The sequence below is a fragment of the Labrus bergylta genome, chromosome 6 (genome assembly GCF_963930695.1).
Source record: "Labrus bergylta chromosome 6, fLabBer1.1, whole genome shotgun sequence".
NCBI lineage: Eukaryota > Metazoa > Chordata > Actinopteri > Labriformes > Labridae > Labrus > Labrus bergylta.
The window spans coordinates 19,108,798-19,395,378 of record NC_089200.1 but is presented as its reverse complement, the minus strand read 5'-3'; the positions used below and the strand labels follow the sequence as shown (position 1 = coordinate 19,395,378).

The window sequence follows — 286,581 nt, the reverse complement described above, 5'->3', positions numbered from 1 at the left end:
GGAGATGATGGTCGTTTAGAAAAAGATCAGTGTGATTTTTTTTGTGCAAAAATAAACACTCCATGCTGCACTGGAAATGTACGTCTGTGTTTTTGTTCATAGCTCTCAGGTTTTTTCTGTATGTCTCTCTTGTCCTCATTAAGAAATGGGTCCCTGAACCTTGTGAACCTATTTTGAATATCTCATCGGTTTAAATGAAGATTAAATATTCATGCCTCTTTGCGTCTTCATATCAGTCATTAACCCATAATACTCCTCTCTCTCTCTCTCTCTCTCTCTCTCTCGCTCTCTCTCTCGCTCTCTCTCTCTCTCTCTTTCAGTCGTAGCTAGAGCCGACTCTTCGTTTCAGCCGCTTAACATAAATCAGATCATCAGTTGATCAAACCAATCCTCCTGAAGTGGAGATCAGTAGAACTGACGGATGAGAGTGAACTGCTCCATGTAGCTGTTTGTCTTTAATTGATTTACTTTCTCATTTCTGTTTTTTTTTTTTTTTTTTAAGTGCTCCTTTGGTCTTTTCCTTTGAAAGCTTTCATGTGAGTTTGGTTGCTCGTTTGATTCCTGGAGGAGAACAGGAATGAAACAAAAGATTCAAAGCTGGGATCGAAACCTTACAGACATGTCATTCATCAGGGGATCTTTTCTATTTCAACATGTTGGAGAAATTAGATCATTCTTAATCTGCAAGACAGTTAGATAAGATCAAAGTCCCCTATGTTTGTGTGATTATAAGAAGGCTGTGTGATTAATCACAAGTCGCAAAAATCTGAATTTATTGCAATAAAACTTTGTATGTCAACAAGTAATACTTTCTCACTCAGCATGCGTACATGTTATGTAAGGAGGTCTGTGTATAATGGTTACAGTTTTACATAATTTAATGCAGCTGACTGCATTAAAGTTTAAGTTAGGGGCCAGCTAACTTCAGATTAATTGGTGCCATTTCAGTGGTGGAAAGAAAAACACTTTTTGGATTGGATCTGGATTCAGGAGGGAAATGTTGCAAACACAGGTCATGTGTAAAACATGTACAACAGCAGATAAACATGAACACTGTGACATATAGCAAATACACATTCTTTAACTGATTGCAACATTAAACAATGTTTAATAATAAGATGTTTCATATTACAACAGACTTTTCTTCTTCACCAGTCAACTCTCAATTCTCTGAGTCATTAGGTGACAGGCTGCAATACATCTTCCTCACTGGTTGACTGCTGCAAGGCGCTGAAGAGATAATCTGTATCATCATTAAAGATTTTCATCACCAGAGGGATTCGATTGCTTGGGTCCTTACTTATGTCGCAATAATTGGAGTTCACTCTGAGGTCAGAAATGTCTTGTTGTACTTCCTGTGTTCATTAGTGTTTTAGAGCTTGTAGCTGGAAGGTGTTACGACCATCTGCCTGCTGACAAGAAAGGTAACACATTACTTCGTTATTGAGCTGTTAATTGGTGCTGTGCAGCTATCTCCAGGTGACCTTTTAGTTTGATGTGAAACAGAGGTTTTTGACTCCGGATATTTGTTTTGCATATTTATATGCAGCATTTGATTTCAGGACTTTTTTCAGGGTTTTGCGTGTGCATGTACCATAAGATGTGAAATAGTCTTTTCATGCAGCCTCACAGAGAGGGGGGCTGACATATTTCAACGGCAAATACATTTTTGCGGATTGTTTTTTGAAAAAAATAAGTCACAGCCTGAAAGGAAAAATCTCTCCCCCTGCTTTGTTTCTGCATCATTTGAACTAATAAATCTGCAGCTGTATGTGTTCATGCGTAACTTTGACAGATGGGCGTGATGAGATTGTGCTTAACAGACTGTGGATCCTCTTCCTCTATAGCTTTCTTCCTCTTCCTCACTCTCTCTCTCTCTCTCTCTCTCTCTCTCTTTGGGAACGTAAGGATTCCGCCTGCCTGCCTGATCAGAAGTTGTCAGCTGAGACTCTCTGCTTCGAACTGACTCACTGCTGTGGCGAGTTTCTCTTCTTTTGTTTGGGGCATCACACAGACTGTAACGCCTGTGAAAGAGTTGAACACCGTGTACTCGTTCTGTTTTCATGATCTATAATCTGTCACTCATGAGAATGTGTGCATGCTGCTGTGAACACAAACACGTCCGCGTCAATGGAATAAAAGATGTGCTTTCTGATCACAGACCATTTATAAGAAGTTGACGTAGCAAGACGTAGTCCAGCAATGAAGCCATCTCTGGAAAATATCCACAAAATACTGGAAGGCATATTTAATTTGAAAGTTCCCTTTGACTCTTGCATTCACATCCTGATTTCTGCTCATAACAAACTATTACGAGACACTGGCTGAATCCCGACTCTGCCACTTGAGAGGGGTGGGTTGAGTGGATACAGTTAATTAATGAATTATGGGGAAAAAAATCTCCTTCTCACTTTGTCTACAAATTGAGGATTTTATTCATTTTGGATCAAGATGAATTTGTGGACTTTTGCTAGACAGGTAACATCTAGTCAATAAGAAGAAGCCCCAAACATACCTTGCTTAATTTTCCACTTAAGCAATTTTCCACTAAAAAAAATGGGACCATCATTTACAAACTTAAAATCATGCCTTATAAAGACAGACTTGAGAGTACTGACTGATAGCATAAAATCGCTAGAATAATGTTTACTGAGGTGGTAAATCAAGCGAGATCTAGTATATTATTCTAGGGCTGTCAGTGTTAACGCATTAATCGTGATGCCAAATTCATTTTCATAGACCATTGGAGTGTCTGTTTGCGCTTCTGCATTGACCTAATATTTCAGCCCCAGAGGGCTACATCATCCTTTTTATTTACACAGCCCATGTTCCTGATCTGTGATGATGCCACACTCTGGGGTGAAGAGGACAACCTGCTTCTGGACATCAGGGGGACGTCATGAATTTATCAAAGGTGCCAGCAGCGGTGCAGTGAGAGAGGGTTGCATGGGTCTGACACTCTGCTCGTCTTCACAGGCCTGTCATTGGTTCTAAATGAATTATTCATCATTTGATATTTTCATGAAAAAACATTGATCACAGAATCAGAGATCAGTGTGCTTTCACGACAGCCTGTCAGAACCACCTCATCTCTTTCTAAGGCGGCATCTTTGCATGCTCTCCCTTCACTCTCATATAGTGAACACCCATAGCTGTTTTACAGAGGATTTTCTTCTTACCGTCCCACTGCCTCTTGCTTTTGTCTCATCAGAACCACTTTCATGCATCTATCCTCTGCCTCGATGTGGGGAAGGCGGCAAGTAAACAGTTTCCAGAGAGCCTGTGAATAATTTCTATGTCAGGATGTAGCTGCGGTTGTTTCTGTTTGCAAGCACAACTATTTTCTTGGTGTGGTGCAGACAGCGTGTTTCTAACTCCATCTAGTATTCTGTTTTATCCCAGTACACCCAGTGCTGAGTTCCTGTGTGATGTCAGGTCGGATCTATGTTTAATGTGCAGGGAGAGCCCAATTACTCTGTGCCTGTAGCGGTACCTATAGACGCTCGAGACCCCCTCGCATTCCAGATAACAAGCCGTGAAGTCATGGCCCTCAGACATGGTTGGTGAGATGGCATGGCACAATGATCCTCTTTAAGGACACCGATTTTTCATCCTCGCTCTGGAATCTGTTGTTATTTTCAGAGTAAATTTCGCCTGAAGAGTTATCTAAGGCTTCGGCCTTTTATTTCTGAGTGAAATTTTAAAGTTGTCTCCTTGAAGAGCAGAGGGAGCATGATGCCAATTCATCCCTCTCTTTCTTTTCTTTCTCCTGAAGGCCTTCAGGGAGAGCAGCTGAGTCACCATTTCCTCCTTCTCTTCATCCTCAATGTGCTCTTCCTCCTCATTCCTTCTGTTTCCCCTCCCTAAGCCTTTGTCACAGGAGCTGACAACCTGGTGTCACCTGCCAAGGTTCACTTTTAAGTCCCTGCAGAGCCTCGCCTGACAGTGCATATGTGGATTTTTAGCTGAATTTATCAGTGCATACTTGTGATTTTTGCTGTCAGCGTGCATGCCGTCCTATTAGTCAGAGGTGTAGTATTGGACAGCAGCAGCGGAGTCGTTGATGGAATCTCTCTTGAGTTGCGATTTATGCCAGAAAGATAAGAGAGTGCGGCTGTCAAACAGCCATCTAAGGACACACACACACACACACACACACACACACACACACACACACACACACACACACACACACACACACACTCACTCACAGTCTGTGTTCCTCTGAAGTGTTTCACTTTTATCAAAAACATTTCCAAAGCTCTCTCTCTTCCGTGGCTCTGTCAAAACGCATAATCCCTCATCACCTTGCCTAAGCCAGCTCACATCTCTGCTTTCTGTTTTCATCTGTCACCTTGTGAAAAAAAATTCTCGTCGTCTATCATGTCTTCAATTTCTAATTTCATTTTTGCATGATCACCTTTTTTTTTTTAGCTTTTCAAAGAGCTCTGAAGGCATTTCCCTTATTTTTCTCATTTATGTTTTTTTTTTCTTACATGCTCAGCAGCTTCATTTTTTGCTTCTCTATTTTGCATCAATTATTTTTCTCTCTTCTTCAAACGCTTGACTTCTTGCTTCCGTTAAAGAAGAAGCTCATTGTTACATTAGCTAATTTCTCAGGCGACACGGCATAGATACAGGATCTACTATTCTTCTTCATCAGCTCGTAGATATAAAAAAAACATTTACAAACATTAACCAGAAGAAAAATAGGAGAAGGAGAAAGGATTAAATTTTGGTTTACCAAAAGAATAATTATCTCTGTAGGTCTGTGCGGTCATTACTGGGTATCCAAAACTCTGAATGTGATATTGATGTTTGCAGATAAATCGGCAATTAACAGGCATGATGTGCTGTGAGAAACTTTCTGTGTCTCCGTGTCGTGAGAGCAGTGCCAGTGTTGTAGCTTGAGATCTTATAATTGCCTCAGATTTCTTCCTGTAATTAACACTCTTGGATAATTATGCCAGAATCCCAGACCTTGCTATTCTCACATTATTAGGCCAGGGGCGGCAGTAAGGAGAACTTGCACACACACAAGTACAGTCTGAGCACACATTGAAAAATTAGATGGATGTGAATTTCTCCTCTGTATTTCCGCTTGCTTCCTGCTTTTTCTTTCATATGGGGGTCACATTTTAGCCAAGGCAATTTTTTCCCCGACAGTCCATCATCCCAAAACCAGAGTCTTGACCACTGCGAGATTAAGGCTGAACGGGGGAGAGACAGGAAGTAGACAGGCCACAGGATTATAGGGACGTGAAGTAGGCCATACAAACAGGCTGAGCTGAATCATGGACAGTAGACCATAACATAGACAGATATGGAAGGCCCAGTACATTTCATCAGCATGTCATTACACTTTAATCCCAGGCCAGCCAGCTGCATTTGTGTCAGACAGGGACAGTTTTTGGTCAGGATATTACTGTTTCACCTTGATGCTGTATTGAAAGACTTTGACTCAGACATACCCTATTGTTTTGTAGATTTTGTTTTGTACTTTGGGGCAGGTGTGTGTTGTGTAATATTTGGGTTTCCATGATAAAGACTCCAATTGAATCCTATACTTTCTATTTTGGATAGCCAAGACTGAGGAATAGTCTGTGAGGTTTCTAGAAATATTCTTCCTTTTTATAAACCACATTGCCACTGTAAAGAATATATTCATTTATTCAAATAGGACAGTGGATAGAGTCGGGGAGAGAGAGAGAGAGAGTGAGTGGGGAATGACGTGAGAAAAGAGCCACATGTTAGTTGAACCAGGTCTGTCCGCTTCAAGGAGAACAGCCTCTATACCAGGGACACTGAGCTAACCACTACGCTAAGTGGTGCCCCTCTCATTGGGCAATTACCCATAGCAATGGTCTGCTATCTGTCAATAGCACATCATTGTTCTGAAGAGCAAACTGTAAAAAGCAGGCGGTTGCTAGAGATGCGTCTCTCATCACAAACCCTATACTGACTTAAGAAGAAGAAGATTAAGAAGATTTACTTTATTAATCCCCGCAAGGGGAAATTTCAGTTTTTACACTCTAGTCATGAACACACACATAGGCTGAAGTATATATATACAGACATGCACACAAACAGGATCCTATGAACATGCACTAAGGGAGAGATGTCAGAGTGACGGAGCGGCCCACAGCGGGTGCTCCTGAGCTGATGGTGGGGAGGGGGTTCGGTGTCTTGCTCAAGGGCACCTCGGCAGTGCTCAGGAGGTGATCTGGCACCTCTCCAGCTACCAGACCAACTTCCGTGCTTGATGTTTGTGGTCATTGCAGAAATTATAGACACCAGAGAGACCAAATTATTTCAGTGTGCATGGATTTAGATTGATGCTTTGTTGCTGTAGGTGATAATTCTGGAATTCTGGAGTTTATATTTGGAGGAGAAACAACATTATAGGATGAGATAGGATAATACTTTATTGATCCCCAGAGGGGAAATTCAAGCGTTGCAGCAGCACAGACAAGTAGAAGAAGGTGAAACAAAATACAAATTTAAACAGAATAGATAAGATAAATATGAATAAAAATAGGGGGTATATACAAGTACAATATGAATGGTGAAGTTAACTATGCAGGGAATTGAGACATTATGTGCAGTGAATGGCAAGATGAAGTGATAAGTGATTATAACTAAACGGCTGAAAATCTGAAAAGTAAAAGGTTTAAAAAATTACTCCTTAATTGCTCCTGCTTTGAACTTTTTACAGAACACAAAGTAGAAATAGGATGTCCATGAGGTTCTTAGTCATCCTGATCCTGTTTTTTTTTCTTAGATCAATCTAAAAGGAAACTGGATGGTTGAAATATACTCATTTGACAGCAGATGTTCATTTTGAGCGGCTGAGCAACGGATGGTGACGACCCTTTCTGGCCTTCTCAGACGGAAGAATTTTAATAAGACTAACTACATGAAAGACATGTTTGGGGAAAATCAAACCAGCACAAGTATGCTTTACGTTTCAGTAAAAAAAATGATCAGCCGTGCAATCCACAGTGAGCAAGGACGGGTGAAAATGAGAGGGGGTCTGAGGAGAGGTCAGACATGCCAGCAGGCATCTTGTTACAGAAGAGAAGCATAGAAAAGTGGGATTCAAATTTCAAAAGTATCCTCAATACTGGTTTTAATGCAATATTTTACACTCGGCTTCATGAGAGGCACAAAATTAGATCATCCATACGTTTTTGTTGTCTGAAAAGAAAGTGTCCACCCCTAGCAATACAGAATAGTTGGACACTACAGACAATTGTGCATAAAGTTGAATGAGAATATGGATACTATGTTAATGTTTAAAAAAAAAAAGAAAAAAGAAAATGTAAAGTTAGGGATCCATTTCTTGTTAAAGCAAAATACTACTTTAGTTAATGGTAAGAAGATTTTGTTTCTTTCAGATGAAGCCAGACTAACCATTTGTTTCCAGTATTTTTGCAAAGAGAAACTAACAGGCTGATGACTTTAGCTTGTCTCCTTGACTAGAATAAGTCAAAGGAAAAAGGCGAATAAGCATATTCAACACAAAAAAGCCAAACTTTTCCTTTAATCATTCACCCCTGCTGGAATTTATGCTGATACACTCCATCTAGGCTTGTGTCACCTTCCTTTTGTCCTGTCTTTATAACATTCTCTGCCTTCACTTGCCACACTTTCACAGTTTCCTCCTCACCTTCAGGTGATGCTGGTGACATAACTATGGGAGGCCAATATGTTTCAGGACAAGCCAACAGCCCAAACAACCAAAGTCACCTCCACAGTGTACAGTATGTGTTGTCACTGGATATAAGCTGTGTGTGTTCCTGCATGGACATTTTTAGTACATTTTTATCTGACATCAAACTCCCTTAAATGTCTCAGTGAAGTATGTGACGTTCTTCATTTGAGAATTTTTAGATATCATGAGTTACTTTTCATAATGTCAGTTTTTGTTCAGATTGAGCTTAGTGAGTGTTGTCAGTAAGATGTCTGTCCATAATAAGGTCTGTTATCATCAGTCATATTGAATGACAGTGGCGGTTTTCCAAAACTGTCAGTATCCTCTTTCAAAAGGACTTTTGAATCCTGTGTCACGAGTGAGGCATCGTTTCTGCTTCAGTTACATAAATGCTTTAAATCTGATTATTCAGTTTACTTATGAATTCCTGGTACGTTTACAAGCATACGTGATACAGAGCCATCAGTGATATATCTTATAATAACTCAACATAAAATGACAAATACAAAGGGCTCACACACAAAGACAACACATCTGCATGGAAGTGCATCTCTGCTCTTAGACGTCGTCTCCCAACACATGAACTGTTATCGCTTTTAAGGATGCTAGTCAGACAATAAAAAATGGCAACACATGGATAAGGAAATGTGCCAGAAGTCCTTTATCCAACTGATAGTTACACCAGAAGCTCCAATAAAGTGGCCTTGCCCCAAGAGTCTATAACGTAATTCCAAGACTGATTACCCCCCATTATTTGGTTATCAATCTCTACTATTTCTCACATTTAGTTCCCTGTCATGAACCCTGCAGCAAATTGAAAAGTTAGCAACTTGCTGGCAATATAGTTAAGCATTAAGCAGCTAAATAGTAAGTGACTGACATTTTCTTTGGAGTTGGTAGTGACCAAAAACAGAGCTAAAAGAGTAAGAATTACAAATAACATTCAACTGGTTACAACAAACATAACTCAGACAACTAATGTTACCAATGTCTGCTGGTTGGGGGCTGAAAAGACAACTGTTTGCTGACAAGTTGATAATAATTTATGATACGTTTGTGTCCATGGCTCGTTTCTACTGCCCCGACCGAAGAGGCCAATTAATTGAAGGTTCAAGCTTCACTGGTTAACCATGTGTCTTCTGTCTTTACGGTGTATAAACTCAACAGTGGATCTGGGCAGATGGACTCCCTTCTGGTCTTTCGCCTAAATGCTTAAAAGGATCAAATTAGAGGAAAACCTCCTCTGTCTGTCATGAAAGTCTTTGGTATAGAAATGCTTGGACGCTGCTTAATTTGACTTCTGACAGTTCAAAGTAGCCTGACAGTGACTCAGTCAGCTATTCTCCGCTTGAACATCATGAATGGACAGCTGTAGGAGCTAATATGATGTGAAAAACGCAGACTGCCAGCTATCGTCTCCATCTGTCTCTACTTATAACAAGTACCGTTCTCACCGGGGACCTTCAGCAGCACAGAGGCTTATCTGCCTTATTCTTCCCGCACCTTTCAAAGACATCTCTTCCTGGTTTATTACTCGGACAGAACTTTCTCCACCTCACTGCCGTCGAGTGATGAATTATGAATAGATGTGGTTCCAGCAGCCTCGTCGGCCAGGCCTGAGGATTACTTTCAATTTGCACACCCCTTCCCTTGCTCTCTCACTGGCTCACACTGCTAGTCAGACTTCTTTCTCCAGGGACTTCGAGGGCAGTATTAGATTGCTGCCTGAAACTCTAACCTCTGCCAATCATGTAAAAAAGTTTGAGGAATGAATCTCTATGGATGCCCAGTGCATGCACTGTATACAGTTACACAATGAGTGCTCGAGTTTCTGCCCCTCTCTTTGACTCCTACATTAGTGGCATTGCCTCTTACTGGCCGTAGATAACATTTCTCACTTTCCTTAGGCGAAGACGAAGGGCATGTGTGACTCTAGATAACTGGTTGTAATTGGCCTTGTAGATGAGCAAGCAGCAGGCAGTGTAAGGGAAGTAGAAAGGACAGGGATCCATTTAATAAAGCCAATGAGAAGGACATGGAGAGCCCAAAGGCTTCAGGAAGGATTAGAGCAGGCTCTGGCAGATTTAGGCTTATGATGCTACCACGAGTCTATCAACCTTGAGGGGCAGAAAAAGGACAAGAAAAGCATTGGGGTCAGAATGTAGAACAAGGGTTTACATCTTTTACACCATACAAGATATCGCAGCCCTCTATTCTGCCTTGATCCTAAGCTGCTTCCCATCCAGAGATGTCTGTAAACAGAAAGATTTCAAAAGGTCAAGTCCCCAAGACACCAACCTTTTATTATACAACTCACTCTCATTGCTCTGCAGGCTGACGATGGTGTTTGCAGTGTCTTTGTGTGTGGTAATTGCATGCTGCCTGCCTGTCTGCTTGTGTATATCAGTGCAATCATGTGTTTTCATGTGTAAATTAGGACACCTAAATCTGTGTTTGTGCGCGTGTATGTCTGTGTGTGTGTGTGTGTGTGTGTGTGTGTATGTATGATGATGTGAAGCGTGCTATGTGTGATGTCATCCTAATATGTCTCGTCTCTGCCTCTCTGGTTATGGCAGGGAGTGTGAGAGCGACGGAGAGGCGAGCCAATTGGCATGGAATGACTCTGAATTGAAGTGATGGCCAGTGACACAGCAGACAGGCGGGCCAGGCAGGAAAGAGATGCTGGCAGAGACTCTGATCACACTCACCTCCACCTCTTGATGACTTTTCTTTCTGACCCTTGCCTCTTCAAAGCTCTATTTAATACCGATAAACAGCTGTGATTGTGCATTTTCCTGAGAAAGTAAAGGTCACAGTCGTATTCAGGACCCTTCAGTGCTAACACAGTAGTCATATAAGCTTTGAAAATGACTCTTATTAACCTTTTTCCTAAGGTTGAATTTGTGCTTTAACGGATATTCACTCTCCAAGAGGTATTTTTATGCACAGCTTTTGAAATAGCTGTGGCTAAATTCCTCTGCATTCGTCTATTTTAGCATAATGGCTGAATCCTGATGATGGATTGTTATTATTTGTACAAATTTACAACCATCTGGGTATACCGTTTTTGATCCATTGCATTTGGAATTTGAGAAAATAACTGAAGTCATCAGCATCGAATTGCTCCCCGTTCTCTATTTCATCAGCATAAAATAAATGAAAGAAATGTGTTATACTGTAGGCTGAACAGGTTCCATGCATACTAAAGTTAATCATGGTAGAGGAGCTGACAACAAGCAGTTTATGATGATAGTCATAAAGTAATGGATGTTTCTGAGTCATCACGTATTTGATCAGGGAGCTTTCGAGGACAAAAATCTTTTGTTTTATTTTCTCATCTTATCAAAAGTGCCAGACATAATCAGGGCAGCGGCTTTATAATAAATTCTATTTTATTTCCCGTCTTTTTAAAAAGAGCCCCTAAAGATTTGGACAAGGACAAACAAAGATCTGTTCACTGAGAACAAAAAATCCCTCTGTTGTACCAGCTCCCCCAATTATGTCTCCTCAATCCTGTTGGTCTATGACTTTTCATCCCTGCTGAGGTGGTGTTAGTAGCCTGAGAGGCTGCCTGGGGAGGGGGCTGCTGGTTGACTGACACACTCAGATCACTGCAGCTTAAAGAGAGGATGGCCATTTAACAGGCTAGCTGCCAGTGGCAGCCTGTCCACATGGGTAGCTGGCTGAAGAGACAGACGGGTGTCTGACCGCTGTTGTCCTTCCAGTGTGACACCCACATCGTCGTTCTCATAGACAAAGTGATCCAAAAATCTCCATACGGCTGTTAATTATTCGTTTTTTTGCCAAAATGACATGGCTGTCATTTAAAAGGATTCCATGGACACTTGTTTAAAATGCTTATCCTGTAAATTATATTATTTAATTAACAAAATTGTTGTTTTGAAAAACAAGCATCATGTATGCTCACTAATTCAGTAATATGAGTTACATTAGATTGAGTGCAGTATCTTACAATCCTAAATGTTTCCAACCATGCCTTTCAATACAATCATACCCCTAACCACACCCAGAGGTGACACATCACAGAGGCATCATTAAACCAAATTAACCTGTAAGATTAGTGGGACATGAAGAGGGGAAAGAGATAAAAAAAACAAGTCTGATTTGGGACAAACAACTGTAAAGATGGTTGCTACTAGCTAGCCAAGCATCCTTTTTTTCTTATCTATTTATATTAAATATACTGTATGTCAGTGGATTTTGGTACCCAAAGGTCATTGTTTTTACAAACAACAACTTCCATGATCCTTTGCTACTTTAAGGGGTCCAAGCTTTAATTTTCGCTTCTGAGTAAGAGACCCTTATTTTCAGATATAACATACCGTGCGTGTAAACTATGTATCTTTTGTTTTTTAATCCCTTTAAAAACTCAAGTTAAAAAAAACCCAGAAATTGTTGGATGACCTCTTTAGCTTTATTAAGACTGAAAAGTAATTTGCTCAGACTTGATTGTCAGACTGTTTGGACGTCAGCTGTAAGCTAGTTAGCCATTGTCTTAAGGCCCTGACACACTAAGGAGATCGTAGGCGCCCTAGTTTTTGTGTCCAGCTCCGTCGCTACCCGTCGGCCCCCGTTAGCCTCTGTTGCCGTTGGCATTTTTTTGGCAGATTCAACATGTTGAATCTGCGTCAGCGGTTGGTGTGAAGAATCTCTATGATTGGCTGTTCAGAGGTTTCATTTATCTCCAGCTCTCGACACAGGTTCGGGTAAGCCCCTTGAGCATGCCCCTGAAGTATCCATGCTTTCACACATTCATTACGGTTTCTCCTTATTTGTCGCCTCCGCCTCTCCTTTTCCAAGGACTGACAACACCAGTGGCATTTTTTATTTTCTCTCCTATTAAAAAGGGAGGATTGTTGGCTTCATGGAAAGTATTCATGGCTTAATGATCAAATGTTTGAGGTGAACCATTAATAAGTGTAATAGGATTTTTTCAAATTATCATCAGACTATTCGCTGTGCGCTCTCAGGTCTCCTGAGGCCTTGAAATAAATAAGCATGGAATAAATAAGTCAGCCATCCGTGTAATAGGCCTACATTGATGGAGCACATTAATGAACTACTGTTGCATAATGTTGCAAATAAAAATGTGTTCGCTTGTATGTTGATTAGACGGCACTGCTCAGGGTGCTACAAGCGTTGACCAGTTGAGTGTATATGTGACCAGAGGAAGACATGTCCTCCTGCATTACAGTCACAGCCTGCCTCATAGACGGGCATCAAATGTAATGTTCTTTTGAGCCAAAGATCCGTTTGTGTTTACTCAAACTGAATGTGCCTGGATTGCTTCTGATTATGTGGGAGTATTTGTTTAAGACCCCAAATATTTGCTTTAACCTTCAGCTGTGAACACGCCTAAGAAAAAGTAGATAAAAAACACACAGGTCAGAACCCAGTCGTGAGAGTTAGAACAGCATTACAGACCAACAAGTTCTCTTGGATTTGAGGTGGATGATTTACATAAAGAAACCTAAATATTAACAGAGAAACAATGTTATCTATAGCAGGGGTCTCCAACCTTTTATTTATCTATATATACTGTATATATATAAAATGGGAATAGAATTCTGCTCTATCAATACTGTCACTTAAGAAGTCTTGCTTCCTTTTTCCTGTTCCTTACTGGATTGTGGATTTAACCTGTACGATTGTTTCAAGGGAACCAAAACTTAAAATATGTTGTTGCAATTTGATGAGAGATCCTAATAAAGTGGGGTGTTTGAACTGATGTCCTGCAAGTGGAATGGGTATCAAAGAGCAAAATTTGATTAACTCTGGGGTGCTTAAAACCCAAAACAATTTTCTCGAGTTATTAACCTTCCCCCAGAACCAGCCTCTCTTATAATACTTGAAGTTTTATATGAATAAAGAACACAGGAAATACAACCCAAAATCTTCTTGTATTTACCTTTTAAATCGATTGTGAACACAATTGAAAAACAACAACTCATCCACAGGTTCCCCAGAGATGATCTGATCAGACCTGCAAGCACTTTGTTGCATAAAACATTATGTTAAAATATGATCAATTCAAGTGGACATTGTCCTTGTTATAAACAGTCACCACAGTTAGTATTCAATAATGACCTCATTTTGGATGTTATTTTCAGAATACCTTGTGAAACATTTGCAGGCTCAGGAACCTTTTTCATAGCACTTTTTCTCCTTATTAAATATTTTTAAGAAGAACATAGAGCTGACAGCAGTCTGAGTACTCACTTTAATAAATGGACTGAGGGTGAAAGGCTTTTATCCACTTTGTGTAACGTGAAAATGTATTTCTCAGGCCTTGTTGAAACTTAAATGTTGCACAAAAAACAACAACTTACCAACTTAATAGCCTAATGGCAGATCAAGTTGAAAAGGAGCCATCAGTAATGTTTGTCTTTGTTGTTTGCCAGTGCCATTTTCTGTGGTATAAGTATCATATGTTAGCTCTTCTATGTCTTTGAATATGAGGTCATTCAGCTGCTGCTAAGGTCAAAGTCTCTATGTCAGTGGGACATGACCATGCAGTATAACCTCGTCAATTATTTAGCTCCTGTTCATTGAATCCTTTATGTTCATAAGCCATGTAACAGTTCTCGCTTATTAAAGATTCATGGCACATAGCAAGACACATTCTTAATCACTCCTTTGTGTCCTTTGGTTTCATTGCTTATGCTTTGCATAGGACACAAGTGCAACTTGGGAGTCTCTGTCACTGTAATCCATTATTATAATTAAAATCCCATTTGGCACCCTTTGACTAGGATTTCATATCAATCTGCAGGCAGGGTGTAATGGATATTTTCTTCATATCTGATGAGCCCACTGCGTCAGTTTTTATTATACAGGGCCCGAGGACAGAACCGCATTAAAAAGGTGGACTGTTTGCACACGGTGCCCCTAATCTATCTTCCTCTGACTTCTGCTGTCTCCTCAGTGCCATCAGCTACTGTGTGGCCGAATACTTACACGTACATGCTCATGAAAATGCCCACCAAACCAACTACTGCAGAAACTCAGATCTGCTCAGAAACTCAGGTGTTTATGCTCACATTTTTCTATTCTTCGCCCGACGACTTGGTGTCCTTGCCTGTGGGTGCCACGGCCCCGCCTGTACTAACGATCCATCACCAGACTGCAGAGTGAAAGTCTCTCTCTCTCTCTCTATCTCTCTCTCTCTCAGGTTAGTTGGTGTGTGTGTGTGTGTGTGTTTGTATAATGGCCTGTGTGACTGTGTGTGTTTCCTGCACTATTCACAGCCGGGGGCCTCTGGGTCTCCCCACACGGACATGATGGACACTGACGATGGCTTCCCTAGGCAGAGAGGGGATGAGTAATGTATTTTCTCTTGAGGACACACATACAAACACACACACACACACACACACACACACACACACACACGCACACAGACAAACACACACACAGGCACACAGACACACACACACATACAGACACACACACACACACAGTATGTGCTTATGTAAAACGCAGTGAGTGGGCATGGTAGGAATGAGCGTAGCCATTTGAGGAGCTTTTTGTGGATGTTATGCCTCGGCCTGTGTGCCTTTCTGGTAAGCGCTTGGCTACACCTACACACTCTTGAACACTCTTCTTGTTCATTTGTCAGCTGTATCCTACACCTGCAGAATTATTATGGGTCTTGCAGTCTCTATTCTGCTGTTTTATGGCTTTTTCTTGCTAGATATGGAACATATTATTTTCTTACATATGTGCTGCCATAGGCTCTTATGAGTAGCACATGGATTGCAGTGCATGAGAACAATACTTTGCCCCATAGGGAAGTTTTAGAGAATGCTTCTGTCTGTAATGTTAAAGCAAGGTTCTAGTGATGTTTGATATGTTTTCTTTTATTGTCAGTTAACCCCATGGAAACCCAAACACCAATGTATGGTGTATCTGCAGCCTGATTGAGCTCATTCCTTTTTTTTTCGGTGCATTCCCAACAAACTTTCCATCTCCAACCAAAGCACAGAATGTTCCGTGTGTTCTGTGTTTGAACCCCCCCACCCCACCCCCCCCCCCCCCCCCTTTCTACATCTTGGCAGGAACAAATTGGCCTACCAGAGAAATCTCTTAATGCATGGATGGGATTTTTCTAAAATAACATTATAAAACATCACCGACCTTTAACATCTCACATCTCACCAAATGTGATCTTAGGCACACGGGCACAGCTCTGCATTTGCATACACATTCCCAGTCTGCTAGCCGTCGGGTTGCATTTAAATCTCTATTCTCCCCACTCATATACACACACATTTCTGCTTGTTAGAGAATGAATATATTAATGGGGTATGAGCGTGTTTTTTTGTTTAAGTTTGAGCTGAACATCAGTAGTGCCCTCTGTCTGATCCCATCCTAATGTGCTTATGCTGAAACATGTCGGGGCCTGGCTATCTATTATTTCAAAAAGCTGAGAAGGACAACGTTTGCATTAGGGCCATTAGTGTAATTGAGTGTCTTTCAAGCCCTAATAGCGTCTGTTTCTACAAAAAGAGGTTGAAGAGGTTGAAGAGGATGGATTAAAGGTGGTCCCAAAAATAAATGTTTTAGCAGGAAGAGATGTCGAGAGGTGGCAGAACATCATACCGAGCCCCCTTGCCCCTGCAGCTCAGCAGCCCACTCTTCAGTCTAAATCAGGCTCTGCTGCTATCTAACCAGCACTTGGCTTTTTTTCTGCTTAAAAGTCACACTTCTCTCGCGACCTCTCCTACTCACACGGTTTCTTCAGCGCTTCGATGGTAATTGGGCCAAAGTCAGAGAGCAAATGAATTCCGGGTCACCTACTTTGCCATTTGCATTTTACAGACTCTAAACTTGGAGGACCCTCGCTGTCTGAAGCTGCATAGACTTTACACCGCTCCTCACTCTGAGCAGGAGGATGAAGGATGACTGTTTATGTTTTCAGCTAAAAGTAACATAATCATCTTTCATTTTGATCGGAAAAGATCAGGAATCCACGAAAAAACTCATAGCAATGAATGCAAGTTATGTAAAGAACAAGTGTAGTGTTCACATTAAGTTACACTAAAGACTGACTAAATCACAATGAATGGAAAAAAAAAAAGTAATGTACCTTTAATGTTAGCAGCGTGCAGACTTTCTACCTGTCAGATTGAATCCTGGATACACAGACCATGCACAGCTCTTGACCTATCACTTGATGCCTCAGTTAACTAAAAAACAAAAAGACACACACTTTAGCATTTATTTTATTTTAATATCACACATCATATCTTCATTGCAATATACAGAGTTACTGTACATTGCAGATTCTTCTTATCATGCAGGCTAAGTCTGCAGCCATTCTCCTGAAAAGACAGGGTATTCAGAGACAAGATCAGTTCAGTATGTAGAAATAATGAAGATAATGTAACTAACAACCCATCTACATCTCTGTTTTGTTCAACAGCCTGTATGAACTGTACGACCCCATCATGAAAGAAAAGGCATCAACAACAGCTCCTCTTCAGAAGTCTTTATAATGAAAATGTAATAGCATCTTATTTCCCATTGTTCTGTCAGCTCCTGAAGAAAGGCTGTTGATAACATGGCAATCACTGCAGTGAATACTGTATTCTTATGTTTTGTGAGGCTGTAGCTGATTGATGAACACAAACGTGATGTAAAAAATAAAAAGGTTTAGAAGCCGTGATTTGTTCAAAATAATTTACCTTCCATGTTCCTTCAGTTTCCTCTGTGTTACTTGGAAATCACAGCTGCCTTTTCAAAATTTGAGAGACTCTTTACCTGAAGCCTCAGGAATCTGTGCTTGTTTTTTTTTGATATGCCATAAAACCAACCCCTTTTTGGCTTTTAAGTGCTTCAGGCAACATGAGTGTATTTCTTGTTGCAAATGTGTCTGGTTTGTGTCACAATGGGAGTGTCAGCTCCAGTTTTAAGCATCACAGGAGCATCCAACAGCGGCATGAAGCCATCGTCTTTGATTTGTGCTCGCAGTCTGTCTTTCACTGTCATGGCAGCACAGTTTGAGACTCTTTCTGTAGTCGTGTGGAGTAGTAGAGTGGAGGACTTTGGATGGATTTAAGCTCCACAGGGATAAAGAAAACACATAATGTGTTTGTAATATTGGGCCATGTGTTGTGCTTTGCACAAGCAAGCTGTTTATTTAATTACGGCAGAGTTGTTTTTTGGCACTAATATTCCATGTCATTTTCTGTGTCTCACAACTATCATATCAAAGTTACACATGCACAAGAAGGTGTCGATATAAAAGAAATGTCTTTGCAAAAAGACCCTTCAGTAACATTTTAGTGAAAATATTAGGGAAAAGCTTGCGTGTAAATGAACACTTTTATAACCACTGCTTTCCAATGTGCTGCTTCTGCTTCAGGGTCAAGTCAAAATGTCTGCCATTAAAACCTGACCCTGTGCTTTAAAGTAAAAATATCTTTTTCATGCACTTGAAAGCCACCGTTAACTTGCTGATGATGGTGTCTCTTTAAGCCCTTTGACCACACTAAGTCTATACGTAAAGAGTTTTACAGTCTGTTGACAGATCAGGAGCCCAAATATATAAATCTGCTGCGTTCAATAGCTAAAACACTCTTCAGCGAAACTACAAAATAGATAGTTTAACCCAACAACACTGGTATTTGTGTAAAATATCGCCACTGCTTACAAAAAAAGCAATTACAAGGAAAGGGTATAAACCTGATCCCCCCCAACCTCAGTGGATGGATGGAAATTGTTAAAGACAAACCTTGAAATGGGAAAGATGACTTTCTGTAAGGCTTTGAGGAGCAACCTTTGTTAAGAAGTGGGACACATGGACCGACTTTGTTGAAGAGGAAGAGGACATAGCTTTGGACAATAATAATCATTTGTCTGGTTTTATTTCAAGCTAATTTTCCCTCAAAACATTTTTGTACTACTTTATTTGAGTTGTTTGTGCCGAAATGTACAGCACAACATATTGCTTGATCTTTTAATTATATTCCTGTTGCTAATATTTGATTGTATATAACTATATTTCTACTGCTATATTGTGTTTTAATGCAACTTTATCGACCGAATTTCCCTCCGGGATTAATAAAGTATTTCTGATTCTGATTCTGATTCTGATATAATTGTGAAAATTGACTCAATATAATTTTTTTTAAAGAGTACAAGTTCAGCAAGTCAGAAAGGCAATAACAAGGCCACAAATACTACAGCAACAAACACATTTACTGTGAGTAAAAATACATGAAAATACAGGCAAACTATTCTATGAAATTTACTGAGTGTAGCGCAGAAGTAGATGAGTCCATCTAATGGACAGGTTTGTTTTTGCTTATTTCAGGAAAAGGAGACTTAAAGCGGGGTTGGGTAGTGGGCTTTTCAAACATCTCCATGACAACATCAGACATTTTCCTTTCGAAGCTGACCTGAGCATTGCAGTTTATATTTGAGCTATGTATTGATTCTGCCTCGGAGCCATACTGTAGTTTGTGTACTTCAGTCTACCCAACATCCTCTGGCTTCAACTTTTACATAACTGAACTTAACTGAACATTTCTCTGCGAGCAAACCTTTGTCTGTTCAATGAACCAGACACTGTTTCCATACTTGTGATGTATAAAATGCACTCTTGTTACTTTAATACTTTTGCTGTAATTATTTTTACAGTGCTTCTGTTTCTAATGTATTCTAATTTAGTAGAACGTTATCTCTTTTGTTGAATTATCTTCACTCCTTGTACAAAAACAGTCCAGTTGTTTTTAATTCAGGAATGTATCCTTTTTAAAAGAAGAGCCAATGAAATAAGAAGTGTGCCTTGTGTCAGGACAAACGGCTCCTTTACGTCAGCGGAGCCTCTCCTCTTGTCTTCTGTCACCTGCAGCAGCTGAAGGTCAGCAGGGAAGAGCTCTGTTATACTTCTGCTGTGTAATCAAAAGATACGTTGGTTATTTTAGACTGCAGCTCACTAGCAGGTAACAGAAGCCTCTCAGGCAGCAGCTCTGTGTGCAGCTGGGCCCCACAGGGAGGGATCATGCTGTATACAGTAGAGTGCACAACGTTCCATCCACCTGCTGTTGACCTGTGCTGCATTAGCTGTCCCGGGCCCCTTGGCTTACTGCAGAAAGACTGCTACCAGATATGGCTTTGGACGACAGCTCATTTGACTGACATTTTGAAATGTGGGGTGGGGGTGGGAGGGGGATGTTTGTGGTTTTCTGTTTCAGTCTCTGCTCACCAGCTGTTTATGGAGGAAGGGAAATTTTAAAATTCTGCAGAAGCAGGCTTCATTCTTTTCAGCAGCAGTTTTCTAAGGAAGACTGAGACGTGCTGGTGTTTCTATGTACCTATAGAAACACAACAGTCTGTTTACATTATCAGCAGATTCTATTGTTTCCTCCTAGTAAGCCGTAAGAGAAAAATACAGTACATTGTCTCTGTGAGACAAAATCATAACCCATTGGGTGGAATCTGGTCCACTCAATAGAGAACAGAGGTTTTAATTATGACATCAGTGAGCTTGTGCTGTATTTAAAGTGAACTTTCTCCAACCAAAGTAAAGATAATTCAGATACTGTAATGTCTTTCCAAAGGTTGATTGAGATAGGCTATTTCAAGAGAGCCATAAACTAATCACAACCAGTTGACAGGATACTGCGTTGGTGTAAATGATTGTAAAGCTTTTTGTAATCCCAGAGGGAGCTATAAGAAGGATGAGAAATTACGGCAAGAGATGTCACAAGTTGAACATTTCTAAAAGGCTGGGTTCTGGAGTTACAGAAAAGAAAGGTCACAAGAAACCTGTACCCCTCTCCCCATATGTGTAAGGCTCGCATTTCAGTTACCAGCCAAGCGACTCAAACCATAGTTCTATTGTGGGAAATGCTGGAGCTGCCAGGATTAAGCAAGGAAGGAGAATGCAGGAGTGAAAAAGACAAAATCCTTGGTTCTACATCGATTTTAATATATGATCAAAAATGTCTAAGAAATCCAAAAAAGTAAGTCTGTTATTATTTATCTGCCTCAGGTGCAGGACGGGCTCTTGATTTTTCTATTGACCTTGTTAGACCACTAACTTGTTGTTTGTAGAGGTTGTTGGTGGGCACGCTGTCAACATCTCCTCGTTCATACTACTGATGGGTTTTTCAAAAGTCTGACATTTTTATTTTTTCTGCCCTAATTGAATTTGTATCAATGTTCTGCTCTCTCTAAGCCTGTCTGCCAGCGGCCGGTCCTGCTCAGACATTCAGACAGTTCATTTAACTCTGTGGCAGGTTGGCAAATGGAAGTATTTGTCTCTGAGCCAGGGCGAATTGTAAATTAGAACAATTGAAGAGGTGAGGGACATTATAGGAGTTATTAAATCATCTGTAGGCAGCAGATGGAGGGGATTAAGACCCCTTCAATAAAGTTAATTCTCTTTCAAATGGCGATCACTTCCTGTCTTCTACGATCTATTGATTTGGGGGATTTGGTGAATGGATTAGTGCAGGTCTTCATTTTACCTTGCTTAACATTATAATACTTCTCTGTTTTACTAGTTTTATCTATGGATGTGTATAAATGATGGGTTGTAGCTACAGATACGTTTTCATGTTATGTGTGCTATATGACCAAATGAGATCGTTATATTTTATTTTGGGAGCGCATTTTTCCAAGTTATTCTAGTGATATCACCAGCACATGTTTGGGTTGGGGACCCCTTAAACCTGTGGCTGTAATCCAGCTTCCAAAACAGCCCTTCAGAAACCAATGGGTGACGTCACTTTGACTTCCTCCATGTTTTTATGCAGTCTATGGTTTTAACACACTGTCAACCTCTCTCACAACTCAATTATCAGACTCTTATGGAATATGTTTTCTGGAGTTATTTTCCATCCCACTGGCTGGTATATCCCAATGTGTTCATAAACAGATTACCACTCTGCTGCCAGCAACACCCACCAGCCGTCAAAAGGGTAGAGAAATAGAGATGACTAGCATATGTGTGTATATCTGTGTGTGTGTGTGTGTGTGTGTGTGTGTGTGTGTGTGTGTGCCATATGAAATCCATAGGCCCGATCAGGCTAGACTAGCGCCTCCCATGATAAGCCTCATGCCTTTCAGACTTACACAGATGATGTGACGGACTCAAAGACATTAGTTGCTGAATTTACTGAGCCTGCTTATATGTTTTTATTTTCTCCTCCGGTGCTTCCATTTAATTTGGTAGTTTTGTGCTTCCTCAGAAGCATTAGTGGCCTGTTTGAGTGTATTTTGCAGGGCAATTTTCTGTTTAAGGCTTTTGAGAGGCTGCGATTGTTTTCCTTTTTCATGCATTTCAAGATGTCTCACATGAGGTCTCATGAATAGAAGAGATTTTCAATTTTCATTTAAAATGCATGAAATAGCTTGAGAGCAAAACAGCCACCAGATATAAAATGGACTCATAGCAATAAAGGGAATTTATATGTGTGTGCAGGCATGCGATTTTAAAACCTTACTGCTTACAAGTCACAGTTGACTATTGTTAAATCGACCAGTTTCAGCTGAATGCAGGCCCATTAACTTGGATCCCATAGCTTTAATTTCACTGCTGTGCCAGGTCAATTAGACTTAGTAATTGTAATTTCACTAATTTAGAGTGTTTAATCACTGCTGTAGAAGGGGAATTTAGTTTAATTAATTTGTCTTACTGTCTTTCTCTTTTTCTCTCCCTCTCAATCCTCCCTTTTTTATTTTTATCTTCCCATCTTTTTCTTCCTTCTCTTTCTCTCTCTCTCTCTCTCTCTCTCTCTCCTCAGGTGTCTGGCCCAGTGATTCATTCCCAGACAGGAGAGCAGAAGAAAGGACCATGGGGATATGCCGGGGCAGGGACGTAGGCTGGTTCCTTCCACACCTGTTCTGGCTGCTGATGATTGCAGTGTCACCTACTCATAGTCAAGGATGTCCTCAGCGATGTGAGTGCATCACAAAACTCAAAACAGTGTCCTGTTATGGTAAACGCCTGTCAGCAATGCCAGACAGCATCCCGCTGGACACCAAGATCCTGGACCTGAGTGGGAACAAACTCCGCTGGGTGGAGCATGGTGACCTGCTTCCATATCAACGTCTGGAGAAGCTGGACCTAAGTGAGAACACGATCAGTGTACTGGAGCCAAATGCTTTTTCTAGTCTACAGAACTTGCAGACACTTTCACTGAGGGGTAACCAGTTGAAACTGGTCCCTATGGCGGCTTTCTCTCGACTCTCCAATCTAACTTCCTTGGACCTGAGTGGAAATAAAATTGTGATTCTCTTGGATTTTACTTTCCAAGACCTGCGAAATCTAAAAAACCTGGAAGTTGGAGACAATGATTTGGTTTATATTTCTAACAAGGCCTTTCTGGGTCTGGTGGGGCTGAGGGAGCTGACAATTGAGAGGTGCAACCTGACTTCTGTGTCAAGTCAGTCTCTGTCCTACCTGCATAACCTGGTGACTTTGCGACTCCGCTATCTCAGCATCTCCACCTTAGAGGACCAGAACTTCCGCAAGCTCGGAAACCTGAGAGGCCTGGAGATCGATCACTGGCCCTTATTGGAGTACATTTCTCCTCACAGCCTGCAGGGTCTTAACTTATCCTGGCTGTCTATCACGCACACCAACATCACCTCTGTGCCCACATCCGCCCTTCGCAGCCTGGCTCACCTCACCAGCCTCAACCTCTCCTACAACCCCATCTCTATGCTGGAGTCCTGGGCTCTGCGGGACCTTGTTAGGCTGAAGGAGCTGCATCTTGTCAACACTAACCTGGCGGTGGTGCAGCCATACGCGCTGGGCGGTCTACGTCAAATCCGCCTTCTTAACTTCTCCACTAACAGCTTGGTGACCCTGGAGGATGGAGCCTTCCAGTCTGTGAACACTCTGGAGACACTGCGTTTGGATGCCAACCCTCTGGCCTGTGACTGCCGCCTGCTGTGGATTCTTCAACGCAGGAAGACCCTGAATTTCGACGGCGCCGCCCCTGTGTGTACAATGCCCGTAGAGGTGCAAGGGAGGGCACTTAACGCTTTCTCTGACTCTGCTCTGTTCGATCACTTTACTTGTCAGAAGCCGAAAATCCGCAACAGGAAGCTGCAGCAGATAACTGCCCGTGAGGGACAGGTGGTGTCATTTATATGTAAAGCAGAAGGTGAGCCAACACCCAATATATTCTGGATTTCTCCTCAACGCCGCCGCATCACCACAAAGAGCAGCGGTCGCCTGACTGTGTTACCAGATGGAACATTGGAAATACGGTACGCACAAGTGATGGATAGTGGAACTTACATCTGCATAGCCAGCAATGCAGGTGGAAACGACACCTATTTTGCCACTCTTACAGTGAGCGGGCTGCCACTAGACGCAGCCCTTATGGCCAACCGCACTTACTATGCTGGAGACCTTAATGACACAAATCTAAATGACACCAGAGTCTTCTTGAAGTTTACTCTGGACCTTAAAACCATCCTCATATCCACAGCTATGGGCTGTATCATGTTTCTGGGGGTGGTGCTCTTCTGTTTCATCCTGCTGTTTGTGTGGAGTCGAGGGAGGGGGCAGCACAAGAACAATTTCTCTGTGGAGTATTCCTTTAGAAAGGTGGATGGACCCGCTGCCAGTGGAGGACAGGGTGGGGCACGCAAGTTCAACATGAAAATGATTTGAATATGGGAATCTGTTTCTCTTTTTAGTAGTCTTTCCCTGATGCTTTTATAAGCAGGCTCTGTGAGGACAGAATGGGAAGGGGAAGTGAAATGAACCTTTGTGCTTGCAAACTACTAAATACGGTTATTTATAGGACATTTTATTGGAGACAATGTTTTGTTTTTGAAACTATTGTATTTAAGAGAAAAAGGAAATCTGTATGGATTTAATATATTTGTATAGCTTTGTTGTGTGTTCATATTGTTGTGCAGAGGAAAGCTGGATCAAAGTTAAAGATGTCTAAATGTTGTAAGACTGTTAAAGGACCAAGAAGCAAAAGCACTCCGAGTCCCATAAGTCTTTAACCTCGACAAAGCTCTTGCCAACTCAATCCTTCCTACCAACAAGGAACTCTGTCCCCTTCATGTTTAAAGGACTTCACCTCTGCTCCATCTGAGCCGATTCAAAGTCTCTGTTTCCAAACTCATGAATACATTATTATAGGTTGGTGCTCAGTGAATGCCAAGGACTTGCCAATAAGTATTTGAATAGTTCCAGCTACATACTGCGCATTAAGACTTATTTACAGTCAGGACTTTGGAGCACTCTTACGACATAAAAATGGAGGCTCTGCTTTTTTTGTGTGCTGAAACTAGATTTGTACAGAATACATTCGAGACTACTCTCTGCTACACTGCCAATTTGACCGTAAAGCACCATATAATCTCAATGCAATGCCATTCTCACCTGATATTACTTAAAATAGCTGAAATCTTTTTTTAAAATAAAAATGGGACTCGACATGATTTAAATTCCCAATACACATTGTGTGTGAGCAAAACAGTACACACAGAGTCACACTTGCAATACTTGGTTTTCCCTTGTTGTTAATATAAAATACACAAAAGTCGCCCATTTGTTCTTGAAAAAAGAGGTACATAAAAGATGAATGCATGTACAGTGTTGGCTCCTTACTTAGCTCAATGTGTATAATTTGTAAACTGAACATTTATTGGGGTGTTTTCATCTCAAAGTTGAAATTGATACTATTGTATAAAAAGCAATTTCCTGTATAAGATGTACTATATATTTTGTAAATATTGACATTGAAATCCTTGTGGTTGCTCATAATACAGTTCTACTGTCATTCTAATCTTAATTTATCTGAAATTCTCCCTTTTTAAAACAGTGAAATCCAGTCCAGAGCCTCACTCTTACCTTAAAAGGTCATCAGATAGATATTGCACAGAGACCTGCCTGCTCACTCTCTGAGCTCACACTGAATCATGAAGGGCGTTTACGTCACTTCCCTATTTTTTTGACTGTGAGTGACAGTGGGGAAACTCGGCTGACCAGCGGGGGAAGAAGTTAAATGGCTTCTGATCCGGACCTTGATGTGTTTGAGCCACGCAGGGAGAAAATGCTAATTTGATAAAGACCTTGCAGACTGGAACAAAGGTCATGATGAAACTGAGCCAGAAGGAGTAAGGAGCTGATGTATTGTAAGAGGAGATGACACTAAAAACATCTACACCCTATAAGATAGCTGGTTCAAATTTTGTGAAGGTTGAAGTTGATTGAGTAATTTTGCTGTTTTCATTTGGATAAACGGATTATTCATGAAATGAATGAATCTGAGATGAAAATAAGCTTTTCAGCATTTTAGAGTAAGCTGGAGATGTTTCTGTACTCTATTATACGAAAAGCAAACCCATGTTTTCATTTATAGATGAAAAGAGAGTATGTTTTGCAATTTCTTTCTTCTGAATATATGAATATGAAGTGGCAGTGGCAGCACATAAAAACAACACAAGCAAATGTGCCAATTATAGGCCTTGAGCAGCATCTGTTCTAGTTAAACAAGAAGCTTGGGGTAATAATTTTGGTTTCTCTTATAACTTAGGACAACATTTGGAGTTAGATTAAGAAACGTTTAACTCCTTGTACATTTCTTACCTTACAGAGTGTCTCTTGATTGGAACATTTAAGCTTTGGAAACATATAACACCAGCTCAGAAAACCATCTCTTTCTGTCCCTCTTCATCAACAGCAATTTTAACAATGTTATACTGCTGCCCCCTGTAGGCTACAGATGGTACTGAACTCTACATTTGACAGGGGATTTGACCCCTCCAAAACCATTTTTTTTCATAGTAAGCCATTTATTCAATTTCCAACTTAGCAAATGTGTAGATATAGATGCACAAAAAGTGTATGAGTTCATTAAAAATTGTGATTGCTTATAATAAACTGCAAAGATGATACCTAACTGATCTTACATCAGTGAATCTCTATTTTAGACATGTAAACAAACAATTGATGATATTTTTTTTCATTGAACTGAACTGAATCCATCCTGTAGATATGAAAGCCATTGTGTCTGAAAATTGTACTTTTTTTTATTGTATTGTTTTATAAAAATGAAGCACACTGTTTATAGAGCATGCTGTATTATCTTCTATGATGATGTCTTTGTCTCCTGTCCCATTTTTTATAGCAGTTATCTGGTCACTTGACCTTTATGGTGGCAGTCTGAGACGATGATTGAGAGTCAACAATAAACCTGTGACCCCGTCACTGTGAAATTTTGTGTTGAAATTTTCTTTTGATGTGTTTGCCCATGTTTGTACTTTTTCATGTAATTGCTTAGAACTAAAACACAGTATAAGTTATAAAATTAAAAAGTTATAAAAATTACATTTTATGAACAGAAAAAAACTTTTTTTGGATGCATTTTTCTATCATAGTTTTTTTTAACCCTGACTTTAAAATAATGTCGCCGTAAAAGCATTATTTATGATTTTCAGATCACAGAGAGTAACAGAAGCTGTTTCCTTCAATTGATTAAAATCTCTTTTCATTTCATAATCTCTCATCTAACCTTCACCCAAACCTGTTTATTTTTTTGCTTGCTTTTACCTCACATACCGTAAGTTAAGAAAATGATGGATAGATGGACTTTGATGCTAGTTTTCAAATCTCTTTGTTGGAGTGGGAAAGTTTCTCTTTGCTATTCTGAAGTCTGACTTTTAAAAATGTAAACACAACCTTGATAATGCACACAATAAACTGGCCAAACATGTAAATTTGAAGTGTTAAGTAGAGACATCAGCAAGATTAAATTAAGCAGTTATTTATTCACAATCTGGATTTAACAATATGGACAAAATATATTAACATTTTGATTTAGGAATAAAGTTATTAAACTAGGTGGAAATTATTTTTCCAAGAAAATTATTTATATTGGTTTTTAACACAGTTAGAGGACATCCTTAAATATTGTCTCACATATATTAAAAGTGAATGGAGTTTGACATAGGTTCTGGATGTACTTAAGTCTTCATGTTTTTTTCAGTCACATAGACTTCCAAACAGCTTCAACGACAGTCGCAGAAATCAGGAGCTCTTCTTGAGGAATGGACATCGTTCTTAAAAAATATAATCCATCATTTTGGGAAGAAATTCTGTTTATGAAGGGTCAAACATTGTCTACTTATGTCAGACCTCTCCCACCTGTACAGGAATGCTTCATGAAATGATTAGATTGATTACTCAGAGTAAGTTAGTACTTTTGTTTTTTGCAGATACTCTTTCCTCTGTGGAGACAAGTGATCAAGCCAGAATATGTCAACACAGAGCATCACAAGGCCCACGCACTGCGGGGGTCAAGCAGTCACACCAGAACCAGTCAGTCTTTAACCCCCACCCACATGTCAACCATATGGTTAATGACTCATCAAACCCTCACACCTTTGTCACACCTACGTGTCTACAAACTTTGGCACATCTAATCTGTCAGATTTGCATTAGCAATGAGTCTCTCTGCTTTTAGGTATTGAAAACTTGATTAAAATATCAAGTATTGCTCAGCATTTTCATGTCAGAGAAGATTTTTGTTGCTTGACTAAGACATGCACTACACCTGTAATGAAGGTGTAGTGCATGCACCTACATTTACATTCTTTATCAGCCCCAGCATCACTCATCTTTCTCCTTCAACTTTCTATCCCTCTTTTAGCAAAAGCTTACAGCTCCTCCCTTTCATAAATCATATCAGAAATATTTTAAAAATATTTTTCAATAGGGACAAGTAAAACATTTTTAATGATATTCTTGTTGTTAATTATGTTTTTATATGAATACTTTCCTTAAAGCTCGCTTAAAGCTGATGCACTAATCTGCTCTGCTTTGCTTTACGCCTGTCGTGACTCCCTTTGATTGATCATTTTCGACTGTACTGAATAAGGGGGGGGTTGCTGTTTTCCTTATGAATTAAAGAAAACAAAAGATGCAAAATAATTTAAATGTTCAGACGGTTTCAAATAAAGTTTATAAATGTACATCTAATTAGATTGCAAAATCATTACATGTGTAAAATATAAATGTGTCTGTGTGATTTATTTTCTTCATATACAGAGTAAAATGTGAAGCTACCTTCTGCTTTGTTACCAGTTGATCTCAGCAGAGGTGGTGTGATCTGGTGGTCTGAAGTGGAATGAACATGTGTCACCACTGAAGATGTATCATCAGCCGAGTAACAGACACCTACATCAGCCTGTGAATTTACAGCTTTTAGATGGTTCTGCCCTGCGTTTACTTATTTCTTTTCATCACTTTTCATCACTTATTTCTTTTCATCACTGGCAAGTGTAGTGCCACTTTATAGGCACTACACAGCGCCTATAAAGTGCATAGCACTCTAAAGCCCTCCTCTCTATGTCTTTCATTGGCTGAGGATAGGAAATTATGTGATGTCAGAGTAACACAAAGACAATACATACTTCTGCTTTACCAAAGTTATTTCCAGCTGTACTATGAGAACAAAGATGGTGTTTGAGTGATGTAACACCTTGCATGTCTCACATTCATGTATGTGTTAAAGGTGTGTGTGTGGGTAGTAACATTAATGAAACATGGTGGTCTAAATGAAATTGTAGTGGTTAACACTTTATGAACAATCCACCTACCAGCAGAGAGAACGTGTGCACCTCTCTTCAATAGTGCATGGTCTTCATGCAGATCAGCTCATACACTGCAAACAGCCTCTGCTTCTTTGTCTGTTTTTTTAAGGTAAAAATATATATCATACAAGTTTTTGTTCTGTTTCTTATCTTCTTTTGATTACACTTATTAATACATCAAAAGCTTCAATTCAGATTAGTAATTTTTATTCTAAAGAATAATGTTACGTCAACTGAAACTTGATGACAGTGGGAGCCTCACGTGTCCCTAACTCTCAAAATGACTTGAATGTTGTGTTATGCATCACACTATTTTGTGAAATTACTTAACTTCTGAGTAATTAGTTTCAGCCCAGATGGTTTAGTTGTGAAAGGCTGTGCTTTAGTTTGCTTGTTGTCTATGGGGAGCTTGTCAACAAGTTAAAGAGGTGTAATGCCAGGAATTTTTGGACCTTTTATTAGACATAATCCTATAAAATTTAAGACGTCTACCGGCAATTACAGATAGAAGTCATATTATAGATCTGCAAAAAAATATATTGTTGTTTTCATTCCAAATAGAAAAAAGGGGGTCGAGAATTCTGCATTTTTTGGTTTACAATAGGCTATCACAATGTGTTGCAGCTTTTAAAACATAACATCACTTGAAATCAAGGATGAGCCAGCTGTAAAAATGCACATGCAAAAAGCCTACATCCAAGGTTAATCTTGCCTATGAAGATGGTAGTTGCTATTCTTAAACCATGAATGCACCTTGAGACACAAGTTTAAAGCCAGAGCCCAGAAAAAAAAGAGTTGAACAACAACTAGTATACAAGATGTTGAATCAACACTGAAATGTCAATCTTTATTGTAGTTCCCATACAAATACAGAAAACAACACCAACAGTTCAAGCAGATATATTTCTAAGTTGACAAGATAGGCTATTTATATTCAGCAGAGTATAGGATTATAAAATGACAGCAAACAAGTTGGTCTTCCATTAGCCTATTCACAGTTGTACAAATCAAAGAATCCTGGTTTCTATTTGCATATATTGTCTACTTGCTTCTTAGCAGTTCTGATTATGTGTGCAACAGTAACGCGGAACTAGACGGAACACAAAATAATCAAATGTTAATCTTCCAATCTGCGGTCATCGATAAGAAAGGACTGCATAAATAGCTCAACCGGTATCTGCATACAAGTATATCAAACAACGCGCTTTTAGACTCCGTCTCTTATCTTCAGCTCGACCCGTAGGCTATGTTGCTAGTCGGACTGTAAACACTGAAGAACCCAGGTAGGCTATATAAATTGAAGTCGCCCGCTTTTTCTTGCTGCTACCCGCTGGCCACACCTGGAGCCTGGAGAGGATTATTTACGGTCACTCACAAAGGTGTCACAATCATAGAAAGTCATGTGACAAAACTGCAGTTGGTGGTAATCATAAACTTTTACATCTTGGTGGTGATGAACAGATTTCTCTCTATATGCTCCCAACTAATAAACTATCCCGAAGGACTTTGCTGGTAAGTTAAACTAAAAGTTAGTTAATTTGAAAAAACAAAGCAGGAGAAAACATACAAATGGAGCTTAAGACAAACAAATAATTTGTCTCCTTCACATTTAACTTGCTAGTATTCCGCTTTGACATAATTATCCTAATGGTTAAACAATAGGGTAAAACACAAAAATAGACAACACCTTTGTTGTGATCTGGTTTGCCGCTTAACCTGCAAATCAATTAAACTAAATGTGAAAAAGTAAGTTTGAAAGTACAGAAAAACGACTTGTTTTAAAAAAAAAGCTGCTTGCCATTTGTAAACAATCAGGGTTGTTGCTATGGTTATCCGCCAAGACTTTAAAGTAAATCAAATTGCATCTTTTTAAAAGACGTAAGTTAATAGTTTGTGTCACAGTGTTGTATTTTAAAATAACTTATTTTTGTTATAGTCTACGCCTATTGGCTAAAATAACCTACTGTCAACTATCCTAGGCTATCTTGTAAAACCTTGTTTTTAAGTTCATCATATTATAGGCCTACCATAGAAAATCTCAGTTCAAGCCATATGTTTGTCTCAGCTTTAAACATTGGGTTCATATAAGTGTGTCAGCTTTGTTTTAATACTTAGCCTGGTTACTATAGTAACATATTTACTTACACGCCAAGTTATGTTCATCCATCAGCTAGGATACTTGACACACATCACACATCTTGGTCTCAGCTTGTGTTGTTGGGTTCTTGTGTTGCCTTGGTTCTTATAATGGTTCTTGTGATGGTCGGGTTATATATGTCTGGTTGTGTATCGTGCACTTTGGGTTCTTTTCTGTTGAATTGTATTTAATTATTCTTAGTATTTTGCATTTGTTATATTCTTACTGTTGTTAATGTTCTTCTGTGTTTGGTTTAGTTTGCTTTGTTCTTGCTGTTTGTCAAAGCACTTTGTAAACCTGTGTTTTTAAAAGGTGCTATATAAATAAAGTTATTATTATTATTATTATCTGGCTCTGTCAATGTTTTTGCTGGCTGATAGCTATCCTTAATTGAGTCGTGTTATCTTACACACTTGAACACAGTTGAACCTGTATTTGAACTTCGATGAAGAACACAGAGAAGAGCTGAAGTAGGCGATGAATTGGGCGTCATGTGAACTTGTTCATAAATTGATTTTATTTTGAGGCTTACAGAATAATGTTATTGGCGAGATATTCATCGAATCAAGCAAAAGTAACAGTGTAAGCAAGAGTATCTGGTATTACTTAAAGAGAAGTCACATTAATAAAGCATAATTATTTGACAGTCAGTCAGACATGTAATGTCTTGGGGAAGAGTAGTTTCTGTCTCCCCTCGATGAGGTCTTGCGAGGTGGAGCTGAGCTGTACAGGGACATCTTCTCATGGACCTGCTCCTCCTCCTCATCTGAGATACCTCTGGTAGGAACGGGCTTCAGTATGGGAGGTGCAGGATGGAATGAGTGGGTGGGCAGCAGATTGTGTGGGTGGACAAGGGGAGTGAGGAGGCCAGAGCCAACAGTACCAGATGTGTTCAAATATGGATAACTTCTCAGGGTTTGAAAGGCATACGCTGGGAAGAAAACAGGTTGGCGGCTGGGGATAACAGAGGAGTCTCTACCATCCCAGTAGTAATCCCTATGCAGGGAACGGTGGTGCATGTTAGTGGCAGTGATTGGCTGAGTGCTGCTGTGAACATTTGGATGAGGTGGGTTACTCGTGAGGCCAGTGTAGGCTGCAGGACGGACCAGACCAAAGTGAAGCTTGATAGCCAGTAATTCTGCACTAAGCCTGGTATTTTCTTCCTTCAGGGCTATGAGATGACTCTCCAGCACATAGTCATTCAACCTCCTCTTCTCTCTGGATCGTTTGGCTGCCTCGTTGTTCTTGCGGCGTTTCTCCCAGTAGAGGGCGTCCTTCCTCTCCTCAGGTATGAACTCGCGTTTGCGACGGTGTCCCTTTCGTAGCAGCTCATTTTCTGCTTCCAAGATATCTTTATCTTGGCCTTCATGCAAAGGTAACCCCAGGGACTTCATGGTTGGTTAAATAAGTAATAATCAATAGAGACCTGAAATAAAAAGGAATAGAGATATGTTTGTGTTTGAGCTTGAGTAATATAACAACCTCCTTCATAGATAATATTAACCTTGTCTGATTTGACTTAACGTAACATACTCTTAATTTAACCTGGTGGTATGATTAAAGTCTGTATAAGGGATATAAGAAAATATACCATAAATGCACTTAAGCATTGCAATACTATAGTTGATGACACTATATGGAAACAAAACAATAATATATAGATTTTTAGTTCATTGTTCACAAACAAATACCTATTTTTTTGCTCATTTTTGATTTTTTGATTGCATTGAAAAGTGAAACATAAAAGCTCTGGCAGTTTTACAAACAATTATTTTGTGTTTGAGGCCTCTCAGCCCTCAAACAACTCTTCCTGACCTCGTCTCACCTTTTACAAGTCTAGGTCACACGACAATATGATGGGAATCTTGAAACATGTTACGTGTTATCATTTTTTGTCTTTTTTTCACAGTATTAGTGAAAATATTAGTTTTTTACACAATATTTCACACAAAACCTTTAACATACATTTATCATAACACAATATGCAGAGACCACACTTTCACTGTTTTTATAAATCAATAATAGTTTGTGAAAATGGAAAAGCACGTCATGTATTGACATTGCAGATTGTATTTTGAACGAGGTTTTCTTTTCTGTGGCCAAGCGGAAAGTAGCTCTTCCAGCTTTTTGTTCAGGTGATAAATTGAGCTTTACTACCATGTTTTCAATTTTTCTCCATTACTCTTGTTCTGGTGGGAGTTTGTCTTATCTGTTGCGGAACATAAATGCAGGACTTTATAGAAGCAGACGGTGGCAGTTTTTCATACTGCCACCACAAGTCTTTTTCATTTGCGTGGGTTTGTGGGTGGTTTCATGGGAAGCTGTGCAAAAAGAACATTTGTGCTGAAACCACAGTCAGCCCCTTGTGCATACAAACATACACAGAAGCACACATTAAGCTAACACTAACACATTTTATCTCATTGATGCTTTCATCACACCTTATTCTTGCAAACAACACTCTAGTTCATGTGACATGTTACACGTGTGATGTGACACAAACCAGCTGTCACTCAGGATGTCATACAAGAGGAACTCTTTAAAGCACACGCCATAACTTCACTGTCTTTAACCTCAGAAGTGATAATGCAGTGTCCCGTTTAGTTGTTAGTTCTCGTTTTCATTTCTGTTATCCTCACCTAGTGCAACATCTCATATTCACATGGCTTTATTTTTGACGTGCCAGTCAGACTGACTCAGAAGCATCAAAAGAGAAGCTTTAAAGAGGCTGTGCACCCTAAATGGTGGTGAGAAAAACAAAAGGTTAAAAATATTCAAGCTGGTTGCCCAGTGAGTATGTAGACCCACACCCTGTTGGTGTGCGTGTGTTTGTGTGTCTAAACATGAACACCTGCATAGTTGTGTGTGTGTCTGTGTGTCTGTGTGAGACAGAAAGACGAGGCGTTTTATACTCTGAGCTGCAGCAAGCATAAAAAAAAAAAGAAGCAGCAGGAAGAAAGAAAACAATAATCACTGAGGGAGACAAAGAGCGAAAATAAAAAGAGAGGGTTCCTGAGTGAAATCTCTAGAGGCCTGCTCACTATACCATGCTGCACATTTGCACCTGTTTCTTATTGACTATTTATATCCAGGCTGCTTTTTAGTAAGGAACTCTCAAACGTCTTCTTTTTCTCTCTATCCGTTTTCTCATACTCTACCAACTGCTGTTGTTAAAATTACTATCCATTGGAAGAGGAGTTGGTCAGTCCTTGTTTTGTGGCTTTTCACCCCGTTGTACATTAGTAGTGTTTCCTGTTAACTGCCAATTTGGAAAAAAGAGTGGATAAATTCTGTGTTTGGGTTTTAAAGAACTCAGTTTTTTGTTTGAATTGTCCGTTAGCAAATGAATGCCTTGAATCGCACTATTGAGTGCTATTAGTATATATTTAAAATGTAACGCATCATAAAAAGACAACATTGTTTTTCCTGCCGTTTCTACATGGAACCCAATCTGCATCAGGGTTTTAAAGTTATAATAAAATGAAGATGACAATTTTCTCACAGTCTGCACAGAATGTAAAGCTATCAGTGATATCTTGATATGATGGATTTAAGGACAGTACCTTTTATTTAAGTCCTTCTCTGTCTTTATTTCACCATATAGGAAATATATAACAATGACACGTTGTCGTAAAAGTTTAATTATGTTCAGATTTTTGTTCTCTGTGTGGAACGGGATGCTGGATGTTCTGTCTTACATTTAACTAGTACAGCCGTACTAGTGCACTGCATTGACAGTTACATACATTAAATCACCTTCTTTATTCCTTCATATACCAAATGATCTGAAGGTGTCGACGGTAGTATCTGTCGATAGATAGTTCAGAGGCTACATGATATGCCTAATTTTTTTTGGTGATTTATATATTATGGGAAACTCTGGTCCAGAGAGGTCAACTAAAACACCTGCATGATGACTTAAAACATCTGCCCTCCAAAACCGACTTTTGATGCTATTTTTTTTTTTGTTGAGAATGAAAATTTTGCTTTATTGGCTCAACTTTATGGTCTCGTGATGGCCGTTAATATACCTAACTATTTATAAAAAAAATGTAGTAATATTTCTTTCCTCTCATTTAGAAGTGCAATCTAACAAGACTACAGGCTAAATCTACATGGAGTGGTGTGAACAACAACTCAACAGTTTTAGTTTGATTAAAGGATTTCATGAAGAATTTGATGGGCAGATTTTCATGAGACTTTGTGTAGGTCAATGAACTGATGACTTTTTGGAGAGGATTAGGATCCAGCGTACAAACAAGTGATATGAGCAAATCTAATTTAGGAGGAAGCAAGACTATTGTCTTAGTGAAAACCAGCGTTCTTTCAGGGCCATATGTAGGGTTCCAAGGACTAAGACAATCTGAGAACATTATATCACACTGTATGTAACACTTCTAATAGATTTCACAAACCTTTATCAACGTCTATGAACTGTCACTCCTCCCTCACCAGAAACAAAATAATAAGGATTGTTTTTTTTTGTTTTTTCAAAACTATTCATGCATCTTATACAAAAAGGGTGAACGATAAACTAATATTTGACACTATTCTGATTACTTAGATATTTAGTATTTTTAGTGAATTCCAGCTTTGGCTAAAACATCCACATTACTTAAACAAAAAAAATAGTGAAAAATAGAAACACACCCTTTATAAAATACCTCCAAAATGATCTTGGAGAGATTAACAAGGTAGCAACACTTCCTCTTCCTCAAACCAATCTTGAAAAATATGAGGGCAACATTTTCAAGTTCTGTATTCAGAGTAAATGATTTTATTTTGATAATATAAAAGAGTACATGAACAAATTAGAAATGTGAACCATTCCCCTGCTTGTTGGTAAGATATGACAGAGATAAAAATAAAAAAATACAACATTTTCTGATCTGTCTTCAGACTTTACAGTCAACATGGTGTTGGTGTCATGAGCAAAAAGTCACGGTTTGAAATGAGTTTTGTTTGTTACTCTCTCTCCTTTGGTAGCTATCATCGTTACATCCCCTGAATCCAGACATCATTACAAACATGTTCCAAACCTCTTTGAGTGAAAAATTATCTTGGGGCCTTACCTTCAAAAGCTGGGTGCAGAAAGTCCACTGCCTACGACCTTATTCGCAGAAAGCTCGCCCTCACACTGCACTAATGACCAACTTTGAGCCGCTGACTCTCCTCCGAGACTGCCTCATGAGATTGATACACACTTTAGCAGAGGGGGGCTGATAATGTCTTGTTGCTTTTTGTATCCTCTCACCTCCCTCCTACTTTAAGTGTGTTTGTCTGTCCACCTCTGCTGTCACATGAAACGTGCCTGCTGTTCAGAATTGTATGATATTTGTGGTTAACTGCTGTCATTTTCAAATTACCATATTTGTTGTTCCGTCAGATCAAATAGCAGGGGGATATGCATTTATGACAAGTATACAGTAATATTACATGATTGCGTTATTCTGGCACAGGCCATTTGGTTTCTGTTTGCGGTGTGTTGCTGATTGTTACCTGTTCTGTAGCTGCATTAAGTTGTCTTATGTGGTATTCAATTACATACTTCTGCACACAGGCAATGGTGTTAGAAGTACTAATGGTAGAAGTCGTCAGGCAAAAATAAAACACACCAAAAATATACTACATTATGTGTCTCTCACATATTCAAAGAAGACTGGACTGACTTGAAGTTCTCTATTTTAAGTGTTAAAAGATTTTTTGCACCACAGATTGACACTTAATCAGCTTGAAGGTGCAAGTTTTGACTCTGGGTCTGCACATGTAATGTCCTCTTACTGATCGGATTTCTGACAAACACTCTGTCAACTTTGAAACACACTTTTTGTGCAGTAACATCATCCTCATGTCATATTGCAAAGTTCCTGAGGTATAGCAAACAAACATTAAATTTATGTTTTTTTTGTCTGTAAATTTGTTCAAGGTATGATATGTACAAATAATGGGCACAATGTAACTTTTTTTTAAGCATTATTTTGAAAACTTCAGTACCATCCATGGTACTGTTGTTTCCTTTAGAAATGTTTAGAGTATATTTGTCGTATTAAAGAACCAAAATGTATTCCTTCCAACTTTCTGTTTTTGTTTCCATAACATTTAGTATTGTTTTGCATAAAGAGGAATTAGAATGTATCCAATGGTATTTTAATAGCTGATATGAAGGCATTACAAAGACATTATCGAGGCATAAAGTTGTGCAGCATTCTGACAGGGAAAACTGTAGCAGGGCCATGTTGTAGCTCCCTCTGCTGGTGGGCTCGAAACACCAGCTGGTAGACTGAGGGGCAAGTTGTCATAGAAAAGCCGTTTGAGCTGTTCAACGTTTGTCATATTTAAGCTTATTTGATGATGCAGGTGCAAGTGAAGAGACTTAAAAGATCTGAACTGCTGTCAAACTATCAAATGGGTTAGTTAAATGGACTGAGGATTATTTATTCGGGACCATCATTGCGAATTCCAAACACATCATATTGCAACACTGCTGCAGAGTTGATAGAGACAGCTGCAGTGCAAGTGTTGTCACAGAGCCGCAGGCCGACGAATCAACGTCTTTTCTTTTAATCAAAGTGTGCGAGGGGAACACCAACCCAACAAACAACCAGTTTCACAAACCTAGTAACTGATGTTGTTCCACCGCAAAAAAAATGTTGACGTTTCTTTCCCAGCAATCAATCTGAACTCCAATACAAACAAATCTTCTGATTCATTTATGTTTCATATATTGGTGAATTTATTTTTGCATTGAGATTTAAAATTCCGTTCAAATCAATTAAGCCTGGGAAATGGATGTATTATTATTCCCGTCAGTGTGTAAAATCACTCATCAAGTTTCAGCCGCTGTTTCATTCTGAATAACACTTCAAGAGAAATCTAACTCCTCAATATGAGCTGTATTCATTGTTCTCTGTTCTGCCAGTGTAAACTGTAGCAAATAGAGAGAGAGACGTTGTCAAATATAATGTCCTCATTTACTTCTTTTTTATTAAGGTCAGATAACAAATTAGAGGGCATATTGCATCCAGGCAAATTTTAAAACCTAGTTTGCTCACTTGTTACTTTTTACAACACAAAAAATGATTATTATTTTTCACTCTGCTTGGAAAAAACGCCGTGATAGTTGGAGTCCATTAGGATTGGGGTGCATCTCGAGCTGATTCCGACTTTTCTTCAGCTCTGCCAAACCCGCTCTTGAACCCCCTCCGAAGATCATCCTCCACACCGAGACCATGGCCTCGTCTCGCCTGTATGTAAAGAGGAGGTAGGCCTGGCAAGACAGCCGGTGGGGGCAGGTAGGAAGACGGCCAATGCAGCAGAACATTATTACGCAGTGCCGGGTGATTCACGCAGGGCACCAGCCAGGTTTGAGACGGGTTCGGCAGATTGGAAGCCAGAGGGAAGGAGCCAAGGGACGCTTGGATGGAGGACGCCTGATAGGTGGGTCTAGGGAAGTCATCGCTGGAGGACACCTGTCGCTGAGGGTCCGACTCTGTCTCCGCTGATCTCCCAACCTCCAAATGTGCTGTGGGAGAAGGGAAACACGGCCCGGAGAAGGGGGGGATGCCTTGCTGTGCGCCACAAGTTTGAAAAACCTGTGTATTGTAACTTAAACAGGGGATCTTGGCATCAAATGGATTCATCGCTGCTTCTTGTTGCCTTACACCCATCACAGAGACTTGGTTGCTCCTGCTATTGTCCCAGAGTCCTCTCTGGAGAAGGGCAGGGACAAAAGAAGGTTTGGGGTGTAAGGGCACTGTAGAATCTGATGTTGCCCTAGCAGCGTGGTGGTTACTTTCCTCCGCGTTCAGGCTGCTGTAATACTGCATGCTTAGCACCTCAGCGCGCAGCTGTGCGTTCTCGTCCTTCAGAGCCAGCAGCTGACCCTCCAGCACCAGGTCATTCAGCCGCTTCTTCTCCCTGGACCGCTTCGCTGCCTCGTTGTTCTTTTGACGCTTGTCCCAGTACGTGGTGTCTTTCTTGTCGGCGGGAATCATCTCTCTCTTGCGGCGCGTAACAGGGCTGCTGCAGACACCAAAGCGCAGGAGACGTCGGGTGAACGGGAAGAGGAGGTCAGGGTCCGGATCATGCTCTGTTAAACCGCTGCTGTCAACTGTTGAGGAGGGAAGGCACGGAGGACCATGCCCAGGACGGTCTGGGCTCCTCGAGGTGGACATCTGCACGGAGGACACAAAAGATTAATTCAGAAAATCGATTGACAAACAATTGATTAACCATAGGATACACATTTTAGTTTTGACTAGCACTTTAGCCATACCAAATATGACCAGCTTTTGCAATTAAAGGCATATCCTGTACAATTAACCTTCTAAATGCTACACATTTACACCCTGACCGTGCTTTGAATAAAAAGTTACATGTCAATTCATCATTCATAATAATTCACGAATAAAACTATACCCTATATATTAGACGTTCAAAATAAGTACTTTCAACACGAATGTATAGGTTTTGCACAATATTTAAAGTGCATGTTACTCAGGTTAAATGTTTTACTAAGTGACAACAATGGTCAAATGTAGCGCGGCGTTGTGCACCCTGACCTCAGGAATATGAATGATCAATAAAGAAGTCGACAATAAATGAAACGTAGAAAAGACGTGATTAAAATCAACACAAGAAAATGCGTACATTAAATCAAATTGATTTATGTTATTTTCTAAATCTAATGATAAGAACTTGTAACAGTTATACACTTTACGCACTGACCTGGATAAAAAAAAAAAAAAAGATGTCACCTTTGGGAGTATTTGGTAGACCAAATCAACTTTAGAAGAAGTTGATTTCATATGGCAACAGGCTCAATAGCATCGTCTTTTGACACTTAAATGGTTAATATTCATGAGATTGTTTATGTCAGGACCGCGCTTACCTGTCAACCAGTCTGCGGTGCTTAAGAGAGCATGAGCTGCGGGACGGCGCACAGAACCTCTTCATACTTTCAGCCAATCGCGTGGTGTCCTCGTGCTGTTATCACAAACAGGTGATACTGAAATGAGTCACATTTGATCTGCTGCTCTACTCATTGTTCATGATAGTCTGCTGCTTCTCGATTAATATGATCGTGGACATATTGCCTTCAGAGCAATGCACGGACAAGACGTGAATCATCATTTAATGGTAAAGATAAATTAAACAAGTAAATATAATTATTTTTAAAGATGGGATGAATCAGAGCAATTCATACATAAAATACATATACGTTTAATACATATTGCACTTTAATATGCATTCAAATGACTAAGGATGCTTCTTTTTTTATGTCCTTTAGCCTGTTAACTCCATAAATCATTCATGTTATCTACCAAATTTCTCGCAGTAATATGGGAGCCCTTGGTTTCACATCAAAATGAATGTCCATAGCATGTGAAAATTATTTTCATTGGATCTGCTGTGGTGCTGCTACTTGTATATTTTGCAGCTACCTCTTTTTTTTGGCACAGAATGATGTTTCATGAAGAATTCAAACTCTGATTTTATTAATCAGCCTTATCATGCAAATATTGTGTACATGATGCTAATTTTATTTGTTGTCAACTGTCATGCTCATTCATGCTTTTTTGTATCAACTATATCAGACAGACTCATTAGTGTGAATTGTTGGCTAAAAACAATGCAAAGTGTCTACAGATCAATGGACTTGGGTTTATGTCAACATTAACACTAATATGTTACTATCAGCCACACTTTGACATTAATGCTAACATGTTGTAGTAAATGTTAAGAGTTAAATATGCTTATTTTACTATGCTAACATGTGGTAAAGGTGAATGTTACCATGCATTTAGTCAGCATGATAACGTGGTAAACATGCATTCAAGGTGTAACATATTGCATCGTTTTGTCCTCTGGTTGAGAGAATTTCTATTTTTCAACTGTCCAACAAGTTAATCATGTTTTATGAAAATAAGATTAGATAAGTACTCCTGTTTAGATTTGACTGAAACTGTATCTATAAATAGTCATATATGCTGGCCCTTTAATTTCTGTCAGCTATTTCATCCAACCTTGGATGTCATATCAGCTTCTTGGATCATCATCTGAGTTTGATCTTTATCATATTTGTTAGATATTCTTGTAATATTTCAATGAAATAAAAGACTTTCATTGAAATGATTTCACTGAGTTTTGCAGTTAAGATCCCAGGATACCTCTTCCATTGTGGCTTCTTGTAACATCAAGCACGGTCGTTTTGAATTAAGACGGAGTACACACAACTGTTTGAAAAAAGCACAACAGCACTGAACAATGCTGCCAGAATGAGAAACCACATACATTGTATATCACTGTTCTGCAGATTTCATTGTGGTGTACTGCATTAGGGGGATGTCCAGATGAGGAGGGGGATGTCCTCTGAGCCATCAGGTCTGTTTCTAACTAACTCCCAACAGATTTCTCTTTCTGACTCACAGTAAACATAGAGCCCACAGTCAACCATGTCTTTGCAGAGAGTTTAGTCTTTCAGAACAAATACATAGTCACATTTTTAAATCCAAGCCGTAGTTAGGAATCACTTTGTAATTATTCCAGCAGCTTAATAAAATGGCTTTGTTGCGAGTTAAATACAATTATGGTCACATCAGCACACGCACATTCAGACAATACTGGATGAGCATGGACTTGGTACACAATGTAGCTGTAACATGAAGTATGTATTAATGAATGCTATGCCTCAAGCTTAATTGCCAAATGTCATAGATAATGGTTAATTAATGAAGTCTGGACATAAATATGGTCAAGTGTCAAGCCCTGATTGGTTATACTGAAAAGTCCCGCCTGAAGCTCTCTTTAAGGATGGCTCATATTTACTGTTCACATAAACAAGCTCAGAGAGCATTGTGGTAGGTCATGGTTGGCCTGCATAGTTGTTCCTTTTGCGCTCTCATTTTGTGTTACCTACCACATCCTGAGTATTGGGGAAAATTTCCCAATTATAAGAAGTACAAGTGTTGGTTTTGTAACTGTTATGAATTTGGTCAAAGTATTTTGCCTGTGAGGGAGTCTAACAGCTGCCTACAGTCTGACTAGTAACATTTATATTTCTCTGTGTTATCCAATCTACAGCTTGATGCTTGTAACTTACCATGCAGGGGATCTTTCTTATTCAAATCTAAACACGATTTGGACTACCTTAAATGTTGAGTTTTGTGGACTGGACAACATTCCTACTCCATAACACCTTTCTTAAACTCTTTACTAAACCTTCTAGTGATTTAGAACATACAATATATAGCCCAGAGATCAGAAACAGGTTGAAAAATACAGGAATTCATTTTTAAGGGATTAGTCTCATATCATCCCCTTATAGTCACTTTTACTCTGCATCCTCAAAGTGCTCTAGAGTAGGGAGAGGGATGGTGTATGTGGAGTCAACTCAACGATTCACTTAATTGCGGATCTTTGTTGCTATGAATGAACATCATTTATTTGATTCACATTGCTGGCATGAATGAAAAAGCTTTTGCATGCATTTAAAACAGTAGTTTATAGGGTGGTGATGGTATTAGTATTCATCCCGAACTGACATACATCAAACGTTACGGTTTGGTGCATGTTTCTGTAGCATGATGTTCTCCCTTTTGGAGCAACAAACCAACAGAAAGAAGCTGAAATCCCCCATTAAAATGCTGAGAGCAGTCATGAAAAATAGAGCTCGCCTTACGCTGCAGCTGTAAAGAATAAAGTTCTGACCGGATCTAAATATCTGCCGTCTATGAACATGTTGCAGCAGTATGCAGAGGAGTAAGAAGGACGATGTGGGAAAAATGATTTTGATGACGAAGAATGTGAATAAACTTGAAGCAACTTGTATACACTGCAAGGGGAAACACTTCACAGGTGCTGCACAGTGTCCAAAGAGAGGTTAAGTAAAATCAGTGCTGAGAAGGGTGTTCTGAAGCTGTGAAAAGAATGAAGGAAACTGAGGTAATGGTGATGGTGCAAAAGGAAGAGGAATAGGGGAAGAATAGGAATGATCAAAACATCTGTGTGTACAAAAAGTGTTTTCTGGCATTCATTGCCATGGTGATCAACTGTGCTGTGGACATAAAAGGGAAGTCAGAAGGAATTAAAATGGTTTTGGAGGTTTTTGAACGTTTGTCACATCACTGGAGAGGAATAGGAAACTACTTTTAGAGAAGGACATGCTCAGACAATCATGTCAGAGTAATAGAATGGACAATTTAATTGAGAGGGATGACTTCGGGTGGACCACCTACGTAAATATATGTCAGTGTAACTATTACAATTAATTGTAAAAAAGAAACCCTGTAGATTACATCAAGATGTATTTTTCAATACAGGTATCCGGTAAATATAGCAAGAATTGATATTGAAAGACACATCATGCAATGATCCCCCTGTGGTTGAGGTGAAAGTAGACTCAGTATTTGGGGTTAGTTTAACCAGTTTGTTCCAGTAAACTTTGATGTTGTGACTCCATGTGCCTCACTCACAAACACACACTCCCTCTACTTTCATAAAGCTGCAGCATATTCTAAATGTTCACTTAAATGGAAATGCTGCTGCTTTGCTTTAGCTTCATGTTAACCTATTTCCCATCTCTTTGTCATATCAAGTCCTCTTGTAACTTTTATAAAGAGGCCAATTGTGTTTTTAAGGGTGTCTGCTGGCCTGATTCCTCCTCTTTAACTAACCGCTCTTCACCACTTTATACAGGAAGTTGAGGTTCAGCAAGCATGGAGGTTGTTACCTCTTTATAGTTAGATGCAGTGTGACTTTTTTTTTATGCTGCCACATTAAAATCTTCAAAGTGGAATATGGGTCTCTGAGAAGCAAGAGCATTGAAAAGCTTCCCGCTGCTAAGGGCTTTCTCACACTCACTGCACTGAAGTTGATCTGGTCATAGCAGGTCTGGTCATAACAGGTCATCAATTGTGTTTTCTAATTAAAAGTGTAGGATTTATTGAAAATGATAATTGCCATGCAATTTGGAAATTCATGTCCTGAAAATGATATGTTGATGTACTCATTAATGCAGCTAGAGAATAATCACCAAATTCAGCCAAAGATTAATGCAGCCTGTTATTGCCCAATAACGGGCTGCATTGCATTTCTGACATACAGCTTTGTTCAAGTATCCATTTTTTCCATTGTGTTTAGTATGCAATAGATTTAGCTTGGTCCAATATACTGTATACTTATCCAAAATACCAGCTCTTCCTACAGAATCAGGTCTCATTTAACAATGTTTGAACCAGGTTTTTTTCTTTATTCTGATCAACCTTTTCCTGCACCACTACGTATGAGTCATATCCAATGAGCCGCACAAAGTGAGCATGAACTAATGTGTTGCTTACTGTAACCAATATACAGTATATATCAGCGTTCAAGGCTAATGTTATGAATAATGAGTATGTCACAATTTTATGCATTCTATAAAATGTTACTCAATTTTCATCAAAGGAATATTTTTTGTTACTTTACAAGAGCGTATTGTTTTTTTAAAACCATTTCAGGTTTAGTAGACTTTTCAGATTTTTCTTCTTTTTTTTTTTTATTAATTATTCAGCAGGAAGTTAATGTTATCATCTCATGCTCATGGGTTTCTCCTTTGCTACTAAATCTGTGTTATGAACACAAATGTCAACTAGATGTGGCCTGGACTTATTTGGAAAAGTCTTTGTCAATTGATACGATCTTAGAATTGAAACACTAATTCAATAACACATGTTTACAGCTGTTTGAAGTGGTTGGTTCCTGTAGGCAGCTGGCTTAAGAACTCAAAACCTTATCAGCCCTCCATGACCTGTGAAAGTTCGATTGACTCATATTCCAACCAAAACTAGTTATTGGCAGCAAACACTACATACATGGTAACAGGAGTTTATTATTTATATAAATATAAAACATATGTATATGCGATTTTTGTTCCTTTAAGCACACCGTTGAAAAGCCTCCCCGGGTCTCCATGTAGTCACAGTGATGTAAAAGAACTGCTTCAAAACCATCTTACATCTTATGACAAATCTTATGAAAAATTTTACTTTTTTACCGTTCCTATGAGCTTGTTTCATTGAGACCTTTTTGTGGTGATGTTGTAACTTTCAATCTACCAGGTCCTTATTTTATTTCAAAATAAAAGCAGGGTTGAATTCAAACAGCAAGTACAATCGTGATTAACTATTGAAATACAGCAATTAATTGCCATTCAAATCTTGAATCATTTGACAACCCTTATATACTGTATATACATATATATGTGTATATATATATATATATGTATGTTTATGTGGTTGATAAATGTGAACCTACACTCCTTATAATCACCTAGATTTATTATCATTTGCATTAAAATGAGCTTGTTACTCAAAGAGGTCATTGTTTCGTGTTTGTATGGCTGTGAGGTTTAGCAGCTGCAATTGGCAACGGTTAAACTGTGGTGGAAAAGCTTGGCCTATCGACTGTCATTGTTTGTGGAGGCCTAAAAGCACCAATGCCACACCGCTGACATCTAACACTAACCACTGTGCTGCACAGCCAAGCTGTAAAAATAGATAGGAAAGATTGCCCCAGATATGCACAAGCACTCACATACACACATGTAAGACTCAAAATACACTCACCTTCAGCTGTTGGTATGTGGCATTTGTGGGGGTAATCTCACTTACATAGGAAGGAGAAATGAGACAAAGAGATATGAAACCACAAATAGTACATTTAACTGACATTGAGTGAACATATATTCAGTGAGAAACTATTTAAGAGGTTCCTTTGTTGACAAATTCACCCTTGTTGAACCTTCATCTGATATTTACACTGCAGTGGGGGCTTACCTCCACCAGGTGGCATTAGATTCATGAGCCTTTACACAGGTAATGAACGGCTTGCCCCTTTTTAGAGGTGAAGGTTGAATTGAATCAGCCTTGTTTAAAATAATGACATAAATGATAAAGACAGGCCAATAATAATAAATAGACTTGTGTGGATAGCACCTTTCATACTCTTAGTGCTGCTCGAAAGGTTTAACAGTAAGGCATTCATTTACACAAAATAAATATAAATATGAACAAGGTGATTAAAACCATGCTGTATTGTTTTGTGTTCCTCATACAGATGAAGGGTTGGTCCTTTTTACTTTAAAAGGCCGTATTTCATGAACTGCCTTTTTATTTTGGTTCTTTTGTTTTTGACTCCTTGGAGTTCTTTACTGACTCAGTAGCTGTAATCTTCAGTCTCACACTTTGAAAACCAGGATTGCGAACTATTTGACCAGTGTATGCTGATATGTCTTCATGCTGAACTCTGCTCATTGCTGGACTGATTGATGTGATTTCTGATTGTTATAATGCGTTGTGTGTTCTCTATGTGAAACTTTATGCTGCTGTCTTGGACAGGACATAAAACATGCAGACTTGATTCAAAAAATAAACTCCAGTGAAAATTGATGTTAAAATAATTTACATACTGGCTCGAACGACTTAAAAAACATGTCATGCCTTTCATTAACAGGACTGCTGAGTCTACAGTCAGTGGTGTTATGTGCTGTGACCCGTCTTCCTCTCAGGTGCGCTCTGCACACTAACTTCGAGACCTGTCTCAACACTTGCAGAGGGCGACTATAAAAGTGTAATAAATGAAATGCAGTAAAAATTAACAAACAGTGCAAACAAAACTTAAATGCTGCTCCTACACAGAGAAAATAGATTTTTTCTATCTCAGGGGGAAAATGTGACTTTAAATCTGCCCTAAATAGGCCTTCAGCTGGTTTAACATGAGTATCAAAGTTTAAATCAGTGCAAAAAGTCAGGCTTTGACTTTTGGTTTGGTCTGATGAGTCATTAAAAACTGACTTTCTCTTTCAGTGCTAGAAGCAGCATCTGTTTTACAGCAAAAGCTTTAAACTGATTCAGTGTGTTATTGAGGCCAGAGAGGCAGGAATAAACATTAGACCCTTTTGTTTAATCAGGTTAAAAAAAAGCTACTGATACTATGAACGATTTTTGGAAGTCGAGTTGGAAATCAGGGAAAGAGGGTGGGGAATGACGTGCGGGAAAGGAGCCACAGGTTGGATTAGAACCTGGGCCGCCCGCTTGGAGGACTACAGCCTCCATACATGGGGGCGCGTTCACTTACCACTGCACCACCAGCGCCCCATACTATGAACGATTTTGACCTAAATGTTGATGATTTATTTACCGAGTTTGTTGTTCTTTACTGAGTGTCTGCTTACGGTCTTAACACCTTTCAATACAACTACTTAAAAAATCTGGTTCTATCTGAGAATAGATTTTTTCATTTTTATTCTGGTTCAATCATTTATTCTAATCTAGACGAAAATAACTGGTCCATTAAATATCAAAGGACGACTCAACCTTTATTCTATGAAGGGTTTGTTTTTAAACACCGTAGAAATGAAATTATGTATATGGACAAATATAAGACATATTTATTTTTTAATTTGCTTGTTTTGCCGCAGTTAAGGAAACATTAAAAAAAAAGACTGGAAACAATCCTTATTTAATTTGTCTTTAGTAAGTAAAAACTTATTTTATACATGTTTGATTTCTTATGAAACATGAAAACAATATCAGTAAAGTTTATACTCAGAAGGTGTTTACGAACACAAAAGGAGGAATGAGAAAAAGGAGAAGAGCATACAGAGAGGTTGTGTGAGAGGAAAAAACATAAAATGAGGACTGGAGTTTGGTGTCGGCCATTCATTCCCGCTCTGAATGCAAAGTTTTACTGCTTTCACATTCCTGTAATCAAATACTCCCGATGTTGCACGGCCTAAAAGCAACATTACCATACTGTTACAAAGCCTTTCTGTAACACTGACATTATAAAGGCTCACCTTCTGGAATATTGTAAAAGTGTTTAAGTTTTCACAGTTTAATAGCTACATAAAATGACATAAACAAAACAGTGATTTCATATACTCCACTGGCTTTGTTGCCCCTCCTTCTCTCCTCAGGGAAGCTCTATGGGAGCACAGTCTGCGATACCTGAGCCTTCACCTGTGAGGGTGATGGGCGGGCCGATTACAGGTCTCACCAGAATAAGCAAACAGGGCGAGGAGGGGGATGGATGACACAGGTGTTTTATGAAAAGCAGCTGAAGAATGGTTATGAAAACAGCCGAGTTAATCTACCTGTGCGGTCAGTAAGGCTTCGTGATTGATGGATCAGCTCCGTCACCTGGCTGCTAACGCTGCCTGACTACAGTACTCAGACACAATGCAGGCAAGTGCACGGCTATATGTTGATTATTTTTGTATGCTGCTTGTCATTACTTTCAACATTAAAGCTACTATTCACTCCCTCACAAACAAGATTCATTTAAAGCAAAGCTGACTCTTCTATGTTCTCTAGGTCTTTAATCTATGTTTAGGTATTGGCAAACCTGATATGCTACCAATTTACTAACATGCATGTAAAATATAGCATGAAATGTCATACGTTACATTTCAAAATGTTAACCTAGTTATCATTCCTTGTCAGTGTGATGCAGATGTTTGGATTTGAACAACCTCGGCTCTTTCTCATCAGGAGGGCTCATTCCAGCGGAGCTTCAGCCAGAAGAGTTGGTACATAACTCAGTGCTTCATCCTATAAAAACATGACTTTAGTTCACCTTAGTAACTGTTTCTTTATCTTGTGATGTGCTCAATAAACGATGGGTATATTGAGTATAGCTAAAACTAGCAGGGGGCTGTTTAAATCAGCAGCAGTGATTTATCGGCTTTTGTGTGTTATGCTATGGTGAAGGTGAGCATGGTGACGCAGTTTAATGAGTTACAAGATGAATAAATGAGTCTGAGAGGTTGACCGAAGTGGACCTCAGTTCACTCTGTTGTCTCTTTTTGTGCAGCATAACCAGAGTCATTTGACGTCAGAGTCCAATCAGCATCATGGCAAAGGAAAGTGTCGATTCTGGTATGTCGCTTTTTTTAATCTCCATTCCTCGTTTTTCTTTTTCTTCACATGCTGCTCGCTCGCTCTTTACCTCTCTGTGTTAATTGTGATGCCTTTAAAGGTGAGAGGGATTAAGCGTTTTGGTTTAAAATGAAACAAACTCTAACTTTAATATTTATTCACTTAAACTATCAGTGTCACGTTTACACGATGTGCTGGTGATTTTTTTTTTATATATGGATGAAAGTGTTCTTTAAAGTGTTGCATTTCTTTAGCTTTTTTGTCTTTAAGGCTCTGCTGCTCTGCTCTCTAAGAGAATCCCTTTCTGATGTGGTGTAATAGCAAGACACAACATACTGTATGCCTGCATTTCACACCAAGTGGTCTCTATTAAACATAATGTGTCTGGCAGGTCTCACATGGGAGGTGAGGGCGAACAGTCGACACTATCACAAACACAAACAGAAGAAATCCTTTCTGAGCATCCGGTGGGGACGCTACGCGGTGAGTCAGGCACAATGTGTACTTCCTTCCCTCCACATGGAAACCAAACACCTGTAGGCATGCTCATGGCAAAGAAAGCAGGAGAATGTGTTCACATGTTCTTCTCCCTGTTTTCTCTCTCTCTCTCTCTCTCTCTCTCTCTCTCTCTCTCTCTCTCTCTCTCTCTCTCTCTCTCTCTCTCTCTCTCCCTCTCTCTCTCCCTCCCTCCCTTCCTGTTACCAGGACAATGTGCTGCGCAGCTACAAGTACTCCCCCCTGACTTTCCTGCCGCTGACGCTGTTTGAACAGTTCCAGCGAGTTGCCAATCTCTACTTCCTCCTCATGGTGGTGTTGCAGGTCAGATAAAGGCTCAGATGGTCTCTCTAGCATTTTGACTCGAGAGCTTGGTTTACATTTTGTTAATGGGCTTGGCTTTCAACTAAATATCATGTTTATAAAAGGAAACACATATAAACATTAAGAAATAAACACTTTCTCACTCAGCATGTGTAATTAACAAATAGAGGTCTGTGTATAACGGTTATGATTTCACACCAGTTTGATGCAGTCCAATGAAGCTCAAGCTATCTATCTGTTATCCTCAGATTAATGTGTGACAATTTGCTTTTGGTGAAAAATCTGCTGTTTTGGATTTAGGAGGGACATGTTGCAAACACAGGTGTTTAGTGAATCTTGAAGAGGAGCAGATTGAAACTGAGTTATGCCTCATAAGCCCCCTTAATATTTTTGACTTTATTTATCCGTGGGGTAAATTTTGTACATTTCGCACTACATATCATTGTTGTAGCAATAAACAATGTCATTGTGCATTGCATATTTTTTTATAATACTGTGCAGGCCTTTTCACAAATGATCTGCTAAAAAGTATTTTGAGATAGCAAATATGGATATTCATTATTTTCTTTTCAAAGGAGGATAGCAAGAAAGGAAACAGTTCCCTTATAAAAGTTATTTTAACAATGTTGTTTAAAAGGAAATTTTGGCTATAATTCATCAGGAATTGCTTTTCTGGAGGATTCCATCTGTCCATTTGATAATCACATATGCCTTGTTTGACAAATTGCATCTCAAATCTTTGTCCTCTATTTTTAGAGCACTTTTAACTCTTTGTTTTTAAAGCATAGTTTTGAAGTGCTTTGTGTGTCCATACTGTTCAGGATGTGTTACTGTGTCTACTTGTCCTTGTTGTTTACAGTGTGTCCCTGCCATCTCATCCATCCCCTGGTACATTACCATCATCCCACTGCTCTCTGTGCTCTCTGTGAGAGGCCTGAAAGACCTTGCCAGCGACATGGTGAGACCACTGCTCCCTTCGTAGTCCACCCTCTTTTTTTCAGGGTGCTGTTATGTTCCCTCAGCGATGAATACACTGGCTCACACACAAATGCATGTGCTTCAACATGAATATACGACCAGCTCAGGATGCATTTATGCACCTGGTACTTAAGCATCTCTGCCCTCTTTCCTCTCCTTCATTGTCCTCATTGACTCCTTGTCCTCTCCTCACTGACAAAACCAGTCATCCCAGTAACATTAATTTCCCCTCCTATCATTAAAGCTTTTCCTTTTAAATGCAGGCGTGATGTTTTGCATGGCGAATTCTCTGGTTAAGTGCATCACTGAGTTACGGTCGTTAACAGCTCTGGGTGAAACGCTTGCTTGACCCCTCTCTATTGACTTATCATTTAGTGGAGGGCGTAAATCTTCCAGCTGGTGTCACTGTAGAGCCCAGTAATGGCGTTTCTCCTCTCTTCTTTCTCCCGTACAACCTTTCATGGCCACCCTCACTCCCTCTCACACAATGCTTGTCCATCACTCTTTTTTTTTTTTTTTTTCCCACATCCTTGTCCCACTTCTCCATCGGTCTCTCTGTCTTTTTGGTGTGTCTCTTTCTCTCCATTTCCGATTCAGGCAAGGAGACGCAGTGACTTAAAGATTAACTCCCGACCCTGCGACATACTCATCTCCCAGAGGTGAGGACAAAGACAGTGGGTTATTCTCTCAAGACTCGGCACAGTACCAGTTTGAAACAGCTCTCTAATGAAGCTCTAATGAAGTGTGAATGAGTGAATCCCTAGATGGTCCCTTTGTGCTTTAGAGCTTGGCAAAACACATACACACACACCACGTTTTCCACACTTATATGAAGACGACAATCACAGTCTCGACAATATTTTCTGAAGTCTGTTTCTTGTTAAGTACTTTAGTTTTGCATTCCGTGACTTACATTTCCTTTTTCATGTAGGCTATTGACAGTCTACATTAAAAAGAACAACTAAGAAATCAAAAACAGTTTTCTTAGAACTCAAATACAATTGGATTCAAGGGCTTTCCATACAGTTTTCAATGATACCCTGCAGTAGCTTTACATTATTAAGAGATTTTCAACCAGATTGTTAAAAAGTGTAGCTAGTGAAGGCGGTTGATTATTTTTCCTATATTGTCACTTCTCCTCAATCACCAGGTTCAGCACAGCCCAGTGGAAAGATCTGTGTGTGGGAGATGTACTGCAAATCTGTAAAGACCAAGTCATCCCTGTGAGTTTTTCAATTTACAAAAACACACGTTAACAGATTTATGAAAAACTACGTGTCTGTTTATTACCAGGAAGTATTTTCATGAATACTAACTAAAACTACAGTGTTGAATACTTGATAGAATACAATAGTATTCATTACTAATTTAGTATTTGCATGTTGCATTTTAATTCTTAAATAAGAAGCATATGAGCTCTCTGGTCCTGTTTGTATTTGTCACTTTCCACTCTGCCCTCTCTCTCTTTTTATTTTTCCATATTTTCTTTCTTGTTTTCCAGGCCGACCTTCTCCTTCTGAGTAGTTCAGAGCCTCACAGTCTGTGTTATGTGGAGACAGCAGATATTGATGGGTAAGGAACACCATCAGTCTCTTTTGTTTAATAACTCTCATATATTCATTACATGTCCAGAATTCAATCATCATAACTCTGTTTATATATATCATGTTTTGAAGGTTATACCAGTAGTAGTAGAATAGTTGTTGTTGTTGTTGTTGTTGTTGTCGTCGTTGTGGTAGCAGTGCTTTTTATTTACAGTATATTTGAAAACAAATAAAAATACAGTATAAGAACGTAGATCAAATGTTAAGATTAGGGCTGTCAATTTGTTTATTTTTGTTGCAATTAATCGCAACATTTCAATAGTTTATCGCCATTTGTCGCATGTTTGAAATTTCATTATTCCGCATTTGAAAATATAAAAAAATGTATAAGCTTTTCCTCTGAATTGTTTTACTGTCTTAAGCTGAGAGTACTCTACTTGCTGTTTGAATCAACTCTGCTTTTATTTTGAAATAAAGTAAGGACCTTCTTGTAGATCAAAGGTCATGACATTCACTTAACTAGAGAAAAAAGGAAGTCGTTACGGATCAAAAACAAAATGAAAACCGCTAGAAAGAAAGGTGAAAAAAGTCAAATGCTTGATGTCATAACTATTGGCTCATCAACTGAGCTGTCAGGAGTTATTTCTTAAAGAAAAATTAGACACTAAAAGATGCAGCGGTGTCGATCATTTCCATCACTGTGACTACAGGGAGACACTGAGAGGCTTATCCACGGTGCTCCTAAAGGGACAAAAAAGCATGCCATTAAAAAAAAAAGTAATGTATTTATTTCAGACTATAAGTAATCAGGGATGAACTACTTTATGCTGACAGCCCTTATTAAGATATATTACATTTAAACTCATTCCATGAACAATTTTTAAAATGTGATGTAGTGGCTATTTGTAAAAAAAAAAAAAAAAAAAATCTAAATAAACTTATATCAAACATCATTAAAAGTCCACTGATGCATCATGGGGATGTGGTGTACGCAGGCAAATGAACTCCATTGTCCATGCAAAAGATCTGCCTTTCTGATGATTTATTTGGTCAAAAGCAAGCAAGCAGACAAAAGAACAAAGAAAATCATGGCTCCTGCTGCCTCTCTTGCGCTGGTAAAAAACCATAGGCCCACCCAGTTGCATGCTGGTCCTCTCCCGGCCTCTTAACTATATCACCTCAGGTGCCCACAGTGTTACCCAAACACCGAACAAAAATACTCATGCAAAACTAAATGTACTAAATAAATATTTTTCAAAAATCTGTTCTAAATGAAGAAACGTGTAGAATAACTAAATAAACAACACCAAATAAATATTAGTAAACTAAATACCAAACTAAATTCTAACAACAAATAAATAGCTCCTACGTGTGATATTTAATTCATAGGCCCAATGTCTTTCTAAGACAAGTAATGAGGCATTGACTGCGAAACCTGGTCTCATTTAAAATAAGGGTCAAAATCCGATACAAACTCTGGGCCAATCAGAGGATCGGTCCTGCATATCTGAGGCTTTGGTGGCTCAGATATGTCAGTTAAAGTAAAGTTGTTCTTAGAAAGTGGTCTGCATGAGCTCAGAAGGAGTCTGTTTCAGTCAGGAAACAGAATTATTGAAAGAAGAGCCTCAGTCTGTGCAGTTTTTGGGATATGGGACGAGGGTTTATTTACCGACCTAATACTTGATGAATCTATATTTTATGAGTAAAACAAAAGTTCTCCAATGAAGAAATCCTCAGATTTTCTTCTTTTTCCATAACTTCATATATGCACACAAACCACATATAACCTATTCTTCTCAATTTTATTTTTGAATAAATGGATCAACTGTTCAGTGTTTATAAATCTGGTCTTTGCTTCATCCAGAGAAACTAACCTCAAGTACCGGCAGGCGCTCAGTGAAACACACAATGAGCTGACCTCTCACCCCTCAGAGGAGACACTGGCTGCCTTTGATGGTGAATAAATACTCTCTATGTAAATAGAAATGCAGATGTGATAAGATACTGATAAGATAAGATACTGAATGACACGCTTGTCCAGTGTAACAGAAAATATTGACCTTTCATTTTCTAGGTGTGGTGCTCTGTGAGGAGCCCAACAATCGCCTGTACACCTTCAGAGGTCAGCTGCTCTGGCGAGGACAGAGTTTTCTGCTGGACAAGGAGCACATCCTCCTGAGGGGAACAGTCCTACGCAATACAGAGTTTGCCTATGGCTTGACTATATACACTGGTACATGTAGAAGAATTTATTAAGTTTTGAAAAAAATATATATCAGTATGCATTTCTGTGGAATATAAGTGAGCAGGTCAGTTGTCAAAAATATGACACTACCATTAACTTAAATAAAGGCAATAACAGGGATAAAATAGTGATAGTGTATCTGGGCATCTTAGAACTTACTAATTTCACCGTCTTCTGTGGCCTCCAGTTATTTCAATGACAAATTTTATTATGTGGAATACATTATACTGCTAATTATGGTACTTAACTCTTGCAGTTGTGTGTCTGTTAATGTGTGACAGATTAAAGCCTCCTCCTGTCTTTAGTGTGATCATTGATCGGATATCACTGGACCAGATGTGTCATAGATTTCACTGCTATGACCCTTTCAGTTCTGGTAAAGCCAATCAATACATCAAATTAATTCATAGGTGACTTTTGTACCATTCATCAGAGACTGTCTGTTGATGTGTGACCCCTGTTTCCGCCTGATTACAACTGTTACCCTCCCTGACTCACACTCACCAAAGCCTACTTTGAATTATGCACGATCAAAGTTGACATATTGTTGCAGGAAGATTTAGTTTTTCTCTGTCCTTGAACAGTTGAAAGATAAAGGCCAATCCTCTGTATTTGTCATTTTTACACATGAAGCTATCAGCGGTCTAAAGTAAGATAGAGACGTCATCCTTAGAAAACATAATGTGATACTTTTATTGATTTCTGCTAGGAAAGTTCTCTCTTCCCTCTGACCTCTTGGCAGGGGGGGTCAGACACCCCAGAACTGGTTTGGGAGCCGGCTCCTAGCTCAAGGGCATGTCAGCAGATACTTACTAACACAAGGCCTTGAACTCTCATTGTATGACTTCACGTCAGTTTTACAACTGGCTGAGCCAGGCTGCCAGAGTGATGGCATCTAACTCTTAACTCTGTTTTGTAACAGGCACGGACACCAAGATCCTGAGGAACTGTGGGAAACTGAGAGTGAAGAAGACTCGAACTGAAAAAATTTTCAACAAAGTTGTCCTGGGGGTGAGTGGGTAAAGGGCAAGGGGGGGGGGCAAGAATGAGTCGACATGTGCAATTGATACAAACTTTTATGTGTCTTTGTTCTGGATCTCTAGATAGTCCTGTCTGTGATGCTGGCAGCTCTGCTCCTTGCTATCGGCAGCGGCGTGTTTTCAAGTCTGGTCATGAGCCGAACAGAAGTTCTGTCTTCTCTGGTGGTAAACGGAAATCCTGTCTACACAGGGTTCCTCGTCTTCTGGAGCTACATCATTCTGCTCAGCCCGGCCATGCCCATAGCTCTCTATATCACGTCAGTTCAGTTTACAACACTGTTAACAGGAAGGCTGTAATATACTTGTGTTTGTGTTTATACTGTCTAACTGTGTGTGTGTCCACAGATTTGAGGTGATTCACACTGTCCACAGTAAGTTCATTGGCTGGGATTTGGAGATGTTTTGGCAGCAGGCTGACCGACCAGCTCAGGCCAGGAATACCTCACTGAACGAAGAGCTCGGCCAAGTGGGATACCTGCTGAGTGACAAAACTGGGACACTAACGCAGAACTGTCTACTCTTTAGGCAATGCTGTGTAGCTGGGGAGATATATGGTAACAAAAACACTTTAAGCATGCTATAATTTTGTACCAGGGGAACTCATTTATTTTATTTCTAAACACCTGTGAGAGATTTAAATTGATTTTCTGAGAACAAAACAAAACACCCAGCGCCTCCAAATAAGCTTTGAATAACAAAGTTTAATTTTCTGACCTTCGGCTGCATGATAAGATAGAAATTAAAACCACTTGTGGAAATTTGGATCAGCCTCAACTTAAGCATAGTCCATCAAACATAATTGCTCTTTTTGCAAGTTTTGTATTTTACCCTAGTACTCACAGCTCCCTTTTCATAGCATGTACTGTAAACTAATTTAAGACTTCATCACACTGTACAGATGCTACTGTATAGGACATGTCTGAAAGTAGATATGCTCACTGTGTATTTGAGTACAAAGTTGAGATAAATTAGATATTTGTATCTCTTCCAACAGTATGGAAACTTAACATTAGAGTTTCCTTGCTAGCTTACAGTAATACCAAGATCCCCCTGGAGAAGTGTCCTCACATTAACCTTGGGTTTAAAACATGTTCCTCAAGAGATGTTCCTCAGACAACTGTCAACACTTAACTTAGACATATCCAACAGCCACAAATTTATCATCTAAATATTTAACCACATCTCTGCCTGCTGAAGGTGAACTGTAATTGAAACCCACATGTGTTTTCTCCATCTTCTTTTAACCATGTACCTTACCTACATTTAAGATGCTTTTTGCAAGTAATTTAAGAGATTGATCTCTCTACTTTCACAGGCGATGCATCTGTCAGGGCAGAGGACATGAAGGTATCATATAATTATTCTTAAATTTCTATCTTAAAGCTCTATTTTGCTTCTTTTTTTTCCTCTGCCATCAGGAAAACATTTTCTCGGGCCTGTTTTAAGTCATAATTTCAGCCTTCAAGTTGCCCCACTGTATTCTGTTAATACAGAGTAACATAATTCATTTGTACTTACTTTTTCCATGTACATGTGCAGCCAATGGATTTAAGCTGGAACTCGTTCTCCTGCGGTGGTCTGTACATGTCAGCCCCCGGCCTGGTGGAGAAGCTCAGAGGACAGCAGTGTGCGCTCAGCAGACAGTTTGTCACAGCGCTGTCTTTATGCCACACCGTCATGGCAGAGTGGAAGGAAGGTTGTGTCTTTGTCCTTGTTTGAAAATGTTATTGTGGCTCAAAGTCGATCTGTTCTCATCTGTGTGTAATTTATGTTTGAACAGTGTTTTTGAATGACACTGAACGACTTGTTTGGATGCTGAACTTGAAGGTCAAAAGACCTGTAGGTGTAATTTCAAACACAAGTTGTTTGACAAAACATGAATAGATTATGTGATATTAGGTATTATTTTTCCACCCCTAATTGAATCTTATACCACACCGAAAGTAACTGACTGCCAAAAAGGACATTCTAGGAAGACAACTTATTATTCTCATCTCTTGTGTTGACTGCATTCTTCCAGATGCTCCGGTATACCAGGCAGCGTCTCCAGACGAAGAGGCTCTTGTTGGGGCTGCCAGGGAGCTGGGCTGGGTATTTCTCTCCAGGACAAGAGACTTTATTGTTGTCTCGGAGCTGGGTGTCACTCGACAGTATCAGCTGCTGGCACTGCTGGACTTTACTAGCAAAAGAAGACGCATGTCTATACTGGGTTAGAGAGAAGGCCCAGGAATACACACAAGCAAAGAACCTTCAATATTTTTTAATCTGTTGAATGTGCCCTTTTGCCAAGTTCTCTCCTGTTAACTTCTCTTCTCAATAAGTTGTCCATAGTGGTTTTGTGCTTTCTTTCAGTGCGGGAGCCCGAGGGTGGGTTAAAGCTGTACTGTAAAGGGGCGGACATAGTGATCTTGGAGAGACTGCAGAAGGACTGTCCGTATCAGGAAAGAATTGAAAGATCTTTGGAGGTCAGCTTGGGTTTCTACTGAACAATCAATATGTTTTATTATTGAACCAACCTTTACTAGGTCTTATTAAATGTAGAAATCCAGTCTTGAAGATTTTAAATTCCCTAACATGCTCAAATTGACGATGCTAACACACTGATACAAAGACGGGGAAATCCCTACCTTGTTCTCAGTGCTAGTTTAGCGTGTTAGCATGCAAACGTATCGAAGTCTAATGGGTACTCAATCGTTGATGGATAAAGATGTCAGGCATTCAGAGTAATAAGCACTTACTTTATGGGACATTAAAGTGCCAAATTTCATCGCGATCCGTCAAGGCATTTCCCAACAAATACCAATGTCTTCATTGACCCTGGATTAAAAGTATCAGAATCAGAATCAGCTTTATTGGCCTTTATTGGTATGCTTACACACACAAGGAATTTAACTTCGGTGAACTGTATAAGTATAACATTAAATATCAACAATAAACACAATAAGCAAAGACTAATATGCTTAAGACTAAATAAGAAACAGTGCAGTTGTGAATAGTGCAAAAGATCCCTATGGTAAAATAGGATTTCTTTGTAGGGGACCATGGTAACGAGAGAAAATCAAACCACAATACTCCCATTATTGATGAGCTATTTCTGTTTAGACCAAACAACACACCACCATTACTACCCCTTAAACCATGATACATTATCACACAAAATCTGTATTGCTTTAACTGTTGTTTTATATTGATCATGAAAAACGTTTAATCCAGTTTCCAGAGTCGTATAGACCAGCAACAGAATCTTTATAAACAGTCAGTGGAGTTGACTCGATACCAGCTGAACCCGCCAACCTCCCGTCCGTTCAGGACTTAGACCTGACCCGTGTGAGGAAACATCCCTCTTAACCCATCGCAAGCCAAGATTCATGTTTCAAACTCTCTTCTCTGGTAGGCGCTAAAGAAAACTATGCCTCAACAACCAGACACAACAGTTTTTGTTTTTTTTTCCTGCAGGCCATCTTTCTGATGAACAGTTAACACCAGTCATCGTGTCAATAACCCTGTAACACCAAGACATCCACTTGTTTTCATTCTCGATTCTTTTTGTTTATGAAGTCTCTAAACAAAGAATCTTATGTGTACATATCATCCTTTACTGTCAACACGCAGCACCTCTCAGTGAAAAAAGAGGCTTAGGTGTTTATATTGTGTGTTCTTCCCTCACTTGATAACGTGCAACCTATCAAAAAATGAGTTCACTTGTCCTCTGTCAGTTGTTTGCCCAGGCCTGTCTGAGGACGTTGTGTGTTGCGGTTCGATCCGTTCCTGAGGCATCATGGGAGCAGTGGAGTAAAACCCTGGCCAAGTCTGCTGCCATGACAACCTGTGATTGTGACACAATGCTGGAAAGGCTATATGATGAGATGGAGAGAGAGCTGCAGGTAGACTCATACCGAATGTAGTGAAAACCTTTTTTCTGTGAATAGCTCAAAATTGATATAGCTCATAACTTTTACAGCATGGCCAATAATCTGAGGAGCAAATATATCTTGGTTCTGCATTGTCTCTGTGTGACACGTTGTAGTCATGTTACCATGTAATAGATTAAATATCAGAAAGGAACTCTTAAAACGAATGTGAACTTGTTTTGTAGCTCCTGGGGGTGACAGCCATAGAGGACAGACTTCAGGAGGGTGTTCCTGAAACTATAGATCTGCTTCAACAGGCTGGAATCAAAGTATGGGTGCTAACTGGAGACAAAAAAGGTATTCTGCTCTTTACACACTGTAGCAGATAGTCATCGTTTTGAATGCTGGGTTGTAGTTTCAAGTCTCACTTGGCTTTCTTTCTTCTTCACTCTTTCTCTTTCCACTCCCTCTGCCTTCGTCCTTGTAGAGACTGCAGTGAATATTGGATATTCTTGCAAACTCCTGGATCCTGATACGAGATTACTGGAATGGCAGGAGCTGAGGTAAGCAATGATAAAAATACACAAAGACACACATGCACCAGCAAAAACCTTTTCATTGATCTCTGTGTGTTTGCCCCTGCAGACAGATACTCCAGTCCCCAGACCCGGGGGTCAGTTTCTTCAAGGCCAGGCAGACAGACATGTGGGCTGAAGACAGGGGGACAACAGGATCAAAGACTGCTGTAATCCTCACTGGACCCGAGCTGGTAAAACGGACATAAAAGAAATGGGTCACACATATAGATTTAAAATTTCGGAACAGCTGGTGTCTTTCACTTTCTAATGGATCTGTATCATGATACACTGTTGTTGTAGCTGAGGGGAGGGACAGGTGGAATACAATGTTTGAGAACTGTTTGCATTGTGATTGGGTATTACAAAGCAACTTTTTAGTGAGACAGGAAATGTTGGGAGGAGAGAGAGGGCTGGATATGGTCCAGAGGCAAATGCATGTTGAAACTATTAAGGAAGCTGCGTCACAAATAGGCAGTCCATACAGCTCAAATCTATGTCATGAAAACAGTAACGGGAATAAACTCGGAACAACAACTCACATTTACTAGAGTGACCAGGTGAGAATGGCATAAATCCCAAATAACACAATTCAACAGGCCTCCACACATTCCAGCGAAACTGGACACCCATGTACGAAGACAATAGTTCAAATCCGGCACGTCATTCCCTACTTTCTCTCTCTTCTTAGAGCATAAAAAGCCCAAAGATGAAAAAAAGAAAAAAAAAAAAAAATGTTGGCGCTTCGTTTCCCTGCATAGCTGTTTCTGAAGCACCAATGCTTTTAAGTTTCCTGCCATGCTTTGGTGGCTTGACTCTGCCTTTGATAGGCACTCGGGTCTGCAAACCCAGCGTGATTACAAAAAACAACTCCATTGGTTGTGAATAAAGGGAATTCCCAGCAATACAATTTGCAACGCGACTCCCGCTCTGCTAGCCAAATGTACCTTTTGTAGTGGCTGGACTGAAAATGCTCCGAAAGTCCTTTCCCTCGCTGGTTCAGGGCTGTTGGGTTGGGGGATCCTTTTTCACGATGTCCACATTTTCTTGAAACATCCTTCTCGAAAAAGTCTTTGCCAGAAAATCCCCCGCCAAATCTGTTTCTTCTCCTCTTTCAGCCATTGTGTGTTTAAAAAAAAACAAAAAACAGAACCTAGTTTAAAAAAATCTGATTCCAATCAAAACACTCAAGCAATTGAGTTTTGTGGTCATGAAAAATGTAATCATGTAACTTGAACACTTAATGCTATGATGTGTCGTTATGTACTCTGCAGCTAGAAGGCCCAGGCATGTCAAAGAATTTAAACATCATGTCAAACTCAAAATCTGATCGGTCAAAGAAGATGACAATCAACAGTATCATCCTCAGTTACTTCAGCTGTGGAGAGATTCACTTGAATATCTGAAATCGTCAGGGCAAATTTTTTAACCTGGAGATAACACTGGGGCGAAATAGACAAGTTAAAAAGCTTGAATTTAAATGAGCTGCTCTATGATGCTGAGCACATGATGTATAGTGTGTTTTGCTTTTCTCATGAGACTGAACAAAGCTTTTCTTTTTAAAGGTGAACCAATATCAGAGTCTGCAGGCAAATGTTGTCTGGGTTTGTCGTCCAGTCATCCAATCCCATGAATTTATAATTTAGCTGCCCTTAAAGAAGAACTAAAATATGTTTTTCAAAGAGATGTCAAAGCTAAAATGGAGACTAGGGCCAGTTTGTGTAAATACAACCTGAGGTTTTCGGTGTCTTTCGTTAGGCAGAGTTTGACCAGAGACCAGAGTGGGGTGCCTCGTTCATGAGCCTGGCAGAACAGTGTCAGGCGGTGCTTTGCTGTCGTGTAACACCTGGACAGAAAGCTGACATCGTCACGTTGGTCAGGAAACACACCAAATCAGTCACCATGTCTATCGGGGACGGGGCCAATGATGTGAACATGATAAAGAGTAAGTTAAGTTTGATAAAAATATGACAATAAGAGAATGTTTTCAGCTCTAATTTTACAAACCTACTGTTAGCTGTTTTAAACTGTTTAGATTATTTTCTTACTGACAATTTTCCCTGAATCCAGCGGCTCATGTTGGTGTGGGAATCGCAGGAGTCGAGGGAGGACAGGCCGTGCTGAGCGCAGACTTTGCATTGTCCCAGTTCAGATTCCTGCAGAGACTGCTGCTGGTCCATGGCCGATGGTCCTACAGGCGCATTTCCCTCTTTTTGCGCTACTTCCTCTTTAAGACTTGTGGCTTTGCTCTAGTGCACATATGGTTTGGTTGCTTCAATGGCTTCAGTGCTCAGGTTAGAAAATAAGAATGGAAATCATAGAGTAAAATGTAAAGCTGAAGTTAAACATTGAGTATACATCCTGCTTTTACTCTTTTTTAAATTGTCTTGCAGTCTTTATATGAGACATGGTTCATCGCCTTCTACACTGTCTTCTACACCGCAGCCCCAATTATGTGTGTAGCCTTTTTTGAACAGGTGAGACAGTTCATGAGATTGATGTTTTTGTCAAAGCTGCTCTGAGAAACTTCCTTTTTTTGTTGACGTTGGTGATCCTTGATTACAAGGGGATATGTCTTATCTCTTCCCTGATTCCTTCCTGTGCCTTGTGGTGAGGAGTTTAGTCTGAGTCTGTCTCTCTCTGAGGAGCAGGCAGCATATTGGAGTTAGATCATCTTCAGCTGGCTTTTTGCGAGTTGTTTCTGCAACAGAAGAATTTATTATCTGAGCAGCATACGGCTCATGAACACGAGCAGAGTTCTAGATCCTAGCCGACTTCTTCCCTACTTTTATATTCATATCCAATTAGTAACACATGTCAAGCTTATCTTGATTATAAATGTTATCTCCATAATATAAATTCCAACCGAGAGATGTGAATTAGAAATATATAATTAATATAAAGAAAATATGAAATTGTTGATTATATGCTGAATATAGATTTAGCACTGAATGTGTCATTTGATAATACATAAAGCTTTTCTTTAATAACAGTCAAACAAATTACTCACTGCAAATATTTTCTTGGAAATTGTAAATTTGTTTTAGAAAGTGTTCTGTTAACCCCCTTGTCTGACACATTCCCAGTAGTTTGATGTGACAGGCATTAAAAATCACTTACTTTATAAAACAGTCTTTGTTCATATAGAGCTCATATAGAGTCACTAGTAATAATTTAAGTCTGGTTTGTGATCAGCTTAAACCTCCTCCCCAGAGCTTTAACTCAAGTGTTGATTTTTGCGTGTCAGTACTCAAGATAAATTACTACAGCTCTAAGAGCTTCTTCCTGCCTCGTCTCTTTACAGGACGTGAGTGCAGAGAGCAGCCTGATGTGGCCGAAGCTGTACAACGTCGGACAGAAACAGGAGCTCTCCAGCCCTCGCATGCTCTTCTTGTCGTTGCTGTATGCAGTCTACACTTCGCTTGTTCTCTTCTTCGTCCCGTTTGGAGTCTTCCACGACACGGCCTTTGACTTCCAGACCATGGCTGTCACTGTCGCCATGGCAGCCATGTTTACCGCCAACATAGAGGTCATGATGGCTCTTTTCAAACATGCAAGCATCTAAAAGAATCTTATAGCAAGTCAAAAAAAGTAACATGAAAATGTTAGGAAGATTAAGAATTGTTAAGCGTCCTCTATCAACAATAATAATGTTCTAATTAAATCAGATATTTTGACTTTGAATGAGGTACTCCTGATTACATCAAATGCCGAAAGACACAGTGATGTGGTGTAATTATGTACACCAAAATAATATTTACTGACAGCTGTAATTTTTTCACACTTTACGTAACACTTAATCTTATTCAGAAAAACAAAGCATTTAACGTGATCGTTTAGAAATGATCGATATTGAGGATGGTATATCCAAGAAGGTTTCTCGATTTTTTGCACTAAGAAGTTCTGAGCTGAAATAAAATAAAAAAACAAGATTGTTTAATGTTATCTTTTATAGTAAACTTAGTAAACATTTATAGTTTACCTTTAGTTCCAGATAAACCGTTCCCCTCTGATAACACTGTCTCTGTTTGTCTCCCAGATTGTGCTGCTGACCAGATTCTGGACAAAGTTCAACATAGCAGCTGTGTGTGTCTCTGTTGTGTTGTTCTTCATCTGTACCAGGATCACCCATAACAGCCGCTTGTTCGAGAGAGCACCCAGCGACTATTACTTTCTTGGTACACTTCTTCTCATGGGATCTTTTTTCATCTGTTTCCTGAGTGATGTTGATCCTGGCTCTGGCCTGTTTCTGTGACCATTACTGCAGAAACTGGTTGATGAGGATTTAGTGGAGACGAATAATATCAAACGTGGACAAAACATCGGACACAACAAGCACTGCGAAATGTCAATTTTAGAACTTTGTTTTTTTCTGTTTGTCATTGATCAACCCTGTGAACAGGTTTGATTGCTCTGTGTGCTTTTTCCTCAGGTGTGTCTGATAGAGCCTTCATTGATCCTGTTGTATGGCTCACAGCTCTGCTCACTGCCTGGACGGCTGTTCTACCCTCTATGACTGCACTAGCTCTCAATATTATCCTCAGTGTGCATGACAGTCACAAGGTGAGGTGTTCTTCAACAAAGACGGGGGAAAATGAGTGAAAGTAAAAATGTAAACATTTAAAATGAGTGTGAAAGTTAGTAAAAAGAATTGGAATAGATTGGACATCAAGGAAAACAGAAGCTTAGCTCCTTTTTATCAGTCCAAACCTTTTTTTTTTTTTTTTTAACAAATCTGGAAGATTTTACATTTTTCATTAGAAGTTTCTTAACGAGTGTTTTTGGGGAAAAGGCAACTTGTAACATAACATTTTAACTATTTTTCTAGTTACATGCATCAAACTGAAAACAGTTAATATTTGATGAACCAACTAAATTATAATATGACATATAGTTGTCAATGAGGTATTCCCATTTAAAATGTAAATAAGGTTTCATTTCACACAAAAAAAAAAAGCCAAACATGTACTCTCACCTGGCTGTGATGCAGGTCCATAGTGTACCCCATCAACCAGTGGAGCTGAGGTCAAAGTTGATAAGAGGAACGTCTCTACGCCGCTCCTCCTACGCCCTCTCTCAGGGAGCTGTGCCTGGACGTCTCATCACCTCAGGGACTTCCATCCGCAGCACTGTGCCAACGGTGGATGAGATTGTGACTGCAAGCAAAAACCCCACTGACTCCAATGGACAAATGATGGACAATAAGACCCCAAAATTACACTTTAAAACTGTCTGATGGTTCTACATGGAAAGATATCTAAACATATATTGTTACATATATATACACGTTGATTCAAGGAGTCACTATATGTTTCGTCTTTAAACATGTTCATTGTAGTGTGTGCACTCATCTTTTTTATAGTTTTAACAGTACATCATGCACTGCCTTCTTTATTTAGACAGTTAACCTCTACAGGCATCTCTGTGATCTTTGTTGTTTCAGACTGTTGTGGTAAAAAATCTAATTTCCTCTCCTGCAGTCACGGAGGATTTTCTTTGAAGATCAAACCAAACACAATAAACCAACAGCACCGCTTTGTTTTACAATTGTTTTATTTGTTAATTTATTTCAAAACACGCAATTTTACCCATATTATCCTTTTAAGTTTTTTTTTCTGTAACAGTTATTACTCAGATTTTTTTCCTTCTCAAAAGTCTCAACTAGAGTGAAACTAAAAGTCCTCCACAGGCTCTCCAGCTTCTGCAGTGGGAGGAGGGAAAAGAGGCTTTCTGACCAGACATTGTGATTAGGGTTAATTCCTCGTTTCTGTTTGAGTGAATGTTTGTGTGTGGGAGTTTTTCATCAGGGGTGTGTGCATGTATACGTGTGTGTTTAAGTGCAAGTGGTGGAATGTCCACATGGCCGGTAAATCACAGGACCCGTAGAGCAGCCCAGAGAGCTGAACATTGTCTTCTAGGTTTGGTAGCCAGATTGTCATACCTCTGATTTCATCTTTGGTTTCAGCAAACACTCTCAAAAGGCAGACTCACCCTTTCCAGCGTGTGCCTGTGTCTATTTCTGTGTCTGTCTGTCTGTCCTAGTGCAATATAAGCCACCATCTCCAGACGACTTTGTAAACTTAAGTTAGTACAATGTTGGTGTCTTTGCATTGATTGTGGCCCTTCCTTGGCGCTAGGGGACAAAGACATTCAAACATTGTAGAACAATGGAGCCATGAGTGGGGAGGAACGGCTTGCAAACATCAACATGGACTCCATTTTGATGTCAGTGGCAGTTTGGGGCATTCGTGTAAAGCTGTATGACATCAGTCTAGTGAAACATGGGGTGCTGTAGTGCTCTAATGTCCCTCAGCCACTCTCTACTGTACCCAGGGTGGCTGGGGGGGGGGGGGGGTGAGGGGGGGTGTCTCCGCCTGCTCGGGGCTCAAGGGATGGCAGGGAATGGGAGTAGGTCATGAAGGTCAAATTGTTTAGGGAAGGAAGAAGGGGGGGAGAAGGGGGGTTGAGGGTTGTACACACTGACCCAGCAGCAACGATTAAGATTGGGGGGTCAGGTGTTTGCATAGTTCTCTGTGCAAAAGCCACCAACCGGAGCCATTTTTTTATTCCTCGCGGTTGGTCACATCATCAGTAGATTAGCAGGGAATTGTGGTGGGCGATGGAAATTATGGTCTTTGCACCACAGGTTGCATTTCCTTCTCCTGCAGTGCACTTTATTGTGACGGTGGGAGAACAGGAGGGTGAGAGGGGGATGAGAAGGCAGGGAATTTGAAATGTCAAATGAGGTTTGTTGTAACCGAGTCACATAGTTTTAAGATTTGCCTGAAGATGAAGATGTAGGTTTCAGTCGTTTGGCGGTTGGGCACTACAGCTTGTCACTTTTCAGAGAGCCTCTTTTCCCTTGATTTTTGTTCCTCCAGAACTCCCCTTCCTCCTCCCCACTGGCCTGCCCTCTCTCTACCTTTTTTCTTGTTTTGAAACTGATTGTCTTCTACCATCACAAAGACACTTGGTTCTGATTGATTAACAGGTAACAGAAGAGGGAGAGCACAGTGTGACTGGGGCGGTCTACATCAGTCCCACCGGCATCCTTCGATCCCACGCTGAAATGTCACAAACGTATGCTGTTTGACAGTAAATGCTGACGACATTTCAGGTTGGATTTGTGGGTTGCCGAACGGTACTGCAGTTGGTTGGTCGGTCAGTCAGTAAGAAATGGTTTCAAAGTTTTGCATGACAAATATTGCAACCCATAATAAAGGAACATAAAAAATCACTTTGCCTTCCACATAGGTACAAATGAACACACATACATAGATTGAAGAAAAGCATGTAGACAGACATACAGGTGTATTCAAGGCCGCTCGCGCCTGTGTGTGTCCCTCTGATTAACTCCAAGTAAACAGCCCGTCTTTGGAAAAGCAAGACACACATTTCAGGACCCGAGTGAGGACCGCAAGCTGAGGAATGAAGATAGAATGCTATTGATTGGGAGGAGAGGAGTTTGACCTCCCCCAGCACACACTGCCCCCTACTGTCTGGATTTATATACATCAAAAAAACATGGGGAAAGGGGACGGGTTGCAACAACACATGCACACAACCAGTGAATCCAACAGTGACAGAAATTCTAAAAACAAGGACCCCTCCAACGCCTAAAACCCAAATCCTACCACCCTTGTTTTTTGTTTTGATAACCAAAATATCCCCCACCCCTTGTCCACCCACTCCCAAGTCTTTCCATCCTCCTCTCCCCACAAAATCACAGGTCATTCCTGTTGGTTTCTATACAGTTATACAATATCCATGCACAAAAAAAAAAAAAGCGCACCTTCTTTTCAATAGGAGGTGCTGGTCTTTAATATTCTAAGAACATCAGGAGCACTTGGACACACCCAGGAACCTTCAAAAGTAACTGTGAAATTGTTTGTTTTTTTTTCAGAGAAAAGACTACTTAAAGGCAGAAGAACGCTAACAATGAGTAAAAGGTTTTTTCCTCCTTTGGTATAACATCAGATTTTGGTTTAGAATTCAGCCTCAATCACATTTTTGTCATTTCTTTTTTGTCTGTTTTTTTTTTTTTCTTCTTTCATTTAAATGTACCCGCCTCGGAGAGCTTTGAACTAAACATCGGATGTGAGTAGCTCCTGCTCCTCTCTCTCTACTTTAGCCTTCTCTTCTGTCTCTTCTTTTCTCGTGTAACCCTCCACAGAAACATTCACAATGTCTTTTCCTTTATGAAAACAGTAATTACATGCCGTAGCAAAAACAAACAAGAAAACATACAAGAAAAATGAGCAAACAAATAAAAGGAATTTAACAGTATAAAGCTTCAAGTCACAAGTTCCAAAACTAACTATCATAGTATCATAGTTTCATAATCATTGTTATCATTAGCAGTATTATTTTCAGTCTAAATTACATAAAGTTTACATGAAAGGTTTTTGAGGTATTTCAGAATTAATTGTCAACACACGCCTACCGAGTCTTAGTACTAGCCAGGGGGAGAGGTTGACTGGACAGACGAGGTGGAGGGAGGAGAGAAATTGTGTCTATAAACCGTCAGTAAGTCTTCCACTCTTTTTCCAGTGCAGCCTCTGTGCTTGCACGCAGTGGAGATGAAAAAACAAAGAAGAAAGAGATATAAGTGTTAAAATTTTACATCTACAGCCCTCTAGGCGCTCAGAGCCTTAGCCCCTTTACCCCCCCTCTTTCTCTGTTTCACAAAAATATCTCTGATGAGAGAGAGCGAAAGTGGCTGAGAGTCTGAGCACACAAGGCGGAGGGGAAAAAAAAGAAGTAAAAAGCACAAAAAGCTGTGAGCTACCAGAAGATCAACAGAACGGTAACAAAGACTGACAGATTAAGGAGTAACATATAATTTTGTTTCAAATAAATAGTGTATAGAAAATGTTTTATAGACTTTCTACATGATAAAGTGCTTGTATTCTAGTGTATCAAGATGGAAAGTCAATATGGGAGAAAACGCTGACACACACCCCACTCTGTGTCCCTCTCTTTGGCCCCCCTTTCTGTCCATTCAATTATATGTGCATTGTCTGAATGTGAGTGCATGTTAGTAAAGGGGTGTGCAACTATATGCATGCACCCGCATTACTGTGTGTGTGTGTGTGTGTGTGTGTGTGTGTGTGTGTGTGTGTGTGTGTGTGTGTGTGTGTGTGTGTGTGTGTGTGTGTGTGTGTGTGTGTGTGTGTCCAGTGCAGTCCCACCCGTGGTTGAAGGGAAAAGGCACTCAACTCTGTCTGCAAGGTAGCCACCTCATCCTATGTGGCACAATGCAGTCTGACTGCGCTGCTTGTACAATGGTGTATATGTGTGTATGTAATGTGATCTGTGTGGATGTAACGGGTTTGGTCAAAGAGGGGGAGCTTTTTTTATTGTATTTTTTTTTCCATTTTTTTGGTTTGTGTTTCCCCCTTGGCAGTTTGGGACCGGTAGGCTGCAGTTTCTTTGGTATTAGTGGCGGTTTCACAAACCACTCAGCTTAGTGAGGTAGCCACATTGGTTCTCACTACAAACAAATGTCATTTTGTCAGCCTAACAGCTGAATCTAGCTATTTACCTATGCTCACTGAACTGTGTACCACAAATCCATGTTTAGCTCATTATCCTTTGACGACATTAACTCACTGCTTACAGCAATGTGAACTTAGTCAGTACCTCTCAGTCGACTCCTCTACAATGACCATCACTTATCTAATCTGCACCGCTAATCTGACTACATTGTTGGAAATGCTACAGTTGCATTTTTAAGACCATACAGAAAACTAGTGAGTCCAGAGCTTAACCCCCACCCACCCACTCTCCAATAGAACACATTGAATGAGCCAGGACATTTGGAGGTCATGTTTTGTGCCCCTCTGTTTTACCCCATATCTTGGGGCTCAGTTTAAAGGGGGGTGGGGGTGGGGGGGTGAGCGTACCACAGTTCTGACATGAGATGCCAAAAAGAGAGAGAGCGTCCATCATTTATTCTTCTCTTCAGCAGCTCCCTGTTTTTCACGTTTTCTCTCTTTCACATGGTAAATGTCTCATCCGAGTCTTTATTCACAGAATGCAAAAAAAAGAAAAAATACATCCTTCATTGGCCTCGTTCCTTGCATCCCTCTTTTTTTTTCCTTTTAAAAAGTCCTTCCTTTTTTGTTTTCGATTTATCAACAAGGTGCCTTACTTATGCACAACAGAGCACAATAGTAACAAGAAATAGAAACTTTGTGTCTATGGTACTAATTAAATACCCGCATCAATATAGAGAGGAAGGGGGGGGGGGGGCAATGGGGGTTAGGAAGGACAGAGGAGGTAGAGAACCAAAGATAGAATGAAAGATTTTTCTTCTGCTTTAAAATGTGTCCATTATGTGTTGGAGACATTTCCTATTTGTATTTGTGACACGTACTGTGTGTGTGTGTGTGTGTGTGTGTGTGTGGTATCTTTGTCATTTGAGGTTTGGTTATTGTATGCCTTAAAATCTGATTCTTTTTTCATTTTTTTTACTACAAAAGTATATTTTTAATTCAGTTAAAAGCTGATTGTTGGTTGCTATGGCACACACTGCCCGTCATCATCCAGGCACACTGTAGCTGTGTGTGAACCCTAGTACCATATTCTTTGATTCGCATTAAGGCAGTAAGCATTGGCACTAATTATTGTAGCATTTTGACAGCTGAGTGTGGTGGTTAGCTTTGGGATAGCTACTGATAACCCTTGTGTGGGAATAACCAGAGAATTTTGTTTGAGTAACATCTGTTGAGAACCCCTTTTTTCTTTTCAAACAGATGAGATGGAAGGATGAAAAAAAGACAAAATATGAAGCCTCGGAAAATAATGTAAATCAAACCTCCGCTGCATCTCAAATGTGACCATGTCAGCACTGGTTGTTGTACTTTTCTTTCCCCTCTCGTATATTTCCTGTACTTGAATTTTGTGGATTCGTTAACATTTGGATTGGCTTTATAAATCCCTGCCTTTGCTAAATCCCTGCGTGTTTCAGTGTTCACTTTAACCATCCCCCCTCCTCTGGCTTCACCAGTGCTGGTTGGATGAGGAACAACAATAGGATAATGGTTAGCTATTGATCTGCCTTCAAAGAGCTGCGAGGGCCTGACTGTGTTGTGCCATGACTTCTCCTCAGCATCTAGTGGCTCTTCCCTCCCTTTCCTTCTCTCCAAGCCCTGTGATGCTCAACTGGGTTCAGGTCTGCTGTCAACAGCAGGGGGCACTGTTGCTCTGCCAGCAAAGGCAGGGCCGGGGAGGGAGAGGTGTGCTGCTGCTGCTGCTGCTGCTGTTATGAGGCCTTTGTGTCCCCATCTCCAGTGGGTTTTGTGTGCTCCTCTTTCATTCTGCTTTTCATATGCAGCTGTAATGTAGTTGGCCCGATGCCCAATCGTGTTGTTGTCGCTTGGTTCTCAGTTATTGATCAGAGGAAGAGCTCCCTGCAGAACAAAGAGCATGTCCAGACATCTCGCCCGCCTCTCCTGTTGGTCAGAGAAACACAGACTCTAGGCTCGGGCTAAGAGAAATAATGACACGTCTCCCCACAGGCCTCCAACATCTGTGCAAAAAATATAGACCTGGGCCTGGAAGACCTGAGTATCTACTGCCGAGCGTCTTGAGTTTCACCTTCAGGAGGGGTCAAGGCCCCGCTCTCTCTGTCTGCATCGATTCATTTTTCAATTCATTAGTTTGCCGTATGATCAGGCTGAGCTGCTCTCTGAAATGGCTGGCCATCAGGGAATACCTTTGGCCGAGGAATGAAGGAGACTACAGGAGAGGGGGGAGGTAGAGGCGGAGAATAAGAAAGCCTTGTTGTTTATTTTTTCACAGGCTGCGTTTGTTTTCTTTATGATGGCCTTGTGTGTGCAGGACGGAGCTCGGATAATAAGGCTATGTGCTGTTCTGTTGTCAGATTTATTGCCGTTCTTTTCGCCCTTGTTGCTTCCGTGTGCCAGTGTAGAGGGAGGATGAGAGAGAGAGAGACGAAAGAGGCAGACACAAAGGAGGTGAGTGGGGAGAAGAAACAGAATCAGTGGAAACTGAGGTGGTGCATGAGGCCGGTGAAAATCTGGTAACGTCAAACAAAAACATCAAATCTTTGGTGTCTCTTTACTTTCTCAGATGCCATAAAAATGATTTTCTTTCACAAAAAGACAGAATCAATGATTGTCCTTGTGTTTGTAATGCAGAGTGAACCTGACTTCACCTTTCACCTTTTAGATTATGCTTGTTGCAGGTGAGCGCTTGAACTTCTGACTGACAAAAAAGATGATTGCATGGCACAAAGGATTTTTCAGGCAGAGGACTCATTCAGATGGTCCAGAACCAGGTAGGGTTGTTATAGGCAGGTTTCACAGCCAATTTCCCATGATGCCTGTTGTTCCCACCTGGTTCTCTGGCCCTCTGAACGTCCCCTCCTCCTCTCAGGCCTTGGAAAAGGTGGTGGCGGATGTGCCCGGCTGCCCTGGGCTGGCACCGTGGTCGTCATGCCAGCGGTCCACGCAGCGGCGACGTGCGTTCATGAAGAAGTTGCTGACGGTGCTGAGCTCCAGACCGAGCTGCTGGGAGATGGTGATCTGCATTTCCTTGGATGGGCGCTTGTTCTCCTTGAAGATGGCGATGAGTGTGCGGCGCTGCAGGTCAGTGAAGACCAGGCGTTGTTTCTTGGGCGCCGTGTTGCGGTCCTTGTGTTGCTCCTGTTCTTTGCGCTTGCAGGCTTGGTGTGGATGGCAGCGGTGGGAGGGATGGGGATGAGAGTGGGAGGCAGAGGGGAAAGAGAACACAAAGCAAGGTAAATATACAAAAGTGCTTATTTTCCTGATTAAAAAACAAAGACAGAAGGTGGAGGGAAGTAAAGTTACTAAGTGTATCATTAGCCAATACTTAAACACATAAAAACTGGTTTATACAGCAGCAGAGATTCTACAGCTCCATCTCTATCGCCATATTAAAGTTGATTTAAAGCTAATCCATGCCTCCTGCCCAGTGGGAATATTCCTTCCATCCTGCAGAGTGCAGACAGGGAGCCAGCCTGCGGTGAGAGAAAGATGGGGTGAGGTGGGGGGTGAGGCGGGGGGGGGACTGGCTGTTGCCTGCTAGCTGGAGACACTGCTGTTTGATTCAATATTAATGCAGTTTGAGTCGCAATGGGGGACTGAGTGACTGTTGCACAAAAGTAAGCATTTTGTGTGTGTGTGTGGAAATGAGAGATAGAGGAGGGGCCGACACAGGGTAAGAAAAGGTTGGAGAGAAAAGAAAAGAAAAGGTGGAGGAGTAAGACAAAGTGTGCATGTGTGTGTGTGTGTGTGTGTGTGTGTGTGTGTGTATGAGAGCGAAAGGGAAGGTTGAGAAGAAGAGGGAGGGGCGGCGAGTGAAGGAGAAAGAGATATTGACCGACTTTGCTGTAGGAATTGGGGGGTTCTCTATAGGGACTGAGGTCAGAATCCCCCCCCAGCAGGTCTACAGTCTGCTACTTCAAACAGAGCCCACTGGAGCCCACTCTATTGAGCTCTGAGAGGGTATTTATAACCCCCCCCCCCCCTCCCAAAACACTTGAGAGGTGCATGCACAGGCTGCTACGAGCCCCTTCCCATCATAGAGCAGTTTTCAAAAGAAACACACCGAGTGTAGTCTTTTAGGTTTGGGGGGGGGGGGGGGGGGTCCAGGGGGGTGCAGGGGTTGTAGGCAGCAAAACACAGAAATTAATAGTTAATTGACTGTTGTATTGTGGGTAAGCGTGTTGTAAGTCAAAGTATTTGTGGGAAGTGAGTGGAAAGCCGCAGACGGATTCAGTGTAAAAGACACAAACGGTGTCCAGAGATGATGTAGCAGGAGAAGTGTGTGTGTGTGTGTGTGTGTGTGTGTGTGTGTGTGTGTGTGTGTGTGTGTGTGTGTGTGTGTGTGTGTGTGTGTGTGTGTGTGTGTGTGTGTGTGTGTGTTGTGAGAAAGGTTAAGGCTCCACCTCTGCAGCCACACGTCCCCCTGCTGACTGAGGATCGAATCCTGCCAGAACAGACTGTGTGTCCCTCTCAGCCTCCCTACTGTCTACATAGAACGGTAGCAAATTGGAGAGAGAGTGAGAGAGAAAGATGCCATCCCTGTGGGGTCTACACCTGCTGCAGTTGGTATTGTCTGATACTTTCATACTCGCCTTCAATAATGTCTCACTCCCACGCTGTGTGTGTGTGTGTGTGTGTGTGTGTGTGTGTGTGTGTGTGTATGTGAATCTTGATACATTTAAGGACAGATTTTTTTTCTCTGGTGTTCTAGTGTGTGCGTGTGTATGAGTTTGTGAGTGTGTTTGGAGGGAAGGTTGTGATTATGCTGAAGTGGCTGGAGCCAAGCAGTGGCGCTGTGTGTCTAATTACAGTGGAACAGAGCCCATTGATCAGCCATTGCAGTCCAATCTGTTTACTACAGATGTCTAACCTGCACACAGGCCCATCCATCATTTTCATATTTCACATCAACACTGCAACTAGATATATATATATATCACACACACAAACACACATGCTAATATGGTACTTGCATTTACAGTGTGTATATCAGGATATACAATGCTTTGATTTATTGTAAGATTAAAGGTAGTCGTGATCATGAGCAGAGGGCCGAGGATGATGATGTACTTTCATAATTCAGATTTTAGTTTAAATTGACTGAGTCGGTCAGATGATACATCAGCGGGACAGACAATGAAAGCTAACGAAAGTAAATCTTAGACGTTGATAATGCATACATTTACTTAAATAATACCTTCATGTTGTTATTGTATTTTTCTCTTGCAAAGTTGCTCGTAATATAATAAAATAACAGCACCTTAAGTAATTCTGATTTACAGCCACATATCAAGGGGGCCGATTCAAACTAGGAATGGATTAAATATATTTCATTTGTCACTCATCTATATGGTGACATCTTTGACAAAAATGTGTCATCCTGGCATACATAAACCTTTTTTTTTTTTTTTTTTTAGATTAAAAAAAAAATACAACAGACTTTTTTTCCATGCGTCATTTGGTCATGAATGCTCCTTAGATAATTAGAATGCGTTTAACTATCAAACTACTTATGAACAAAACACTGGCTCAATTTTACATACATTTTCACAATTACACAGAAAATGTATTGTTATCTTTTATTATTTAGTGTTTCATGGTGTTCTCCAGCTAAGCCTGTCAGTATCAAGAAATTAAATTAAACCAGAAATTAGAATATCTTGAGGTCAATTTTGTGGTGAAATCATTACAAGTACAAAATACATTTTAATTGGACACTATTGGTTAGGTTTTCCAAAGCAAAGCTAACACATGCTGTCTTTTTTTTTTGGTTAACTGTAATAACAAACTTATAATTCAAGGTGAAATCATTTCAGAATCTTAAAAGTATCCACTTCCAAGAAACAAATGTGGGTGAAATGTGTAAATTACAAGGCACAGTTTTATTTATAGGCCTGAATGCTTGTTCCACATTTGGGACTTGTGCTGCATCAGCTTCCCATTGACCAACACGAAGCTACAACTACTCAGCAGCAATGCTCCAATCCCCTCCTGCTTTGACGTGTATGAAGAGGATTCGTTTCTCAGCAGGAGAAAGATCCTGAACATGCGGAGAAGCTCTAAACCAGGCCTGTGAAGCAAAAGGAGTCGCCACCAAAGGAAACATTGTAATATCTATTTCTATTGTCTATTGTCCAATGATACATTTATTAATACTACACATATATGTATAATACATACTGTATATATCATGTAAAATTTTACATGACTACATATGTCTTGTACAGGAACTGATGCAGCCACATTTACCAGTAGACCAAGCTGTTATAGTAACTTCATGTTTTCCTTTCTGGAACAATAAAATTAATGTTATTATCAATATAGATTTATTACTATCTCAATAATGAAGTCAGCTCTGAGTATCTATTTCTATATACAGCTTGCGGTTGACCTGAATACCACCTTTACTTCCCTCCTGTGCGTGACTGATTTTTGCTGTGATTTCTCAGGAAGTGTGACCTAGCACAGGTGAGGTTTAATCGCACACACACTCACGCAGACACACACACACACGCACACACACACGCACACACACACGCACACACACACACACACACACACACACACACACACACACACAGCGATATACCTCAAAATATAAAGTGTTGCATTTACAGACTTCATGTCTCTTGCAGTGGAAATGAATCATTTGAGCTCCAAAAAGAGTTACAAATAGTTTAGTTTTAAGTTTAGATTAGAGAACTGTTTACTATTCACATATGGCCTCTCTGTCACAATATGTGTATTTACAGAGTGAAAAAAAATGGTTTTATGGAGCCATAGAAAATACGATTTTTCTAAAATCTAAAGGGTTTGATGACAAATCTGTATGCTAAAAACTGGAGAAACTCAAGATTGTTTTATTGCAATTTGTGAACTCTTTAAATCCAGAAGATTTAAAGATCAAGAGACCTAATCAGATGAAAGTCCCCACAGTACGTTTTGTCAAGAAGCAGTTCAAATGGAGCCACAGTGTGTGCCTTCAGAACATCCTCCGACAGTCCTGGTTCCACTCTGCACCTCTGACCACCATAAAGTCACGTCCTGCAACCCCACCCCCCACCGCGTGCTTTGTGCCGTGCCGGTCGGCAGGTGTCGCTCTCGCCGTGGCCCCTGCTGCACGGGGCGCCAAAGTGCGCTGCATTTGCTACAGGCGCTGGATTTAGTAATCAATATCGATCGATCGGTGAGGAAGGGGGCCCTGATTACTGAACCAAGCTCAGCGTAGAAAAGAAAAAAATCGATCATTGCAGCTTTTAGAGCTACAGTAGGCACTGAGCAGAGAGACGGACAGAAACTCATGCACAAAGAGCCACCGGACAAGAGCAGAAATCCTGGTCAGGTGTTGAGTGTTTTCTGAGTTGTACACCCTGCTGATCGTACTGCACGTGCGGTATTCACAGAAATATGACTTCTACTCTCTATGTGGAGCTGACCTACTTTGAATGCATCCCTCAGGCTCCTCACATAGCCCAGAAACACTGATAAATAATTAGACTGGCTATATTTGAGTGCAGCTTTGTTTTACATTTTATTTTTGTAATATAATTTCCCGTAAGTTCAGTTAAAGTCAAACCAAGGGCCGTCGAGACGAGCAATCCTTTCTCTTAAACTTGTCTCCATGCTGCTCGTATAAAAGGTATAACTATCTATTTCTCTTCCGCTGATGACATTAATATTCTTTGCTTCACGACAAACCAAGCGAGGTTAAGAGAAAGGCCCTGGGTGTTCAATATCGATCGATAGATTCGTGAATAATTCGTGTGTGAAATTCAGTTCGTCCAATTAATTATGCCTCGGAGGAGGAGGGTGAGGAGGAAGGGTGAGTGGGGGGGTAGCAGTAGGCCTGGAGATTCATGAAGGGGTGGAGAGGAAGGAAGTGTGACGATCCGGATTTTCTTAGCGGACTAAAAAAAAAAATCAGAGACAGAAAATAAGCATATGATCATCACCTGTTCCTATAGGTGTGTTTAGCGCGCGCTCATGGCTGTCTCAGGCCTCCTCCTCTTGTCCCTGCAGATGTAAATCCACCTTGAGCATTAATCATTTATTGATCATCGCTGCCCTTCCTGCTCGTAATGAGAAAGTCAAACGGCCTAATATTGTGCCTGTAGTGTTTCATGAAACCATGATTACACATCTGCATCTGAAATCATCCCTCCGGCCTTTTTTCCACATTCGGTTTCCAAACTGTCTTCGTGCACACCCCGGCAGCCCTGTTTGTAAAGCAAGCAGGGTTATCGTCTGCTGATTTAATTAAATCACCAATAAACATGTTTACCGGTCACGCTTCGGCGCGTTAATACAAACACACACTGCAGTCCAGTTATTGTTGGAAAGCAATCCTTACTACTTATCTATGCAGTGTGCTTGTTGCACTCTTCTCTCGTAACATGATCGTGCAGTTTGATGTTCGAGTGTCAGTCTATTTATTAAGTAACGTCTTTGTTCACATGGACTGTTGCCCTAAAGATTAATAGCAGTGTGTGTGTATCCGCCTGTGTATACGGTGGCATTTATTTCTACTGGCTGCAGGGCAATGCCAATCTCTCTCCCTCCCTCTCTCTCGCACGAGGCCAAAACACTTCCAGCTCAATACTCCTTAATGTAATGAGTGAGAATTGGTGTTAATATACTGATAAAGCGACACAATTTGTTTGTTTGCCTTCTCCCGCGACTCGGCTGCGAGGCATTTCTTCTCTTGCACATTCAATAACACTCAACCTGAACTCAGTTACACCTTCGCCCACATCAAACCTCAGTCCTCTGCAGCTTGCCTGCCTGCAAACATTTCAATTCTACCTCTTACATTTGCTACATCATGCACCAGAATATCACAACTTGCTTTGATAAACACATCAGACCATTTCATCATATTTCTGTCACTTTAACATGCGCAATAATGCTTCTTAGTATATTTATATTAAGCAATTTGTTATCTGCAACCGAGTGCTAAACCAAAGAAACTGCAAAGTAAAAAAAAAAAAAAAAATCAATAATCAGTAAAAGCTGCAGCTTGTGATGATCACACCCTTATGAGGTTTTAGATAATTAAACGCACTGAGCCATCGAGAGGCGCGTATCGCCACATGACTGGATTTCAACCAGCATCATTTGGTGCCAGTTTAATCGCAGCCTTGGTCTACATGTGCCACTTATTTGTATGAGGCTCCATTGTTGGAGTGATACTCTCATCTGCGATTATCATTGATTTCATTCATAATTGCTTTGACCAGTTATGCGTGATAGCGGTAATGATCATGACGCTTTATGTTAAAAAGACAAGGGTGCCCCAAACAACAGGTGTGCACCATCACGGTGTTTTTGTTGTTGTTCTGTTTTACTTTTACGCATTTATTACATATGGCTATTCTCAAAAATGTAAAACTATGAAATACAATAATTATATAAGCAATAATAATAATAGTAATAATAAAAATGACTTTTTTTACTGTAATTACTTAACAAGTTGTGATTTCAAACACACAAAAATACTTTAAAATATAGTTAAAACATTTAGCTACTTTACAATTAAATTCCCCTCTTAAAGAGGGTTTACATGGAAACCAGGGTCAAAGTTAATTTGACAAAATGAGTGATAACACTTTTTCTAAAACTGCAAACATCTCCCTTGCGCTCATTTCTAGTAAAACATTAAGTAAGTAGAACTTGGAGAAGAAGTATTAAAAGAAAGAAAAACTTAAAAAGACCCAAATGATTACCACGTACAGATTCAGACCCCAGATATCAGAGGTCAATTAAGTCAAAGTTCTCCCTCTTCCTTTTTCCAAATAGCCTTCTTGAATATTCTTTAAATGTCAGCTGTCACTCCTCTGCTCATTTCGTTTTTTGTCGCAGTAGAATCATGAAAGCGATCTGCAGTCAGATGATTCCGTTTACCTTCCTCCATGGGGACAGCTTTTCAATATGCAGGAATTTTCCAGATTCAATTCAATACACTTCTCACTCAATCATATGAAGAGAGTCAACACATGTTTTTCCAAACCAACTCTTATTGTGCCGTATAATTGCGTTTATATGGGCCGTTTTCCCCAATGCTATCAAAGCATATGGCTATTATATTTCAAATAATAAACGTTTTATTATTCTCAAGCAGCTCAGTCTATTTTATTTACGAGTTTATTTTTTAATTAGGTTTTTGATGCATTATTATTTTAAATGTTGACATTCTAAAACCTTCATGTACCACTTTTCTTTCTATCAGATTGGTTATAAAGGTGTCTTAATTCTCTGTTGCTTTAGATATCTTTTATTTTAATTATTTATTTCAGGGCAGTCCAAAATATTCAGTTATCTATTAGGCTGCATGTGTATCCGTTCTGACCACAAATAAATAAATAAAAAGCTCTGGCATGAAATTAATTGTAATAAGAAAAATATAAATATGACGGTGTCAATATTAATTTTACCTGAAAGATCAAATCCACCAAAAAATAGATTGTTGTAAAATGCGTTATTAATTGGAACAAAAAGGCCTAAACACACACACACACACACACACACACACACACACACACACACACACACACACACACACACACACACACACAGAGAGACCTTGCAGTGCTTTTCCAGACATTTAGGAATCCTGATAACAATAGTCAGCGTTTTAGCAGCGGCTCAGTAAAGCATCAAATTAAATAAATTCATATATTTAAGTATATAAACTGCTGCCAGTTCGTTATATTTAATAACATGTTTAATACAGGCTGTATGCGCACTCATCGATTCATTCATCAATTGATTTCACAGCCGTTTTGTTCCTTTGTTGATTTTTGTGGGGTTGCCCAACCGGAGTTTCGGGTTGCATGTGTGTGTGTGTGTGTGTGTGTGTGTGTGTGTGTGTTATGTGTGCGTGCGTGTGTGTGTGTGTGTGTGTGTGTGTGTGTGTGTGTGTGTGTGTGTGTGTGTGTGTGTGTTTGTGGTTTTGTTGTGATCGACCCTGTACAAAGACTTACACAGGTTCTGTACAAACCATCTGTAGGATCTCATTTCAAAATGCCGGAGAGGTGGACACATGATTTGTTCCAACCTTTCTGTTTCTATTCTGCTTCATTTATTTCTGTATTTTTTTTAAATACATCATTATATCCAAAAAGAGACTAAACGACTTTGAGCCACGTATTCCGTTACGACAGTGTTGATGTTTAGACCATATCCAATAATGTATCGTCTCCTGAAATCAAAATGTTCCTTCAGTGAGTGGAACACATTTTCGAAGACCCTTTTCTTTCTTACACACTCTCTCCCTTAACCCCAAAATGATGACCTCTTGTTAAATCCAAATTTAAACTCAAGAATTCAGTGGAATAATCTGCGTCCACATTTCTCTGTATTTGTGATATTTAATAACTCCTAACATGCGATTAATAGACTAGATAGTGTTTAATCGTGCACGCGCCTTCCCTTCTGTTTAATTGTGCCGACATTGTACCTGCCTTGTGTTCTTCAGCTGCGCATTAAACAAGCCATTATCGGCCCTTTAATAAGCGATGGCCTGCCAGGGTGTCAGATAAGCAGCCAACGTGCAGAACACGTTAATAGGTCTTAAAAAAGTAATCCGTGAGTCTTTTTAAACCAATGTCTCAGATTTCTCACGTGGGGACTTCTGACATGTTAGTTAGTTTGCAAAAAAAAAAAGGGTGGGGTTAGTAAAGGTAAAGTGATAATGTGACCAACTCTTTTCTTTTTTTTTTTTGCTGTCAAAACTTACAACATTTTTTGTCGTTGCAGGGGACACAGTGTGGCATCCACGCAGCAGCACTGGATTTGGGGGTATCCCGGCGTTACATAACAGCTGTGCTGATGTGATGTGCTCAACATTTTAATTGCACAACCAGTCTGCTCTTTGGACATGTCTCCTGCTTCTGCTCTTGTGTAAACCTCTACAGATTGTGGCGGGTCAAAAGCCACTGTATGGTTTGTTTGTTCAACAAGCATCATCTTCACACGCAAACACACAGAAGTACACCGCAAATGTTACAGGGAAACCAATTCACCAAAGAGCGCGAAGACGTATAATGACATTTCATTATGATGACCTTAATATTTGGCGCTTTGTATTGCATTCAAAATTGAGACACACATGCAGCGCTGTTAACCCTTTGATGCTAGCCGCGTGCATTCAGTCGACTCTGCCAGCAATTTGATTTAAAGGTCATTCTCTCCTATCGATCCGGTTTGGCGAGGGGGCGACGGAGGAGCGTAGGAATTGATTATCTAAAAAAGAAGAGACGGTATTCGAGACTGTACAGAGTCCAGAGTTCTGCTGCATTTATAATTGCAAAGCGTGTGTGTGTGTGTGTGTGTGTGTGTGTGTGTGTGTGCGTGCGTGCGTGCGAGTGTGTGTGTGTGTGCGCGCGCCCGTGTGTGTTGCTAAAATGAGAAATGGGTGAAGACGTGGGAGACAGAACAGGCTCGTGCTTCTGTCGCTAATCTGCTTTCTATTAAAATTACATTATTTAGAATAATAAGGTCGGCTGGTCAGAGCAGTGTGGGTGGGATGTATAATGAGCAGAAAGAGGTTAACTGTCTGTGAACTGTAAGCCGTCTCGTGCTGCTAATCCTATACCACAGAAATGGAGATCAACCTCTTAAAATTTAAAAAGTCAGCATTTGACTGGGGAGCACGAGAGGAATGCAGTAGATCTGCGCGTGAGCATGCTAAGTTTATTAGTCATCGTGTTGTGCGTTTTGAAGGGTGAGCTGTTAATGGGAGAAATGGTGTTGCATGGTGGAGACGGAGGGGGTTGCATGGCTGCATGGCGCAGTTCCAGAGATGGAAAGCAGAGGCCGGGGAATGGAAATCGATTCAGATTCAGGGCTCGCCAGATCGGCCTTAACAATGTGGCGCAGACGCACTCTACATCCCGATCACATACACACAGGAGAGAAGAAACGGGGAGGCGACACATATGCAGGCTGTGATATGCTCCAGTTATGCAGTGGTGAACAAAAATCTCATAGGACGCGCTATATGCATCATAAAAAAGGTGCATGGGTTGGGGTGGTTTTCCTTAAACCCCCCTTCTTATGTAACTTGAATGTTGGCTTCAATAAAGAGTATTCAAATAAGTCTGCAACATGAACATTTTATGTAAATATAACGCTGAATTATTCAGCTTTACCCTCCAACATACAGCCAGCATCATATAGCCTGGTTGCAGATAATGATGCGAGGCGTGAGATGTCATTTCATCTGGTTTGAGCCGCACTGAACCCGGGATTAAAACCAAATAGCCTCGAGGTATAACCTCCAGAAAATGACTGTTGCTCTCCCACTAGAGGATTTCAAAGGCGATGCTTGTACATGCGTGTCTCACTACTTACAGCACACGATGCTGTGCTTAACGAAGACGAGGCTCTGAAACCGCAGCTGCACTGTTTACCCCCCATCTTCCCCTCACACATCAATTATTAAAGTCCCAATCGATCATTTCGCAGGCTAACATCAAGCCACGTCTTCATGAGAAAAAAAACTGTTTTAGATGAACCCGCATCAATCACATCTTAATGCCCCCTCCAATTAAACCCATTATCCCAGTTTAAATGACCCAGAAGAAGCATCACCACGGACGATTTTTGTGTCTTTGTTGCTGCAGGATATTTCTGTATGGCATCCCAAAATATAAAACGACCCACAGTTTGTGTTTTGCAGCGCCAAGAAGTAATGAGATGAGATTTAAATGGAAACCCCTGTTTGACTGAAAAGTATGGGTGCTGGATTATGTGATTGACGCGATTGTGGATTGTAATATTGATCGATGGGTGGGAGCTGTTGGATGAAATAATGGTGTTTAGGGCCTACAAGAATGCTATTAACTATGTATTGGTGAATCTCCAGTTCAGCACCTTGAACTGTCCTCCAAAAAGGAGAGAAGATGCTGCCGATGTGTGTGGATAGAGGTCCGTTTCAGCACTCTGGACAGCGCCTTGAAACGCTGTGCCTACAAGAAGGAAAAAAAAACAGCTTGTGCACTCTTGAGGTGGCATACTAAATTAGATTTGGTTTTGTTTTAATATAAATTGCAGAATATACAAAAATGTATACAAAAATTCAGAAATGTTAACGAGTTTATTGCAACCTGACGTGATATGATCCTAGTTGTGAAACCTTGTTTAAAACTAGAAGTATACCTCGTGAGATGAATGTAGGAATTGCAGTGGTGCACGTGCTGTGATGGTGGATGTCAGTGCATGGGGAGGAGGAGTTTTGCTCCCGTATTAGATCTGTGTAAACTTGGTGTAGCTCATTGAAACATGAATAGAGGCCTCTCACCCTCATTCTAAACTATGTTTTCTCTGCGTGTCCTGTGGGTCCTGACCTGCGCCCCCTGGCACGTGTTCTGGCCATTCAAATGATAATAAACCAACTGCGCTTTTCCACCCTGCCTTTCTTTGGTGAGGGATGCCATAGCACATCATCACTGTCATTGAGAAAGTATTGAGGCGTAACGGAACGTGTATTTGGGAGATGTTTCTTTCATTTTGATGCGAACCCGCTATTTGTAAGATACAGCCTATACCCAAAATTTGATGTGATAATTTTCTGTTGTCCAGAAAAAGAGGTGTCAAGCGTGAAGATTACGCTCGTACCTGTATAGCCTAAACCCTGCAGAACAAATGAGTGAAAGTGCAATACAGACGGCAAATAAAACGTGATTAAAGATCAGGAAAAATAGGTGTTGCAATAGCTTTTTTTTTTTTTTTGTACAACAGCTGTCCTATTTCCCCCCCTTTTCCGGCCCCCGCCTCCCCCCTCTTCTCCGGGGGAGAGACCAATGGGGGAGAGTGCTGAGGCGGGATAATTGATAGATGCACTGGCTATCCTTATCGATCAGGGCTGTATTGACCCGACCAAATACATTGAGATGGAGTGTGGAATTCAACACAGATGCAAAGACGAATTGTTTTCATCGTTAATGCGATCTTTAAACGCCTCGCAAACCTCACTTTGCGCGCGTCTTTCTCAGTCGAGCAGCTTTGCAATGTGGTGCCTTTTTACTTATACAAAAGTGGACTTATGCGTGTGCATTAAGATGCTCAGAGAGGCACCCAAAGGTTAAAGCTTTTAGCTGGACTTGGCTGATTGGCTCTGCTTATGAAGAGAACAATAGGTGGGGAAGCCTGTGGGTCTTTGCCCTCGTTGCATTGGGAGATGTTAAGCGTGAAGGACACACTCACACTTCCCCTCAAACGGGCCTATCTCTGCTCTGTTTTTCGTTTCAGGGCTGGATTGTCGTGTGTGTGTGTGTGTGTGTGTGTGTGCGCGTCTGTGTGTAGACACTGGCATTTTCACATTAGCTAAGCAGGGCAGCGGCATTGATTTGTGTGACTGTGATGAATTTGGAATAGTAATTTGAATTTATTGATTGATGTGGCCGAGCGAGTATGGCCCAGCCTCACTTTCAGCAACGCAACCCCCCAACTCCCACTACCAGCCCATGCGCACCAAGGATAATGGTGATTTTAAATGCAATAAGTAAAATGTTGCTCCGTGCATTTACATAAGAGTCATTTGTCATTTAAACCAACTTGATTTTTCTCTCAGACCTTTTGTAACTGCAGGTGAGTGCACTATACAAAAAAGCACTATATTTCTGCTGATTCCAGATAGAAAAATTAACATATTTAGTTGATTTGTATGTTAAAATGCATTTTAAAACAAAATAATCAATAACACCCATCGCCACTGGATCAAATAGAAGTAAGAGTGCAGCCGTAATTTCCATACTTAAACCAAATACGCACCCACATACACACATCTTACCGCCAGGACTGCCCTGGGCCTGATCGCTGTAGAATATGCAGGAGGTGTGCGCTACACAGGACTCTGCCACTCCAACTTGTCAATTGGGGGGGGGGGGGGGGGGGGGGGGGGGGGGGGGGGGGGGGGGGGCACTGCTGGGTTATCCTGGTGCCGAGTGTAGAAGATATAAAACCCCACAGCCCAATTAGCTTTAACAGCAGTGGCACTTAAAGAGACAATTGTGGAGTGTTTAAATCTTTATTTACCAGAACCCCTCTAAATGCGCAAAGGAACAATTTACATGCCATTAAGTGCTTTTCAATAGAGCATTGACTGGAACTAAAATATGCCACTATATCTGCTTAATTGAACTGTTCTCTGAAATACGACACAGCGGACCTGATTGACGTTTGGAAGAGCTGCACGTTTAAATGGGGCCTTTACACAAACATCGATGAGAGGGGACCTCTCACTCACACCTCTGTTTTAAGCCCTATGCGACGTCTCCCTTTTCCATTTGAGTCAGTAACTCTGATGTTGGAGGGTTTATGGGTCGGGAAGCTGGGTTCAAATCACAACGTTGAAGTGATTTGCGCAATACAAATCACAACGATGGCTTTCAGAAATCAACCATTCAGAGAGACAAAATGGAGAAACAGCGTCACATGTGACCACAAATAACACATTGCGCACAAAGATTGTCCATTCATTTCTATTGTCATGTTTCAATGATTCACGTACATTCTAACAAAACACAACAAAAATCTAATCCTTCAGAAAAGCTAAACAGGCCAAATTGTGGAGAGGGCAGAGGACACAACACAGACAGACCAGAGAAAGACGCATCTGTTTGTGTCTCTGTCTTTCAGATCCAAATCGATCATTTATCAGTGCGCAGCTCTGAAAGGGGACGCCTGGACCTGAAATATTGATCTATAGGAGGTCATGCTCCTCAGACTCTCTGGCCAGGCCTCAGACGATCCTTGTTTGCGCCTTATTTGACAAGGCGAGTATCACATCAAGTGCATTTGATACAAAAGAGTCCAAAGTAAAACTTGGTGTTTGCACTGATCTCAGAGTGTAGATTTGTTTTTACCTCTATTGTATTTGCATCGAGATGTAATCAATTTTGGTCACATTCTGCTTTGATTTCCTTTGTTTGGTCTCCTTCTGTGTATGTTTTTGTTTGTGTGTGTGTGTGTGTGTGTGTGTGTGTGTGTGTGTGTGTGTGTGTGTGTGTGTTTGTGTGTGTGAGTGAGGGAGAGTATGGATGGCAGAGAGAGAGAGAAAGAGGGAGAGGTGTGTGTTTGTCAGTTTCTGTCCGTACGTAAAAACAAACACATCTATGCAAACGTTTGCACTTTGGTTACTTTTAAAAGTCACTTCCTCTCGTTTGTTTTCTAACACCTACATTGTTGCACAGCGTATGTTTATACTCTCATGGATTGTAGCATCAATCAAAATATAGATTTCCCCAACATTTAACACCCCAACTGTCATGATGAAGTTTTACTCGATACAATCGACTAATAACTTCTAGTAATGTCTGTTTGAGCAGCTATTGACAGTCTCGCCACATTGACTTCTAATTGATCCCTCCACATCACTCAGGTTGTGAGCTGTCTCCTCACTCACCTGCAAGCCTGAGCGCCGACATCCGCTGGAACTCGGGCTCCTGGAGCCACTTCCACATCCTCCTGAACGTCTCCCGGCCTGACTTGAGTTTACTCCATGGTTTAGGATTCCGCAGCAGGTCGGACAGAGTTCCCTGGGACCGGCACAAGATCCTTTGAGCAAAGATGGCCTGCGGGATGCTGTAACGCTTGAGCTCTGCCGTTATTCGCTGTGCCACCTCCTTTGTGTTTATCTCCTCCACCTGCCCCGACCCACCGCCCTGTCCGCCTCCTACCACCGTCTGCCTGTCCCGCTCAGAAAGCATTGACCCGTTTGCCTGAGAGTGCGGATGGCTGTGATGGTGGATGCCATTCAATGAGGTCATGAGTCCGGGCCCGTGGCCCCCAAGACCCCGGGCCAGGTGCTCCTCGCCCCGGGACAGCATGGCCGCGTGGGACTCGAAGCCCCCCGAGGAGATCATCTTGTCATTGGAGAGGTGAGCACCGGGACCGTAGGCACTGAGAGTCTGCTGGGAACTGTGCAAAGAGCCCAGCCCGTTGGAGAGGGGGGACAGAGACTGCCCCATGCCGGACATGTCTTTGGGATAGTGACCATAGAGGTTACCCATGGAGGCGAGGCTGCGGTCGTCCCTCATCAGGGTGAAACTGCCGCTAACGTTCCCGGCTGAAAGTCGCTGATGCGCCGGATGATGGTGAGCATGTGGGTGCGGGTGGTGAAATTTCTCCGACACGGTGGATATGGGGGGCAGGTGCTGCAGAGGCGTCAGTGTGGTGTAGGTGCTGCTTAGGCTCATCCCGGAGTCACACGACATGGTCATGGCCGGATGCAGCGGCCCAGACAGTGCGTGGTCTGTACGGTAGTCCCCCGCTCCCTCCAGTATCGAGGCCATGCTGGACACCATGGCTGAGCGCCCGTGCGACACCAAGTTCCGATGCGACGCCGACGACTGGCGCGCGTGCGGGGAGTTCATTAAGTCGCTCGTTTGATGGGAGTGAGAAACACCGTGCAGATTTCCAATGTTTTCCATTGTAAGCTCCATCGTTGAAAGGATCTTTATTTCCACCCCTCTCGCCACTCTCTCGCTCTCTCCCTCGCTTCTCTCCCTCTCTCACTGTCGCTCTGTCTCACACTCCTTTCCAATAAATTTCCAACGATTTCAAAGCCAAGCCATTGATTGTAGTTGCCTCTCTGCAGTCAATCCAGCATGGTTTTAAAAGATCCCAGTCGCCGCAAACCTCTACTCAGCGTGTGTAGGTGCAGCAAGCCTGGATTTCTCTCGCTGTGGAGCACCTTCTACTATACCCAAAGTGCTGCTCTGCTCTCTGTGTGTATATTGACGCGCCCGCGCTCATGTTAAGATGAGACCGAGCCTGTGCGCATGTGCGCGCCCCCGTGGCCTATCCGCGCACTCGTGCACTCTGTCTGGAGCCATCCTGACGTCACTGGCCCCTATGTCATGGGTTGCTCATGTTGCAGAGTGAACCTTAAACTCATGGAAAAGATTGCATTAGAGTCTGAGATAACACACAGACCTGCAATCCTCTGCAGCGTGCGCAAAATTTGCACTCAGATGGATAAGATGGACTAGCTCCTTGTTTTTTTTTTTTTCAGATAAAAGCGTGTGACATGGCGCCAGAAACACATGTGATGCCTCTGCTCAAAGTTAAAGATTAATTGACTTGTGTCACATCAGGACACGATTGTAATTAGAAAACTCAACTTCTCCTAAGAGGACTTCATAGCCTCCATGCCTCTGCCTTTGTATTGCATACGTTTAAGGGGCCACTTGTGCACAATGAATAAATATATCAAATTATTAAAAGCTTAAATATTAGATTCCAACTTCAGACTGGGGATGGCCTCTTGCTCTTTAAATGTTAATCAGCCTCCAAATGAAATCACATTTGCGTCTCTCTTCCACAGTCTGAAAAGGAAACGGTCAATTGTTTAAGTCCAATCTCCTCTTTCAAACTTTCACTCATAAAACTTTTTTCTTACAAGTTTTTCCTCCAGCAAATGTTACTGAACGTCTGCGGAGTGTCATTTCATCATAGCCTCTGGGCTTTGACCCCTCTAGGATCTTTGCTCCTCGGATTGAGGCCACGAAACCCCAACTCCCTCCCACAACTCTCACATAATGTTCCTACAAACTTCTGTATGAAAGTTGCAGCTTGCTGACGTCAATCCAGGTCAGCAATCCATCAATGTCAAAGTATGTATGGATCAGGAGATGCATCAATAGGTTGGTGCCTATATATGTAGGGACCCGCAATATGGATGCTATATTGCACAGCACATTGAGGTGGGGGGATTGGAGGGTGGTAACTAAAGGGCCACGTGTTTTGGGTGAAAAACTGACAGCACTGAGCCCCCCAAAATATTGTCCAAAAGTTTCAGTCCGCTATAATTATGAAGTAAACATTGTTATGCTTCCTGTACCGGTTACATGCAATGTGGTACATGCAGAATCGTGCGCAACTGAGTCAATTCTTATCCAATTCCAATATTCCCGTATTAAACACTTATACATTTGCTAACTTGTGAAGGGGAATGTTTTTTTTTTTAATATTCTTTAAAATGTTGTAAAAAATGTGAGTGCTCCTTGTTATTTTCTTCCTTCGGGGCCTAAAAAAATACCAAAGATTCTTATCCAGACCGACCTGACGCATGCATAAACAAAATCTGGTCTTAATAAGTTCCATACATATAATACAATATAAACTATCCACTGCGTATGTATGTTACCATTACGGCTGCGCCCGGCCTATATATGTGCAGCTATAGGGTGTGATGTGCCGAGAGGAGTGACACATTATAGTGCTGGATATGTGTAAAAATCACTAAAACACCTCTCTGACATGTTACAAGGCACACGGGATTTGTCCGTGTCTGTATGTTTGTGTGTCCTCAGCAGGCCCCACTGCTCTGTAAACTATGTGAACACTGTTCAAAGTGAGAAGCTTGGCATATTCGCACCGACGTTATGTAAAATGAGGCCATTAGGATTTCGACCCGGACTTTGAAAAAAAAAAGTTCAACAATCCAGGAAGTGGCATCACTAATCATTTGCAAATTGCATAAAATAATCTCCCTGACCAGTGTTTACCAACAGTTAGGTCAGGGCCATCCATAACTGCTCTGATGAATAGTGATATCAGCGGCCTTGGCACACTGGTCCTCTCCCCCAAATAATGAGCGTAAAAAGTGTGTCTTTGCTGATTGCCAACAGGGGGATGGTGGCTTTTGGCTTGTGCCATCAGGAGAACAGCAGTGTCCGCTTGGGTTAATGTCCCTGTATTGATCCCAGCAACCACTGCTATCGAAAATGAATTACCGAAGCCCGCACAGCAGCGAATCCGTCATCTGTGCTCAGCCAGCCGGCCAGAGCAGCTTATTGGTCGCGGTGGTGATGGATGTTAACTTTCATTGCTGGCTCCTCGCTCCTAATTCACCAGGGTTTACAACCCAAAACAAACGCGCTGAAAAGTTTTACACTCTTACCAACAACTCTTAACTTCATTTTCCACAATATCTCTTACTTATTTCAATACTTTTAAAGAGCTGCACTCATCCGTGTTATCAGAGAAATACGCCAGGGTCAACACAGGACGTAAGGAACTGATCAACGCACTTTTTACCGAATTTCAATCAATTCTGTTTTCTTCTTTTATACGCACAAGTGAAATCTTCCTCTCAGCAAGACAAAACAGAATTTGATGCAAAGAAACCACCCAATCCCCCGCCCACAAAATAAAATAATAAAAACAATTCATGCATCCGCCTAGAGCTCAGTTAAATTTTGTATTTCCAAAGTACTGTTTTGGAATACTCAAATAAGCATATCCTATGGCAAACACACTATAAAATATTAACTGTGTCGATATCAGCGGTGTGACGGGGGCGACGCTGCAGAGAACTGCTCATTTATTTCATATTAATAAGAGCGCGAGGCGGTGGCCTCAGCACCACGTTGGCATCGACTTTACACACACAAACACACACACACACACACGTAATGTTTGTGTAGCTCTATTTTTATTTATTTATTTGTTACTTATTAAAAAACAACATCTCTAGAAAACTTTAAATTGGCCTATTATTTTATACCTTGTACACTGATTATGTGCAGTCAGTTTAAGGCTCACAATTCAAGTGTTTTATGAGGCCCACAGCAGTTTGTTTTTATCTTTAAGCACTGCTGTCGTTTGCTGATCAACTAATCAATGCTGAACCCCGAGCTCCGCTCGATGCATTTCTGAAGGATCAATAGTGCCAAAGATGCATTCTGCTAAAGTTGGGTCCATCCTGTTGTGTGTTTGACCTGTGTCAACAGGCCGTTTCATTACATGAAGAAAGCACACAGCACTCAGCTCAGAAAGTTTGAGCTCAGCTTTTCATTTGGCTGAGTGCTGCTGGGGAAAAACACATTTGTGTTGCTATTTCACTGTTAGAACTATTTCCTACATTCTTCATTTGTTGTATTTATATTATTTTATCATTTTAAATTATTTTTACATTTAAAAAGTAACAATCAGTTTAATTTTTAAGAAGCTGTATGTTTTATGCTACAGGTGCCAAAAATGTAAATTGTAGCCCTCTTAACGTTAATTTTATTTCACATAATTTATAGTCCAGTACACACAGTGTTTAAATGAAAGGTATTGTGGGCCAACTCTCCCGTAGTACGCTTGTCTTTTTTCCCAGGAATGACTCGATAGAGACAGACTAATCTTTTCATGACTTCTTGAATGACTCCACGGCTGATGCATCACACTTAATGTATTCTAAAGTATATTTACTTGAATCTGGCTATTGGCAAAAGTTAAGTAGCAGTGTTTAGTAATGTCGCATTGATCAGGCCTCTGAGCAAGTCAGCGGGACGAGGTGCTGCTTCTTCTTCTCTCCATCCACAGCACACACACACACACACACACACACACACACACACACACACACACACACACACACACTGAAATGGCCTTGTTGGGATCCTCTACATCTGCATTGTTTGCCAATGGCTCTGCTTTAAATAACCGTGTGTGTGTGTGTGTGTGTGTGTGTGTGTGTGTGTGTGTGTGTGTGTGTGTGTGTGTGTGTGTGTGTGTGTGTGTGTGTGTGTGTGTGTGTGTGTGAGAGAGAGAGAGAGAGAGATTTACATGACTATAGGCTATGTATGGCTAATGATTTAAATGTGTTTTGAACTCTTTAAACTACATGCAATTTAAACTTCTGTTGTTTGATATTTTTTAAGATGTCAAATGATCTATTTTTTTTCTGTTACTAGAATTTCTCTGAACTTGGTTTAAAAACATATTATATGTTTCAACAGGCCTCAGGCCAAATCAAAGTAATTCTGAATTTTTAAAGCTACCTGTTTGTCCTGTTAAATTTTTAAACAGTAGCCCACTGTTTGTTTCACACTCAGAGACCTTCGGCCAAATTTAAGAGGCCGACATGTGAACGAAAAATAATTAAATAAATAAGGAATCGCTCACGCATTGAATCTCCTTGTTTGCAAAGCGTTTGCCTGCAGTTTGTTAAAGAATTAGTGTGTTGCCAAAGATTATAATTTAGGTACATTTGCATTTGAAAGCGCACAGCAATAGAGGACTGTAGTGATCAATAGCCCTGGTGCCATATCGATCCATCCGCAGTCTGATCGATTGGCAGAAAGAATTGGGAGCACATCCCTTTCTCTGCTTTTGGTTTCACTACATATGAAAGTCAACTCGTTTAGCCTTTTTTTTTTTCTTTTTCATTTTTATTCGGAAGGCCTATAACAATGTGGGACAACAGGTGCCAAATAAAACTGGCATTCTTTACAGAACAGATAATCAACACGGTACATTTCTATCATAAATCATTTTTGTCGTCCAAAATTGTTTTTAATCTATTTGTTAATGAAAGTTTAAGAGTAAAAACATCCCAAAATATGTATCAGTTTACCACAAAAAAAAGCTGAAAAAGAAAACCTGAGGCTTTATTTTATTTTTTTATGTAAATTTATTTTCTTTAAGATCTGCATCATTCACGTTTGGCTGACAATTCTTTGGTCTGTGTCTTTAAGTAGGCCTAATGTGGGTCGAAAAGAAGCACACTGTGAAATTAAATATAATTTAAAACAAGTAAGAAAAATAAAGCCTACGTATTTGTTTGAATTTCTCATTGAAGACACGCAGATTTATTTAGATACTGACAAGCTGTTAGCGAAATAACCATCACTCAGGTGTGTTCACATGATGTCACTGCGATCAATACAGCTACTAATCACAAACACATTCAATAGAGCATCGATCCGATCGGGCTAGATTACTAAATGTTGGACGGATTTCCTAGCTTTCTTTCTTTCATGAGGACAACTTCAACTTTAGCCGCGAGGCCTCAAAGTGCTCACGAGACTTTGAGATGTTTGTTTTGACGAGAGCAAAACTTATAAACAAGATAACAGCAGGATAAGGCCTTTCAAAGAGGAAGTTTAGTGGTCTTCCTAAAGTAAATTGCCCAAATTAAAATAAGGTATCCCCTGGTTATTTGTGGTATGGAAGCTTTCGTGTTTTTGATTTAATTTAATTACGTAGACCTTGTAAAAAAATGTAAGCTTTCCAAAACAAATTTGTTTTAATAACAACCCTGTGACGTATGCCAAATTTAGTAAACTCTAAACAGAGAAAAAAAGTATTAAAGGACTTTGAATCATAACCATGATCATGTTTAAAATCCCAAATTTACAGTAAAGTAGGCTATATAATTACTTATTTGAAGGATGTGTGTACTGTGAGTTATTTTGTTGTTTGAGCTTTGACTTAAATACATTATAATGACACACACACTTGCACACACTCCATTGTCTTAAATACATTCCTGTATTGGTTACTGACATTTTACTGCGCAAACAGTGAGTAAATATCAAAATATTTAATAAGACAAGAGGAGTTTAAGTTCATACATACCTTATTTTCTCTGCGGCTGGTGTCAACTTCAGACCAATTAAAAGAGTCTATCTATCTATTGACAATTGTGAAACAACCATATATTTGAATCTTTACTTATATTTACAACACCTTAAAACAATAAATACAATTCTAAACTTTTGTTGACATTAGAAAACCTTCACATGACCGCACGCAGGCACGCACGCACGCACACACACACACACACACACACACACACACACACACACACACACACACACACACACACACACACACACACACACACACACACACACACACACACACACACACACACACATGATTCAAAGCCCCTCAATACTTTTTTCTCTGTTTAGAGTTAACTGAATTTCGCATACATCACAGGGTTGTTAATAAAACAAATTCATTTTGGAAAGCTAAAAAGTTTATAAATGGGTCTATGTAATAACACACACACACACACACACACACACACACACACACACACACACACACACACACACACACACACACTTTTATCTACTTATCGAGATGAAAGTGATCATGTATTGTAATGTGTATGTATATCATTCCAGCTTTAAGCTGAAGCCCCTCACATCCATGCATTTATTCTGCCACATAGATTGCAGATTAGAATGATTATAGATTTGCAATGTGTGTGTGTTATCGCAGAAGCTGGTTAAGAGCATTATTCATTGTTCTTCTCTCCCTGCCCTCCTGCATTTAAACCTCACAGCTTTTTCCCTTCTTAAGCACTGCTAACGCTGGATTTATTAGGCTTAAAGAATAGCCTACACATCTTCCTCAGAGGGGATCAGACATTAAGTGTAGATCAAAAGGATAAGGTCTTGAATAAAGAACAATGTGTCTTGCACAACGCTCAGGCTTATTCCCCTACGCTTGTTAATTTGAGGATTGTACGCAAATCACTTAAAACTGATTTTTTTTTTGAAAATGATATCCATGTTTTTATGCACTGCAGTTATTCTCTTTGCTACAGGTGTTAATTCAACCCCCCTTACATTTTATTAAATTCATTTTCAGCTAAATAAAGTACATGTTTTGATTTAGTGCAACCCAAAAAGTTTTTTTTTGTTCTATCTGTTCAAAGTTTTTGTAAATAACAGATGTGCAGAACACATAAAATGATACTGAGCAAAAATATCCCTGACATTTTTTTTTTTGTCTTTTCCAGGTTTTTCTCTATTTTTTGGAGACAGAGAAAAGGAGGCGTAGATATTTTTAAAGTGCAGGCTCACACCAGTGTGCTTTTGTATTTTCACAGAGACGGCTCACTGTATGAAACTGTGACACAGCTTCAGGGAGAGTGATGGACCGCTCACACTCAGACAAACCAAACAGAAACACTGACCTACTACTAGTCATCCTGGCGCCCATATCAAACCATTTTTTTGGTGTGCTACAACTGAAGCACATGTTTTTCTGGATCTGGAATTTTGAAAATCTCTCTGTCAGTATCATTTTGTTTTCCTGTATTTTTTTTCTTCATATTAGCAGCAGAGCAGTGAAGCTTCACACACAGAGAGCGCGAACGGGAAACATGTATCAGTCAGAATAAATGTGGAATCAACTACAATTGGCTTTTGCTTAACCCCCCCCAACACCACCCACACACCCATACATGGCCCCCTCCTCCCCTCATGTTCTCCCCCTTTTCCTCCCACCCACCTGCCCCTCCCCTAGTGAAACTCCCACCCTCCACACCCGATAGAGCGGCCGTTGCTAAGCGACAGAGGGAGAGATGGATTGAGAAGACATAGTCGATCAATTCTACAATGAGAGAGAGAGAGAGAGAGAGAGAGAGAGAGAGGAGGCAGGGGGGGGGAGAAAAGAAGGTAGAAAGAAGAGAGGAGAGGAGAGGAGGAGAGGAGACTGCAGAGTGATTGCAGTAGTATTGAGGCTCCAGTTGGGGCTGAAGAAGCTCTTTTGAAACATCTATCTTTGTTAACTGTATCGTGCCCCTGAAAATAAATCCATCTGTGCAGCTGTGCAGCTGTCCACCCTTCTATCTTTGTCCGAGCGCTTTACTTTAATACTTTTATCACTACAAATTACACTCCACACAAGCAGCCTGTGTTTAATATTCTCTCGCTCAAAAGAGACTTAATTGTATATTGTATGCACTCTTACTCTCCGGGCTCCCTCTCTTTCTCCATTAGTCACTGCTGAAAACACACACAAATACACACAAACATGCAGATGCCCGGCAATACCACATGCCCCTGTGTGTGCGTGTGTGTGTGTGTGTGTGTGTGTGTCTGTGTGTGTGTGTGTGTGTGTGTGTGTGCAGAGCTGGGTGTTGAGCGCATCGACTGAGTATTGATCCCACCACTCACCTCCCTGCAGTCAGCTCTTGTCCTACATAGCATGCCCTGTCTGATTTCTCCCTTAATGGCTTTTATCCAGCTCCAATCTTTATTTAAACTGAAAAGTAGGAATTAGCACCCACTTCTGTCCTAGTCTCTCTTACCTTTTCTTTTCACCGTCATCTCAGACTGAGTATCAGCAAGTATTGGTTCATTGACCCCTCTCTCTTCCTCCTCTAGCCATGATCGCTTTCCCACTCACAAATATGCAGTACAGTATGTTACTTGTATTCTCCCTGGTTTCACAGAGTTTGGTGTTATTTCTTAATGTGCACCATATACAATTGAGATGCTCCAGAGTTTAATTTTGTAGATTACAGACTACTTTTTTTTGTCTATTTATCAATACACTTGGGTCTCCAAAATATCAGTCAATATTTTAAAAAAAAGCCTATCAAAATTTTAAGCAGACATCCACTAATGTCTTTCTCCTGTCCAATCCATAGTTCATAGCGCAATGACAATTGTTTCACAATCGTGCTAGAGAAGGAAAATCAAGAAATGCTTCTTTTTAAGACTGAGCAGCTTTTTTTAACCAATAAATGACTCAGTTTTCAACTATGTTTTTCTTCAAATCACTTATTGGCAGAGGAAAGGTTCATTTTACTATCAAGTAAATGTTTAAACAATAAAAACAGGCCTAACACGAGTTACTGCTGAAAGAAATAGTGGGACAAAATGCTAATCACAAGGTTAATGTATACATCCCCAAAAGTTTTATTTTGTTGAATCTATAGCACTCTGATGATTGATTTACAGTTGTTTAGGAGAAAGAACAACAGGAAATGTTTAGTTTTAAGAGGATCGGTCGACCTAATTTTCAACTGTGTTAAAACAAATTAAAACATGCCCAACACCAGGGTAAGACAGCATCCTAAACATATTGTCTTATAAATATTTTTGAAACTAAGAATTTTATTTGTATTCTTAAAAAAACAGAGATTAGCAGATCATTTTCATTGGATGTGAGCAGCTATTTTTGTGAAAAATAACTGAATTGGTGCCTGATCATTTTCTGGCAATCACTAAATAACCGAAGAGCAGGTTCCCCTTTTTTCATGTTCATGTTAAAACAATAACCAAACATCGTTCCCTGGATGAAAAAAATACTTTTCCATTGTATAGTAATAATAATAATAGTTATTGGGACAAATACTGCACTTGTCTTATATGCAGAAAAGCAGCCTGAAGTTCAGCCAACGCTGATACAACACCTCTGCATATTTACTTTCACTATATGTCCGAGTAGTGTTGTTATAAGACACACTTGAACCTAATGTTGCCCATCCAGCTCATTGCACGTTGTATATCTGTGGTATTCTTATTAAAGGTCATTGATCATTTGTAAAATGAGAAAACTCAAGTTATTTAAAATGTTTATATTCTCACTGTGGATTGTCATGGCAACAGGGCAGACATCTCAGGCCCTGAAATGAGCTGCATTTATTCTGCACGGACTACTTTTCATATTGATGGCCTCTCCTTATTGTGATCAGCCAGCCACAGCCTGGGGAGGAACCCTCTGCGTGCTGTCGTCCCTTTCGATTTGATTTGATTTGTTGCTCATAGAGCGAAGTGATGGGAGAGACTCTTATCTTGGCTGAGCAGAAACAAGCCGTACCAAATAAGACACATCGGACTATCTGTGCTGGCACACACAATGGGGATTAATTGATCCCCTAATACCACAGATAAATCAATTCCTTCCTTCCCTCTGTGCTTTTCGGCCAATCGGAGCTTTGCCATTTGATCAACAGAGCATCTCAGGCCAATTGGAGGAGGGCTTGAGGTTGACTGACAGCGGGACAGAGGTGAGGCCCAGAAGAGGTGAGGGAGAGGGAGTCCATCAGAAAGCCATTGGCAGCAGTAGTGAAAGTGCAGGTGTAGTATACAACCATCCACAGAGAGCACAGGCACAGAGGAGGAGCAAACGCTGCAGAACATGGTATAAATAGCATCACTGTGTTGTGTTGCACAGCTTTCACTTAATACCAAAAAACAACATATTATCAAAATAAAGATTTTTGACCACACAAGTCTTTATAATTTTACAGATTTAGCATCCCTAAAAGCCATGTCAACACAACTTTTTGTAGCCATCTTCCCGCTGTCTACACAGATCTACACCTACGAGCAAGACATCAGCCATTTTCTCAGTTACCCCATCTTATCTCCACCTTGGGAAGATCCATCTCCATTAGACTCTACCCTTATTCAGCCCACCACCACCATCATTCTCACTCTTTCACTTCTTTTGTATCTCTCCCACCCGATCTCTCTCTTATCAGCCACCTTGGCATTTCTGTCTTTCCCACAAACACTGTTTTCCTCATACAGCTCATATAATAACAGGCTAAAAATATGCCTTCTTTTTTTCTCTCCAGTATTGATTTTGCCCGTAGCATTGTCTATGGAGAGAGAAAGAGAGAGAGAGAGAGAGAGAGAGAGAGGGCGGGGGAGAAAAATGAAGTAAAAACAACAGGAAAAGAACGATATTCTACCTATGTGGTAATGCTCTTACCTTTATTTGAATTAAGTGGAGAACCATTCTCTACGTCAGTGCTTTACCTTTCAATTAAAAGCTAACTGCCTTCACAGAGGTCTTCTCGCTCAGCCGCTTTCAACACTCGACCTCAGAGAGCAGCCAAGCACTCGCACACTGTACTCATTTAATAATAACCCCCTGAAATTAGAGAAACCCTACCACTGCTTATATGTTCCAGATCAGCTTTTCAGGGAAAATGGTTGGCTCTTTTGGAACTGGTGTGTAATGGGAATGGAGAGAGTTGATCAATAGGCTATTGATCGTAGCTGGCCAGAGTCTGGGGAATTGAGAGTGAGAATAGAGTTAGGGTGGGGGTTGGCTCCAGGTTGAATTTTTAAAATGCTCTATTTCAGAGATGACAAATAGTCTATTTGAAAAGAGAGAGAGAGAGACAAAATCTGAGCGATAGATAGCGTCATAAAGAGATGGTGAAAGAGGCTCCGCTTGTTTTGCTCTCTGAGCAGAGAGCTGAGACCTCCCCGTCTCCCAGAAGTTACAGGATTTTGGACGAGAGCTGCTGAACTACAAAGACAAAGGGAGCAGGGATGTCTCAGGCTACAGTTGCTAGAGTGCTTTCTGGCTGTAGGAGCAGGAGGGGCTTATTATAAAGAAATCCTTCAGATCTAGAAGACAGTGCTTTATTGCAACGCACAGACAAATAATATACACCAGAATCCTGCAGATGACTTTACATCCAGCCTCCTCCATTCTATACTCAGTCTATATTCATGTAGATCGCTTTATAGCATGCTCTGAATTATTAACAGTATCTGACTTGTTACTGGGACACTGCTCTTTTTTTTAACAAAGATTTGATAAACACAGATGTATAAGAGTCCTTAGTTTACACACAGTCTACTGCACAACGTTTAGATGTAAACCTTGCATGCATGTGCAGCCAAATAAGAATCTGCATGCGAACAACTGAGTCAAAATGAATCTGGAACATGAGAGCTGCAGCTGAATGGGAAGCTGGAAGCGATGGTGCAGTGCAACGTACAGCAATGCTCGGCTCTTTAAAAGACTTTGTAATCTACTGCGTTTTAAATCCTGGAACCTTAAATATATTGTCGGTTCATGTGCACATACATATTGCAATTTCAGGCATAAGAAGAATATCAACATGTTTTCCGACTAAGCACACAATTCTACACTCCTTTTCTTTTGCTATGTAAGATGCCATTTAACCTCCATGTGATATAAAATGGAGAATTTGTCCTATTTCACTAGAGACTATACTCATGGCCTAAGTCAATATGTGCATCCATTCATTTTATGTTTCTATGTGTTAAGCAGCAGACTGAATACAGGCTATGAAGGGAGTTTGTTCCTTTTATATTTATAATATATATATCTTTAAGCTCAAAGTCTTTACAATCTATTGATATAAACTTTCAAAAACCTCATGATAACAGTTGCTCATTTTGTAACAGTAATGTACGCAATACAGAACTATAAAAGAATTAGTGGACAGAAAACATTTTTTTCATCTAAACTACAGTAACCTATCTTTTAAGACTAGAGTCATACTATTTCTGTGCTGCAGTTTGAGTGAAACTTTGGTTTTTCATCAGACTAAACAGAAAAAAGTGCTGTTTATATTCTTATTTTCCAGCTATTACTTTCGCTCGTGAGATCGTCTCAGGGATCCATGTGAAATATAAATAAACAGGCTTGTAAAAATGGGGAAACAAGCTGGAAGCATTACTTCTGATGGTTGATCAACGCAACTGCAGGCAATGGAAAGCAGTTAGAGCACTAGTGTGTGAACACCCCTGAGAGGAACCTATACCTCAGTAAAAAATTCAGCTGTAAATAATGTATTGAATGCAAACTTAAGGTCCACGGGGAGATATGGATAGGCTCATTACTCTTTTAGTTTGTCTGCCTTTTACGCAGTCGACACGGCTCTCGACAATCAACTCCAGATGCTCCCTCTCTCCGGTTTGATTTAGAGATGCTTTTACCTGCGGATATTGTTATGGATATAGGTATTGTTTTTTATTTTCTGCACTTGCCTTGAGGTTTGAAGGCTGTTAACTCATGCACCCACCCACATGCTCTGTGCCCTGCTAAGGTAGATGTGTGTATATATATGTGTGTGTGTGTACATGTGTGTGTGTGTGTGTTATCTGGGCCGGTAGTAGAGGTGTATATGCAGCCTACATGTGTGCCCTGTCCAGGGTTGCATTGATCTCAAGGCAGGATGTCAAACATTTTAACGCTGATCTTGTCCTTGTTATTGCCCCGCACAGCCGGGCTGTTAATGCATTAAAAATCGTTTGTCCCTATCTTTCCAAACTTATCTCACTCTACTGCCCCGAGCAACACAAGAATACCCCGCTGTTGCAACATACACACCACTCTGGCCCCCCTTCCCTCCACCTTCTGTTTCTAACCATGTCCTTCCATCCTGCTTCTCAATCAATCTTTACGACACCCGGTTGCATCTCTCTAATGTTTCCGGACTTGACCGTATCCCCGTTCAAAAATTCTTAATTAAGCTCGTTCTGTATGTTTACCGTTGGGTAAATTACAATCTGACAGGGCTAATAAAACAACATTGGCGAGAGGAGGCCGAGAGGAGCATGTGCTATGACCCTCACCTCTTTCACCTGTCTCTATCTCCACCTCAGCTTATCTCCCTCCATCCGCACCTCCTCATATCTCCCTATTTTCTACCTCACAGCTTTTGAGGTGGAAAGGGAGGGGATGGAGAGAGCTGCAGAGGTTTGGAACTAGCTGGTCTTTTATCCATCGCTGTCAACATGGTTATTTATTTTAAATACTCACATGTCATTACGCTGACATGTCTTGGTAATACCATTCAACCTCCACGCTTCTCATCCTTGATTATTAAGATTCATGAACCTGCCTGCCTGCATGTCACCTCATACAGATATGAGTCATATATCTATGTTCACATCAGCATCTTTCTTCATTTAGCTATTGACTCATGCAGTGTTCTTACATTCCGCAATCCATAGCCTGCACAGTGTGTGTGTACTATGTCTCTATTTCTGCACAGTTTTGTCTGGTCACTTTAAACCACATGCTCAATGCTAAAGTGTGATGGAGAGGGAGGACACGCCACACACATCTCTGCATGTTTGGCTTAATGTTGAATAATAAGACTTTTTTTTTTTTTAAAGGAGGTTCAAGCCCAGCCACACCACATAAAACTAAGTCTATAATATACTCATTAGCAGTATGTAGTACCCAAAGAGTAATGCAAGGGAGCCAAATGTCAAATCAGAATCATATTTGTTAAAGCTTGGTTACTTCAAATACATATTAAGAACATGTGGGTTCTCACTATGTTTTGTGATAAAATCCCAAACCTTTAAATCCAGCCTTTATAAACTGCATACAAGTTTTGAGTGTGTTTACAATAGATAGTCATCTCACACAAGCAGAGCACCGAAACAATGGACAACCATCCAGCTGGAAAAACTATCTTCCTGTTATGAGTTCATTTGATTTATTTTACCAGAGAAGTATTCTCAGTTAGATACAAGATATCATTTTCAAGAGAGTTCTGGCCAAGACAGCAGCATCAAAGTTTCACACAGAGAACAAAAGACAGATATTAAACAGAAATTACATCAGTCAACAAATCAGAAGCGTTAAGCAGAGAAACGTGTGCATACAGCGGTCAAGTCAGTGATCCCCTATCTTGGTTTTAAAATCTTCCAAGCCAACTAAATGCTTTAGTTTTAAGGCGATCGTACAGCTCAGACCAAGATTATGGCGCGAACACACTAAAAACACTTTGACCAAAGGCAGAGCGAGTCTGTGGAATGACGTACATGACAAGTCCATCAGATCGAAGGCTACAGCTGCTGACAGCTTTAGGAATCAACAGAGGACATAAATAAGGAGGAAGTTCATGTAGTGTGGCCGTATAAAGGAAAATGTACAAATGCTCCGCCCTTCAGTTACAAAGAAAAGAAACCTCTCTCATAGAAGACAGAACGATGACAAATCACAGGGCAGCATGGTAAACTTGAGCCCAACATTTTCAGTGAAAATTAGATTTAGATTTTATTAGCCAGGGGTATGAGGCACCTGCCTAATATAGAAATTACTTTCTATCTAAGGCATGGTCAAACTAAGACTTTATCACATGATCCATTAAATACTGTAACGGTCGTCACTGTAACAGCTACAATAGTTGTCAATCCTTCATAGGTTAGAGGTCAGGATTTTTGTTTTTTAATCATGGTGGTTTTGTCTCTTGGCGGGGGAAGATCTATTGATAGGAGTGCTGTTAAAAAAAAAAAACCTTCTTTGCAAATATTAGAATAACAAGGCATTAATAATTGTTTTGTCTGTTCAAACCCAAGGCCCATGTTAAATTATTCCCAGAGCAAAACAGTCAACACATGATGTGAATAAAAATGAAATCGCTTTACATTTTTCCATATTTCCAGTCCTTAGAGCCCCACAGACTTAGTACAAACCACCCGCAATGAATCAGCAGGGAAATCATCCCAAATCTCAGCTGTGGATTCTTTAAATCCCGAGCAATTTATGCCAAATCCAACTGGTAGGCCCTACTAGTAGAGCCATTAACCAGCATACCCTCTGAGGTCAATGCTGTCGTAAATGACACAATGAATGTCGTCTTTACATCATCAGCTCTGAAAATAGTACAGTAAGACTAGCAACTTAATAGCAATCCACTTGCTTCGTCAGCTCGACGGCTTTCCGCTGATATACGCTGTGTGTTTCTGCTACATCCAGAAGCGTTTCTGTCTCACTGAGAAGTGTATATTCAGTGACTATCCGGATCCAATCCTCCCAAAAATGAAAGTAATCCGGGATGATTTATGTACACATCTTAGAGAAATAGTGTAACTTCGGTTAGCTCACTTGGCTAAGGTAGACGCTGCCATCTTGTTTTGATCTATCCACCAATCAGAGGCATGACATGTAAGGGCCAATGAGAAGTCAATGCAGCCTGACACAGATGTCACGGCCCGCTCAAGCACAGAAATACTAAGATAGAACAGATTTGAATGGATTCATCTTTCAGCTTATTCTAGAAACAACAGATCTGTGATCTTTATAAATCAAATCACGGCCAACAAATACCAAAAACAAGTTCACCTTACCTCACCAGAATGCAGCCAACAAAACAACACTCTTGAGCTAGGTGAATCCATACCCTAAGTTTTTACAAGGTATCTCATAAGAAACTATGAAATGACAAATTATTATTTTGAGAAAAGGTATTTCACAACATACCAATTACGTTGTTGTTGTTGTTGTTCTTAGAAAGCTTGAATGCAGGGCTACGGGTGAACAAAATAAGATATTGTAAAACTGTTAATGATAAAAACATGAGTGTTGTGTTCAGCCTGATGGTCACATATAGAAAGAAGTACCGCCTGATGCATGTCAGTGACAACGCATGTCAGTGTGTGTTCTGCTGTTTGTAAGTTGCACAACAGTGCCTGACAGGTGCAAAGCCCTGTGGGAAGGCACTGCTGTGTCTTACACTCGGCTGAACATATACAGCACATCAGAGGTGTAACAAATCCATTCCTGGCTGCCAGAACCTTTCAGAGAGTTTCTGTGCCTGTGAACAACACATCTTCAGGTTTCCACACCTCAGAGCTGATGTGTGTCTGACACACAGACACACACAGATGAAATGAAGTCTCAAACAGCAATGTGTGGCTTTGAGGAAAGAGAGAGAGTAAAGACTGTGGTGTCTGTGTGTGTGCATGTGGGTTTCTGTGTGTGTGTGTGTGTCAAATGGCGTCTTTAGAGTGGTTAATCAGAGGAGAGGTTGAGGAGAGTGTCAGCGTGTCAGGAGGACTCCGGTGAAGAGTCCTCAAGCCCTCTCTCTTTCTGTGTTGACACCTCTTAACCTCAGTCTATCATCTCTTACACTCACACACTCCACCTCTATTGACACTCGCTACCCCGCAGCTCTCCAAAGACCTGAGGAGAATCCGCTACAGTGATTGTCCGTGTGAGGGGAGCCTCCGAGCCTGCAGAGACGAAGGGATTATATAATACGCCGGCAAGATGTGATTGGATTTAGTGGATGTGTGGTTTCTTTTTCGGATGTTTCGAGATGGATGGAAAAAGAGAGAAAAATAAAAAAGACCCGTAGACAGAATCCCTCAGCCCTTCTAAAGTCAGAAATTGCTGATTACTCACATTCATCAGTATGTAAATTCATCTCTCCCTTTTCTGTCGTCTCACACCTGGAAGTGTATGGGTTCTGTGTCCAGCTCTGTCACTGGTCAGTATAAGTGGGGTCAGTAGCTATGGGTCAGCTGATAAGAGGTCAAAGGTCATAGAGCAGTGGGTCTTGTTAAAATACCTTTTAGCCTACTTCAGGGATATTATTTAATGGCTCTGGGAATAGGTTAGGACTGTTCTGCGGTGCATGACCGGATGATATATGTGTTCTGTTTTATGCCAGATGTATATTCATTACCCTTTTTAAAAAATCAGGATGCAAAGGAAGTGCTGGGAGGTCAAGCAGGGTCACATATGAGAGGTCAAATGTATGTGCTTTTCTGGAGTGTCTTTTATGGAAAGCTGCATCCTCAAGGAAATGATCATCTTACATAAAAGACCTCTGAAGGTTCTCAGCTGGTGTTCAAAGGCTAAGGGGATTTCTTTGTGTGTTTAATAAAAAGCCCCTGCAAGGACCCTTTAGCTGGTTATGAAAAAAGACTCAAATGAACACTGGTGCCTCTTTATGAGCTACAAAGGCAAACAAGAGAATCAGTGTCAAGATGGATTATTTATTTACGGTAACTTGTATTGCCTTGTAACCCCTGCCACAGAGCAGAAGTCATTTCACAACACCCTGAAGAAACTGGCCTTTTATAAGTATGGTTTCACAGCAATGATTCGAAACAAGTTTTACATTTAACTGTTAAAGAAAGCAGGAAGCGATTCATCATAAATCAAAAAGCATTACAGCAGAGAGAAAAGTGGTAAAGCTTGGTCTACAGGCCGAGCCAACATTGACACAAACTGCAAGTTTCTCACAGGAGCTTCAGAATCACATCCTGAAAAAAACATTCCTCAGTTTTTTTCCTCTTGGTTTATCTCAGGCTCATTTACAGGCGTGTGCAAAAAAACTGGGTTGTTCTGATCAATATATTGGAGACATATGAATATCAATACAATGAGAATGCAGTCTTCAATCTTAATTTTTTAATATGGTGATAATACGTGTATTAATTTTCATAACTCTATTTCAATACCCTTGGAATATGAGTGATGGTGGCTCATTTTTGCACAGCGAGTATGCATCTCTCCCCTCCATACTGCCATTGATCACTCCTTTGCCATTTCTCCCCTCACTTTGTCTTCCACTCTCTCACCCTAGCCTTCCCCTCACACTATTACACTGTAAAATTCACCACTATTCCCCATTTCAGCGTGCTAACTGTGCGCACTACCTTTTATCAGTCCAGAACTGTTAAATTAATAAATTGATATTGACGAGCTATCAGCCGGGGGCATAAATTATTTGGGAGCAGAAGGCGAGGGTCACATGACTTTTAGTACCCACGATTCTGTAATTATTCCCCACGAGGAGAGGCACGGTGTGGTGCATTGCCCCAACCCCCTAGTAATATATGCACACACACACACACACACACACACACACACACACACTATCACATAAAGAACTATAAATATCCTCACATACACAGGAGTGCAGGCGCAATGGGAATACTGATGACCATTACTGCAATCATAACCATCACGATACAGGATGTTAGCTGGAGATTGCGCGTCACCATCACCATTTACACAAAACCAAAGCAGAGAAAATGACAACGTGGAGCAGCATTTATAGCAAACAATAATTTAGTGAGCCTTGCATTAGCGTCAACACAGAGGCTACCTGTAAAGGTGTAATGTGAATCACTGGAATGAACCTCCTGTAGATGATCTCTGTAACAAATGCAAATGAGAGGTGCAAACAGAGCGGAGGGGAGATGGGGGGCAGTGAGCATGTCAGAGTGCCAATCATAGAAGTGCTCTTGTTGCCCTTCGGCCATCGCTGACCTTTTGACCCTGGCCATGGCCTAAATGTCAGAGGTCACCAACAAGGGTCAGTGTGGATCACTGCAACACCCTGGCCAGGGATGCATCACCATGGCAACACTCTTCTGGCTATAGGAGGAGAGATGGGGGTGTTTTGCATTCTGTATGCTGACTGAGGTAATGCACATACACATGAACACCAGGATGAGCATCACATCTGTGTTTCTTGCTTACCCACCAAACTGGTTTCCACTGTACTTAAACACACTTAGCAAAATCTAAAGAAGCGAGCTGGCAAAGGCCTACTGGTTAGTCGCTTTAATTAATCCATTTGAATTATTTGGCCTGCTACACCTGTAAGATGCACAAGTGGAAGCATATTCTGCCATTATACCCTATTTAAAGGGGTCACTAAAAAAAGGAAGCATCTGAGGTGAAACATCTTGGAAATAATTTATGGTGAAATTAGCTATTGATATAATAAATGATGATTCTTTTTTCTAAACGAATCCACCATATGCTGCGTGTGTGTGTGTGTGTTTCCTATTTTGTGTAAGGATCACTGGAAATAGGCTAAATAAGAAAAGGACGAACTGCCACATTAACTCACCTGAAATGGTCGGACCCTTGCTGGCAGTATTCGCTTGCACCTTGCGTCATCTAGTGGTGGAGAGGAGGAGGAGTCCTCTTCCTCGGTGCTGCTGCCCAGCTCCTCCGCACGCTCAAAGAGGGGGAAAAAACACCACTAGTCTGCTTTTGTCCGCGGGGACCTCCGGTCGATGCATCGTCCCACCATATGTCTGATCGCAGCTGCCAATCAACAGGTCAACGCGACCCCGGGGAGGCAGACACTGGTGAGGAGAGATCAAACAGTGGACCTCGGGGATGACAGATGCAGATGAAAAAAAAAAAGGCAATAAAACATTGCTTCAAAGATGGTAACGGTGCACTAGGAGGCAAATTATTGTTAACAGTAATCTGCAGAATAGCGCCTCGCGTTCTGATCGATTGACTATTATGGAGCCTTTGAAGCCGAGGTAACGCCAGGCTATTGTTCATAGTGGGACACAACCAGAAAATAGCAGCTGGTTTTGGTTCAACTATAACGCTTCCTAAGCCTTAAATACTACTTACCTCTTTGTAATCATGCTTTCCAACAGACTCGCAATTTGGACTCCTTCAGAGCTGCTTTTATTGGGAGAATATTCAAACAGTCAGTTGCTGTCACACATTTTACTCACAACTCCGAGAAAAGGCAAAAAATAAAGTTGTCCAAATAACGCTGAAAAAAAATCTTATTTTTTATGAACAAAATTAACCTAGTAGTCAATTTAGCTACTCCTAAAATTCCCCTTTTTGTGTTGTTTTCATTTCAAACTAATTGTTTTTGTATTAGCTTATAATCAGGCCTCTCTTCATTATCTTTAAACAGGCAGTAAACCGAGCATGCTGAGGTTTTTCTCTACCGCATCTTAGTGTGTTTCTTAAATGTGGGCTATACTGAAGCTTTAAATATAAAATAAATAATTAAAACTAATTGCACGCAAAAAGCGTTGGACAGACAATCCACATAAAATATCAGACTTGAGCTGAAAACTTTGAATGTGTTTCTCTTACTGGATTTAAAAAAAAAGAGCTATATTATTGAATCAAGTGAGCAGATAAAACAGAAAACAAGATTTTCTGTTATCGTGTGATTTTTCATAACTCTGCACCTAAAAGTCTACATTTGTCATAGATCAAGACATCACTAAATATGATTTGGTTCGTAGGATTTCAAGTTATTGGAAACATCAAAACAAATATATATTATTTATTGAAATCATGCAGTCCCCAAATATCATATCTGATCATTCATTTTCCCTTTTTAAATTCTTTTAAAGCCTTTATTCAAGATGTAAGGTAATTTTGTCAATTAATAAAGTAAAATATGCAAATTAATCCTAATCGATTTGAGCCCTCTATCTTAAGCTATTTGTAAAATGATCATTTGTATTAGGAAGCAATAAACAATGTAACTGACTGTGTCTTGTGATTTTAATAGAAATATAAAGACAAAAGCTGATAATGTTGACTTTAAAATAACAGATATTTTCAAAGTCATTTCTAAAAGGTGTTGGGTGTTATCCATTCTAGGGCTTTCAATTGATACATTTCACACAATTTTAGCTTCATGCTGAGTGAAGGGCAGATCTTTCCCTCTCCTGCATGTATCCCTTTAAACTATTTGCACATATTGGCTTCACATGTTGTGTGAACGGGTGAAGGCTGACTTTGTTTCCAAATGAATGAGATACAGGAATCAGCCTTGGAATGCCGCTGTTAATGAGAAGTGTAATAAAACACGGCCATAATGCTTCATCGCCATCTCAGTGGGACTGATCTTCTTAGCTCACTCTCTGCTAATCAGGAACAAATCTTTGTGCCTTAATCTACGGCCCCCTGCACCCCTCCGCCCATCTCATTAGATTACCAAAATGACATGCACATATGAACACACACAAACCCACATACACCAAGCTTATGACCTCAATCTTGTTCGCCTAATTAGAATTTGGTATGAGTTTGTTGAACATAAGGGATGTTCTTTAAAATATTTCATCTTTTTTGTTACACCATCTTTATAAGTCAAACCACAACATTTGTTACTACAAGAGTTTTAGGAGTTGAGTGTAAATTGCAAATTTTTGCATGTGGGATAGGTTTGTATATTTGTGTGTGTGTGTGTGTGTGTGTGTGTGTGTGTGTGTGTGTTTGTGTGTGTGTGTGTGTGTGTGTGTGTGTGTGTACAGCAAACATATGCAACCAAATTAAAGCCTTAAAGCTCGGTGAATTGAAGAGGATTTGATGCAGAGCGCTATTCATGGGAATTAAGCAAATTAGGTCTCCAATTAGCTGTTGACATTGAATAGGAAGATTTGGTGAACAAAAATTAATTAGATGGATTTGTCATTGTTCTAATGAGCATCGCCAGATAATAGCCGCGGTGGATAACAACCACTCCGTCTCTCTTTATTCCACTTTTAAGCTTTATCCATCTGACATATCGTTTGTCTGTTTGGAGACTAATTTAATGTCAAACATCGCCTTATTCAAATATTCAATAATTTGCAAATAAAAAGCCCACACGAGTGGAGACAAACAAAGTTCAGGAAAGTCAATGTATGACCTAATCCTCTTCGGCTTGAGCAGCGTGGATGTAAATGCCAACATTTGCATTTCAGAGAGGAATTTCTCTATTGATGTGACAGCTGGACAGGTAAAACTGACTTAAACCTGATTATGGCAATATTTTGATATCACTGCACGGCTCTGGTTTTAAAGACACTTTAGGTTATTGTTTTTTCTTTGTCTTTTCCTATGTTTATTTACATTTTAAAAAATACATACATAGAGCTTAAAAATAATAGTAGTAATAAACAGCTGGCATGGTCATGACAGTGAATTTGTGTTCAATGTAAACTCAAGTATATCAGCAGATATACTTTAAATCAGCAGATTTGAAAGATCATAATGACATTTGGTACCACAAACACTTAAAGAGGGAGGTTAATGTCTTTATTATGTCCTCCATGCATCCAGCCAACGAAAACAGAATTGGTTTCAACTGCAGCGACAACTGGTTCACAGTCGTTACACGGCGGTCTCATGCACGCACAAGCTGGTTTCAATTCATGACACCAAATGAATACATAAGGATCTCAATTGTTAAACGGATACTTCACCCATTTACATTAAGCTTTTATGCATTTTATCTTCTTTCCAAGCTGGAGTCTGTTAAAAAGCTTCCCACCTCTCTCCAATAAATCTGTGTCCCCTCTCCTCCCTCTCTCCCTGCCTCCTTCCCTTTCCTCTGCTTCCTTCATCCCCGGCCTCCCGCTGTCCCCCTCTTTCTGCAGCAGTGGTTACGGATTACACTGTGTGATAATCTTCCCATTTCTTTAAACTATTTGGGATTGCTCAGATTATCTAGCCTCATATCAATGGGGGGTGGCTTTGGAAAACCCGATTTTAGGCAGAAGATTTTGCATCCCGACAGCTTTGACTAATTAGCATCCACCACTGAGTAGTGTTTTAGCTTTGGGCTCACTTTTAGTGCAATCTGCAGGAACAGGCAAGTGCACACACACACACACATACACCCATACACACACACACACACGCACGCATACACAACTGAGGCAGTTGATTAAAGACAACACAAGGCTTTGAGTTCAATATAATTTAATGAGTTTATAACAAAAAATGGATTTAGTTATGCTTTAAAACCCAAACTACAAATAAAAGATGAATAGTATTCAGAGGAGTCATACATTTAATTTCATAGTTGAACAGCCTAAACATTGTAACACTTTCAGAGTTCATTTGAGTTTTAACACCATCTAATGACATATTCTTTAGCAAACATGATACATACATACAAAAACACAAACTACTTTCTCTCTCAGGGTACGGAGGTCCGCAGGCCAGGGTGGATCCCCACTTGAGGCTGCACACTGGACCATGGCCAGTAGAGTCTTGGTGCCAAGCAGGACAGAGGGAGTGATTGGGCTTGAGGGCAGCACCAACAGGTCGTTCTGTGAGGCCGGGTGAAGGCAGGGTGGTAGGGGGAGGGAAGAGAAGGAAGAGGGAGCTGTCCTGCCACCCTGCGTACCCTCCGCCGTGCCCGCCGGCAGTGGTAATCCCCGTTCGAAAAGTCCTGGTAGTTCGATGGATGAATTGCCCAGAAGTGGCCTTTCCCGTTGTCACTGCGGCCCGCTTTGATGAAGCAGTCGTTCAGTGACAAGTTGTGGCGCACGCTGTTCCTCCAGTTTTTATCCTGTTGGAGCGATTAGAAAAAATACATTTGGTTACAACCTGAAACTTCGTGTTAAACAATGGGAGTCCCTAATTGAAAATTAACATAGGTGACAGTTAAGTATCACTGATCCTTCACAGGATGTCACCTTGTCCTGTTGTTGGCAGGATGCGCGAGAGCGTGTCAAGACCGTATATGATCGCTGTAAGACACAACACCCCGAGTTACCTTTTTAGCACGTCAAACCACCGATCAACTTTAATCCACTAGGCTATGTCCAATCTGTTGTTGCACCTGGTAAAGGCAGAGGCAGTTTGCAACCTAGCAACAGGATTACTGTATTTGTGAATTTGCCAACAAGAAGATCATCTAGTGTCCCCGAGAGCACCTAATTGCCTAACCACTCAGACAGATTACGTGTTCCAAGTAGGTCGTTTTACTTATGAATTTTGCCGCAAACGAACGAAGCATATCAACGACTTTGGAAAAAAGCGCTACCTCAGTATCCACCTTGTGATTGTCCTACCAGTCAATGCGATGACTAATCAAAGTAACAAACTATGGTTCAGTTGAAGATAGACCCAAAGACAAGAGATCGGGTGTATCGTAGTCTCTAAACTAGTGTTTCATCGCATTTGACTATCTATATTTCCCCAATAAGTTCTAAAACTTGCTCATAGTGTAATTTACTCCATGTAGATCTCTGCACATTAGCTATATAGAATAACATGAGAAATTGATGTGAACACACCTTACTCTTGAAGTACGGGTAGTGGTCCATGATCCATTGGTATATGTCACACAGCAGCAGTTTCTTCTGCTCTGATGCCAGAATTGCCTTGGAGATGAGCGCGATGTACGACTGGTTGGGTTTGTCCGCTGACTTCTCTGGACCGGTAAATGTGGTGGTGGTCACTTCCTCCTCCCCTTCCTTTTGCTGATCTTCCGCCCCCTCCTCTTCTTTGACTTTTCTTTCTTCCATCTGTGCTTCCAAACGCTGTAGCCGCTTCTCATGTGTCTCAGAGTCATTCCCAACCTCTTTGGGTTTAGGACTCTGATTGTTTACCATGTTATTCGCCGTCTCTTCAACTGTGCGACTTCCTGTTGCCTCTTCTCTAGAACCTTTGACACCTTTATTGAACAAAAGGTAGTCGATAGTGAAGCTGAGTCCAAGTCTCTCTCTGCCGCCATTCCGGCTGTTTCTGTCCTCCATTGTCATCTCCGAATTAAGACAACTCCGACTCATTAGCAAGGCTTTATTGGTTCCAAACTGGCAGTTGAAAAGTATCAGGTGATGAATGAAAAGTTTCTCTTCCAAAAGCCTTCCAAAAACGTATGGTCAGAGTTTCACAGCATGACTGTTTTGAAGATGAGGACTCTTCAGAAACTGAACACGACAATGCGCCTCGCTTCCTACTCCGAAGTCTTACTGTTGACAAGATCACAGATAAAGATGAGCCTCTCAACTGTTGTTAACCTTGACACGCTCACGAGCGACACAATCTCAACCCGTGGAAATGACGTCAGACTAAAAGACCAAGGATGGCCATTTCGTTTTGAAAACAAACTTTGATTAATTAAATGTCATAATATAATTTCTCTGATGAAGAACTTTCTCAGTGTCCTACAGCTTTTTCCTCCTGAATCAAAGAGTTGTGCATCAGGGTTGCGAAGAGGATGCTATTTAAATGACTGTGAATTTATCCCTCACAGAAAGGGGTAAAGAAGGCACGGGGGAGGTCTAGGTGGGGGGTCTCAATTGAAGCGGATTATTATTTATTAACCTAAGCAAATCTTTGTAATTACGGGAGATTAAACACTCAAGATTTAGTAAGACGGTGTGCAAAAGATGGACACTGTTGAATCAAAGGCCTTTTGGTAGGCCTGTTATCCTGTTAAAGTGCTTTGTCCATGGGGATGCTATCCAAAGAATTACCTCAATTGCCAGAGAGCATTAATTAATGGGTCAAATTCATTGTTTATGGAGACAAAACATATTCAGTCACCTGAGTTTTTTCTTTAGAAAGAGCCTGGATGTATATGTGGACATAATAACAGAAATGCATATGATGGGGAAAAAACAAAATAATGATCTTTTTTCTCCTCAGAAAACAGTATTCCAATATGAATGAGAAGTCTTTATTCTGCAGCCAAGTGAGTTCAGTTATAAAAGTAGAAGATATCTTGAATATCCATCTCAGAGATCAGAATGGCCTCGCCTCAGCACAAATTTAATATAGCCTACTGTATTGTATTTTAATGTAATAAAGATTTCAATGTTTCACAAATTTTATAAAGAACATGTGTTTTTGTTCTTTAATGATGTATTAGGCCTCTATTTATGAATTAACATCTCAATTAAAAGTATCCTTTAAGTTTAATTGGTGCTTATTGAGGATCAATCAACAATTCAATTCAGTTCAATTCGATAAAATTCAATTAAAACTTGATTGTATACTTACGTTCCAAATAAAAGACAGCACAATACATGAACAATGATGTAACATCCCATTTTTCCCTATAGCTGAAATAGAGAAGGTTGTTTAAACTGAATAATTATAATATGTATTGTGAACAGTTAAAGGTCTCTCTTGGGATTTTGGCCGATTGTGAGGTTTAATAAGACATCTGATCCGTGATAAAACTAAGCATTCTCTCTTATGGCTAAAATTCCCATTTCATTTCCCCCTCAAGTAAAAGTAATGTTGAACTCAATTCCGTGAACTCATTTACACATATTGCACACATTTTGTCTTTCTTCAAATGCTTCAATGAAGCTATGCCAAACTTTCAGTATGTCAAATATTTAAATTTAATATTATGGAAAATTAACAATGTCCATTTTTTCTATGTTGTATGTTTTTTTTTTACAATCTTGGATCTGAAAGAAAAAAAGCTTCTTTTTTTTTAACTTGTTCAAATGCATGTCAGTTCTGATCAGCGTGTTAAGAGTCCAGTGGGCCGACACTGTTGCAACTCAGCTCTCTTCACATTAGACAGTAAAAGTAAATTGTCAGTTTTGTTCTATCAGATTATTAAGTGACATTGCATTAAATGAGTGTCAGGTGAAAACATGGGCTGCATTGCCCTCTTCTGTCTAAATAATACATTTTATACATAATCAGAAGAAAGCACTATGCTACATTAAAATTAACAAGATCTTTAATTGTTATTTTCAATGATCACTTATCTTTAGAAAATTGAACCTGAATAAAAACTGAATTAATATTTTCATTCTGATATAGAGAGCTGTACAAAACAAGCTGTAATTCCGGTCTTCATTTGCCAATTGACTTTTTAATCTTGTTGTTTGTTCATGAAATACAGTCATAGATAACCTCATGGATAATCATATCATATTTCTGTATTTATTTTGGTTCTTGTTTGTTTTCTTAACATATTTAATCTTCTCTGTGATTGTTATTGGTTTGTTTGAATGATTTTAAGATGTTCTATTTTAATGTTTCCTTTTTTCCTTTGTCATGATGCATTTGATGTCGTGAGAGAAGCACTGTGAATTGCCTTGTTGTTGAAATGTGCTTTATTAATAATCTTGTCTTGCCTTTTCCATAAAGCAAAACAGTGACAAAGCCAGTTGTCTTTGTGAATGCAACATATATTTTTTTTGTTTTCTTTTTAGTGTTCACATGCAAAGCAAAGCATAAAACACACCTTATGATAATTACATGATACTCTAGCTCCTTCAACTGGTTTTAGTGTTTTCAAGAGGCTATTCTTTCCCACGTATGAGGAGCTTTTGGAAAAAATGGGCTGGATCACCAGAGGGAGCATACATTTGTGGTTTGCATTCGCATTACTATGTTTAGTAATTACGTGGCACAAACAAAAACATTGTTTTGTTTAAGGCAGGGTATGACTACGACATACTCTGACCTGGTGGTGTGTATATTAACCTTTTTTTTTTGTTTAATTATGAACATACCTTAAACAAAGCATCAACTCCAAAATCTCATGGCTGGACACAGTGCCTGAAACGGATTATTTTGCTCGGACGGGAGCTGAACAGACCATGCGACCCGGGCCACTTGATAGTCCCTGCTTAGTATCCTCTTCGAAGTTAAAAGGTTTTAAAGAAGCACAATCACAAGAACTCGATATTATAAGACCCCAAAATCCTGGGTCGCAAAAATATTGTCATGTGATTTTTAATAATGAATACTGGGGCCTAGTTCTGAAATTAGACCTGGCTCGTAGTGTTTTTTTAAAAGTTGCACTGTAACTTTAAAAAATCGTGATCCCGCCCGTTTTGTATTTTGTGCTTCGGGTGCTGGTGAAACCTGCGCTGTGATTGGCTAAAGCTCGCCGTCCATCAAAGCGGCCCCTGCGTCTCATTGGTGAAAGACTAGCCGTCGTCTCTGACTCTCGCGGTACTGCTGCACCGAAGATGGCGGCCGAACTGGTGGAAGCGATGGCAAGTAGAGCTTGGCTAGTTTGCTTTGATGGGAGACAGGCACGGGCGTGTGGGGTTGATAGCCAACCCGGGCCGTGGGGAAACTAGGGGATTAGCAAGAAAATAGTGAAGAGGTTGCGCTCCAACACATGTGCCGCATCTGTTCACGGCGAGACAAACTAGCCTGTGCTGCTAACCGAGCTAGCCTGCTACACAATGTTCTGTAGGCAAGTGCGTTGCTTCGGCTAGCATCATGCTTGCTTCAAAAGGTGGGGGGGGGGACTCAGAGAATGAATGATATGACCCTAAAACTCGCCCGGGTTTGATTTGATATCGCCTCCCGTATCTCGCCTATTAAAATCACTGGCTTACAATAATGCATGTGTGTCGTAAAGCAGGTTAGTTTAAGGAGCGATGCACCTGTCAAAACGTCCAGTCGCGATGATTGAATACCGACAGCTCAGTCTTTTAGGGAAGCTAGTCGGCCGAGGAGCGTCGGGTACGATGTTAAGGTTCAGCCAAAGATGGAAAATGAGCAGTTTCTAACTTAATTGCGGCTTTTTTGTGTGTGTGTGTATGTGTGTGTGTGCACATAAATGTCCACCCTGAAGCCTTTGTGGTTGTCGCTTTATTGTGAGATGTAGCATAACATTAGACTGAAGATGTGCCACCTACCCAACACTGAGATAATTCAAACCACAAAGCTTGTAATAAAGCTCTGTTTTTTTGGTTTTGTTTTGTTGTTTTTTCAACAAAAACTTTAATCAATTTGTTCAGTAGTCAAGTATGCAAGTTAAATGAACATCCACGGGTATGCAGGCTTAAGTGGCCTGTCCTGAGAAAACCCAAGTTCACTCAACAATTTTGTGTAAACATTGTAAACTAATGTAGTTACCCCCCAATTAAAATGACGAGAGAATAGAATGGCTTTATTGTCATTATACAATTGTACAACGAAATTGTTTGGCTTCACCTTTTTAAAGTGCACACACACATACAAGCATCCACAGCTTAAAAAACAACAAAAGAAGAAAATTAAAAAAATAAATAAAAGGAACTCTCATTCAGGTAGGATGGGCAATGTATGGTAGGAGAGAAGAAATGGCGAGAGAATAAAACCAAAACTTTCCCCACTTGAAACATTAGGTCACATTCAAATACGACGACTGCACTTTATTGCGATCGTCTGTTTGTTATGGTTTGTCCTCAAAGTGTGGTACATGCTGCTGGGAAAACAGAGTTCATGTGTAGAAGTCAGGACAGACTCTAGATTGCAGTGACTCCTCTGGGATTGATTCACATGCTGCCTGTCAGTGAAGGGCTACATTGTTGTTTTTGTGCATTTTGCAGGAGTTGGTCAGGTTCACCCTAAAGGTTTAATCAACCATTCATGGTCACACTGTATGCATGCACACGTCATACAATGCACACTCCACCTGTCTCTTTTGAAATACAAATACAAACAAAAGTCCTCTTAAACATATTGATTAATATCCTTGAACTTAACACAGTCAAGGGAAAAATGGTTTCTGTCTGTGACACATGTGACTCTGTAGTGTGTGTGTAATACAGTTTAAAGCAAAGGTACAGTCATAGGAAAAGTCTGCAGAACCAGAAGAGTTAGGGTCCTCCTGAAGGTTATCCCTTAGGATTACATTTGGATTCATAAGGGGATGCTGGGAATGAGCAGGCCATCATGCAAGCGGTCACAATGAAGACCCTATGACGTCCTACTATATCCGGATAATTACAAGGCAGCTTCAAGCCTCTATAGGATTAAAGCGACTTGTAAGGACAGCAGCTAATTTGGGCCGGTTTAAAAACAGTTTCAGGAACCTCCGTGTCACATTTAATACAGCATTTTAATTAAATTGATTGTAAATAATGATGTGCCGGCTGTCACAGGAATATTTAACCGGTAGGCCTAAGTTGAGGCAAAACTTCCCCAAGAACTGAACTTAGCATTGTTTCAGAGTAGAAACTTTATACAGTTACAGAAGATGTTCATAGAATTTAAGTACCTGACTGTATCATCCACCTCGATGGACACAAGTAAACAGCTATTCTTCCTGACAGCGAGGGAATGAAAATGAGGCGGAATATCTGCAAAAAAGAATAAAACTGTCTGACTTTTGCCTTCTTCAAGCCCTTCAAAATTTAAAGAAATCCAAAGCCATTGGCACTATGTGGTTAATGGCTTTGCATTTTGATCAAATACTAGAGTGTATTGTGATTTAAACCTTTCCTTTTTAGAGACCTCTCTTTCTCTCTCTCTCTCTCTCTCTCTCTCTCTCTCTCTGTGTGTGCGTTTATATATATATATAATGTTTTTTATTTTCTCTCTCTAGAACATGGTTAAAAGTTTTCGGGTCTCGGACCTGCAGACACTGCTGGCCTCGATGGGTCGCAGCAAAAGTGGGCTGAAACAGGACCTTGTGGGGCGAGCGCTGAGGCTAGTGCAGACTGATTACAGCCCAGAGCTTCTGAAGAATGTCAGACAGCTCTACGAGTCACGCTTCCCCAAAACATCTGGCTGGCTTGCAGCACGGCGTCCAGAGGGCGCCCCGGTTGCCTACTCATCCCTCAGCTCCTCTCCCACTGCCACCTCTCAGGGCGCAGACTACCTCAACGGCATTTCCAAACCAATCCAAGCACCTGCAGCAGAGGTCAAGCTTGTGCCACTGCCTTTCTACCAAACCTTGGAGACACTGTTGTTACCCACAGAGCTAAGTTAGTGTTTATAGTTATACCACATTTAACCAATTATATTAGTAGAAATGCTTTATCTAGAACTTATGTTTTTTTTTGTCTACCCTTGTAGTCGCCCAGAACAATGAAAAACTGCAAGACAGTCAGTGCATATTTGAGTTAACACCGAGCCAAGCAGACCAGATTCGAAATGCAAGGTAAGACATCAAATATTTCTCTAAGATCTGTACTGTTTACATTGGTTTAATTTATAAACTTTGTAATGCTTATTCCGTTTTTTATTTTCTCAGTGAGCTTCGTCCGGGCATCAGATCAATCCAAGTGGTACTTAGGTAAGTTTTCAATTCTCATTAAAATTGATATCGAATTAACAATACTGATTCTGTATATGTGCTTTGGTTTGCTCTTCATCAGAATGTCTCTCAAAGACGCACCAAGAACAAAATGATACTTTTACCATGCATTGTGCAAATACAAATTTCCAGATGTCTCCTTTATCAATTGACTCTGTGCTTGAATCTTCATTTTCTAGAGATGCAAATTGGCTAAAATGTCTGATGTGATGCTAATCTTTCTCTTTCTTGTTTCCCCCCTCTGTTGCAGAATCTGTTACACAGACTCCATTGGTGTTCAGGAGGACCAGTATCCTCCCAACATCGCTGTCAAAGTCAACCAGTCCTACTGTCATGTGCCGGTGAGTTTACAATCTTCTCGGAAACGAGCGACACCTTCAGAACAACAGCACGCCTTCGACTCCTCCTCTGTTCTCATTAAGGAATTCCCTCAGTCATTACTCTAAGCTGTTTGTTTTCAAATGAACTCAATTAGTCATAGGTTTGGGTGTCAGTGGCAGACTTACTGCCTGTTCACAGCCAAACTAGTGTCATAATATATGCTAGTGATGGCTTAGCTAACCTTATGCAGGTGGATGTTGAGTAAGGCAGCATTGTTTAGCCATCCTGGAGGCATCAACTGACTGGCAAGGCCCCAAGAGGAAAGTCTCCAGCTGGCAGAATCTGTGTGGCTTACAGGTTAACATTGTGTCACACGTTCAGGTGCTGGCAAGAACGCCATTTGAAGTGTTGTGAATGAGTTTTGTTGCCACAATGTCAGAGCTTACTACAACAGTGAAAAATTAGTGGTTTAAAAACAAAATCCGGAAATTTGTTAGCTTTTGTATTAAAAGTTGAAAAACTGTCATTTGTTGAATGTCCAAGTTTCAACTCTTGTAGCAGCGTCAGATTGAATGATAATGAAGCTGTAACCAATCGTTTTCTTCCTTGTATATGCTCTGGAGTTTAGATGAACCGTTATAACTGTTTACAGGCACATTGTTCATTGTCTTTTCATTTTTCCAATTTGGAACTTAACACTTGAAAAAGTGACTGCATATTTTTTATACACCAAACCTCAAGCTCTTTTTGAACTGTTCCCAAGCCATTAAGAAGACATGTACATGATAAAATACATATCTATATATTATTTAACAGTGATTCCAAGGATACATTGGATGATTTCTGTATAATTATTCAGCTTTTCTTAAGTGTACGTGTTTCTTTGTCTTACAGGGATATTACCCATCTAATAAACCTGGTGTTGAACCCCGCCGTCCTTGTCGTCCTGTTAACATCACTCCCTGGTTGCATCTCTCCAATGTCACCAACAGAGTCACTGTCACCTGGGGCAACTTCGGCAAGGTCTGAGTCTGATGCTGAATCTTATATATATATTATCCAGCTCTTTGCGGCAAGCAGAGTGCACAAAATCTTCTTTCACTCTGCATATCTGCCCTGCTCCATCTGGCAGATATTACTTTTCACTAATACAAGCTGGGACAAGTAGTTCCTTAAGTCATGTGTCCCACTCAGGTGAGTGGTATAACTGCAAAAGAATGCTCCTGATGGCCAAGAGGTGAACTACTTTAACTAACCTCTTAACTGTTGTCTCCACAATTGTGATCAGGATAAGCAGCTGGAAGCCTGATGAAAACACCTTTAATCCTGTTAGCAACCTCATCTTTAGATCTCTTGTGTAAACCAAATAGAGATAAGCAACATGCAAGTTTGAAGTGAACACAATGAGAAACTGTTTTTGTTTTTTTTTTGTATGTAGCTTTATTTGTGTAGAAAGTGTTTTGGAATGGGTATTATAACATTAAAATGTAGCGGTAGTGAAGATTACTCGATAGAAAAAAGTATCTATGCAAGGTTTCCTTTGATGGATGACTTTTGTATTCAGTTAATTTCATGTTAAATGAGTTCCCGTGCGTGCGTCTCTGTAACATGCTCATAAAATGTATGTCGGTGTTTTTCAGCGATACTCTGTGGCTGTGTATTTGGTGAGGGTTTTCACTGCAGCAGACCTCTTCAGCCAACTCAAACTGTGCTCTGTTGAGAGTGCAGAGCGCTGTCGTGAACGCAGTAAGTGTTGCTAATAAAATCTGCCTACAGTTTTTAGTTTGGTTTGCGAATATGACAAGCGTCAGAAAATGTCCCTTTTATAAGTAATGTATTTTTTGTTAGTACTGTATGACTCAATTGTGTGTTTATTTAGCATATTATGAACTATTGTATAAGGTATCATGACATTTAACAATATATTATCTGCCATTTTAGTCCAAGACAAACTACGTTTTGACCCGGAGAGTGAAATTGCGACCACAGGCCTCCGGGTTTCTCTCATCTGTCCAGTAAGTGAACCTTCATATATACCAAAGTCAGGTTCCATTAACGATTTGTGCTACTATAAAACATGGTAACTTGAGTATCCTCCTCTTCCTCTCCCACTTTACAGCTGGTGAAGATGCGACTCGGTGTGCCTTGTCGAGTTCTAACCTGTGCCCATCTTCAGTGTTTCGATGCGGTCTTCTTCCTGCAGATGAATGAGAAGAAGCCCACATGGACTTGCCCTGTCTGTGACAAGCCCGCTCCCTTTGAGCTGCTCACTATCGATGGGTAAGGAGACACAAGCATGTGCTGACTCGTCCCACTGCTGCAGCACCATCTTACTTTGAAAACAATCTCTGCTTGTTTTGTGTTTTGTCTTGAAGGAGAAAGCTGCACAAATATTTGGGCACATTTTTTTTGTTTTACATGTTTATATCATGTGATGATCAATTTTGATTTTCTTCTATCAGGTTGTTTTTAAAATTTGATCCTTTAAATTGTCTTGTTTGTTCCCTGTTTGCCTTCATTCATAAGATAAGACGATAATTGAGGTAACCTAACCTTATAAGCGGTGGAATAATCTTTTATGTAGCAGGAGGGAACACGCAGTCCCACTTACAGTCTATTTCATTAAAAAAAAAACATGATGAAATATTTTCTTCCTCAACAATTTGGAGGTTTAGGTTCCTTCAAGCGACTTCAAGCCTCTGCCACAGGCTCTCACTTACTTTTTCAAAGAATGAAAACTTCTTCAACTCTTCCTTTCAGGGTTCACTTTCAAAAACTTCATTACTAAATATAATCGTGTTTATAGAGTCTATAGTTTTTACTCGATACAAAACAGTAGCAGAATGTTCATGAAAATGGTCAACATGGTTGATTTTCCAGACTTGACCTGTACCCTGCCTGAAACTGACACAAGGACACACTTTGATTGGCTCCTGCAAATAAGCTTGAATTCAGTATTCTGCCTCTTCCTTGTGTAAAGTGTTATGAGGCGACTCTAATCAACCACTTGTATTTCAGGCTGTTATCTGAGATTCTCAAAGAGACAAGCGAAGATATTGAGGAGATTGAGTATTTAACCGACGGCTCGTGGCGACCCATCAGCGACGAGAAGGAGAGGGATAGGGAAAGAGAACGCAGCAACACGCCAGAGTATCCAGTTGTTGACATATGTAAGTGTCAAACCCTGTCAACTCATCCACTTGTTCTCAGTGTGTTTTTATCCTTTTCCTTGCATGGGAATCTTTTTTTAAATCCTTTTTCAAATGGCTTCCCTGTCTACAGGCATTCCTGAAGCAAACGGTCACTCACCAGCCCACAGCAGCACCAGTCTGACAGGCAAATCCGGAAACGGGTCAGTGGGAATGGGAGGAGCCGCAGGAGGAACTGCTGTGGCGCCAGGAGGAGGCGCAGTGGTAGATCTGACTCTTGACTCCTCCTCTGAGGAGGAAGGGGGAGGGGCAGGGGGAGACAGTGAGGACACTGAGGACAGCGCTGACAGTCCTGCTCCGAAGAGGGGCCGATACAACTACGACAAGGACCTGGTCACCGCCTACTGACCCAGCAGCTCTGTCCCCTCATAGACTGACACACACACACAGACAGAGTGGCAGGGGGCTAAACACTCGAGGACAGGAACACCGTAATACACTAGATGCAGCAATCCTCCCTTATGCCCAACATCAGAGCCTTTGAGCAGCTCTGGGTAATTTCCAGACAAAACAGACACACACGCAAACATGCACTGTCAAGGATTATCCAATCTAGAGTGATTAGGATTCCTCTTTGTACTGTACACCACTGGAAGCGACTCTAACTCTTGGCCAACCATCACCTTGCAGTGAATATCTGTATTGTCCTGCCTCTATTAAAGAGACCGAATGAATCAAGCACCACACCATCACGATTACCACTCCCCTTCCTCCTCTTCCTCTCCAAACTTTCTCCTCTTTAACACCACATCTCTCTTTGTATTTGACTCAGAACCATAGGCTCTTTTAGCCATGGGCGTTCAATGTTTGCGGCGCTGATTTTTGTCACATTTGTGATGAACAGACAGGTTAAAAAAGGAGGCTTAGTAGTTTTTAGTAAACTGTCAAAAAACACAAAACAAATTGAAGAGAGCAGGAATAATTTTTCGGGGACAGAAGGCAGAGAAATCCGGATTGTGATGCACATCTAAACTTCTCCCATTGTGATGTTTCTTTGTTCAGAGAATGATAACAAAGCTTGAAGGGGTTTTTTCAGGAATTTATCCTTTTAATTATAAAAAAGCAGAACACAATACTGGCCTCAATGTGTGATGCTTTCCATTTTTATTTTGACATTAGATAAAGAGAACCTACCTCAGTCATAAAAAGTTAGCAGACTGACCAGAGACTAGCTAAGGACAGCCGAGCACAGAAGAATTGAAGCCAATTTTTACACTGGAGATTTTGTTGTTCCTATATTTTAGTTTTTGTTGGATCGTGTTTATTTTTATTTTTTAATTCCATCGTTCCTTTCAGCGCTCTTCCCTCTGCAGGATTTTTATTTTGTGGAGGGGTGAATTAATTTGTGGATAACAAAGCTAACTGAAGCTGTCAGTAATGCAAAAGGTTGTGCGTGTATCTGTGGCCCTCTGTTAAAACTTGCAATGATTTCTAAGGAGTGCAATCATTAGCACATCTCATCCAAATTAGTGTGGCCGAGTGCCAAAGCAGATTTAAGAACTCAGAGACAGGAATTGTTTTTCAAGATTTTGGTGCCTTTTTTTTTTTTTTTTTGAACGCTGAGGATTGGTGGCTGTTGTTTTAACGCTAGCTCTGTTTGCCAGCAGACCCAATCTTAGAGAAGTGGTTATATTTCCTTTAAGATTTCCCAGATAAGCTGAAGAAAATTCTGTGGTGAAGGACGGTTATTGAACAAGGTTCAGATGTGCTACAGTATCGCATTGTTGGTGTCCGTTGAAAGAATCATGTTTTTCTATTAAACCTTCATTATATTGGACTGTAGTTCTGTACAATCAGGGGGCTATCATGTTTGCAAAGCAGGACACCTCTGCTGCAGTGGTAGGATTATTCAGTTATGATGATTTCAGGCTCATGCTGTGCTGATGAGGAACGCTTCCTTTTCCTTTTTCTGTTAGTGAATCGAACCTGGGGGGGGTCAAAGCAGCATTCGGAGTACTCTGCTGCAGTAGGTTCAACATGTCTGACAAAACAAAACTTAATGAAGTGTCAATGAGTGCAACCCCACCAAGCTTAAAGTCATTGATTGGATTACAAATGGTCTTGTCTTAAACAAGTGCAGCTGCTCCAAACAACAATCCCCCTCGGCCTCCTTTCAGTGTAGATAAGTTCACATCTATTTGCTGGAACAGAATTGGATGCTATTTGCTACATGCTGTACGCTCACAACTTATAATCCTCTGCACCCGCACTAGTATTGTCAGTATCTGCTCCTCAGATAAGGGTACTTGGGCTGGTAGGTCGTCAGTGTTTTCTTGAAGATGAGACGTGTGCTAGAGCTGTTTGCACTTTCATCTGATTCTTCATCCCGAGTTTAAGGCGTGTTTGTTTTAAAGACCCGACTATTGTGATCTGTTCTTTACCATCTCATGCACAGGGAATCTCAATAAGAAGCAGCCCTGACCCTACTGTGAGACTATAGGTTCTGCATCGTGTGTTTCCTCTCTCATTGTCCTTCAGTGGTGGTTTGATCAGCTCAGAATCTGGTTCCTTTGCTCAGATGCACAGAGGAGGGACATTTTAACATTGATCCATTCTTGGATACAGTGAAAGATAGATCGAGTTAAATCTGGTCTTCCATTTTTCTCCACCTTTTGACACATTGACATGAGTTACAAAATCAATACACTGATGAAAAATGGTTGATCATTCACTCAGATTGATAGCACTTTGGCTGTAATACATCAGAGCCTGTCCCTGAAACATGGATCCTGTGTATGACGTGCTTTGAAGCAAAATAATGTAAAGAACTCTGCAATTTGTATTTGTAAGTAACTTCTATAAGTATAAAAATTACATTGTTCATTTGTTGATAGGCATAGAATGTCATTCTTTGAACGGATATCCAAACTTTTCTCTACCTTTTATGGTAAAAGATGAGTGGTGGTGCAGGTTGCTTCTGTGGATCTGAGCCAGATGAGTTTGCAGGTTGTTTTTTGGAGCTAGGGAGAGAGCTGAGGGTCTGGTCTTTTTGTAGTGGCATCTCTTCTTATTACAATGCATACGGTAGCATGGGCAGAGGCTTACAATCCATGATGTAAATGTTTTGTTTGTTGTGTTTTTTTATATGTTCATATTAAAAGACAATAAAATTTAAATAATATTTTATTAAGCCTTGAATCGCCTCCAGTTGTTCCTATGGGCAAACAGACAATATGAAGCTGTTTGAGGGCAGCAGCAGCATCTGGAGCTGATGCCACAGAGGACTGGGAGGACTGGTTAAGGTGGAGATCTTTATGTTCTGTACCAAACGCTCAGATCTGGGGACACATTTGATGCCTGTTGAGGATAAAACTGTAAAATTTAAAAATGATCGTATTCTAACAGCTGTTATTGACGTGTGGAATTAATTAAAATCAGTTCTTAAAGAAATGTCTGCCAATGGTTTATTTTTCCAAAAAGTGTCTGTTTACTCGGCCAGACTGCTGCTTTTAACGACAGGATCCACAGGGACAAAAAAGCAGCACATCTTGTTTCCAGTATTGATGTCTGCAGGTGCTTCTAAAAACATTAGGATCATCCTCAGGGAAAGCAAACAAGTCTATGCTGTAGAGATTTAGTCCTCTTTGAAACTGAGTCACTTAAAAGTACTATTGAGGTCATTGTTACACATAAGTAGTTGCGGATTTGTGCCCCTATTAGTCAGGAGGAAGTATATAGCTGACAGGAAATGAGGGAAGAGAGAGAGATGAGTGACATGCAAGAAAGGTCACTGGCCTTACTCGACCCACTAACTCTGTGACGACATGTTGGTCGCCTCAAACTACTGAGCAATTTCTGTATATCTGTCAAGACAAGGAAAATACAAACCATGTCTAGCTGTAATCCTAATTTTGAATCAAAGTAAATACATTTTTTTAACGAGGTGTTATTGCTAAGCATTATAGCATACTAAGAAATGTGTTATCACACCAGTCTGTCTAGTTATACTTCAATAATGACTGCTTAAATCTGCACAGGAGGAGAGTTTTATAATTCAACTTAAAGATCTTTAGCAACTATCACATAAATCTGTGGTCTATCCTGACCTGTTTGATGAGAATTGTTACAATTTTTGCTAACCTTTTCAACATTTTGCAGAGGAATGTTATGGCTTAAAGATAGATCAATTTGTGCACAGTAAGTGAATCACGATTGTGTCACAGCTTCCTCTTTCTTATTGCACAAGATATATATTTCCTACTTAAGGCCTATAGCGAAGTTTGCAGATGTAGACTACATATCCCAACATAGGGTCTTTTTAGTAGCTACCCTTTAGATGAACCATTTTTGAAATTGATTATTTAATGATCCTGAAACTTTGAGTATTTTATAGTAGGTTTTTGTCCGTGCAAACTCTTTCCATAAAAATAAGGGAGCACATTGTATATTTTGCAAAAATAATAATGCAAATTAAATTGCTTTCCAACAAAGAACAATTCCACATGTTTACCCTTACATTTTTTTCTCACAATTAAAAAAAATATACTGATTTAAAGTGAATCTTCAGTTTCCTCTTGTTGCCACTAGATGGCAGTCATGTACTTCACTGCCTTGTTCCAGGAACTGCCATAAAAAAACACACGAAAGCTGCATGGGTAGAAAACTACAAATAAATAGCCTCTCTCTCATGAACAGCAGCACACTGTAGGTGTTTTCACGCTCTTCGGACATGTTACATATCCCATGAGATCATCTCACGATTTCAACTTGTCAGACTGCCTTCAGTCTCGCGTTGTTTCTGAAGGACTCTCCCTGTGGGTGTCACACAGGTCTGATGCTGCAGCTGCTGCTTCCTGTATTGAAGCACCTCCAGCCTGGGCAAAAGCCCTTTCGCTTCAGAGCCCTCACGGCGTCACGGAGGTATTTGTTGCTCGGGCGTTGCTTGTCCATCTAAGGGAAGCCGGTCGAGCAGTCCCCCCCCCACCCCACCACCACCACCACCACCACCCCCTCCTCCCGGTGTATCCGCCGGTAATCGGTGCGTTGTTTTGGAAGAAGCAGACGAGAGAGAGGCTGCAGGTTTACAACGAGAGACGCAGGACACGGGTTTTTTTCAGGAGCTGGTGTTAGCTTGTAGCAGCTATTTGACTAGCCGCAGCAGGAAGATAACCCAGCAGACGCATTAAAGAAATGAGTGAGCAACAGAGGCTATAAATGCACCGAGTAACAACCGGGCTTCTGAACATTACCTCGGTATGATAAGCTTTACAGAAATAGCTGACTGACATGTTACAGAAGGTACACTAACTTTGCCACCGTTAGCCAAGTTACTAGCCTGTCCTGTTGCTTCTTTTTTTTGACTCAGTTCCGAGCAAACTAAGGGGTGTTTTGGGTTTTTTTTGTTTTGTTTTTTTTAGCTGCCAAGCATACTAGAGGTTAGTACACAATTTGAGAAAGGCGTTTAGGATAGTTCTTGTAATGGCTCCCAAAAGAAGACCCGTTCCCCTGAACATCAGGCCCATTGGGGAGGGACAGGCCACTTCTAACACCATTGATGCTGCATCAGAGTAAGTACAACAAGTATAGCTTTACATTCATTTTACCTACGTTAATGTGTGTATACCCAAGTCATCACCCTTAACTAGCACTGTGTGATATTGTCCTATGGGCCAACATTCAAATACAGGTAGACTTAAGACTTCTGCCCTTTTTCCATCCATAAGGTGGGGGGGTTCACTTATGTCAGCTGAGGAGGCAGAGGACCTGAGGTTTACAGGGCACCAAAAATAAATAAAAGAAAACATTCAAACAAAAAGGAGATCTGCGTCTGTGTCTATGTAAAATGTATGTTGTCAATTTGTCTGGGTGTGTGCATGATGTGGAGGAAACTACTGGGTTATGGAGGGTTGAGTTGCTGGGGTTTCTTTGCTCAGTTGCAGGATCAAATACAGGTGTTTCTCTCACCTCTACCCTGAGTGGTGGAGCCTCGAGTGCTTCTATCACGTCCTATCTTTTTTTAGTTACATGTTTGAGTTGGTTTAGATCTCCTTCTCTCTTTTATGTGTTGTTCATTGTTACATTTGTCTTGTAATCTGTGTGTCGTGATGGATGTCGATCTTGCTGGCTGCGAACGACTCTACCTATGGGTTCAAATAAAGTAACCTGAACCTGTGAAAGTTACTTTAGTAGTACTTCTGTATATCTGTTTATTAAACCAAGTGTCTCCTCATCACAGAGCAAACCTTGAGGCCTTACAGAAGAAACTGGGTGAGCTGGACCTGGACGAACAACAGCGGAAACGACTGGAAGCCTTCCTCACCCAGAAAGCTCAGGTTGGGGAGCTGAAGGACGAGGATTTTGACCCAATATGTGAGCTGGGTGCTGGAAACGGAGGAGTCGTCAACAAAGTCCGCCACAAACCCTCGGGTTTGGTCATGGCTCGAAAGGTGAGGCGTGACAGGTGAAGGGAACTGAATTAAAACACAGCTTGAACTTCTAGTGCAGATCAAACATTTATGATTACCTCATAGGGCTGTATATGGCCTGCTCTGCTGCACCCACTTCTGCATAAATAGGACCACACTAGCTTGCTCTGTAAAGAAAACTGAACAATGAAGATTGTATGCAACCATCACTAACACATCAGTCCGACATAACACAAAAATGTAGAATGGTGGTCCGAGCATAACGTGGTAACATTTTGTTCAGTCTAAAATGTCTGGTTCAGTACATAAGCATATCTTCAACATTTAATCAAATCTGAAGCGATCCTCATCAGATTAATTTATTTCATGTTTTTATTTGAAAAATCCAAATGTTTTTATTTAGTGTGTTTTTTTATTGATTGCTATTCCTTTTATTGTCATATGCTTGTAATCAATTGCACAGTGTTTATTTCTTCTTCATAAACCACAATTTAATTTGAACACTTTACAACACTAAGTGTTTCAGACATCACACAGACACTGTAGCTGCAAATTGAGCAAGCAAGCAAATGTCTGATATAACATAGAAAGACTCTGAAGTGTGAACACGATAAACACGGCAGTTTATGTTCATGTGCTTTTTCTCCCCAGTTGATCCACCTGGAAATCAAGCCTGCCATCAGAAACCAGATTATCAGAGAGCTGCAGGTGCTGCATGAATGCAACTCCCCCTATATAGTGGGTTTCTATGGGGCCTTTTACAGCGATGGAGAGATCAGCATCTGTATGGAACATATGGTGAGACGGTTAACAAGCCACCTAGCAATGATTGATGTGGCTAGATATACCAGCAAGATGTTTCTTTTGTAAATGACAGGGAGGTTGACTGTTGTGCCTGCAAAGATCAATATGGTTTTGACTGTTCAGTTCATCTCAACAGGATGGTGGATCCTTGGATCAGGTCTTGAAGGAAGCCAGGAGAATTCCAGAAGAAATCTTGGGAAAAGTTAGCATAGCTGTAAGTACTTATGTTGTTGTGCTACATTTGAATATCTTGGTATTGACCTGAGAGCAGCTAGTTAGATATGATTGATATGTTTTAGTTTAGCAATGATTCGGTATGTCTTGAACCTTTTACTTTGTAATATATAATAACAAGATTTAGGAATGGTCTTGCACAATAGACTGTGCATATGCAAGATCATATATACGTGCTTGTACTGTTTGTTGTGGTTGGGTTTCTCGTGTGTTGTTCAGTCAACACGATCTACTATGTTCACCCAACTTACACAGTTGTGTTCAGAAAGCAAATTTAAGTAGAAACAGAGTCATTTTTTTCTTGAATGAATATCTACTCAGAGAAAGTGTTGTTTTATGTATATAAACTGACATTTTGTTGTGTCAAATATCTCCTCTTTTCTACAGGTATTGAGGGGATTAGCATACCTGAGGGAGAAACACCAGATCATGCACAGAGGTAAGTTAAGTGTCTAGCCGCAAACATTAAATTGCTCTCAAAATCCCATCTACAACTATTTTGAGGTGGGGGGGTTGCCTGTATTTGGATAGGACAGCGGATAGAGTAGAGAGAGTGGAGAATGACATGCGGGCCACAGGTGCCCTTTCAGACCCTTTGTAATCAGGTTTTAGAAGAAAAAAAAAACTAAATCTAAAAACATGAAATTTTGTGACATATTTGGATGCCATTATCCACATAGTAGAGAATTATACTGTATGTATTTAATTTCGATCAGTTAATTTTCACTAAGGGATTTACAAAAAGGAACAGTTAATCAGTCCAAGGGGTCATTAGACAAAAGCATAGCAGAGTATTTAAGAGCTAATTCTTACTTTCGATCAAACATAAATCTTTGGCCTCAGTGCTATGAACTAAGAGATCTTTGTGAAATATTTGTAGTTGCTTTTGTCGGGCAAAAAAACATCAAATGTATTGAAATGCTAAGTTGGTTAAACATGAGTCAGCCTACTCTGTCATGTTCCAACAAATTATATTGTAATAGTAATGTTTTTGTTATGTACATTTGTTGTGGGTAATTGAATGATTCGTGTTCTTTGGGTGAAAGTGGTTACTTAGTTTTTCAGACGTTTCTGAGTCAACCAACAGAAATCCTGTCCATGCATTATGCAAATGTTTCAGTCTATTCATCACTTTTTTTAAAACAAAGGATTATCCTCCAATTTTGAACTGACATGGTTTGTGCTCTGAATCAGGCTTAGACACACTACCAAATAACTTAAGTAAAAATGCTATTTCCATCTTTGAACTTATTTCTATAACGAAACCATTAAAGCTGGCCACACTTACTAGACAGGCTTCAGTCAAACACACACACATTTTCAGAAAAATGTTTTCTTGTCTCCATGCTTTTCCCTCCATATGCCCTGCATCAACATCTTAAGAGGTTTAGCACACTCTCCACAAGGCAAGCTATTATTTGGGAATATCACGAGTTCCTGATGAAAGAAAGCAAGAAGCAAAAAAGCCTTAGTGAAACAGCATAACAGTAGTAAAACATTATCTTACAAGTGGCACCCTAACAGATTGTAATGCAGACAAGTTTTCCCCAGCACACCAGTGGGGAGTCATGGGAGTGTTGGTACAGAGACAGCAGTCAGACCTGCACAGTGCAGTGAATTCCACAGTGGTACAGGGTCGGTGGTGGTACTCTTAAGACAGTTGTCTGTGAGCACTAGTGGTAATTACAGCCTCTCAAGATGTGATTATACAGCAACCACGCCTTGTTGACCCCTCCCTCTGTGTCTCCCTCTTTTCCTCTCCCGCTCTTTCATGCTACCTCTTTCTCCTCTCGTGTCCTTGGTTGGTGGGAGAGGGTCACACACCACAGAGGACTGATTGCAGGGCTCAGTTTTACCCCATTATTTTGCTGGATCTTTTTTCAGGAATGAACAGGAAAAGTGGAGGAGCTGGCTCAGCTTAAGTTGTTGATATTTTTCTCCTCTGCTGGATTGATGCAACACCACATACAAAGCTGAGGGGATTGTGCATGCCACCCTTTTGCCTCATGGTGGACAAAAGTCCTGGTCTTAACATTTGTCTGATGAGTCAGTTTATGTTACAAAAAAAGATGTATTTTAAGATGCTCAAATATAGACACAGACACACACACACTGTCAAAAAAACGACACACAAGCCAACAAACCACACACAAACTTTTGTATACACATAATATGTGTATGAACATTTATTCATTAAGTTTTATAGTTTGTTTTTTGTCTTTTGTTATGTTGTGGTAGGCAAATTATTCTGTTCGTATATTGTCCAATGATTGAATAATTTTTCACTGAAATAGTTTTGCAGTGATTTCCTGAAATTACCTGTAGTGAAATCCTTTTGAAATTGTAATGTTTTCATTAGATATTTGCTAACTGGCTTTGGTCTTTAAATAGGAAGCTTCTAGTGCGACGGCCTGCACATATAGTTGCCTCGTATTTTAAAAAAATATATATATATTTTTACGAATGATGAACAAAGCCATACATACATTCATGCCCATACATATACCCCACCACATGCTGCCTGCACAAACCCTTATTTATATACTTTAACACACTAATATAGCACTGTTTTTCTCTAATATTTGTTCAGCTACGATTTTCTGTTGCAACAAGTCGCTGCTCAACCTGGTTGATAGTAAAACTGAAAAGTATGCTTTATTGTTGAGAAACAAATACAGCATGAGGATGAGTCTCTAAAAAATGTGTACATTTGTTTGCCTTGCCCGTCCCCTCTGCCACATAGATGTAAAGCCTTCCAACATCCTGGTGAACTCGCGCGGGGAGATCAAGCTGTGCGACTTCGGCGTGAGTGGCCAGCTCATAGATTCCATGGCCAACTCCTTTGTTGGAACGCGCTCCTACATGTCGGTGAGTCAGCGCTGCACGCCTGCACCCCCACCCCTTTTCCTCTGGCCCTATCCCCACTTTCCTTCTACTCTTTTCTCACATTGCTCTTGTTCACTGACCCCGCCCTCTGCCTTCTCCTTCCTCTGGTCCACCCTCTCTCCCCTGCCAAGAAGCGAGGGCTGTGCCCAGGACAGGGATCTTTGGCAAAGAACGATGCAACTGTGCTCTTTCTCGTCCTTCTTTCCCCTCAGTCTTAGACACCTGGTGGGCGCACTGCTGAAATCTGCTCATCTGTCCTCTCCTGGTCACTTTTCTTACATTCATAGCAGCAGTGGTGTCGACTCTTGGACTTTCATCAAAATCTGGACATGCATACCTGTAAATGCTTGCTCTTGAATGTAAAACAGTTTACAAGCCTTTTGCTTCTTGCCAAATCCTCCCATCCTCTGTCCTCTTGCCCTCAACACACCTCCTCTCCTTGCCATAACACCCCCCCCCCCTCCTCGCTCTCCCATTCTCCACCACTTCCTGTGCTTCTCCACCCAGCCCTCCGCCCAACCCTCTCTCCTGCCTGCCATCTTGGCTCTACCTTCTCCCTCTGACGTAGATCGTATGTTTCTCAACAGCCGGAGAGACTGCAGGGCACCCACTACTCTGTTCAGTCTGACGTATGGAGCATGGGTCTGTCCCTTGTGGAGCTGGCAATTGGCCGCTACCCCATCCCCCCACCAGACACCAAAGAGCTGGAGGGTATCTTCGGACGGGCCGTTGTGGATGGGTCTGAGGGAGAGCCTCACTCAAACATGCCGAGGTCTAGACCCCCAGGCAGACCCGTGAGCGGTAAGAAATGTAGAAAACATTTTCAAAGGCTAAGATGTACATTTTACAGACTGGGCCACAGCGGCATTTTTATGTCTCTCTGTGTGCGTGATTGCTGTAGTTGGTAAGGTTGACCAAATTTTCAATACTCTGATACTTGTTGATATCAATTCTTTTAAAACGATACAATCTCTCTTTTTAATATGATCAATAATATTGAAAGTTTCGGCACACAAAACTCGAGGTGTATGGATTTAAATCTCAAGCAACATTCATTTGTTCAGGTTAGAATCTTCCCACTATGACTGAATTTTGAAAGTTTGCCAAATATATTTAACTAACATTTGAAGAGCCCTTTTTAGAGTGCGTTCCCACAACAGCGCCGTTACTGAGCTCAGCCGTCCTTATGTCTATGTAAATTCATATTGATTCCATAACGGGGTCATTTTGGTGTGCAAATCTTTAAATTCACTTTGCATTACAGCACGACAGCACGACATGTAGAGAAACACACATGCACACACACAGCACTGTTCTCCCCACGCTAGCTCCACCGATCCCATCTCGCCTCTGTTACTAACCCCCTATGTATCACTTTGGTCCCCCCAGTACACCTCTGTGACATTCATAGTTAAGGTGTGACGTCACAGGGGTGTAAATATTGAAGTCTGAAATGGGCTAAGGATTCTATTTAAATATGTCAATGTGATGTTACTTCTCCATAGGACATGGGATGGACAGTAGACCTGCCATGGCCATCTTTGAACTTTTGGACTACATTGTGAACGAGGTCTGTAAAACATATTCTCTCTCACACATCTCAGGCAAGCACACAGTGTATATTTGTATTAGTTGGTCTTGTTTTTTTTATCTTTTCTTTTCTTGCTTCCTCCACAGCCGCCCCCTAAACTGCCACATGGAGTCTTCACCAATGACTTCCAGGACTTTGTGACAAAATGGTGAGCATTGGCAAAGACTTAACTGTGTAAAACTGAGAGCTCAAACTTCTGTGCTTACTCTGCTTTTTGAAATAAAGTTAAGTTGGTTGCAGAAACCTGTACACTGAAATATGAGCTTGTCTAAGGTAAAAAAAAAAAACAACTGATGATTGAAATGTAAATGTTTTCTAAAGTTCCCAATTACCGTAATTAATAGTATTTTCCACATCATCTGTGTCCACAGTTTGATCAAAAATCCAGCTGAGAGAGCAGATCTAAAGATGTTGATCGTGAGTATCTGAAATTGATGTGAATCATCAAGTTAGTTTTGTTGCTGTTTTTTGTTGTTGTTTCTTTTCTTGTTTATGATGCTAGCATTACCAAAATCGGTTTCTCCTGGGTCTTTTCTTTCAGAGTCACACATTCATCAAACGCTCAGAAGTGGAGGAGGTGGACTTTGCAGGCTGGTTGTGCAAAACAATGGGCCTCAACCAGCCCAGTACTCCCACCCGCGGCACCGAGTGAACAGGCCCCCACTGCCCTGACACACCTCTCGGTCTTGCTTGAATACACATAAATATACCACACACGCATACACAAGCCATTACACACACATTGGCACTTTTTTCATCTTGCTCTTAAGTAAAATGGTTTTTGGCCTCTCCCTCCTTTTTCTCCACCAGCAGCAGGGCCCGTTGAGTCATTGTGTACTGTAAGACCACAGCTTCACTATGCCAGTGACGAGAGTAGCCACAGCTCACTTTTCCACATTGCTACAGAGGATGTAAAGCACTAAAGGGCTGCCAGTGTGTCAGCTGAAATGCATTGATTGAAAAACTTATTTTGTATTGTTAAATAATCTGTATTAATCTTTTCTATGGAAACAGATGATGGCCTGGGGGACTGTATTTTAATAAATGACCTGCTGTACTGATAACCATACAGAGATTCCCATCATATTACCTACTTGCAAATTCTAAATTGTTTTTATTGAGGTCCATGCAGCTATTTTGATTTGGAAATTCCGATATCAAAACGTATTCATGCTTAAATGTTCCCCTACGAAAACCTTGGAATTACCTCCAATATGATAATTAAATATGTTTGTAGAGACTGCAAGACAACTGGACGCGTCAAGTGTCATTTTCATTTATTGCTAAATGAGAGATCACTAAAAATCATTCTGAGGACAATGTCACAAACCAAAGAGGGTACTCATGAATACTTAAGTTTCTCAATGCCTGATCAGTTTTTTTGTGTTCATGAACAGTATATTGATTTACTTGTTTATTTTTTTCTTTCTTTCAGTGATCTACACTATGAATGTGATGACATTGTTTCCTCAGCATACATTTCAATTAACATCCCACAGTGTCTCTCACATGGGAAGAGGCATGTGCTGTGGAGGCCTGATATGCCAGAGTGTCTTTATTGACATTGAGAAAACAATGTTCAAAATGTATTTGTGGGATGAAATAGCATGGTTTATTATCTACTTATACTGTATGTGTATTTTATTTCCCAAGATCATGATGGGGATAATTAGCTGGTGTTTTTATCAGAAGCCTGAATCTCCCCAATGTCAATATGAAATGTCTATCAGGTTGACTACTTTTACTTTTTTTTTTTTCTCCTCTTTGGTGTTGGTCTGTCGTTTTCCCCTGAAGTGTATTTGGTTATGTTTTCACTCTACTGCTACAAATGACGCTCCAAGCTTTCTATTTGGACACGTTCAGCCCAAAGGCTTCAAAAGACATGGGTGAAAGTAAAATTGACAACCTTTTCCTTTTAACAAACGAATTGAGCTTAAAATACAAACAGGGATTCAAGTGGAACTTCTAAAGTCTGAGGTAGCAGAAATGTTTTCAACATTTTAACCTGGTCAGTGTTGGTCACGTGGTGGTGGTGGTGGTGTCACTTGCTAGCCTGCCTTCTTGCTGGAGCTCTTGTGTTCTCTCTGCTTATGGCTGCCCTTTCTTATTCCCCCAGAAAATGTGCATTCGTTCAGAGCAAAATGAATGCATTGTCACATGTATGTGTACAAAGCTATATACAACAAATAATGGAGTACTATTTTGCAGTCTTAATTTACTTATTTTTTTGATTTATGTAAATGACAAGGGAGAAGAGTCATTTTATTATAATATAGAAATGTGTTGGATATGGTTATAATGTATAAAAAAGATTAAAAATAAAACGTATTTGTGAATGTAGTAATGTTTCTTTGTAATTTTGTACCATACAAGTGTTTTTTCTCTCAACAAAACTGCTTTACTGATACAGAAATATGAAAAAAAAAAAACATGTTACTCAGTCGAGAATCTTCACTGAGTTTTAAATACCATTAAATGCTTCTTTTTTTACGTCATTCCTGTTGGTATAATATCCACATGTAGGTTTCAAGCAACTTGGAATCGGTATGGTTTAGGTGGTATCGGAGCAGCTGGTTTTGAATCTTTTATCTGTTGTCCTTTTGAGACAGTTTAATATTCAGACACTTTCTCAGTCATGGCGATCTGTTCAGAAGTAGACGTGCAGGCTACTCGTTTCTGATTGGCTAGTACAGTGCACAGTTCGAAGTAACCTTGGAAACCATACCCACCCTTTAATTGTACTATATAGCTAACTTTCAATGAACCGTCTGCAACATGAGGGATGGATGACGATTATATTCAGTCTACTTAAAACTTATGAATGGTGAGAGATGTTATGGATACTTAAACACTTTTCATACTTAAAAAAAACAACAACTGTTGCTTTAAACCCATCTTTGAAATTCATTGTTTAGCTACATTATTAGGAGTAACTTGACGTAGTTCAAACGTTATTGTAGCTAGGCTACTTTACTCGTTTATTAATTACCGCTCAATGAGTAACAGACAATTATATAAAGCTACACGTAAATGTAAAAGTGTTAGCTAATTTTAATCTGTCTTCCTGACCCACGTTGATTTTTTTGGGGGGGGGATTTTTTTTTTTTACCAGACTTCAATCAAAACCATAATTGAGACCGTGATGACAAGCAGATATTTGATGTGGGGTGTCTTGAGTTGGAGAAACTGTAGTTTATATTGTACAGAAAGGTGATTTTGCCAGATAAAGATGACATCATCTCAGACTTCCTTGGGCCGGCACTGACTTTTGACTGAATCTGGGAAAACTCAATAGAGGGTAATCTGTGTAAATATTATGTGTAAAAGTTTACCGTGCTCTTTTAATTTAACTTTGGCTGCAACTTATCCACCTGCATCCTTTTCACTTTGCATTGCAAATTATAGCAAGAGATGACTCCAAATATCTGAATACTGCAATTACCGTAGTATGCATTTCTGAAGTTTGAAGGCTGTGTTTATGTTGAGACAGGGCTGAACAGTGCCCTCTAGGCAAAGGGTGTGTCACTACTTCCACTGCCAAATGGCCCCCTGATTCTTCTGCATGGTTACCTGTGCAGTACCAGCCCAGTATCAAACCCTGCTGCACTGTAGGAACCACTCCTGTTAAGACTGAGAAGGTTCCGTTAACAGGCAGCGTTTTTTGGAAAAACATGTCCATGTCCAGTGTGCATGACATATATGTCTTAAGAGGGAGTCAAGAGGTGTGTTGGGATGGTCTGTGGTGCCACAGAATCACAGAATACATGTTGTGCTCCATCCCACACCGTGGCACAATGGCTGGCTTGCACTCACTGAGGGGGTGTGCTGGTGGGTGGTTGGAAGTGGCGCAACATTAAGTGCAATAGCAGAAAGTTTACAAAAGGGAACCTGCCATTCCCAGCAGTGCATAAGACACTTTTTAACTTAGTAATGTGTTCTCTGATGCCTCACCTGTTGGAGCTTGGCAGGTATTATGTACAGAGCCAGAAATTGTATCAAGGGGTTAGCTGGCAGCCCCTGCTGTATGTGCTGGAATGCGCCAAGGCTTGCTTTTGGGGTGGGACACCATGACCTCAGGCAATAGAATGGGTGGGTGTGACTCTACTCACATAGAAAAAGAAACCAGTATTAAAAGATGAGGCGTTTGAGAGTTGTTACCTCTGAATGAGTAACACCTCATTTACCCTTTTACCAAAATATTGAATGTCCGTGGAGGGACACATTGGTTGAAGTTGACTGTGAAAACCTAGAATGGAAAGGAATGGGTTAATGATTTGTGTCATCTCTGCTCAAGTTTATGACTTTGACAACTGTCCACTTTTAAGCGCAAACATAATTCCACTTTACTTTTGCTTTGCAGGATGAGGTGTGATTAGAGGCAGAGGGGGAATGCTGTTTCTTTAAGAGAGAGGGAGAGAGAGAGTGAGAGAGAGAGAGAGAAAGGGAGGGACCTCTTTGCCCTCCAGAAACCAGGAAGGGAATTGAGTTGATCTGCTGCTGCTTGGTTAGCGCATACGGGGCTTTAAGCTGCACAACAGTGAGAGGGAGAGGAGGAGAGGAGAGGGCTGAGCAAACCCACAACAAGCTTCACCACGGCCATCGCAGGTGAGCTAAAGGCACCCTGACATCCCCCCCCGCTGTCTACCCAAGGCCTGTTGACCAGAGGGGAGCAGGGCAGTGGAGGAGAGGAGAGGAGGAGAGGAGAGGAGGAGAGGGAGGAATGAGGGAGGGGGCATAAAGGAGAGCAGGGTGGGGGGGTTGGCCGGAGAGAAGAGGTGGGTCGCAGCAGTAGTCCCTTGTCAAGGTTCCTCTTTTTTAAATCCTCTTTAAGTACTTCCTCTCGACTAATATTTAACTCTGGGGAATCTTGAGATAAAGTTTATAGGATGTGTTCAAGGCATTAACTTTTCAGGCAGGTGGAAGCACTTAGAGAAGGAGGGGGAGGAGGTGGAGGGGGGCTCTCGAGAGAAGGTGGGGGGTACTAAACGAGGGGAAGGAGGAACCTAAAATAATTCTATTGGACAAGATATAAGCAATAGCCACAACTTTGCAGGACAGTGGTGATTGAATTGCTCAGTGCGGGGCAAGTTGCGTATTGTGTGTGCTGGGCATGTTGTCGTGGTAATACACCATTTGGAATAGTCATAATTTAGGTCAGTAGTTTTGAGTGTGTCAGAATTGTCACTAGAGTGTGAGCTGATGAAAGAATCCATCTCTGATGTTTGAGTACTACTGTGACAGTTGGGAGTGCGTGTTTTTGTCATATGAAGCTCTGCCCTGTTTGATGGCTGGTCTGTACTTTAATACCTGGCAGCCTGCTAGCTACACACTGTAGTGTATAATTCAGCCTGAGTGCTTACGTTAGAGCAGGCTTGGAGATAGTGGGGGTGGTGAGGGCAGAGATTCCTGGGTCTGGTAGTCCACAGCAGGGGCTGCTAAGCAGGTTGAATGGGGTTTCAGAACTCTATATCCCACATTGCCTTGCCCTTGGCCATCCAGGAAAGGGAACAGCCGCCAGCCTATCCTGACAAGGAGGCGTGGTGAGTGAGCAGCTGTCAAGCCAATGAGAGCAGGGGATACAGCTCTGAGTTGTGGGCTGAAAACAGAGGGGGGGGGGGGGGGGTAGTGGTGGTTGAGGGAGGAGGGGGTGGGGGGGGGGGGGGGGGGGGGGTAGGTATCTGTTTGTGTGGGATCAGGCAAGGGCTTGCCTGAATGCAAGGGCCACTAGCAAGTTTCCTGTCTGGTAGAGCTCTAGCCCTGCCCAGAGACGGAGGCAGCAGAGCAGGCCGGCAGGCAGGGGAGGCAGATAGGGCCCTGGAATTATTTTCTGCCTATTTGGTAAGCTCTCTAAACACACACACAGACACACACACTCTCTCTGTGTTTTATACTGTGACTGAGGAGAAGGCAAGCAGAGGAAATAAATACTATAGCGTGTTGTGCGTGAAGGAGTGTGAGAGAAATAGGGCTTGATAGAGTTCAGAGTTCTTGACCCAAATAATGGAGGGAACAGCAAATAGGTCACTGAGTGGAGTATACGGTGCTGCACAGAACTTTTTTGCCATTAACATCTGGCAAAGTTCTTTTACTTTCTTTATGCAAGCTAATTGTGAATCAGTGTTGCATTCTTAATGCAAGCACAATTCTTGAATGTTTTGTCTGCTGATGTGATGTGCAGAGCTCCTATTATTTGCAGAGTGTGAAGATGAAGACAGCTGCACACGCTGTTTTTCTGCTTCTTTAAGGTTGTACAAGTAATTCAAACAAAACTAGTGTACTAATGTATGTTAGACTGTTGCAGAGCAAGCATTTCAAAGTTGACAGAGTTCAGATGGGGTGTTTGAGGAACCTCACTGTGACATCTCTTAGGGGGAAAATGTGACACAACTCAGACAACATGATTTCACTTGTAGGGTAAGCTGCCCCAGCAAAGTCCATGCAATACTTCAGAAAACTAAAGCCAAGTGCTTTGGAGCTTGTGTATGTACTGATTGATTTCAGTTTTTTTCAGCTACTCAAACCATGGTCAATCTCATGACATCTTTTTCTCCCCATCCACTCGCCCCCACTTACTAACCAGCGTCTTGTTAAAGCAGATTCTAATCTCGCCTGCCTACTTGCTTGTGGCTTGTGGTTTAAAAATCTTCAGAAAAAAACTTGTCTGCCTTGCTTGATAACCATGCATGTTTTTTTGGCTTTGCATACTTGATCAACCCGTTTTTTTTAAACATGTGGGCAGGAGAGGGTATACTAGAAGAGCAGGGTACGTGAAGACGCCCAAGTGCTGGGAAAGTGTTTGGAATGTTTTTTATTCAGTTCAGTTCCACAGAAAATAAAAGTTGCTACAGAACATAAGTTCCAGCAAATATTGTCCTGGTGCTAGCTACCTTCCATTCCATTCACTAGATACCACTACTGAGAAAGTATAAGTAGTTTAAGTTAATTCCAGCAAGAGGTTAAACTAGGACACCATATATGTTTGTGTGCATGCATGCATGCGTGTACGTCTGTGTGACCAACAATAGACTTCAGGGGAATTGCAGAGGACTTCAGTAGCTGTGGGCTGGTCCAAGACACCACCCATCAATTTGGCGGTGAGGCTGAATACAGTTTGATATTCCTGTATGTTTGTGCCTACACCACTATGGCCTGAAACTAGCAGGTTGAGACAGACTGAGAAGACAGGTTGTGTGATGCCGCCGTGGCAGTTTGAGGCTTTATTTTAGAGTGAAATGTTGGCTGTATGCAATGCACTATGTTACAGCCATCATGTTTGTTTTAAGTTATTTTATGTGGTTGTATGATGTACTTTGGTCCTTTATAGTGGAGCTTTTGAACCAAACAGCATCATTTTTGTGCTGCTATTCCAATGTCCTTGTTTGTTTGTTTGTTCGTTTGAATAAGCTAAAATATTGCTCTAAAGTTTGAAAACTTTCATCTGCCTTTTCCTCTGGAATAAAGCTTCACTTTCCCCCTAATGTTTTGTTCCCCTGGTCAGCTGCTCAGTATACCACAGCATCCAGCCTGGCTAGGCAGATAGACAGACCCCTCTCTGTTGTTTTTCTGTTGTTGTGCTAAAGTCTAGGGGGAGTAAAGGGGCTTCTTCTGTTCTACTCTGGTACATTTATTATGGAGAGGCCAACACAACCTGATCAAATTAAAGAGGGATAGGAAGAGGCTGGGATGTTTGTCGCGGTGGGGGTTAAACTATACTTTAATTTTGACACTTTTGGAGTTAGCTCATGCTTTTGGTGATATGTTTACTGAGGGTTTTCTATGTTGTAACATGATGGGCTTGTGCAAACAAAATATTTTTGAGTTATTTTCACATTTAACCCTATAATTTACTGGAACTTGTTTTAAATAAACAGAATAGCCCATTGGTCAGGGGGGAGATATGCGATCAATCTGACAATGTTTGTGTTTGTATTTTATGAAGTGGTTCGGATAGCTAGTGGGGGTGGATTTGCATTAAAGGACTATACGACACACAGTAGGGTGGGTGGGGCTGTGCTGCCTTGCCTTCTCAGCAGTGGAAAGGGGAAGTGGGTGACATGGTGGGTTCTGTGCAGAGACAGAGATGGAGCAATGATGAGATGTGAGCGACAGATGAGAGGAAGAAAGAGAGAGAGAAAGGATCAGACAGTAGAGACAGAGAGAGCAAGCAAAGAGAGAGCTGGTCATCTGATAACAGAGCGGGTTCTGTTACATGCCTGCCAGAGAGTCACAGGAAGTTCTCTTTCCCTGTTGGGCTGCGCATGCACAAAGCGGTGCAGCCAGGGTATGTTGCGCTTGCAAACTGACCAACTGGCCAGCTTGAGTTCTGCTGGACGACGATATGTAGGAGCGAGTGCTGTTTTGAAGCCATGTGTTAGATTTTGTTACACTTCCTTGTTGGCAGCATGGCAGCGTCAGAGCGTGTTACTCAGTCTGAAGGGAACTCAGACTGTGGATGTGGTTTTATTTCACCACTTGTAAAAGGCTACTGCCTGTTTGTTGTAGCATCCATACCTTTAAATGTCCTTTAAAGGAAAATGTTTTGGTGGCATGAACGTTTTAGTTTATATATATTTTTTTATGAATAAATAATGTTGCTACCATTGTGGGTCTGTGTATGGACTGACCACACAATGCTATAATAAAAAAGCTGCATGAAACACAATATTATTATTAGTTAATAATAATTCATATAATATTTTTGCATCTTACATTTTTAGGGTAATTTCTAAGGCTGCCTTTACTGGCACTCTGTACAGTATGTGTTAATCAGTGGATATACGTTAGTTTTTTACTGATACAAACAACAATAAGAACAATAGAGACACATTAGGAATAGTGTACGATTATTGAAGTGGTAAGCAGCAGTTACAGATCAGTAAAACTTTTTGGACTCCTTTCTATGTGGCTGTGCAAAACATACCATAAAACCCCCTCCCAGCTACCTCATGTTAAACTTTACCCTTCTTGTGGGTGGTTACCTTTCCTCTTATTGAAGCAGGTTACACCAGGTAACTGAATGAGATGTGAGTTTATCATTGACATCTGAGCCGGATTCCTAGGCCACCATGCGCTCAGGAGTTATGAGTGAGCTTGTGAATCGAATGCCCTGCCTCGCCCACTACCTTTTCCACTTGCTCTGTTTCTGTGTTTTGGCTGCTCTTCCTGGTTAGCGTCTGCAAGGCAAAAGCTGCAAGGCCTAGATCAGCCTTCGCAACTTAAAGTTTTATCAGTCACTGTGCCTCTTCCTGCTTTGGTCCAAGTATGACCAATCAGGTTTCCTTCCACCACTGGCAGCAGTGAGTCAGTTGGCTGTGGCACTTGCTCAAAATCTACTTTTCCTGGGAACTGCCACCCCCTCCCCATTCTAATTATCTTGCATTACCCTGGTCCAACCTTGAACTCTTCTGACCTGAGTGAAGCGATTCCCTCACAGCAGGCCTGGTTACGCAGGGTGATAATCAGTGTAATGCTGAAAGGGGTAGCAATTGAAATGTCAATAGTTGTGGTTGAAATATCTGAATTATTCTGATAATAGAGCTACTGAATGCAAACAGTCTTTGCAGTGGCAGAATACAATTATTTAAAGAATTGTACTTGTACAAACATTACAATTATAACACAGGGTGTCTGTTATGAAATTATTAACCACACTTCATTTAGTATTAAGAGGTAGCCTAACTGTGCTCCATTATCAGTGGTTCAAATGGTCAGTGATTGAGTTATGTTTGTGCTCATTGCTTCCTCTTAAAGGTGGGTTGCTCAGTGTTTTTATGACCAAATCACTTCCTGTAGCATGCCATAGTTTAAGAAACTAGTAAGTGAATGTTTGGAATAAATGGGGACCATATATATGATATTTGCTTGAATTTCATCTAAGTAAAACCCTAAGTTTCTCTTAATTGGAAATATTATGTGCAGAATCTGTTTTTGGAGTCTGACAGTTAATGCATACATCAGGGAAACCTTGAAAAATGTTTTGAGCTTCATACAGAAAGTGCCAGTTAGCTATTTCCTTGACAATCTAAAGACACATCAGAGGTTGTACAGGGTTAACAGTTTGTTCCTTTGTATTTAGGAATGACTGGTATGTGACAGCCAAAGACAGAGATACTCGGAGTGTGGAAGATCTGGAGTATTTCCATGAGTGATACATAACAGATCAAATAAAATCACTTTCCCTAACTGCAACAGCATTTTTATGTCAACGTGTTTTTCCAAGAATAGCATGCACATGTGATTGAAAAGTAACAGCATGACAAAAACGTCCTTACAGAAAACCGTTGTTGGTTGTTTTCAAGCCTGAAACGTGTATGTGGCTGTAGGAAGGGGTAGAGACGTTACATATGAGATGGAGGTGATGAGGGTGTGGATTGGATGGGTGGGTCCTGTATAAAAGTGGTTGTTTGACTTGCAAAGCAGGCCTGGGTGCTCACAGAATGGATATTGAGAGAAGGCCCTTCCCTGGAAGTTGAGCACAGGACATGGACGGTTTCTGTACTGCTCTGTGCTAGGCTGCAGGCCTTGTCACCCGCAGGCATGAATTAGTGATAAGGAATGTTTCAAGCCATGAGGAGGTGTCAGGATCAGGTTTGTTGCACTGTGTTTCCTCTTTCCTAGGGCTTTTTACGGGTCATTCAGGGACAGGTGGCTACTACGTGCAGACCCGCCCCTCCATGCTTTGTTGGGACTGAATTAAGCTTGTGTGTGTGTGTGTGTGTGTGTGTGTGTATGTGTGTGTGTGTGTTTTATCTCCCTTCAGCTCAGCGTCTTTACCACTCAAAGCCGTGACCCAGGGTCAGGTGTGCATCTAAGGGGGATAACGTGCTACAAGCTTGTAGAAAGTCTGGTCCATTACAGGTGCTGTGTGTATGTTAGAGGAAAGCAGGTCAACTAGGGTCTGGATGGGTTTCGCAGAGATCCAATTCCAACTGGGAAGGACATCACCATTTGCCATGTGGTCGCCCTTTCTCTTGCACTTTCCTCCATCGGATCTCACTCTGCTGTCTATCTCTCCCTCCCTCCTGTGCCATCTCCTCTGTCTTCTTTACCCTTATCTCCCTCCCTTCACTCAACATATTTAGGTTAGCCAACTCTCATATCTGACAGTGAGTGTGTTTACATGGACCTGAGTATACCTGTAGTGATCAAGGCTGTGAAGTGTCCAAAGTTAACATCAAATCCCAAATTCCAAAACCCAAATTCCAAATAAGCCTGTAAACCGGTTTTGAGAGTCTCAAATATGCTTAGCCGAGTACTGGAAAAAATCAGGTCACTCTTGTAAGTATACATCCTGTTGGGGCTCTGTTGCTGGCATCTACCTAACCAGCTGTGACTTCAGCCAGGTAGCATGACAGAAACAAGAACAATGGCAAGAGCATTTTGGATGACAGACCAACTGGCTCGCTATATGGCAAAGTTACTCTCTTTTTAATGGCAACAGTCAATCAATTAATCAATTTAACTACAACAGTTTATTATAAATTATATTTTGGGCTCGTTTGGCCTGACAGCTAGAGAGACATGTAATGTGGGGAGAGAGTTACGGATTGTAAAAAAAAAGAATGCATTAGGACCAGGAGTCTAACCTGTGACCAGTGCAATAAGGACTTCAGCCTCTGTACATGGGGTAGCCACCGACTGAGCCCCCTTCAACAGTAAATGCCAAATTATAAAAAAAAAATTTTTTCTTCTTGAGACTTACTTTTTGGATTTTCAATGCCTCTATTTGAGATGACTGTGGATGGAGAAAAAAAACCAGGGAAGAGAGAGTGGGGAGTGACATAAGAAAAAGGAGCAGCAATTCAAACCAGAACCCAGGCTCCCCACACGTTGGACCACAGCCAACCCCCAGGCCAAATTATCAATTTCAAATATTCCGGTTTATGTTGTAACTCTAACAGGTGCCTGCACAAAAATGAGGCTGTAATCACAAATTAACAGAATAGTCATGTAGACACAATCAGTATAAGAACTTTGTAACAACAAAAAGGACATTGGCAGTGTTTTGACATTGGCTTTCTCGTCAGCTGCCAATCAAAACTAATGTAAGTTAAGACCTAACGCAAGAAACTGTGAAGCTGTTAGACATTTCATCTCTAATCAAACAGAAAAGTACGTTCAAATATGAAGTGTTATCTAAATTTAAGACATTTTATCGGAATGTTCTCTTTGTCATTTTCTCTAAACAAATATTGATCCATTTAGTGGATGAAGCTAAGTTTGAAGAATCGTCTGCTCTCCCCTCCCACCTGTCACTCCAGAGAGCTCTTTAGGTGAAGCCTTTACCTAACTCTGACCTGTTTGCAGAGCTGACATGTTGCCAGATCGCAAGGTGTGGATACAAATAGGCGTTGCTTTTTACGGGGGAAGAACAGAACATAATACCGGAGAGAAGCGAAGAGGAGGACACAGGTAGGAAAGAGGAGAGGCAGCCATGTTAGGCAGGTTTGGTAGTGGGGTGTAACGTAGGAACATACCAGGAGGGCTGATCTATAAGAATGTCATTCAAATGCCTCACTTTTGTAGAGAGAACACACTCATTACATCCTCTACCCCCCCCCCCCCAAGCCTCATCCCCTGCTGGGTCTCCTGGCAGATGGAGAAAGGGGGGAGGAGCGGGTGGGTGTTCTATATGTGTTTATGTGAGTGTGTTTTTGTTTTTTTTAATTGTTATTGGTGTCTCTGTGATGTTTTACTATTTGCTTTTATATGTATGTGTGTGTGTGTTTATAGACAAATCGAGGATGGCTTGTTCTGCTGAAACCCCCCTCCCACTGCGCAGGCTTCAGTCGATCATTTTAATCTCCCCCCACACGTGAGCGAGGGGACAGCCTTTCCTGAAACTTGGCACACAGTACAGGGTGGGGTAACCAGCTCAGACCGGATTGACAACCTCCCTTTTTAATACTGTTCCCTCGCAGCTTGTTGCGTGTGCTCTTCCTTCTTCTGTAGAGTTTTTTTCCACAGGGTCTGCAGCCCCCCCTCCCTCCACCCTTTTCCTCCAACTCCTGCACTCTCATCCCTAGCTCTGGACTGACTGAGTGCACAAACTGGTCAGCCCAGCTCCCAGCATGCACTCTGATCCCCACTGCCCTCTGCCTATCTGTCCCCTACGACCTCCTAAATGGTTTCGTCTTGAGTGCATACACACACCCTTAGAAATAAGCATGAGCGCAAGGCAACATGTATACCCAGCCACCTGCACACACACATCAACAACATCTCTACATAGATTTTTCTTCTTCACTTATAGTGTGTTACCCGGCCTGCCACGATTTGTTTGAAACTGTTTTGGTCCCCTTATTTTGCTGTGCCATCAGAAACTAAGTTGTAGAAATCATACTATGTACTATGGAATGGTTTTGTAATCTGTAAAATACAGCTGTTCTGCAAGAAGTTTTCAAATCTAATCGGGTGCTGTTTGTAGTGTTACTTTAAGGAATCTTTCCCCTCACAGTGGGCTTTCTCAAGGTTCTTAAGTCCAGTGGGCAAAATACTAGAAAAGATCATGGTAACTATTTCTGATATGGATGGCTTTGGCATAAATACAAACATTTACAAAAATGAACAATGTGCTGTTATGAATAATTAAAAGATGTGTTTTTTACTTTGCTATGATAATTATATTGACCTCTCACAGTGAATCATTTTGATTCGAGAATGAAAAGTTCCGTTTACATGTTTTTCTTGATACAGATTTCTCTAGATTTGAAATAATGTTATGATAATTTATTTTATATGACTTGACACATATTGCTTTTAGAGCCCAGTGATCACAATGCAGATTACCAAACCAGTTTTATAGCAGATCACTCCTCTAATTGGCACGCAACCTGATATGACCCACCGAGCTAAGATACTTAGTTAAGAGTATTTGTGTGTGTGTGTGTGTGTGTGTGTGTCTGTGTGTTTTGCCTCCACCCTGTATGTTATAACCTGCGGTCTAATCAGTTGTACTTGACCTCCATGAAGTTTTTGTGTTGTGCTCTGAAGGATTATGGTGTACTGATCAGGTATTTTACTCTTTCTCTTTCCCCTTCAACCTATCCCTTCATTCCGCTCTTCTCCCCTCAGAGAGGCAAACGGACAGACGGCAGGACGGATACACGGGTGGGGGCTGTGCTCGGCGGCTCGGCGGCAGGCTGGTGGAAGATGTCGTCAGGAGCCGGTGGGAGGGGAGGACGGCGGCTCAGGGGGACAGCAAGCAGCAGCGGTGGAGGAGGGAGAGGAGGAGCAGGAGAGGCAGAAGAAGGCCCCGTGGGGATCCCTTTCCCTGAACACAGCGCGGACATCCTGGGCAGCCTGAACAAGCAGCGGCTCAGTGGCCTACTTTGTGACGTGCTCCTGGTTACCCAGGAGCGGGAGTTTCCAGCTCACCGCTCCGTCCTGGCGTCCTGCAGCTCCTACTTTCACAAGCTCTTCACTTCAGGTGCCACAGCTGACCAACAGAACATCTACAACATCGACTTTGTGGAGGCAGAGGCTCTGGGAGCGTTACTGGACTTTGCCTACACAGCCACACTGACGGTTAGTCACAGCAGTGTGGCTGACATCCTTGCCGCTGCACGCCTCCTGGAAGTCCCACCCGTCCAGGATGTCTGTACACACCTGCTGGACACCAAAGTGCTCTCCCCGCCGGTACAAAACTATAATAGATTTACAAGTGACATGTGTTGAAGTCAAATTTAACCTTTGAGATGTAATTTTATCTAAACTGCCTTAATAAGTTAATCACACCATAAGCAGTCTTTTATTAGTATTTAATGATTTCATATCAAAGGGCAGACCCTCTGAATTACTGCAAACTTCTTGCAGAGTAGATGCAGAGTGGAACCTGAACAAGTAATTCAAAATCTTGTTCTCTCAGGGTAATGGGTGTCTGGTCAGGATACCATCTCTTTTATTAAAGAGGCAGCATAGTCAAGCTTATATCATGGCCTTTATCGGTCTCTCTCACTATGCCAAACACACACCCACAGCCTCTGGGTTAGTTCAACACTTACTCATTCTGAGCCAATTGGCGTGTAGAAGGACGACATGCTCTTTCACAGACTACAGACACAGCATATCACAGCTACACTTCAACACAATCAAGTGTAGCTGTGATATGCTGCTTCTGAATACACAATGCTCGACATCATGTGATAATCACAGCTTTGGGATATACCCAATTTACCCGAGCATACCGTATATGTGGCTTTGTGCTGCTTTCTTTACATTTATGCCCACACTAGATATCTATGGGTTTGCCTATACAGTTTTATTTCCAGCAGTGCTCGTAGGATTTATAGAGACTGCACACCAAGAATACCTAGAGTTGTGCCCATGATGTTTGGCCTTGCAGTTGTCAAATACAACATTGCTATTTTACTTTACTTTACTTCTGTACTTCCATATCCCACTTTTTCTTTCCCTTCATTTTCTTAAATCAGTTAATCCCTGACTGAAAATTTATACTTGACTCATCTTCTTTGTCTTCCGTCATGTTTCACTAGGCGGGCAGTGAGCAGAAAGATGAAGACGAAGATGAGGGTAAGGGCAGAGGCAGGGAGCAGGGAAACAGGGTGCGGGCCCGGGAATACCTGGAGTACTTCCAGAGAGGGGCACACTGGAGCAGCAGCTGCAGCACACCAGAGCTCAGGGACCTGCCCACACACCTGCACTTTAACCATGGTAATGGGGCGCCCCCGATAAATGGGGGTCCTGCTGGCCAGGGTGAATACTACTCCACCTTGGCCCTCGCCTTGGCCCAGGCCCAGGCCCCCACACAGGAGCCAGAGGAGGAGGATGAAGATGAAGAGGAAGATGAGGACGGGGAGCTGGTGCAGAGGAATGGAGCAAGCTTGGGGTCTTCTTACTACCCCTCATCCCAAAATGGGCACTTCTACCTCCCCCCTGAGTCCAGGCTAGGGCAGGAGACAGAGGTGGAGGAGGGAGGCAGGGAGGTGATGGCGAGGGAGAGAGGTTCTGCCAGCGCCCTTCTGCAGCAGATGATGGACTCCCTTGAGAGGCAGAAGGAGCGTGCAACAACTGGGGAGGAACAGGGAGATGGGGACGACGCCGACATGGAATTTTACTTGAATTATTTCAATAGCTCGCAGCATGAAGATACAGCTTCTGCTGTGCCAACACAAGGAGTGCCGCCACTCTGGTTATCACAGGTCAGAACAGGCCAAGAAAGAGGAGGGGGAGAGAGGGGCAGTGGAGGAGGAGGAGGAGGAGGTGGAGGAGAGAGGAAGATGCGCTCTAAGGCCTTCCAGAAATGTCCCATATGCTCCAAGGTCATCCAAGGAGCAGGCAAGCTACCCCGCCACATCCGAACACACACAGGAGAGAAACCCTATGAATGCGCCATCTGCAAAGTGCGCTTTACCAGGTAAGCCCTATTAATGAAGTGAGTACCCCATGTCACATGTACTAATACACTTGGACTTGGCACTGTAGCCAGGCCCAGCAGTGGGAAACACCACAAATCCAAGAGCAGGAGAATTAGTACTAACAAACTTAGCTTTGCATTAAGAAGGCAACACCGTTTGTGAATCTAAGTGTTTACCTTGATCATGGACTTACTGAGTAACTTGAATTTTTTTCGATGTCACATTGCAGCCAAATACTTATCATGCATGTAGAATATTTCAGCTCTTGGCTCAGATGGTTATAAAGGTATTTTTATTGATTCAGCCTTCATAGCAAAGTCCTGGATTTTTACATAGGGGTCCTATAAAACAAGGCTGTGCCATGGTAGTGTTATCAAGTGGAGGGCTGCTATAAAGCGATGTGTTCTGATACAGAGGGGGATTACAGGCTCTGGATGGTGCTCTATGTGCTCCAATGCAGTAATTTGAACTTTTGATCTCCAGTTATGTTGATTATTGCCCACGGCAGGCCAGTTACAACAACCCCCTCCTCTCTCCCTCTGTCACTCCTTTCACCTCTCTAATGAAATCTGCTGTGTGCCGCTGAGATATATGTAGCGAGTCCAAAGCAAGGGACTTGCACACCGTTTCCCTGTATTATGGAGTCCTGCCTTTTCCTTGAAATCATTCCTTTAATTAATTAATCAGTAGACTTGTGCTGGAAATAGATACAGTGGACTAGAAATACCCGGAACCTCTGCTGGCATGGCAGGTAGGGAAGACCAATCTGAATTTGCCTTCCATCTTAATTCAACCAGCAGAGGGAAGAGGGTATTGTAATCTTAATCCCATTTGATCAGGGTTAAGAGTGTGCCTTGCACAGTAATAAATCACTCTGTCCTTAAATAATTCACCTCTGTTAGTGTGCCACTTTGTTCTCTGGCTTTGGCTCTTGCATTGTTGTGTGCATGCATATTTGTTTTTATCTTCACTTATGTACACGTTTCTTTGTTAATATTATATTATAAGCATGGTTTTTACAGATCTATAATGGTTGTGGTGGGTTTATTCATGTTCCTGTATAGTAGCTAATCTACTTACATGGCTTGTGTGTGTGTGTGTGTGTGTGTGTGTGTGTGTGTGTGTGTGTGTGTGTGTGTGTGTGTGTGTGTGTGTGTGTGTGTGTGTGTGTGTGTGTGTGTGTGTGTGTGTGTGTGTGTGTGTGTGTGTGTGTGTGTGTGTGTGTGTGTGTGTGTGTGTGTGTGTGTGTGTGTGTGTGTGTGTGTGTGTGTGTGTGTGTGTGTGTGTGTGTGTGTGTGTGTGTGTGTGTGTGTGTGTGTGTGTGTGTGTGAATAGAGTTGTCTTAACTATGCTTCTTTGTTTAGGAGCCCTCTGCCCTGGGTTCATAAGGGTTAGACGATTAAAGAGCTCAGAAGCTAGAGAGATAGTAAGGGCTCAAGGGGGTAGGGAGGGACAAGAAGGCCAGGGCAGCCTGATAAAGTTGAGTGTATCATCCAAAAAAATACAAATAAAGAAAAAGTTCCAGTGTGTCATAAGATGATGTTGGATTAAGTCAAGACATAGCTTGGTCTTCAGTAAAATTGTTGTAGAAATCTGACATTATTGGAAAGTAACTCTTCCGTTTCAGCTTTTTGACATGATTAGAAGTGACACCTACTCTTATACAATATTCACTCAAATTACTGCTATTTGGAATTGAAAAAGGCTGCAAAATTGATGACTAGTGATTTTACAGACTCGTCAATTATTCAGTACTACTCAACAATAGATAGAAGCATAGATGATTGAAGTCTTAATTTTTTATTCTCACAATGCACTTTCTTGGGCCTATTGGTTGTCATGGTGTCAAAGTTAACAGAAATCAGAAAAGAACCAGCTGACACAGTGAACATTGAGCTTTCCCGTCACACCGCTGTTGCACTCCTGTGTGCTATTACACAGATAAAGATGGTAAAGTTTATGGCTTCTGCTCAGTTGGCTCAGACAGAATAATCTCATTGGAAGAGATCCCCAACGGTGTCTGTTAAATAGCAAATAAAACCACCCAAAGCATAACAAGTTGATCAAAGTACATTTGACAGAAACTACCATACTTTTAGGTAATCAAGTTCCTGTACTTGATATTACATATCTGGATTAGTATCTGAGCATAAAACCTTAAACAGACTGTGTGCACTGCTGCACTTAGTATTGAAATGGGTGTTTGCTGGACCTTTAGATCTAATTTGAATTTTATGGACCATGTTCTGATGTGATCTTTTTTTTCTCTCTCCCACATAGGCAAGACAAGCTCAAGGTTCATATGCGGAAGCATACAGGAGAGAAGCCTTACCTGTGTACGCAGTGTGGAGCTGCCTTTGCTCACAACTACGACCTGAAGAACCACATGCGTGTACACACAGGCCTGCGCCCCTATCAGTGCTCAAGCTGCTTTAAGACTTTTGTACGCTCAGATCACCTGCACCGCCACCTCAAGAAGGACGGCTGCAACGGCATCCCCTCTCGTCGAGGCCGAAAGCCTCGGGTGCGAGAGCCTGGGCTCCTAGATGCCTCTCTTGGTCTGCTGAGCCCCGGCTCCGACACAGGCCCTGGGCCTCGTACCATCAGGGGACGAAGACGCTCTGAGGCTTCTTCAGTGGCAGAGGTGGAGGGGACTGCTGGAGCTCTTGCACATAGTCCTCAGCTGCAGGAGTTGGCAGGGGAGGCAGGGCCCTGAGACTGCAGGGGCGACACTGCAAGGACACTGCTGGACACCATAGTCACTCTGCACCGCCTGTGAGACAGGCCAGTGAACAGAGAGGAGAAAAGACACAGAGGCAAACTTTAAGAAAACAAAACAACTAACTATTCCTCTATAAACCAAATCAGGGTGTCACAAAAATCTTATCTTTATATTTCTTTCTCCTTTTACTTTAGGAAACGGAGTAGACTTCTAAGCACTTAAGTCTGTTTATCTGTCAAAGAGCAAAGAACGCTTCAAATCAAGCACCCATGACGTCCACTTTCTGGGCCATGTCTTTCTTTATAATACTAGGGGTTTTATACATTGGCAAATGTGCTTAGGCAAATGAACCATAGATACAAAAAAAAACTCTTGCAACTATGCAGTTGATTTAGATTTTTATTGGTTTTGTCCTCACAGCCTTCAAGCTCTAAGCAAGTTGTCTATCAAGCACCTTCTGGCTGCTGTACGGGTGAAGCGAGGACAAATCCTCCCAGTGAAAACAACTCTTTTTCTATTCTTTTGCAGGTCTGAAATGTACAGTTACCATAGAAACAACATTGCCACAACATGGCATATGCAAGAAAAACTCGACACAGTTTTGATGCAACAGTTTTTTCTCTCTAAATGTTCCAGAAAGAATGAGACAAGGGTTTGATTGAAGTGTTACTTTCTCTATAAAATGCTTTTTAATAATCTATGGTTTGTCCTGTTAAAAAACAATTTGTTGCAGAGTCGAATCCACTTTAATGGGGGCTCGCCAGGTGCAGGACTAGGGAACATGAGGGGTAGAGGGTTTGTGTTTTTAAAGCACTACCATCGTCAATGTATCTGTTGGCTTGACTACATTGCCTCTTCACGAACCTGCAATTTTAGCATTTCTATATTCCCTTTTGATTTTGTCCCTATTTGTTTGTCGTTCTTTGTTGTTGACTGCTTCGGGTACTTGACACTTTATAATTGTATACATGTATATACGGCAGGTGGTGATATGACATTGGTCCCCCCTCAATGCTGAGGTGTACTTACCAGTTGGGTTTTCCCTCTTAGGCTTGATGTCATATTTCTCACAGAGTGAAGCTTGTGGGTGAACGAAACGAACTGAATGAATGTTTGATGAAAAAAAAAAAAAAAAAACATTGAGTCACCCATTTGTTTTAAACTTAACACTTGACATGTATAGTTCCTGCCCAAAGGATGAGGAGGTGGAATGAATGAATGTGCTTTACTTTGTGCAGTTCTTCGGATCGGTCCTTGTGTGACAAGGCGCGGGTAGCATTTAACAAACCGCAGGTTAAAGGAATGGCAGGGAGCCTGAGTGAGAGTGAGAGAGTGACAAAGTGTACGAAGGAGAGATAGATGAGCACCTTTTTTCTATGTTTGCACAGCTTTACTAAAGATATCCAACAGAGCGGGAGAGAGGTGTATTTAAAAGGAGTGGGCTGGTGTTTTGCGGAGGGCGTGAGAGGAGGTTTATGTATCATGCTTATTCCAGTCTTTTTTCGCCCTAGGGACCACACAACCGTGAGGCAACCTGTATGATGAAGAGAGCAATAAATACCTGTCCAAGTTGGGAGGCCAAATAAGAGTGCAGCTGCAGCTGGTCGATGGGGGATGGGAACAAGGGAAGGGGAGGGGGATCTCACAATGTCTGTTGCATTCCAAAAAATAATCTCCCCCAGCTCAGCCACGTTTCCAGGCAGGAGGGGATCAAATCAGGCCTTTTCGCTCCCTAGCTCTCCCTCTGTAGTCCTCTAATGCCCCTGGACCAGCCTGGAGGGGATATTATTATATTAGAGCCTGGTGTTACTGAGGGTAGGACGCCTGGTGTTGGCTGTTAAGTGTGTATGTGAGCGTGTTTGCATGTACGTGTGTTTTTGTACATGTGTGTGCGTGGCAGCCAGGGTCGCTCTGGCCACATCATCACTGTGTGAGTCAGCCACAGCCTGTTCAAACATGCACCCTTAGCTGCCAGGCCCAGTGCACTTTCTCTGTCTCTCTCACTGACACACACACTCTCACACACACTCTCACTTAGTCCAGGCGTCCAGTAGAGAATGGGCGAATACCAGAACAGACATATCTGTTGACTCCTTATAGCTTGATTTGTCTTAAAAAAAAAAAGTTTTCTTGTACTCCAAATCAAAGTTTGTTCGTTTTTTTCCAAACTAGCACATTGAGCCTTTGAGTCAAGAAGAAAACATACATGATTTTAATAGTTACCTCCCCCCACCCCTCAGCCTGTAATTTCTGTAGTAGTGCTGTAGTTTAACTATCAGTCCTCTGCACCTTAATGGGAAAGATCCAGGTTATGTATGCACTTTGTTACCGAGGAGGGCACTTTTTTTCAGCGAAACGGGTACTTTAAAACTAACCAGTTGCAAATGAGATCAGTCCATTCGTCTGTCCATGGTGGTGAAGTTGAACTGCTTCATTGGTTTTCTTCAGGTTTTGATGACAAGCTGCCAAAAAAAAAAGTGATATACCAGTTGAGATCTCTAAAAGAGATGCTTGGTCAGATGAGATACCAACATGTTGGGTTTTGTGACCTTAAAAGAAATATAGACTACATTATCCATGTCTTTGATTGCACTTGAAGTTAGTTAAAAAGAAATGTAGGAAGCTGATTTTATGTCTCAATATAAAGAAGGAGAGTGGAGGAGGCAGAAGAGGTAGAAAGGATACTTGTGTGTGTGTGCGTGCGTGTGTGTGTGTGCGTGCGTGCGTGCGTGTGCGTGTGTGTGTGTGTGTGTGTGTGTGTGCGCGCGTGTGTTTTTCCATGCATGTGCACAAGTATGTTTCGTGGCTGGCAGGCTGGAGGGTCTCAGGACAAGCTTGGATAAACAAACTTCTACCCCATCTGTTCACCAGCTTCTCTCATAACTGCATGTGTTCTCCGAGGAACCACGGTGATAATAGGTCCATGGTACCACAGAAGCAGAAATACCTTTTGTAAAACAACTCATTGGACAGTTGCTTGTTTACTTCACGAGTCCCTTGGTGAAGATTTGCATAACTCTCTGTTTACCTTTGTTGGTCTTAAGAGTTTTAGTTTCCAACTTTTCTTCTCTGTAATGATACATATGGGGTTAATTAATGCACAAATTGACTCATACAGGCAGACCAATGTATAGTGTATATGTCTACCTGCTTGGCGATCGTTATGTTTTGGTACTGGGTATGAACTGCTTAAGTTCATTGTGTCTTGATGATTGGGACCTATGAGCCATCTTAAACATATGTTGCTTTGAACCTTAATCATTTTTTTCCCAAAAGTCTTATGTTGTTTGTTGATTAACCAAAGCTTTTTAGCCTCAATCTGAGTTCACTGTAGACTAGAGATATTGAAAGTATGTGTATAATTTATCCGGACTGGGCCTCCCTGACTAAGCCACACACAGATGCCCTCATCTTGAATACATATGCAGAAATGTGTGTGGAATGATACAGATATTTACTTGAGTTCACGTTCTCTCGCTCTTTGTACCCTTGTGGACAAAAACAATCAGAGGTTTAAGGATGTATAGGTGTTCTGTCGGTCTACAGTTGTGTTTCTTAAAATGTTGTGTTGAGCTACAGCTATTTTTTCTAACTATTTTACATGGCCGTGCGTGTGTGTGTGTATGAGTGTGTGCTTGTGTGGGTTGGGGTCATGGTTTTTGGGGTTGCTGTGCCAGGAGGGTGGGGTATATGGGTGCTTGGGTGGGGTTATGGATATAAAGCCTGATAGCACTGGAAATGGTGCTTTAGCTGAGAGAGCAAACGTTTGCACTAATGTTTAATGTCCTTGTCCTGCTTATGGGAGAAGGGCAGTAGACCTCAGAAAGGCCTGCGAGTTTCCATGAGCACAGAGCAGTATGGTTAATACTCAATGGTCTCATATAGAGTCCATTCAAAGCCCTCCATAGAAATAATCATGTACAGTATATTAAGAAAGATACAGACGTCCAACAACAACAACAAATACCAAAGCAGAAAAATGGCTTGCACTAAGTCATTGGACATTTTAAGCTACCAATCTAATGTTGGATTGACGAGTTTTACTGTTCAATCTGAAGCCTCTTGAAAAGAGATTCTTGATGTAATTTTTGTTGGAAACTAGAAAATGCGATTATCTCAAATCATATTTGCTCTTTATTTTAAGAATGATTCCAAATACAACGATTTAAGCACTTAGAAAGTAACAAAGACATACAACAATGTTGTCCTTTTCAAAGGGCCAGATCTGAAAGCTGAGATGTACTGTGTGCAGGTGCCAGAGATACTGAACCAATATTTGTTTCCAGATTGGATTTTAACAACACTTTTCCCATGCTGATGAAAAAGAATATGATATGATAATGAAGATATTGTAACTCTTAAACACTGTTTGACTGTTCGCTGAATTGGATCATTTCAGTCTACTCTTTGTAAGGGTTGAATGAATTGAAATGTGCTGTGGTTAAAGTAGACTGTGGCCTTGTCTGAGCAGCACTAAGCTTGTTTTTGTGTGTGTGTAAGTTGTAATGTGCAGTTTGGGGCTAAAGCTCTCTCCCACCTACACAGACAGCAAGGGCCACGGTGTGCCTTATGTGGACAGAGACCGGCAAAACTCATTTATAATTATTTCTACTCCAAATTGTAAAAGCTGATTAGCTAATGACATTGATCACAAAGCTTTTCAAGTTTAAATATAGTTATAATAATGTCTCTGGATCCATAAATGGTGTGTCCCCAGCCTCAGCCCCAGACCAAGGTTACTCTGACACAGGCTACAGGCAGACAGTCTAACTTGCAAGTGTTTTTCCAAATTGACCTTGATATGTTTGTCATATGCTGTTATCAAAGATTCTTGGTAAATCTATCTGAGAAGGCCATAAAACAAAGACAACAGAGAACTACAATAATAATTTAAAGTGTAAATTATCAAACACAGTAGGACGAGGTGACTGTTAATATTTAGATTCACAACAGCAGAAAGGGGACTATTTTCTTTGCTCTGTCATTTTCCTGCACACCTGATTTTTGTGTGTTCTCCATCAGCAAGCTGAGCGTGGCATATGCAGTACGGCACTATGCGCAGCGTGGCTCTGGCACTTACTCAGACAGCCCTGGGTCCTTCAGAGAGGCAGGCTGCTGTCTGTTGGCTGCTCTAAGCCAAGGTGGTACAGTTTGCGGTCTCTTTGGGATGCAAAGGTTGACGTACAGTGAGGAGGATTCAATACGGGTGGTAGGGGAAAGCTGGATGTTGCTTTTTCAGGGATGAGGTTAGAAAAGCCCAGGTGACAAGACTTATTTGCTGAGCAATTGTTCAGGGATGGTCCTGGCATAATAGATTGCACATCCACAATATGACAAGAATTGTCATACAAAGGAGGTCACCACAGATTTCACTTTGGGGCAACAGGAAGGATGTTGCTGAACTCTTTTGTCTCTTTGTAAGTACTCAGGTGGAAAATACACTGCTATGCATTGGGTTTAATGTCTGCTAAGTTTATGATATGTCTAATCATCCTCCAAGTCACTTCTCTGTCCTTGCCTTTTCCCTTTTTGTACCCATATTGAACATAATAATTCCCAGAAATAAAACAGCAGGAACAGTTCCCTCATTATACAGTGGCCGTGACCAGCCTGTTTCTCCATCTAATATTGATCCAGTGGATTGTTTGTTGGATGGAAGGAAGCCACTGGAGATTCAGTCTTATTAGTCAGACTGTAACATTTTTTTGAAAGGGGATGGGGTTGGAAAAAAAAAACGCAAGGGGAGGATGTATGTTCTCCTCTTTCCTGCTCCCATTTCTCCCCTCTCTCCAGACTCAGAGTCTACATCTTTGCTGCCGACTGGCCTTTGATCACAGATCACACAACCTCAGCAGGAGGAATCATCAGGAGAGAAGGGAGGGAGAGGGGATCGGATGAGGAGTGGGGGAAGAGACAGTTACAGTTTGTCGTCACTTTTACCAATGCAGGATACATTCCATAACTTCATACTGTGATTCCCACGTCAGAGTTTTTGGCTTTGTTTTATGGGTGTGAGTTGGAGACAGACGGATGAAATGATCAACATGTTGCAGTTGGTTGTTTCAGTCATTCTGTCCAGCGTCACTATCCCTCTGCTGTGTGACAGACAGACATATAGACAGAAAAATGCCCCCTGAGTATTGTGATCCAACTGCCTTTTTCAGCTTCTGCGATTGTAACAAAAGCACTTTGCAAATGGCCATCCTGAATTTTTGTGTGCTTTTATTGTATGGTTATCACTATTGTAATTATTATGTTGTTCCTGTTTATGTTTTTTTTTTGTCTCAGAGCAGATGATTATTTAAATGAAAAAAAAAAAGAAATATGATGAAAAAGAAAAAAAGAGAAAAAACTTGAATATTTGGTGTCTGGATTGAAGGTGGTCAGAGCTGCCACATGATCTGGATGTAAACAAACACATCTCTGTTATTCTACCACCATACCTGTTATATGCAGCTTATAGCATAGTCACACAATAATAGGGGCGGATACAGGACAGATCTCACCCTACCTGCTCTCTGCTTACTGTCTTACATCTTGTTGGGAGAAATGTCATTTTATTGTTGTTTTGGGAGACTCATTTTCTTGAAAAAGAAACCTGTACAACAGTTGCAAAGCTTTCTGAGAAGGCTAGCTGTGCTGAATGTTAAACATGCAGTGTTGTATCCACTGCAGAATCTTTTTTTTGTCTGCAATAACGCCCGTTCTGTGTAGTTAAAGGCTGGATCTGGTATCCTTAAAGAGCTGAAATGAACATAAAAGACAGATGAAATGGCCAAATGACCATCAAGCACTTTTGCGAATCAGTACAGAAAATATTATTTTTGGCCTTACCACCTATGTCAATCAAAATTATTGTAGGAGAATGGAGAGAATGATATTGATTATGAAAAACACTCACTAAATCCATAGTATGTAAATGGTTTAACTTTGGAGAGACATAAATAGGATTCTATTTATCATAAATTGATTTGAAACTGTGATTTTTGTGATAATTAAGATTAAGATTTAAAATGGCAGAGCCTTTCCCAATTCTTAAACCTGGGCTTTAATTTTAAATCCAAACTCAATTGTGAATTCACATTAGGCAGAACACTGCTCAACGTATCTGTGTTAAAACTTTACCCTTGTTGCACTTCTGACCACATTCAACTTATGTGTGTGTGAAAACAGCTGAATCTCAAAGGCAGAGAACCTGCTGCGCTCAACTCAAGGAGTGTGGTCAGAGAGTGAAACATCATAGCACGTTTTAACCAGCAGAGTGCATCAGCTGTTCTTCTACCGATATGGAATTTGTTTTTAGAGAAACTCTATCTCGTCACAATGGTGATTGCTTATTAGCCTAGCGGTCTGTCAGTCCATATGTTTTGAAAGCTGCAGGGGGGGTGACTGGTGATTTTTTTGAGGATTTGCACTTTTAGGCGATGAAAATAAATTGAATTGTATATGAGACCACTAAATCCACACAGTCTAAACCATATAATTCCATTTTGTGTTATTTTTGTTCTGTTTTTCTTTTTTTTTTTAATATATCCAAAAATGTCTGGCATCTGGTTGTCTGGTTTAAAGGATACAAAATCTTTCTATTAAAAACAATGGTTGAAAAGTTTTGTGTGGATAATTGTGTCTTTTTCAAACTTATGACATCTAAATCTATGTAGAGGGTAAGATCACCTTTATTGATTCCCCATGGGGAAATTAACATGTTTCAACAGCAGCAATAAAAGTATTATTAATAGAAATAATAAGACGAAGAAGGGAAATTAATTAATTAATTTAATACCAATAAACAATATGACAATAATAATACAAAATAAAATCCAGATAAATATATATTCACATTATTCACATCTACTTTATTTTGTTACACATTATTTCCACCTAAAAAAATAAATTACATCTGTTTAACAAAATATTGATATTGAAAGGACTGATTGCACAAGATACAGAAATGATCGCACCAGGTCCCTGTTTCTGTCTTGTCCGTAATTTCACAGTTTTCATTATGCTAGTTCATCATGTTGAATAACTGTTACATGTTGTTACAGCAAATAACATAATGCTCGACACACATATAAAAACAGGACTTTGCCACTATGGCATGGATTAACACCATATAAGTGTTTATGTTTTCATACTATCTTCCTATACAGAGTGCAACTGAACACAAGTCAGTTCTCTACAACAACCACTAGGTGGCAGTAATATCACTCTTATTAGTAATAGAGGACGCAGTGCTCTCTTAAGTGCAGCCAAACATCACTGCTCTCTCTCTCTCTCTCTCTCTCTCTCTCTCATTCTTTTTATGCTCACTCACTCTTTACTGACCATGGCAGCACGGATCATGCAGCCTATCTACATATTGCAGAGTGCATAAACATTGATACTCATACAGCCATATTAATACTTAAAAATACTCCACAAATAAAGCCACAACTTGCAGTGCAGGCAAAGTGTGATTTGGCCTGACATACATGAATACTACTACAGTGAACTAGCATGGTTTCAAAGAATAAACACCAATGGAGACTAAGGTTTTGTCTAAGGAATTATCTAAATCGAGGTTAGCATTCTAATTGTGACTCGTCCCAGAAGTCCAGCGTCTGACTGCAACCATGGGCTTGTTGTCACCCTGTCTTCCTGTTTGTGTCGGTCTGTCTCCCTGAGGCGATCCTGCGGGGTGACAGAGGTCATAGAACAGCTCATTAACCCCACCCCAACAGCCCACACATTGCTGCAGTCCTCAGGCCCTGGCTGCGCGCACACACACACACACACACACACACACACACACACACACACACACACACACACACACACACACACACACACACACACACACACACACACACACACACACATACACACACACACACACACACACACATTTTATAATGCTCCACTAATAGCAGTTAAGTCGACTTAAGCCCACTCTGAAAGCAGTGTGCTTTCAGGGATGCACCATGAGACATGTGTGTCTTGCATGTTGTATATAAGTTGGCATTTTGATTCGATTGTGATAGTCCTTCTTATGTTAACACTTCCATGTATATGTATGAAAAGGTGCAAAAAGAAAAATCCCTTAGTCACTGTTAAATGTCATACCAATCCACAATACCTTATATATTAAAGTATGAGATGTTTAATTCAGTCATGTTGAACCTGTCAGCCAGATGTCTCAGGATCCAGGTCATTCATTGTTATGTTTGTAAGGAATCTAAAAACACAGTGGGATATAGTGTTATTTTCCATGTTCAGACATCATCGTGGCAGTCAAAACACATTGGATAAGAGGAACAGAAGCACTTCAGGGGCTGGGAGATGCCTGGGAGCTGTTGTCTGGCTTCTCTAGTTATGTTATTCCCTTGCTCTGTGCAAGTGAATGTGCATGCATGTGTGTGTGTGCATGTGCCTGTAATTGTTTCTGTTTACATGTTTGTCTATATGCTTATGCGCCAAGGTGTGGTTTTATAATGGTTTTTGCTTGTGTACATGTGCATGCACAGCATCATCATTAAGGCTTGCACATTAAATGAGCCTCTAACAGCCCTCACCATGCAAACTAAGAGACAGGCTGTAATGTAAAGGAAAAACAGCGACACACACACTAGCCTCATTTTTACCAGTACACACCTTTCTCCTGGGATATAAAATGCCCCTGCCTCTGCACACCGTGGGACATGAGTTTCATCCAAACTAGCTGCTGTCCTCAATAAAAGCCACGTGAGCAGTCTCTGCAGTATAGATTTCCAGTTTCTCTGAGGGTATATTTTGTTCAGATCAGGTGTTTAAACTGCTCAATATGACAATAATTAGGGAGCGCTCAAGACATGTGTTCTTTCTTATGTTGATAAGGGACATTGACCTTTAACCTGCGCACCCCTGTAGTCTCCCCCCAACCAACACCACCGCCACCCACCCGTCCCACATGTCCCTCGGCCATCACTCCCCCCTTCTTGCTCTGTCCAGCTCCCATCAGGAAGGATAGAGGGGGGATTGGACAGGCTTGGAGCTTTGCCTCTGGCCATCTCTTCTCCTCCCCGGAGAACAGAGGACTGAGGTGCCTTTAAACCACTGCGGCAAAAAACCCTACCAAAACCCTGCAGTCATTAATATGCAAAAATGCAAATGAGTAGGTAATTAAGAGCTGGAGCTCTCTGGAGGCTCTTTGATTGCTAATGAATTCTAATCTGCAAAGAAAAGGGGGGAGGGTAGGAGAAAAAGAGATGAAAGAAATAGAGAAAACAACGAAAGAGAGAAGCCTTAACCTAAAATTTGTCAAATATCTTTAAGTTTTCACAATAGTGACAACACTTTTTTTTAACCTGTAAGCTGTAACCTAAATTATGAGCTTAGTTATTTGAAACAATTACGTGATTGTAAATATACAGGCAGATAGTATTTGTTGGAATATAAATGTTTAATTGACAGACTTTTAAAACACATTATATATTTATGTCAAGTTTATAGTTTGATTTTTTTTATAGAGCATCAGTGGATAGAGATCTTTTTGTAACGGACACAGTGTAGCCTTTGTGTACATACAGCTAATTAGAGGTGAAAATGACAGGCAGGCAGACACTCCTGACCAGAGGATACCAAAGAAAATAGAAGGTCAGATATCTCAACAGTGTGTTCTTTGCTGCAACAGCAGCTGTGCGCTGAAGTAAAGGAGATGTCATTTCATCACTTTTGTGAGCCATAACACATCCCCACTACCACTCCAAATCATTCACTATGTCACACACACAAACACAGACACACACACCAATACACACGCATGCACACACTGCTGTTATTGTTGTTGCAATGCTCCCACGACACCAACAATCTCCGCTTCCCTCCCCCACTTGGGCTCACATCTATCTCTCTTTCACTCCCTCTCTTCCCCCTCCTGTCCTGGGTAGCCCTGACATGCCTGCTTCAATTGATTTAGAGTCAATTCAGCATCTGATCTGATTTTTATCATGTGACTTTGTGCACCCCCCTAAATGTATGACTAGTGTATTATTATCTTATTATCACATTGGGGGAGGTTTTTTTTTTTTTTTTTTTTTTTTTGCTCAGGTAGGAATACTCCTCTGGACTTGGCAGTTTCTCTGTCTCTCTGTGTGCCTAACCTTCCCATTCTTCATCTCTCAAACCACCACCACAGTGTAATATCTGCTCTATACAGTCTGCTGGTGGGGGTTCACTTGTCTGGCTTTGTAAAGCTGATGTTCTATTCCATGTACCTGAAGCGTGGGTGGCAGAACAGGGGCGCCACAACTGCACAATCATGGGAATCCAAGATGGCAGGCAGGGGTCCCATAAAATCAGCATAGGGAGCAAGTCCTGGTCAAATGAGAGCAGAGGAAAGTCAAAGAGGTTGGTTTGTTGGTTTAGGTTTTCCTGCAGTAAATGGATTGTTGATTTGCTTCGTGTTTGTCTCTCTGTATTGGATCTGGAACTGTAGTGTTTGGGAGGATTAATGTCATAGACAATCCCTCAAACTCATTTTCTTTCTCACTGTGGAGCTCTGTGGGAATTACAGTTTCAGGATGGGGGAGGCAGACATTGCATTCTTTCTGCTGGCGATGGTCCCATTTGTGATGAAGTGAAATCTGGGTTCATCGTGTCCCTTTTGAGTCTGTTCTGTTTTTGAACACTTGTTGGAGATCAGGGAAGATATGCTATCCTCACTTTGTTCCCAAACAGTTGCCCTGCTCCACTTATGTTTTCACTGAAATGTGGATAGCATAACCTTGTGAGTTATTACCCTGTTTCAATCACTTGCTTCTTCTCTCCACACATTTTATTGTTTTTAAACATGTTGGAAGTCAGAGGGAGTTTGGGTTTTTTTTTCTGCCAGGCGAGCTGTAATAGGGGGAAGAAGCTTGACGGGAGTCAGTTTATCATGAGCACAGAGAGCACAACAGATAGATTCCCCCTGTCTCCTCCCCTTCAGCACAGATAGACTCAGAGCATGGGCACTCAGCCAACACTATCAATCTATCCGCTCCTACCCCCAGCCTCTAACTCTTATTGGAGGACAGCTTCCAAAGGGGCAAGGAAGCATGAATCATGGCCCGGCTATGAGGAGCTGTTATGCCTCTAAATACACGTGTTGTGGCTCAAAATCACTCCTTTGCTTCGCCATTAATGACAATCCTGCTAGTGTTTATCATGAGCCTGTAAAAAAAGTTGCAGCATTTAGGAGGGGCAGAGTCTGTTCGAGGAGAGGGATTGTTGGTCTTGGCCTAGTTTTCTTGTCTGATCAGAAACCTGTGCACCTCTGCCCTTCCCCCACCCAAACCTAAGCCTCTACTATTACAGGCTCTGAGTGGTCTCAGTGTGGAGTGAGGTGAGCAGCTTGCCTCACCATTGAGCACCGTGTGCGTTATGTGTGCTGCCTATAACTGTATGTCTACAGGCTTATGCTTGTGTGAGATATAACCTGGTGATGTGGTTTGGCTTCATATGTGCAGAGCAGGATGGCACTGAGTGCTCAATGTGTATGATATGTGAGAGTGTTCAGAATAGTGACAACAACAAAAAAAAAACGTGTTATTGAGGTAACAACATTACTTTCTCACTGGACAATAAAGCCGTGTAAGTGACATATGTGATGCATCTCTCTAGTGCAAGATTGCCTTCTATATTTGTTCTCCACAAAGCATTATTGATTAAAAACCTAAAGAGGATTAAGCGACTATTACACATCAATACATGCTGTTATATCTTAATCTTATCTAAGTAAGTTAAAATGTGTGGACATACATAGAAATACCATGAATATGCACAAATATATGACCAATTAGCACCAATGTGCCAAACATATGCTAATTTTCCATGTGCATCTGTTGTTAATTACAGATATGAAGCTGGGAATAGCTCGAAGGAATCATTGAGGGCATGTGTGACAGCATCCCTCCTCATTCTGCCTCAAACTGTCCATTCTACTGTAAATTTTTCACATTATAGAGGACATGTTTGTGTTTTCGTTTGGCCCCTCCTTTATAATGATGCTTTGAGCTTTTTAGGTTACCATGTGGTACATTACCCACAGATAATGACTTGTAATTTTGGGTTGAAAATTGACCTTTTAAACGTTTGCGTTAATTTTGAAAGAAAGTTAATAGTAGACAACTGATTTAAAATACTGAAATATTTCAGGCGGCACACAATAACAGCTGAAAGTAAAATGCTTAACCCCAGGAATAATATATTAAGGCAGCTTTTGACAATGCCTCCATTGGAAAGAACAGCCACCCTAAATTACTCTCAAAAGTATACATGTCAATGTCTTATGTCTTTTGTTTTACGTCATACATTCAAATTCTGTCTAAACGTATGTCACCATTGGATGTGTTCATTAAGGGGAGACTCACTATATGTTTTTTTTTTGTTCTTTTTCTTCCGCCCCCTCCCTCTCTTCAGCCTGGCTGCCCTTGTACATGCTCTCCATGTCAGACCCAGCTGTTACTACAAACTACTTGGAGGGCTTACAAGCCTCATTGCTAATACTGACAACAGCACTATTCTTACTCAAGGCCTAACGTCTACTGGAAAAAATACGGAGAATATGAGAGATTTTTTTTGCCTCCACTCGAAATTCATCTCCCCAAACAGATGTTTCCATCTGTTCAAATCTAATCTTTTGATTAATACATTCCTCAATGAAAGGATTCAAAAAAGGTGTTTGATAAATAACTCAAGATGCCCTTTATTTGATAGCATAGATAATTTCCTGCTGCCATGGCTGTGTTTGCTTTATTTTTTTGTGAATGTGTGAATACCTGTGCGTGTGTGTGACCAAATGTGAATGTGTGCATGGTATGTTTGTGAAGGTATTTATGGCCCATATGTGCGTTTGTTCCAAGCAGTAACCCCATTACATTCCTAAGACGGTCCATGAGACTAATTAATGTTCTGAGCTGAGGCTTTTCCTTTACCCAGGGGAAACCCAATGGATTATTTACCTGTATGTCCTATTGACAGCAAATCCCCCTCCCCAGTGGTAAACTAAGTACAAATAGACAGTTTGAGGCATTAGGGCACATAATAAAGCTATGCAGAATCTGCATTTGCTATGTCTTCATTTCATTATAGCTTACAACCAAGACATGACATCCTGCCTACATAATGAATCAAAAGAAACGCATGTCACTGTCCTTTGTCGTGGTCAATAGTGATAACTGTGTGCTATTGAAAAAAGATTTTCTTTGTTTTGTTTTCTTTCTTTCTAAAATTTTACATGTCTGGAATTTGTGTCACTATAAAAAAGGTAATTTTGGAGATTATAGACCGGAAAACAAAGGAGGGTTTTTCTAAACTTCCTCTCTCCTCTATGAGGTTTGCCCTCGGGATAAAAACAACAGCTGTCTAACACCTACCTACACTTTTCAAAAGAGGGGTTATTGTGTGTTTTTTTTTTTGTGTGTGTGGAAGGACGCTGAGTGCATATTGAATACAGGCTGGATTAGCATTAGTTACATCTCAGGTTCATCTAATAGTCTTTTGAAAACGGTTCCATAATTATGATTTCTAAACTGCTGTTAATTAAAATGTCTATCCATTGATGTTGTCATACCATCATTTTAACAATAAAGATACATTCGCAGTTATCATATCGTATGCCCTCCCTGTTTGAACTGTATTCTCTGAGACTCCCTAAACAGTTACAAACACACATTTATTCACATATGCACGACACACACAGTCCCCCCCCTCCCCTCACTGAGAACCTACACTCTCTGCTCCCCCTCCTCTCCACTCTGTTCTGGAGCAGGCAGTTGGTCTACTAGGGGTGCTGTTGGTTTTATGTTTATCAGCTCATTCACAATGGCTTGTTGAAATTATAGCACACTCAATAAATTAATAAATATATTAATAAATACGGAAAAATATCACATCATCTCGAATCTGTTTTAATTATCAAAGTTTTGCCAATTAGTTCATCAAAAGGAAAAAGTCAAATCTCTGACACATTTCTTATGTGTAATTATTTAGCCTATTTTTGTTTTTCCAAAAGGCTATGATAGAAATTGTATATATCTGGTTGGATCACAGAACCCTTTTTAAAAGGGCATTTCTGGTATTTTGTAAACAATAAAGCTAACTGATTAATTGAGGAAATAATAGCCTAATAATCAATAAGGCAAATGATCAATTTGTCTTTGCATATCAAAAGGGAGTATTTTGTAGAATAGTAAGAGGGAGTACAGCGTAGTTTAGTGTATAGTATAGTAAGAGGGAGTATAGTGTTGTAGCCTATAGTAATTGATCTTTTTAAAACAACACAAATAGGCTACCTTTTGGAAAAAGGTTTGTAACCCTGATATTATAAACATCAAATAACGATTAGCTTAACTGTCATTAGAAAAAAAGACAAAATACAGCCTTTCATGATCTTCTATGCAGTAGGAAAAAAAAAATAATGTAGCCTATTTAAAAAAAGTCAAAAAGCTATATTAATAGCCTTGTAGAAAAAAAAACTGAAAATAGCACAAGTAATGATTATAGTTTTACATGTAGACTATAAGCATTAATCAATACAAATACAACAATACAAATTCGGTCTTAGTTAACACATACAAGTCTGTTGTTATTGTGATGAAAAATATTAAAAAGGTTTTGGAAACGTTGTTTTTGAAAAGAGGGGAAGCGGACACAGCAACCATAGTAATAACATGATGTCAGCGGGCATGTTGGAGCCCCCCTCAGCCAGCCTCCCTGAGCACACAGGGAAAGTGAGCGTCAAGACGAAGGCGGGGGATAAATTGGATTTACAGCCGTTCGATGGCTGCTGTTGCTGCCAATCAAGCCTACACGCTTTCCTATTGGCTAAGCTCTCTCACATTTATCGTGCCATCTCGTCAAGCTGCTGCTGTGTAATCGCAGGTAACTTTCTTAGGATAGCCTTCCGCTGGACGACATAGTGCTAGCAGCGCTCCTGCATTTTGAGCATTAAAAAAGACACTCCACGGGACCGTGTTGCGGAAATAGGCATTTCTGTCGTTTTGGCCATCGAAAGACGTTGAAGCGGTATTTTTTCGCCGTAAAAACACCCCCTCTCTCAAAGGCGTTTGAAATCGGACACCGCTGGCATCGAGGCCCTCACTTTTTGTGCGGAGGGATACGGTGTTGCGTCTGACAATGTGGACGGAGGTGGTGAAGATGTCTACGAGAAGAATGAAATCATCTCAGTTGTAACAACAAAAAAAAAAGGAAGACGCGAGATTAGTTACTATAATAGATTTGTTTGCACACAGACTTGTTACATTGAAGCAAACACGTGGGCGCTGCGTGAAAAACAGGCTTACCAGGACAAAAGGAAGACATCTACGGTGCTCCAATGCGTTTCATGCACTGAGGTCGAAATTCTCTTGAAGTTTTATGTTTTTCCCCTTGCGAGTCTCCGCTTTTCTTTTTACTGTTGGATATCAGACACTTGGCCAGGAGAGGTAAAAACACCTTCTTTCACTTCATTTTTCGAGGGGAAGTTGCATGAATTCGATGGGTTTTTTTTTCTTTTACTGTCAACATATTTTGACGCCTGCAATTTTCGAAAGTTTTTCGGGAATGTGTGGTTAAAGAGGGGGGGATGTTAAGTTTTTTTTGTCTGGTTTGAGGTGGCGAGCCAAGTGTGTGATGGTCTCCGCATCGACCACGGAGAGGAGGAAATTACCCCTTTGTTCTGCAAAAAGACTCGACTTACGTCAAATGTTAGTTCTGTCTAATAAGCCTCATTTTGTTTTTTTTCACCGTGTGTCTCCGCCATAGCTTTAGCTACTAGGCTATGTGGAAATATGAAATCTTTAACGTCGTGTAACGCTGGGGAGTATTTTAGCAAAACTTTGTGTTAGGGGCCTACATGTATTTTTCCACACAAGCCAGAAACAAACTTTCCATAAAACACATTTGTTAGCCCCTTTTAAACACTCCTTTATGGAAGTGTCTGGCCACCAGCTAGACTTTTATTTTATTGCACATTTGGCAGGAAATTCCTCATGCTCCCACCCCCACCGTCTCCTCCACTAGAACTCCCTCATAATGCACGACTTGAACCCCTAATATGTGAACGGAAGAGCTCCCTATTTTGTTGCATGAAAGTTTGGATAATTGCTCTTATTCTGCAGGAATAGGCTACCGGCGTTGCAGTTGTTTAACACAGAATTGGCTTACTCCAGGAACACACACACACACACACACACACACACAACTGTTGATTTAGATTTAGTTAGTGTTGAAGATGATGTCAACATAGTTCAAAATAAAAGAGGAATGGTTTATTTGTAAGCAGTAGCTTTGCCACTGGAAGTAGACTATAGCGGAGATTATCAAATAATGTATTGCGTATTCTTAAGTGCCATATATGTTTTCTGTCGTTACATTCAATCTAAAGTGGTCATCTTTTTATATATTGTGTCTGCCACATGACAGAGGCCTTTTATAGTTTCTTTTAGACAGCCACTGAATCAACAGTTGAATAAGCTTTGCTCTAAAGCAAGGCGGCTCTTGTCCCCGTAAAAGCTTTGAGGCAAACGCGTATTTAAGTGACTTTTGGTTTGATCTTTATTACAGCTACGGATTTGTGTCTTGCACATTTTCTTTTTTCCTTTTATTACTGTCAACAATATTTTTTCTTAATGGTAATACCACGTTTGTTAGACAGGCAACAGGAACTTATATAAGCCCATTGTTATGGTCAAAACCTGAGGCAGGCGCACACACGCAAGTTGTGTTTGCTGTTAAAGAAATTAATTTAAAGTGAAGTTTGTTTTGTAAAGCGTCTTCTTTAGCTCACTGTTTTCTTCTTGTGTGCAGAATGACCTGCCTTCTTTGCCTTGTGTGGGGGGTGACAAAGGCCCCTAATCTGCTAGCTTCATTTATTGATCCAGCAGTAGCTGTAGATGCCATTTTGTTACATCCAGCCCCTCTATGTCACTGCTCCTTTTAAATTTATTGCTAAAAAATGTAAGTGATTATGTTTTTTGTTTTTTTTTAGTGGTGTGCTTGTCCTAGATTCTTCCATCATATTCAAAAGTTTGGAAAGCGGTGACATCCATGTTTCTAGCTTACTTCCACTGGGCTATGTGTTGTATGATCACTTCCTTTACTTGTTTCAAGGTTACATTAGTTTGCTTGCCTTACTTTACTACACTTGGACTACGCTGATTGTCCCCCCTAGAAGTGATCCCCCCCCCCCCCCCCCCCCCCCAATAAATGTATAAAATGTATAACTGCCTTTTTAAAGGTTTTTAATGTTTTGCTTTCAAGTGGCTCAACATTTACATTTTAATTTCTCTACCTACTTTTAAGTGTAAAGAGTTATTTTTTTACTTTCTCCAACTTGCATTACCTTCAAACAAAATTCCTCTTTTTTTTGTATTTTTATTGTATTCGTTTATGCTGGTACACTGACTTACAAATGAGGCTGTAAAAGCACACCACCTGTTGGTGTCCAAGTGCCTCTATTCCTTCGCTGGCTCGCTCCTCTTACTACTAGTCCTCTGTGAGGCTCCCAGAGCCTCCGCTCAGCATCTGAGAGCAGCCTCGGGCTTGTGTTGGAATGCAAAACACAGGGTAAATCCAGTATTCATGCTCACTGTGTCATTTGACAAGGTTCTTTCTGAGTTGACATATGGTAATTTGGTAATGACGTGTTTGCATACAGTCATTAGCTCTGCCTTTCACCCCTATTTCCTTGGGCTAACAATAGTCCCAATTATGTCTGTAATTGTAAATGTATTGCATTCTCTTTAATGTAGCAATGATCGACATATGGTTGTGTTATTTTACCAGGGTTGCGTAAAATGAGACAATTCTTTCTTCATTACTTGGTAGGGACTTGATTTAAGGCAGAGTATTCATCATTTCATGGCAGTGTTTTTCTGTTTGGATGGGAAAGCATTGCCTGGCTTATATTAGCATTTTTAATAGACTCACCTAAGTGTTTAGTGTTAAGTAGCCCAGCGTTGTCTGTTTTTCCCTCATCGGCCTGTATTTGTGTGTTGTGGTAATTTGAGCTATGTTTGTTCCAGACTCAATAGACGGTCATTGATTTTAATATAGTTACTACTCGGATGCAATAATTATAGCCACACAGCTTGATAATTATTTTAATAAACATATTTCAAATACAAAATTAATGCATTTGTGATTTAAAAAAAAAAAAAAAATACGTGTTTTTTTTTTTTATTGCTGACCTTGCCCTTATTGGTATCTTTACAAAGACAATCAACTTGCCCATACAAATCATCTCAAGGGTTGCGTTACCTCAAAGCTAGAGTAGTTAAAACCAGTCATTACCCTCATCCTCTGTTTTTTTAAGAGCTATATGTAACTTCTCTGTGTGCTTGCTAGTGCCATTAAAACCCTGTATCTGCAAATTTCTCTCATAGGGTTTATTAGAGACTGAAGGGTATGAGCGAACAGCAGCAAAGAATGGCTGCAGTGGGAACTGACAAGGAACTCAACGACCTCCTGGATTTCAGCGCGGTAAGAGAGTGGGAGTGCAGTCTGGGTGGTTCTTGGGGGCAGTGGGAGGAAGAGCTAAAGAGAGAGCGATACAGGTGTGGGTATGGTCAAACACGAGCTGGAGGTCTGAATGAGAGAAGTGGGGAAAAGGTGCGAGCGAAGAAACTCAGTGGGAAGCTTAATCTCCCAAAAACGTCATCAAAAGTATTAAAACAAATTGAACAATAGGTTGTGTCAGCTCAAATAATTTCCATCTTTCGTTCTTGGCATGCAGAGATAGTGCTGATTACATCAAAGTGAAATACCTCAGGGTGACGGGTGAAAATGGATCATGGTTTTAGAACATTGGTTATTCAATAATGTAGGCGTTTCAAAAGTCCAAAATGAGGAAGTGGATCATCACTGTAGTGAACTAGCATCCACTAAAAATATTAATACTGATGAATAACAAAAATAAGTCATTTCCTCCTGTTTGTCTTGTTAACACAATCTAATAATAATGTTATACAAGAACTGAGATGAGTAGTTAGGTATCACTTCTGGTTTTCTTTTGTTGTATTCTTCATATTATTTGTCTTTAGGAAGACATTTTTCACTGAGGTGTTTTCAGAGATACCCTCCAGACATCTTCAAAGTGGATACATTTCTTTTTCTGTTTTACCTGCTTTTCTTTTTTTGTCGCAAAGCTTTTGTTGAGCTTTACTCTCACATAAACATCTCAGACATCCAACAGAGCTGTGTTAGTTATTTTTCTTCTCTAAAACAAAATAACCTCCTTTTTTTTTTTTGTTGTTGTTGGTAGGGTTCCATCATAATGACTTGCTTTTCAGTTTTTGCAGCTCTGTTAATATAGGCCTACTCTCTGCCACACCATCGGTATTTAAAGGAAGCCGTTCCCCCTGAAAGAAAAACACTGCTTGTTGTGAAGGGGGTTAGTGGGAGGTTCTCATTAGACAGTTGGGTTGTGTTAGAAAAGCTCAGATTGATCAGCTGCCAATTTCTATCAGCAGATGTTCTGTCTAAATATGACATTGATAATTGGGTGAGAAACTGTCATACAATGTAGAAATATATTTCCTCCTCTTTGTTTAATTGCCAGCTAGAAACGCAAATGCTTGCTATGTAGGATGTTGAATAAAGCAAGGCTTTGACTGTTTAAGATATCTGAAACTAAATTTAATGTAGACAAAGATAATGCAGTCCAACAGTTTTAGACAACGACACACCCAGAAAAAATAAAAAACAAAGGGGAGACAGATCATATGCACAAGGCACAGATTGATTATGGTGTCTATGTAAGAAAAATGTACTGGACTGAAAACTTCCACAAAACAACTATTTAGCTAGTGTAAATATCCCTCAGTGGCTCGGTTATATCATGGCCTTAACAACAATTTTTTTAAATCTAAAATATGAAACTGAAATTAGAATTAAAACCCAAAACATTTCAGTCTATTTTAGGGGAGGGAGGGGTGGGGGCACAATAGTCCTCTGTATTTGAATTTTTTAGATGTAAGCAATTACTTGAGTTTTGAAATGTGGGGTTTGAAAATAAAGAATGTTTACAACTTAATGGTTTTTCTAGTGTGGTTTGAGATGGCACAAGAGGTGGAATCATACATTTTTAAGTAGTTTGTGGATGACTTTAGACTGTTTCAACACTGAAATGCCTGTCTAAACTACATGTATCTGGTTTATTAGAGGAAGTAGGATGTGTGAAGTGTGCAGTTATTTTCTTTTGTTAGTTACCATATCTTTACTCTTTTGTCTTGTAGATGTTCGCGCCTCCAGTTGCCAACGGGAAGAACAGGACAATGACACTCGCCAGCAGCCAGTTTGGTGGATCAGGTAGGCTTTTTGTAATTGTACCAGTTGTTGAGCATTTTTTTTCTGTAATAAACTACGTGACATACTACAGCATACTCCATGTCAGTTTATGCTATTCTACCTTTATTTGTATCTTTGAGAAATTAATTTCTCTTCACCGGTCAGTTTTTTTTTTTCTTCCTTTATTAACTATTGTAAAGTGGATGTAGTCAACCCCCTCCATCACCTGAATCCTTTGAGTGAGCTCCTCTCTCTTCCTGAATGTTATTAGTCGGTAGTGTTACTTTCATTCCTCTGTCACCCTGCCAACCTGGCGTGTGAAATCGAGTCACACTCCCTAGTGTTCCCCAGAGTGAGAACTTGGCCACTGAGGAACAAAGGCAAAAAAAGGGGCTTATGGACTTGAAACGACTCCCCCACCCTGAAGTGTAAAACACTCCTCCCCCAACACCGCGCTGGGCTCTTACCCCCACTGATCTGCAGGAAATGGCTTGAGTCTGAGACAATGTCCCTCACCCCCAGCTCGCAGCCTCTTAAACTGGCCCAGCATGCACTGAGTGGCCAGAGTGGAAGAGAGAGCTTGTTGAATAGAGGGATCGGCCCGTGGAAGGCAGGATTCTGTTTGTTTCTATTACAGCAGGCAATTACTAAGCAGTGAGGAGTTAATTCCTTCCCCCCTCATGTCCTAAAGTGTGGCCCTCGGTCATTGACACTCATTTTTATATGATAATTCAGGCCCTCCCATTTAACTTTGGGAGATCTGCAGGTACCCTCTAACAGCACATGGGAGTCAAAAAGTTAACATTTGTAAATTTGAGCTAGGGAGGTTATGGTAGACTGTGTCATTTTAAATCGCACACAACAGGGATTCCAGTCTATAATAAAACATAAACACAGACTGTTTATATGAGGGAAAACATAGCTAGAAAATTAGAGGTTCATTACTTATCTTTAGGTAATGCCTTAATTTGTCAGGACCTCCATTTGAACTCAACCAAAACAATTGCTTATTATTCAAAATTGGACGCTTTCAAGCCCAGGAAACCTATTTAATTTTAAACATTTAAGAGCACTGTCCATCGATGACGTAGGTGGCTTGTATATTCAGGGATCCAGCAGCGCGGGAACGGCAGTGAGCAGCCTATTGGCCCACCAGACCACCTCTATTCATCAACACAAAAGTGCTCAGAGGGGTGCTAATTGCATTAGGCGTCCTTCTCCCTTCCTCAGTGGCCACAGTGTGTGCGTGTGCGAGTAAGTGTGGGGAAGGGTGTGTCGGGTGGAGGGGAGAGGAAAGAGGAGAGGATTGGCAAGTAGTGAGGGATGTTTGAGAAGTAGGGGAGGCAGAGTGTGACGGTCTGTGGTGGGAGCTGGCCAAGCCTACAAGCCTTTAGGCAGGCGTCCCCTCTGTCACCTCTGCAGCTGCTGGCAACGTCTCCAACCCCCGTCACACACATAAACACACAAACACAGAAGACCCGACAGGAATTGCTACCCTAAGATCACAACAAACAGCATTGCGAATTTACACATGTGGTTTCCCCTGGTAGATTTCTTACAAACGATGCATTTGGCTTTTGCACTATGAGTTGTGTTTTTGCTCCCACTTGCAGTTTAGTGTCAAGTATTTCTCTGTGCATTGGTGGGCTGTAGTTGGAAAATCTAAGCCCTCACAAGAGAATATATCTCAGAGAGTGGCATCCTTCTTCAAATAAATTAGATGTTTTCAGAGACTGCAGCCCTGAGAAGGCTTTGTGGTTCAGAGAATAAATATTTTTCTGGCTTCTGGTTGTGAGCCCGTATTTGTTTTGCCTTGTGACTTTTATTTGAAGTACGTTCATACTAACCCAAAATCTAGATTGATATGTCAGAAGAAGAACTTGTGGTTTTAATGATTAAGCAAATGTCTGTTTACATTTCTCACTAGCATGTATGTTAAGTTAATAATTCAATAAGTTATCCATCCAAATGTTTTATTCCCATTTTCATCTCTTCAGTCCTATTGACTGAACTGGAATCACCTGAAAATGGCATGGAATTTGATATTGCGTTTGTAAGCAAGATTAAGAAAGAACAAGAGAAGATGTTGATTTATTTTTCCCCATAGCATCCGTCTTCTGTTACGAGCCAATACATTCTTACTTGCAGAAGCTGCATGCACAGTGGTCAGCTCCGTGACTACTGGTGGTAGTGGTGCAACAGACCACAAATGCACATACAAGCAGTACACCAAACATGAACTCCCTTTTTATTTATAAAGTTATTTCAAAAATCAGATTTCCAAAGTCTGTAATATAGGAATTACATAATTTTACTCAGTATTAGTAACCCCCCCCCCATCAGTTCATCAACCTCACAAAAACTCTTTTCAGTGAATTACCAAACAAGTTTGCCATGATGTAAAGAAGCACATTCTTTTTCTGATATGAGCTTTGACAGTGTTGAACACAACAAAAATATGCTTTTCATTTAGCGACCTGTGTGTGTGTGTGTGTGTGTGTGTCTGTGCACGGGCTGCACCTGCAGTGTGTGTTAGATGAAACACCAAAATGTATTGGTTTTTGGTCGAAGACAGTGCTCTGCAATGGAGTTTTTTCAGCTTCAGGCTGCAACGTTATAAACGTTAAGTTTCTAATGTCATATGCAGCCACCAGCTGATACCTGTTTGATTAACGCAGCCACAGTGAAATGAAACAGTCACCATGCAAATGTCAATGCTTTATGACCCATTTTTATTTGAGTCAACAAAAACACTTTCAGAAAGATATTTTTAAAAGACTGAATTGACTTCCTAGTTGTACAGTGGATCGATCCGCAGAGCCCATGCGGCCTAAACTGTATGGGTTGATTGTAACAGACCACGGGTCAGCTGTGATCTATTTTAACCCCTGACTGATGTGGAGATCAGACATACTTTATTGTAGAATAGTCATGTAAAGGAGAAATCTGGTGCTTTTGGTTTGGTTTGGTTTTCAGGTCACCTGGCTGACATTTCATATCCTGCGTTGTGAGTATCGTGCATGCACACATCGCAATAGTAATGGTAAAACAACATTTTGTTCAGTCCCCAGAAAATACCAAGGACAAAAAAAATCTGATATTTAAAGGATATTGTCGCATGTGATCTCCATGGTGAAACATTGTGGGTCATCTTACAAATAAATGTTTCATGACTTTATCATTTTGGGTTTCTGACTGTCTTTTTATGTTCACGTGACTGAGATGAACAACAACAAAGACAAACCTCTCTTTAGGTAGTTTGGCTCTCCTAGGCTGGCTGAGCGTCAGTGTCACCTCAGCAGCTCTCCACCTTGTTTTAATTGCCTCCGAGTTAATTACTCCAGTAAGTGTGAAACAATGTTGTCAGACTTCTCCTGCACAGCCGTGCTTTCACTCTATCCTCTGCACCCCCGCTGGCCAAATGGAAGCTGAATAAGTGGGTGAGTTGTGTTTTGAAAAGACTGTTAAGATTATGAAGTTACTCTGTAGGCCTACTCAGCACGGATAGTTTTTTTTACAGTAGCCCTTTTCCAACTGTGTTTCCGCATAGCGGCCGTAACCAAGATCAGACGTTATGACTTCCTTGTGCTTACATATTGTTAATGCGATAGCGTAATATTCTTGTTCCAGCGTGTGAAATCTCATTGTGTTTCGGGGACGCTGATCTCGTCTCCCTTCTATTGTTACCTTCGAAGACGATGCAGATGGGGTTCACTTCGTCCCCCCATTAGGCCTCCGCTACATTCAGATTGAAGGTGGAACGTCACAGGGACGTAAATAGTGCGACTTGAAACGGAGGGTCTAAATATGGCCAGAGGTAATGTGGGTACAAATCGAGTACCTGTTTTAAGATTGTATTATATGTAAAAAGTAATAAAAGCTGGTGTTTAACCTGAAATGTGGCTGAAGCTAGTGTCTTTAAGTGGAAAGAAAAAACAGTGAGTTTTCACTTCTAGTCTGTTTGTTGATTTTCTTCTCTAACAGGGATTTTTATTGGGCTAATTAGATGCCACTTTTTCTGGCATGAAGGTTTGTCTGAAACATCTTCATACAAGGTCTGTCATCTTTATTTAGCAGCAAGCCCTTCACCAATGTCCTGTGCCATTGGACATGGTTGACGGTGGTGCAGAGCTTTATTCGTGCTGTGGCCTTTCAGCAGGGCCGATCTGACAGTGAGCGAGGCTGATCTTTTGAGGTCCCCTCTCCTCCCTGCTCATCTGATTCTCCATGCCACTGGCATCGGCTCCATAGATCACTGCTGTCGCAGCGTATGTAGGTGCTTGCACCGCTCTGTTAGACTCATCACTCATTCTCACTCGTCAGCCAGGCGGCTGATCTCGCCCAGACCCCTCTCACTCTGCCATCCCTCTTGTTCCTCTCTGTCTCTCGCGCTCTCTCTCTCTCTCCCTCTCTCTCTCTCTCTCTCGTCTCCTTGCTTTCTCCTTCCACTCGCTCCCTCTCTTTGCTTTCTCACACACATTTTTTTAATTAGGCAAAAATCAAAGACTGAATATGAATATTCATAAGGCAACCACATTAATATGCACAATTATGCAAATCAGCATGCAATTAAGGCTCGTGTCTCCAGAGAGCCTGGATAGCATTAGTGCATAAGACAGGGAGAAGGGGATGATGGGGGTATTTTGGAGTTTTCTGCTTCACCAGTCTTTTGGCTGTGTTTTTCCTTTGTGCAACACATCGATTCTTTCTTTACCTAAAACATTGTGCTTCATGTTTTGGCTTTAAATATTTTGTTTAGTGTTATTTTAGATGTTTAGTTTAAATATGTCAAACTGACTGAGTAGAACTTTGTGTGGTTTAGATACATTAGATTAGGGATGTGGATAGTAAATTTGCTGCTGTTCAGTGACCGCAATCAACACTAATGGGAACCCTCACAAGTATTTGCTGTTTTTATTTTTTCGAAGTGGTGCATCGTTGCATCTTGAATGTGGCAGCAGCGCCTTTGATCAATAGTGATGCTTACTCCTGCAAGCCCATTGTGGCCACTTAAGGACATTTAATGTTAAGAGGAGGAGGTAGTGACAGGTTCCCTTGATATGATTCCAACATTAGATCATTTGTACATTTCTACAGTAACACATAGGATAATAATTATGTGCTTGAATTGAAAGGTTGAAATAGTCCTTCCTAGTAATAGTTTAGTTTTACCTGCTGTTTTGATTTCTATATCTTTGCATGAGACTAACTTACATACTCTTTAAATACCTGTCATTAACAATTTCTCTGTCCACAGCAATAGATGAGCGCAGCGGCTCAGGGTCTTGGGGATCGGCAGAACAGAACAGCCCCTCATTCAGCCAAGGACGGGTAAGATTTGAATACACACTTGCAGTCTTAAATCACATGTTATTTTAAGTTTTGAGATATTAGCCCTCACACCAGGTGCTTGGATATTGGCCCACCTTTTCACCCTACCAATGCAACAGCATAGCACTTTTTCATGCTGTGTGCCATGTTTGATTTGAAGTGGTAGTTTTACTTTCTACCTAATAACCTTGGCTCAGGATCCAGAATTGGCAAGCTTCTGGTAGCCCAGAACCTCTGTGGAGGCCCATCGGTAATGTCAGCTTCACATCCGCTGTAAATGTCTTGGCACAACTCAGTGTAAATACTAGAAACGGGGGATGAAAAAGATGCAGCAGGCTTTGATTACCACAAGTTGATAATTAAGAAAGTAGGTTTGAATCCTCTAAGCTAATGCAGATTTGTTTGGCATGGATCCTGTTAGAGAGAAAAGAGGGAGGGTAACCACTATGGCGAATAGGTGAGCCAGAAAGATAGGGTTGTACTTAGAGTGGTTATCATTTAGGTAGAGTTTGTTTTTTCTAGATTTTGAGATTTGAATTCAAATATTTTCTTTACCTAAAATTACTCATATTTTGGTGAATACCTTTGTTTCTGTAGGGCTACCCTGAGGGATCCCACTTCAGTGAGCATGAAGGCTTGTCCTCTCCATTCATCAGTTCAGGGATACCAGGTATGTTTTTTTCAACTTTCCTTTAACTGTTGTTAATTAATGACACTATGTGGTCATGTTAAAAAAGTTCAGTAACTAAGTTGGAATAACCATATAAATGTTATATATTAGTGCCAGTGGAAATATTATCTGTCACAGTCCAGTATGAAAATAGCCATGTTGAATCTGCCTGTTTTAACTTCCGTGCATACTTTATGACCAATTGTTTTCTCAGTGGTAAAATGTGTATGTGTCCACACGCATGTATGTGCATGTGTGTGTGCCTGTGTTCATTCGTTGAGTGATGGGGATGTGAGGGCACTGAAGCAGAAACCTTCCCTTGGGTTTCGTCTGGCAGGCGGCTTTATGCAGCTGAGCGTACTGAAAAAGGGGAGGGCATCTCTGGACTTTTTGTACTTGGGAAAACCTACTTTTCATTTGTTTTTCCATTGCGCTGTACATCTGATTGTTTTTACTTGCATTTACGTTATCTGAACTTCACTTTATTTCCTGCAGGTAAAACTGAGAGGCCACCATACCAGCCCTTTGGAAGCCAGGTATGTTTCCATTGAGCTGATAGCTTTTTGACAAGGTTACATCTATGTGTATATATGTGTGTTTTTAGAGAGCTGTTTAATGTAGTGTGTCTGTATAGAGGAAACCATGCTTTCTCACTTCTCTTTTCACGTTAAACACTTTGAATTAACTGTCTTCATTTCCTAAAAGCTGTTAGTATCTTGCTCTCTCACGCCCCTTCAGGTATTATAAGTAAAAGCCTTTTTCTTTATCTTCTTCTTCTAGCCTGGGTTTCTTCCTACTGACATAGCAATGCCCAGCCCTGATGCCATGTCTCCTTCAGGCCTAAAATCTGGCTCCCAGTTTTATCCATCATATCCAAACAACCCCAGGAGAAGGCCACCTGATGGAAGTATAGGTAAGAGAACTGGGCCAGTCATGGTGGAGTAACTAAGGCTGCCACTAATTATTATTTTTATATAATTTTAGGTCATTCTTTAGAGTATGGTTCAGATGATAAACTATTGAATGTCACAATTTTTCAAAGCCAAACTGTATTTCTTCAGATTGGTTCATATGACAAAGAGTCAAAAGACTCCATTATCCAAACATATTACATTCTTTAGCTAAACAAACATTTGAGAGCCAGGAAAGAGTCATTCTTTAGTATTTTATTAAGGAGTTGGGTTGAAGAATGATTTAGTGATTATCAAAATAGTTGTTGATTAAAGATTTATCAATTTACTCATTGAAAAAAGGCTTTTGTTTCAGTTCTATTGTTAACACTTCCCTCCACAATCGATGACCTCATAGGATCAGCGATCTGAAGATTATCTTTGAGTGTTAGGCGTTTTTTGTTTTTTTTCTCAACTTACTGAATATTTAAATTACACGGATGCATATGTTTATATTTGAAGGATTTGATTTTGGGCCTTTAAGCCTTTATTTATACAGAGCCGTTGATAGAGTAGGAAACCAGGGAGAGGGCATGGACTGACATGCAGGAAAGGAGCCGAGGTTCAGAGTTGAACCCAGACCGCCTGCTCAGACCACTACAGCCTCTGTTCATGTGCCTCTGCGAACTAACGACTAGGAACACCGTCGACCCAAAAGATACATATATTTTAGTGGCTATTACCATACCTCTACACTAATATGCACATGCAAATACATGGATTCAGTGTCTTCAGTGTTGTCTGTTATGTTTCCACCAGAGCACATGAAGGAACTGCACCTGAACTGATATAACATTGGCATATGTGTCCTTATATGTGTTTTTGTCTCTCACCTTTTTCTCTGTCTCTGTCTGCCTGAATGTAGAAACCCAGCCAAAGAAGATTCGGAAACCCCCTGGCCTGCCATCCTCGGTGAGAGCTTATTTCTGCTCGCCTTCACAGCTCACAGCCAGTCCTTACTCTCTCTCTGTCTCTCTATCATTCTCTCGCTCCCACACATTTGCCACACATAGAAACACACTGCATGTAGACGCTGCTATCCCCACTCTGCTTGAGCAGTTCTGTGACAGACGGGGGTAAAGACCCTCTGCTCAGTCAGACTCTGTGAGATGACAGTCAGGCAACTCGGGCCCCAGTAAACATCATGACTGTGGTTGTTTCTACACAACTCTCAAGTGGTTTCAAGTGGTGTTTAGGGTCTGGTTGTCATGTAGACAAGCAATTTTATAGGATTTAGAGATACTTTGTCAGGTCAAAAAATTGCCTTTTTCTGTGGCCCAATTTGTGCTGTACCTGTCTTAAGACGATGGATAATAATGGTTTACATGTTTCTGGCAGTCACTACATTTAGGGTTCCAAAACAGTTAGATTCCAGTGGTTTGTTTAAATGTATATCCCATTCAAAGTTGGCAACAAAATATGCTTATAGGTCTATTTGTCTCTTTCTTGATTTCTATAAAGCTATTTTCATTTTTTATAAGCAAAAGACAATGTAGAAACAATTAATGAAGTTGTTTGGCAAGACAGTTCATATAGTTAAAAGTCCTTCTTGGCGTCTTGGTTCTCAAATATTAGGCCATTTTGTATTCCTTGGAAATGTTTAGGCTTAGTTGGATGTCAAAATGTTGAATCCACCATCAAATCTGCTCCACAAAGTGAAATCAAACCCCCATCCAAGGCCAAAGCAGTATGAAGTGTCATATAGAGCTTTGATTTACTGTACCAAGTGTCACATTTTGTCAGTGGGCCCAGAATTCCCAGCAGCTGATGTGTGCGTGGATGATGGCAACCACACATAGCTGGAAACACAAGTCATCGTTGCATGCTTGATATATACAGGATCTCACTGTTAGTTTAGAAGAGCTAGACAAACTCTTGCCATTTAATTTGCTTAGTTTGAGTATTTTATTCTTTTATTACTATACAGTTTTAATTCCTGAAGATCATATATGAATCGCAGCTCATTTGCTGAATTTGACAACTGTTTAGTCTTGTAGTATAGCATTTTCTACACAACACTATCTTAATTTCCTCATCGCTTTGAACCATCAGATGCATGGCTTTCTAAGAGAGCAAACACGATATCTCAAGTTAGAGGAACCCGAGTGGGTCGTTGAGTGGGCGTGACTGTTTCTATTAGAGCCCAATCTTGCTGCCAGAGCTGCCACTGGATCATTTATATGAAATACTGCCAGTACACAAACATTTTCTGTAACCAAGTCCTCATGCTACTGTAGTTCTCAGATGTCAAGAGTGACCTCAAACATAAACTGGATATGGTATCTTTGCGTCTGCTCACTTCTGGCATCTGTCTTTCACAACTGCACCTTGAAGCTATAGAGGCAGAGTATAAGGTTTAACGTTTTTTTTTTTCCACCAGTTTGTGTAAATATTGGTTGTGCTTGGGAATTTTAGATTGTATAAGTGAAGGCCCCTTATCCTGCACTTGGCCTTGTCTTTGCCCCATGTTTTTATCATCTAAGTAAGTATTGAAAAACTTTGACACAGAAGAGTAAAATGAAAATTGACTCATGAGTATGCTGATATTTGTTTAATGCATGGATGAAGTAAATTCAAAGGATTTATATGGCTGACTGTCAGACTAGGTCCACAAGCCTTGGAAGTTTTGTTTGGCAGGAAAGGAAGTCTGGATCTTTCTTAGTGTGAGTTAAAGTTGCAGCGACTGTATCTTCTGCATTGATTAGGTGTGCGTTTATCAGATTCCCAAATAGTCATTAAGGAGACTGACCTGTGAACCTTCTACTTAGTTCAATTTTTGACCCCTTGTTTATCGCAGGAATTAAGAAATTAGCTTTTTTTTCCTTAAGTGTCCGTGCTGTCCTCCATCTGATGATGTTGTGAATCCTCAGAGTGTAGACATTCAGCCGTGGTAACTACTACATCACAAGCTGTTTTTACATATGAACTCCACTGCTCCTACAATTCTCCTGACCTGGCTGTACACATATGCACCTCACAGGTTCTCCTGAAGCAAAACAAGATATAAAAAAAGGACGGATGAAGCAACAGAGTCTGCTATATCATTCTAAAATGGGAACATTTGCCTTTATATGAATGTGAATGTGTACATAGTTCAACAGAGTTCACAGTTCAATAAAAGAGCAGAGAAGAACATACTGACGAACAGAAACCATAACGCAACAGTTTAATCACATGCATGGAGATCGTAGCGGTCGTGTTCATACAGTCTGTATCTGTCAACCTTTCACTGGTCACAGGATATAAACGGCACCACCCTCTCCCATTGGCTGGAGGTGAATTCTCCAGATAACATCCTGTTGTGTTCTCACATTAGCTTACAAAGACTTTATATTTAAAAAATACGAGGGGGCTGGCAGGAGAAACTCTGGGTAAAGTAAGAGTGAAAAATGTGACTGTTTGCGTTCACACATAAAGCTTCTCCTCCAAAAAAAAGTCAGGAGTTATTCAGGAGTTTTCTGCAAGTGTGAAAGCCCTAACAGAGGCTCTGTCTGGCCAAGGCTCGTTTCTCTTCCTCTCTGAACTCAATATTTTCCCGCAGTGTAAATGACGGCGGTGTGGTTTTTGTGCGAATTATGACATGTTTGTGTGGGTGAACCCCCCTCCCCCACTTCACCCAGCCCTCCGCCTACGCCTCACCACATGATGGCCTGGGTGGGCCTCCCCCTGTGAGTGACCCAGTTGTGAGGCGTGGTGCTTGCGAGGCCTCTTAGTCTCGTGTCTGAGCCCAGATTAATGACTGCCGATGATGATCCTGTGGTCTTACCTCCCTCCCACGCTCCCTCCCATCCTTTTACCACCTTGTCAACTTGTTTTTTCTTTTATCTACTTTTGTATGTTAAATCTTGTTCCTGAAAATTGGTTATTGGATGTATAACAGCCAAACTTCAAATGCCATTTTTCATCCCCTCGTGCTACTAGACTTATTTAAGTCACTAAAACCTGTTCACAAGATCCTTGCTCTTACCCTGTGAACTATCACCTCCTTTCACCTGAAAAAAAACATACAGCAGTTAGAAACTTCTCTTCTGCCCCCTAGTTGCCCAGTGGACTAATAACAAAGCTTAACTGAGTGAACAAAGTACTTTGAGGTTAGTTTGATGTTAATCTTCATCTACCTCCAACCCCTGCATCATCCGTTGTTTTTCTAATGGAGAGACCTTTACACAGTCATAACCCGAATTACATTAAACCCTTATTAGTGGAGGATTTTAGCCCAGAATCCCCTTTCTTCCTGAGGATACAATTATCCAGCTTCACCAGTCATTGTGTAGTTTTCTGTTCCCATCTAAAGCAGCAGGATTCACTCGACATTGTTCCTCATAAAACAACTCAAAGCCTATTGTTAAATGAAACCATCTCCATCATGTTTTCCCCTGAATTAACCGTGATCATTTTAAATCCCCTGTTTCCTTCACACTCCCCTGGCCATATCAAGCTTTGTTTAAGTCATTTAGATTACCTTCTCCTGTCCCCCCTCGACACCCCTTATCTCTCTTCCCATTTCATAAATCATCAGGGCCTTCATTTTTTCCTCTCAATCCTCCCCCTTGCCCCTTTACCACCCCTACCCACTGCAATCTCTCTCTTTCTCTCTCTCTCTCTCCCTCTTTTCTCGCTCTCTCACTCGCTGACTGGATCCCAGCCCCCATCGTTCTCCCTCTCTTCGCTCCCTCTCCTCAGCCCAGCTGCCTGTGGAGTTGGATGTGGTCCAGGAACAGGCAGATGGCTCTGTAATTAGAAGTGCATCTCTCCATTCCCTTTCCACTTCTCCCTGTTAAATCAAATTACAGAAAAAATCCCTTCTCTGGATTAGCATTCTTTGCAGCATAGCCTCCGTTCTCTCTCTCTTCCTCTTATCTGTCATGAACTACAGAGTAGAAGAGGAAAAGACAGACTGAGTTGTGGCTGATGGTGTGGGGAAACTGAGGGCTTCTCATGACCATATTCAGTTTGTAGCTTCAGAGGCAATAGATGTATGACACTTAAGGCAAGAGGTTTTTTTTCACCATATGTAGTGAATGTGTTTGGACTCTTTAAGATGCCAATATAAAATGTTCAATTTCATCAGAGCTGCTCTTTTTCATGTTTTTTCTAAAATCAAATCCTTTGTTGATTTCATAAACAATGTGTTAGTGCTAGTTTGAGGGTTTTGCTAGAGGACTGTATGTGTGTGTGTGTGTGTGTGTGTCTATGTATATGTTTGTGTGTATGCTTGTTTGTGTGCATATGTGTGTGTTGGCTCATCGAATGCATGGTATGTGTGCGAGTGGAGACTGAATGTGTTATAGGGAGGGGCTGCAGGCCAGGCAGTGCGATGTCACTAGGGTCCTGGGAGCTAGAGGAAGTGCTCACTGTGCACTGGGATTCATGCCGTCGCTGTGCCCAGCATGGCATGGCCGCTGTGTTCTCCCCCACAGGCAAAGACCCAACCTGCCTCCACAGCCCGCGGACTCCCTCTTGCCATCTTGTGGCTGTTTTGAAGCTAGTGTAACTAAATGGTTTCAAATGCAGGGCTTGACATTATATCTGGCGAGCAGAATGGAGCTTCCTGCTCAAGGCCTGTTGAAATACTAACTTAAAAAATAAAATAGGAATGACTTTTTATTCCCTTCTTGTGTGTACAAAAATCCGATCTGTTAATTTTCTTCATTTCTGGGGGTGAATTATTTTCCAAATCAAAAGTTATGTTACAATGGTGGGGCCAGTGATCTTGAAAATCGATTGGCATCGAGAGCCAGTGGAGAATTTGACTTAATGTCAACTCCTGAAATGCAAATAAAGGGAGCTTTCACCATTTAATTTCTCAGGACTACACGTAAAATATCCAGGTATTTTATTCGGTACTCATTGTAGAAATCACTGATCGACTGCTCATCGTCTGCATGTTTGTTTAGGTGTATGCCTCCACATCTGGTGACGAGTATTCCAGAGACAATGGAGGATATCCTGGTGCAAAGCCTGGAGCTGTCTACCCTGGCTCTTTCTATATGCAAGGTAACAATTCACATGTTATCACTCATATTAATTTATTCTTTCATCCTGTCTGTTTTTATGATTTCTGCTAATGTCTTTTTGCTTTTCTCAGAAGACCCTTGGTCCTCTTCTGGCTACTCTGCCATGCTGGGCAACTCTCCTCACATTGGGCAGCCGGGTTCCTTCTCTGCAATCAACCCACAGGACAGGATGGTGTGTTTAAAAGACCATTGTGGTCTTTTTTTATTGTGTCCTTTTTTCTATATAATGCTTCACATCATCGATTTTATGGTGGAACTCTTCAGTAGCACACATTTTGGCGTATGTTCTCCAAAAGTGTCTGTGCCTTTTATTCCAATAAAACTGCATTTCATCGATTATATAATTTACATTGTAGATTTCACAGAGGTTTATGATAAAACTTTCTAAATGCATTTGTCACATTTTGTTTAATTTCTCTGTGTAGGGTTTATGTTCCTTATAATGCTACTTGTATCCCCTCTCCAGAAGCGTCATCCCCTGCCTCTGTCCCCACAGAACTATCCTCTGCATGGCAGTGAAGTCAATGGCTTCCACTCGGCCCCCACCACCTACAACCACACACCTGCCATCAACGGAGAAAGCATCATGGGTAGGCAACCCTTAAATTGAATCAAAAAAGTATCGTAGTATTTTCTGTTAACTCCCTTGTTCATAAGATTATTCACTTCTGAAAATAATTAACGGGTCATCTGACTGTCATTATTTATTTTTGTCTCTGCAGCCAACCGAGGCACCACAGCTGGCAGTTCAGGAGACGAAATTGGGAAGGCTCTTGCTTCAGTGGGTTATTTATTTATTTTTTGGTTTAGTGATGGGCAACAAAACAATTACAAATATTTTCTGTTTTAAATATCTGTTTTTACGACGTAAAAATCTGAAGTGTGTGAAATTTAAGGGGGCGGCAGAGAAGTGTGGGTTAATTTCCAGAGTAATGCGAGTGTGCCCTTGAGCAAGTCACCCAACAGCTCAGGGGTGCCCCCTACAACCCCCCCCCAGAGTGTGACTGTGGCAGAACTCATCCTTCAGTGGTTAAGCATTATTGTAAAATATGCTTAGGACAAATGCCAATCAGGGCAAAAAAGTGCAAATGAAAAAAGTCTCATAATATTTCTAAAGTAACATGCCATAAAAACTTTTTATCAAACAAGATGTCATATTTCCCAGCACTAGTCTGAACCATGCTTTCTAATGCAAATGGAACTTCAAAGCAGTGCAATAATTTAATGTTTTTTTTTATCCATCAGATATACCCGTCGGACCACAATAGTAATAACTTCTCCTCGGCTCCATCTACTCCTGGATCCCCTCAGGCAATTGCAGGTAAAGTTCGATTCCAGCATAAAGATAATTTAAGTGTCAGATTGTCCTATCACCTAGTAATGTGCCATTTTAAACAATATCAAGAAATCTGTAGTTTCATGAATTCATTACTTATCTTTAAAAATCCTAGTCTGTATTGGAACCCGTGACAGTTTGGTACTAGCTTTTGGATGTTTTTTTTCCTGTCAGCTCTAACGTCTCAAATCTTCTTTTTTCAGATCATAACGTTGTTAAACTAAATTTGGTTGTTTTTATCATCCGGGTTGTCTCTCATGCAACCACAGATTTTTTTATTTCAATTTTAGGCACACATTCACTTCATCAGTCCAATTTATTGAACTTGTTTTGTTTGATTGCAACCTTGTTTTTGGCACACAAAAATGAATCAGTTGAAATTGCTGGATCAAAAATTATCCTCTGCATCGTTGATGTTCCTTAGCACATAAACGAGTATGCAGCTCCATCTGCTGTAAATTTAAGGACTTCAATTCTAAAATATCCCAATATTTCTCTCTGCAGGAGCTCAGTCTCAGTGGCAAAGACCCACAACACCTAATTATGAAGGGCAACCACACACACTGGTATGTTCAAACATTCTTCTGCTACAACAAAGTTTATTTTTACAACAATATTTTCTGTTATTTGTGCTTTAAAAATAAACTCACTTTAAAGTCATTACATTTATTTATGTAGCAAAGTAAAATGGAGGACCGTTTGGAAGAGGCCATCCATGTACTGCGTAGCCATGCTGTGGGCCAGGGCCTAGAGGGCGCCGACATGCACAGCCTGCTGTCCTCTGTACACAACGGGGGCCTCGGTGGCCTCTCTCCAGCTTTCCCCAATGCCAGTCTTGCCCTCAGTAACAGACATCCTGCTATGGTGAGTCATCTACTCTGCTCAAATTGTGTTTCAAGAGACTTTTGACAGTGGGGGACATCAACATGAGGCAAACAGAAGTGTTCTGTTGTGTTTTTGGTGAGCTTATTCTCATACATAATAACTATCAATCTGAGTTAAGGGACGTCCCTGCTCATTTCATCAGGCAAGAGACTGTCAACTTTAAAATACACAAAGAATATGTTAAAATATCCAAAACATGTCAACACACTTCACCTAATTGAATGTGATGACTTATGGTTGACTACTAACAATGATTTTATACTTTACATGTAAATGACATCTTGTTACCTTTTTTTATTTTTTATTTTTATAAATTTGTTTTCTGTTCCAGTAACGAAGAACACAAACTACTACTGAGAAACAGCACGTCAAAATTTATTATTCAAACAATATTTTGTTCCATCTGCTGGTCAAAAGTGAAACTGCAAGCATTTCATTATAAATAGTATTTTTTGATGTTCATGTTTAGTGAGTTCCGTTTTTAAATACCTCATTCAGGAAATTGAATATGTACTACAAATACGGGATTTAACGTGTTTTTTTTTTTTATCTCACAAGTTACTCTAGTAAGAAAAGGCCATTTTGTTCGAGGAAAGTTTTTGCTGTTTTTCCCTTCTGTAATGCACGTTATGGTTCTTCATCAGCAGGGAGGGAAACACGAGGAGCCCACTGGTCTTCCTCCCAGTAGCACTTTGCTGCTCGGTCATCATGCATCCGGACCAACGCCGTCAGTCGGCCAACCAGAAGGCTTTACCAGTAAGTCCTACCAAATAGGTTTTCACTTGTAAAAGACCTTGTCATTTCATACTTTAATCATCTCTGCTTAATTTTAGTCTTCCAAATTCATCAGTTGTAATATATCTCTTACGTAGGCCTAAGTGCAATTTAACAAGATCCTCCTGTCTATGTGTTTGTCCTTAGGTCTCCCTGGTGGTATGGCTCGCTCCACACACTCCTCCAGCAGCTCAGACATCAAAAGAGAAGACAAAGAGGATGATGAGAATTCATCTGTTGCTGACAAATCAGAAGATGAAAAGAAGGACTCCAAGGTAGCGCGTAGTCGAACAAGGTAAGGCTTTCCTGACTATGTTTTCTAATCTTGACCTTTGGCTTGTTTTTAGCACAAACTTGTACAACATATTTTATACTGTCAATTTTACACATTTCATCCCACAAAGGTGGATATTGTCTGGACATAATTGCAAATTTTGAAAATATAATGGAACCTATTAAAGATAGGTCTGCGGTTAGGTTCAACATATCAGCTTTGAAATTAAAATTGTATTCACGTTAGTCATCTCCACTGTCCTATGTGTCCCATTGATGCCCAGACTTTGTTAGGTATTTAACACTGTTGAAATCCCCCTCCCTTCATGTCACGTTTTCAGAAAGGAGGCGTTTACCCTCCAGATGCTCTCTAGCCTTACAGACCACAAAGATGAGTAAGTTTCTCCAATAGATAATCCATTTCTTGTGCTTTGTGAGCCCACTCAAAGTACCTGTTAATGCACCTGGGCTCACTAAAAGCGCATGTATGTGGAACAAAAGTCTGCTTTTTGATTTGTAGGAACTTTATAAAATGCTATCATAATCTGAATTTTATTAATCATTGAATTTCCATATTTCTGTTCTTTTGCTACAAAGAACATAAAAGCCTTTACTCATAACAAACGGGTTCATTTGGAAACCATGAAATATAACAGACTGCGATACTGCTACAATGCAGTAACGAAGCTCAGCTGTCATCACATCTTTGTACATTCATATTGTTTCGCGACGGCGTACTATATGTGTTCCATTGTGTGGATTCACATTGTGTTTCGATGTTGAGGAAGTGTGGCAGAGCACGGCAACGGCACAGCGGGAGCGCTTCGTATACACAAAGTCTGACATGAATAAACACACAGTGCCACACTCCTCCGCTGGCTCAGAAGATCCAGTCTCGCCCCTGTAACGCATGTTGCTACCTCCGAAAGACGTCCCCCCCCATAACACCTTTGTGACATTCATATTGAAGGCAAAACGACACAGGGACGTAAATATCCCACCTTGAAATGAAAGTCTGCGAATTAAAAAAAAATCATTAGCACTCTTTGAAGAGTTGTGGCGCTGAAGCTACAGCCCGTTATGCAGTCCCCTCTTGAAGAACACAAACAATGCACTTACAGCTCTGTATACTTAGTTAGGTGAATGCATCTATTTTGGTCAGATTACATTTTCTTTATATACATTTGAACTGGGATATGCTGCTTTTTTGATAGTTTATTTTAGCATTATGCAAGTCTTATGAGTGTGAAACTTTTGACACTGTGTGTGTACATTCAGTACAAAGCTCACCAGTGGATAGTCTGTCCCTACTTTTGATACTAAATTTAAAGGTCAGTAGAATCAACATTCAAACTGGTCCACTTCTCCTGGGCTCATCACCACCAGAAGCGCACGCCCACTGCAGGACTTCATGTGTACATTTACTGTTTGTACACTGCAAGCTACCTGAGAATATAACATTTGATGTAAATGAGGAGCAGGTTATTTGTCAAGCTAGCAAAAGCTAATTGCCCTCATCACATGGCCGGTTTGAATGTCATCCAATTGCTGAATTGTAACCACTCCTGACCATTCCTGTGCGCTGTCAGTGGCTGGGGGAAATGTTTTAAGTCAACCAAAACATCAAAATACAGGCAGAGGACAGGATCTCTGCAGAAACAGTCACCATCACACATGTACGGTGGCCCATAAGTGATGATTGATGGACATTACTTTTCTAGATTTACTTTTTTAGGAAAGAGCTACTGACTCTGCCTCTGAACAGCTAAATGCTAGCCATAATGTAGCATGGACTCTTAAAATACCTGATGGTATGTATTGAAATGTTGTCTTGCCTTTAAAATAATTATTTTTTTCTATTTTCATTTTGAGTAGTCAAGATGAGGAGGAAGATGATGAAGATCTTCCTCCTGAGGTGAAGATGGAACGTGAGAAAGAACGGCGAGTGGCTAACAATGCCAGAGAGCGTCTGAGAGTACGGGACATCAACGAGGCATTTAAGGAGCTTGGAAGGATGTGCCAGCTGCACCTCAGCCATGACAAACCTCAGACCAAACTTCTAATCCTGCATCAAGCCGTCAATGTCATCCTCAATTTAGAACAACAAGTCAGAGGTCAGTCTGCAGCACATCAATGATGGAAGACACAGTTATGTTTTACCTCCACTAAATCAACAGTTTGTCATTCTCTTATACTGAGCCCGTTCTTTATGTTCTTCCTTTTTTTGTTAGAGCGTAACCTTAACCCCAAGGCAGCATGTCTAAAACGCCGTGAGGAGGAGAAGGTGTCTGGGGTGGTGGGTGAAGCACCCATGCAGCTTTCAGGAGGCCATCCCAGTATGGGAGGAGATGGCCACAACCCAGTTGGCCACATGTAACACCAGGTAGGCCTTGAACATCGACAACTTTCATTAATCAAAAACTATTAATAAAAGGGTTTTCCTGTGGGAATGTTGTAGTTGATTGTTCTTGTCCACGCTATAACAGATGAGCAACTAGTGTATCTGATAACATAGAAGTCAGGCAACTTGTATTGTCAGAGCTGGGCACACATCCTTTAATCCGTTACTCCATAATCATCAGCGACATTTTTTTTTAAACATGCATGATTATTTGAAAATTGATTATTGAAATCTTTAAAGCTAGAGACATTGGCAATGTTCGTTGCAGCTTGTAAACACAACATTCAAACTGAAAGGAACGTAACTGATGGATTACTATTGACTCTAACGTCTTTGTTAACAAATCACATTTTTGATTAACTGTGCTCCCCTCTGTGTTGTGTCATCATATATATTGGTTCGTCATTTCCTACTTGAATCCAACTTTGGAGTGGAGTAGTCTCCACTTACGACTGAAATCATGATCATGTTATAGTTCAGTTTAAAAACAATGTTATACCTCGCAACAAAGCCAAATTATTTTTAAGAAGAGGGAAAAGGATTTCATGAAAATCTTAAGGACTATAACTTAAACATGGAATATTCTGCTTTGTGAAAGTCAGTGGTCTTAGTATTCGTAATTCATAGTCTTTGATAATGTTTTGGTTAAATGAACGAAAACTAAATCATATTGTATGTGATCCTTCCTTTATCCAGATCCAGTGGTGTTTCCTTGGCTGTCAGAGGACGTGGCCTTAACAGATTTCTTCCACCCATTATTCTCAGTGTGTGTGTGTATATGTGGACATGTCTGTGTATTGTCCGTTCAAGTTTCAAGATGCACATTCACACACTCGTACACACATGCATACTGCCAAAACTGACACAGCCTGTTTGTCACACTCCCAACCATGACTACAAGCTCAAATGTGAAGAACTTTTTTTTTAGTTTTGCTTTGTTTTATACATGTAAAATCCTTTTTTTCTTCTTGGTTTCCACAAGATGATGGAACTCCGGAGTACTTTTTTGTCCTGCCACAAATTGGGACTTCACACACTGCCGAGAGGTGCTCTTGTCAAAGGAAGGAGACCTAAACAAACACAAATTGAATCAAGGATTTGTGCCTAATTGTTACATGTTTTCTATTTGACATTTAAGCAAATTGCTTGACATGTGAGGAACATTTATTGTGAGGGATTGCTCATTTGTATGAGCAATTATTTTTTAATGTATGTCATTCCCAGCGTGATGGTACAGTCTTACATATGTTATGTAACCAAGCCAATAGTTGAAGTTGAATTGTCTAAATTCGCTGACCTTGCCTTGATCTTATCAGAAGATGTTTGAGGAAGGTGAAAGAAAGGACACAAGGGAAAGGTCAAAGTTTTGACAGTCCAAAAGTCCACAATCTGGACACTGGAAAAAAAGTCCTTTATAAAAAACACATGAATTATCAGAGTTGAATCTGTCAACAACAAAACTGTTCTTCCTATTAGTTGACCACAAAATTTCAGACTTACTCCAGTAAGCCCCTGTCATAGGTTCAGGTTTTTGTACTGTGTTATGTACTAAGGCATAGGTGGAAAAGACAAAGCACAGTTTTGTAGGTTCAAGCTGGAAGAAAAGTGTCGATCTGTGTTGCATTTCAGTCCCTGAAAGTCGTGTTAAAAAAGCCATTGGAGACACTTGCTAAGTGATCAACACCACTTAGTGCTCTTACTTTCTTTAAATGGTTTACTGTCAATGCCAGCAGACTTTACAGCTCAAGTTTTTCCCCTTTATTGATTTTCTGTAAAAGACAAAAAAAACTCTGAGGACTGTTAAAGTCCCTCCATCAAAAGGAATCCAGTTTGTTTGAAGCAGACGAGCCTTTGTGTACCGGGCTTTCTTTTCCTAAATGAGCATTCCCACTGAATAACAGCCCCTCACCTTCCTCGTGAGTAAGTCTGTTCTCAAGTTTCTTACCGAGAGAAGTGTGACGTGTAAATTCACTTCATACATTACTCTGATACGTTTCATTTTTCAAAATTAAATATATATAAGAATATATATTTTTTGTTAGTCTATACATTGTAGATTTTTTACATAAATGGCAATATTAGTTTGAAGTTTAGAGTGTATTGTAGATGAGCTGAATAAGGGGATATTTGACATAAAAATTAAATTGTTCAAAAATTAACTCAAAATTGAAACAGAATTGCAGAGGACTTGCAGCATCAGATGAAAAAAGAAAATGTTGAAAGTGTTTGGTGTATCCTTTATTCCAGTTTAAGTTGTAATGCTTATCAGCTACCCAGATGAACTTTTTTCTTTCCATTTGGGGGTATGTGGACGGTGTCTGTGCCATGGTCCTGTTGAGGTATTCTTGCTTAAGCAGTGTGGCACAGAAGAAAAATGTGGGAAGGGATTTTTGTCTCTAACAGTAATTATGCAACTGGTTTTTGAATGTAGCTACCATACAAATGTGGATCCCCTTCATTTTTTTCCTTTTTTTTTTTTCTTCAGTACAGTATAATAGTTTTCATTTCACCTTTTTTCTAATGTCTGCCCACAACTAAGTGGCTCTCAGTGTGCAGCTCACTTTGTAGTCGCCTGCACATTTATTTCAGAGGCAGACGTCGGTATTTGGGTGTAAGGTAATGGATAATATGGAGAACAAAACAGTGTTATCGTGATGTTATTCCCATGTCATGTCATGTTGTGAATGGTTTTTCCCAACATGTAATCACAAATGGGAGGGAGAGCATTTTGTGTTAAATTTCTACAAAGAAAAAAGAGATGAAGAAAAAGACCTATACAAATCAATAGTGTGGCCTTTTCATTCTCAAGACTTAACATGATGGGAGAGTGATACCTTATCAGTGCCTGAACTTGTATTTTTCATTTAAGACAGTTTTATTTTGTGAACCATATCATTTCATTTATCATGGAGATTAAAGAGGTACTTGTTCATTCCCCCACCCTTCCTTCTCCTAATGCTTTTTTCAATTTTCAGGAAGAAGTTAAAATGGTATAAAGAGATTTTCTTTCAGTGTATCTAGTTAAATAAATAAATGTTATGTAGATCTTGTTTAGTTTTTATTCGTTTTTTTTTCTTTCTAATTATTCAACTGGATTATATTGTCCAAACTGCTGTTTTAGTTAAGGTCATGGGTCCAGATCACAAGTTTTCTTTCTATCTGCCCTATATTGCAAAATCGGATGACATTAAGGGGTTCAAGAGATACTGCTTGTAGCTCTGATTGTCTGCTTTTGATGCACATTAACATGTTTCAGTGTATGTATCAATTTCAATGTAGGGAGTTTTATTTTATGTCTTAGCTGGAGCCTCTAAAGACTTGGAGCATTTGACATTTCTGTTCACCAGAGTGCAAGCCCTTTGTTGCAGTGACTTACAGTATATATAGTCTCCAGTGAAACTTTTCACCTCTGACCTTGCCTCTTCCAGCTCTTTGATAGCGTCAACAGTAACTATTAGTAAGATGTTCTGATCAGTTCTTTCAGAGTTGAATTTGAAGTTTTACTTTTATTATTACAAGATCATTTAGTTTACTGAATATTGCAGATTTGTTCCAAGGGGAAAAAAATGACTATGTCATTCAGTATGTATGAAGATCCCATTAGCTTAAAAGCTACATACTCTACTACATTTTTGGGGAACCCTATTTCTTAACAAAAGTCCCAATATTGACATTTTAAAATTTGCGGATAGAAAATTGAATTCTGCAAGAGCACATAATGTTAACAGTTGAAGGTTTTGAAGTTGTTTTGGGAAAAGAAAGCAGTAAAAAAAACAAAAAAAAAACATGCTTTCAACAACTGTTATCTTTGTTGAATTTAAAGGGGAGCGAATTTTGAGTGTTAAACACATTCACAGGTAAAGAGCCTGACATCTTGGTGTGAGGACTCTGTTGACCCCCTGCAGGGTCTTCAGTGCCTCGCTCAATCTCATCTTCTTCTTTTTTTATATATATAAATATATATAGTTGAGAACTGTCCTGTATATAACAGTAATGTAGCAATAAATGTGCCATTTTTAATAACAGATTATACCTTTTCCAATGTCTGGCTTTTGAAATTGTATACATAAAAGGAAAAATAAAGGAAAACATTGTAATAAAGGGTTTACTTGTAGTTTGGAAAGTGAATTTGTTCATATTTTCCTTTGCTGGTTGAAGGTCAAGAACAGATGCATTATTGACCTGCTTATGGTTATGCAACCAAGCAAAGCACAGGCCTACTACATTTGAGATATGAGAATGATTCCGGATATTTACATTTCGTAAATTTAACACTTGCGGGTCTGACGTATTGGATGTAACTGTATGGTTGCCAAAGACAGAGTGTACATATTTTTAAACGCTGTTTAAGTACTTAAAATGTTAGAAACTAATAAGACCTTTGAAATGGTGGCCTGAGACGACCCTGAGCCTTTGCACGCAGTCTCGTTTGTTATTTTTAACAGGCATAAGAAGAGGCAGCCCCTGGGTCCTAAACAGCCATCTGCGATCAAACATTGCATGGCGTAAAGAACTACAACTGAGAGAAGGTCAGGATGGTCCAGAAAATACTTAATAACTTAATTGGCAGCAAGTATGTTGGTATCTTACGGGCGTGGTAAGTTAAATCACTAACCAAGGCAGAGTATCGGGAAGCAAACATTCTGTAAACACTTTGTTTATGTTTGAAATGACGTTGTTTTCGTGTCTGTGTCCTTCTGTGACCGCTTGGCGCACAAGCTAGCTTTAGCTTAGCCTGCTTGTTTATATCTTATTGACTCAGCTGGCATGGCCTGTTAAATGTATTTAACTGAACAACTAGGTGTTCAAGGACGAGTTTCACATGTAATCAGCATAGATTCGTATTGAAAGTAGAACGATATCTTAATAGGGTTGAAGACTGACTTTTAATTTAATCTTATAAAGATTAAATTCGTGTGCCTGTCTTAAATTCTGATGACAGACAAACAGGCCTACGCCCATTCACTTACTTTATACACTGGAGCCTGTCGTGTTGTTTGATTTTGAGATGTTTTACTGATCTATTTTTTTATCAGCCTGCAACATTTAAGCATAACTTAGTTACATTTATCATTTTCTCTCTCAAAAGTTGCTTTATGATTAATTATAGTGTTTTGTCTGGAACCATTACCACTGTCAGTAATAAATATTAGAATTAGCACTTGTGATTGATTTATCTGTTTATGAGTCAGTGCTTTAAAATTGAAACAGCCTAATCAGATAACATAACCCCCCCCCACACACACACACACACACACACACACACACACCCCTCATCGTTGAGTAATAAACTGATTCTTTACTTCTTCTGTCTTATTTACTAATCTCTGTGTTTATTCCATCAAGGGTACCAAACATGGTCGCCTGGGGAACAGTTGGTGGAGTGGCCCTCATTCACTTCACAGACTGGAGGTTGTTTCTTGACTATGTGCCATACGTTAAAGGGAAGTTCGAAGAGGATGAGTAAAGTCTTGCAGGACTCGATTGTGAGTTTATTATCATTATGACAAACTGTTGTGTCACTGAGGTTTTTATTCTCACACTGTTTGTTTGCAATGTGAAGTTGGGTTGCGCTTTTGCTTCAGCAGCACTTATATTCTTATTTTAAGATGCCGGGGGGTGGTGGGGGGTGCAGGCCATACCAGGTGTAAGAACCTAGCCTGTTGTTCAAACTCTAGTCATGTCTTTGCACAGGTAACCCCATACTAAAGGTTAGAATGCCTGATATTTTAAAACATGCAGGTATTACCAACCTAGGCCAACTTCAGGCTGGGATTAGTAGTCGCAGAGATCAAGCTGATCTTTGAAGCTATTCATTTAACAACTGTGCAGGTGTATTTAAAAAAAATTGTTTCTAGGAAAAATGGGGTCAGTATGATAACTACACCACTTCAAGCAAGAAATTCAAGCAAGAAGGATGTGCTGTATACACATTTAAACAGATGTATGTATCTTTTTAGTAATGAATGGGCTGTGTGTTTGCCTACAGGACCAGATCTTGGGAAAAGGCACATAGGTGGATTGCTTTCACAACGCAAGCTTAAGGGGGATGCCATGGCTCAGCAATCAGTCGCTGCTGGCTTGTTAGGAGTTTGGACTACGGGATGCACTCTGTATAAAAGCTGTTCTTGATCCAGTATTATTTAATGTGAATAAAACTACAATTTACCCAAATGTGTCCAGTTATTCAAAAAAACAAATTCAAACTATTTTAATGTGTTGTTAAAATTGCTGGGGATGGGTATTTTAAATATTTTGTGATGAAAACTTTATATTCCATTCGTTTGTATCTGTAATGCTTTCTTTTCTTCTTTTTTTTAAATAAATGTTGGAAATTCTGTTAAATTCATAGTAAAGCGCCATAAAGTATATTTCATATTTGCCAACTGATTAAGATGCATGTACTGTAAAAGTAGTGTGAAATAAAATTTATATTTAACAAAATGCATATGTCAATTATGGGAAAAACGTAACTGCAGTGCATACAAATAAACATATTCACCAAGGTCTTGCTGTACACCGACATTACTCCAGGTTTGGCAGGGCATTATTTTATCAGCCAGACAGCAAAATTTGCGTGGATAATGTCTTTCATTTCTCCCATCGAAGGGGGAGGGGACTGAAAGAGGAGAGGGGAGAAGGGATTTAACATAGCGAGAGGGAGAAAGCGAGATAGTGTCTTCAAGATGGATAAAAACGAGTAAGTATATCATTTGAAGGACAATGAAACCATCAACAAAAGCATATAAATAGCAACTATCGTTTGACGCACAATGTGTCGTTCTCGTCATATATCTGCAAATTTGTTTATCATCGATTAGGCAGATGCACTCGGTGGTCTCGCTTTTTTTTGCAAAATAGCAATGCCGTAGGTTTACGCTAAGATATCGGTCTTTACTGCATCATTTATAATGTGCTTCTGTTTTTCTGCTACTTGAAGCTGATTTTGAAAATGGTCTCGTATCGGTATATTGCGTCGACAGTGCCATTACGACAAAAGCAAATTATGTCTCTGCATCGGTGCATACATTAATCCTCTGTAGATTCATAAAATGCATTCAAAATTGTGTCTGTTTTAGTCGATTATATTTAGTTTGTTCATTCAGAAAAGCCGGCTTCAAGCACTCATGACCACGGTCTGCATTGTCGTGGAGGATCTACAGATTCATGACGCTAGCTCACACCAAACTTTAACATTGCTTGAGCATGCTACAAGTGTATGGCGCTGTTTGACAGCATGCACTAGGAATAATTATCAAACGGTATCGACGATAGTTGTTATTGTATCTTGTGTGGTTATTATTTATGTGCTGCAAAAAGCTTAATGTTTCCTAAACGTTAACACTGATGTTGTGTTAGAGTCACTTCGGTGGCAGAATGTAAGACTTCCGGTATAACCTCTCAAAACAAAAGACGATTCAATCATGGCTCGAGTGCTCTTAGTCCTCACTTCTAGTGTTTCATTTCCAGCTTGTAGTATTAAAATAAAAATAGAAAAACACACTTTTTGAGCTAACCAATGAACAAAATTGAAATGATGGCTATGTTTTCATCCCCCCTTGTTATCATACTTTCTCTTGACATGAAATTGAAAGCACAGCAAAAACAACAAAAACCGCCTGGAAATCGAACTTGAAATACTAGTAAAGTATATATTACAAAACTAACTATTTCAAGCCTCCAAACTTAAGTCTATCAAATTGTTATGTAATTATAAATACAAAGTAGGTTATCTTGTACTTTAAAAAAAAAAAATGTTCTGTTGAGCACAAAATATTATATTATATTATATTTTGTTTATAATTTCACTGCATTTCAATCAGTGAGTTTTATGGCTGCAATACTGGAAACATTTACAACTTCATTCTAACCTAGCTCACAATTTCATACTTTAAACTTGTGTTTATCAGTTTATCTATTTTTTCCTCTCTCTCTCTCTCTCTCTCTTTTTTTTAAGAAAAGAAGCCTTCCTAATCTACTATTTTTTGTTGTTATTATGTCGATGTTTCACTACAAGAATAATAAAATAAATTAAATGTGCTTAAACTGAAGGAAAAAGTATGAAAATACATATTGATGTATTTTGATTTTCTTTTGCGTTCGAGAATTTGGAAATTATCCTGAAGCCTTTAGAGACATGAGAAAACAATGTGTTGAAAGTTATTACGCACCTTGGATGCTTTTATTCCAAAAAAAACACTTCTTTTTTTTTTTTATTGTGAAGTCATTAGCCTCTGACTTCCCGTCTCGTACTGGTTGCCTCGCGGTGCGTAGACGCAGCCAGGGTGTCCTATGTTTTACTTGCGGATGTAGCGCTCGTTGCCCCGACGAGACAGGCAGGTAGTGATGCGGCTTGAGGTCCGCGGCGGAGCGATCTGCTCGACGACAAAGAGATGAGATGTTGTTAGCAGGGAGATCCCATTACAGAGGACGCATGTAGTAATATGGCCGAAACAAAAGCGTAAGAAGCGAAATACCTGCCGTCAAAAAAAAAAAAAAAAAATCGACACAATTCTTAAAATCTAATTTGGTTGTTCGCTATAACTTTTAGTGGATTTATAGGCTTCTCGCGTGGGAAATGGAGAAGAAAAGGTGGGATTGCACTGCTCTCCCCAAGGGCTGGAAAATGGAAGAAGTGACCAGAAAGTCGGGTTTGTCAGCTGGAAAAAGCGATGTCTATTATTTTAGGTACTAAACGAACGAGGGCTTACAAAACTTAATCTGTGCACATGTCACCGAGTGTACCGACGGCGCACTGTAAGGGTGACGATTATAAAGTTTGAGTGGGGAGGAGAAGTGGGGTGGGGGGGGCGCTGCTACTAGCAGAGCAACAAGGCCAGCTCCCCTCACAAGTGTTGAGATAAGTAGTCTATCCAACCGTGCAAAGATAGTCGCGGCTGCAGCCAGTTTCCGCCTGGCGGGGCCTTTCATGAATAAAAAACCTCAGTGTCATTTCAGTTTATACTTTTTGATTTCCCTTTTGAAATGAATCTACAACAGCAGATTTGTTTTCATTTAGCAGAGGAGAAGAACAAGATGAGGAACAGAGGCAAGAGAGGGGGGAGGCGGGTCGGTTGTATAGTTTGTGGTAGGCTGACTGTACAATCCTACTGGTGTTAACTGTGGTGTGTGATGTAAGATACATTTGCATGAGTTACTAGCACGTATCCACCCACAGTTGTTTCTTTGTTGGTCATTGCTCAGGCTAAAGTTACGGTGTTGTTGCTCCCACTAGTGGAGTTACAATGTTTCCACTCTGAAACATTTGGTTAGTTTTGCTACAAATACACACTTGATGGATTTGAGAGGTTAAGGTTAAAGCTCTTTGTAACAATTGTAATGTGGTCGTTTATACTAATATTTTAATGTGTGAAGTTTGTTAAAATACAACATGATTTAGGTGGAGAAATAATCTGTGAATGCATTCATTTCACAAAGTAATGTGATTTCATTGGTCACTTGTGTATGTGCACTGCTTCTATTGCTTTTTGACTTGTTGCATGTTCTGTTAAGGTTTGTAGTTTTCTGTCTGCTGTGTGTGTGTGTGTTTTGAAGTGTGACGTGTTTCGTCTTTGTTTCCTGGCCTTATCATTTTTAATTTCAGCCTTGGTGTCTTTTGTGCAGATTTGATTATGGTTGTTTGTGTGAAAGATGATATAAGTAGGCTTGTTTCTCTCTGCCTTCCCTGCCAGTCCATCTGGGAAGAAGTTTCGGAGCAAGCCTCAGCTGGCCCGTTACCTTGGTAACCAGATGGACCTCAGCTCCTTCGATTTCCGAACAGGGAAGATGCTGATGAGCAAGCTGAACAAGAACCGTCAGAGGTTGCGCTATGATAACAACAACCAGAACAAGGTGAGACAAACAAGCTCATGATTGCAACTCTGCAAGTAAAACAGACTCACTTAAATATTAAAGGTGGGCTAAAGATGTTTAGGAAATCACTCGCTTATATCTAAAACATGAGTTTACCCTTTTAAAGTCCTGTCTAACTTTAGTGACATTTAAGTGAGCATTAGATAATCATATTGCAGGGGGATAAGGAAACATGAATAGACGTTAGATTTACACACAGATAAAATATAACAAAGCACACGTTTTAACAAAAGTTAAAATACTTTTATCCTTCCTTCGAAATTCAGATCTCTTTGTTTCACACCGAAGTTCTTTAAACACTTTTAAACAATACTGGTCAGACTGCACAGTTACTTATCAACAATCTTGTGGAATATTGCGTGATGTTCTGCCATTACTCCTTGTTTCATTTTATCAAGGGCAAACCGGACTTGAATACATCACTCCCTGTCAGACAGACGGCGTCTATCTTTAAGCAGCCTGTTACCAAGGTAACCAACCACCCAAACAACAAAGTCAAGACGGATCCTCAGAAAGCAGTCGACCAGCCCAGACAGGTGAACACCTACTGCCGTTTGTTTTGAACAAGATATCATGAAAACCTGAAAGAAACATGTTAATATGGAACCTTTAAACCAGGATGGATTGTTTTCTCACTGTACTGGCCCCATATTTTTATTAAGATGATTTTGTTTTTGTCTGTCTGCCGTCAGCTAATATTACCACCTTCCATCTCTTTTGATCTGCAGCTATTTTGGGAGAAGAAACTCAGTGGTCTTAATGCATATGACATCGCAGAGGAGCTAGTGAAAACAATGGAACTACCTAAAGGTCTGCAAGGTAAAACACAAATTATACATACATTTCTTTGAGAAAACACATTGACTTATGCAAAGTGGCATTTTCTCATGTTTTCATTTTCTCAGTTTTTTTCTGCAACCATTTTTTCTGATATTCATTTCATCCAGAGTGAAGTTACAGCTTTGATGTTTCTTTAAAATGTTTTTCTAACCATCCTGGTGGTCCCTCAGGTGTTGGTCCAGGCTGCACAGACAAGACTCTTCTGTCGGCGATTGCGAGCGCTCTGCACACCAGCGCTGCTCCCATCACTGGCCAGCTGTCTGCAGCTGTGGAGAAGAACCCGGGAGTGTGGCTCAACACGACACAGCCACTTTGCAAGGCCTTCATAGTCACTGATGAGGACATCAGGTAGGTGATAACTAGAGTTGGGACTGATCTAATATCGGTATCGGGTCCGATGTTGAATGAAGAAAGATCATTGGGCATTATCTACATTCTCAGCTCAAACAGTCTGACATACTTTTGCAGTGTTTCCCTTAGGTTTAGAGCTGGGGGGGGGGGGGCACCTGAATGCAGCCTGCTAACAGCGCATCCCCTGAGTAACAGCAGAGAGAGAGACATGCCCAGAAAAGTCCAAAGTCAACTAAGCAGACCACTTTATTTTCTGTTGCTTCTTTCTTACGGACTTTTTATTATTGCGTGTGCGTCCATCAGACACAACCACACACACCCAGGCCTCCGCTAGTGAGAGTGTGCTCACCTATGTGCACACCTGTGTGTGTGCGTGTGCGTGTGTGTATCGGGGCAAAACTCCGCCGTGCACGACACAGAGAGCAGAAGAGAATTGTAAACGCGCGACCATGTAGAGACAGAAATGACATGGCGTCGTGTAAATAACATAAATAACATAAGGCTATTTAGTTTGTTTAATAAAAGGACGAGGTATAGACCTGTTCTATAGGAAAGGTATCCTTATGACTTCTGTTGTGATCTGGTGCTATATAGAAAATAAAATGAATTTCACCATCGGGGGGGCGGGCAGCCCCCCTAATATAATGGTAGGGGAAACACTGCAATCAATATTTAAGAGTATGTTCCAGACTACGGTTACTGTTGCAACTTTTTGCCCTTCTGGCTTTTTTTGCAAATGTATCAGCATGTGTTTATAACCATGAGGTTGAAGAAATCTGGGATGTGCATAATGTCCTATGTTGGGTTTTTAATCACTTCAAGTGATATTTACTTCCATTTTGCACATTAAAGCCCAATAGCAAATACAACAAGATTGAGCTGGAACAAAATTAGGAATCACTTTAACAATCTCTTAGTCATCTTGAATTCAACCAAAGGTAACAGACCAAATCTGTTTATAAATCTCACAGTCCAGAACGAGGGACCCTGTAAAAACAAACCATCTGTTCTGTGCTGATTCTGCTTGCTATAGGCAGCTGTAACTGCCAACTGTAACAGCTTCCTGTTGTGTTCACATGTAGGAAACAGGAGGAGCTGGTGTACAGTGTGAGGAAAAGGCTGGAGGAGGCACTGATGGCAGATATGTTGGCACACGTCGAGGAGGCTGCCAGCGATGGGGAGGTTCTGAAGGAGGACGGCAATGGCAGTGAAGATATGGAGAGCGTATAGCACAGGTTGGTAAGGGGAAGATTAAGCGAATATAAAGGCACACTTAGATTAGGCCCAGCTTCCCCATACTGTGCGGAAGCACAATTGTACCCCTGTCCCCCTGCTGGCCTGCACTCACATTACTTCAGGCCCAATCAGGCATGAGCATGGTTACCTCTATACATACATCATCACATTGTAATATGAGTTAGTCGCAGATTTTTCCAAAGACCTCTGAGCTGACTGAATATAAACTTGAGTAAACATTTGACCTCAGTATCAGACCTAAGTGAAACGTTTACGCACGGTATGGAGCACTCACACAAGTCAATCAAACTGGACTTTGGGGGTAAACTTGCTTGGGCATTGTGCAGTTTACCTAGTGTGAGTGCACCCTAAGAGCGTAGATGTACTATCAGCTATAGACATAAAGGTCTCATGCTTTTAGCAGCAGAAAGCATATCAAGACTTCTATACTCAGTGCATTAATTATTACAAAAAACTAGACAATATGCACCTTCTAATGGCCATTTCTTTCCTCTTGTAGGGTTTTGGTGATGCCCAAATGGGTTTTTTCAACACCTGCGCACACACGACCATGAACAGTAGGAGCCCCACAACAGTCCAGCCCTGATGAACTGTCCTCTTGTATCTGCAGCCCAACTTTAACCTTAACCTGACTCCCTCCAGCCCCTTACATCCTAAAAAAAAAACGTCTTCCGCTTTGGAACACCTGGAGTCTCAAATGTTTCTATTAGTCATTACCTCCACTGGATGGGACTCTTAAGCGTATGTCCAAACTCTGTTTTTTCATTGGAAATAAAAAAAAAAACCTTTACATAATAATATTGCATTAAATGAACTAACATAAATTAATAATAACTTGCCTACAGTATGTCAAAGTCAGTGTTTGATGAGCATATTTTTTACTGAAATGGGTGTATATGTTTTGTGACAATCTGTCAAAATTGAACATTTAATGTCTGCTAAAAGTCACTTTTTGGTTCCAACAGATTAGAAATAATGTTTTGTACTTTTGACATGTTTCTTCTATCAATTTTATGATGCACTCCATGACTAGTGTGACAAAGACCACACATGACGCATTTTTTAATGGAGCCAATTCAGATGTTAACCACACAGACTTAAGCTAATCAAAATTAGCAACAGTGCTAACCTCCAGGTGGATGATGTTACATATGAAGATAGCATAGTTTGAATGCAGCAAGTCTTTCCTGCTATACAATCATGGAAATATCTTCTTTAATGTAAGTGGTGTTATCCTGATTTCTGTTCAGTATTGACCAAAGAGGAGACATGTCTTTTGGAAAAGGCTGTAGGTTTGTGTCTGCTTTGTATTGAACTGTGGCTGAGCATTTAAGCTCTGCTGTTTTACAACCAAACTCAAGGAAAGTCAAAGGTACACGTGATGGGCTGAGCACAAATGTTAAGGAAAGAAAGGATTTGAAACCTCTTTCTGTAATGAAATTACTACTGTTTTTATCATCATAGGTGCTTACTGATGTTGTGAAACATTGCTGTTCTTCAGTCCACTTTTTTTAAGTGTCAATGTTACCACACACATGCTGCCTCCTTGTAAAACCCACGCACAAAATGGTCATGCAGCAAACTACATAAAAGATTCTGTTTTAATGTCTTTTCATTTATTATCCGAGGAAAAATTATTTAGTGTTTTTTTTTTTTAACCCTGTCGAGGTTTGAGGATGAATAATGTGTTCCCAGCTGAAATTTTGAAATTCTTAATTCAATGTCAGCAGGCTGAATGCTGAATTGAATTTGATTGTATTAATTATTAAAAATTGGTCGATTTGTAACTAAATATGTTGTCAGTGTGGCTGTATTTTATTAAAAACTTCTTTATTTGTACATTCACATACACAATTATGTTGTGAACCTCTTCTTCCATACTCCCCCATCAAGAAGTTGTAGACCCCTCTCCCTGAAAGCCGTGATTCAAACTGCACATTTTCAAGGAGCAACGCGTCCAGCCAACTGCTGCATCCTCCCTCAGATTAACAGTTAACTTGAAAGTCATCTTGCTCCTGTGAGAGCCCGGACAAAGTACAAAGGACTGTCACCAGAGGACACAAAGTGGCTCTTCTATGAAAGTGTGGAGGACAGGCTGTTCGTACACAGTGACATGTAGATATTACCTCCCATTGTTTTTCTTCAGTGATGTTCCCCTGCATACTTTAAAATAGTTGAAATAGATGGCTTCACTGGAGCTATACAGCAAGGTAAGATTATTTATTTTTAAGTGATGTGCCATTGATTACTCAGATGTACCGTATGGACGTACATAAAGGTTTTAAGACCTGCTGTACTAGTTATCCTTAAAAGAACTGTAATTACCTCAATGTAAGACATTAGAAAAGAGATAAACAGTATTCTAATTAAACGACCGGTGTGATATGTATTTGTCATCCTTTTAGAGTTATGTGAGTTTTCACAATAACTCGTAATGCCCTGAAGATTACAAGTCCTCATTTTTGTGTGATCTTGATCCAAACAGAGGATAGGAGGTTTGATATGAAACAACCTGCAGAAAGTATATGTGTGATTTTAATTCTTATTTCAGTCCAATTAAAGCTTTGGTAGAGTGTGGATAGAATGCATTGGTAAAATAACACATTCATAAAGGAATTAGTTTAGTTAGAACTCAAAATGACTAATCCAGAAGAGGATGACCAGTGTTAATTTTTAACACAGTTTAAGAGGCTTTTATGCTGATGACTGAAAAACGTCTTTCTTGGGTGAGGCCAGGATGTGTTTTTATGTTCTTGAACTGTGTCGGAAACGAAAATGAATCATGCAATGAACATCTCTTCTTTCCTGTGCTGCAAATGCATTCAGTCCATGCAGAGTGTGTTCATGTATATCTGTAGATCGATTAATCAATATGATGTTTGTTACAGTTTCACATGTACCTCAAATGATCTATTTCTTTTGTTAGGGAGCCAATGTCTGGATTCCTGAACCAGATGCAGTCTGGGTGTCAGCCCTGCTCCTTCAGGACTACAGTCCTGGAGAGAAACATCTACAGCTGCAGCTGTCTGATGGACAGGTGGGACATTGCAGATTTTATAAAAATGTATTAAAATCATATATGTTGTTAATGCCTAAGGCTAAGGGGAACTTCAACTTTGCAGTTTGTTAATGTGAAATAACACAAGAACAGACAGGTCCCACAGAAATACATTTTATGGAGAGATGTAAGAGTGAGTGAGTGCACAGGAACGGGTGCCCTTGAGCAATAGGGCGTTCAGTGAGTTGCTCAAGGGCACCTCGGCAGTGCTCAGGAAGTAAACCAGCTCCTCTCCAGCTACCAGTTCCAATTCCACATTTGCTCAGTGATAGGACTTGAATTGGAGACCCTATTTCCTATGGACTGTGCTACTGCCATGATAGTGGAGACCATAATACATTGCATACCACAATAACTCCTTTCCTCTTTCTCTGTTGGTAGGAGGTCCAGTACCCAGTGGGGTCCATCTCAGATCTTCCGCCTCTGGGGAACCCGGCCATCCTGGAGGGGGAAAATGATCTCACAGCTCTCAGCTTCCTTCATGAACCTGCTGTCCTGCACAACCTGCGGGTTCGATTCCTGGACTACAGCAGCATCTACACGTACTGTGGTGAGCACTGAACAAACAAAAGCAAACTAGCTATACAGCTTATGACAGAAACGACGGCCACCTGAATGTGAGACAACAACAGTTACTGACAGTTGTTAAGGTTTGTGCTGGCAAATAGCCAGAAACAGGCAGCTTCTGTCTGCATGATTACAGCTCATCATTTCAACTTTATTATGACAGGGCAAAGGTTGAGCAAGAGAGGCAACTTCCCCTTACTTAAGTTGCTTTTTCATATTTTGTGTTCTTAAGATGACGTCATTCTGGTTAAAGATGGCTTTACTCAAATTTACTTTGTCATTTTGTTTGCTGAACTGCTGGCTCTTAGTCTTCAATCTCTGAAAATGTGTTATTTTTTATTGCTTTTACTCCCTGTAATATCAATTGACATGTTCTGACCTCTAACTGCTTACTGCAGTGTGACCAACTAAAACTACTTGTATTATTCAAAACATTAGAAAAAAATATATTTTGGGTACATTTTATAAACAGGCAGATTGTAGTTAGCCATTGAAAAAATATTTATTTCTGGAGGTGCTAACAATGTCGACACTTCCTGCTGATGTCCCTTCCTCTCCTTGTCTCTACAGGGATTGTGTTAGTGGCTATAAATCCCTATGACCAGCTCTCCATATATGGAGAGGAGGTGATCGATGCTTACAGTGGTCAGGACATGGGTGACATGGAACCTCACATCTTTTCTGTGGCTGAGGAAGCATATCGCACCATGACCCGGTCAGTACTTAAACTGTATACAAGGAAATGTCCAACAGCTTCTCTTTTGCGTTTCATTTGCTGTTCTTGCTAATGCTTTGTTTAATGTTATGTATACTGGATTATAACCCAATGTTCTCTGTGTGTATAGGGAGGAGAAAAACCAGTCTATCATCATCAGTGGAGAGTCTGGCTCTGGGAAAACAGTCTCAGCCAAATTCACCATGAGATACTTTGCCGTGGTTGGAGGAGCATCACAGCAGACGAGTGTGGAGGAGAGGGTTCTGGCCTCAAACCCAATAATGGAGGTGATAGATAATTGAACAGATTTGTTTTGTAAGGAATATAGATTTTCTGATCAGTTTTTATGTGTTTTTATTAAAAACAAAATAATTTTTATAATACTGTTTTTTTACAGTCTATAGGGAATGCTAAAACCACTCGAAATGACAACAGCAGTCGCTTTGGGAAATACATCGAGATTGGCTTCGCCAGAAAAGGGGACATTATTGCTGCAAACATGAGGACCTATCTTCTGGAGAAGTCCAGGGTTGTTTTCCAAGTAAGTCAGAGAGATTGTGTGCATTTTGGCATAAAACAATATTCAATTAGTGGATTTTTCTGTGATATTTTTTTGTGCATGTCAGGCCTCTGCAGAGAGAAACTACCACATCTTTTACCAGCTGTGTGCCTCCAGAGAGCTGCCTGAAATGAGATCCCTTAAACTAGGTGAGGCTTATTATCACACTTTTCAGTTGACTTGGTCTTTAAAACATTGATTCTCATGAAGTCCATGTTGCATTCAGACTGACTTGGTTGTTTTTATTTTGTCAGATGGGCCGGAGCGTTTTCGTTACACCAGTCAGGGAGGAGAGATGCAAATCCCTGGGACTGATGATTTGTCCGACCTGGAGCGCACCAGAAATGCTTTCACCATTCTGGGTACAGTATTACATTCGGAAATAAACACAGGCATTCAATGCAAAATCTCTGATGTTTGATGCAGAGGGAGGATTTTTTGTTTCAATGAATGATGTCCATGCCTATGGCGATTCGTCAAAAAACACTGGGGTATGTTTGTAAATTGCAGGTGTGCAGCCTGACCAACAGATGGAGCTTTTCAGGATCCTGTCAGCTGTCCTTCACCTGGGAAATGTCAACATCCAAGCCAGTGGGAGAAGTGCTGAGCGGAGTTACATTGATGTGACTAAACACGTATTCTTTGTCATTTCAAATGTTTTTTTTTGTCTATCCGTTGCTGGTATACACACGTCCTTTTTTTCCTTAGGCAGACGACCGCTCTCTGGCTGTCTTCTCCAAGCTGTTGGGAGTGGAGGGACCTCAGATGGCCCACTGGCTGTGTCACCGCAGACTGGCTGTAGGGGGGGAGATGCTGGTCAAACCCATGACCGGTCAGCAGGCTCTGGAGGCCAGAGACGCACTGGCCAAACACATCTATGGCCAGCTATTTACATGGACCGTCCAGAGGCTCAATTCTGCTCTATGCACCCAGAGGGGAAAGACCAAGTCCTTCATAGGGGTGCTGGACATCTATGGGTGAGTGATGAGCTCTGCTAATTCACATTGGAAGAATCATCTAATGATCTGAAGTGTGTTGTTACAAAGTGGGACTGACAGGTCTTCTCTCTATTTAGGTTTGAGACTTTTGACCGGAACAGTTTTGAGCAGTTTTGTATAAATTATGCAAATGAAAAGCTGCAACAGCAATTCAACAGGGTAAGTCGTGTGAAAAGTAGACTCTCTAGTTTGTGTCTACACTTATTGTTCTCTTATTGTTTTTGCACAAACCAGTTGCCAAGTTTTTATTAAACCCCAGAAATCAGTCCTTTTTGCCTTCCAGTGTATCATCACTAAGTTCCAAATAAGTTCAATTTAAGGTCAATATAAATAATAAAGCAACATAATTAGTTTCTCTCTTTTTTTGATGTCTTTTAGTCCATCTAATTTCCTGTTTGGCATGTTAATTTGCATTTTAAAGCAAGCAGTTTTACAGTATGGTTATGTTTTTTTAGGTAACTGGTAAAGGACACAATGCAACTGTCTCTGTTAGGATGTCAGGCAGAACTTGGTTTGCAGGATAGGAAGAGTCATCATCAGCAGATGTAATAAATCATCAAGGACTCGCACCAAATGAACCAAATGACACGTATAATTCTACTCTGGACACTGGAGAAAAGTCCCCATAACTACCGTTTTGATAAGCGACTGTTAGAACTGTTATTACTTGGGGCGGGTCTTGTGCTCTGCATGAAATGATTGATCTATTCTCATGACAGAATGCCACAGAGGGCCCCAGTCAAAACCTACAACCAATAAACACATATAAAGCGCTTCCATGTCTCTCTAATATGAGGAAAACTAGAATCTTTTCATGCAGGTTTTAAACCTCAGAATACAGAGAACACATCTGTATGCCTTCTTTGAGCCTTCTGCTTCAAGTCATGTGATCGTCTTCATTTTGAATCGGTCTTTACGTTTAACGTTTCTACTTTTGGGTTTTCTTGCAGCATGTCTTCCACTTGGAGCAGGAGGAGTATGTCCGTGAGGAGCTGGCGTGGAGCAGGATTGAGTTCAGTGACAACCAGCAGTGCATCAACCTCATAGAGGGACAACTGGGCCTGTTTGATCTGTTAGATGAGGAGTGCAGGGTCGGTCATTTTGTCCCCTCCCACCCTATTATTCTGTTTGATCATTATTTGTTTTTCCCCCTCTGTCTGTTGATATATCTCCTTGTCTTTCTCTCAGGCAAACACATATACTGCTTTTAGCTTCTCATGTTCATGTTAAATCAGCTGTTGTGGGCACCCGATCAGTTATTTTCTCACAGTTTAAACTGTTATGCTGACTTACTCTTGCATCATTATCTGTGTTTATGTTTAGATGCCCAAAGGTTCAGATGAGAGCTGGGTGAGGAAGCTGTATGATCAACACCTGACCAGCAAGCCCCACCCTCACTTCAGAAAACCTCGCATGTCCAACAGCGCCTTCATTGTTCTGCACTTCGCTGACACTGTAAGTCCACAAGATAAACTGTAGTACAAGTTTTCTGTACTCAACATCTGAAAAGATTTCTTTTGAAGTGTGAATGTTTCTGCTAACAGAATTCAACACTTTAGAGTCTTAATATTTATCCTTTTTTTTTTCATTCTTCAACAGGTGCAATATGAGTGTGACGGCTTTTTGGACAAGAACCGAGACACAGTGTTTGAGGAGCTCATTAACATTCTCAAAGCAAGTCAGGTAGGCATGTGTAACTTGTTAAAAGTATTGAATCTTTCCATTTCTATGTGACAGAAGGTTAACTCACTTGCATGTGTGTTTCCATGTGTGTGCGTCAGTCGGAGCTGGTGGCTGAGTTGTTCCAGCAGCATGGAAACGTGCCGTCTGTGGCTAATGGAAGTGTTCGCTCAGGGAAAAGAGCCACGAGGGAGCACAAACTCACAGTGGGCTTCCAGGTGAGCTGTTTTTTATTGCGTCATTTGTTTTCGTCATTGAGCAGAGAGTCTGTGTTTTGTCTCACTTTGCTTTGTATTGGTGCCTGTCAGTTCCGTCAGTCCCTTCAGATGTTAATGGAGACTCTGAACAACACCACTCCTCACTACGTCCGCTGTATTAAACCAAACGACCTCAAGGAACCTTTTATGTATGTATGGTCATGTTCTAACATTTGATTTAGTGTTTTTTGTTGTTATTGTTTGCACCAAGCAATATAACAGTCTTGCTTTATTAGGTTTGACCCAAGGAGGACGGTCCAGCAGCTGAGAGCCTGTGGGGTGCTGGAGACAATTCGCATCAGTGCTGCAGGTTATCCATCCAGGTGCTTTTATTATTCTTAATTTCTGCAAAGTCTTCATACGGCCAACAAGAGAACATGTCATGTGGCTAAAGTCAGATTTCAGTAAAAGGACACATGAACTAGGTAGACCTTTCCACCCAAATCTTAAAGGAATACACCCGTATTTTTGTAACTGTATCTAACTATTTAATATATAACAAAATGACATTTCAGTTTGTAGCAACATGAAATGGATTAAAGAGAAGTGAATCCACAAAAATGTTTGTGGTCTCTATTCATCTACTTTGTAAACAGGTTTTTAAGTATCCAGTTTTTGAAAGTCAAACCATGATCCTATAAAGGAGGAAAATTAACAAACGTGGATGTTGGGAAAGGAGTAATGTCGATTTTTTTTACGCCCACGCTAATGCATAAAGTCTCCTGTCATCACTTAGATGTCAAAATTGGATTACATGCAACAACGTGGAATCAATAGAAATAGAAAAGGCCAAGACAAGCTGATTTCTCTAAGATTTTGGTTCCAATGGGTTTTTTTTTTCTCAGGTGGACTTATGAGGAGTTCTTCAGTAGGTACCGTCTTCTTCTCCCAGGTCCTCAGAGCCCAGATCAAGCCCAAGCCGCGTGCAGACAGGCTCTACCTGAGCTCATCCCAGACAATGACCAATACTGCTTTGGAAAAACGAAAGTGTTTTTCCGGGCCGGACAGGTGGCTCTGCTGGAGAGGCTGAGAGCTGAGAGGCTGCGTCTTGCTGCTGTGATCATCCAGAGTCGGGTCAGAGGATGGCTGGCAAAGATTCGATACACCAGGATCTGCTGGGCAACTGTCACTATACAGAGATACTGCAGAGGAGCCCTGGCCAGACAGTGAGAAGACAATCTATTTATACATATTAATACTGTATTTTTTGTTGTTTTTGTGATGGGCTAATATAATTGTTTCATCGTCTCCCAGATGTTAAGTTATAGCAGGAAACTAGGATTAAAAGGATTTAAAGTCACCTTCATAAATGAAAAATAATTTAAAAAAAATTGATGATGATTTTATATTTTTGAGCAAAACTGCATATTCACTGCACATTAATTTCACGGAAAGAAAAAAGTGGGGTGGGATATTCCAAAACTTACAATTTACAGAGAAAATGTACCATTCAATTTCTGCAGACTGGCCCTGACTCTGCGCTACAGCAAGGCTGCTTTAGTCATCCAGAAGACTTACCGCATGGTCGTGGTCAGACAGTTGTTCCTCATGATCCGACAGGCCACCATCACCATCCAGGCCTTCACCAGGGGCACGCTGACTCGGCGCAGATTTAGACAGGTCGGCATCTAATTCCAGACTTAACCACACGATTGAGCAAACTCTTCTTGCCCTTTTAAAACATTTTTTTTGTCCATGTTCCAATTACTTAGCTGCTGGTGGAGAGGGCCACCGTTTTGCTCCAGGCGAGTGTGCGTGGCTGGCTTGCGAGGAGGGCGTACAGGCGAATACATGCAGCAGTTTTGTTCACGCAGTGCTGTGTGCGACGCCGAGCGGCCCGGAGAGAACTGCTGAAGCTTAAGACAGAGGCTCGCTCAGTGGAGAGATACAGAGAGCTCAATAAAGGCATGGAGGTCAAACTGATGCAGCTGCAACTGAAAGCAGACCATGAGGTGGGTGAGGAGGGTCGGATCCTTTGATCCTTCGAGGATGTAAAATATATTTTGATGATGATCTTTTCTTTTCTAATGATAAAGTTGTGTTTGCTTGTGTCCAGGCAAGGGAGAGTGCAGCTTTGAGAGAGACGCTGCACACAGAGCGAGAGGCCAGCGGTCATGAGCTGGAGGCTTTGAGGGTCACAATACAGAAGCTGGAGAGCCAGAGACAGGAAAAGGTGCAGCCCAGCCCCGTTATCAGCGAGAAGGAGCTGGAGGAAAGGAGGAGATCAGAGGAGAAGGCTGCTCAGGAGATCCTTCAGCTCAGACAAGTAGGTCTTTCATCCCACAGAATAACATGACGTAGCCTATCAAACTATGTTGCTGATGGTGTTGTTCTCAGGAGAAAGGAATACTAGTTGTATAATAAATAAAAAGTTTTTCATTTGGATTTTCAGGACTTTTATTGCTCAAATTACTTCTGTCTTGTGTTTTAAGGAGCTGCAAGTGCTGCAGAAAGAAAAAGACAGTTTCTACAAAGAGAGAGAGGATCTCTCAGCTCGCTTGCTTGAACAAGAAAAAGCACAAGAAGGTAGATTCTCACCTACAGTAATAGCATCGTGCATTTTGCAGTTCACAACTACATTTGCAATGTTCTCTTCCTCTCTGTATTCTTTCTTTTTCTTACATGAGTGCAGAGTGTGCGCAGGAGACCATGGCCAAGGCAAGTGCTGCTCTGAGGGCAGAGCTGGATGAGGAGAGGAGAAAGTATCAAGGTCTCCTTAGAGAGTTCACCCGACTGGAGCAGAGATATGACAACCTCAGGGAAATGAGTCTGCTCACTGAGGTTCATAGACACACTCACACACTCTTATACTTCCACTTAAGTTTCACTTATAAAGACCATCTTGGTAGATGAGAGTGTGTTTTTTTTTGTCTTTTCTCCACAGCGCACCAAAGGCCACAGAAGGACAGACTCCACCCAAAGTCTTAGCCTGGAGCCTCTCTCTCCCTCCCCCATCCCGCTTTCCCCCCAGTCTCTCACCCCACTCTCCCTGTCACCCTTCCCATCTGCTTTCTCTTCTCCAGAGACGGTCCGCAGGGTCAGCGTGACGTCTCCCTCCTTGGATAAGAAATTCTCAATGTGGAGCTCTGAAACGCCAATGGTGAGAGACTGTTTTAAAAGTAGTCCACATTTTCTTTTGTTTGTTAATTATGTTTTTGGGCACTCTTCCAACTTCCAGCATGACCTAGTTGATAGGATAAGAAAATGTCACACTGTGTTCCTGTTTTGCATGGACAGGACCAGCTGATGGAGAGGATGGATGTAGCCAAAGACCCAGCAGTGAAGATGAAGGCGGAGGACCTGGCTCATGCTTACGATGCAGTACGAGTGGCCAACAAGTCAGTCTGTCAATGATATATTCCTTTTAGAATATCAGTCTGCCTCATCTTCACAGTTTTGCTTACAATTCTGCTTGATGGATGCACTTGGTGTCCTTGTCCCTTCTGTCCCCTCGTCTGTATTAGGTTTCTGGAGAGCCAGCTGCGTGGTCAGTACAGTCAGTGGGAGGGGGATCTGGAGGCTCTGAGGTTCCAGCTCGGTCAGGCGATCTCTGGTTCTTCCTCCACTGCAGAAAGACAGGTACTTCTAAATACTGTACATATCTTGGGTGCTGGAAGGAAACTGTTGAAAAAGTATGTTATAATCAAAAGATTCTAGATGAGTCAGAATGGTCTTTTCCCCCCTTGCCCTAAATATACTTCATTACTCTCATCCTACCACTTACTTCCTCATTCAGCACTTGTCTTAAACATACTACCTACAGTCATAAAATAAAAAACAGCTCGACTAAGGCTTCTGTGAACTAAAAACTTAAAAGATGGAGCCTTTCTACAATGAGTCAGTATTGTTGTGTGCATCATCTATAAGCCAGAAATCCAGCATGTAAGTGTCTTTGTGTCTGAAGGATGTGCAGGAACTACTTGAGGCCAGAGAACAAGAGTGTGTCAGATTGAGGAGAGAGTTGAAGGAGCTGAAAAACACAACCTCACTCACAAGACTCCTGGCACAAGGTACGATCACTCAAGATAACATATTAAATGACCAAACAGAACCTTCCTCCATGTGAGGCTGTCATTTGAAAGTCTTCTCAGTCTTTATTTGGCAATTTGATGTTTTGCCAAGGACTTTTTGAAGAAAGTGTTTGGCTGTGCTCACTGCTTTTCTTGATCATTTAAGAGATGGCATTGATGAAATATGACTGTCTCACTCTACATCAGTGTAGCGTTATATGGATCAGAAATGTATATTGCTTTTAGAAGGAAAATTAATTGGAAAAAAACAAAACACTTAAGATTACAGAAACATCTTCCTTTTGATAGTTAGTATTAAAAACACACAAATCCCTTATCTTTTTTATAACTCACCAGGTTTATGTTTGAACATGGTGAGGAAGATTTAGTGCATCAACATTCCAGTTAATATATCTTCCATACTATGTTTTTTTTAGCTGATACTGCCTTCTCATGTATTTGTGTCATGATGTTTTCTGTTCCTAGTTCTCCCGTCGTCTTTAACTTTGGAAGCCTCTCCCTCTCCCTCTCCATCTCGACCAAAGCCAGCATCAGTCACTGGTTTGTTGGAGTGTAGAAAGAAAGATGAAAACAAGCTCATCAAACACCTTATCACAGGTGAGACAGATACCAGTCCACTGTGTACTCACCTTCATGTGAATCTTTATTTATCCCTGGGGTATTTGAATATATATATATACATATATATATATATATATATGTATATATATACGTTTCATCAGTAGAATCAACTCTTGACAGAATTGTATATACAGCACTCTATGTATTGAATGTATGCTTTCCTTTGAAATTTCCTGACAGTCAAGAACTAACTGTCAGAATGTAGTATAGAAAATAGGAATTCATACATAGAATACAATATAATAATTGGTCTTTTATTATTATTTTTGTCATTAGTTAAACTTTGTTTTGCTGTTAGGTAGCATAATAAGTAATGTAGCAGTAGTTCACCAAATTTAAGTATTTATGATGCTAAATCTTCACACGTTTCCATTTTGTAGTTAATTTTTAGAACAAGCTGTTGAACATTTTGAAACTGCCTTATATGTGAAACTTCTCCAGGTCTCCAACTTATATTTAGTTATTATCAATTAAGCTGCTTATAATTTCTGGTTTATAAAATAAAAAAAGTGTAAAAAAGGATTTAACATGCCTTAAGCTAAAGGTATTATCTTTTAAAAGAAAGTTTTGTCAAATCCCAGTGTTGTGGATTAATTAAAATAAATGTATTTTAGGTGTGAGTATCTGTTTATAAATGGGGGGGACTTGATCATAAGGTCTGTGTTTTCCCTTGCTCACTCTGAACAGTGTTCACTGGACTACTAATGTGGTCTCACAGTTTTGTAACCTTGTCTCTAAAAGTACGACTCACATGAATGAACTTTTACTGCACCTACCTCTTAAAGCTGACGAACATGACCGTGTTCATTCTGCCACTGCTGTTCTCTCTCACTGTTGTCCAGACATCCGTGTTGACAGCGCCCTGTCTCTGCCTCCTGGCCTTCCTGCCAGAGTGCTCTTCCTGTGTGTTCGTCATGCCGACTGCAGTGGAGACCAGACTCAGGCTCGCTCGCTGTGCAGCGCTGCTGTCACTGCTATGAAGGCAGCTCTGAAGGTAACCTGAGTTCTCAATCTCAGCACTGCACCATATGGCCGAGGTTGAATGCGTTAAGGTAGCACACCTCATGTCAGTTAGGGTGCCACTTACAGAGAGTCATAAACATTTGACTTTGAAACACTTTCATGTGATTGTCTTGTCCTTTTTGTGTGTCCCGCCCCTAAGGAACCAACTAAATGACAATAAAGCCCATATATTTTTTACATCATTAAAACAAACAGCAGCATTTTTTTCAAATATATTTTAAATATAATTTCATATACAAGGTCTGACATTTGATATCATATCTTTCCCTGCAGAAACACAGTAATGATGTTGACATGTCAGCTTTGTGGTTGAAAAACGCTTGTCTGTTGCATGACCTGTTGACCCAGCACTCCCCAAAACAGGTATGATTTTTATTTTCATTTTATTGACTGAGATCATATTTATGACTTAAAGCATTGTGAAAAACAACAATCTTAGTGCTGTATATTCATAGTTGTGGTAGTTGTTGTCACTTTATTAATGACTGACCGGCTTGAGTACTTGTCAGACCCTCCACTCAGATGATCTGGTTCCATTGAATACGGATCTTTCTGACTTGATCCGCGCTCTGAGTGACCTCTGCATCCAGGCGTATCAACAGCTCCTCTCCATCACTGAGAAACGTCTACAGAACATCATAGGTACCACTGCTAAATGATATAAATGTTCTCCCCTCCACTGCTCTCCATATCTAGCTTCTTTCTACCTCTCTCCCTCTCTCCCTCTCTCCCTCAGTCCCTGCTATGTTGGAGAGCGAGACCATCCCCGGTTTGTCGGCCTCAGCTGTAAAGTTGGTGACGTCCAGAAAGCGAGCAGGATCAGACCCGAGGCCTGTAGGAGGCGATGTTCCAACTATGGCGTCGGTGCTGCGGGAGCTGGGTGCCCTTCACACAGCTCTGACCCATCAGGCTCTGCCCCTGACTCAGATGGAGCAGGCCTTTCACCAGCTCACCTACCTCATCTCAGCCTCGGCACTCAACAGCCTGCTACTCAGGAAGGACATGTGTTGCTGGAGTCGTGGCATGCAAATTCGGTATATATGAAACAAAAAAATATATAATGCTCTATATAAATTATAGATCCTACATTTTCTATAGCACGTAGAAAGATCCCAGTTTGAGTTGCGGCTTATTTTGATTTAATTGATTTACCTTTTGTATTTTAGATTAAATTATTTTGAATTAATTTAATTTAATCATTTGTGTTTGATTGAAGTTGTTCCATTTTATGTCAATGCAGTGAATTGTTATATGATCAAATCTCTAAAAGGCTCAAATATAAGATGCACAACCTGACGTCAGAATGTTACAGCACCTCTTAAAAGCCTTTACATGGCCATGAATGAAACTTGAAGACGTATCATCATTGATTGTTCTTACATATAGAGTCATGTTTTGGTTGATTGAAGTTTTATTTCCAACATGTAAATAAGAGAAAAAGAAAAGGAAATGTACAAACAATGAAAAACATTTCAAACACTAGTTACTTCAATTTACATGTCCGAAAAGGAGTGGGAAGCAGTGTAAACTTATTTTATCCTACCCCTTCACCTTTGATCATTTATCATTGTGTCAGTTTCTTTTTTGATTTTATTACAAATCTGATTAATTTGTTGTGATAGACTCGACCTGTGTTTATATTAATGTGTTCACCTCTTTTATTTCAACATGTATATATAAACAGATCATTTTTATGGTCCTCTCTTGTCACTAAGCTACAATGTGAGCCTGCTGGAGGAATGGCTACGGAGCCGTGGTCTGCAGGCAGGGGGTGCTGTTGCCACGCTGGAGCCCCTCATCCAGGCCGTTCAGCTGTTGCAGGCCGGGAAAAAGACCGAGGTGGATGCAAAGGCCATTGTACAGACCTGCACTGCTCTATCCAGTCAGAAGGTGGCTCTCTACCTATCTTAATCATTTTTGTGAAGAGTATTTAAATTGTATTTAAATTGTATTTAACTGGCTGCTGATTCATCCACAGATTGTGAAGATTCTGACCCTCTACACCCCCCACAGTGACCTTGATGAAAGAGTCACACTTAATTTCATCCGCACTGTCCAGGTATTGTCCACAGCTCACTGGGTTTATGTGTTTATTAGTTTACAGATCAGTCTTATGTTAAAGTCTCTTTTCTTTGCTCTTACAGGGCCTCCTTAAAGACCGCTCTGACGGTCAGCCGCCACAGCTCCTGATGGATGTTAGGCGAGTGTTTCCTGTCACATTTCCCTACTCGCCTCCCCCCGCCCTCCATTCTGAGCAGTTAGTCATCCCAGACTCCCTCAAGATATCTTTTCTACGCAGAGCCTGAAGAACAGCATGTCCAGCCTACTAAGCCGGGTCTCTTTGGAGAAAATATATTACATTTTATATTATAAATAACTCCAGATTGAATTAATCCTTATCTCTCTGATACCACTTCCTTCAGTCCTTATGAGTAACGTTTGTTGTCAAGGTTTTTTTTTTTTTAAATAATTTTTACATTTAAATATTTGTGAAGATATACTGAAAATTTTAAACGTTGAAGTTTTTTTCTTTAAAATAAAAGGAAGTACATATTCAAATACATTTGAGTTAGGGATGGCACAATAGCAGCTATACCTAAATGCAGTTTGACAAACAAGAAAACACCTTAGGCTTGTTTTTGTTTTTTTTAAACATATTTTATTGGAAGCAGAAACACAATGAGACTGCAGTCCCAGTAACCTCGACCTCCAATAAGAACAACCAGAATAAAAAAAAAACTCAAAAATTAGAAACATCTCCTGTATAAAAAAATTCTCATGCGAGTACTTTGTACCACTACACATCATAAGTCATACATATTTATATATTCACAAACATTTGAAAAATAGAAAACAATAATGTAATATCAAAATAAAAGGAGACAACAATTGGCAGTTTACATTAAATAATTATGCGTGCTGGCACAATACATTTTTTTCTTCTCTTTTTTTCTTTTTTTTTTAATCGCTCCTCTCATGCACCTTTTCTGGAGAACAGAACGGGTGTCGCTGTGCAGGCGTGTCTGAGTCAGACCTGGTCAGCTAGACAGAATGGATCATGCATGTCTGTCCGCTTCGTGTCTGTGTGCTTTTCATTGTGCTTCTACATTTATCCTCATTCTTAACGCCTGTGTGCATTCAACATGCCTGTCTAACACAACCAACACGCAAACTGAGCCTCTGAAGGAGGAGGAAATCCCTCCACTAAAGTATCATTGTCAACAGCAATAAAGAAAGATCTTTTTCTTGGCATTTCCAGCTATGTGACAGTTGTGTACCTGTTATTTGAAAGTGTTAAAAGACTGTGCAGATGTCCCCTTGAATAAAAGACCTTGTACACACAATAGAGTGACATGTTAAATTTAGCTCTTTTAAAGTGGTACTTTTCCTTTGTATAGTCTTTAAGAAGGTATATAATGCCAGTGTTGAAATCAGAAGCAAAGCCTGTATTTATTGGGCTTTTAATCAAGCCTGTTAAATAATGAGATTGCAAATCTGAGTGCAAATTGCTTGTTATTAATCTCTAGTGTGTACATGGCCTTCATATCTCTTCCAATAATAGCTACATATCCACAGTGGGCACACACACACACACACACACGCACACACGCACACACGCACACACGCACACACGCACACACGCACACACACACACACATGCACGCTCACACACAATCCCTAACTGCCCAATCACCCAGAGCAAAATTCAAGTCTACAAAAGAGCAGCAAACTTCACTTCAGATAGTCTGACATGTTTGTTACATCCGAGCTATTTACAACGCCCAAAAACATCAACAATCGATCACTACCCTCCACGTTATGCTCCTCCGCACTGAAAAGCTGTACAAACGAACTTCAGTCTCAACAACAGCTGTTATATTTTGCCCATTAAAATAGAGACAGCATTTACAAAATATCAGACAAAGACTTGTGCTGATATAAGAAGAAGAATTCACAATGTAAACATTATGAGACTGCTTCAAAAATGACTCATCCACATAGATTTTTTTTATTTGTTAGATTAGATGCATAGAGTTCAGTTACACCTTGTTCAATAGATGGGGCCTGTTCAGTTAAAAGTTGATCAAGTGCTTTAAGGGTGACGGTCCTCATCAGTGAAGACTTAAAACAGAGGCAGGAATAGAAGAAAAAATACCCTGATATTTTTTTTTTATCTGGAGTCTCATTAATGTTTGAAGTCTGTGATCTTTGACATCATGGAGTTTTTTTTCTTTGCAGAAGAAAAATAAATCAATATTTGTTTCAAAGAAAAGGTGTAAAAAAAAAAAAAGTTGAATTGAAAGACATGCTGGAAAGTCAATTGAACTTTTTTTTATTACAATGTAGTGACTACATCTTACTCTAGGATGAAGCCTTGTTGTGTAACACCTGTCATGTCATACTAAAGAATAAAATAAAAATCAGAGTGTCAACTTTATTCGGGATGCTTTAAAGACCCCGTGCTTCTAAATCACTACATCTTGACTAAACTGCAGGCCCTCTTTGAAATGTCAGATCCAGACCTGTTGTGGTCTGGATCTGCAGCCCTTTAGCAGAGGTCTGACTGCTCAGTGAGAGAGAGCAGGGTTTCAGCACCTGCAGTGGCTCATTAAAGATCATGTGTGGTAGATCATTAGTGATCAGTCATCTCCCGTGGACGCAGGTTGTGTTTTTTTTCCATCTCCCCTGATACAGATTTGTTAATTATCTACATTTTTTTAGAGGAGAAGGTTGGCAGTAACTGTTTTTCTTCTCTTCATATATTTTCAAACGGCTGTGTAGCATTGGAATGTTTTAGTTAGAAAAAGAAGACCAAAATAAACATCACAAGTTAAAAGAATCCCCCTCCCCAAAGTGAAAGACACTTGGAAAATACTAAAAAAATCTAATCTGAGTGGGAACTACCCCCTCTGTGTGATGCGCTCTGCTTGTGATGGCTTCCTGTGATTACATTTGCAGGTAACAGGCAACACGGGCGGCTACATGAGGTCAACATTAGAACATCTTACAGACACACTCACACATAAACACAAAATATACACACATAAAAAGTCTGGTGAACCACAGTGCTCCAGGGCGTGTTTTTCATCAGATTCATCTCTCTGTACAGTGTCTGTACAGGAGACAGACAAACTGTACGAGGCTCGACAAGACAAGGCATTGTGGGTGTCAGGCAGTGTGCTCTGTTACAGGGTAGACGGACAAAAGACAGACAAAGACAATCTTTCAAGTACCACACGTCCATCGTCTAATCCTGTATATAACTACATACCTGTATATCTTTTATAATTTATATATAATGATATATAGAATCATTTCAATATAAAATAATTTAGAGGAAGAAAGCAGTAAATAAATAATTTATTGTAACTAAATATTGCTTTGTTCCCATTTCGTTATATATGGAATGTTTTAGGCCTCGCAGCCATTTTGTTGTCGTCAATAGATCTGTTGGACAGTTGGTCCTGTTGTGCTTGGGGCTGGTCTTGGCATATTTCAGTGATTATCTGTTGGCACTTGTGGTGCCTTTCTCTGAACGGGGGTGCAGGCCAGAGTGGAAAGAAGGGAGAAAGCAAAATGGAAATAAATAGTGAGACAGAAAGGTAAATGTTAAAGGCTACAAGATATCTCTCACCCTAACTTTTCAATCAGGGCGTACTTGTGTGAATACATGCATGGGTTGTATGGCGTTACTGACCTCTTTGAGTAGAGGAAAGTGGATATACACTCTATGGTTAAAATCTATGTATTGTGCATCAAAAGGATGGCTGATAATATCTGCAACAATAAAGACATGGGTGCTATTTGTTTTTAAATAAAATCAGTGATGACTTCTTTAGCACTCTGCCCTTTCCACTGAAATGAGTGTATTTACAGCACTGGATGTGTGTTACTGTTGTCTTATCTGTGCTTTTACAACACTGGATCATCAGGGCAGTGGCTAGCAGTGGCTCAGAGGAGCTCCATGGCAGAAGGTGGCCACATCTGTTTGAGCTTCAGATGGGTTGATTTTAATTGTTTGTGTCACTTAGCTGCGTCCCTCCTCTGCAGAGCGCTGGTCTGATTTGAGCTTGACAAACTCCTTGGCCACGTCGTCATTGTTGCGTTGGGAGAGGATCCGCAGGACTGTGAGGCCCGTCTCATCCATGTTGATGCGTTTACCCAGTGGCAGCCAGCAGGCGGCGCTTCCTTTGGAGGCTAGGTCCTTGAGCTGCAGGACAGACATGCCCACTGTGCGGTCTTCACGGGCAAAGCAGTAATCCTTCACACACACCTGCAGCTCATAGCACTCAGGACCCACCTCGCTGCTCAGGGTGCTGAAGCGGAGAAGGGAAAAAGATCCATGACAAACACTTGAACTAAGGCTTTAAAATGAGCTCAGTCTTTGATTTCCATTTAAAATGCAGAGGGAGCTTGTCATTTTGATAGTTAGAGGCAGTTGGTTCAAAAGTTTAGAAGCATAAAAACTACCTATTGGAGATATCATTTATATCATCTTGCCAATTAACATTTTTATGCTGATGATACTCAACTGTACACAAGTAATATGTATTCATGTTTTTTTTAATTTAAAGGTTAAAATAAGTCCAAGAAATAATCGGCCTCATTACTCACAAAGTGAAGGTCTCATTATATTTGGGAGCCCAGCTGTTGTTCTTCGACTTGGTGGCATACTTCCTCTTCTTGTCACTGAGGTGAGGGCCGATGATAAAGACCTCCACAAAAGGCCGGAATATTCCCTGCGTCTGCCACCTCAGGTCATTGGCAGCCACCACTGAGAGAAAGAGAGAGAGTGAGAGGACACGGAGAGAAAGAGAGTGGGAAGGTGTGGGTGAGAGAGAGGCAGATAAAGAGTCGGTGGAAAAAATTTGCGAAAAGTGAGAAAAATCGTGAGAGAAGGGAAAATTCAATACAAGAAAATATGTGCGCTCTGTCTGCAATAATTTCTTGGGATGGAGAAAAAGGAAAATTTTGATTGATTTCATTACTAGTCTTGTATTTATAAATTGTATTTGGCTGTTGAAAAGAGGAAGGGCACTGGCTTTTATAACAGAGCATATGATAGATGGTTTTTATGTATTGACGTCCACCTATGACTTTTGACATGTTTTTTTTTACAAAAAAGTGTAAATCTCTAAATCTTTTGCTTACGTCTTCTGTAATAAACCATATTTCTTGGATAGCTCATCTGAAATAGTTGTTAAAGTGGAGGGATTTATTATTCTTAAGCAGCCTTATGGAGGTAAAGCAATAAGTCAATATGTTAATGCACATTCATCAGCTCTCTCTGTATGCAAATAACATTTTAAAAAGCTGGAGTTATATGACTTGAGCTGTTCTTAAAGACTCTTGGCTCATTACAGAATTATTAGATCGTATCTCTATATATTTGAATTGTCTTTGCTTTGTTGAACCAGAGGCTCAGGTTTATTCTTACAGCTGAATAAACCTGACCCTTGTTGTTTAGAGTACTGAAGAACTTCCTTCCTTGTCATAGTTTTATTGTTTTGCACGTTCAAAACAGCCTAACAGCATAATGTTAGCACACCTTGTTCAAATATTAAACATGCATTCTAGTGTTTCTGCTTTTTGTATTTTAAACATAGTGATGATGCTTCTACAACTAGAGTACAACTAATTCATGATTTCATCTACTACACTTTTATGGACTGTCCCCCTGAAACGAATCATATACTGTAAAAATTATTAAGGTTGTGTGATATATTTAAAAAAAAACAATTAAGCTGACCTTCAGTTGGGATTGCTCTGTTGAACTAATATCTCCTTCTCAAAATGATCTCTGATACTTACTGGTCCATGGGTCAATTTTCAGAAATAAAAAGGCTTTTCCTTTACCTTTGACTGTGACCTTGTGCTCTCCAGTGTTGGGGTGAGTGAAAATCTCCACATGAATAGACACCTCTCCAACAGCATCGTCCACCCCAGAGCCTGACAAAGCAGAGAGAGGGAGAGAGAGCATATTAGAACCTGATTAGAAGATTTAGAAAACGCACTCTTAGTGCTCCTAATACAGACCAAACACTAACACAAACCACTGAGCCTTTTATTTCCCCAAATTCTCCTCCTCATTTTGAAAGGTTATAGACCAAGTCAATTTCCATTGAATGAATACAACAATGGAATTGACTTGTCATAACCCTACAGAGAACATTGATGAGGAAAATATTTTGTTATATTGAAGTTATGAAGTGTGACAGGAGAACTTGGTTAAAGGCACAGTGATCTGCTATGCATATGTTGTGGCCTGGAAGTGGACAGTCAGACAAAGCTGCTATGAGTGGGCATCATTGTTTTAATATGTGAATTACTGCTATAAAGTATAAAACATTATATAATGATCACATAAAGCCTCTCATAACAGCTAACCAATAACTGTAAAACAACCCTAACTATAATAATTGTATTAAAGGGTTATGGAAGAAATTTGCCGTTTGCTGAGTAGCTTTTATATAGGTTCACCCATTTATAGGTAACAATTTGAATCCAGAGAGGACAGTAATTTGAGCCCACTCATAGACGCAGGTGTCGATAAGGATGCAGGGTGCTTATTTAGAGGTAGAGAGAGAGAGATGCTGGAGAAGGTCATTTGACAGTAAAGATCCACTGACAGAGATCAGGTCAAAACATGCTCAGATGGATCTCGACAGGTGGACACATCCATTCCTTAGTCAAGACTTTTACCCAACTATGGTTAGAGGAGGGACGAGAAAGGGAAAGGAGAGAGACGCAGTTCAGCCTCTCAGATCTGTCGATGAAGGACAGTACGACTTATACCCAGTTCTCTTAATACATCTGTACTGTGTGAAGAAGCTCGCTGTATAAAAAAATGAAGACCAAACAGTTTCTTATAATATTCTCAATATATTAAGGATATAAAATGGTCAGAGGTCAAAGTCAGAGGCTTCTCTCTATTTTAACCCTGTAAACCAAACACAGTCAGAGTTGTTCTTCTCCTCGTACAGTAACACTCAACTCTGGCCCTGAACCACAGTTCAGGTCTTCCTGGTCCTCTACTTGTAGCTGTATGGCTGTTTTAATGTGAAGAAGACAGTGATGGCTTCACTCAGGCTCAAACTCTTTAGTCTGGGAGGGGGCTGAAGGACAAACCCTTCCTTGGTGTGTCAGTGTGGTTTTTATGCTGCATGTGAACAAGTGGTTGAGATCCACATACAACTCCAAAAGGATGCAGTGACAGATGGACATTAATTTTCAATGTTTTAATTAGTGTCTTCGCTCTGTCAAGGGTATCTTTGTGGTGGAGACCAGCAGCCTGTGTGTGTGTGTGTGTGTGTGTGTGTGTGTGTGTGTGTGTGTGTGTGTGTGTGTGTGTGTGTGTGTGTGTGTGTGTGTGTGTTTTTAACTAGCCGCCCACTAAACAAGGTGTCTGTGGGAGTTAGACGGCAGAGTGTTCCTGGCGTGCTGCGCCCTGCATCTCTCCAGGGAGCATTATGGGAGAGTTGTTTTTGCTGCCAACAGGACCAAAGAGAGCAGCAGTCATCCATCTGGCCTTGCCTTCTCTGTGCAGGATGTCCATACAAGATGAGAAAGAAACTTTGCCGGCTGGGAGGCAGGAAGATGTTGCCAAGAAATTGCCGGCTTTTCTCCTCCAATAAACACTGCGATCAGAGGTGCACATTTTGTAACATATTGCAAATCTTCAGCAAATTAGACATTAAATCCAAAACTTGTACTGTGTGTTTTTTTCTGACTCAGTGTCACCCGAGCTTAAGGCATATTAACAAATGACCCTTGATTATTTCATTTTCAAATAATGCAGCTCACAGCTCTGCAGTATGTAGGAAAGACAGTCATCACTGATCAGCAGCACCAGTGTACATAAGAAGATATCCCCCTGAGCTTTGTTTAGTCACCCTCTCATCTTTTAATCATCACTGGTGAAATGGTTGGAAAGACTGCAGAAATATGCACTGAAATCTGCTATGGAAGGAAAGTAATTTGCATCATTGTTACAGTCAAGGACATCCAGCAGCTTGCAGGAAGGCTTGAGAAACACACCTCCACTATGAGAGCAGAGAAAGAGCATAAGCTGAATTCAATAAGAAAGTGAGTTTCAAAATGGAAATGTTGACCTATACTTAATCTGAATAAAATTGAAAAATTAGGGAGTAGAGAGTTTTGGATGGTTTTTATTTTGCCTTCAAAAAGGCAACTGCAAGCTTTGGAATACTGAAGAAGTTGATTTCAAATTGTTGAAGGGATTGTTTTTGAAGGAAACTGTAAAGAAATACTTTCATTAAATTTGCTTCAGTATGTCGGCCTAGAACGTTTATCAATTCTGACATGAAAAGTCGACATTTAAAATCAAGAACTGAACATTCAGGCTTTTTGTTAGACTATTGTTCTGTCAGGAAATGTTCTGTAAGTGATTTGATCCAAAAGGAGAAGAAAGAAAGAAAGTCTGCTGAAATCATCGATAGGTTCATCTGATTTTCGATTACTTTGACAAACACTTAAGCTGAGCTATAGTTTGTGCCTCATCCTGTGCAAATTTTAGTGAGTAAGAGTCAGATCTTTTTGATCCTTATCTAAAGTGACAGAAATCAAACCACCTGACCTGAGGGATGGCTTGTGATTGGTTTAATCTGTGGAGGGAGGATGAGTTGAGCACCCTTTCTCATCATTCCTGTAGGGAGAGCAGCCCTGCACGTGGGAGCTGGGTGGATGTGTTTGTCCATCTCTTGCTGTGTTTGTGTGTGATTACAGAGCAGGCAAGGACAGGGAGCCCTCCCAGACAAACTGAGCCAACAGCCATCTTCATCATAATCCTCACCCTCTTCATCACTGTCTTACATTTCAGGCAAAGCCGGAGAGGGGGAATCATGGGGGATTGCCTCTTTGTGTATCCTCACTGATACACCGGGTTTCTGCTTTAAGGACGATTTTACTCAGACACATTTGCTTTGATCAGTCAATTGCTCCGCCTTATACACACAAACGCTCGCTCGCACGCACAGACACACTCACACTCACACACGCACACACACAAGCCTGCTCAGCGCTCAGGCCTCTGTGTGACATCATGCTGGATCAGGATTCTTCCACACTTTAATGCATTGTCGTCTTTTTTTGTCTGATGTCAGCACATCATGCTTCAGTGTCTGCTCATACATACAGTCATTGTCGTATGTATTCGGTGCAGCTCCATACAATCAGACATCAGTGTGTACATTACATGCATGAATGCATGAAGTCTATGTTCTTATTGTTGTGATAGGCATGTACAAAATGTGTGCGCAAAAAAAGAATGCAGAGATAGAGAGAGAGTATGTTCAGTTAGTGCGTTGCATTTGTCTGCTGGGATGAGTTTGAGCAGGCAGGGGGAGTTTCAGGATGCACATGGTTGGGAGTGGAGGGTAGAGGGAGTTTGGGCTTTGGTTTTGGAGGTTTTTTTTGTTGTAGTCCTGGATGTCTCAGGTCCTGAGCCTGAGTGCCACATACCCTTTTCTGGGTAAACATCCTCACTAGTGGTGAACCTGACCCCCTTCCCGCCGAACACTGACCCACAGATGGGACAGAGAGGAGGGAGTGGACAGAGAAAGAAGAAAACATGTAGAAATATGAGGTTCATAGAAAGAAGAAAAACACACCAACATTTATGAATTGTAGCCCTAAAGATAGGAGAAAGTGAGGTTGCAAAATCGTTATTTCAATCTTTTTTTTAATCACATTTCTTTCCTCCTATCTGCTGCATAATCCTGCAACATGCATATCTCAAACAGATCCACTGCCGGAAAAAACGTCTCACTCCATAAACTCCACTGAATTCTGCTAATTAAATTTTAAACTGTCATCCCAAGAGATGATGGCTGTTAAGTAGCCATCTGACTGTAGGATCGCGGCTGAGCGGTAAGAGAAAAAGACTGGGTAGATGTTTATTCTTTCATTGCAAATAGTTGTCAGATCATTTAAAGAGTAGTCTCTGTGTTTCCAGAGGCTGGCTACCAGGAGACTCAGCATTTCTGAGAAGAGAGAAACTATTATGTAGCTGCAGCATCGAATTCATGCTCTACAAAGCATGTGAGATATTTTCAGGATATAGAGATGAGCATTTGGGAAACCTCGACGTCCACAGAGGGGTGGGAGACACTAAGTGGAGAAGCTCCTCTGAGTAAGCAGAGCAACAAATGTTGATTTAATGATCCGAATCAAGAAAATTATGTTAGCTTAGAAAAAAGGAAGATACTTGAAATAGAGAGAATCAGAAGTATCCCAAAGACAGGGAAATAGAAGAGTGAAGGTTACCTTGTGAGGTCTGTGACTGGACAAAGGTCTTAATGAGTTTGTCTGTAGCTTGAGTGTAGAGCGACAGAGCGTAGTGGAGCGACAAGAGGTCAGGACTCTTCTCCAGGAAAGTCTTCTTCAGACCAACACCACCAGCATGGAAATATTGCTAACAGAGAGACGGACAAATTAGATTTCATCAAACGTACTCCAACGATTCCTGGAAAAGGGATCTTGATTTCAGAGCTGCAAATCTATCACCTTCGCCTCAGCAAATATTTCTGTTATGAAAAATACATTTTTAAAGGATTAGGATATAATCCTTGTCCTTCCAGAGCTTGTTATACTTATACTCAATCAGAAAACAGGCCAAACATGTCACGCTTCCTGTTTGAAAGGTCTCAATTTTTATGAGCATCTAACCACAAGAACAAATCAATGATTTAAGCTGAAAATTTACTACATCAAAACTAAAACCGAGACCGAATTGAAAGTGAAAGTAAAAGTGAGATTGTACCTTGATGGTATCCAGGGCCAGCTCTATCACAGCACACTGCTTAGGGGAGAGTGCTTTAGCTTCCTCACGAACCATGTGCTCCTGAGGGTGACAAAAAGAGGAGAACACACCAAGTTTACCACTTTTTCCATTCATACGGCCTGTCTAACATTCTAAACAATCAGAGATCTGAAGCACTGATGCCCATCCCAGAGGATTAACGGTGTGAAAACATATCATACCTTCAGCTTGGACAGCTGTCCCAGCTCCTTGGCAGCATTAAAGATGAGCTGAGTGCCCTGAAAGTGACAGATAGACGAAAGGTAGACAGGAGAAGAGAGAGAAAACTATTATTATCGTGACGCTGTTGAGAAGCATGTGAACGGTTTAGTGTCACACACAGGACAGCGACATTTCTGACACACACATTCATAAACACTCTCTCTAAGCCGACGTCAAGGTACTTTTTCCTCTAAGTGTTTTTACCACATGAATCTGTGTTTGTATTCATTTTAAAACATCACACTTCGATGCACAACTCCACACAAACACACACACACACACACACGCACACACGCACACACACACACACACACACACACACACACACAGTAAGACATTTCAGTACAAAGAGAAGGGAAAGTGGCTCAGCTCGTAGAAAGAACACATACTCATGCACTCCCTCGTGCAGGCACACACTCATACATTCACACTGCAGCTTTACATTTGCACTGTGGTGCAAGCAGTTGCAGCAATTCATTGAAGTCCAGCCTAATGCAAAACTCTGGTAAGAGAATACTTCAGGAAGTGCTGCTGTAAGAACCTTCAAAAATCTATGACTTCAGCCTCAGACGTGAAATATGCTTTTATAATGAAATATGCAACGCCTACCCATATAGGTTGAAAAGGTTTTTAAAACAACACAAAAAAGCCATCAAATGAAACAAAATACGTGAATGAATTTCTGAGAGTAAGTGATCTGTTCTATTTGAAACATTACATTAGTGTGCACTCATGAAACTGTAATGTGTCTATTAATGTAAGTTGTGTTTAAGATACTTGAAGTTCAGTTAGATAAGAAATAGGGTTATGTAAAATGTATCCGGCCACCCTCCCCTGTGTTGTTTTATTCTGTTGCAGAACATGCTGTGATGAAAATGTATTCCTACTGCACAATATTCTGACCCTACAAGCATATTTTTGTGGTAAAATGTCCCATTTACTGTAGGTCAAACTTCCACTTGCTTGCAGTTTTGCAACATTAAGCTCAGACATACCACCGGCGTCAAGAAATGCAGCTAATCCCCGCTCTATTCTCCATCTGTTATGTTTGCAGCACTGTCTAAAGGAATCACGTAACAGGAGAGCATGTTGTTTTAAAAAATCAGGTAAAATCAAGTGAGTAATGAACTACTTGACCTATGTTTTGTGGTGCATTTTAGCTGCAAATGTCTAAATGTTGTTTAGAGTGTATGGCCTGTGGTGAGGCTGGGAGTGTGGGCAGCCACTGGTGCAGCATTTCACAGCATATAAACAGCACTATAGAGGAATTATGTGTGAAAACAAAAGTGAAAAATCGATATTTCCACTGCTTTGTTTCTTTGGCGAGCTGAGGGAGAAAGACGAAGACACAGAGAGAGGACATAAAGGAGAGAGACACGACACATTGATCTAAAGGGTTTTAGTCCTTACATCACTGTGAGAAGCATTCTTCAGCCTCCCCTGGAAAGAGAGCATGTGGTTAATACTTCAAACATTGACCAGTCCCTGCAGTGTGACTACACTCCGATTGGATAGATGACGATATGCAATCAAATGTCAAAAATGTTGCTTTTTACAAAATGTAAATTCTAACTCCCAAAGATGTCAACTCCTTTCAGTTCTTTCAATTAGCCTCCCCTCCAAAGCAGCAACTACAGGTTTTGTGCCTTATCACAAAAAAGAAAATCAAGTTTAACAATATTCATGCTGACAGGAGTACATCTTCTTAATGTACAACTTAATGTATGTTATAGAAACGTCAAAAAATATTAATAAATACATTCAAAATTTCTCAAAAATAACTTAATGAAGACATTGCTCAGCATTAAAGGGGGAAGATAATTGCACTGTGAGGTCTTTAACCGAGAAATGATTAGCTATATTGAAGAATACAGGGGTAAACAGCTCACCTGGTGTTATCCACTGGTACATCCAAATATCCGTAGCTCTTACTCTTACTCACAAACATATAGCTAAAACTACGTAATCTAAGCTAACATAATCAACTTCAGGCTCTTGCTCTTTAGGCTAACCTTGTTCTTCTCATATGTGATAAATTATTTCTGAGAATGGTTATCAATCGTCTTATCCAACTCTTGTAAAGAATGAAAATCAAAGTATAACCTTAAATACACATAAACGCACAAACTATTTGTTTAAAAATTGTTTAAACTCTGAAAAAAATCAAATACAGTTCAGTTAAAGCTCTATGCGATAGATTCTTGTATCAGTAACACCTTTGACAAATAAATGTGTCAGAATTCAACTCAATATGTCCCTATCAAAAGTACATGTACTCAATGACTGTAGTTATGTAATATTTAATAATCAATGATTATGCTTTTATTAAAGGACTACTTGTACTTTCTCCAACACTAGTTAAGCTTGACTTTGGTCTTCACATAACTATAAATAAAATACAAGAAATCAAATATAATTTTACCTGAAACGCAGAAATCAACCTGGTTAGTTTAGAAATAAACTAAATATAGCTTCCTCTGTGGCTCCACTATTTTTATGTACTTTTATCCACACTATAGATAAACACAGATTACTCTAAAATGACTTAATTAAATCTTGTTGCATTAAACCTTTATGAGTCAATTATAACACAGCTGATTTTAATCATTCATTATTTACAATTTAAAAATCGTCACTTGCGTAAGAGCTTTATAATTTACCCTTTCTGACCGTCATCTGTTCAAACCAATGACTTTTTGTCAAAAAGCCATTTTGTGCATGAGAACCAATACCAGCATTACAATCATGATAGAAACAACAGAAAATTAAACCAAACCGAGACAGACCAACATGACAGGTCTGTAGAGACATACAGTACAGTGTTGTACAGTATACTGAAAGAAGATTTCAGTGTTAAAAAAGATCAGATGCAAGCAACAAACCCACAGTGGGCAGTGGGGGGAGGGGCAGGACACAATTCAAACAGGTGGAAAAGGTTTGGGTAGGATAGAGGTAAAAGGGGAGGGGGCTGGAGGTGGGGCAGGACACCAGATACCAAGCCACCGAGAGATCAGAGTCGCCCCACCACAATCTCAGTAAAGGGACACAAGGCATGAGAAGAAACAAGGCAACATCAGGCGCAAAGAGAGGAGTACCACTTCCAGTTTGTGGAGAGTGTTCAGGAAGAAGACACAGAAGAAGAGAGGGGGGGGTGGGGGGGTGGGGGGCTTTGATTGGATTGTTGCAGGGGTGAAGGACCTATCAGAACCAGTCAGGAATGCACCATGCTTCTGTCTTCTCAAAAGAGGGACAGTGGTGGAGGAGAGGAGAGGAGAGGAGAGGAGAGGAGAGGAGAGGGACAGATGTGACAGGTCAGAGAGGTGAGAGGGAGTGGGTGTGATGACGGGTAAAAAACAGGGGAAGATCGCAGCCACATATAGCAGAGAACCAACCACCGTTTGACGGACAGACAGACACACACGCAGGAGTGCTGTACTTACAATCATCTGTGGAGGGAGAGCGGTGGGAGCAGGATGTAATAGTAATCACAACAACAACAACCAGAGAAAAGGGTCAGTCAAGCTGCAAAGAGCCCCACATCAGTAAAAACTATTACACAAGTTTGGAGGGAGGGGTGTTGACGAATTGGTAGCACTCTAAAGCCTGGATTTAAATATGTAAGGAAGGGGGGAAAGGGGAAGTGGACTTTTCTTTTCTTCCACAAAACGTGAACAAAAATGACTTTTCTAGATAGCAATATGGGACAATTTCAGACATTCATAATGTACAATCTTTTTAGTTTTTTAATTTTTGATAACTAAATAAAATCTTTTGGAGAGGGGCTCATTGGGTACACTACATACTGAAATCAGAGATTAGTTATAACATTATTAACAGTGATATGAGGCTCTTTAGTCAATAACCAAACACAAATAAGAACACATATATCCAAAACAAAAGAAAACAGGAAGGCTGCTTTCCGAAATGTACAGCTCTTTTTGGAATTGGGCCAGATCCTCTGGGCAAAAAATTCTGCCACTCTGTAGTGAGTTACTCATACATCAGGAATCTCCAAATAATTGTTGGCTGACATGCTGGAGAGCAGCCATGAGCTGGCGTTAGAATGATATGGTGCAATCCTTTTATATTGATTTTTCATCGAACCTTTGATCTGGATAGTTTGGATGAATGGGCGCTCTAGAAGTGTTGTCAAATATGTGTGGGGGTTAAGACGTGGATTGGATGCCATGTCAGTGTGAAGCAGAAGCAGTTTGGTCTTTTGTGTTTTTCGAGGGCCATCTTTAGTAACAACACACAAAATGTCTGCTTTTGTATTCCCTTCTCTCATTCTCCACCCCCTCCTCCTCTTTCCTTTGATGCTGCCTTGGCAGTTGGAGGTGTGAGTGTGTCTTTGTTCATGTGTGGGCTTTTGTATGTTTCATGTTGAACATTTTGTCCTACTTTCTACATTACTTGCTGTACTCATAAAGGTAAAAGAGATCCTAATTGTTTGTATAGCTGTGTTTTCACAGGCAGGCAAAGTCATCAATGAGTGCCAAAACAGCACGTGTAGCTTATCATGATTATTATGTAAATTAGTTTGGATGTATGTCTGTATATATGTAGGTGTGAGATCTCTCACCGTTTGGTCTGTAAGTGGCGGCAGAACGATGGTCTTCTCCATCGTGTTCATCACCAGCTTCCACAGCTCCTTCAACACACGTTTCAGTACAGTCTTCTCACAGATCTTAGCAAACAAAGTCAGACTGGCAGGAGGGGGAGACAGAAGAGAGTGGGGAGTGATGAATAATATGCAGCAGAAAGGGGGGAAATTGTGTTACCTGAAGACAAATCCAGAGCTTAAAGACAACAGGAGACTTAGTAAAAAGGAGGGTGGTTACTTTAAATCATTATAACCTATATATACATATATATAGGTTTAAAATTGCACAAAAAAAACAACAACAATAATGGTGGCTACTTTCAGTTCTTATGTACAGGCTAAGGTAAATTTGTAAAATTCCACCAAAGCTGAACCACCCCCCTTTAGGCTCCACTAAAAGGGTAGACTGCCTCACTTGCTGTCCAGGAACTCCATGATGGGCTGCAGGACATTGTCAGCATCTTGGGCCACACTGCTGGCGTTTCCCACATTTGTTGTCCCTTTCACCTGGGCCAAGATGTCTCCCATCTGCTTCACGTTCTCCTCTATGTGAGGCTGGAAGCTAGGGTGTAAAAGTTGAAGAACATCTCATTGAATAATGTACTAAAAGTCTGATTTCATTCACATTACATTCATGTCTGCGTTTAACTAAATGACTTTGTAGGTCTCTGTGTTTCTACCTGACAGAGAAGATCCTGCTGAGATCATCCATGACATTGTTGAGTTTAACCTGCAGATCTTTCAGGATATCGCTGGCCTCCACACAAAGCTAGAGTCGAAAATGAAGACACACAAAGCTGGTTGAAGTTATTGGGCAGGGGGATCAATAGCAATGGCATCAAAGATACATGTGAATTAGGAACATAGGCTGAACTAGGCAGCTGAGTCACAATACAGACTTAAAACTCGGCACTGAACAACCACACTGTGGAGTTGGAACTAGAGGGAGAATAAAAATGGGTTATTATTGACTCACATCTTTTCCTCCCATGGCTTCAAACATCTTCTCCAGCTGAACTCTCAGCTGTTGGATGTTGTTGATCAGGATGCAGGGCTGAGGACAGAAAGACAAATATCTAAAGTGCACAGTATGCAAAGACATCGTTCTTACATGGGCCATGGATATATATCTATAACAACAGTCTTAAACTGAGAGCTGATAAACAGTTTTCTTTTAAGCTGACCTAAGTTTCTTCTAAGTCTTCAGCTACTCACCACTTTCTCCATGTTGATATAGTTAGGGAAACACTTTGAGAGGATATCAGCATAGGACAGAAGTACATTGCTGATAGTCTGGAGAGGAAAAAAAAGAAAGACAAACAGGTCATTATTTTTCTGAATTAAGATATTTTGTTGACACCTGCTCTTCAAGTTTAAGACATCCTTTGTAGTATACTAAGTCTTTAAGACTTTTGATATTTTCTTTAATCTACCTTTGCAAATCTCTTCATGTAGTGTCCTACGATCTGTGGATCCGGACACTCAAGCTTCCTGATGATCTCAAAGCTCTGGTTCAGCTGGGAAAACACATCCACCACTGAACAGGAGAACAGAGCATGTTCTGATGTGATCTGAAACTGTAGGGCAGAAAAGGTGGAAGAGAAGTTAAAAAGCAAATCATTGTTATTCATAAGGGTAGCAGGTGAGAGGCTTTGACAAAAGAGAGACTAACAAGACGTGACCTCCAGGCACATCAGACCACATAGATGGATTACTAGCCACCATATCAAACTCAAACTTTGATATCTCTGATCACATGTACATAGCCTCACATGGCCAAGAGTTAACTAGCCATACACAAAGTGAGACAGGCATCTGATGACAGGTGAGTGCCCCTGTCAGTCTATCTGTAATTGGCAGGTTTGAGCCTTTCCCTAAGGCCTGAGGTGAGTGTAAAGGTGCTCCTCTGGGGAGTCTGGATAATGAGGTGAGGACAGCTTTCCTGCAATCAAAACTCTGGAATAAGGCCATTAATTCACAACATCCTGCTGTCACACAGTTCTTGCCCTCCTTGCCTACAAGCATGTCGCCTGCAAGCTTCTTTAAACCACTTAAGAGTTGTTTTATAATGATGAAGCACGTCGGCTGGGCTAAGAAGATGTTTCAAACACACTTCCTGCTTTGAGTTTGTGTCTGCTCTGCAGTGTGTCCATGCTGCTTTTTGCAGCCTTTGAAGAGTGCAAGAGAGGCAGGGGGGGAAGTGTGGGAGGCAGAGCAGAAGGGAGGAGGAAACTCTGCCTGATAACTTTGAGTGTGGCAGAGGGAGTACAAAGGATGGATTACAGTAATTCTGCCTGAACAACAACAGCGACTCAGCTTTGCCAGGGGAGTGAAGGAGTGATAAGTAGAAGAAGAGTTGGAAACTTTTACCCCATCTTTTTTGTCTCTCTCCAAAGCACCATGCAGAAAGTCCCGAGACACTTCCTCGTTTTCATCCAGCCACTGAATGACAAATGGCTCAAACCACCTATAAAACGCAGAAAATATACATGGTTTTCTTTGATTTATGTTTTCTGTTCTCAGTATCAGACTGATGTTGCCAAACTGTGTTGGGCTAGTTGTTACTCACGCAGGATATTCAGGCACTCTGCTCTTGAAGAAGGGCAGGTCTTTGCAGTACTCGTTGTACAGCCACTTGACTTTGAAGTGCAGGTTCATGTAATCGGCACTCTTGCAAAAACGATTTTTTTCATGTTCTGAGAGATAGAATAAATAAGACAAATGTCTGAAGAATGAAGGGCAAATTTAATTCCTGGTGTCTAGGCTATACAGTTATTTAACGTTTACCACTGGCTTCACCTGGTTTGCAAAGAAATAAGCATCTGTTCCCAGAGGCACAACAGAAGACTACAGGCGATGATTTCCTATGCAAGCAAGAATTTCCCTTTGGAGACGTCCTCTTACACATCTGTGTTTTTATCTTTTAATGACTGATGCGTTGTGACTGTATCATTTAAACTGAAACGGTCTTGCCTTTGGTTCTTTAACAAAACTTAAGGCTACTACTAAAACTACTATCTAGGTCAATTATCTCCGACCTAATACATATTACAAATGATCATCCATTTTTATAAACATGCTTAAAATGATAACATCATTACAATACCTTCAGCTGATGTTTTGACAATGAAATTGAAACATATCACCTCACCTCTCCATATATCATTATGAACTACTGATGGGTTGCATACTGCATTGTGTCTGCATGTATTTTTGGTCATTAGAGCTAATCCCTAAACCACAACATTGCACTTAGCATGTCTTTAGTACTTCTTCAAGGCTTGGTCCGATCAGATTTCAAGAAAATAAGTGACTTTCACTCACCCTCCATTGCATACTTCATATCCTGAGCAAACAGATTCCACATCACTTCAGCGCTGATTTTACCCACATTGAGCTCCTGAGGAAACCTAGATGTAGAAGAGGAGGAGTAATAATATGTGAAGGATATTTGAAACTGAACAAGAACATGGGAGCCTTCAGGTACAGTTTAAGGAGCATATATAGAGTGAATACTATAGACATTTGAATGTAATTTAAAGAAAATGTAATACAAGAAGAGAGGTTTTAGAGAAAAGCAGAGAGAAAACTTAGGTCAAATGTGCAGCAGACATACTGGTTTAGGCAGGGAGTGTAGGAGTTTTTGTCCTCCTCAATAATAGAAACGATAAGTGTGATGAGTTTGGACCAAAAATCCAGATTCTTGATGCTTGGTCCCTGTTCTTCTGGAGGCACAGGACCTGGTTTGGCCTGGAAAAGCAGAGAAACAACTAATTAAACTATTTTTATGGCAAGTTTAGCCCAACCATGTCCTCATCGTAATATAAATATTAAGCAATGCTACACATACTAAACCTGTACATACATGATGGATAAAATAATGAATTGGCCAATCTTGCAAGCAAAGAAATCAACAGTAAATTGTAAATTGTGAAAGCTAGCATCTGAGGCAGAAAATTTTTAGGTTTGGAATCTCCACTGTGTTTGGAATTTGTTGGCTCATACATATTCAGTGTTTGCTGCTCAAAGTGATTTAAACAGACTCAGAACGTCAACTGTCTGGATGACTTCTTTGAAATAGCTAAAGATGTACTGGAAGAAAAAAAAACCCTAAGCTGAGCACCACAGGGGTTGAAGAATGAAGCATAAAGTTGGGGATATTTCACCAAAATATAGCAACATCCCTCAGGATTAAATTTTTTATTCAGAGGAAAGTATACGTATTTGAAATTCAGAATGGGAGTCTGGATGGAGCCTTAATGAGGACTCATAACAACTTGTAGAAGTTCTTGTTGAACTCCCAAGCAGAAGTGATGGATGGTAAAGCCTAGACTATCCAGACTGAGAGGATGATAAGAACTTAAAAAAGACAGGCCTAGGGATTTAAATGCTTCAAGGCAATTTAAACAACAGGAGAAATGAAGTAAAAAGATACACCAATTTCAAAACTCTGATGCTGAGTCAAACATGTTGGTGAGTTAGGAGTTAGGCAGTCCCCTTTCCCTCTCAGAGAGAGAGCCAAATTACAACCAGAAAATACACAGACTAATTTATTAAAAATGGCAAATGTCCCGTTGGAGTAAGATACTATATTTGTTGGAAAATAAAAAGTAAACCTAATTTCTTTGCGGCACCAAGCAGCCAATACAAGTGTCAGATTAAAGGATGCTCTGATCAACAACTTGATTTTTCTGTCATCAGTGGACTCTCCAGCAACCCACAATCCATTCCTGAGTCTTTATCTCTTTGTTCAAGTATCTGTTTTGCTCACACAGCCACTGGGCATACTGTACTCTATTATAGTGATGCCAATAAAGCAAACTGAAAGATGAAAAATGTTGTGAGGGGCAAAAGAAGAAAGAAAGATTCATTCAGTCACACCTACACAGATATTGAATAGACTGCTGCTGCTTACCGGGTCTGTCTGGTACTCGCGGCTGTACAGCTCATGGCAGTTATTGAAGATGTACTCGTAGGTGGAGTTGAGACAGGCTTTGACACAATCCTTCACTACCTGACTGGCTCTGGGTGGAGACTGAAGCTCTTGGACCTGAAATCACAAACATTAAAACAGAGAAAGTGAAACCAACTCACACTACAAATAATGTACAAAACTACAGCAGAAAGGTCTTCAGTAAAAAACCTATTATGAATGTGTGCTTTTATTTCATTACATCCTATAATATGAGACATGTTGGTGTAGTGCATGACATTTAAGGAAGGGATGGTACCTTCATTCTGAAGAAGGTGATACTGGTGAGAAGGTCCACAGTGGATTTGAGGTCCTGCAGCCTCTCAGGACTGCTGGCAGGGAAGTTGTTCTGCATTAAGACGAAGAAACACAAATTACAGCACATCCATGTTTGTCCAGTGTGTGTTTGTGTCTGTTGGTAGCAAGGTAACACAATTTCCCGTGCCAATACAACTCTGGTTTGGTGGCACTGTTGTTCCTGTGTGGGTGTGCAGTGTTTCCTGAATGTGTCTGTGTCCATTTCAGAGGAGATGTGACTCTAATTACAATCACACCATTTAGTTTTTTTTTATTGTTTAGTACAGAGAGAGATCATAAGGAAGAAAAGAGAGACCTAAGATACAAAGAACACAAAGCTGTGTGGATTTAATATGTTGCTGTGCATTATTACTATCCAGCCAATATCAGTTGTCATCTAGTAAAAACGTTTCTTAAGATAACACTAGTTCAAACAGTCAGTTGGAGCGCAGTCTTACTCTGTACATGGACAGGTCAATCCTCAGAGAGTTGTGAAGCTGGTCGAGAAGCTTTACAAATCGCTCTTTCTGTAGGGATTAAAACACAGGCAGGGCAATAGATTTTAACATCAGCTATTGAGTACCAGGGTAAGAAAGAAAGTTAAAACATTTGCAAGTGAGTTCGAAACAACTTTTTATTAACAAAGTGCAACAATGCACTTCCATCTTTAAGGAAATTAAGATTTTGTCATTTTGTTTTCAATGCTCATGACTGCGGCATCTTTTCATTTACAATACTGTTAAATGTTTCTGCATTGGGGGACAAGGGATTAGCTCAATTGGTAGAAAAAGCAGCCTGTAAACCAAGGCTACAGTCGTTGCAGATTTGACTCCTGATCCTGACTTTGTATGGTGCATTTCAACCCCCCCCCCCCCCACCACCCCCCCTTTACATTTCCAGTCTCTCTATAGTATTTTCTATCTAAATAAAGGTCAAAAAGCCTCATAAATAATCTTTTTTATAAAGCATTTCAGGGGTGACTCACCCCAAAGTTAGAAGCAGCAAAGCGGTCGGAGGCAGAGACGTTGTTTGTTGCCTGGGTTGTGTGAGCGTAGTAGGCATTGATGTTGGCTAGAAGTGTACTCATCACTGCAGGCACACCTGGGCACATGTACTTAGACGACAGGCAGGCAAAGTGACTGCAAAAGAGGGAAGAACGTTTAATCAAACACAATACATTTTACTTAGTGCTTTATTTCCCATTCTGAAGTCAGACAGTGACATACGTCATGGCCTGGTAGATGGACTCCACTCCATAGCGCATGGCAAACTCATCAACAATCTCCTGGGGAGTCTCCTCAAAATAGACCTTCCATGCATCGTCCCCTTTAGCATCAGGGATCTTCACCACACCATTGTTTTGAATATCTGTCACGAAGTGGAAGAGGTTCTACAAAGAGGAAAAGGGTAAAGATAGAGGGAGAATTAAAGGAGATGTACACAAAAAAAGAGTCAAACATGAATAATAAACTAAAATAAAAGAGTAAAAATAGCAACTGTAGGTTCATATGATTGTGGTTAGGGAACACAGATGTAATCATTTCGATAGCGTGTGTGACCAGGGATTTTTCAGGAAGTTTAAGGCAGCTTTACAATTTTATTATTACAAAAGAATTTGGCTTTTAAAGCTTTAATCAAAATTTCTATGTTTTATTGTACTAAACAGAGCAGATTGCAACTTCTGATCCAATAACCTTTAAATGGCCGTCCTACACAAATAACAATTAAACTTCATTATGAGGCCAACACGCGCTGCTGTCTTGACTACTCAACCATAAAGTGCTGTAAAACATTAAGAGTTCACTGTGTGGTTTATGACTACTCATGTGCAGCCATAAAGGCGACCATTTGTCTGTTTAGGATCAGCTAATATGCCCAGTTAAGTAATGGGCCGAGTAATTTCTGCACCCAAGTGCACTGTGATTGGTTGACAATCAATCAGCAGAGTGTCCCACTAAGAGCCAGAGTAGTAATGTGTGTACTGTCTGGAAGTGGTCTTTATAGTATGAGAGCAAAGCAAACATCACAGAGTATTAACTGAAGTTTAATTTGGAACGGATACATTTTGGAGCCAAGAATCAGTCACGCAAATGTGCTTGTTTGGTATTGGGAAGACTTTGGATAGAGGTAGACACTCTAAAAGACACACAGTGGTGGAACTGTACTTTAGTAAAGCAAATGAAAAGTTCCTGTGTTAAATGTTTAAGACAAATACCTAATCTGCCATCTAAGACATGCTTGTATATTTGAGACAAAGACAGTGATTTGAATTATTTTGAGCATGTTGTGTTTTTTTTTTTGCAAACCAACAGTGAAGTTTCCACAGAGCACTTCAGATTGGAACGTAGAGTAAAAGCACAGAAATAACTATAACCTGTAAAAAGGACTAATATCACTTCCAGAGGAAACATCTGTTAAAAGGTTTTGTGTGGCCTGTAAGATACTACTTGTTGAGCAATTGAAATGCTTACGTTACACAATGTGTTACTCTCTGCCTGTTCAAATACAGTTAAGAGAACTTACCTCATGTAAACAAGTGTACTGAACATGATATGGGGCGACTGTCTCCTCTCCTTTGATCTCTACATTGATGTGCATGCGAATAGCTCCAGACACAGCTGATTTGTCAGTACGCTTGTCTGTGAAGACAACAAGGCATGAAGAAACACGGTTACCTAGAATGCTGCTGAAAAACATCTGAATCAGAGATGTTATGACAGTGTTGTGACTGTAAAGTAAAATTAAAAGATCATGGCAGTAAGAAGCTGCGGTATCAATAAAGTACAAGTGACACAGACTTTAAATCAAACTGACCCAGATTGTACCAGACGTCCATCTCTCCGCTCAGTGTGCGGACTTCAATGATAGTTTGACCGAGGAAGTCATCTGACTCCCGTTTAAACTTTTGCTTTACTCGAGACTTGATGTCGTCGTCCTCGTCCCACACCCTCACCTTGATGCGGTCTGAGGAGTTGTGACATTCACTAAACAGAAAGAAGCATAGAGTCAGTGACAGCTACCAAACATAGCATTCATATTGACAGGTAGCCAAGAAGACCAGTTGGATTTTAATTATGACTCCCTAAATGTCAAGAGTGTGAAAAGAAAAAACAGCTATACACGGTTCTGATCAACAGAAATACAAAAGATGGTAAACGAACTTGAGCTTGTATAGCGCTTTTCTAGTCTTCTGACGACTCAAAGCACTTTTTAAACGCATGTGACATTCAGAGGCTGCGATGTAAAGTGTCCATCACTGTTACCTAGTTTCATTTATACACATTCACAAGTCAATGACGCAGAGATTTAGAGTTCAGTGTCTTGCCTATTGACGTGACTGCAGGAGCTTGGGTTCAACCCCCGAAATTGTGGTTACAAGACGACCTACTCCACCACTGAACCACAGCCGCCCCAATATTTTATATAGTATATAAAGCAGCAGTGTTTTTAAGAGGTTTGATAAAAGAATATAGAACTTTTCAAGCCAAAGAGCCGCACATATAGCACGTAAAACTTGGGGAATTTGCTATCTTTCACTATTTTCTGTTAATAAAGGCTACAATTATAGAGGTTTTGACTTTTTTTCCCCATAACAAGCACGTCAGAGATATGACTTAGGGCCCTTTAATATGTGATTATTATTTTCCTCCTCTATGTAATATTCTGTTGGCAAAGACCTAACTCAATTGGACTGGCATCGTGACCTAAATATGAACCTGTAATGAAAATAATCATTATTTGATGCCAAATTCCTTGACACATTTTCACATTTTTTTCTAAATGATCTTGACTCACAAGTTGAAGGTCTCCTCCCACACAGGGTTGAGGTTTCCGTAAATGGTCTTGGTCCTCTTTTTGGTCTTTCCCACCTGGACGGTGACATATGGATCACTTGAACCTGTTTTATCCTTGGCTTGTAAACCCTGGGCACACAACACTAGGAGGAAGCAAAAAATAAAAGATTGTCAGCTCCAGTATGTATGTATGTGTGTGTGTGTGTGTGTGTGTGTGTGTGTGTGTGTGTGTGTGTGTGTGTGTGTGTGTGTGTGTGTGTGTGTGTGTGTGTGTGTGTGTGCAAACAGATGCCTCTTAAACCACCTGACCTTCTGTACTACTGCCCCACAAACACCACCTGTGCTCATTTCATACGAACGCCAGCTTGTCTCTTTTTAGACACAAACACCTGACAATGCCTTGTCCTCTCACTTTGACGTTGACAGTGCTTGCCAGCTCTTTTCAAAGCTACTGTACGATGCTAATTTTGACCGCATTCTCACCTGTGATGCAGATCTTGGCTGACCATTTCGAAGTGCCATCCAGTACGCTCTGTTTGATCTGCTTCATGTAGGTGACATGGGTTGCTTTGACGATGGAGAACACCTCCTGAATGAGCTCAAAGATCTCAGGTTTGTTCCTCTCTCTGATCTTCATCCGGTCTTTGAGAACCATGATGATGTTCTGGGTTCGATCCTCCGCACCGTGTTTGGAGCTCTTCTCTGCCGCTCCTGTTTAGGATGAAAATAAAGGAGAGGATATGACATAAACACACACGCTGAAGTGGGCATCGTTTGAGTGGATTATACATTTCAACATGTATTTATCTGAAATACAGAGCAGAGATGAAGACTGTGCAGGTAATAAAAATCTTAGCTATAAATCATGAATGAGAGGCTGACATAGAGCTATAAAACGCTGACTCAAAAACGAATGGAAAGGGGAGGTGGATGCCAAAAACAGACAAATGGCTTTTAATATCCACAATGTCTTTTTAATATCCAGTCAAGAAAACAAAGAAAATGAAAATGCAGGGGGGGGGGGGGACGACTTCTGTGATAGTCATGGATGGCTATAACACACTCCATGTTCGATCACAAGGGTATTAAGTATTGCTTATAGTGTTTATTTATGCTAGGCTAAGATAACATCTCACAGCTGTTGCTAGGTTTCTAAATCAAGTTGCAGTTTAAAATAATGTCTTTTTTTTAGCCAGCAAAACTTTTCAAAAGATTTGGTGAATAATGGTAATAATGGTAATGTTGTCAAGACATTTTGCTTACTTTGCAGACAGTCAGCATTGAGTAGATCTTGGCACTTCTCGTGGCATTTGACTCCACACTCGGTACACCGCATACCCTGACGGGCGATACCCCAGAGCAGTCCCTCACACTCGTAGCAGTAAGTGGGTGTGGTGGCCGTCCACACCTCAAAATTGTGAGGGGTGGTGCAGGAGATGGGATATATGAGGGCCTGGAGAGTCTTCTTGTAGACATGACTCTTCTACAGAAGTACATTAGGGGAGAAGTGCAGGGTTAGAAAACTGTTGTGTGTGTGACTTTTAGAATGATTTGACTTAATATTTGAAAGGAGGACTGACCAGTTCTTCGTTATGAAGGGTGCTGGATGTGAGCGCTGAGGTTATGCCTGCTTTCCTGGAGCTCTGAACTAAAGACTAAGACAAATAGACAATGTGTAATAGCCTATTGATGTCTGAAAATATTGCTCTGAATAGTTCAAAGGTGATAGCTGAAACGTTAGGTTCTGCGTCTTGACGGTTATCAATTTGCTGTTAAACAATCATTCAATAAATGTATGCTACTTACCATAGCCTGCGGCAGTGTAGTGAAGGTGTAGAGATGAAGGAAGAGAAATCAGTTACAAAAATGCAAAGAAGAGGAGGTCTCTTCACACAAAATTAAAATACAAAAGAGATGTTGAGAAATTATACCTTTTTTGTGAGTATACTATAGTTACTGTAAATGAAAACCACAGCTGCAAACAGCACAGTAAACAGTATTTGATATTGGAATGACACTTTGCTGGGCAATTAATTTAAGTTCCATCAGCCTCTTACAGATAAAACATGTCAGTGTCTTTTTGAAAAGCTGAAACATGAATGTGTACACTATGTGTGTCCATCCATATTCAATTTTTTATCAAATGTTAGAAATTACTTAAATGTGAGTCTCCTGTCCCTTTAACACATTGAGAAATGTGTTACATTTGTCCTGGCAGTGTAATTGTTCAAGACATAAAGTGACTTGTTTCATTAGGTTACAGATGTATCCTCCCCACACTCTTATTCCTAATGAGGCAGTTTTGTGGAGGGATGGGAATGATGGCAGTATAGGTCATTGAAAGGTGTGTTATGACAGTATCTTGCAGACATCAGTGTCAATCAGAGATAACCTCTGGCCTTGCCAGTGGTCTATCAGCCCTGCAGCTCACCCTGTCAAGCTCTAAAATTAGGGGAATGAGAATGTCTGTGGATGCAGTGCAGTGGGCCAAAAGAGAGAAGAAAGAGGAGTCAGAAGGAGATTAAAAGTGAAGAGAAAAAGATCAAAAAGGAAAGCAGAGAATCAGGAGAAAAACAGAAGGGGGTTTAACAGATGAAGGTGCTGTTGCTGCGCTGCGGGATGGCTGGAATAAAAAGAGATTATGAACAGAAACTTACCAGATCTCTGACCAGAGGCATAGCTTTCCTCTTCCTGAGGTCTGGCATGCTGTCGATACTATACAGAGCGCCACCCATTCTGCAGGCAAAACGTGCACAGAGTAGGATTCAACAGCAGCTATGTATTCTGCTACCAGGACCACAGCACAATTAATCAATAGACAATACATTTATTTTGACTTTGAAGCAATTGGCTTTCCTCTTGGTTGTGAAGTTATAGATCGTTAATGACCGTAGTAGTAACAGCATCATGGTTACTTACCCTGCTGATAACAGCAATTTGGCAATGCCAACATTTTCCCCTCTGGCCTGGAGAAAAAGATGAGCGATGTGATGTTAAGATAGGCAGAAAAGTAGCCATAAGAGCCATACCATAGCATATGTTTTAAATGGTCCTTTATATAAAGAACAGAAAATAGATACACTTCAAAAAGAACTGTTTCATGGTGGGTTCAAGTGTATTGAAATGCATAAAGGAATAATAAAACAGTGGTTAAAAAGGGGGAGTAGAAGAAAACAGGAAAGATCAGGAGAGTGGTCTAGCTTGGTTCTGTATTTCTCAGTGTAGTGATTTGTGACGTCTACAGTGGCTATTCAGTGTTTGAGAATTGTAAGTAGATTACAGTCAGATGGCTATCCGTGTTATAACTGTTCTAATGTGATCTTCTCTTTTCAAAAAACCCATGGTCTTTGTCTGCCTGACTCTTCAAACAATGACACACAGCATTGATACTCACGTCACACTGACACACAGAAATTTACACTTAAAAGGTTTACATGAGCCTCCCATATGCTGTTTGGCTCCCAAGAAATATCAGTGAGCCTCCTATGGTACATTCAATATAAATCTGATTGATTGACATACTACTGGCCACACCCACCTGAGCTTCTGCTCCAGCCATGGGTAATCAGAATGGACAACATGCAAATCGCTACGAGGATGGCAAAAAACTGAAAAGAAATAATGAAATGGCAAAACAGTACAAGGGGTAAACAGAAACTATAAAATAAACAAAAGACAATATCATCCACAGCAATAACCAAAAAATGGGAATAATGGTGGACCAGTCAACAGAAGCTGGGAAATAATACAGTAACAGTAGAACATGCAGGGACTGATGCAACAAATCTGATAGTAGACCTAAGAATCAAAGCATAGCACAGCAAAGTCACCATCTTTAATGTGGCAAGGTATTGTACAAATGCACAACTACATGTACACATAAACACAAAGAAACAGACAAACATGCAGGTTGTACCTCTTGCAGCTGTAGTCGTACTCTGCTGAAAAGTCTAAGCCAGTTGGCTTTAGCTCTGGCAGTACCAGGTTCCATCATTTCCCTCTTTGGAAAGCTGAAAGATGGTTTGAAGAAGGAACCAATTCTAGAAGTTATTATGTGCAAGTATATGTGCCCTTCTGCGAGGGATAGAGACAGACAGGTTCAAATACAATTCTTCACTTCCCGATCTTTTCCTGATTCAGATACCTTGGTTTAAGAATAAGCTTCTCCTGAGTACCCATCGAATACTAGAGTGAGAAAATAATAAACACAATATTGGAGGGAAAACACAGATTCCTGACATTTAGCTAGCTATGACTTAAATTAAACTCTTTGCCCGTACCCCACCAATGTTTGTTGCTGTTACGTGATGGCTTACATTACATGATCACAGATACTGATTACAGCAGCTTAGGCAAATTTTACTAAACACAATGAATGGGCATCCAATGAATGCACACAACATTTATTGTATTTGTCACAAGAAGTAATGTAGAGCATGTTAAACAGTATTTTCTATATATGAGAAACTAACCCCGATGATGTCATAGCAGTGCATCAATAAGGTGCTTTAACTTAAATGTTATCACTTTGTGGGGCTTTACCCTTACTAAAGACTGAAACTCAGTTTATCTTCTCTGATGCTTGAATTTTAAAAGGTTTTTTTTTCTACAAATGTGTCGAATGCAAGTCATATAACTTTGTGTACTTGAAATGCCAAATATCGTGGGTTGCCCTTTGATGGATACATCGACTACGAGATACCTGTCCTTCATAAAGCTAGTCTCAAAGTATTTGCAACCTATTTACAGATAGGTGGATTAGAGAAAAGAAAGATCAAATGATGATAAGAAATGATTTAAAAAATGTAATAAAGCATTCTTAATCTTTAGATAGGCGCTGGTTAATCTGTACAAGACTTTTTTTAAACGTATCCCTTACTCCCCAGTCTGTGTTCTTGTGTTCTGCTTTGTGCTACTGTGTACTCTTTGTGTCACTTGAATCAACTGCCAGATTAACATCTGTGTACAAAATGTTGCAAATGAACCTACAGTACATGTTGTGTCAACAGAGCTTTTTTTCCCCTTCCTGAAGCTGACTATGTATTGACAGTGTTTACCTTGGAGCAGGTGGCTCTGTTTTCTCTTCGAGAGCCGGAGGGACACTCTCTTGCTCCACTGGTGGCTGTTCAGGGGGTGTGAGTTCCTCCAGTGGCACCTCAGACTCGAGCTCGGGCTCCAGGAGCTCGGTATCCGGAGCTGGAATGTGTGGTTTGGTGTCCGGGGTGAATGTAGCGGTGGCTGACAGAGCAGGCTCAGTGGGTGCAAATGGAGGCATGGTGGATTCTGAGATGAAAGGGGGCAGCTTGTCCTCCTGTGTGACTGGAGGTAGACCGGGAGCTGTGCTGGGGGGCAGGAGCTGGTCCTGGGCGGACTTCTGATGTAACGATGCCTGTTTCTCCAGCGGTGGTCTGGTGGAGGACAGGCCATCAGGGGTGGGCATCAGGGTGGGGGCAGTGCTTGTTGGAGTGGGGGTGTAGGGCGGCTCTTGGTCTTCACTTAGCGCGCCGTCAAGTTGATACATATCCTCATCTTCCTCATAAGGCATTTCCTCCTCATCTTCGTAGTTGTAGTCTCCTTCCTCCCTGTACATGTCACCTTCCTCTTCGGCATACAGCGCCCCCTCCTCCCCTCCATCTTTGAGGTAGCCTCCATCATCGCTGTAGACGCCTTGGGGATCTTCGCCCTCCCAGCCTGGTGAGTCTTCTTTGCCGTAGCTGACGGAGGAATGGCAGGAGTGGTAGGAGTCGTTTTCATCATAGAACTCTGACCCTCGCAAACTTCCTCCATCCTCTGGAACAAACTCCTCGCTGAGCTGAGAGCTTCCTCGACTCAATTCGCCCGATGAGGCGTAACGACTGTCTGTGGGGCTGAACGGAGGTGGGGGGGGGGGATACAGGCACCAGTTAGAGAGGCACAAAGGTTTTACAGTAACCTAAAGAAGAACCCACACTTAAACAATTAGGTTTATGGTTGCATGGTGACATTAAAGGAACTTGTGTCGGGGCTGGGGAGGGAGACAGCTAACTATGGGAAAAGGGAAGGTAGGTTTAGCCTAGTGATGCATCTACATGACTGCAATCACCTTTTTAGAAATGTAAAAAAGGTTACTTTTGATACCAGTTCACACACAAACTATTATAGAAAACTCCCACACAGGAAGATATCAATAGACATATTCAAATGAAAGAGAGAGTGAACCTGGAGTGGTCGAGGGTATTTGATTAGTTTGGCAAAACATAAACAACCCTTACTCCTGATGATGAATGAGGCTATTAGACATTGAGACAGACCATGACTTAGAGAGAGATTAAAGACACATGGGTATACATTGTCTCATAAACGCACACACTCACAGATTTACACGTTATTCTTTTTGTCTTTAATTATGGCGGTCATGTTAGTTCAAAATGCATGGTGCAGGAGCAGTAAAAGGGGGAAATCTTTTAAGGCTTTGGGCAGTGAGCCAGAGGGAATTCTCAAGTATGGCTGAATCTGGACACATAAACATTCACTCACAGCTCTCCAGTTGTTTTCTACTCATCATCTATCGAACAATCTCGCTCTGCTCCAACAGAACGACTGACACAGACATCGACAAATGCTTGCATAATGCTTCAGTCCAGATACACAGCAGGTCTGCTCTTTCCCGGCAAATAATGAACAAACATGGTGGAATTAAGATGGAAATGAAGAACTCTGGTCTGGGCCTCCCTGCCAGGGCCCTATTATTTGGCTGAGGTCGTCCGGCTGTCTCACAAGTGGGAATTAAATGTCTATAATTATCAAGTATGTGACACCTAGAACAAAACAGGGCTCTTCTAAAGGTCTCAGACGTAGGATGAGGCTGTAATAATAGGCTGGCATGACAACAGATTCACACAAACACACAGAGCCGCACAGACTCCTCCACTAACTCCAACCAACAATTAACCTTCCTGTCTCTGATTTGTACAAAACAGCCCATGCATGCTCACATCTGCTTAGTCTCTTGAACACACATAAGCACAAAACTGCCCAGAAAGTTGCTGTTTAAAAACTGTGAGGATGAGTATGATACATCACTTTTGAAAAAAAAAATTGAATCTTCAGCAGGAACACAGTAAGTATAGATGCAGGACCAGTAGTTTTTCTATAGAAAATATAGAATATACATTTAAAGAGATAGGGTAAGAGCGCATGCATGCAAGCACAGCGAGCGAGGAGGACAGGACAAGTCCACCACTGACGTCACAGCGAGACGGAGTCACAGGCCGGAGCAGGAGAAGGAAGAGCAGGAGGAGTTGGAGAGGAGGTACAGAGACCCACCTATCGGACAGTGAGTGCCTACTGTCTAGAGAATACTGACGGCTGGTGCGCCGGCTCGACCCTGAGCCTGAGTCGATATCACTTCGCCCGTTGGTGGCCGAGTCTAAACTATCATAGCGTCTGGTAAGAGGAGCAGGGAAGGAAGGTAGGGAGGAGGGGAGAGGTGGGAGAGGAGCATCAGTAGAGCTCAGTGCAAATCTTTCAAAGTAAAAGCTCTAACCAAATTAAACCTCTGCACTGAATGGCTTTGAGATACATACTCAATTTTTCTAGGTTTTTTCATCTTAAGACGATAGTCATGAGTTCATATGAACATTTGAGCAGGTTTTGCATGCTGTGATCATTCCTTCTATTCAAACTAGGGAGAAATTATAAATTCATATTGCTCTTAATATCTGGGTGATTGCAAACAAAATCCAAAGATCTGATTAGTTTTTATGTTTCATAAACAGACATCTACATGAGTCAGATTGGGTAGTAGACATTTCCCAACTCAAACTTGATTTTTGAAGCGTGACCTTAAACAGTGACAAGGGCATGTGAGAGAAAGATGTTGCCTTGCCTGAATTCAACAAAGGAACAAAACTTAGGAAACACACAGAGAGGACTTTGCGCCATGTGTGTTTTGATATTCCCCAAATACTTATAAATGATGAACAGGAGGAATGATTACAGGTGGTAAGTGTTTTTTTCATTGTGTTCATACAAACATCTGACACTGCTTTAAAGGAAGATTATAATAATTACAAACCTATCCTTTGGGTGTCTGCACAAAGACCCCTGAAGATGAACACTTCTTAGTTTCATTTTATCTGTTGAATCTTACCACAAGTCAGACTTTCTGTTTGAGCTTTTGTGAGCAATGCCTTATTTACTTTTCATCTTCTGCCGACCTTTGAAAACCTGGCCAACACTTTTTAAATACATTAATGCTATGATGTCCAGAAATCCATTTTTATATTCTGCACAACAACTTGACAAAAGGGAGATCACATGGGGTTTGTGATGCTCACACAGATGCAGGCACACACACACGCATTCACATATGCATACTCACACACATACAAAGGTAACCACAAAAGGCCCACTTCATATATGACCTGTATACAAGAACTGTGTGGCCAAGCACGCTTGTATACACTGAGGCCACGTTATTCTCTAGAGGGGGAGAGCACAGTGGGTCAGCATGTTACCATGAACAAAACAGTGAAACAAAACAAGAGCCCAGGGCCTGAGCTGTCTCTTATAGATGCTACAGTTAAAGTTATAGTGGAAAGTCTAATATTACATATTTAATAGCAAACCGTTTTGCTCTTTCGTGTTTTTTGACCTTCTTGACCATTCTCCCTGTTTTTGATAACTTGCCAAGGTAACTGTATAAAAATGAAAATACTTAGTCTCAGCTGTAGTGTCTGTAGGGTAATTGTTACCTCATAGCTCTGTGGTCGTAGTCCAAGTCTTGAATGTCGTCGCTGTACGAGTCTCTGTATTGCTGTTGCCTCATGGGATACTGGTGCATGGAAGCGTTAGGCTGGGAGGTGGTGTAAAAAGGAGGTGGGATGCTGTTACTGGTCTCGCTGCGGTAGTCGCTGTCCCTGTCGTCCACAGCGCTGTCAGGGTCCTCGTCTGTTCCCACAAACAAAGTGGGAAGAAGAGACAAAGTGAGAAGGCAGAGCCAGGAGAGAATGATGAACCTTATATGCAATTTTTCTATGGAAAATAAATCTGAGGTTTTCCATGTTTTGACATTATAATGATTGGATTAATCACAATGAATCTAACACCTGGTGTGAAAGACTGAAAAAATGCAACATTTACATAAAGTTTACATAAAGGGGGCAGATTGAAAAAAGGAAATAGAAAAGGACTCGTTTTCATCTCGTTCTAAATGGTAGCATGATCTTGATCTCACCCTACACTTTAAATCATTCCATTTAGATTTAGTTTCTTTTACAGAAAGCAGATAGTCATTGATTGTTATAATTTCTGTATTTGCCTCTTTACTACAAAGTCAACTTACTTTTTTTATGTGCAATTCAAGTTTCCTTACTAAAGTTTAAATTCAAAAAGTAGATATTTTTCTAATAAATCCATGTTTTATTGCCTCACCATCAACCAGCAACAACATGAGACTCTGTGTAGCCTGAGACTCATGACCTATAGGGAAAAGAAAAAGTATTGTGGCATCTAAGGCACTGGTTCTCAACTGGTGGGTTGGGACCTAAAAGTAGGTCTTGGAGCTGTTTTCAGTGGGTCGCAAATGTGTGCCTGGAAGAAAATGGTGTCAAAAAGTCTTTGAATTGGTTTTTAAACATTGTTTATGTTCTTCCGTTCCTTCAATCAGTCAAATGTTTTTAACTTTCTGATGTCCAAACTGCACAATTTTTTATTAAATAAATCTGATCGATTGATTTTTCATGAAGGAGTTGGTGGGCTTGACAAGTTGAGGCACTAATTTAAGATTTTATGTGAAGCTGTTGCTCATATAGTAATATATTAAACTTAAGGCTACTTTGATGTTTGTAACATCATTTAGATCTACTATTATCTGAAATTATTTTATTTGGTACCATATCTTAACTTAATCCTCACAGTTTAGCTTTATTTCTATCAATGGAAAATAAGTACAAGCTGAAGGCAAATTCAGAGAGTACTTACTAAGGAAAAAATATTTTCATGGCAGCTAACGGTCATTACATTAAGTGAGACATGGACAATAAATACAGAATTACACAACGTCATTAGCAGAAATGCATGAAAGAAACTCACTTTGCTGATCTCCCCACAAGCTCCAATTACCTGTCAGAAGATAAAGGGATGGGAAACCAAATGAGGTTTGGGAAACAAATTAAACACATCAGCAGCCCACGGAGCCAAGTAAACAAATGTGCAAAGATTTACACCCTGAGAAATAATTAGATGTACATATGTGAGCATAGGAGGGAGGATATAAGTGAGTTAGTGTGTATGTATATGTTTGTAAGTAAAGAAAGGCACAAGGTCTTAGAGAAGCTTGGATCAACGGTGATTGTGCCGATGCAGCTTAAAGCCTCTACTTAACTAACATGAGAAAACACACAGATGTTACATACACACCCAGCATGCTATCAAACCAACCGCCTGTCTACTGATTGGTACACAGCAATCCACCTGCTCTCTCATCTCTCAGACAGACAGACAGACAGACAGACAAACAGGGTGGTGTGTGTCTGACAGCCCAGCTTTTGTCAGATCACATTCAACACAGCTAGCAACTAGAAGTCACTCAAGTGTTCAGGCAGGCTAACATGATTGATTTCTCTCATCAGCTCCTCCACGCACACAACCTCCCTCCTTCCAGCCTCTCCTTATCTATAGGCCTCCTCCTTCTACTTCCTCTTTAGCCCCATTCTCAGAATTGTGAGGTAAGCTGGAGGAGAGAGAGAGGAGGAAGGACAGAGGAGACATATAAAGGACCCAGCAGGGAGGAGGTGGATGCAGATGAGGCTTTTAACACTCACAACACTGTGTGGACGGTGCATGGAGGGGTCGCTCCTGTTCTTCTTGATAGGCATACTGAGGGAGAAAAACAACAACAGACTTCTTAGGAAATAAAGTCCATCTTATCTCTGATGAAAATTGACTTCCGGCAGTTCTGCTGTTATTGGCAGCCATGGAGTATAATTAGAGAGACAATGGAAGATAAAGAAAGTGGTGGGAAGGAAAGGGGATATTAAAGAAAATAACATAGTGGAAGAAAAAATCGATGAGAGACTTTAGATGACAGATGGTGCAGAGAAAGGGAGATAGCAGAGAATTAAATTCTTACATCTTGATCTCTCATGGCGTTAAGTTGTTCAAGTTTTTTGGCCCAGTATCTGGCTTCTTCTTCTGGAATATCTACAGCAAGCAAACATAAAACTCAGCATTTGACTCGACTGCGATCATTATATATTTGACATCATAAACATTTCCCCCTTCATATTTCCTACTGGAATAAAGACACAGAGCAATCACATTCACCTTTTAAACGACATGGCAAAGGCTTAGGATATCCTTAAATAAAGAGTAGTAATGGGAAAAGGTCAACGTAAGGGAAAGTGGCCATTTTTTTTACCATTCAATTCTATCACCCTATAGAAAGATTTTCAATGCTGATTATGACATTCAACAGAACAATAAAGTCAACATGGACAAGATATCTTTGATGTGCTGAGATGAAGGAAATTGAACATGTTGACAATTGGACAAAGCTGAGGGAGTCTGACCTGACAGGAGAGAATCCTCAAAGACAGGTAATGACTCTTTTGGTGGGATACGTTTGCTAAATCTTATTTTCTCAAGCTCAAGAATAAACGTTTAATCTGAAGTAACAGCTCTGTAGGTAGGTTTAGTACTTTATGTAAAGTAGTGGTTATAATATTAACAGTGTCTCAGATAGTAGTTGTTTTATATTTACATATCTATTTAACTTGTGTAAAAGAAACCATTGTGTGTTGTTTTGCATAGATAAAACGGTAACATAAATAGAACAAGGATAAAAAGCCAGACCTAGTGGCAGTTCAAAGCGGGTGTCGAGCAGCAGCCGGTGAAAGGTCGGGTCTTTGGTTCCACAGATCTCATTCTCTGCCATGATGGCATTGGAATCCAGAGTCAGCCACTGGCCTGGACCCTCCTGGAGAAGAAAGAGGAGGACAACAGGCAGATAAATATTACTGCAATGATACTCACTGCATGATAAATATGCTCCAATTGACTGCATCAGAAAGCTGTATGGAGGCATATTTTATATTGCCAAAAAACATAAAAACACAAGGTTACTGAAGTTATATTCATTCAGCAGGTTACTCATGGTTTGGTTTTCAGCAGTAATGCTCTCTACACTTAACGTGCACAGCTAATGGTACAGAAGAAAACATCATCAGTGGCTGCCAATTAATCAATAATTTAACTTCACTGCTGGCCTGTGGGGCACAATTTGGGAAACTTAGAGATCCTGTCTAGTTCCTCCCTGCTTTTATACTTTTGACTGAGCTTTTCACCTCCTTGTTGTAGCTTCAAACCGATAGATATTCTTATGAAATCCGAAACTAAATCTGCAGCGCTTATTGGCAATCAACGCTACCCACTCGTGTGCTAACCACAAACTTAGACCTCATATGCAAAGTTAAACAGATAAAATACTACTTTACGCAGTCATTTCAAAATATTATATGTTTCTAACAATAAGGCAATTAAAATGATCAAGATTCAAAAAGCTTAAAGCCATCTATAGGCCTCACATTATGGCGTAATTTAAGCTACACTATCTGTGTTGGTTATGCAAAGAATTACATTCATTTATCATGCTGCCTGGAGGATCAGTATACATGTACGTGTACAGTGAATTTAGCATGTCAATGCTCTGAGTCAGGAAGAGGGAGAGAGTGTACCTCGTTGGACTGCCGTATGCTGTGCAGGGGGATCCATAAGGTGCCCACCATGGTGTCCCAGATCAGCCCTTTATTCCACACCTCAACCGTTAAGCCCAAATCCAGGCGGTTTATTTCACTGCTCAGCAGAAAGGAGGAGGAGGGGGATTAAGGAAAAGAAGAGTGAGTGAGGAAAAAGGCAGAGGAGATAGATTGCAAAAAATAAAGCATGTAAATGAGTTGTGTTGAGAGACAGGCTTGCATACAGACATCTCAGTGTGGAGAGGGTTTTCAACAGATATACAGCCTATTCCGTCAAATCTGGTGATGGATATGCACTGTGATTCAATCTGCTGAGGGAAATGAGTCATTTAGCATGAAGATGGAGAGAGCAGGTGATTGTCAACCAGGCTGCTGGCAGGATATAAGAGAGCGTACTGATAGGTCTGCAGCAGACACTATCTTTATTTTTGCATGACAAACAAAAGTGAACTCTACGTATACGTCTACTGTCCATACAGCTGAGGTCTGGAAGAGGATTTGTAAAGTGATCCTCCACATTATCAGCTCTCTATCTCCCATTGTTCAACAGTGCTTCTACTCAAGACTTCAGGCTGTCTTAAGTGAATCAAATGCTAAAAATAGAAACAACTTTGATATGAAACTACATCATCTGTTTCCTTAGGAGCAGAGGAAGTGCTTTTGAGAATGGATGAATGGCTCATGTTTCAAGGTAAGGAGAGGAAAGGGGCAAGAGATAGAGAAAGTGAGGGATGTAAAGAGACGGAGAAGATGCAATGTAATACTTTTCAGATGAAATATATGGCTATTGTACAACCAAGGATAAATTCAGCAGGATGGAAAAAAAACAATTCTTTGTATCTGTTTTGTTTGTGTTTTTTTTGGTGTACACACAGATTTGTGGTATCATTAAGTGTAATGGAGCCTGGAGAAATCCTCCCTACTGACTGCTCAGACAGCCCAGGTGTTATGTCATCCCCTCACTCTTCAAAGGGAGAGAGAGACAGAGAGACACAGAGGAAGCAGGGGTAAGTGGGCAAAAATAAACCCTTTGACGAAGCCTAAATGTCACAGCTGAACCTGCAGCCCTGTAGTGCACAACATCTGTGTACTTAGAATTGACCCCCTGAAGTGACATCTCTATTCTTGACGATTAACAATATTCATTCATTTATTATCTGTAGCTATTCCTTAATAAATATAGACTTGCATGTTGCCATCGGATATTGACACTAGAGTATAAACCCTATTTTTTTGGTAATGGGTAAAACTTAATTAGCGTCCATAGTCGAAAAAACACTAATGAAATCTCTTTAAATTGTAATACTAAACACTATGAAGTTCCAACCTTTGAGAGTAAATACATTTGTTCAAAAAATAAAGCCACATTGTGAGCGAACCCAAAGTTAAGGGGAAAGATAGCATAAAACACAATTCTGCAGATTCCTCCACAGATAGAGCCTTGAACTCAAAATGCACAGTAAAACAAATCCACAAATCTGTCTCCTAAATTGCTGATATTTGTCTGCTCCTCGGATTCTTTGATTTCTCTGTGTTGAGATTGAGAGTTGGTTTCCTGACTTTGTTGTGTCAGAAAAGTCTTAAATCATACATTCGAATCAATGTGGAAACTTTAAATGAAAAGTGTTGTGTAAGCTTAGAACTATCTTGACTTTTGGTATTCACCAAATTGTTAAGACCTAATACCAATTTACAAATGAGCAAAATATTTAAATGCAACACATGATTTAATACAAAGCTTTTGACCATCATTCTAACATTTAGGTCCATAGTTTGTCAACTCTGCAACTGTGTTACCAAAATGTTCTTCTTTAAATTATAAATAATGACAATTTTCTTGATCTGCCTGTAGTTGTTCGGTTGCCTTTGAGCATTTCTCTACCACCTTTAACTGGACTGTGCCAGGGAGCAGTGCTTTGCCAACCTGGTATTTTAATTTGTATGGAAAAGCAACAAGCATAACTTCGCTGCTCCAAGGTAAGGTGAAAAGAGGAAAAGCTCATCATGCTCTATGAATGAGAGGACAGTAAGAGGAAATTTAGGATTTGAAGAAGACAAGAAGAGGGTTGGGAACTGGTTGTAAGGAGTCATGAGTAAAAATTATGCAGCAGAGACTTTCCCCCAATTAAGCAACACTGTACTTGAAGATGTGCAGAGGAAGATTTAGCTAATGGGGGGAAAGCCATGTTGAGATAAAAGGTGGCAGAAGATGACAGAGGTGTCAAGAAACACTCACAACATGAAGTCCTGCTCCCAGCACGGCTGACTGCCGCGCACAGCAATGGTTGTGCTCTTAACATTCTGCACCTTCAGGGTCACGTATGTGTTAAATTTCTCTGTTAAAAAAAGAAAAAGAAAAACATTGGTTGAGCAATTGTTTGAGAATCAATAAATAAATTAAAAACAAGTAACAAAAGGATTACTCAGGGAGTCACAACTTACCTTGGGGTCCATCAAGCTTGGCTTTCTTCACTGAAAACAAATTAAAGAAACAAATAAGAACGACAATGACAAAAAAGTCTAATATTCAATGAAGAAATTAATCTAGTATTGAGTCATTTATGGTGGCATAATGTTATTAGATTACTTATATATGCAGGGTGCATAACATTTAATGTGCAAAAGTTATAACATTTCTGAAGAAGCACAGCAAATTTCATCATACAATGTGGAACGACAAGGTCGTTCTGATTCTGATACTGAAGAAGTAGTAAAATATACCATGTACGTGCTAACATGATGTTTTCAAACATTGCATATTTTCATGCAAAGTTTACATTAAGTTAATCCGCAAAGGCTCTTCTCTGTATCCATGCAGGTATCTGCCTGAGGCTCATATGCATGAAGGTATGATTGGCTGGTGAGTGACACAAGCCTTGCATTGTTTCTGATCCACATGGTCAAGGATTCTTGGGGCAGAATGCCTCCATCTCAAAATGAACAACTACATCGCTTCAGTAGGAATTGTTTGAATCTGTGAGTCACAGCACCACAGGGCCAGTATGTAAAAAGGTGATGTCAGGCAGGAGAGTAGCCACATGTCTTGTCATCTCTTAATGGTGTATGTACGTGTGTGGTCCTGCACTGTTAGATAAAAGGGGTAGGTGGATAAAAGAGAGATAAGTGCTGCAGTTTGTTCTGATGTGAATGAAGCTCGGTTAAGACGCTACCTCAGGCTCCTCTACGCAGCCACCTCTGGAGAACCAGACTGACTTTTTAAAAACCACAGTGACGTCAAACGCTTATTCATTATTCATTCAATCCGGCACCCCACCGATACCCAGCATCCCTATGTTCAGCAGCAAAGTTTTAATATTCAGAGCTGTGTTTTAAATCCCTGCTGATTGCCTCTTTTCTCTAATGTTACTTTTCAACAACGACAAAGAAGAATCCATTAAACAACAATCTAATTGCTTGCTGACTACGAGCCCTTTAACACTCCTTGTGCATGTGTGTTTTGCTACAGGATGAATTGCTTTATAATGCATGACCTACAGTCCGACTCAAAAATAGAAAAAGCTAAATAAATAAACACTCCCTGTTATTCAACCCAGAGAAGCCAGACATTAAAAAATGATGCTGACAAAGAAACACAGCCTGAGTTATTTTTCTTAGTTAGTGACAGCAGAGCAACCGTAATAATCATTGAGGACAACTTGGCTTCCAAAAATAGCATCAACCCAACAAACCCAGTATTGCTTATCACTAATTATCAGTCTGATTCATGGGAAGGTGCTGAAGTGAGTGTGTGTCTTAACAATCTTCAAAATAAAATCCCCTTCCTGATATTTTTTGCTGCTGAAAGCAGATACACTACGGGGCGGGGAAGGTTCTTTTCCTTTAGAGCAGTTAACATACATTTGAAAAAGAGGTTCGCATTCAGATCAGTTTTTTTGTATTTGTTTAAAGTAAACACTACATGACAGATGTACCTACGCTGCACTCTTGAGAAAACTGTCTCTCCCTCAAATACAAACCATCAGTCAGATATTGGTCCTCTCTCTCCCTCTCAGTCAATGACTCGCTCTGACAAGCTCCCCCTGCCATGTGGCGAGGATGCACGTGTGCTCCCTTTCTATCTCTTTCTCTCGTGCTCCATTAATCTCTCTGTGCTGCCGGATGTGGGCTGAGCGAGCTGCATCCCCAACACTAAAAATAACCACTTCAGTGTGACAGGGGGGTGGGGGTGCGAGAAAGGGGTGTGTGTGTGGGGAGCTCACAGGCATAAGACTAAACCAACATTTCTGCAGTTATGGCAAGGAATAAAGGGGAGTAGTTGGGGGGAAAAAGCAGTGCATCAACATTTCTTTCTTCAGACCCAAATACAGCAATTACAGACTTTCGTAGTTTGCAGGGGAAATTCGACAAAAACATTGAGTTGAGCTGTGTTTATCAGGAGCAAAAAGGAGCTTTTTATATGCTTATGGTTTTGCAACTAAAGCTCTCAAAGAGCCGTCTCTTTAGAAAAATTACACCCACACCGGGAACAACAATACAAACCTGCTGACAGAGACTGCAGGCAAGAAAAATCGAAAGATTGTGACGATAAAAGGTCATAACAGCAAGTCCTTTTGTACTCAGTCACACACAAACAGTTCAGCTTTCAGAATATATCAACAATAAAGGATGAGAGAATGCCTGCTATTGAAATATGCAATAGGAGACACTGATGTCAGGATTCTCCTTTATTTCAGACTAATGAAACTCTGTGAATCTTGACATAAAGCTGTAAAATATTAATACAGTACAAGCGTACAGTCTGCATACAGTATTTGGTATTGACTCCAAAGTGGAATCAATTGAGTTATAAACCACAGAGTATGAATGCTGTATTATCTACCTGACTTGTGAATATTTCCCCATAAAACCGAACAGAAGTTTGCGACAAAAAAAATCTAACACTCCCATTTTCTCATGGCAAGATTACAGTAAGGCAGCAGTGTGTTTGAAATGCTAATCAGATACTGAACTAGCCAAGGACGGCTTGCTGCTTCATTATATTCAATTCTAAAGTTGGACTCCCTGACTTCTTTTCAAAAATATCTTCCCTAATGATCTGTTTATTTCTGTAAATAGACAAACATTTATGTTTGGATGCCTCAATGACTGAAGGTGACTCTTAATGATGTCTATGGTGGCTCTGTCTGTTATGAAGTTAAAAAGCCTGAATTGCGAGTAGCTTCAGGGGGAGACAGAAAAGGGTGTTTATCCGATCTGATGTGCTTATTCAGCATGTGACGCCGGGTATTATGTCAAATGTATATCTAACATCATATGACATGGCAGTAGAGTGAACACACATCCATGATCATCTATGACCCATGATCACATGCAAGGTTTATCAGCAAACACATGCTATAATGCGGCTCAAGGTGAACTTTTCCTTCTTTTTCTTACAGCCAGCATTTGAAAGCATCAATATAAACTAGCTGAAGGCCTATAACTTAGTGTGTAGAATCTATTCAAAAAATGCCAGCAGAGAGCTAAAATACCAGTGGGGTTGCTATGCCAACAAAGCTTCAGGACATAAAGGGATTGCCAACGATCCTGAATCTCAATCCTGACATCTGTGCAATCAGCTCAAGCAGCACTGCTGTCAACAATACAGCAGTCTCTTTGTGAACACTGCAGGCAATCTCCAAACTCTCTGTAGAAGACGTTTGAAGAAATATCATTTTTGCTAATCAATCAGATGTCATATTAACAGATTATCTAAGCACTGGAAATGCCATAAAAGCCCAAAAATTAATCTTTAAAAAAAAAGACTCTAAAGAGGGGAGCATTTTTAACCCTTTAAAACCCTAAAGAGTGATTCCTAAAATGAAAATGAACGAAATGATTTGTATTCTTTACATCGTGTTAACTTTATGTTTACTGGTGTGATGTGGCAATGGCCAGTAAGAGGAAGATATAGAAGATCCCCAGGATAATAGTATTTCACTCTGTAGACTTTTGCTTAATCTATCCTCCAAGATTACTCTGTGTCAGTTATCCGATGCAATATAACGCATATATTTTGGGAGAAGACTGACTTATTATTAATAGATGAAGATCTTCCATCTTTAGCTTCGAACAATGTCAAACCTTAACAATCAAATGGTAGATGGTAAATGGACCTGAGTTTATATAGTGCTTTTCTAGTCTTCTGCTTTTACACCACAGGTCACACCCACCCATTCACACACTGATGGTAGTGATTGCTTTGTAGTATCATCCATCGGAAGTAACTAATCCCATTCATATGCCACCACTAAGCAGTGAGAGCAACTTGGGGTTAAGTGTCTTGCCCAAGGACACATTGGACATTTGCCCAGCAAAGGGATTGAACCCTCGACCTTCTGGTTGAGAGGTGATGACTATACCAACTGAGCCACAGCTGCCCCAAAAAAGATATCAAAACCCCCCAAAAAACCCATCAAAACTAACTTAACATCTTGGCCTACACTGAACTGCCAGTAAATGTTCCATTATAATTGTGAATATATGGCTTGACATTCAGTAATAAACCAGTTAATGTAAAAAACTCGATGAGATCCTTTTGTGGTTTCCATTTCTGTTTGTTAGCACCAAAGACAGAATCTAGAACCGGACATGATATTTAACTAGAAGTCATATTACAGTTCAATATTCTAAGGTCTGGCCTGCTGATACTGTGAAACCCCAATCTGAACAGGTAGTGGTTGTCAACATAGCTCAATCAAAAGCAGAAATATTATTCAAGACATGCTGCAACCGATCACGTGGCTCATTTAATCTTACAGTCAAGAAACTACTGCACACGCCTTTTTCTCACGCGCAATTACGCATGAAAACTGAGATGAAATGGCAGCACTAAAGATGATATGTCATCAAAATGCTTTTGACATAAAACAACCCCCACTTCTGCTACACAGGGAAACACCGGGAAGGCATTACATCTTCTTGTTTTACTATGTTTGACAGCGGCAGCCACAATGCATACACTCCATATACTCCATAAATCGATCCGGCAGGCCAGTGGCAGAGCCATATTTTACATTTTGTTTAATAAAATCGTATTTTCACCCAAGGCAACAAGCAGGAAATTATTCTGGGATAGTGAGTGTCAAATAGATTATAAATATGAAGGACGATAACATGATGCAAAGTGGGCTATTAGGCTTATAAATCGGAGTTGCAAAATGACACTTTTAGCTCAGCTATTCCTTCATTATATATTATATATGTATATGTGTATATATATATATATATATATATATATATATATATATATATATATAGGTAAATTCCCCCAGAATCCATGAACACGAGATTTGAAGCAATTCAAGCTGCTCACTACAACGCTTAGAGAAAATGAACAAGTCGTGACAAGACATTCATGTTAGTTATTTTTCTTACCTCCAACACACAACAATGACATTTCTTATAAGCGCCTGTAGTACCGGGTCCAGCTTCTTAACCAGCTTCCGTATTTTAGCTTATCAGTTCACGATCCAGCCGGGAAGTGAATCTCTGGGCTGGAGATGGAGAAGCCAGCCGCCCCTAGAAGAATCAGGGCCTGGCAGCGAGCGTTACGCTGTTCAGAAATAAAATGTACACCCCGACAGTGACCGCCGGCGTCGTGTCTTCTCTTTCCCTTGTTCACTAGTCCGCTCCAAACTGAGGTTCTTCTACCTTCTTCTCTTTCAGCTCTCCGCTCCCCAGCACACAGCCATCTTGATCAGCCTCAGCACCACCGCTGCGTGGACAGCTCCTGGCAGTGACGTCAGAGCGGTGGTGAGAGTATGGAGGGTGGGGGGTGTTGGCAAAACACGATTATTTATTAGCTTTCCCTCCATACTTCAAACATGAAATCTCAATTTTGTTATTTTTTTTTCTTTAACTTTGATTTCACAATCATGAAGGTATTTGTTGAAACATTGTACCATAATCGATGTGTTCAGTATTTGTCCAGCCCTTCTTTTGACTGATTGGGATTAGGTCATTTTTGTTCCGTCAGTTAAATGACAGTAATACTGACAAACACTGAAAACATGCGATACGACTGGTGTGATGATATAGTCGAACTGATACTTGACTGGAAACAGAAGACAGTGAAGAAGTAAAGCGATAAACTACTAATTTCTCATAAATTCTTGTTGTATATCTTGAGTATAATTACAGAAAGGCTCAGTTGTGTTAAACTATGTTGCCTATTTACAACTAAGGCCTTACTCTTCAAACCGGGTCCCAAATGTCAAGCCTTATTCCTGTGTTGCCCAGCAGCTCCCCCTGCTGGACTACGAAATCCCTAACATCGCTGAATTCTCTTCCGAGGGTCGGTTCTCCAAACACTTAAGCATGTTTTGCCAGATACTACTAAAGGTATATGGCTATGAAGAAGAATTAAAAAGTGCACTCGTTCACCTTGTTTATGAAAATTGTCAGTTAGGTTTAATGAACATTTCAGAAAATACAAATATACTTGACAAATATATAATATTCTGACACCATTTTCATTTTTATGTAATCTAAATAACACTACATACACTTTACCCACCCATCAAATTCCAACTGGCATTTATTGTAAAACATTATTTACAGGCTTGTCTTGTTCGAGAGGTCAATGGCCTGTAAGCATCACCTAATTCTACATACTAGGGTAAAGGTCACAATAAATTCACTTATTAAAGCAGTAAAGAAGATAGAATTACATCCTGAACTGTAAAAAACCTCAACACTACCACACAGATTTACATTCACAACAACTCAGCATGAATACATATACTCATAAAAAAAGGCATGTAGATAAAGTGTATCGTATTTTCAGTTTTTTACCCTTGCCTTTACTTTCTTTGAGATATCCAGATGCTACAAAGGGTATTAACTTTATTAAATACTACTGAGCCTGTTGTGTCCTTAAGATGCAAGAATGAATGGATCTCTAGCTGGAGTGTCCTCATAACTTCTCACTGTCAATAAATGAAAGCATCAAGTTAGAAAAGAAAGAACATTAAAATGCTAGAAATGTCACAAATGGATTGTTGCAGTAAAGCCCAATAACAACGATGATGATGGGCCCAAGTTGTCTGCGCTGACATCTATGCATATTACCTTGCTATATCTTACTGTACAGTAGGTGTAGGACAAAATATTGAAACGGCAACAAATTGTTGACCCCACTTGTGTTATCCAGTTATCAATATGCTAAACCCCAAATATTGATTTTTTTAAATGAAATAAAGTGGTGATTTCCCCATCAGTTTGACCTGTCAGCTGTACTTCATTACTCCTTGCTGTGACGCTAATAACATAAATGAAAGTAATCTGAGTGGAAGTAGAAGTTGACAGTGGGATTAGAATCCAAAAGAAGAAACATGTCGAGTCAGCTGACTATATCAAAGCAACAAAACTATTTGTATCATCCTATGAACACTACAGGGTTGAGTCTTGGTGTTTTAGTTACCTGTCCAAATGAGAGAGGACATCACAAAGCTGTGTGAGCAGGGCACGATGCTTGTGAGGGTTTCCCTCCAGGACTCCACTGAGACGACTCAGGTATGAGTCCAAGTTCCCAACAGATGCTGTCTCACCTGTGCCTGTTCAGAAAAGAGGTAGAACAATTTTATCCACACAGCCTCTTAACATCACTTAAATAAAGCACTCAAGTGGTGATTCATTTCTTGTTTTGTCTCTTGCATTGCTAACCTGACCAAAGGCTTTTTGTCACCTGAAAGCCCAAACCAAGGTATTTGTTTTTCAACAAAAAGCCTTTTTCATACAATAACTTTTGATGTTTCAATCAACATCAATGTAGTTACTCTCCCAGAACAGAAACAATCTTGAGTGCTGTCATATACAGTCACTAGACCAGATATATACTGTGTATAAAATGTTTAACACGTGAGCCAACATAGCGGTGGCATCTTCTCATCTTTGAAAACCCTTGGAACTGCTCAAATGGACACAAATCACCAAACAGTGAGTCTAACTTAGCACATCCTCTATTCAACAACTTTACTGTCATGAAACCTGTGACTCACAGCTAGCACACAGCTCCAACCATGGCACTCTCCACCCTATAATTCCAAGTAGCATTCCTAAACCAACCGCTTTACATCTTTCAAGGGTTCATATTTGGAATGTGCATGCACATTTGGAAAAAGAAAAAAAGGCTTTTAAATTTTAAATATCCCATCATACGGGACATACCAGTGCACCTATGGGTGCAGCTTCTCTCCATGCTATCAATTTAGTTTTTTTTAGTCTGCAGTACGTCTGCTACTGCATGTTTTCAAGTGTTTTAATTGTCTTCTTTTTTTTTTACCACAACTGAATCTTAGCTTTTGGACCAATTGTCAGATTATTATTCTGTCTCCTCCTCTCCCATTTTCTATCACAGCTATTTCCTTTATTACCTTTTCCTGCTATTTCCAGTTCAAACAATACTCTGCCAGAGCTTTCTGTGGTAGGTCAAAAGTTGGAACTATCCCATAAAATACAAAAATACCAAACCATTGACCAACTGAATCAGGAACCACCTCTTCCCTTTAGTTAATTTGTCTAGTCATAGTTCAAAGGAGGCTTCACTCCTGTTAGTTTGGTTTGGATCAAACTGAACCTTCTGAAACTCCCAAACCAAGTTAGTTTTGAAAGGGCCATAAATAAAGCCAAATGACTGCTGACCTGGCAGAGGAACTGAAGAAAGACTGTTGACCAATGTGTGTTTAATGGCCAGCAGGTGTTGATGAAGAGACTGGGTTCGCTTTTCGTCCAGCCCCAGTTCAGCTTCCAGACGCTCTTTAGCATTGTACATGTCCTTAATGTGTCGCTGAAGCACTGCATTCTGCTCTTCAAACTCAATGTTGGCCTTACGAAGCCTTCGCAACTCAGCCTCTCGAGCTGAAAAAATATCACAGAACTGTTGTTACAAGTTTGGTTAAAGTATCCGATCAGCAATAAAAGTAATAAAGCTTTATTATGTTAACTTATCTCTTCAGCCATGTTAAACTGTATTTTTGATATATACTATTGTTGTTTGTTTTCAGTTTCTATGTTACCTTTGTTCTGATCGAGAAACTCCTCTGTGAAGATAGGGATGTCAAATCTTGTGAGGTCAGAACCCTAAAAGTTATCATCAGCGTTACACAATGTAGCAGTTTGGAAAATACATTGTAGGATTAAGCATATGAAAAATACAGATGTGTCATGTACCTTTGATAGAGCCGACTCTGAACTTGTTCTGATAAAAACAGACGGAGAATCTTCTGAAAGAGAAAATTATATAAGCATATTACACCTTGCAAGGCACAGAGTATTAGAATTTCAATGCGAAGCATCTTGCTGTTTGCCCAGTTGATGTTGTGGTCATTAAAAAAACACATGCGTAAAAGCATGACATATATAAGTTCAGTTGTCACCTTTCTTGATCCTCTTGTCTTGTATTTTAGCACTGGTAATCTGATAGGCCTCAGTCTGCTGGTATTCCTTTAGTTCCTGAGCATACTGCATCTTCTCCCGCTCTGCCTCGTCCAGATAGCGCTGCAAGTTTATTAATGTAGTGCCATTAAATTGAAGGAAACATTTTTTTTTTCCCAACATGGTTTAGTTTGATTTGTGATGTACTACTGTTTTATGATAAGAAAGATTGCTGGCACACATAATTAAAATCCCTTTAGTTAATTATCTTCTCAAAAAACATTTTAAAATACAAATTAAAGACAACAGCATTTAACGTCTTCAACTTCTTTCCGTGTAATTATTTCAAAATGGTCTAGATTAAAACATAATTAAATACACAGTGCATGAAAACGTACTAAATAAACTATTGCAAACAACACATACAGCATCCGTACCTGTTTGTCATTCAAGGCCAATCGTGTCCACTCTGCTCCAAGTCTCTTGGTGATTTCTGGGAAAGGTAAGTCTGGGTATCGGGCCCGCATATGTTCTCGTCGTTCATTCAGGAAGCGGACATATCCTGTAACTGGTGCCTTGGGACCATTTGGTAGCACCTTCTTCCTTTTCTTTCCTTTTGGCCAGCCTCTCTTCTTTGGCTGAAAGAGAGAGGGGCGGTCACATATTTGAAAACAAGAGTTAATCATTCATCTGCAAACAACTCATCACTCAGTACACAACTCTAACATCAATTACATGCTGACCATTTTTTCTCTTTTAATTGTTGGTAAGTTAGATGTCAAGTAGAAAATAGTGACCTTTGATTGTCTTTCGAAACCAAAATATAGTTAATTTACCATCACACACAAAAAAAAGCACAATAATCTTGAATATTCAGAATATAAAAGAAGGCAGTAAATGTTTCAGGGGGCTTATTCGTCATACAAAATAAAATACTGACAAAAATGTTTGCATTTAATTATGTTAATCAGTAAATTAACTGACTGATCTATCTGTCTGTGTTACACTGAATATTACAAACTACACTTCTGTCAAATAGCTGATCTATTTTTTATTTTGTAAATCTATTTTTTAGTATCTATTTTTTTGTACATTCTTAATTTTTATTTTTTATTTAAATTGTACTGTGTTCACTTTTTGTCTGCAATCTTAGCTCTTTGCTGCCGTAACACTGGATTATCTTATTTTATGTATAGCCAAATAAACTCTCTTTATGACCATGTTATAGATTGAGTTTTTAAGAGTTTGAGGTTTTTTTTTTTTTTTTTTTAAGAACAAGTTAATGTGTAATTTTACATTTACATTATTGTATTTTTTTTTTACATTATTGTATTTTTTTATTTAAATGATGTAAATATGTTTGATCTGTTTTTAACTTCTATTTTTATTTTTTATAAGTACATTCCTGTCCCCTGTTTTCTGGAGCTGCTATAATGCACAAATTTCCCCCACGGGGGATCAATAAAGTTTATCTTTATCTTATCTTTATCTTTTAACTGAACTGTTACAAAGACATTAAATGCTCTTAAATAATTTATCAGATAGGAAATTGGTGAACATCGTGTTTCAGTAAACCTTGAATGCAAAGCAGTAAAGCCTTGTTTTCCACACTAACGAGGAGAAAGGACACTGAAAGCACAAATCGTGTGGCTCCTGGTCAGATGTAAATTATAAATACTCACCTCTTCTTGTGGTGGATCCATCGAGTGTGAAGCTTTGGGCTGCTGTGATGCTTCACTCTGCTCTTGTTTGATGCCTCCCATAATCTGCGTCCGTGCACTTCTCTAGAAATGTCAATACAATTAGGACCGATGTTACATTTCAGCATTATTTTCCCTTTGCAGATGCAGCTTTTTAAGCTAACCTGACTGCTAGCAGGTCAGTGCAGCTAACTGTACGCAAAACGCCAATATATTAACAAAAAGGTCATTCAAAACGACTCGCTATTTATGAGAACAAAAACATACACCAGTATATAATTTAATCGCACACAATAACGGATAGTAAATTGGAGTTAATTACAGTTTTTTACTTATTTAAGATAATCGTCTTCTAACTCACCCGATAAATTGTGTATCTGTCGGTCAAACAGGAAGAGATCCCTGGCGCTCCTCTGATTGGTTAGTAAGGAGATGGCTGATTGGTTAGATGGAAAGAACCCGCCCTTCACACCATCCTTCCGTACTTGCAGCGGGTTTGATGTTTATGCAGTTGTTTTGCCTTTTTCGCAGGGCGTTTGTGTGTTTGCATTTGTTTCGATAGTTTGCGTTTGCTTTTGAATGTGCAGCGTTTTTCTAAATGTCTGTCGTTTCAGCGAAGCGTATGACCCCTACCAGAAGTCACTTTTATGACTGACTGTCCTTAAGTTAGTTATAACTTTTTATGAATCTCGGAAAATCTCACAATGCAAATTCCTTCTTTATGTAGGCTATTGTTTTATTGACTGCAAAACCAAACCACCTATGTTTATTAATCCCCAAACCAATTGCCCCAAGAGGGATTAATAAAGTAGTTTGAACTGAATTGTTGAATGAATAGGTTATCACACTGAGAAAAACAGAGAAAAATATCACTGAGCATGAAGTTTCCAAAATGAGCCGAAGACAGGCAAGATGTTGAAACAGACCAGGACAATCTGGGAGATGACAGTGTAGCAATTTTTGCCATAAGGGCAAGGCAGGGTACAGTACGGGCAGATACGTGCAGAACTGAGCATGAAATTAGAGCAAGGAGATATGAACAGGGGAGTCAGATCAGCAAGACTTACAACTGAGGGGAAATTGTGGAACTGGAATCAATAAATTACTTATTTTCATAAAAGCAGGTTCTGTAAAGAGCAAAGAAAAGTCCAAATCTGGTGTATGTAAAAAAAAAAAGTGCTACAAATGTAAAAACATGAGCATAAAAATTTTAAGAAAAAAACAGGTCCAACGAAAATAATTTAAAATAAGCATTGAAACTGTTAAAAGCAAACAATTTAACAGTTAAGGAACAACAGCGTTATGAAAGAGTCATGGAGTGTCGGTGTGCCATGGCAAAGTCCACTGTATCAAGGGAAAGCTCTTTAAAGAGGAATGTTTGTAAATTGTTTTATTTTTTTAAGATTAAATTAACTGTTGTGCCCTTAGGTGGTCGGAAAGCATATTACAAAGGTGGGGAACCGCAGATTAGAAGTCCCAATCCCCCATTGCATAGAACTTCTCCTGGGTGAATGGAGTTGATGCCAGAGCAGAGATTTCTGATTTCCTAGAGGTAGACAGGGGCGTTGCCGTGGATGCACTGATGAGTGAAAAGGTAGATTTTGTGTTGAATTCTGAGGTGGATGGGAAGCCAGTGAGCTCTCAGTCACAATCCAAATTGCAGACTACTTACAAGGAGCTCGGCATCTTCTTCAAAATCTGGCTATCCCAGCAACCAAAACTGAACCCAATCAGGTTTATGGATCTCAGCAGATCACTCTCAGGTAGATGGTGAAGATCAACACGAGGATAAGCATTTGCAGAATGATGAAAAGCAGGAGCAGAGGAGGAGTATAACAGAAAAACAAAAGGGGAAGCAGGGATAATGGAAAGGAAAAGGTGAATGGCAAAGTGTCTTAGGCAAGATTCTTAACTCCTGAGGACATAGCTTTTTGTGTGTGAGAGAGAAAGAGCAAGTCAGAGAGGGAGAGCTATATTTAAATTGAATTAAATGTGTATTTGAATCCCCAAGGGGTAATTCAAGTTTACATTGTTATTGAAGGACATGTTACTCACACACACAGGCCCAAAATAGACAAGTACACACAAAGAACCTAAGGACACACGTCAGAGTGAGGGGCCTGCCCACAGGGGGAGCTCCTGAGCTGGTAAGGGTTTGCAAACTGCACATTAGAGTGACCTTTTATTGTTCAGCCTAACAGGCACACCTGTGTGATAAATAGCTGTGATCAGCATCTTAATATGCCACAACTGTCAGGTGGATAGATTATCTCATAAGCTTTAAGGACGCAAGTAAAAAACTGATGGACGATGTTTGAGTTTCCCTAAAAATCTGTTTGTGGTCCATGGGAAAGAAAACTGAAGACACAGGAAAAAGGCACTATTACTTTGAAGTAAATATAAACTTAAGTAGATCTATCTGAATTACACTTAATTCAAAATACACACATATTTAGTATGAAATAAAACTCAGGCATCATGTATAGACAGAGCTTGTTGAAGTTGCTTCAACAGCTGTGCTTCAAAGACCTAACAGACTTCAGATTTATACACATACCTGTTAGACCCAAGTGATTATCCCTGGTTTTTACATCTACATCTTTACTGAAACTCAATATCTGCAACCAAGTATGCAAATTGATGCACCCACCATAACAGGGTTCCCACTCTTTTCTAGAGATCCTCTTTCAGGACATTTTCAGTGACAATTTAGCCGTTGTGACAGAAACACATCGAGCCCATACACCAGTGTTCCTTTCTGTGGAAATCTGATTCAAAGGATGTGTAGTCTATGGCTATAACCTTTAACTCTTACTATGAATAATGCAAATACATCTGAAGGTGTATAGCATTTAAATAATACAGCTACTTAATAAAATAAAGGTTTGCATTTATTATAAACATTTTCTTATTTCTCAAAAAAAGTAAAACTAGACAATGTGAAAAATAAAGAGCCAACAAAAGTAGCCTTACTAAAAAAAAGTGATAATGACAACTATTTTCCTTAAAAAACTCATTACAGATACCTATCCAGCCAAGTGGCCAGTATTAAAAACAAAAAATACATTTAACATTCAAATAAATGTTTCTTGTTGAGTTCAGTTTGACCTGCCTGCTTCCCTTTCTCTGCTAACACTTATTGACTGTGATTCTTATTCTTTATGCAATACAGAATATATAGAAGAGAAAATAAAGAACATTTGACAATGAAAACGTTTTTATGATATTACACAGTCCTATTCCACAGCCTTGAACTTAATCCTTTCATTGCAATTCTGCATCAACAATATGTCAACATGATCAATATAAACAGAAGCAAAACTTCCCACTATGAAACTTAGAATCTATAGTTAGAGTGAAGTTTGCTACACTTGTATTTCAAGCATTTGATCTATACCCCAATACAAACTACAGCAAGAAGCCAGAAGTGACTGGTATTTTAACATTGGACATTTTGGAGACTAGTTATTACCCGAGTGTCATCCAGCCTGCGGTGCTACTGTGTGGTTAGACTTTACAGCGTGTAGCCTATTAAAACTCCTACTACATTATCTTTTAATTTCAGTATTAAGTGCTCTCCTCTATACTTTCTCTTTAATGCTTTTATCTACTTTGACACCATTTAGCATTGCTTTAATTAAATTTTTAGTGTACCCCTTTGATCGCTTTTACTGTTAATATGGTGTATTGTTGCTCTCAAAACCTTTTCATGCAACTGTTTCAGTCGCTGTCATCTGTTCCTCCTGGTATGTTTTCACACTGTTGGGTTTTTGGTTGACTAGGTCCTTATGCTGGTTTTTGTTCTTGGGTGTTTGGTTAATTGACATTGTCTGGGTATTTGTCTTTTAGAGCTTGTTTGGTTTTTTGAAAAAAAAAAAAAAAAAAAAGAAAAGAAAAAAAAGGAAGTGCCAAGAAGTTTATAAACAAACCTTTTGTTATCCTTAACATAATTGAGCCCTTACAGATGACCATGTCATAGGCTTTTGGTAACTCCGACGTGAAATGAAGAGTAGGTTTTAATAGCACAAGATTTAGCTTTTCTCTAATTTTCCATGACTGGAAAATTGTGCAACTGTTTTCTAGGACAAGTGGGAACCTGGCATAAGCACAGTAATGCTATCTTTATTTGCTTAGGTGAAGAAAGGTTAAGACACAAATAAAGTCAAATAGTAAACTAGTATAGCCACAAAGTAAACTTGTCACATTTTTAAGTTTCAACCACATCTGACAGCATCCAAATGATCACCCCACAAGAATTAAATCAGCAAGGACCAGTCAAGTTTTTATTTTATTTTATTGTTTACAATTTTTGTGGTTGTTTATGAATTATTGTCAATTCTTTTGGCAAACATTAGTGCTCACGGTGTACTGTACAGTCCGGTCCCACAATATAGACTCAAATTTCATGAAAACAGGAATCAGGCAGGAGCCAAGTGGGTCCAGGCGTTTACAATTTGTCCAGGTAGTTGTCCAGCGCTGGGACACCTTCCTTCAGACCCTTACGTTTGCGTGCGTCTGTGACAACAATGCCAGGTTTGGATGCAGGGTCCATGGGGTCTCCCTGGAGGATCTGCCAATGGTCAAACACACACTGTGGGAAGGCCTGGCCACCGGTGTTTGAACGAAGGTCAGCTGTGAAACCTGAAAATGGACAGAGCAAAATAAGGGTAAATATCATGCCGATAGTCCATGAAATTGTGTGTAAAAATGAAGTAAAAAATAAACAAGGTCCCCACTACAGACCCCCAGTACTATCTGGGTCTGTACCACACCCAAGTATGTGAATGTTAATAAAAATACTGCTATAACTGCCTTACTTTCTCCACAATGATGTGTTAGCTAAGAATAAAAATCTAAGTCTCCAATACAGGTATAAACAATTACTTTTATACCAAGTACATAACTACCTTCATTAACAATCACTATTTGTTCTGTGTGGCATTAATGCGTCAGAATAAGTTTGCAACATACTATCTGAAGGATTTTGGGTTGCTTAATGTTTGATTCTAGCTCATGTTAAGCACCGCAAACCAAGACAAAGTGCAACAATAAATTGACTTTGACTCCATATTTGGACAGATTGTTATTGAACATAAATAGGGTTAGATAATTTAACAGAATCACAGGTTCAAGAACAAACATTTTGGCTGCTCTGCTCAGAAGACGTCTTTTAATATTAAGGGGACTTACCGAATGACTCCATGACAGGCAGGTAGGCCTTGGTAACATACATGGGTGTTCCCACAACTTGGGACTCCTCAAACACGTGACCACGCCTCCTATTCAACACACCGTAGATTCCACCGATTGCGCCTTCGGGACACTGCAAAGTTAAAGAGCGTTAAAGACAACACTCAAATTTATAAAAATGACTGAATAGTCAGGTATAAATAGTTATCAATACATGTACAAATTGACTTAAAACATCAGGTGGTGAAGAAACAAAATAACAGAGATCTCTATTGGTGCTGACCTGGATCTCCACCAAGTAGACTGGCTCCATCATTCTTGGCTCTGCAGTGAGCTCACATGCGTACAGAACTCTGCGAGCTGTTGGAATAATCTGACCACCACCACGGTGAATAGCATCCGTGTGCAGGGTAACATCATGGATGTCAAAGCGAATGGCACGCATGTTTTCTTCACAGAGGACACCCTGAAAGAAGAAATTGAGACAGCAATTTTAGACATGTATATCATCTAACCCAAAGGAGAAATGAAACAAAATGACAAAATTTGGTGGTCTCTTTACCTCCTTGACAGCCCACTGGAATCCAGCCACAACACTATCCTTGATCTCATTCAGGTACTGCACTCCCTTGGTTACATCCACCAACAGGTTGGGGCCAGTTCCATCAGGTCCGAAGCACCAGATCTTTCTGGCCTCACCGACATCCCACTCAAACTTGTCAGCAAGGTAGCGGGCACGAGCCTTCATCTCCTGTCGGGCGCTAACATCTCCCTTCTCAATGTCTTCTGCCAGACCATCTTCGCAGGGACGGGCCCTCATGAACAGACGGTTGTGCTTGTTCGGTGACTTGGACAGGCACATGACACTTGATTCTGCAGAGACGGTCTCTCTGTAGGACACCACTGGATCAGATTTCTAAAATGTAAGCAAGTTTCAAAGGTGAAATGGTCATCTTTGGCAATTTCAACAACTAAAAAAAACCCATAATTTTTTGTAGACCACAAGTTAAGCTCAAAAGTGAATTTTAAAAAGATCAATTTTGTTTATAATTACCTTGAGTGGAATACAAGCATGATCCTCCTCCAGATCTTTCAAACAGATCTCCAGATGCAGCTCTCCAGCACCAGCAACAATATGTTCTCCAGACTCCTCAATGATACATTGCACCATAGGATCAGACTTGGACAGACGCTTCAGACCCTCCACCAGCTTGGGCAGGTCAGCAGGGTTTTTGGCCTCTACAGCAACTCTTACCACAGGGCTCACACTGAACTTCATCACTCTCATGTTGTGTGCCTGCTCATAGGTTGTGATCGTTCCAGTCTTCACCAGGTACTGGTCCACTCCAACCAGACCGACGATGTTACCACAAGGCACATCTTCAATGGGCTCAACATAACGTCCCATCATCAAAATGGTCCTGTAAAGAGCAATGCATGCATTTAGAAATGAAAGACATTTAGGCATGTCCAATACCCGATTAGGCCTGAATTGCCTCTCAAAACCCATCACACTCTTATCGTAATTGCCAACTTAAAGACCACCAGCAAAGATTCTAACCTCACCTCTGAATTGGTTTAACGTAGAGGTCTTCCTTCTTTCCAGGAACAAAGTTTGGTCCCATAATGCGCACCTTCAGGCCAGTGGAGACACAGCCAGCGAACACACGGCCAAATGCATAAAAGCGACCCTTGTCAGTGGTGGGGACCATTTTTGAGATGTACATCATCAGGGGGCCCTTGGGGTCACAGTTCTTGATTGCTGTAGATATATATTTAAAAAAATAAAAAACTCATTAGTTTGGGTCCAATTCAAGCCACACCCAGATTTCAGGTCTCACTGAGCAAAACTGAAATGCTGGATTAACAAAATAATTCTGTACATAAACAAAATTAGGCTAGATCTGCTTCATACCCATGGCAGCCTCGTCATCTCCAGGTCCTTCATAGAGCAGCTCACAACGATACTTCTGAGCAGTGACAGGTGAGGGCAGATGGATAGTGATCATCTGAAGGAGGGCCTCACCAGCAGGGAGCCAGCGACGCATAACAGCCTTCAGGAGTGGTTTACCCTCCTTGTCCCTGTCTTCAGCATCCAACTTGATCTCCAACTTCTGGATCAACTTTGCAGTCTCTTCTTTCTTAAAGTTCATGATTGCATCGAAAACCTAAAAAGGGGGAAAAAAAATCATGAATTAGTAGATTTGAATAAAACATGGCCAATACAAGGGTGCAAGAGTGTACCACTGTTTGTGTCCTGCTCAGGTTGAAGTTTATCATCACTGGTTAATCAGGTCAAAGTGAAGAATGTTTAACTCATCACTTGCAGGCAGAAAAAAATGGTGTTCATTTTGCTGTAATTTTTAAAACCTTTTGAAATGTAATTTAAATGACTGGATTTTTATCTTTTCACCTTGAAGATGGGGTCCAGGATAAGAGCAACAAAGGTGCGAGGGTGTTTGGTGCCATCAGCTCCGTTAGGATTCTTAAGGAACTTTCCATTGGCGGCATCGAAGTATCTGAAGGAGAGATATATTCATTTGTCCCAAGGGAAAAAGCAAGGGTGGAAAGAAATACAGGGGTGCAAACTCATCAGGGATGAAAAAGGTGACATGGATCCAAACCCCCTAGGCGGGTCCAGGGGCATGCTCCCCTGGGAGGATTTTATTTATTTTATTTTAATATCAGCTTTGAAATGTTAATTTACAGACAATTTTAGCATTCAGACCAACTAAAGAAGCAGTGCAAACAATAATAAAACACAATTGCTTGTCTATATTCTGTTCTGACTTTTTGATAAAGCTTCAGTGAAACATGTAAAACCCATACTCCCAACCATGAGTCCCTTTTTTATAAATGGGGTGAATTTGCAGAACTGGGCTTACCATGTTCCACTAAGGTGTGATGGGAAGGGCAGTCACTATACAAGAGTCTGAGAGCATATCGTCCATCATTAAATATGTAACATTATCAATATATTAACCTTATGTTTTGTTCCTGCTGATTTTCAGCTAGCACGCATTTCTCTCAACAACTTTACCTATGGCTAGCAAACAGTAAATATGATCAGACAGTACGTATCACAGAAAGGCTGGCTTGCTAGCCAGACTTCAAATCTTCCCACAGTGTTTTCATGGAAAAATAAACGTTACGCAAATTAGCCATGTGCTGTACATTGCGACTCATTGAATCAGGTTTCATGCTTCTTGCAGTCGGCGTGGCGATATTGCACAATCGCGGTCGGTGCGAGAAAGCTCCGCGAAGGGAGGGTCCTTTCTTCAGACCGCAATCAGTATGAAACAAATCGACGTTTGCAGGGGCCTTGCTCTGAGTCATAGACTCCCCTCCAAATATTTTTATTGCAGATCTAAATGAATCACACATATGACCTATTTGGGATCCAAAACAGCAAATTTCACAGAATGACAACAAGTTTGCACCCCTGGAAATACCAATGAAATGGTCAAAAGCTGCTGCATTGAAACAGACTATTTTAAGGAAATACATTTGTGTTTCTGTGTCTCTAGCTATCAGAGGGGTGCATCACATTTCTACACATGTTGGCCATGTGATTAAAGTTCTGTTTGAGACTCACCTATCACCCCACAGTTTCTTCATCATGTCTTCCACCTTCTTGCAGTGCTCGTCAGGTGTCAACTGGGCGTTGCCCTTGGCAGCAAACTTGGCTGCGTACATCTCAGCAAACTGCTTGAGGGTGAAAGCCCATCCGTGGAGTCCAGAGCCAAAGCCAATGGTACCAATGACTGGATCAACCTAAGAGAGTTAAAAACAGCCCATAAGGACATGAACAAATACACACCATTAAACTATTCAAAGAGCTCATGTCAGATGACTTCAGTGCCAAATGCTGCTCTTAGGCCCAACAGCAATAAAACAGAACATGCCCATTATCAGCACTCATCAGTAAGTCATTTTTAACCCTGATAAGAGCAGTTTTGGTACTGTGTTGTTTGACAAACCCTGACTGGAACTTTTTGATATGAACGGCAGTTTGGAAATTGTTCTGTAATTCTGTGGAAGGAATTGATCAAGGTTAGGCTTTTTTAGTAAGGGCTGGATGCTTACTTGTTCAAAGTAATTGGGAACATAACCAGAAGTGAAAGAACAGCTCAACAAGTTTTAAGAAACTGGAGCATATATAAAAAAACCTCTTTCAGGAGTGAGGTGGTACGAGACACAGGGTACTTCTCATGCATCATATTTTTAATTTCACTTGAACTGGAAGTTGTTCCATGTCCCCATGTTGAAGGATGTCTCAAGTCACTTATTTAGGCACTGAGGAGCGAGGAAATAACTTGGAGGAGCAATGATCGAGGAAACATGAGACCAGCCTTCCAAGATGTCTTTCTACTGACAGACTCGCCCTGTCTCGAATATCACTCATTGATGGAAGCTGCAGCGGATTGGACTTCAGTGAAACTTAACATCAGCAGGATTTAATAACAGAAAAAGACACCAACAGGCCAGGTTGTTCTTCATGCGCAGGTGCTTATTATCAGGTAAAGTACACAGACTTAAACACTGTTACTGTGTATTTTATCATAATTAACACAGCGTATTTGTGCAAACATAAACAGCTGTTAAAGCTGAGCGACGATCAGGTGATGTCCCTACAGAGGAAAGGACATCTAATGCCTTTTAAAACAGTTCCACTGCTTCGTTTCCTTGCGTCTCTTCTTGCATCTCTGGGGGCCGGGACTAAGACGCAAGTGTGGATGCAATTTAAGAGACATGATAAGTACCCACAGTATCTTTGAGCCCCGGAAGCAAAATGAACTGAAAATGGCTGAGCAGTTCAGAACAGGATTATCATCAGAGTATGCTGCAGTTGAAGTTGTTAAATTATACATTTAATAAAAATCTTGGATTATTGTGGTTATTAGTGATTAGGTTGGAGAAGTAGTCAACTCAGTCAAATAATACAGATGGAGTTTGCTTGAGTAGGCCGAGGGTAAAAGTGTGTAAAAAATTTAGAGGCATTATGTTTATTTAGGATGTGGGAATGTTTAGTACTGCAGAGTTGTTTCAGGGCAGTATGGAACACAGTGTTTAAGTTGACATAGGTGAAAAAACTAAGTCTAATGAGTCTCTTGTGAGTTAGCTCAGATACATGCTGTACTAGGTTAAAACACTGATTTTTTTTTAAACTCTGTTGCAAAACTATTAGAAGGATCATCAATATGGATATTAAAATCACCTGCAATGAAATCTTTGTCAAAGTGTAAAACAACGAAAGATGAAAGTTCAGAAAATGCATTTACAAAACTGGAATTTGGTCTAGGTAACAAATTCCAGACTGCAAAAAACATTGTGTGTCAAGGTACTTGCACCCAATCTGCTAGGATGGATACCACCTCTCCCATAAAAGGAGGGGTGATTTCAAGAGGTTAAAATTATCAATGAAAGCAGTATTATGGACTGAGCAGGTAGACTGCACCCATGTCTGGAGGCTTAGGATGCGGCTAAAACAACCGGCACCTTGGATGAGCGGAGGAATTGGGCCGGAGACAAAGACACACCCGCCACAGGTATCCAGCGAGTGAAGGAGTCTGTTTAAGTCACATTTTAATATTTCTGAAGATTGCTTTGAAACATCATTGCAGCTGATATGCAAGATGGTGTTTTTATAAGCATGGGTGTTTTGTCAAGAGACTGGGTGTGGCATATTCAACTTTTGTCTAAAAACCTATTATTAATAAAATGAAAATCAGATCTGATGTAGGTCAAGGCAGTGTTTACCCCAGATGACATTTGAGCAGGCCACCAAGGTAGATTTATAGTTGCCAAAGTTGATTTCTGCCCTGTTTTTACTTGTTCATAAAATTACAGAGTGCACAAGAGAAGGAGTGGATATGCTGCACAGAAAGGACTACACCCAGACCTCTGTGAGCACACAGATTTCATGCAAAACCATGTGCCGTTTATGAAACAATGAACATCATTTTGCAAGGGAATAATCCAATGGCTAAAAAAAGTGTCTATGGGGAAAAAAAAGTCTCACATGCGACTAGTCAGAACAGAGTAGAAACACATCAGCTTCAGAGAGACCTGCTGTCTGTACTTCCCTTTTGTATTGCACAGACTGAGGTGCAACACTCATCAAATATAATATGTACTATGAGTCCAGGCATAATGTGGCTACAGTGTTGCAAGGTTCAAACAAATACTTACCATGATGTGACCCATGGGTCCATTCTCGTCCTCTCCGTAAGTAGAGATGATGACATTGATTGACTCAACAATACGCTGAAAGGTCTGGTAAAGGTCTTCAGGTTCCAGCTGCAACTCAAGCAGGGCACGGTCCATCTTGTTCATCATCAGGACTGGCTTGATACGCTCACCAATGGCCTGACGAAGCACTGTCTCAGTTTGCACGCAAACACCTGGCAAGTTAACAGAATGTGACAACGTCAAACTAAGGGAAACGGTACAGTAGTTACAATAGTATTAATGATACAAGTTTTTATTGCAGATCTGCACTTTAAAATTAATTGCTGTACAATTATGAATGATGTAAACTCAATTAGTTTACATATATAGCAGCCTCAGCCTTTCATTTCAAAATGTGTACCAGAATATTTAGAAGTGCCCTTACCAGACACACAGTCCACAACAACCAGGGCTCCATCAGTGACACGAAGGGCAGCAGTCACTTCAGAGGAGAAGTCAACGTGCCCAGGTGAGTCAATCAGGTTGATCAAGAAGCCCAGACCATCCTTTGTCTGCTTAATGAAGGCCATGTCATTTTCACTTAGCTCGTAGTAAAGGGAAATGGCGCTGCAAGACAAGAATAAGTTCAAAGACAATGTAAGATGACGCATGTAAAAATTAAACTGTCAATTAACTGGTTGTCGTAACGAAAACACACAGGGAACTTGCGCTGTAAAATTCTGAATTGATACATAGCGAGTGACGATAACCAAGCTGGCACACCATAAGATAAGACCAATTTCCAAAAAGAGTTGGAAAAATAAGATACTTACGTAGACTTGATGGTGATGCAACGTTCCTGTTCATCTTTACGCGTGTCTGTGAAGCGGGTCTCTCCTGCACGGGAACCGGCAATGATGCCAGCCTTTGACACAAGCGAGTCCGTCAATGTGGACTTACCATGGTCAACGTGCGCAATCACAGACATGTTACGAATGTTGGACTTTTTGTCCATGATGGTACGAATTTGGTCTATGGTGAAGTTCACCTAAAAAAAAAAAAGAAAAAGGATGAAAGGGAGAATAGATCAGTAAAAACAACATCTTGTGCCTGCATGCAAAAAGCTTAATTTACTTGCTGGGTACCAGTTTTGCTGATGGGACATTGTTTGATACTCGTCTTGTTGGGCACCTTTAACGTTGTGATTGCACATTTCACGTGTAATATGTGCACATTACGCATACGAAGTTGTGTAATGATTAATTTACACACTACTGCTGACACAACATTCACTACAGTGTTATGGACTTCCACCCTGGGCCTTGAGTATCCGCCATTGTAACAGCTGTGACGTTGCACTTATCCCTTATTTAATTCTACATCCGCATTTTTCTTTTTACATCCATTCCTGTGACAATACATCGAGTAAATAACCACCATGCCTTATATAATTTGACGTCTGTTAACACACGCCTACGTCTTCCCCTTTAATGGATGTCTACCTCACACCCGGCATAACATGTCGGCTCCAACAGGCCACGTGTACGGACTTTAACATAATGCTAAATGCTAACGTTAGCATGATATCTAAGTAACCGGATAAGCCGGTAGCGCGGAAAACCGGCTGATTACTTCTCAAGACCGGTGCCAACCTCAGAATCTTTGGGTGTTCACCTATCCACTGCCGCCAGATCTATAAACGCATGTGTAATTTTTAAGCAAAGTGTACATCTTTACCGGCGAAAAGTGTGATTTAAACCTAGCTAATGTTGCGAGAGAAAAGCCGCCGCTGATAGGTTAGCCATCAGCGCCACAGCCCTTTCTCATGTGACGACAACCACTTCAGACTTTAAAGACTCCACCGACACAGTATTAGTCTTATACATACGAGACGTTGAAGTGGGGGGAAAAAAGCACAACAATTTGGTAAAATCTCGATTTATTTGGCTTCGTCAGGACAACTGGTACAGATGACATAATGGCTGCCATTTTGATCAAAGCACAACCCGTACAGCTAGCGTGCCTATCTTAACATCTATATCACGCCCAAACGAAATACATTAAGATTAACGCTGATGATAGTTCATGAGCCAGACTTTAAATTGGCAGATCAGAAAAACAAAACAAACTCACCATTTTGACGGATGGTTTTGGATTCGCTCAGTCGAGAAAAGAGACAGGAAGTTTTACACTGCCCACCTCACGATGGCAGGGAACAGGCAGGGAAGAGGCCGCTGACGTCAGAAAACAGGGCTTTATAGCACATGCGTCAGACGCATGTACGTCTTCACGTATTGTTGTTACGTTTAAAATCCCTTCCCTCGGTGCCTTCGCTCATCTTTGATTTTGCTTCTGACAAAGTGAAAGGATAATTTATATCATCACTCCGGCGAAAAAGACTATTATAAACATAAACCAGCAGTAAAGATATAAGAATGGCACATTGTGCTCGACCCTCCTCTTTAAAGAAGCCTACCTTTTTTTTTGTGACAAGACAAAATATTAACTCTGCGAAGAAGTTGTAGTCATTGCTGAACATGATTGTAATAGGCAGGTCTACCTTAAAATACAAGTTGTTGTTTTCGCATTTGCATCAATAAATATGATTAAAAGAAAATGTAGGCTATTTAGGCCTAAGCTCAATGTATTTTGAGTCGGTCTACTATTGCCTATAGCCTGCAACGTACTTCTTACGTTCCTTATTTATTAGAAATATGGAGGAAATATGCCTGAAGAGAAATCTCTAGCCCAAATCTCATGTCTCAATGTCGAAAGTGGACCAAAAGGAAAAAAAACAGCTGTGAAAGACAAGATCAGATCAGATAAACTATATTGATCCCCCATTGGAGGAACTTTTGGTGTTACAACAGCTCAAAAAACAGGAATATAATTAGCAAAAATAGCAAAAAGTAAAA

The 286,581-nt window shown here is 40.5% G+C and overlaps 16 protein-coding genes, 1 long non-coding RNA gene and 1 other non-coding gene across 44 annotated transcripts in view; 9 read left to right on the top strand and 9 right to left on the bottom strand.

The window, feature by feature from the left end:
- The window catches only part of lingo3a (leucine rich repeat and Ig domain containing 3a), a 34,293-nt gene extending 7,352 nt beyond the window's left edge, over positions 1-26,941 (top strand). Inside the window, exons 1-2 of one of the 2 annotated variants that reach the window (XM_065955935.1) lie at positions 20,480-20,706; positions 22,492-26,941. In XM_065955935.1, the coding sequence (XP_065812007.1) occupies positions 22,542-24,374 (1,833 nt within the window). In that variant the 5' untranslated portion in view covers positions 20,480-20,706; positions 22,492-22,541 and the 3' untranslated portion in view covers positions 24,375-26,941. Of the gene's footprint in view, positions 1-20,479; positions 20,707-22,491 lie in introns of those variants that run through there. The other variant, XM_020632136.3, reaches the window with a different exon arrangement.
- Positions 26,942-31,617: 4,676 nt separating this feature from the next.
- Positions 31,618-36,661, bottom strand: nfil3-4 (nuclear factor, interleukin 3 regulated, member 4). The gene is made up of 2 exons (XM_020632157.3): positions 36,524-36,661; positions 31,618-32,877 (listed from the first exon to the last, which is right to left on the bottom strand). The coding sequence occupies exon 2, from the start codon at positions 32,843-32,845 to the stop codon at positions 32,099-32,101; it is 747 nt and encodes a 248-aa protein (XP_020487813.1). The 5' UTR covers positions 32,846-32,877; positions 36,524-36,661; the 3' UTR covers positions 31,618-32,098.
- Positions 36,662-38,581: 1,920 nt separating this feature from the next.
- Positions 38,582-40,948, bottom strand: si:dkey-172o19.2 (transcription factor atf-2). Of its 2 annotated transcripts, none has more exons than XM_029277031.2 (2): positions 40,208-40,948; positions 38,582-39,625 (listed from the first exon to the last, which is right to left on the bottom strand). In XM_029277031.2, the coding sequence occupies exons 1-2, from the start codon at positions 40,256-40,258 to the stop codon at positions 38,582-38,584; spliced, it is 1,095 nt and encodes a 364-aa protein (XP_029132864.1). In that variant the 5' UTR covers positions 40,259-40,948. The 2 variants fall into 2 exon arrangements, with proteins under 2 accessions (XP_029132864.1, XP_029132865.1); XM_029277032.2 differs by having other exon boundaries at positions 40,342-40,948.
- A 7,980-nt stretch (positions 40,949-48,928) lies between these two features.
- Positions 48,929-68,329, top strand: atp8b3 (ATPase phospholipid transporting 8B3). Its single transcript, XM_020632068.3, has 28 exons — positions 48,929-49,017; positions 49,302-49,366; positions 49,758-49,849; positions 50,072-50,185; positions 51,045-51,143; positions 51,761-51,822; positions 52,314-52,386; positions 52,665-52,735; positions 54,572-54,663; positions 54,782-54,940; positions 55,875-55,963; positions 56,056-56,249; positions 56,338-56,546; positions 57,308-57,339; positions 57,532-57,688; positions 58,013-58,201; positions 58,345-58,457; positions 59,709-59,876; positions 60,089-60,200; positions 60,331-60,406; positions 60,489-60,612; positions 62,177-62,363; positions 62,489-62,712; positions 62,812-62,895; positions 63,723-63,947; positions 64,458-64,596; positions 64,851-64,981; positions 65,409-68,329. Exons 2-28 carry the CDS (start codon positions 49,342-49,344, stop codon positions 65,652-65,654), a joined length of 3,486 nt encoding a protein of 1,161 aa, XP_020487724.3. The 5' UTR covers positions 48,929-49,017; positions 49,302-49,341; the 3' UTR covers positions 65,655-68,329.
- On the bottom strand, positions 65,954-88,686 carry onecut3a (one cut homeobox 3a). Its single transcript, XM_020632181.3, has 2 exons — positions 87,356-88,686; positions 65,954-73,109 (listed from the first exon to the last, which is right to left on the bottom strand). The coding sequence occupies exons 1-2, from the start codon at positions 88,392-88,394 to the stop codon at positions 72,817-72,819; spliced, it is 1,332 nt and encodes a 443-aa protein (XP_020487837.1). The 5' UTR covers positions 88,395-88,686; the 3' UTR covers positions 65,954-72,816.
- A 22,778-nt stretch (positions 88,687-111,464) lies between these two features.
- foxq2 (forkhead box Q2) lies at positions 111,465-113,705 on the bottom strand. Its single transcript, XM_020632071.3, has 2 exons — positions 112,800-113,705; positions 111,465-112,069 (listed from the first exon to the last, which is right to left on the bottom strand). Exons 1-2 carry the CDS (start codon positions 113,292-113,294, stop codon positions 111,695-111,697), a joined length of 870 nt encoding a protein of 289 aa, XP_020487727.3. The 5' UTR covers positions 113,295-113,705; the 3' UTR covers positions 111,465-111,694.
- Positions 113,706-116,398: 2,693 nt separating this feature from the next.
- Positions 116,399-126,441, top strand: pias4a (protein inhibitor of activated STAT, 4a). The gene is made up of 11 exons (XM_020632131.3): positions 116,399-116,480; positions 118,808-119,189; positions 119,281-119,365; positions 119,459-119,500; positions 119,772-119,862; positions 120,737-120,865; positions 121,483-121,588; positions 121,784-121,857; positions 121,962-122,122; positions 122,861-123,012; positions 123,125-126,441. The coding sequence occupies exons 1-11, from the start codon at positions 116,454-116,456 to the stop codon at positions 123,397-123,399; spliced, it is 1,524 nt and encodes a 507-aa protein (XP_020487787.1). The 5' UTR covers positions 116,399-116,453; the 3' UTR covers positions 123,400-126,441.
- A 1,310-nt stretch (positions 126,442-127,751) lies between these two features.
- map2k2a (mitogen-activated protein kinase kinase 2a) lies at positions 127,752-137,271 on the top strand. The gene is made up of 11 exons (XM_020632123.3): positions 127,752-128,558; positions 129,227-129,437; positions 130,068-130,214; positions 130,357-130,434; positions 130,842-130,893; positions 133,198-133,322; positions 133,928-134,141; positions 134,846-134,910; positions 135,018-135,079; positions 135,303-135,348; positions 135,473-137,271. The coding sequence occupies exons 1-11, from the start codon at positions 128,470-128,472 to the stop codon at positions 135,581-135,583; spliced, it is 1,200 nt and encodes a 399-aa protein (XP_020487779.2). The 5' UTR covers positions 127,752-128,469; the 3' UTR covers positions 135,584-137,271.
- Positions 137,272-139,411: 2,140 nt separating this feature from the next.
- Positions 139,412-161,638, top strand: zbtb7a (zinc finger and BTB domain containing 7a). 4 transcript variants are annotated; one of them, XM_020632080.3, is made up of 5 exons: positions 139,436-139,536; positions 147,664-147,791; positions 149,005-149,568; positions 150,426-151,306; positions 153,588-161,638. In XM_020632080.3, exons 3-5 carry the CDS (start codon positions 149,083-149,085, stop codon positions 154,021-154,023), a joined length of 1,803 nt encoding a protein of 600 aa, XP_020487736.1. In that variant the 5' UTR covers positions 139,436-139,536; positions 147,664-147,791; positions 149,005-149,082; the 3' UTR covers positions 154,024-161,638. The 4 variants fall into 4 exon arrangements, with proteins under 4 accessions (XP_020487735.1, XP_020487736.1, XP_065812006.1 ...); XM_020632079.3 differs by lacking the exon at positions 147,664-147,791 and having other exon boundaries at positions 139,412-139,536; XM_065955934.1 differs by having other exon boundaries at positions 147,664-149,568.
- LOC114920234 (uncharacterized) lies at positions 161,518-168,802 on the bottom strand. Its single transcript, XR_003808547.2, has 3 exons — positions 165,264-168,802; positions 163,148-163,246; positions 161,518-162,702 (listed from the first exon to the last, which is right to left on the bottom strand). It is a non-coding gene; the product is annotated as an uncharacterized lncRNA (long non-coding RNA).
- Positions 168,803-169,903: 1,101 nt separating this feature from the next.
- Positions 169,904-198,058, top strand: tcf3b (transcription factor 3b). 11 transcript variants are annotated; one of them, XM_029277024.2, is made up of 22 exons: positions 169,905-170,474; positions 170,643-170,735; positions 173,415-173,511; positions 175,266-175,338; positions 180,575-180,648; positions 181,246-181,318; positions 181,814-181,854; positions 182,099-182,231; positions 183,134-183,180; positions 188,166-188,265; positions 188,357-188,457; positions 188,752-188,875; positions 189,008-189,066; positions 189,531-189,606; positions 190,126-190,187; positions 190,300-190,485; positions 191,151-191,262; positions 191,428-191,575; positions 191,895-191,948; positions 193,426-193,667; positions 193,785-193,936; positions 194,651-198,058. In XM_029277024.2, the coding sequence occupies exons 3-21, from the start codon at positions 173,437-173,439 to the stop codon at positions 193,928-193,930; spliced, it is 1,926 nt and encodes a 641-aa protein (XP_029132857.1). In that variant the 5' UTR covers positions 169,905-170,474; positions 170,643-170,735; positions 173,415-173,436; the 3' UTR covers positions 193,931-193,936; positions 194,651-198,058. The 11 variants fall into 11 exon arrangements, with proteins under 11 accessions (XP_029132860.1, XP_065811997.1, XP_029132857.1 ...); XM_029277027.2 differs by lacking the exon at positions 170,643-170,735 and having other exon boundaries at positions 169,904-170,474; positions 188,360-188,457; XM_065955924.1 differs by lacking the exon at positions 170,643-170,735 and having other exon boundaries at positions 188,360-188,457; positions 188,782-188,875.
- Positions 198,059-198,474: 416 nt separating this feature from the next.
- Positions 198,475-200,268, top strand: LOC114917140 (cytochrome b-c1 complex subunit 10). The gene is made up of 3 exons (XM_020632100.3): positions 198,475-198,551; positions 199,301-199,440; positions 199,944-200,268. Exons 1-2 carry the CDS (start codon positions 198,490-198,492, stop codon positions 199,419-199,421), a joined length of 183 nt encoding a protein of 60 aa, XP_020487756.1. The 5' UTR covers positions 198,475-198,489; the 3' UTR covers positions 199,422-199,440; positions 199,944-200,268.
- Positions 200,269-200,497: 229 nt separating this feature from the next.
- mbd3b (methyl-CpG binding domain protein 3b) lies at positions 200,498-208,067 on the top strand. Of its 11 annotated transcripts, none has more exons than XM_020632084.3 (8): positions 200,588-200,654; positions 202,974-203,042; positions 203,647-203,806; positions 204,226-204,363; positions 204,556-204,646; positions 204,838-205,015; positions 206,101-206,253; positions 206,775-208,067. In XM_020632084.3, exons 1-7 carry the CDS (start codon positions 200,641-200,643, stop codon positions 206,246-206,248), a joined length of 798 nt encoding a protein of 265 aa, XP_020487740.1. In that variant the 5' UTR covers positions 200,588-200,640; the 3' UTR covers positions 206,249-206,253; positions 206,775-208,067. The 11 variants fall into 11 exon arrangements, with proteins under 11 accessions (XP_020487746.1, XP_020487740.1, XP_065812002.1 ...); XM_065955930.1 differs by having other exon boundaries at positions 200,626-200,654; positions 202,977-203,003; XM_020632085.3 differs by having other exon boundaries at positions 200,626-200,654; positions 202,977-203,042.
- A 238-nt stretch (positions 208,068-208,305) lies between these two features.
- si:dkey-110c1.10 (unconventional myosin-Va) lies at positions 208,306-223,046 on the top strand. The gene is made up of 35 exons (XM_065955921.1): positions 208,306-208,485; positions 209,202-209,312; positions 209,715-209,883; positions 210,471-210,615; positions 210,746-210,902; positions 211,013-211,156; positions 211,242-211,323; positions 211,429-211,536; positions 211,685-211,797; positions 211,883-212,151; positions 212,250-212,331; positions 213,123-213,263; positions 213,496-213,627; positions 213,772-213,855; positions 213,954-214,070; positions 214,161-214,258; positions 214,346-214,432; positions 214,955-215,275; positions 215,573-215,729; positions 215,822-216,061; positions 216,166-216,375; positions 216,542-216,635; positions 216,742-216,890; positions 216,994-217,209; positions 217,347-217,447; positions 217,574-217,688; positions 218,014-218,119; positions 218,606-218,737; positions 219,604-219,755; positions 220,058-220,147; positions 220,294-220,426; positions 220,521-220,818; positions 221,500-221,674; positions 221,763-221,843; positions 221,929-223,046. The coding sequence occupies exons 1-35, from the start codon at positions 208,459-208,461 to the stop codon at positions 222,088-222,090; spliced, it is 4,998 nt and encodes a 1,665-aa protein (XP_065811993.1). The 5' UTR covers positions 208,306-208,458; the 3' UTR covers positions 222,091-223,046.
- On the bottom strand, positions 222,717-266,932 carry unc13a (unc-13 homolog A (C. elegans)). Its single transcript, XM_065955932.1, has 43 exons — positions 266,607-266,932; positions 261,672-261,701; positions 261,466-261,565; positions 259,209-259,326; positions 258,328-258,451; positions 257,606-257,676; positions 257,298-257,352; positions 256,567-256,596; positions 255,228-255,423; positions 253,798-253,917; positions 251,550-252,359; positions 250,409-250,502; positions 249,412-249,458; positions 249,150-249,228; positions 248,073-248,147; positions 247,756-247,975; positions 246,976-247,203; positions 246,494-246,635; positions 245,513-245,682; positions 245,222-245,337; positions 243,925-244,088; positions 243,684-243,837; positions 243,157-243,225; positions 242,661-242,750; positions 242,345-242,479; positions 241,046-241,179; positions 240,754-240,839; positions 239,999-240,125; positions 239,800-239,896; positions 238,863-239,006; positions 238,645-238,722; positions 238,406-238,483; positions 238,110-238,198; positions 237,845-237,991; positions 237,409-237,532; positions 234,237-234,266; positions 232,787-232,843; positions 232,566-232,646; positions 232,070-232,217; positions 231,266-231,322; positions 227,642-227,734; positions 226,400-226,559; positions 222,717-226,101 (listed from the first exon to the last, which is right to left on the bottom strand). Exons 1-43 carry the CDS (start codon positions 266,626-266,628, stop codon positions 225,813-225,815), a joined length of 5,478 nt encoding a protein of 1,825 aa, XP_065812004.1. The 5' UTR covers positions 266,629-266,932; the 3' UTR covers positions 222,717-225,812.
- A 683-nt stretch (positions 266,933-267,615) lies between these two features.
- hmg20b (high mobility group 20B) lies at positions 267,616-272,787 on the bottom strand. Of its 2 annotated transcripts, none has more exons than XM_020632133.3 (9): positions 272,667-272,787; positions 272,288-272,389; positions 271,043-271,243; positions 270,608-270,728; positions 270,402-270,451; positions 270,248-270,311; positions 269,874-270,089; positions 268,654-268,786; positions 267,616-268,159 (listed from the first exon to the last, which is right to left on the bottom strand). In XM_020632133.3, the coding sequence occupies exons 2-9, from the start codon at positions 272,366-272,368 to the stop codon at positions 268,147-268,149; spliced, it is 879 nt and encodes a 292-aa protein (XP_020487789.1). In that variant the 5' UTR covers positions 272,369-272,389; positions 272,667-272,787; the 3' UTR covers positions 267,616-268,146. The 2 variants fall into 2 exon arrangements, with proteins under 2 accessions (XP_020487789.1, XP_020487788.1); XM_020632132.3 differs by having other exon boundaries at positions 270,402-270,454; positions 272,667-272,784.
- Positions 272,788-276,580: 3,793 nt separating this feature from the next.
- Positions 276,581-285,953, bottom strand: LOC109982733 (elongation factor 2b). The gene is made up of 13 exons (XM_020632070.3): positions 285,800-285,953; positions 284,500-284,714; positions 284,112-284,293; positions 283,688-283,899; positions 281,091-281,269; positions 279,909-280,014; positions 279,411-279,663; positions 279,062-279,257; positions 278,550-278,916; positions 278,058-278,411; positions 277,779-277,961; positions 277,496-277,628; positions 276,581-276,946 (listed from the first exon to the last, which is right to left on the bottom strand). The coding sequence occupies exons 1-13, from the start codon at positions 285,800-285,802 to the stop codon at positions 276,753-276,755; spliced, it is 2,577 nt and encodes an 858-aa protein (XP_020487726.1). The 5' UTR covers positions 285,803-285,953; the 3' UTR covers positions 276,581-276,752.
- On the bottom strand, positions 279,755-279,822 carry LOC114920235 (small nucleolar RNA SNORD37). Its single transcript, XR_003808548.1, has one exon. It is a non-coding gene; the product is annotated as a small nucleolar RNA SNORD37 (small nucleolar RNA).
- Positions 285,954-286,581: the final 628 nt, after the last annotated feature.

Coding starts and splice junctions, on each gene's coding strand:
- mbd3b (XM_065955926.1), top strand. CDS start 202,533: ATGGAGAAGAAAAGGTGGGATTGCACTGCTCTCCCCAAGGGCTGGAAA. Junction 202,643..202,973: donor AGCGATGTCTATTATTTTAG/GTACTAAACGAA, acceptor GTTTTCATTTAG/CAGAGGAGAAGAACAAGATG. Junction 203,807..204,225: donor ATAACAACAACCAGAACAAG/GTGAGACAAACA, acceptor CATTTTATCAAG/GGCAAACCGGACTTGAATAC.
- si:dkey-110c1.10 (XM_065955921.1), top strand. CDS start 208,459: ATGGCTTCACTGGAGCTATACAGCAAG. Junction 215,730..215,821: donor CTCGGCGCAGATTTAGACAG/GTCGGCATCTAA, acceptor CCAATTACTTAG/CTGCTGGTGGAGAGGGCCAC. Junction 220,819..221,499: donor AGTCGTGGCATGCAAATTCG/GTATATATGAAA, acceptor CTTGTCACTAAG/CTACAATGTGAGCCTGCTGG.
- si:dkey-172o19.2 (XM_029277031.2), bottom strand. CDS start 40,258: ATGAAATCAACTTCTTCTAAAGTTGATTTGGTCTACCAAATACTCCCA. Junction 39,626..40,207: donor TCTACCAAATACTCCCAAAG/GTGACATCTTTT, acceptor TCCTCCGTGCAG/ATGTCCACCTCGAGGAGCCC.
- map2k2a (XM_020632123.3), top strand. CDS start 128,470: ATGGCTCCCAAAAGAAGACCCGTTCCCCTGAACATCAGGCCCATTGGG. Junction 130,215..130,356: donor GCATCTGTATGGAACATATG/GTGAGACGGTTA, acceptor TCATCTCAACAG/GATGGTGGATCCTTGGATCA. Junction 135,349..135,472: donor CAGATCTAAAGATGTTGATC/GTGAGTATCTGA, acceptor CTTTTCTTTCAG/AGTCACACATTCATCAAACG.
- pias4a (XM_020632131.3), top strand. CDS start 116,454: ATGGCGGCCGAACTGGTGGAAGCGATG. Junction 116,481..118,807: donor CCGAACTGGTGGAAGCGATG/GCAAGTAGAGCT, acceptor TTCTCTCTCTAG/AACATGGTTAAAAGTTTTCG. Junction 121,858..121,961: donor GGGTTTCTCTCATCTGTCCA/GTAAGTGAACCT, acceptor CCCACTTTACAG/CTGGTGAAGATGCGACTCGG.
- LOC114917140 (XM_020632100.3), top strand. CDS start 198,490: ATGGTCCAGAAAATACTTAATAACTTAATTGGCAGCAAGTATGTTGGT. Junction 198,552..199,300: donor GTTGGTATCTTACGGGCGTG/GTAAGTTAAATC, acceptor TATTCCATCAAG/GGTACCAAACATGGTCGCCT.
- LOC109982733 (XM_020632070.3), bottom strand. Junction 279,258..279,410: donor AGATGACGAGGCTGCCATGG/GTATGAAGCAGA, acceptor ATATATCTACAG/CAATCAAGAACTGTGACCCC. Junction 278,917..279,061: donor TACGTTAAACCAATTCAGAG/GTGAGGTTAGAA, acceptor TGCTCTTTACAG/GACCATTTTGATGATGGGAC.
- onecut3a (XM_020632181.3), bottom strand. CDS start 88,394: ATGGAGCTTACAATGGAAAACATTGGAAATCTGCACGGTGTTTCTCAC. Junction 73,110..87,355: donor GTCGGCGCTCAGGCTTGCAG/GTGAGTGAGGAG, acceptor ATCCACACCAAG/CCTGCAAGCGCAAAGAACAG.
- atp8b3 (XM_020632068.3), top strand. CDS start 49,342: ATGGCAAAGGAAAGTGTCGATTCTG. Junction 52,387..52,664: donor GTAAAGACCAAGTCATCCCT/GTGAGTTTTTCA, acceptor CTTGTTTTCCAG/GCCGACCTTCTCCTTCTGAG. Junction 62,896..63,722: donor GTGTAGCCTTTTTTGAACAG/GTGAGACAGTTC, acceptor GTCTCTTTACAG/GACGTGAGTGCAGAGAGCAG.
- unc13a (XM_065955932.1), bottom strand. CDS start 266,628: ATGTCATTGTTGTGTGTTGGAG. Junction 238,199..238,405: donor AAGCCATGGGAGGAAAAGAT/GTGAGTCAATAA, acceptor TTTCGACTCTAG/CTTTGTGTGGAGGCCAGCGA. Junction 237,992..238,109: donor AGCAGGATCTTCTCTGTCAG/GTAGAAACACAG, acceptor TTTACACCCTAG/CTTCCAGCCTCACATAGAGG.
- foxq2 (XM_020632071.3), bottom strand. CDS start 113,294: ATGAGTCGGAGTTGTCTTAATTCGGAGATGACAATGGAGGACAGAAAC. Junction 112,070..112,799: donor ACCCGTACTTCAAGAGTAAG/GTGTGTTCACAT, acceptor TCGCTCCAACAG/GATAAAAACTGGAGGAACAG.
- hmg20b (XM_020632132.3), bottom strand. CDS start 272,368: ATGGGAGGCATCAAACAAGAGCAGAGTGAAGCATCACAGCAGCCCAAA. Junction 271,244..272,287: donor TGGATCCACCACAAGAAGAG/GTGAGTATTTAT, acceptor TCTCTCTTTCAG/CCAAAGAAGAGAGGCTGGCC. Junction 268,787..269,873: donor TTCTTCAGTTCCTCTGCCAG/GTCAGCAGTCAT, acceptor TTTTCTGAACAG/GCACAGGTGAGACAGCATCT.
- zbtb7a (XM_065955933.1), top strand. CDS start 140,644: ATGCAAGGGCCACTAGCAAGTTTCCTGTCTGGTAGAGCTCTAGCCCTG. Junction 140,770..149,004: donor AATTATTTTCTGCCTATTTG/GTAAGCTCTCTA, acceptor TTCTCCCCTCAG/AGAGGCAAACGGACAGACGG. Junction 149,569..150,425: donor CCAAAGTGCTCTCCCCGCCG/GTACAAAACTAT, acceptor ATGTTTCACTAG/GCGGGCAGTGAGCAGAAAGA.
- tcf3b (XM_029277023.2), top strand. CDS start 173,437: ATGAGCGAACAGCAGCAAAGAATGGCTGCAGTGGGAACTGACAAGGAA. Junction 181,855..182,098: donor ACCAGCCCTTTGGAAGCCAG/GTATGTTTCCAT, acceptor TTCTTCTTCTAG/CCTGGGTTTCTTCCTACTGA. Junction 188,266..188,356: donor TGGCTCTTTCTATATGCAAG/GTAACAATTCAC, acceptor TGCTTTTCTCAG/AAGACCCTTGGTCCTCTTCT.
- nfil3-4 (XM_020632157.3), bottom strand. CDS start 32,845: ATGAAGTCCCTGGGGTTACCTTTGCATGAAGGCCAAGATAAAGATATC.